We start from the raw sequence: 288,358 nt of genomic DNA, 5'->3' as shown, positions 1-288,358 counted from the left end.
CTGCTTTAACAATGCTTTTGTTTACTTTTAACAATAACGGGAAAAATAGAGACTATGGGGATACGGAAAACAATATGGTTTATCTGTTAAACTTTTGTAGATCAGAAGTTGGCGTTGCACCTATAAAGCACTTCAAAATCCTAGAAAGGTGCAAAGACGCGATTTGACAGACTGGTACCCCAGTACTCATTTGCTTGGGCTTGTTTGGAAGCTCTGTGGGATCCAATATTTAATTACTTCCAGGGCTTACCAGCCTAGCAAACACATTACAAATCTACAGTCACACATCCTGCACAGCTAGAGTAAATATCTATTGCCAGTCTTTTACAAGACATACGTTAAGCGACGAGCGACCACGTTTACCCAGTCAAATGCAGCACTGAATAATCCAAACATACCAATGCTCGAATTGATAGGCAGGTTCTCTCTGCTCGCTACCTCCACTAGGTGGAGCCTAACCTCCATCACAGCTTCCTTGTGGTTCAGACTGAGCATGGACTCCCACAGGGCCTTCTCGCCAAAGAATGTAAGAAAACTAGAAACAACCGGAACTAAACAAAACCATGCATTTGTATTCTACCATTTGCTTTAGAATCTGCCCGGCACATAACAGAGAGCATACAGCTGCATGCTGGAAGAAACAGAGACGCCACATGTATCTCACTTGGTTTCATTATAGATGAACATTGAAAGTATAATAGTGAAAGAAACAGAAAAAAATACAAGCTTCAGCAGCACACGAGTGGTGCGCGCACGAGGCAAGAAGTAAACGAGAGGGAGGGGTGGGAGAGTGCCCGCGCGCATGCTAAACATCTAAGGGACATTTTGAAAAAGCACGTAGGTGGTGGCCGAAACAGCATTGTAGGTGCAAATGATGTCTAAACATGAAGCACAGCGACCTAATGTGGGTCATCGCGATTGTTGTGAAAACGAAAGTAATTGCGATGACGTGCCAAAACACGTAAGGCAGTGCTTTAAATGGGCCGGTACTCACCGGTACTGAGTACCGGCACTTCTTAGATTTATCCCTCTGAGTACCGGCACTTTTTCTCCTGCTGAGGAGAGTACCGGTACTCATGAAAGGGTAGGCTCATTGGCTGTGCTGGTGAGCAGGAGTGAAACCTGTCTCTAGCAGCCAAGGCGCCGCCTCTGCAGCCCCGATCTGAGCCCCAGCTGAGCTCTTCAGCAGGGCTGGTTTGTGCTCGCCATCACGCTGTGCTTGACAAAGCAGGGTCCATTCATGACCTGTGAAAATTAAGCCCCTGGAGGGGGGGGGGTGTTAAGGGGGGAGAAAAGAGAAGAGGCAGCTTCGGAAATGAAGAGCAGGAGAGACGGAAAGAAAGGGGGAAGGAAAGCGTGGGACAAGGAAGGCGAGGACAGGCCTGCGACATGAAGCAATAGACAGCTGGAGAGAAAAGGAACGGCGGAGACAGGAAAAACAAGAACATACCTTGGTGGTTGAGTTGTAAGCAAAGGAAACGGCGTGCGGTAGAAATAGTTTGCATTTTAGAAGGGGCTGGAAGGGCTAGATGGAATGTGGTTGGAATAGTGCATAATTCAACAAATGATGGAAGTAAACTCCATAAATTTAAGTAAGAAGCGTCTGAATGTCGATCGAATGTAATTTAACGCAGTGACGGATAAACGGTTAAAAGAACATAAAGGGAGGTCATGAGGCTTTGTAATGAGAAAAAGAAAAGGAAACCAAGAAATGCTGTGGGTGGCGGATTTGAGAAGGACAGCAATTTGTGTTTCTACGTACCAGGGTGATGAAAAGCGCACAAGTGCGATTACTGTCCAGGAGCCACTGCACCTGCTGAGCCAACTGAAGCTACGCCCTGGAAAGGCGGCACAAAAAGCTGGGGACAGATATGCAGATGGACGAACTGAAGTAGTTATCTGGGTTCAATGGCTTTGTGTAGGACACTGTGCTACTGCCCCTCCTACACAATTGGGAGCTCAGTCCAGTACCTGCAGTTCCGCACCGAAGATGAAGTGCGAGTATTGTGTCAGTCAGCAAAAATGGTGATAGCCGGTGGGGGGGTGGCACGGCACATGCATGAAAGAGCAAACTTTGCAGATAACAACGGAGGCAAGTACAGCATCTATGGAAGTGTGCAGTGGAGTAAGCAGTGTGTGACGGCCCCTCGTGCAAGGAAGAAAGTAGACTCTTTGGCTTCTAGATCAAATGTAAAATGAAGCTTTAGTCTAGGTTTAATGGGAAACAGAGGCATTAGGGGCCTGGTGCCACTGCACCTGCTGCATGAATTGAAAGTACTTTCTTGGTAGTGTGGCTTCAAGACTATGGACAGGAGGCGTGTCGAGGGGCTGTAAAGAGCAGTGATAGAGGGAAGTTGATGTTACAGAAGAACACACACACAATTTGTACAAGCAAACCAGGTACAGATAAGAACAAGAGCGCGCCTCGCGCTCACAAGTGGGAGGCACTCAAAGTGTTTCCCTTGCGGGCACGAGCCAGGGGCACCATGTGTTTACAAGAGTGGATGATGGGTGGATAAGTGAAAGATTGGATGGATGCATGAAAGGCAGGAAGGATGCATGAAAGGGTAGATGATGGATGAATGAAAGGAGGGATTGAGTTAATGGGTGGATGGAATAAAGGAGTGAAAGGGTTGATGATGTATGACCGAAAGGATTGATGGATGAGGGAAAGGGTGGATATAGAGATAGATGAGTGAAAGGATAGGTTTGGAGATAGATGGATGGATAGGTTTGGATATGAAGGGTGGACAGACGGAATGGTGAAAAACTGAATGATTGATGAAAGACTGAATAGACAATAGAATGTAAAGGTTAAATGGTGGACATCAGGATGTAAATGGTAGGATGAAAGGATGAATGGATAGAACAATGGAAGAGACAAGAAATATCTTCTGGGGAGGGTCATGATGAGTTGCTTCATTTGCTTGGTGCCAATTAGAGCTTTGGTGCGAGGACATGGGGATATTTTCAGTTTCTTCCTACTCGCGTGCACAAAAATATATTGTATTGTGCCGAACAACAGCAATTAACAGTACGACATTAAGAAGGTGCAACTATTGCAAAAAAAGGAAATGTTAACATATCACATTTCTCTTTCATTTTGTGTAATGAGTTAACCTGCTTTGTTTATATAAACATATTTCTCATGTGTTTTCGTGTGTGCTGCAACTAATATACAAGTTGTTAAGTATCATCATGTCTTGCCCTTAGCCCCGCCCCTAGCCCCGCCCCCTCACTACACCTCTAGCGCATTTTAATGAGTACCTGCACTTATTTTTTCCCATTTAAAGCACTGACGTAAGGGATGCGCGCGCAGCAGGCCGCATGCTTGTGCGCATTCTAGCAAGCTGGTGGCTGCTTTGGGAGCACTTCCCAAAGCAGCCACCAGCTATATATGGACAGCGCATGCGCGCTGACTCATCAAGACCTAATCAGTGGTGTCAGGGGTTACAACCTTTTCGCGCCATGAAAAGCAACAGAATCAGTGTTTTTCTGGTGTGTATGGAACATTTTGCTTTTATTATTGCTTGCTTTCTACACTGATAATGCATGGTATATAGACAGTGTATGTACAGTGTATATGAGGTCCAAATACATTTTTGCAAATCAAACGTATTGTAGTACACCATACAATACTTCTTCAATGAGTCTTTGGTCATGTGCGCTCGCTTTTTCCTTCCCATGTCCCTTTTTTCTGTGAAAAGGCCCTCTCAACATTGGCACTTGAAATGGGCAATGACAAGACAGCCAGTACACTATTTGCTAACGCTGGCCACTGACATAGCTTTCTATACCTACACTATACCTTGAAGATTGCAATTCTCTGGACAGGTTCTGCAGCATTTGCTTTGAACTGGGCGATTCTGCCCTCCGAGTTATTGAAGTGGTCAAAAATAAAGCAGCACTTTTGAAACTACTGAGAAAATTCCCCTTTACTGAAGGGAACTAGAACTTGCACAGTGTACCACAGTGAGGATTCATTGACTTCAAATGCCATGGTTGATGAAGGGACATTTCTATGTCAAGCCGTTTCTCGTACATTGTAAAATAAAAGTTCCTGAATTGCTCTTCAACACTGATTTGTTTACCATATGGCAAGCACTCTAACATGGAACATGTTGCAGTGCCAAAGTCAATTTAAGGTGTCACCCAGACAACTCTCAAGACGATGTTTCACATTTACACCAAGTATGCAGAACACTTGGAAGACCAGGGTGTTTTCCGACTCTAGTTTTTTTTATGTCCACTACAGCAGTTATGTTTTCCTGTAAACATCTAAGACTTTAGTAGAGTGTACTTCTTTTCACATCACTAGTAATTTGCGAACAAATATCCTCACATTTCTTGCCTTTGGCATCATCATTCAGCAAACATGTTGTAAACGGTTTCCACATGGGTACTATAGCATTTCACAGCCCCTTGGTCCAAGAACCATCAGCTAAGTGACACAGTTCACAGTGGGATGACTTTTTCTTTGATGCCACACAAAGCACAAAATGAGAAATATTTGTGTTTTAGTCCCCTCGCACAACAGAACAGTGCACTAGGATGGACTAAAAAGTCAATAGCATTCTTCATTAACTCTGAAGATTGTAAAGATGCTTTTAGCATACCATCTAACAAGTGGAAAGGATCTCTTACAGGTATCAATTTTGAAAGGTCATTACACAGCTTTTTTATATATGTAGCTGAATCACTGCAAGTACAATCAAAATCACTCCAATCTTTGTTGAATTTAGAAAGAAACATTTTGCAGCGGCATACCGAGTGACACTGCGATCCATGTTTCATCCTGTCATGTTTTCACCACTATCCCAGATGCTTGGCGATAGCACTTTTTTCACATAAACTTGTCATTATACATTGCATTGAATGTTTAAAGCCTGTGGTGTTGTCAATTCACCTACTATCAATACTGACTCACTAGAAACTTGGGGCTGATCTATCAAGGGCTTTTACCCATTCTCTGTGGATAAATGTGATGGCACATTTTGGGACAGATTTGTATGAAACCAGCCATTTTACCTATCAGTAAAAGAATCAAACACAGCCAAAATATCAAATATGATTTTGATATTTCCTGATTCTCTACAGTTTATCAAATTATTAAACACGACCTAAAACATGCTTCTAAACTCTGCATCTTTAGACCAAAGACCACAAAACTTCAAAAAGCAAAAGGAAGAAAAAACATTATTTCAGTGACATCCCTCAACAGCAAAACTCAAGCAGAATAATGTTAGCCCAGTCTTTCTTGCTGCCACCTTGTATAACTAAGTTATATTGTATAGGCCCCCTCAGGAAAAAATGACTCTTTCACTCTCCTTTTCCTTTCTTTGAATGGCATTTAATTAGTGGTACGCAGGTGTTTTTTCAGTGTTTATAAGTTTAAACTGGTGAGGGTTTATCAGTTATTATAAGTTTAAAACTAAGACAGCCAAAGTATACCCTATCCATGGTTTTTCAATTATTGCGAAACGATTAACACAGTGTACCCTTACTATTGTGGGGTCCGAGTTTTGATGTCAAACACAAGTGCAGTCAGTGTCCCCAAATAAGAGTCATTGCCACTGGTTTGAGTAGGACTGTGGCCCTTCTGATCCTTTGATGGCTTTCATCAAGCTCTTGTGGTGTGAAAAATTGTTCAATGTTGTGAACAACGCACATCAGAAAAGGGTCCAATAATATCCTTTAGTTATTCTCATTCTAATTATTTGCCCTCCTCTTCCTCCACAGATCCAATGAGTGATTTTGTCTTGGGCACGTCTTCTGCCTCTTCTCTTTTCTTGGACCTTCTCAAGTCCTATGGACGCTTACACTTTGATCATATCTCTAGTCGCTGTAGAAACACCTGTCATCTGACTAGGGGACAGGAATGAGTTTTGGATCAGTGCCCTTCACCAGTGTTTGTGGGGCTGCAGGTGATGGTGTGAAAACATGGGCAATGGGAGGTGGCATGGTGCCTGAAGGCTGCAGCACACTTGGCTTTGTCAGTGTCCCTGTGAGAGTAGGCCACAGTTGCTTATGCTCTCCCCAATCCCTCCAGAACAGCAAACGTACCATGTCCTTTTTGATCACTGTGAAAGATGGCGGGACCTTATTGAAGCTTGTAAGGAGAGGAACATGCACCACTTTTGGAGCCTGATAAAATGGGGTGCAGGAAGCACATGTAATCACTGCAAAATCATGTGGAGCCTGCTCTGTAGGTTAAGTTTTTTCAGATCAATATGCATCTAATAATAAAATGGATTATGACCCTTCTTGGGTTTATTTTAAATCATCGGATACTGTCTTCAACTTAGCTGATGTGACAATGGCGCTGAGCACTGTTACCATTGGGAGAGCGCCAGGCATAGTCAAGGTCCCCGCAGATATTTTTCTCCAGGATAAAGACAATGGAATCAAAACATAATGTTTTTAGCAAATGCAATTGCTCATGGAGCTCTGATCCCGGATACCTGGAGAGGGGCGGAAATCATCCTGATTTATAAAAAAAGGAGATACATCCTTACCCGGGAACTACAGGCAAATAAGCCTGTTAAACTCAATCCAGAAAGTCGTAGCTCAACTTATCTTGGCAAAAATTAAAACCTGTATTGATGATAATGACATTTTGAGTCCTCTTCTGGGCTAATATGAGCACTATTTATAAAGTATTCCGATTAATTAAAATTTATCGGTGGACAGTAACACTTGGAAAAGGAAGCCTTTATGCAGCCTTTGTTGATATTAAGTCTGCTTTTGACTTGATATCACGGCCCAAACTGTGGAGGGTACTGCAGGAACTCGGCTTGCCCCCGACCTACTTTTCCTAATTGTGCGCCTCTACGAATACAACTATGACCACATTTGTTGGGGGGGCGCCAGGAAACAAGACTGACCAGTTCCCGGTAAAGATGGGAGTACGTCAGGGTTGCGTTTTAGCACCTACGTTATTCTCACTCCTTATTAATGGTATTATTAGCTTTTTAGCTTCCTTTTCCACAGATGCTCCAGTTTTAGCAGGCACAAAAATTCCCATAATAATGTTTGCGGACCATATGCTTATACTGTCTAAAACACTGAGTGGGCTACAGCATTCGCTGTTGCATTTTGAAGAATTTTGCTTATTGCCTGGCCTAACAGTCAATAGTTCAAATAAAAGTTCATGACCTTTAAACCACATAGGTCATTTAATGGGGGGTAATGGATGGGCAATCCGTGGATCAGGTTGATGCATTACTTATCTAGGCATCACCCTGCATAAACGACTTAGCTGGAGGCCGCATATTGACACCATGGCCTTAAAGCACATGCAGTTGGCCGGAGCCATGAAAAAAAGGAACATAAGACATCACTGACTAAGCCCCTTTACCCCGGCACTGCACATCTATATTATGGGGCTTAGAGAAAATGCATCCTCTAGCTTTCTCCGAGAATAAGTTCCTGAGTGGGATAACAAGCCTACATCAAAGTACCCCTATGATTTAGGCAGAAAAGCCATAGTAGACCTTGCAAGGCTATGCCCTATTCTCTTCTGGCGTAGAATCTGGCGTACCCCAGAATTGGCCATCTTTGCAGACGGTCTTAAAGATATAATGGAGGCAGATCACTTCCACAAGATTGGCTGGCTATGCAACATCAGATCATTACTAATTAGCATGGGTATGCCATCACTGTGGGATGATCCTAGTGCTACTGGGTTCCCACCAAAACATTTAATTAAGCAAAAGTACTGGGAACCGATGGTGCAAGAAGCAAATAGAATGAGCGATGCCACCACTCTAACAGGGAAGTTCTAACAAATTAAACCAAATCCATGTTTTACTGTGACTTAATTAGTACTAAGCCGCTAGATCGCAAACTGTGTTTTCAGTTTAGAGCAGGCTGCTTCCCTTTGAAGTCCTTTACAGCTGCATGGTCCACTGCGGCCGATGACAAATGTCTAAACTGCACTGACACTGAAGAATCATACGCGCATGTGCTGTTTGTCTGTCCGGCGTACGCTGCTCCCCGCAAAGCCTGGCTGACACCCATTTGTAGGAACATGGGTACTCACTTGTTAAGTGTAGCAATGAGAATATTGTGTTCTGATCCATCAGTCCAGTGCGCAGTATCAGTGGAAACGTTTTTGAGATGGATGTGGACAATTAGATCTAGGCTCCTTTTGTACCTCTGTAAATGAAGTCTCCTACCGATAATAATAATAATATGCTATATTTTAATGCTTGGACACTTTTCTAAACTATCTATCAATTAGTAGCATTAATTTTGTCTATCAACATATAGTATATGCTCTTTTAATGTGTTTGATTATCTCTTTTTATTGAAATTTTCAATTTATTGTATTTTTTTTATAACTTGAAAAATCGTTTTTATGTGAATTGCTTTTGTGACATCTGTCGAATAAAGCTCATGTTGACTGACAGTTAAGCAAGGCCCAACCTTAAAAAAACAAAACCTATGAAAAGCCATTTTTTGGAAAGGCAAGGGTCAGTTTTGGTCATGATTCAAAATGGTGGCCAAAGATAAAATGGTGCCGCAAATGCAAATTTTTACATGAATAAGTGCATAATCAAAACAGCAAAAACAATTTTATTCTAACAAGGTCTGATGCTGGGGACAATTCAGATGCCTGTCCTTGTGTTGCATCTCACTGTAAGAATGATGCTTGTACACCTAGATCCCATCTTAGTTAACCTGATGCACATGTTGACTGGCTTAAGCGCAAAGAAATAAAATGCTCAGACACTTTGGGAATGGGACTGGCTCAACAGCAGTGCTCACAGGCAGTACAGAGGCCAACCACACAATCCAGCCTATGAGATCCAACTGCCCCTTAGACTTTACCAAGGCTAACTGGGCTATTTCTGGGGTGATTGGGGAAGGCACATGGGCATTCAGCTACTGCACTGATAAGCTGGGCTTTTCACTGACAGTGCATTATCTAGTGGGTTATTTTCTGTTGCATATCCCACTTTACAGTTTAAATGCCTAACATGGCAAACCACCAAATCCAGCGCAAAGTAGCATGAACATACTTCAAATCAGTATTTCATATCAAAACTGCCTACCATAAACGTGGTTCCTGGTATTCTTTAGTCTTTATTGAGTGTATTAAGTCCCATAAGGTATCACATACTTCCTCATCAAGTCATAGGGGAAGGGCAAATCTGTGTGGTGAGCACGAGATACTACTGTGTGGTGCCAGAGGCGCAATTTCTCAGGGGTAGTGTCCCATGTATCAGAACCTTATATATTATAAGTGAGTCCACCGGTATTTTGACAGTATATGAATGCTATACCCTCCCACGCCTAATGGCTGGGTACTTTTATACTCAACAGAGCGGAGCATGAGAGCATAACCGCATTTGTACATTTCTATTTACATGTTTGAGGCTAGTAGTTTTGCTTTCACATTTGGATTTGTCAAGAGGTTCTCTTTGTGCTTGACAACCTTGATTAGAAAGTTGTGATGTTTTAACTCTCAAATCTCTTGTCCCTCCATAAGGAGAGAAAACACAATTAAAATTATGTGCAAATACATCGTATTTTACTTTGCTTTCTTTTCCACATTTCCACAGATCGCTAGTCACCTGGATGATGAATCTGATGTTGAGGAAGAGACCATCCTCATCCAAATCTCTCAGCTCCTCAATACAATTGCATTACACCATAGAAATACTGATGAGGTAAGCGAGGGGGATGTGAAACAAGGTGGGTTATTTAACTAGGTGTATAGAAAATATAACTTGCAGAATGTCCAAAGACTCCTAAATTCCCGGGTGATCTTCATTATCCTCCGGCTCAAATACAAGCACATTTTTGTAAAGCTCCCTCTGCTGCAGGGTTGTATGTTGGAACCATGCAGGCATTTATCACACCTGCCTTAACAACGTGTTCTGAACCACGATTGCATGTTTGAAACGCATTCCTTTACCAGAGAAGTCGTTACAATGAATTGCCTTAGGGAAAGCGCTGGACTTTGGAATAGTAAAATGTACTATTCCAACTCCATTATGTGCAACAGTAGGGAAAGTGTTGGCCTTAAAGTCCAAAATTAGTCCAACAACGCTTTCCTTTAGGCGAGGCATCGCAACTACCTGTGTGGTAAAGGAATACATTGTAAAGATGCATTAGTGAGTTGGATCACATTGTTAATGCACACAGTGGTTCGAGATACGATGTAAAAGTTGTGTCCTCTGATGGAGGAATGGAGGTCTGCTGTCCCATGCAGAACTTCCCAGGGTTTGGAGCATTTGTACAAGAGCACCAATTGAATCCTACCTCATTCATTAGAATGAGGCAGAAGGGTTTGCAGCTTCTTCTAAATAGACTGAAATGAGACTTAATGGTACACCGGTTATATTGCATAACTTTGCTTCTCAATTTGCATCTCCTATTTGCTACCTGTCCCATGATACATCAGGCACCAATATTTCATATCAACATGGTTGTTCATTCCCAGCCATTGCTTTTCATATTCTGGCACATTCCTAAAGATGATTCTATGAAGATTCCAACAGATAATGAGCTAATTTGCAAACTTCAGCTCACTTGTAGGGTTTTTGGAAAGTAACATGTTTCACACATTCTCTGCACATAATGGGTTCATTTTGATTGGATGCAGAATCCCAGATTGTAGCATTAAACACGGTTAGTGCTACATCAGTGTAATACTAGGCATCTGCCTTGGACCCCATCAGCGAGGAATTGTATCAGCAAGGGGATGAATCAAATATAGCCCCATCTCTTGGATATGGGAGCTTGCAAAATGCCCTATGAACTAAATAAAATGCCAAAACCCCTCCCACCAGCCATGATTGTTTATCTGTGGGAATAAAGCCTTATTAAATGCTAATGATACAAATAACACGTTCACCACTCTTTCTTGCAGGACTTTTGGAAAGAGATTTTGCTCTACATGCTGGAAGAGGGCTATACTTCATCTGTGCCAGCACTGTGCCAGATGGTACTTGTTGTAGATAAGAAAGCAAGCATCAACTTTAAGGAATGTGGTGAGTCTTAAACATCCTACTCATTGATGCCGTGGGATCTACCATTGAAGGTGGTTAATGCTTCCTCCTCCTCTCCGCAGATTCGCTCATATTTAGTAATGATCTGGCATGAGGTGAAGAACCAGTCCATTAGCTCAGGAGTTTGGTTAATTTACTATAGTATGTGGGTGTCATTCTTTCAATAACAGTGTTTGCTCTCACTTTAGTGATATATGTATCTGTGTTGATGTTGCTGCTTTCTATATAATAATAAATCTTCATTCGGAAGTAGTCACATCCATAAAAGATTCAAAAAAATATAAAATATAACTATAAGAAGAACTTCAATACATTAAAAGAGATACTGTGCAAATTTGCATGGTCCAAGCTGACGTCAGTCGCATCTTGAGCTTCTTGATCTAAAAGAATCCCTCAGGAAATTTGTGGCAACAAAAAGGGAATGGTTGTTAGGCAAAAGCTGCAAATGCATTACTACAACCCAGGCTTGTCTAAATTTCATGGCTTTTAAAAGGAGCCTAAGAATCAATCTCCTGGGGTGGGGAAAATATTTACATAAGAAGACAAAGTGTAAGGTGTCCTGTGGCGGCCAAAAGTGTGGCAGGGTATGCTCAGACGTGAGTCCCTTGCTCACTTTGCCACTGGATTCAATCAAGCCGGGCTGAAGACGGCTGGAATGCCAGAAACCCGTCCTCAGAAGCTTGTTTCCGGGCCAGGGAAGGCATGGCTTGGCAGATTGGGCTGGACTGTTCCCATGAGGCACAGGGTCAGACTAATTAGCATATAGCCATGTCTGAACTGGGGGGGCAGAGTGGGCTAAAGAATGGTGATGGATTAAACCCAGATCTTTTGACTGGGTGTGAGTGTTTGATTGGTTTAGATGCTCCGTCCATTACCACCCCCTTTTGTACTGCTTTTGGCCGCCATAAGTGTGGCAGGGTATGCTCAGACGTGAGTCCCTTGCTCACTTTGCCACTGGATTCAAGCAAGCCGGGCTGAAGACGGCTGGAATGCCAGAAACCGGTCCTCGGAAGCTTGTTTCCGGTCCAGGGAAGGCATGGCTTGGCAGTTTGGACTGGACTGTTCCCATGAGGCACAGGGTCAGACTGATTTGCATATAGCCATGTCTGAACTGGGGTGGCAGAGTGGGCTAAAGAACGGTGATGGATTAAACCCAGATCTTTTGACTGGGTGTGAGTGTTTGATTGGTTCAGATGCTCCGTCCATTACCACCCCCTTTTGTACTTCTATCTGTGACTAGCATAGATGCCTCCCCTGGTCGCTTAAAGATAATGTGCCCGGTGATATGGGAGGGTCCGCCGCCTTGTTCTCTATATACTTATTGTAGTTTGTCAGCCATAAAGTTACTTTCTGTTGGTTTCAGCTCTTCATCTGGTTATTACCCTCACGCCACTTAAATGCAATGTGCTGACTGTCTCAGGTTTCCACACACTCTGTGAGACTTCTCAGGCCTCTAATGGTCCTCTTCAAACCTTGGAGTATTCTTGCTCTCCATGGAGTTACCTATCTCTGGTATGGTGATCAGACCTTTCTGGGTATGGTACCTATTTATACGCTTTTACTTTAGTCAGCCGCAAAATGGATGTATTTTATTTCTCTATTGAGTTACTTTTGGTTATGATATTTGTCTCTTCAATGTTTCTGGTTCATTATTTTGGACTTCAGATCCAGACTAAATTGCTAGTTATTGGCTCTCACTTGACATATGGACCTGATAGACAGGGAGGCCTACTCAATGAGGGTAAGTGAAAATAATTATTTGGACTGACTCCAAGGTCAAGAAGTAGATTTGCATCATGTGGTGAGAACCTGTAATTGAAAACTACATTTCCAGAGCTCCAATTAGCAGTCCCCACTCAACTTTCCAGTGAATATGTTGATAAAGTACAAGTAACCTGGGCAGATGGTATCATAGTCTATTTCTTTGTCACTCATGTAAAGGGTCCTAAGCAGAACAGAACAGGCAATTATGTATTCATTATAGCCTGCTCCCCAGGTGATTAACATTATTAGAAAATGGTTATGCAAGAACATGTTTTGGTGTCCTCTTTCTGTTGGGATATCCGCTGTCGCAGAATGACTCCTCTTTAGCATGGTCCATTCAATATGTAGGGCATGTCCACGGCTCCTGTTGCATCCTCTCTTATCCCACTGTAGTCTTCTGTCACTCAATGACAGCTGAAGCAGGACCATTGCATGACAGCTTAGGTAGCATCTTCTGCGGCTGTCATCCTTGACAGCAATTGTTGGGGTAGGGAGGTGGAGCATTGTAGCACAGACCATTGAGGTACTGTATACCACTAGCAGCATCCTTTGTGGTGGGGTTGTCTTTGTCAGTATCTGCAGGGACATTAAAGCATCCTCATGACCTCTAGTGCCTTATTGAAATACCACCCATCACTCCATACTCTTCTTTGCAGATACTACTGAGTGTCGTAAGTGTGTTTGTCAGCCACATGTCTTCCTTTGGCAAGTGTTGCTCAGTATTTTATGGACTGAGTATGACATGTCTTCTTTCTTTTGTATCTAAACAGCTAAAGGAATTCCAATACACAGCCTCTTCATAAGATTGCTTGTGAGTATCCACCCCCACCATATTCCAACAGATCCCTCTCCTCAAGTTCTTTGCTGGCATTTCTATGCAACCTGCCCATGGAGAGCTTGCATTCAACTCGGCTTTTATCCTTTTGAACTTGATGGTTTTATTTCTAGTCAATTGGTTATCAGTAAGACATACTATTTATATCACACAGAAACAGCCACAATGAGGTATTAAGTACTGTATAGAAAACAAGGTAGCATTTCCAGATGCTTTAAAGACCAGTGAGTATTCTCTTGCTGAATTCTTTGTTGTGGGTTTTCAGGTCATTTCTTCACATCCTCGCTGGGATATCGAAAAGGGAACCGCTGTCTTGGCTCTTCTCGAACGCCTGATTCCTGCAAACTACCCGTTTTTAGCGAGGCTCATCAGAATGAAGATCCCCCCATTGATAACATATTTGGAAGGTGAGTTCCCAAAGCACAAGCCATTGAGCACCCAATTTAAACAAGCATTAATGGTATTTCAAACAAGCATTGACAAAGCTATTAAGCCTGGTGTTGGCTGCTAGTTTTTAGGCTTTGTCCACGCTTGTTTTTTTCACAGTTTTTGTAAGCCTTTACTGTGGGAGGAGATGCCAGGTACTCAAAAAGCCCACATTCCCTTAGTAGTCCCTGGAACTAAAGAAAAATACTTTGTGGATGTGCTCCTTGTGACCCTCACGGGTGAGTAGTGCGCTCTACAAGTGTATTGATTGATTGATTGAAAAAGCAGAATGCCATCACTTACAGTGAAGTTAGCTTAAGGCTGATTTGGCCCATGATGAATGCTGTGGAGGGCAGAAGAGAATGTGAATGATATGAAACAATAGGTCAACAGATGAGGAGGTCGAACTATGAAGTGTTATAATCATTTTGGTCTTGGTTATAATAAAGGAGTATTTTTCTATATGTATGTAATTTTAGAGCAGGTATGCACTTTTTATCTCTGAACCACGACGGCCATCCCCTATGTGATCAAGGCTGCATCTGACAGCCAAATGCTTTCAGGCTAAAGCTCTGTAAAAATAGATCTTCTGCAAACAAGTGATGTGGCAGCCTTTCGGTTATATAAGAAAGGAAACAAAAATATATAAACCTAAAATTACAACCAGATATAAGGATGTAAGAGTGACATCAAGGGCACATGAACAACTGATGACATTGAATTCAAATCCCAGGACAGGCTGAGCCAACAGCCAGATTTTGCACACTTTGAATTGTGTGACTCTACTTCTGCTAGTGCTTGGTATTTAAGCCCATGGCATTTGAAATGTTGCCTGCTGTTCACTTTTACTTACATATTTTTCTTTTTTCCCAACTGCTATTTCAGCTGCAACTGAAAGAAACTTTGACTTGGAACAGTGGAAATGCGCGCTTGTTTCAGTAAGGATTAATTGCTAATGAATGTCACACATGGCTCTTAACGCATTGTCTTTCATATTCACTCATTTAGAGTGAATTAATGCAGATATTAAATTCACCCCATCATAGTGCTGTTCTGCTATGTGGTTGCAATATGTTCACCATATGCCTATTGTTTCTCTGGATTGTGAATGGGCACGGTGAGGGAGAAGCCAATCTCGGTACACAACTTTTTCCTAGAATGCAATATTTACCAGAACCATTTAAAACCTCATTGGCCATATTCACATTCAGAACCTTGGAATTACGTGCTTACTGCAGATAGTCCTGCATGTATAGGATTTTATCTCCATGTTTTACCTACATAAATTACAGGCACTGCAGTGATTATTACATTAAATCAATCTGACTGTTTTTACAGAGGGTTAGAAATGTAGCCCCGTGTTGGAAATCAGGTCCTCTGACTCATTCTGTCCCCAGGATAGTCACACTAGCACAACATTCTTCTTTCCCTGGATTGTCACAATATCACTCTTCCGGGTCTGCCAACTGCTTTTCACATAATCAGAATTTTTATATTCTGCAATGAGCTTGGCATGTGATCAGTGCTCCCCATATTCATCTGAAATGTTACTCTGTCACTGTTCTAGTTTAACCTTGGAATGGTCAGGTTATAACTGTCTCTATTCAATCCTTGGTTATCGCATTCCTACTTGGTTCCTTTGTAACAGTGTATTCTTTGCCAGGTCATCACACTTCACTTTGCTTTTATTGTGCTCCTGTGAGGTAATTTTCTTTTCCTTGTGTTCAGTCTTCACCCTTATTAACACTACATTTTCATTCAGCCCTAACTCTGGTGATCTAAGAGTATATGGAGCAGATTTACAACCCTGTCCGCCCCTTTTGCGTCACTTTTCCCACTTTTCCCATGTTAAAAGTGGCTTAAGGGGCTTGTAAATCAGCCCCTAGAGGTTTGAATTCTGCTCCTAAGTATATGATATAGCTGCAAAATCCCCATGTGTTTTCTGTCTGGATGGCTGCACTGTAACTCTTTTCACAATAATTTGCAGGTAGCATGCTTTTGGTGCGTATGTTTCTGTGTAAATCACTGCCACTGTAAAGGCATCCTATTTCTTCTGACCACTGATTTCACACCACACTATTTACGTGCTGCTCTATGTGTTCTCTGGTTCTTCTGTCCACACATTATTTCATCATTACTGAGGTTGTTGTCAGCTGAAGTTTGTTTTCCCATATCTTCTCAAAGTCACTGCAAACATCAGCTGTGGATAATGCATTAATGTTTATATTACTGCATTAAAGTCTCTCACTGTTTTCTTTTTAGTTCCTGGGGACTATCCTAAAGCAAGCACCATACAGAAAATGGCATGCCTTTTTTATGGAAGAACTCACCGCACAAATTGACAGTTTTGCCAATCATGAGAATGAGGAGGTTAGTGCTCTCAAGGGTCATTTGGAAAGGCAGTTTAATACAAAGTCAGAGAAGGATATAACTTTGTATTCCAATCGCACTGTGATTGGTAAACTACACTTGTATACTATGGGTGCATAGCACTGGAATTAGTCAGTCGGGAAAATCAGGTATGGTTCTCCAACTCCCTGGAAAAGCCAACCTTCTTAGAGTCAGATGGAGATAAACACCATGAGGTAATTCCTCTCCACCTGGCTCGTTAGGAGACACCACATACCAGGGCTATACTCCTTGCCCTAATGGATCTTCTTTAGCCAATAGGTATTCTTCATTAGAGCCACTCCCCATTCAGTGGATGTAAGGTCATATTCATGCAAAAATCAGTGGAGCTATTGTTCCTATTGAAAAGCAAGGATGAAAGAAAGGCAGACAAGAAGGCGGAACCCTAAGGATTATTTCTTGGTGCCCTCACACATCAATGAGAATGTCATGCTTCATAGTGGGCGTGCTCCTTGTAAGGCCATCACTGTAATGCTCTATGGGCCCCACAAAGAGTCGCTTTAGCGGGGATCTTTTTATTTTTGCTGTCTGATGAAAAGTGTCTGTGTGAGGGCATTTTGAATGTGAGGGGTGGAGTGAAAGTCTAAAGTGAAGGGAAGGGAGACTAAAACTATCTAAGAGATACCAAACTGGACCTTAATGTGATGGGTCCCTTGCAAGGATTAAAAAACATAATTTAGTAGGGTGATGTACCCAAGTAGCCTAAAGTGTGGGCAGGTCGCTATGTTTCACGCCCAATGGCCTAAAAAGGATCCACAATGCTTCTTCAGTACCTAAAAAACGGGTGGATAACCCTTTCCCACACCTAAGGCGTGACATCCAGTATAGGTATTCCCTCAAAAGAAAATACCCGGTTCAACAAGTTAAAAATTGATCATCCAATCTAGAAAATAAATGAGAATATAAAAAAAAACACACAGTAAGCAAATGTTTTGTATATATGGTCCATTGATTCATTGGAATCGCTTTTCCAGCTCACTGTATCACATTGTCTCCAAAGGTACAAATGTTCATGCTAATATTGGTGCTGATCAGTCACCACAATGTGAAAAATGTGAAAAACACACTTGTACTTACAATATAACAGATAAAGCAAGTGGACATACGTGGAACAGACAACATAAAACCAATCTCTGGTGGTGTTACACATCGCTTCATGAGTGATTGGTTGTCTTCAGGTGTGAGTGCAGGGTCTTACACTTTGATACAATGTATTATGCCCCATAGTTCAAAAGCACAAGAGTCTATTCTCCTCTGCTTTAAGGTGCAGGTAATTGGAGTGATTTTTACAGGTGTGGTGTGTGCATTTGCGGGAAGAAGTGATGACCAAATGGCCAATGAGGAGAGGAGGGGTAACCTTGAGCCAGTAGGAGCAAGCCCCTCACGTGCTGGTGTAACAGAGGTATCATCCCTCATTGGCGGCCATCTCAGAGTGTGTATTGCTGAAATGCTGGCCGACCCAAAGTCAACCATGGTTTTTGAAAGGTGGCATCTAAGCAGTAAACTAAGACAGTTGAAGGTTTTCTTAATGGAAGGTGATGGTAAGAGAAATGTATGGGGCACCTAAGTGCTCACGCATATATAGTGACGGGAAGCAAGTCAGGTGCACATAAGTGCTTGCCATCCCTCATGGATTATTCTAGGCATATTGGTGTCTATGTTCATGTTGTAAATATGGGCGGTCACATTTAATAAGTAACAAGGGCGGCTAAGTGGTCTGCTGCCAATGGATTTGCATGCTTGGAGAGCACTGTTGGGCAAATGGCTAATGAGGATAAGAGAGAAGAGTAGGGGTGTGCTAGAAGTCATAGGAGTGAGACCCTCATGTGCTGGTGTAACAGAAGTATCATCCTTCAGTGGTGGCCATCCTGGAGTCTGTGGTGCGGTTAAATGTGGGCTGGCCCTAAGTCATCAATTATATTAGTAAAACGGCGTCTAAAACAGTAGACTAACACAGTTAAATGTTTTCTTATGAAGGGTACCACCTCATTGTTTCCACAGAAACATTTGTAGTAATGAAGAAGATACCCATGGCAAGTCGCAAAAGGCTTATCATAAGCACTGCTTTTTGTGGTATATGAGACTCTAAAGCAGGTATGTTACATGGTCTCAATGGTGAAATGGTAGATCAGATCCCCTGTATGACGGCATGTCAATAAATCCATTGTAAGGGAGTATCTGATTTAGCAGGAGACTGACATGGGAATTACACCTTGCACCAAGGGATTTCATCATTCAGACCTTTGCTGTTCATGGAGAGGCAGAAAATACACCATTGCTCCCTTCTGAAAAGTTTAACAGGACTACATGAGTTACTTGCCATACATGAAACAAATGTGTTTACAGTGTGTTACAATTTTTGAACAAGAAGTTTTTTTCTAGGACAATACCTACACTGCATATTACGTCTTAGGTGTGGGGTAGGGTTACCCCCCCCCCTTTTAGGTTCTGAAGAAGCACTTTGGATCCTTTTTGGACCATCATGCGCAAAACATGTTGACCTGACCACACTTACAGTTTTAGGCTACTTGGATACATCACGTCCCTGTAATAGCCCCTACCAAATTACGTTTTTCAATCTTGCAGAGGGAACCATCACATTAAAGTCCTGAGTGGTATCTCTTAGACTGTTTTAGTCTCCCTTCATTTCACTATACCCATTCACTCCACCCCACACATTCAAAATGCCATCACACTGGCACATGTCATCAGATAGCAAACCTAAAAAGGTCTTTGCTAAAGCGACCCTTCGTGGGGCACTGCAGCACCAGCCCTATGAGGAGCACATCCTATGATGATATAGTACATCTTCATGGATGTGTGATGGCACCAAGATATAATCAAAGGGATTCTCCCTTCTTTGTCAGCCTTTCTTTCTTCTTTGCTTCCTGAAAGGAACAGTACCTCAACTGCTTTTTGGATTAGCAGTTTCGGAGCATAGGTACTGGACCTTTACTGGCTCCCAGTCCTCCCTCTTCATTGTTTTGAGTCATATTCATGGCCATATCCAAATCTCTACAATGTCCAGAAGATATAACATGACATAACATAACAAACATTTCGCTCAACTCATTAAGAGTTGTTTCATAGTGTGAGTTGAAGACATGTGTAGAGTGAATCAAAGATGAATACTCCTCTATAAGAATTACTCTCATAGAGTGGGCAGGAGTTTCTTTTCATTCTTAACTCAGACTGTCTTTAATTTACTCCCATATTAGGGTTTTATTTTCCGGTGCCTCGGGAAGAGCCTCGCCGCATGCGATGATACTGAGCTGATCTTACGTTACCTTCGAAAGATGTTCAATTCTACTAAGTTTATTACAACTCCTCACCATGCAGTAAGTATCAAGTGTATTTCTATTCCCCTTAGGTAAAATTTGACCCTGTATGACCAGAACAAGCACATGGAGTCTTAAGGAACTGAAGAACATCTGGGTTATATTGTTCTGGATTGTAACTTCATTAAAGGAGCTTGATGGTAAATTAATGATAACAGGAAACACCTTCCTCACTTAGCACATCCTGTCACCCAAAAGTGTGATATCTACCCCATGGATAGCCAAATCATATCAGAGTGGAAACCCTCCGCAGAGTGGGTGAAGACTAAGCTAGCTGAAACTAGAAGTGTAGTGCCTTTGTTCGGGTTACTACTGCTGCATTTCATCAGGGATTATTTTTGCCTCTTTAGGTGATCCGTCTTGATGGACACAAGTGAATTATTTATATAAATCAAGCTTAATCAATGTAGCAGATAAATGGGATGACAATCTAAAGCTTTGTGAAGCTTTCAGAAAGGCCCAAATAGATAACAGAGCTGTCTGTTTCTACCTGTTGTCAGAGGGGGGCGATTTCTCAAAGAATGAAGGACAGAGCAGAATCTGGTATAATCCCTGCACAGTACCCTTGAGGAAGAGAGGATAAGCATTCCTTCTAAAGAAAGTGCACTCCTTCTTCCCAAATGCTTGTGTACTAAAAAGTCCTTGCAGTTTCTTTAGGTGAAAACCAGAAAGAACTAAGTTACAGAACACAAATAGTGACTGAACTCTCATCTTATTGTCCATAGATGTTTCTTCAGTAGCATGGTAAGGACACTCCAGCATAGTTGTATAGGGGGTATCCTTAAATCATGCTTTCTGGAAACTGAATATATTTGCTTTACTAGTGGAGAACCATTTGTAATTGCCAGTTGTAAACACTGAAGATCCAATCAAGAACCGTATCATTATAATTTCTTTCGAATATGGAATCTCTATTCCTAAAGGCCTGTGTTTGGTTAATGTTTCCCTAATGCTGTGAGTTGTCTTTCACTCTTTGCAGGATATAATAATTGGATTTCAAACATGTGCCAAGACTCATCCATTCGAAAGCCGTCGGGTGATTGAAGAGTACAAAGGCTATCTTTTTGCTATTGACCTGGTAAGAACCATGCATCTCTTTTTGTCTCATATTTCCAACTTTCCTCAACAGTGGCGATTCACATCTATAAAAGTGTAATTTGCAATTAGATAACAGTTTACAAGAAAGAAAAGCAAAAATATGTCTAAAGGCGTAGGTGGTCTACAATACCGAAAACAAAAGAAATTTAAATATTTATTTTGAATGGGCTTATGATACCAAATGCAACAATGTCTTAAATTCACTATAAACAACAAGAACATTCAACCTTTACTTCCTCCTTTGCATTACTCATGACTTCAGAAGTGATAGAGCACAGAGGGAAAGGCTGCCCTCCAAGGCGACTCGCATTTAGGAATCAATACAAGACAGGGTCTAAGACCGGTCCCTGCAGTCCGAGGTGGCGGAGTACTCAGGATCAAACACCAGGCCTGGCTAAAGGCTGGGCTCTGTATCCACAGGATACACAATACAGTTACATTGAGGAAAGGGGAAGGGCTCTGTTCATAACTCCAGTTGAAATAGTGACTGGCTTAAGCCAGGAGGCAACCTTCACTGGCCCTGGTGTGTTGTGCTACATTCAGGACATCCTGGGGCCGAATAGCAAAGGCAATCTGACACAAAAGTCTAACTTTACAACTTTTGGTATTCACAGAAGTTATTTATGACTTTTGGTATTCAAAGAGGTCATTTATGAGTCGTATCTATACGTTTGCAGTCGGGCCGGAATCTTCGCCTCTGTGCCAAACTCTACACACCCAGGCCTTACTCTCCGGCTGGGGCCGTACTCTCCAGCTGTGGCATTACTCTCCATTTTGAGTCGTTCTTTCAAGCTCAGGCCGGATGAAGTGTAATAAATGGGCTGGAATGCAAAATTTACAAAAAGGAACATTAGGAACATGTGATAAATTGTAGAGGAGGCCATTTAAAACAGTCTGGCAGGGAAAAGGGTATGGCCAGACACTGCATCATGACCCAGATAAGTTTGCTCCTCTGTATCATGGTACAATTTGTGCATACCTCAGTGTTGACTGTAGTGTAAACACTACAGTCAACACTTATGGCGCTCCCCTTAGAGTTGACTGTAGTGTTAATACCAGAGAGTGTGTGTGTGTGTGTGAATAAGAGCTACAGTAGGAGTAATGGGACACATTAAAGTTAGGTGCAGTGATAGACTCCAGGTTGTGTATATTGTGGCAATTATGGAACAGTTTTTGTTTAATGTTAGTCTTAGGGATACCTTTATGGCTAGAGATGAAGTATGGGTTTGATACAGGGTATTGGTAAATGATTTTCTTAAGGTTAAGGATACTTTGCAGGATTGAACTAGGTTTAGGTTTATGGAATGTAGGTGTAAATTATGCTGCTAGTGTTAGGGGTTTTGTGTTTGGGTTACATTGCATAAGAGTAATGGGCAATTGATGAGGATAGCGTTATCGTTAGGCATAGGATTTGCAGTTCGTGTACCTGGTTCGTGAATGAGAAAATGAGCTGGGTGTCGGAAGCGTGGAATACTATCCTGAGTCTGTGTTTTCTGACAATGGTGGCAAGAAGGACCATGCAGATGTTGAGGAGCGTGGGGCTGATAGAGGATCCTTGGGGTACTCCGCAGCTGATCTCTGTTGGTTCAGAGAGGAAGGGCGGGAGTCTGATTATTTGAGTTCGGCCGGTGAGAAAGGAATGGATCCATTCCCCTGAATGCCGGCGTCGCAGAGTCTGGCGGTTATTGCACGGTGGGAGACGGTGTCGAAGGCTGCTGATAGGTCTAGTGGGATGAGGGCAGCCATGTGTCCTTGGTCAAGGAGGGTGAGGATGTCGCCCGTGGCGGCTAGTTGGGTAGTCTCATGCGGAGGTTGCTACGGAATACAGATTAGGAAGTGTAAAGGATCGAGTTGGATTCAATAAAGTTCGTGAGCTGGTTGTTGACGATCTTCTGTTTGACTTTGGCTGCGAAGGGGAGGAGAGAGGTGAGAAAGGAACGGATCCATTCCCCTGAATTCCGGCGTCGCAGAGACTGGCGGTTAATGCACAGTGGGAGACGGTGTCGAAGGCTGCTGATAGATCTAATAGGATGAGGGCAGTCATGTGTCCCTGGTCGAGGAGGGTGCGGATGTTGCCCGTGGTGGCTATAAGGGCAGTCTCAGTGCTAAGGTTACTACGTAATACAAATTGGGAAGTGTAGAGGATTGAGTTGGATTCTATAAGTTTGTGAGCTGGTTGTTGACGATCTTCTCGGTGACTTTGGCTGCGAAGGGGAGGAGAACGATGGATCTATAGTTCTGGAGGTTGTCAGCTCTGCGGAGGGCTTCTTGAGGAGGATCTTGACATCTGCGTGTTTCCAATCACCGGGAAACATGCCTGTTTTGAGGGTGCTATAGGGGAGGTGGCTCTGTGGTAGATGTACGTCGGGCTGGGGTCAGTGGGGGCTCCTGAGTGTATGCTTCTCATGGTTTTAGCTGTGTCTTCTGTGGTGACAGGGGTCCATGCGGTGATGGTAGGCTGGTTGGCATTGCTGGTTGTAGGTGTAGTAGCGGTGCCTAGGTTCCGCTGAGTAAGTAAGTAATTTCTACTGCATGTCTGTGCAGGGAGCGTATGCTGAGGAGTATGCAGCTCAGGGGAATGGGTGCACTGGCATCCGGTGGGTAGGCACAAATAAATATCACGTAGTCCCAGGGCTTTAAGTGGGCTGGGTCTTGACGGTGCACCAGCAGTACTAAAAAACAGGTGCTGAGATGGGTACCTATTGGGCTTTTTCATTTGTATAACGTGCCCTTATTATTGCTCTCTCTTTCTAACTCCTGGGGCTAGGTACCCTCTCACACTCCAGTAGATTTAAAAATGCAAAAGCTTATGTGTCCCTTGCCACTGCCTACCTGGGCTCTCTGCAGGAGGGGCCTTTCACTGAAGTGTGGGCCGCACTGAAGCAACCTCTCAATCCGTGTGCCACCTCTTCAATAAAATAGGAACAACACCTACTTTTCTCAGAACGTAACTGTGGGTCGAAAGGTTGGTATGTGATCGAAAAGAGTGGCAGATTGTAAGGTACTACACTATGAACATTTTGAGAACCATCGGAGTCATTTTACACTCATCTAATTTGAAGAAACCTGTTACATATGTTTCTTTTATTATATTGGATTACACCATATTTGCATGTACATGTGATTTTCCTAGGATTACCTTTGTACACATGTGTGCTACTTTGTGTGCATACCCCCAAGGACAGGATGCCATATTGCACATTTATGTCTGCATCTACAAATTTGTCCACTTCCCCTATACCGTGGCCAAAACACACGCAGCCATTTTTGTTGTCAGGCATACTGCTCCCACTTACTCATAAACCACAGTGTCTGCTTGGTCAGTCTATCTTGCTCTATGCCTCACTCTGAGAATGCGAAGAAAACATATATGCATTGGTACAGGCAAAGCCTTGCACCGCTATTCAGGTATCTCTCTGATGGTAAATTACACAGTTAGATTAAGTCATGTTTTTAGGTCTTGGCTCTAGACAGCACACATGAGCTGTCTCAAACCAAGATATACTGCATCTACTACATAGGCTTCAGCCTGCCCATGGGCTTCCCATTTGCTGAAACCTTTGTCACTCTTAAATTCTATCTGCATAATTCCACAGCACACCATGCCACATATTTCCACTACACAACTTCACACTACGCCACACAATTCCACAACAAACAATTTCAATCCAACACTTTCACTACCACCAAACCTGTCATCTCTCTTCCACATACCCACAGCCCCTCTCATCTCTCCCTCACACTCACAGTACCCGCTCTCATCTTGCAATACCACTGCCCTCTCATCCCTCCCTCACATACACTGTCTCCTCTCTATACTGCCTGCTCACACACGCTACCTTCCTGTACCTCCTCACGCTCTGCACTGGTCCGCTTCTCCCCCATGGGTGCCCCTTCCACTCATGCCTTTTTCTCTCTCTCTCTCTCACTTGTATTCTCTCTCACCCCTCTCTCTCGCTCCCTCACACACTCTTACCGCCTCTCTCATATGGTTCTCTTCAGGTCTTGAAGCACAGTTTCTTTCTCGTGCCTTTTCAAAATTTCAATCCCTCAAACCCATCCTCTCCTCCTCTTCTTTGGGTGTCTTCTGCTTACACATGTGGCCCCACTGTATGCATCTGTGGCCTGCTGTCCCCTTCTTTTTGCTACCCTATCTCAATATCAATCATCACTTCCTGCACAAACTACCTATTCCTCTCGATCTTCTTTTCTATCTATTCTGTGCAGCTCTCATCCCTATCTATTCACTATGCCACAACATTCCCTTTCACAAATACACAACACAATTTCAAAACTAACAATGTCCAATACAACCCACATATTTCCACTCTACACCACATACATCCACTTCACTCCAAACCAAAATATATAGGTAAAAGGCATTGTCATGTACGTCAATTGCTCTAAATATCAAAAATCTGAGTCCTAATGTATTGCAAATGCTTGTTAAATTATGCAATCCAATAACTGTGAAGGTCTCTGTGCATTGGCTGAGGGTTATGAAAGGGATAATGTAGATGATCAGTGGCTAATAAAGCAAGACAATGAAAGGCTCAGACTAGATGAAGAGTTTAGAGAAATGCAACAGCACCTACAAAGGCTGAAGTGAGGTGCCTACTTTAACCAATAGTTGTCAATCTAGAAACATGTATTTTGATTCTCTTAGAATACATCAGTCACAACAACAGTTCCACCTCTTCCTAGGTAACCTAACACTCTACACTGATATTGCATGTATGTATGCATAGATATTTCTATAATCTGAACTTCATAAATATTGTAGTGTTGATGGATGGGCCAGACCATCAAATAGTGTACTCCGTTTGGACAGGACAGTGGTGGCATGTACTCTACTGACCTGGCAGACATACAGCCAACCATATTGAGGGATTTCTTCCCTCTGAAATTCCCATGCTAGTTTGTAGGACTTGGGTCAATAATACCAAAAGTTGTGAAGAAATTCAGATGGCACATCAGCAGGGTCAGCTTTGACTGTGATGTGAACAGATTGGTGGAGATTCATTGCTGCATTTCACCCTGATTTGAGAGTAGCTATTGCACAAGAGATAATTCTTGTTGTATTTCCTGTAGCTGGATAGTAATTTATTTCTTTAAAAAAATTATTTTACTTAGTTTTCAACAATTTTAAGATCACAATACTGTGACACTGCTTCGCCATCCACCTGATTCTCCCCTTTCTTAATATCCCATTTAGTTCCAAAATACCATGAAGTAGACCACAGTCAAGTCCACTGCAACCAGTCCGGTGCACTATAGATGGGTCTGTGCCCCAGTCAACTGTGTGCTTTTCCCCCAACAACTTCCTATGGGTGGGCTGCTCTGGGTATTTTGTGATGCGCTTTTTACTGTCCCCAGATGTTATCATACTTTTGTGGTCCCCCTCTGGACCTATTCACTGCTTCCTCAGCTGAAAAGAAGAAATCCATCCCTCTTAGCCACTTTGAGATTGGGAGGGCCCCCCGGATCCTCAATGGCCCGCTATGTGATGTTTAGCCAAAAAACAACTGATCCCAACCATCAGTTTTTGTCCCCTTACCTGTCCCAACCCAGGAATAAGTTCTGTGTAAATGGCATTCAGCTTTGAGATGGTCAGAGAACATCATATGGTGTGTCTGCCAGACGTCTCCCAATTTAGAGATCCCCAACTTATTTCAGTGTACTTTAGCCCTACTGTTCTCCATAGCCATGTACCCTTCCACAATGGCTTCTTCCTGGTGGGCACCCTCCACTTTCATATCCATTGCAATGCCTCTTTCCAGCTAATCACTGGAATGGCTGGAATGGCCGGGGGAGTGGGTAGGAGGGACTCCCCATACAGCCAAAACCCTGGTGCTTGCCTGGTAAAGTCCATGTGTGTCTCGTAGTGGGTCCCCGTGCACCAAAGATCCAATCAATAACCACAACCAGCTGGACAGCCCAACAAAGTAATACAGTCTGATGTCTACTACCATCATAAGGGGATTGTATGCAGTTCTTATGGGAGATTCACAGCAACGATCCTCGCTACTTGTAGCTATTGAAGTTGGCCTCTAGGGTTGTAAACAAAAGGCTAGGGATTTTGTGGGGGTAGTGTTGCAAAACATACAACAGCTGTGACCAGGCCACAATTTTGAAGAGGGCTATAGACCCTATCATGATCAGAGGGAGAGAGTTCCATCTTGCCATATGTCCCTTAATTTTGCATGTCAAAGGGGTTATATTCCTGCCCCAGCGTTCCTCTGGGTCTCTTGATAAGAGCATGCCCTAGTGTTTGAAATTGGCTTTCTGGTTGGCACAAGTACACACCCTGTCCAAGCAGAAGCCATAATCCTGGTCAGGATAAGCAAGATACACACTAAAAGATAACCTGTGCTCAGCTTGGCACAGAACCGTCAGGGGTATCCAAAGAGACAATGTGCAAAGTATGTGTGCAACACACACACATGCACAGTAACACAATGAATATACCACAACAAGACTCTAGACAGGTTTAGAAAATAATAGACAATTATATTATAACCAAAACAAGCCTAAAATGACAAAAATCCAATGTATAGAAGTTGAGATATGTAACATTTTTAAATGAATAAATGCATTAAAGCACCTAGAAGCAAGCAGCTCTAAAAAGGTTACTTCAGGTTGCTCTGTATCGGGTCAAAGTTCAGGCCAAACGTGTGGAAGCACAGGCCAGCTTCAGAACACCGGCAGGAAGAAGTGAAAAAAGTACCTTTCCTGGTCTCAAACAGTGAGATGTGTTGATCTGCTCCACGTAGTTAAGGCGATACGTCAGTTCTGAAAACGGGTGGTAGATGTGTTGAGTGATGTGCCACATTGGATTCTGCGGCACAGTTGAGGCGATGCATCGACTTTACCAAGCTGCCGCCGAGGCGATACGCAGTCTAATGTATCGATCTCTGAGGGCAAAGCGCTAGTTCTGATGCGCTGTGCCCATTTTACTCCTGCAACTGGTTGATGCGCCAGTTCTGTTAAACACAGACATAACATTCATCAAATTTCATGCTGCAAGTGTCTGGGCCACTTCCTGTGAGTTCAGGTACTGGAGCAGGGATAGAGACTTTGATGTCCCTCAGTCTCAAGCAATAGGAGGCCAGCCAACAAGCCCTATGAGATCACTTGGAGGAAAGGCAGAGCCCAGCTCTCCTTTAGGGCAGTCAGGGAAAAGCAGACAGCAGAGAAACACCAGAGAAAAGCAGGCCTTCCAAGCCTGCAAGCCAAAGATAAGTAATTTATGCAGAACAGCAGTCCTTCTGACATAGATTCAGTTCAAGATCCAGAAGTGCCTGATTTTGAGTGGGGCGTGTTGGCCAGAGACCCAGTACTTATAGCCAAAAGTGCCTTTGATGCTGGTTGGTGAATTCAAAGCAGCTCTCTGAAGTGCACAGCTTCTCCTTTCAGCCCAGTCCTGTCTTCCAGGCTATCTATAGGGGATAATCAGTCCTTTGTGTGGGGACAGGCCACTGCATATTCAAGTAAAGTGTTAGACCCTCTGTTGCACTCTGCCCAGGTAAGGCCATCAGAATACAAATGCATGTTGATGGCTACTCAGACACACCTATCTTTTCAGGGTTGTGGCTGTCAAGAGGGAATGCAAAAAGTGTAGCTGTCACTTACTCCAATTATTGGAGATGGGCTGTCAGGCACACAACGCAGTATGTGCAGATAAATGTCTACTTTCTTATAGTGAACAAAGCAAACACAAGGAAATGATGTACGGAGCGCTGACACTTTTCAGACACTCACCCCCTGTCACAGATTGGGGTGAATGCATCATCATTCTTTAGCTCACTTGGCCACTTCAGTTCAGACCCAGCTACATGCAAATCAGTCTTGAACCTGGCTTGGCAGTTCAGGCTGGACTGCTCCCATAAGGAACAGGGTCAAGACTGATTTGCATATGGCTGGGTCCAAACTGGGGTGGTGTGGTAAGCAAAAGAATGATAGATTAAACCCAGATCCTTGTGACCGGGGGTGAATGTTTGCATTGTCCAGCATTCTGTCCAGCAATTGTTTCTTTTGCGTACTTTCTTATAGTGGCATTTCTAAAATAGCAATGTTAAATTCAACTTCACCAGTAAGTAGGATTTATCACTACCATTCCAAACATACGAAACACGAAAAAGCCTCATTGTAGTGAAAAGTGAAATATGCTGTTTGTCACTATCAGGACACGCAAAACAGAAAAGTACATGTCCTACGTTTTACTTGCATACACTGTGCCCTTAGGGCTACATAGGGCCTACCTTAGGGGTGACTTATAAGTAATAAAGGGGGAGTTTAAGGCTTAGTAAGTAGTTCTAAATGCCAAATCAAAGTAGCATTAAACTGCAAACACAGGCACTGCAGTTGCAGGCCTGAGAGAGGTTTGAAAGGCTTCTTCTGTTGGTGGCACGATCAGAGCTGCAGCCCACTAGTAGCACTACATTTACAGGCCCTGGGCATATGATATACCACCTTACAAGGGACTTACAAGTTAAATAAACAGGTCAATTAAGTATACACCAATTATACACATGTTTAAGGAAGAAGCACATGCTCTTTAGCACTGATTCAGAGTGGTAAAGCGCTCAGAGTCTTAGGACCAACAATAGATTCTGCCAAATGTGGAGGCAAAAAGATTGGGGAAGACCACCCTCGGGCTGACAGGTCAAACACCAACTATTTAAATGCTCCAGATCACCTGGAAGTAACTCTGGAGGAATGGCCACCACAGGGATTATGACTGATTTCCCCCAGTTCACCCTCAGGCCTGTTTCTTCTTTGTAGATTTCTAGAATGCAAATCAGCTGTAGGATCAGTTGGTTTAGGTGCTGAATATAAAGGAGGACATCATACCACATACAAAGAGATGCAGTACCCTAATTCTACACCCCACCTCAAGCCCCACCCCTGCGCATCCCCCGATCTATTTGGCCAGTGTTTCAATCACAAGAGCGAAGAGGAGAGTAGACAGCAGGTGGCCCTGCCAGTGGCCTCTGCCTAGCTGGAACTGTTGTGAGTAAATGGTGTTCACTCTGACCCTATCACATGGCACTGTGTATAACATCTTAAAATTAATCTTTTCAAGGATGGCGTGGAGGAAAGGTCATTCAATTGAGTCGAAGGCCTTCTCTAAGTCCAGTTGCATCACTAGGAATCTCACCTGTTTCAGTACCCTGGTGCTACGGCCTTTGCAAATATTTTGGCTTAAATTTTACTTAGGGGAATCAGGCTGTAAAATGCACAGTCTGTAGGTGGCCTATATGGTTTGGAGAAAACTACAACTGAGGCCCCCTAGATATGATAGGGAAGTATCATAGCTGTACCTGCAGCTTCGACCATTGTAAAGAAGTGAGAGAGTAGTGTTGGTGTAACCTTTTTTAAGAATTGCATAGGTAATACACTTGAACCGGGCACCTTCCCAGAATGCATCTCCTGCAAGGCTGCAAATAATTCCTCCTTCGACAGAGGTGCATCCAAGTCCTGCAGCATGATCAGGTCCGCAGCTATGGGGTGTTGTTGCTCCACTTGCCGACGTGTTTGATTGGTAAAGTTTCTCATATTAATGTGTGCAGTCATTGCCGATTGCCTCAGCATCGTGTGTCACCTCACTGTCGGGCCCCGTGTCTATGGGACAAACCAGTCTACCAGAGTTGGTTGCATACCTGTGTAGCAATGTTCCCATATTCTCGCTGTTTTGGAGAATCGGACAATGCTGCCCATGCAGGGTCTGCTATTGTGTTCCCCTGAAGAACTGCTTTCCTTTCCTCCCACAATGTGATTGGGGAGACATCTGTTGTGGAGTTTGTTCTGAGGAAGAGTTATATCTTTTCCTTCATGTGTTCCAAAAATCTAACCTACTTCAGTCACCCAACCTGAAGGCTTCAGTGCGTATTAGACCTAGGCATCCCCAATTAGTTAAATCGGTCAGTGGTCCAATGGTACCCTTCTGAGAAATCGGATTCCAGCAGTGAAAATAATAAATACAGACTAGTTCTTTGCTTTCCATTGATTGCAAAGCATCAGGGACTCCACCCATGGCACCAGGGTTGAGCCTCTCTTTTCACATCAAGTGCATGACATTATTGAAGTGGCCCGCTACAATAAGGTCCCACTGCGAGACTGTGGTGATAACTGTCATCAGATCTTTCATCGTGGTCGCCTGCAGGTTCGGTGAAATATACACAGACACTACCATCCATAGGATGCCATTCAGGAATTGAGTAACCACCACATATCTATCCATGGTGTCTCAGATAGCATGCATGACCATCAGGGGAAAGGTAACTTTTGTTGAGCACCTAGTAAACCCTGCATGATATACGCAGTTAAAGCCATGCTGTACCAAAAAGGAACCCCTACTCCCAAGCAAATATGTCTCTTGCAACAATAGAACCACCAGGGTCAGCTTGTGGACCTATTGAGAATTGTTGTGCATTTTATTTTATCCAGCAACCCACTGACATTGCAAGACAACAGCTTTTAGTGGATGGTTTTGTTGTCAGAGGTCTTGGCGAGTCGTTGAGCCCGTTTGACTAGGGTCCGTGGCCGTGTAATGTGTCTTGCGTGAGGCATAGTGTTGCAACCGAAATCAGCCCTATAGTACGCAACTTCAGGCGCGGCTGGCACAGGTAACAGCGGTGGGGTGTTAAGGGGTGGGAGGGATGAAGTCGGCAGAAAGTAATCACCATAGTTTTGTGTAGCTTCGCTCCAAGCAAGCCCCTCTATATGGAGGCAATGTGTCTCTTCTCCATAAGTGAATGAGACAACATTTGTAGCTATACATGGAGGAAAGGAAGGAAGGGTACCAAAATTCTCCTGTCTGAGGAGGATGCTCTACGTCTGTCCTCTGGTTGTGACCAGAGTTGCCCTCCTATCAGTCTGCTACACTTCTCCTTAGGGTGGGATGGTTGACCCCCTACAGTCTCATAAGATGTCATTGGCTCCTTTGTTTATATGAGCAGTTATTTCCTCTCCACTGCTCAGTCCCAGGCCTCTTCCGGGCTCTCAAAGAAAATGGTTCTCCACTGTGACATTAATTTCAATTTGGCAGGTTATATCAGCATATATTGAATGTCCACAGCCCTGACTTTCTACTTAATCTCTAAGAAAGATTTACAAAGGAGCTGCACTTTAGTTGTGTAATCGGGAAGAGTATAACCCTGGAATTGGTGCAATGGATGTCTAGATGTTGGCGTACCTGCCACAGGATATATTATCAGTTCACAAAGTTCAGTACCCTGATGACAATGGCTCTAGTGGGTCCCCCCCGGCAGACGCCTTAGGGCAACCACCCTGTGTGCCCTTTCCAGAACAAAGTAGGGGGAAAACTCACAATCCAGGATCCAGGGTCTGAAGTATTCCATGAGGAATTTCTCTGGGTGCTGGTTTTACATGCCCTCTGGGAGGCCCACAAGCCATAAGGGCAGAGGAGAGTCACCCCCTACACCTGATACAGGGAACATCTGCCTACGCTGGTCCAGAACAGGGGCCACGCCCTCTATCCTCTTGAGACACCACAGTGAGGTGGAGTATTGCTGTACTTGTTTGACCGTCCAAGCCCAGTGTTTGCTGTAGTAGTTTCCCAGGATCTCTGGGCTCCTGGGGGTTCACCTCCTGAGGGGGAAGCTGTGTGCCCATCTCCTACCTTTGGGGTGAGACGTCATGTGTGGGTTTCCACCCAGGCTGCAATCGTAGTCCTGGATTCTCATGTTGCTCAGTCTGTCTCATCTACCCTTGTCCGCCAATTTGGCTGGGCTGTCACAAGCCCATGTGGCTGCCTAAAGGTGAAAGGGGTGTCGTAATTTGACAATGGCCGAGTTAGCGCTTAGCTGTGCTACACGTTTTCCCGCTTAAATTGGCTATACTTGAAAACGCCATTTTGTATGTTACGGCGGCCATCTTAGATCATAAGCGGCCTCGTGGCTAGCATGCCCTTTTGTCCATTGTCCGTGCCACTGACCGCTCGAGTTTGCCCAGCAACAGGCTATTTTTAGTACTGGTCAACTCGTACATGCGCAGTACCCACTGACCAGTCACCCCTCAGGAATGTGCCGCCAAACTGACCAGCGGGGTTGTAACCCTCCAATGAGCTGGCTGTGTTCCAAAAGATGACCTTATATGTACATAACGCTTTGTAACTTTGAGCCGCCTATCTTTTTATTACCTACAAACTGTATAAAAGAACGGGTCACACCGATGTTCGGTGTGATACTTCTTGCATTACCGAAGGGTGCTGTAGGAATGTACCACCACCCCATGGGGTCTTAATAAACTTGTTCTTTGAATTTTTCAGTTTCCGTGCCAACAGTTCTTGAATGTAAGTGGGTTATCTTCGGAGCATGTAGGCCTTGGGAACCCGCTACTACAAATTGGCGACCACGAAGGGACTCATCGGCGACTCGGATGCCCGAAGGAGAGGTCGTGACGAAGGTTTGGAAACTCGCCATGGACGCGTACGCTGCCACTGAGTGACCCGAGTCTTGGCACCCGCGGTGTTTCTTCCTTTCCTTCTGATCTGACCTTCCAGGTGGCGCCGGTCTCGGACTGAGATCTTGATCGTCTGCGTTGCTGGATAAAGTGCCGTTTGGCTGATTCGATTAAAAGACCTTGGCAGTTGGAATCTGGACCTTTGAGATTTTGGGTAAGATTTGTGATCGGTAAGGTAGTCTACGGACGCTTACTGAAGTTCTGTGATTTGTGATCGGTAAGGTAGTCCTCGGACGCTTGCCGAAGTTCTATGACCTATGACTTTGATTTGAGTTAGCTAACATTTGTGAATTTGTGAACTTTGAATTATATGTGTAGTGCACTTCACATAGGCAGGCATGTAGAGATGTTTCTCTAATTTTGTTTTTTTCCTTTGAGCGGCACGTTTGTGTGAAGTACTGTAAGTGCCATTTTATACGGTATCGCGCTTTCGTGATACTTTTTGAACATGCCTGTTTTAAGCACACTCCGAGGGATGTGCTGTCTTGGAAATGGTACCACAATTAGGTTAGCGGAAGCACAGCCGGCTCCCCCAGAAGGTACACCAAATCGGGAAATGTATGTCAAATTTGGCCTTCCCCCTATAATGTACAGCAAATTATGGAATAAGTATACTAAATCGGATCCTGAATTGCAATGGCCTCTACATGGGTCGTTCGATTTGCGTAAAGTACAGTTTGTAGAGCAATGTTTGTTTCAACGAAGGTCTAGACAAAATATGTTTGATTGTGTACGAATGTGGGAGAAAGCGGTGCGTGAGCGAATGAAACGTGAAGTTGCCTTGGCAGACAAAGAGCAGCGCAAGGCTGCTCGAGATAAGGCTTTACAGCTTGAGGAAAAGGAGGCTCAGGAGAAGAAAGAGAGGGAGGAACGGGAACGTAAATTGCAAACGACTGGTCAATTCCCTATTCGTCGACCGCTTTATCCTGTCCTTAATAATGAAATTGATGATTTTTCATTGCTAGATCGGTCGCCGCCTCCGTACGTTTCGCCTACGGCTCCAGCTGCAGATTCGGAGGATGAAGGACAGGATAAGCCGGGAAAGAAGGGTGTATCTGGTCTCAGGTTTTCTGCGGAGAGATCCGCACATTTACGTAGTTGGGCTCGTAAAGTGAATACGAATTTTGTTTCTCAATCTGAAGTTGTTGCGGAAAGGGGTAATTGGACAAATCAAGAATTATTGTATTTTCAGGCTAATTTGGCAGATGAAGTTGTTACCGCATATCGTCAATTTTCAGATACGTTAGAATCTAAAGCTGTGTCAGTTCACCGTGAGAATCTGGATAAAGGTTTATTTGATCTTGCAGATGTTGATGCCCTTTACAAGCAACTGATCCAGCTGCGAGATGAGACTACCAGATTGCGGGACGAGCGGAAAAAGAATAAGGAGTCCGGGCCGGAGTCTAATGGGCAGTCTAAGGAGTGTTCTCTCCGGGGTTCAGATAAGAGTTCTGCATTGCATGTTATGCCTATGCGTGAAGCCGCACCCTTGTATGTTCCACCTAAAGGGGAAGGTACAGATGATGATAAATTATCAAAGGATGCCAAGGGATATTTTGTATATAACTGGGTGTACACGCCTTGGAACAGAGCAGATGTTATGGCGTTGAAAAATTCTTTACCTGATCTTCGTAAAAATCCAGCGGCATTCTATGAAGGGGTGGAAGGGGCTATTTCGTCTTGTGTGATGACTCTTGTTGACATAGACCTGTTTTTTGGGTTAATTCTTCCGCCTGATATGTGGAGACAGATTCGTAAAAATAATGATGAAACGATACTTGGGGGAACTTGGAAAGAAATAACGGCAGCCGATTTAGACAGGGAACCGGCATGTAAGCCTTGCCAGTTGATTTTGGACCTCCCGGTGGCTATTTTGAATAAATTAAAAACGCTCGTGCCTTCTAAAAAGATCGATTGGACTATGTTAGCTTCGTGCAAACAAAAGCCAGATGAAACGGTTTCAGATTTCTTTACGCGCTTCGAAGAGGCGTTTCATGATTACAGTGGTCAATCTTTAACAGAGGATACGGGTAGGCATTTGTTTGTTGATAAGTATGTAGCTAATCTCCTACCGGAGATTGCGAAGCGATTGAAATCAAGTGAAAGTTCCTGGGCCACGGCTACCCCTGCGTCTTTGTTAACTATGGCTCAGTATTATGAGCGGCAGGAGTTGGAGGCTAAAGAAAGTATTGATAAAAAAGCGAAAGAATTGAAAACGAAGGTGATGTTGGCACAGGTTCGTGGAACACAGGGTAGAGGGTATGATAGAGGTAGACGAGGTGGAGGCACTACGTCGTATGGTCGTACGGATATAGCGGAGGATCAATGTGCGTACTGTAAAGAGTTTGGGCATTGGGCTGACGATTGTCCTGTACTTCGTGAACAACGTAGTCAGCGTGGTCGTGGAGGTGGTAGGTCGAGAGGAAGTTATACAGGAGCAAGAGGTGGCGGAGGTGATCGTGGAAAGGCTGAGGAGAGGGGCCGTGGCCAGGATGAACGAAATGCTTTTGATAGACGAAACCAATACCAGATATCGGAGGGAGAGAATGTGGAGCACCAGGATTATGTGCATGCATAGGACTGCGTAGGATGGGGTGCGGAATCAATTGAAGTGCTGGTAGATCAGAAGGGTCCATATGTAACAGCGGGCATTTTGGGGTCTACTGATCAATTTCTAGTCGACACAGGAGCTACTCGTAGCGCTTTGTCAAAAAACTTGGTTCCGAGGGCTCCCCTGTCTGGCGAAATGATAACATGTGTAGGGTTCGATGGCACACCCTCCCCTAGCCCATTGTCAAAACCCCTTGCACTTTGTATTGACAAATTTTTTAGTTTTGGTCAATTTTTGCTATCGCCCCATACACCAGATAATATCCTGGGCATTGATTTGCTTAAATATTTTCGAGCAACGATACGGTGCGCTCCTGAGGGAGTGCGGGTCATCCTGAATGACAATTATCCTGACGCAGACAGGTTTTGCACTATATTAGACATTCCAGCTTTGGCCTCTCTCCCGCATACGTTATGGGCGACCTCAGACACGGATGTCGGAGAGATGCGTATTCCACCTATTCACATTACTGTTAAGGAGGTGGCCTCTCTGCCACGGGTACCACAGTATAAGATTTCGAGGGAAGGTGAAATTGCCCTGACACATATTGTCCAAGATTTGATAACGGCAGGAGTGGTGGAGGAGGTTCCTTATAATGTTTGTAACAGCCCTATTCTTCCGATCCTTAAGAGAGATACTGACGACAAAGTCTATCGGTTTATTATTGACTTGAGAGAGATTAACAAAATTGTCATTCCCCAATACCCGGTGGTGTCCGACATTACGACCTTGCTTACATTGGTGCCACCAACGGCCACGACCTTTAGTGTAATTGACTTGAAAAACGCATTCTTTTCCATCCCTGTCCATCCTGATAGCAGATATTTGTTTGGCTTCACGTTAAATAATAAATCGTATAGATTTTGTCGTGTTCCTCAAGGTTACACTGAGAGCCCGAGTATCTACAGCCAGGCTCTGAAAAGACAGCTTGATTCCTTTGAGTTACAGTCCGGGGTTGTCCTTATCCAATATGTGGATGACCTTCTGCTTGCTGCAGACTCTTATGCACAATGTGAGGAGAGTACGATTGCTTTGCTTTCTTTTCTGGCACAGAACAATCACAAGGTTTCTAAGAAAAAGCTTCAATACTGTAGACCCAAGGTGACCTACCTCGGTCATCTTTTGTCTAAGGAGGGGCGTGCATTAACATCAGACTGAATTCAGGCGATTTTAGACACACCATTGAGACAGGTCCTTTGCGCTGCCCCTGTATTAGGCACACCAGATTACACGAAGATTTTCACATTGTACGTGCACGAGAAAGATGGGTGCGCGTTGTCAGTGTTAGTGCAAGCACACGGGGATAAGCAGAGGCCATGTGCGTATTTCTCTGCCCTTCTTGATCCTGTAGCACGAGGGTTGCCTGGGTGTTTTCGAGCGGTGGCAGCAACAGCAGTAGCTATAAGGCATAGTGAGGGAATAGTGTTATCGCACAAATTGTTGGTGCTAGTTCCCCATGCAGTAGACGCCCTGCTAAATCAAACAAAGACTCAGTACCTTACGAGTGCACGGTTAACAGGATATGAGCTTACACTTTTGGCGCCACATATCACGCTAAAAAGATGCGCTACCCTGAACCCTGCCACTTTATTGCCCTATCCGGTTGAGGAGGGTCAGGAAGACAAACAACACGACTGTGTTTTTCTGACCGAGGAACAGACAAAGGGTCGTGTCGACTTACAGGATATGCCACTTCCAGATGTGGATGGGGAACTGTGGGTTGATGGATCGTGTTTGAGGCTGCCAGATGGTACGACTTCCGCAGCCTATGCGATCACGACACTTAAGACATTGGTGGAAACAGCTAGAATACCACAAAAATCGGCTCAAGCAGCGGAGCTGATAGCCTTGACAAGAGCCTGCGAATTGAGTGCTGGCCTATGTGTGAACATATACACAGACAGCCGGTACGCCTCCGGAGTAGCACATGACTTCGGGCTACTCTGGAGAGAACGCGGGTTTTTGACTTCACATGGAGTACACATTATGCACAGAGAACTAGTGCGTGACCTCCTAAATGCGTTGCTTTGTCCAAAGAAAGTAGCGATAATAAAATGTAGTGCCCATAAAAAGATCACTGATAAAGTGGGTCAGGGAAATGCCTTTGCGGACAGCATAGCGAGACAAACGGCTATGTCCCGAACTGACTCCCCCATGTACGTGACGCAATCACAGGCTGAGCGATGGAGCGATGCTAGAGCAGAGATCTTAGATATTCAGAAATCGGTTACTGAATCAGAACTTGCGGCATGGGCAGCAGGTGGGGTGCTAGATGATGAAGGGTGTTGGAGAAGCAAGGACATGGAGAAATGGAAGCTGCCTGCGGCTTACTTGCAAGCAATGGTCCAGATGACACATGGGTTGGCGCATGTGGGAGCTCTTGCAATAACTCGACTGTTAACACGAGTTTGGGAACATCCCGAGATTGCTAATACCGCCAAGAGAGTAGTGCAGACCTGCCTGGTTTGTTTGCAGCACAATCCTGCAAAGGGGACCCATACTCCGAAAGGAGGGTTCGTTCCACCTTCTGCACCATTCGAGGTACTCCAAATGGATTATATCCAGCTTGAGCGTTGCAACAATCTGAAGTATGTCTTAGTGGTGGTATGTGCTTTTAGCAAATGGGTAGAGGCTTTCCCCACGAAAGACAATACAGCTCTGACAACAGTTAAGGTGTTGCTTAAGGAGATTTTCCCTCGATTCGGAGTTTGCAAATTTTTGTGGAGCGATAATGGGCCTCATTTTGTTGGGAAAATTGTGGAGTATGTGCTGAAGGGGCTAGGGATTCAGCAGAAGTTTCACGCTGTGTTCCACCCCCAGTCGGCGGGTCTTGTTGAGCGGTACAATGCCACGTTGAAACTTAAACTGGCTAAGATTGTGGCATCCACATCGTTGAATTGGCCGGATGCTTTGCCGTTAGCATTACTCTCTCTCAGATCAGTGCCCCACTCGCGAACGGGCCTCACACCGTATGAGGTGGTGTTTGGAAGGCCTATGAATATTTGGGGGGTGCCCAAGCCGCGATTAATACATGATGTGCCTTGTATAATGATGAACGATTATTTGGCACAATTAACAAATGATTTGCTTTCTATTCATCAACAGGTTCGAGAAGCGCTCCCTGACAACTCTACTGGAGAGGGCCATGATCTTCGCCCTGGTGATCATGTTATGATCAGATCGTTTGAGAGGGCGAGCAGCTTGGAACCGAGGTGGCGGGGCCCTGAGCAGGTCCTTCTGGCAACCCGGACAGCAGTACGAGTGACCAATAGGAAGCGGTGGGTGCACTCAACTCACTGCCGTCGTGTCTCTCCTGATCTGGTGAATCCTGCTGTGCTAACAGACTACAAGGAAATTTTGGAGAAAGAAAAGAGCCCAGCTGTGACATCGGCCGAAGTTGAGGGAGCCTTCCCGGACCACACTGTTTCTGGACGAGAGCGCTATAATCTGCGGCCACGATAAGGAAGAACATTTTTGGTTTTTTCGAGACTGGTTGGTTACCGCTCTGGGGTTTGTGAAACGGAAACCGGGAATCTCAAGGGGGGGGGATCAGTTCTGCCAAGTGTAGCGACACCCGTCTTGACCCCGGAGAAGAAAACAACGGCTACCTCGGAGCTCAGCACCGTATTTTTCTTTTTTAGGTATATACATATGTATATTTGAGACTTTGTGAACAATTTGAACTATTTGAGACATTGAGAACTTCTCGAACAATGGCGTCTTCTGCAGCAAGAGATAAAAGAATACTTGGTGCCATCCTTTTTGTTTTGACAATTGTGGTAATAGCTGTGATAGCCTGGGTAGTTGAACTTGTGATGCCTGTACGTGAACATTTACTGCCGACTACCCCGGCTCCATCTGAATATTTTCACTTTACATTGCCCTATCATGAAGAACGGCACTGACAGACTTATTTGAACAATAGCTTTATTCAGATACTGCATCATACGCATAACATGACAAATACGTCTAATTGCTGGGTGTGTGGGATGTTGCCTGGGCACCAGAAGAAAGGGGGCACTCCACTTATTCCTCTCCCGTTTTCACATAATGGATCCTGTAACGCCTGGTACACTCTCCTCTTCACTCTGAGATGGCCAACAAAAGGGGGGGTGCTTTTCCGTTTGAATAAAATTTGTTATCACGACAGGGATGGGTTTCCACGGGCTGAGGGTACTCGATTTGAATGGGAGGAGTACCGCCCCGATAATGTGTCTGCCCCGAGTGTGTACAGCAATCAACGGAATATCAATGTATCCAGCTCACATGTTATTAATGTCATTGCTACCAAAGCTGATTTGTGTATACGAAATAAAGGGTCAATTCCGGTGGGGAAAAGTGAATGCAACACCACACTTACCTTTGATAGTCCGAATGGCATCTCATTTGTAGCATCTCGCAATACTTATTTTATTTGTGGAACGAAAGGTTATCATCAGTTTCCGTTGGGATGGTTAGGCACTTGTTATGTATCTTTTGTGCTACCCCCAGTATTCATCGCCCCACCAATGTAACATAATGATTATATCTTGTACCATGACTTTGTTTTGAATCGTGTCAAACGGACTGTTGTTCTGGACGACATCGACCAGACCGATACTGCCTTACAGCAATATGTGGACTTTAATTTGGGACTGTTTTCCTTTGTGGGGGCCGCACTGAATAGTCGGAAAATACGACGATTGACCCGTGTTGTTGAAGCTGTAGCTAATGACACTGCCATTGAACTTGGGAACATTACGGAAGAACTCCAGATTTCTAGAATTGTTACACTCCAAAATAGAATGGTGTTAGATGTAGTTCTAGCTGACCGTGGGGGGGGGCATGTAGAATTATCGGAAGTAGCTGCTGTGTTTACGTACCTGACAATTCACCATCCGTTTATGATGCTATCTCTAAATTGCATAAGATAGCTGCTGAAATACACCCGGACAATGGAACGTGGACTCTTTCAGGGTGGTTTTGGTCAATGCTTACTGCTTGGGGTTGGAAACTGTTAACGATTCTATGTATTATTGTAGGGATACTGTTCTCTGAATGCTTATGTATTCAATGTGGCCCAGCTTTATGTTCTATGTGCTTATCAGCTTGTATACCATCAAGACGAGCTCTTGCTCATGACAAAATGATGCTTCATAAAGAAGTAGCCCAAATAATGCTAATTGATATAGAAGATGAGCACCCTGATTATGTCCACTATGAGGTAGCTTCAGCCAAACGCTAAAAGGGTCGTCTGTCGTAATTTGACAATGGCCGAGTTAGCGCTTAGCTGTGCTACACGTTTTCCCGCTTAAATTGGCTATACTTGAAAACGCCATTTTGTATGTTACCGCGGCCATCTTAGATCATAAGCGGCCTCGTGGCTAGCATGCCCTTTTGTTCGTTGTCCGTGCCACTGACCACTCGAGTTTGCCCAGCAACAGGCTATTTTTAGTACTGGTCAACTCGTACATGCGCAGTCCCCACTGACCAGTCACCCCTCAGGAATGTGCCGCCAAACTGACCAGCGGGGTTGTAACCCTCCAATGAGCTGGCTGTGTTCCAAAAGATGACCTTATATGTACATAACGCTTTGTAACTTTGAGCCGCCTATCTTTTTATTACCTCCAAACTGTATAAAAGAACGGGTCACACCGATGTTCGGTGTGATACTTCTTGCATTACCGAAGGGTGCTGTAGGAATGTACCACCACCCCATGGGGTCTTAATAAACTTGTTCTTTGAATTTTTCAGTTTCCGTGCCAACAGTTCTTGAATGTAAGTGGGTTATCTTCAGAGCATGTAGGCCTTGGGAACCCGATACTACAGGGGGTCCCTACCTCTCTTCTCCATGTGACTGTTTCCTCTGACTCGCTGTGCCCCAAGAGTGAATGCTGAGGTAAACGTGGGTCGCTGCTGTGGGATTGCAGCTCCAGGTTGTGTCCGTTAGCGTCATGCCAGTCTCACGGCAGGGCGTTGTTTGCCTAATGCGTTTCTCTTGTCCCCAGCTTGGGTAAGCTGAAGGGGAAAAGCGCGGAGGCCGCCTCATGGATTTTTGCATCAGAGAAAAGGTTGCCCCATAGTCAGCTCTTCCAGGATGCAGTTGCAGTCCTGGCTACTTATAGCGCCCAGCCCATCTCCTCCACTCTAAGGTACCCGTTCCGCTATTACGAGCGACCGCTTGGAAGTGAAAACAGCTTTGTCCCACACCCCGGCTAATCAGCTGTCTTCTCTCCCTCGCTCATCCCAGGAATCGATGCAAAGGGGGGTTTGCCACGGTGGGTTCACAGCTCCAGGTGGAGTTTTCCACCGGCAGGCCATCTCTCGGCAGGCCATACGCACACCCATGTTGTCGATCACCAAAATTATCTCTCTCATCCCGGGCTCTCTGGATGGGCCAAAGGGGGTGAATATGAGGGCCATTGTTCAGGTGCTTGCAACCGGAAAAAGGTCGCCTAAGGGTCGGATTCAGCACGATTCTCAGAGCAGACACCAGTTTGCTAAAAATGTGGCCACAATCCTAGGGTGCTTGGCCACGCCCCCCAGTAATTTCTTCCCTGATGCTCTTTACAATGTAGTGGAGGAGAGTGATATGTCAATGGTAGATGATCCCTTTGGAGCCAGGATGGTATTCATCAATAAGGTAGAAAATGTATTGTTTAGGAGTCATACAAGATTTCTTGAGTAAAGAGCAAAGTGAGCACTTCTAGTAGCAGTACACTTGTACACTGCCAGCTCACCATTATTCACTATTTCTGCATCTTTGATCTATTACTCACAAATAGAAATATTTCACTCACACATATCTTCTACTTTAAAAGGTGATGAACACAAGGTGCTATGGATGTGAAATGCCAAAATAGGAAGCAAGCATAGTATGCAGTTACTTGTACAATTTTTTTTCTCCATTTTTAGTTGTTTGAGGTGTGCAGCGTTTCATGACTTCCATCTCTGGAAACTCATAACAGTCCACATTTGTTGACAATGGTCTTGGTAATGCTGATCTTTTTTATTATATTTTCAGTATCCATATAAACTACTTGAAGAAGTAACACCACCGGAACACAGGGATGCCTTCAACATCCCCACCTTAGCAGCTGAGAAACATGTGAGTCTTCTTTAAAATACCATAACATCATGTTTATGTGCCTCCTCTCTCGGACTCTGTTTCTTCCATTCCATCTTCACAAATCAAAGTAAATCTGCAAGATATCACAGGAATAACTGCCTGTGGAAAATGCACTCCATTCCCATGATACTAGCAAGGAGTGAATGGTGTAGCAACTCAATCAGTCTCTCATCCACTGGTACCCTTAGAAAGCTAGAGCTGATTTCTTAATTTCAAAGACGGTTTTAGTGCATAGAATAAACAGACAGAGGTGGAATCTATCTCCTGCTGGTAACAGGGATTAATTAAAACAATTGTCCTGACTACTGAGGCGGCAGACCTGTAGTGGAGTGGTGTGGCTCACCACCCCCTTTTTGTAAATCACTGGTTAGAGGCGGCAGACCTGTAAGCAGAGAACGGCCCGGGACCAGGGTTCAATTCCCGACGCGGCAGGGTCGTGGACCAGGGGTCAACGGACTCGATAATTCTCGCCTCAGTGCCTACTCTAATCAGAGAACACACTCGGTAACTCTGGGCATTAAGCTTGCCTCATCTCTACAACGGCCCCCTATAGACGCCGGGGATGCCTGGTTTCACCCTGGAGATACCCACAAAGGGACCATCTCACAGGGAAAACCAGGACGGGTTCCCCAGCGGTCTACAGCGCCAGGACACTCGGGTAGAGTAACAGTGCGCTTTACAAGAATCCCACATTACATTACTAGACTAACCTCTTCTGTGAGAGATGAGAAAAAAATACACTGGGTTGATCCTACTTGTGGACAAGCAAGAACTTATGGGCTCAAAAATTCCATTTCACTCTAGGATCAAATTTTGCCTCACTTCTAAACTAGACAAAGGATACAGCTGGCATTGGCTTTGAGCAAAGAATAAAAAAATCTTCTCTTAAAAAATTGGTCACTCCCAGATTTCGCAGGTGCAAGTGGGGTGGCCGCTCCATTTCTGTGGCAGCCGTAAAACTCTGGAAATCTTTGCCCCTTCTGATATCCAAGGCAGACTCCCTTCCGGTCTTTAGGAAGCTCTTGAAGACTTGGGACCAGATGCATGACCCATTTTTGCATGCACAAACAGGTTAGCGACCCATTTGCACATGCAAAAACTAATAGGGCCATGTACAAACCCTATTTAGCAAGTAGCAATTTATTTGCAATTCGATAAATAGGATTTGCAAATCACAATTAGGATGGGGCATTCCGAGGGTGTCCCTTCCTAATTGCGATTTGCTACCCTATGTAAGGATGTTTCGCGATTGCAATTGCAGTCACAAAACACTCACAGTTTACCGCCCTCTTCAAGAGGGTGATAATGCACTCTCAAATGAGAAGGTGTCCCCAGGGGACCCCTTCCACTTTGCAAATGCAGGGGAAAACAAAAACGTTAATTTGTAAACACATCCAGTTTTCCTTTAAGGAAAAGGGGCTGGATTTAGAAAAAAAACTGCTTTATTGAAAAGCAGTCCCAGACATGGAGGTCTGCTAAGTCGAGCAAGTCGCCATACCTTGAAGGCCAGCCATTCTTACTGGGGTCGCAAACTGCGAGTGCCTCATGAATACTGATGAGGCATGTATTGTGCAACCCCATTGGGAATCGCAAACAGTGTCTCTGACACTGTTGTACATGGCATTTAGCGACTCGCAAATTGCGACTCGCAATTGAGCGTAATTTGCAAGTCGCTAAATGCCCCGGTCGTACATCTGGCCCCTGGTTATTTGCCTCCTAGCAGGTTGTTGCTGTCACTTCTCCCTGTTCACTTAGCGCCTTGACACCAGCTGGTATAAGTGCGCTTTATAAATACTATCCTATCGTATAGGATCAACCAGTTTTGCCATTTTAGAGAGAAATATATCAACAGTTTTACAAGTCTAAATAGCCTTCTTGTTTCCATTCTCTCTATGTATCAGCTTGAGAACATGATCAAAATGATGAACAGCACTCTCAGGTTGTGCGAGTTCATACTATCTACAGAGGGCGAGGTAAGATTTTGATGCTTTTTTCTGTCAATGTGAGAGAGAGTGTGAGTACTATCCAATTGAAAGAATCACACAACTAACCGTTACTAATCAATGTGGTCTCTGGAATGTAATGTAAATGTAAGGTGGATTTGTATAGCAGTGCTTGTCACCCATGAGAGTATCCAGGGGCTTCTTCCATCCAATTATGGGTTTGCTTTACTTGCAAAATAATCCATCCTATGATACACACTTTGCAGTTTTCCACAAATAAATGTTTGGCTGGTTTAGAAGGATCAAATATAACACATGGTGCTGCGCGGTGGCAAACGTTAACTACTCACCTGATTGTTTCACCCAAGTGTTATATTGGTACTAGAGAGGCAGAACGTCTTGTGAGAACAGCATTAATATCTGATGAAACAGCAAAATAATATTATCACAGAATGCACTACATTATGTTGCATCATTTTCACTGTGTTCCATAATTTGACCTTTCAAATGTGTCTCTGAACATGAATATTGTGAGGCACTAATATCATTGACAAAAAGTCGAGAGACAAAATGTCAAAAGGTATTTGTATAGATTTTCTGTACCTAATTCCACATCTGTGTACCAAAAAACACATACACATATATCTTCATTTATGTGGCGTTAATAATGGCAAATGTATACATCCCTCTGTGCATTTACCATTCGATATTTTGTCCCTCTATATTTTGTCCACTGTTTTACTGTGCCACAAAATTCTTGTCCTAGATATTCCAGAATACAATCGGCTCTTCATAGTCTTAGAATTCCAGAACCACTTCTGATGGAAGACATTTGATTAATGTTTTAAATTACATTACAGTTGGGTGTGTAGAAAAAGAAGTAAATGCATAGGTTTTCAAGAGTCTTGGGAAAAAGTTTAATCAACATACTACATGGAGAGACTGAGGCTCACATCCCAATGGTGCTGTAGAAGGAGCGTTTCTGGGGTAGGGTCATTCAAAGCAGTCCTCATCATCAAAGAAACAATTTTATGCTGATTAAGATTGGGTGCAAAACCTTTTAAAAGAGAAAGACTTTGTTTATATGAATTCATTACGTGTATCATGTGAGAATAAAGCCCCCAAGAGCTTGGCTGTCATCCCTATATGGATGCTTTGGGATTGCCACAGAAGAGCAAAATAATTCAGCAAATCTAGTTCAGATGCAAGGGGGGCCCGGATGGGTAAGTAACATTATCTGCCCCCTAGAGTCCAAGACTGGTGTTTATCAGGTCGCGGTCAGATTGCTATAAATAATCTGAATGAGTACAAAACACATACTGGCTGTTTAGAGACTTCAAAGAGTACTAGAATTCTGTGGAGTAGCTCCTGCGTGGGAGAGGTTGTGACACTGGAGAAGAGATGAGGCCGCTACTGGAGTACAATATTGTATGGAAGCACATTTTTATGAACTGTCTTACCTCTTGTAGTGTTTAAAGAGGCATAATCTCTTCCCAGCTAACTCCCCCTTTACCTTGCTTAAAGTTATTTAAATTCTTTGCAAGCCAACATTTAAAGCAAGGCAAAAGATATTTTATGAGCTCATGGTGCCTCCACGTTGCTTGCTAGACTGTGAGGATGGGCAATTGCCTACTTTACTAATCTGACCTTGTACCTTTCAACTTTCAGGTTCCAGCCGAAATGCCATCTTTCGATTCTGACCACTGTGACTGATATCACTGATCACATTTATGGAGGATCCCTCACCATTTCCTTTCTTTACATTTATTATATACCTATTTATGTATTCCATATTTATTTGTTTTATTCAACAGCAAATGTTATACCTCCATTGATATCTTTTTTTAGTATTGTATTTATTAACCACTTATTGATGCCTTATTATTAACTTGTATTATATTATAAAACTCAATACAAATTTTCAAGACAAAAAATATGTGTAATGTGAATGTTCTTACCCACACTTAACTGAAGGTAAACATTGTCCATTTTTTGTTTGTTATGCATTTTAAGGTGCCCTTGGAACATAATAAATTAAATAAAGAAAATCCATACTCTTGCCTTTAATGAGAGCTATCATATATTCTTGGCTACATGACTGGCATAATCCTTCAAGATAGAGTTTTAAAACTAAGTAGGTGTGGGGCATATTGCAACACAATGCAACACTCTTGAAAAGGCACACTCAGCAAGGTTTTTTAATGCAGAATTTAAGATTTGGGTGGAACATGTTTCTTAAATCACATTCCCAAATTTGAAACACAGGGACACACTGGTCTTTGTCTATGAATTTGCTTGGTTCAGACATGTGCAAGAGAAGCAACATGAAGAAAAGAATTCTGTTTATTAGCTGGGCAGTAAACTCTGCTGCACTTCCGGAGTTTGCAGAGTAGTTCCCACTCTGTGCCCCGCACAGAGCACGGAGATCTGAAAAACTCTGCAAAGTGGCATGGAGTGGAGTATTTCCTCTCTCCTGGCTCACCAAGGCTTGACTATCTCCTGGCGAGAATCCTCAACATGGGTGGTCACAGCAGATCGTTACTGCTCATGTTGAAAAACCGGCCACTTGCATTGAGGAAGCTGCCACTCAAGTTAAACATGTTTTCAATTGGCAGAAAGAAGCTTGCTCCTCTTGCTCTGCTTGTGGTGCTGTTCACGCTGTTTTACTTCTTGTGGTAAAAATCAGCAGCATGACTTATCTCACTCTGCTGCTTCTGGACCTCCATGGAGCGCTGTGGAATTTTTTGTCACTCAAGCCTACTAATTTGTCCCTTGTTTATGTAAACGCTTATGCCAGCCATTAAAAAGCCATGAAGAATCTAAGAAACCACATTTACACAAATTACCATAAAAAACGAAATCCATGCTGATCACATTTATGAATCTTCTTCAACTATTTTCAACCATCTTCGTTATTTGGGATGTTTCAATGGACAAAAATAATCTCACTGTTTCAATTATTATGTAGTGTCCTTGAGCAGGGTAATGGGCACATACATCTTTCTTGAGGAAATAAATAACAAAGTAAAAAAAAAGTGAAAGAGTATCTAAGCCCCTAACTCGCAGGAGATTTTTCGCTTTTTACCCCAAATGATTTTTTCGACTCCTGACTCATTCTAAGAAGGAAGAGATGTAACTGAGGATCATATGGCTTCTCTGGCATAAGTAAGAGACAAGGTAATCAGTAAACAAACCCCGTAGCTGTGTGTCTCAAAATGTCCTTTCTTATTGTTAGATTTGGGGGTCTGTAGTTGGCCCAGGTAGGTACTTGTGACAAATAGGGCCCCTTGCCTCTAGTCTGGGTAAGGGGGTATACTCCTAAAATAACCCCTGCTCACCCTATTGGTAGCTTGGCACGAGCAGACAGGTTTATCTCAGAGGCAGTGTGTAAAGCATTTGTGAACACATACAGTAATCAAGTGACAACACTACACATGGATACCACACAGGTTTTATATAAAAAATAAGTATTCTTTATATAGGCTTATCACAAGACCACTACCAACAAAAATTCACAATCCTAAAATTAAGATGGTCGTTTTAGCTTAGTTCTCTTTAGTTCTTAAAATGCAACACTTTGAGTCTATGTACCTTAAGATGCGACACGAAGGGCAACGAAAGTGTTGCAACGATGGAAATGCAGCTAAGATCCGGTGCAAAGAAATAAACATGGTGCTTTCTCCTTGATGCGACGCGCTTCCCGGTAATGCGGCGGCATCTGCTGCAATGTCGATCCTCTTCTCCGGCGATGAGCGGCGACAGGCCCTGCGACATGCTACTCGGAGATGCGGCGGCGACTGATACAACGTCGATCCTCTACTCCTACGACACGCTTCCCGGTGAGGCGGCGGCGTCTGCTGCAACATCGATACTCTCCTCTGGCGATCCGAGGCACCTCATGTTGTGAAGAGGCAGCTCTGCGACACACTTCTCGATCTTGAGTCGTGCTACCAGCTCCTTGCGACGCGCAAGTCCCTAAAAAGTCCAACACAACTGCAGGCACTTCAGGAGAACTCTTGAGGAGCCAGTGGGTGAAGTCTGCTGTGGTGTGGAGTGCAAAAAAACGATGGATTTGGGCCCAGATCTTTTGACTGGGGTGAATGTGTGACATTGATCCACATTCGGTCCATCACTTGTTGTTTTTGCAATTGCCGCCCTAAGTGCGCTGGGGATGCCCAGACGTGGGTCCCAGGCACTCCACACCACTTGGAGTCAAGCTAGCCGGGCTGATGAGAGGTGTTACCTCGAAACCGGTACAGTCCTCGGATGCTTGATTCCGTTCTGGGAAGGACATGGCTTTTGTAGTTCGGACTGGACTGTTCCCATGGGGCAACAGGGTCAGAGCTGATTTGCATATCACCATTGTCTAACCCAGGGTGGTGTGGAGTGCAAAAAAACGATGGATTTGGGCCCAGATCTTTTGACTGGGGTGAATGTGTGACATTGATCCACATTCGGACCATCACTTGTTGTTTTTGCAATTGCCGCCCTAAGTGCGCTGGGGATGCCCAGACGTGGGTCCCAGGCACTCCACACCACTTGGAGTCAAGCTAGCCGGGCTGATGAGAGGTGTTACCTCGAAACCGGTCCGGTCCTCGGATGCTTGATTCCGTTCTGGGAAGGACATGGCTTTTGTAGTTCGGACTGGACTGTTCCCATGGGGCAACAGGGTCAGAGCTGATTTGCATATCGCCATTGTCTAACCCAGGGTGGTGTGGAGTGCAAAAAAACGATGGATTTGGGCCCAGATCTTTTGACTGGGGTGAATGTGTGACATTGATCCACATTCGGTCCATCACTTGTTGTTTTTGCAATTGCCGCCCTAAGTGCGCTGGGGATGCCCAGACGTGGGTCCCAGGCACTCCACACCACTTGGAGTCAAGCTAGCCGGGCTGATGAGAGGTGTTACCTCGAAACCGGTCCGTTCCTCGGATGCTTGATTCCGTTCTGGGAAGGACATGGCTTTTGTAGTTCGGACTGGACTGTTCCCATGGGGCAACAGGGTCAGAGCTGATTTGCATATCGCCATTGTCTAACGCAGGGTGGTGTGGAGTGCAAAAAAACGATGGATTTGGGCCCAGATCTTTTGACTGGGGTGAATGTGTGACATTGATCCACATTCGGTCCATCACTTGTTGTTTTTGCAATTGCCGTCCCTGAGACTTCAGCAGGAGGCAAGCTCTGTTGCAAGCCCTTGGAGAGCCTTACACAAGTTGATGAAAGTACACACAAAGTTCCTCTCACCTTTCTTTGGCAGTCAGGCAACCACTGTAGGCCAGTCCCCCAAGCAGCACTTCAGCTTAGGGATAGTCTTTCCTCAGTTTCGTCAGGTTCCTCTCCTCAGCAAAGGTTTTTTCTTGTTGTCCAAAAGTGATCTAATTTCTTGGGATGAGGGTCCCAATATTTATACCCCAAAATTATTTGTCCTCTGAGGGCAGAGGGGGTTTTGCCTAGTCCAAACCAGTTCTGGAGCATTCTATTTACATGACTCCTTCTTTCCTTTCACAGTGCAGGGCAGAAACATCAGAAGCCCCACAGGAGGTGGAGCCAGCATTGCGGAGGAAAGGAACAGCCCTGGAGCACTCTGTTGACATGATTCCTTCTCTCCTTTCACAGTGCAGGGCAGAAACATCAGACGCCCCACAGGAGTTGGAGCCAGCATTGTGGAGGAAAGGCACAGCCCTGGAGCATCTGTTGGCATGACTCCTTCTCTCTTTTCACAGTGCAGGGTAGAGACATCAGACGCACCACAGGGGGTGGAGCCGGCATTGTGGAAGGCAGGCACAGCCCTATTCAGGTCCCAAGTGCAACTCCTCCCACCCATCTAGATGCAGATCTCTATATTCACCACTGGGCTGACTCATCCTGTCTCCTGGAATCCCCCAGCCCTGTCACTCAAACTCCAGACAAGGAATACACAAACTAGTAGAGGCAGGCTTGGGTAGTTAGACAAGAAAATACCTACTTTCTAAAAGTGGTATTTTCAAACACAGAATGTTAAAACCAACTTCGCTAAAATATGTATTTTATCATTCTGAGTTCAGGCGTACTAAACTTGAATTTCTACCATGTCCTCTGAGTCAGTTAGAATTATAAGAGGTTTAATCTAACTGCCCATTCTGGCACATGGAGAACAGGTATCCTTGCAATAGTGAAAAACGAAAATTGCTGTAATTCACTATTAGGACATGCCACACACAACAGGGCTTGTCCTAACTTATACTTACAATGCACCCTGCCCTGGGGCCTACCATAAGGGTGTCTGATATGAAGAAAGGGGAAGGTTTAGGGACTGGCAAGTGGGTGCACTTGCCCAGTCAACATGGCAGTAGCAGACTGCACACAGGCTCTGCAATGGCAGACCTGAGACACACTTTTACAGGCTGCTTCTGTGGGTGGCACAACCAGTGCTGCAAACCCATTAACAGCATTTGGTTTACAAGCCCTGGGCACACTCAGTGCACTGTACTAGGGTCTGATAAGTAAACCAAATCAGCCAATCATGGAATCACTAATCCATACATCAATTTACAATAGGGAGAGCATATGCACTTTAGCACTGATAAGCAGTGGTAAAGTGCCCAGAGTCAAAAAACAACCAACAACAGGTCAGAAAAAATAGAGGAGGAAGGCAAAAAGTTTAGGGATGACCCTGCAAAAAGGGCCAAGTCCAACACTTATAGAGAATTTTCTTGTTGTTTATAAATTTGGGAGGGATGGGATCTGATGAGCAGAATGAGGGTTTGGTGCTTTTTATGGCAGGCTTAATACAGCACGCTCGGGAGGGATTTCTATCCTCATGATGCACCTTGTTACTTCGTCTTTACTTGATATATGAAAACTCATGTTATAGAGTATAGTGCCTCACTAAAGGCCTATAACTGCCTCTTGGGGCACCCGTCTTTAAGGCCTAAGGAGATTTGATTGTGTGCAAATTGTAGAACAATATGATAGTGCTACGTTTTTTTTTTACAGAGAACTGTACAATATACAAAACCTATGGTCTGTTCACAAACAGTGTTAATCCGCAAAAGGATGTTGCCCTAGGTCCCCATATGAACTCGCTGTAATATGATGGTTGTAATACGACCTTGCCCAGCATTAGATTGCTAAAAGACTAGACCTTGTAATAGATAACTTATAATAGATAATAGATCCCCCTATATATGGGATTTATTCTTGTTGTACATGGAGAAAACCTTTAGGGGTCCATTAGGATGGCGGGCGGGCTTTGGCCGCCCGCCACCCTAACGGAGAAGTGGACCGCCCGCTCACAGTGCGGGGGTCCCAACAATGGCATTAGGATGCGCCCGCCACACAGGCGGGCGCATCCTGTATGTTTACCATTGCGGCGGGCGGAGCAGGAATCTCCGCCCACCGCAATGGTAAAAGTGCACGTTGTACTTTGCAAAGCGCAACATGACAGGCACCGCACGGTGCCTGCCATGTTGCACACATGGTTCCCCCCATGTGCACCCCCAAGCCACGGACTCCGAGGGGGCCCGCAAGGGGCCCCCGCAGGGAGTCTCCGCATGCCTTTCCGTGGTGGCATTGCCGCCACGGAAATGCATTGTGCAAAGCCCATTGTAATGGTGTTGTTGTCAGAGGTAAAGGCGAGTCGTTGAGCTTGTTTGACTAGGGCCCGTGGCCGTGTAATGTGTCTTGCGTGAGGCATAGTGTTGCAACTGAAATCAGCCCTAAAGTACCCAACTTCAGGGTTCGCTGGCACAGGTAACAGCGGTGGGGTGGGACGGGGTGGGAGGGGGGAAGTCGGCAGAAAGTAATCACCATAGTCTTGTATAGCTTCACCGCATGCAAGCCCCTCTCTCAGGAGGCAATGTGTCTCTTCTCCATCAGTGAATGAGAAGAAATCTGTAGCTATACATGGAGGAAAGGTAGGAAGGGGACCAAACTTCCCCTCTATAACGCTGAATAACTTCTCATCATCTACTAGTAGGGTCCCCTTCCCGGTGATCACCCGAGCTCTATGAAGAGGATGCCCTATGTCTGTCCTCTGGTTGTGACCAGAGTTGCCCTCCTATCAGTCTGCTGCATTTCCTTCTAGGGTGGGATGGTTGACCCCCTACGGTCTCCCGAGATGTCATTGGCTCCTATGTTTATATGGGCAGTTATTTCCTCTCCGCTGCTCAGTCCCATGCCTCTTCCGGGCTCTCAAAGAAAATGGTTCTCCACTGAGACATTCATTTCAGTTTGGCAGGTTGCATCAGTATATAGTGAATGTCCACAGCCCTGACTTTCTACTTAACCTCTAGGAATAATTTACAAAGCAGCTGCACTTTAGTTGTGTAATCGGAGAAGAGCATAACCCTGGAGTTGATACAATGGATGTCTAGATGTTGGTGTACCTGCCACAGGATAGATTATCAGTTCACAAATTCAGTACCCTGATGACAATGGCTCTAGGAGGTCCCCCCTGGTGGAGGCCTTAGGGCAAGCACCCTGTGTGCCCTTTGCACAACAAAGTAGGGGGAATACTCACAATCCAGGATCCAGGGTCTGTACTATTCCATGAGGAATTTCTCCAGGTGATGGTCTTACGTGTCCTCTGGCAGGCCCATCAGCCATAAGGGCACAGGAGGGTCCCCCCCCTAACACCAGATACAGGGAACATCTGGTTACGCTTGTCTCTGAGATGCCATGTCTTGAGGGTCCAGGACAGGGGACACCCCCTCTATCCTCCTGAGACACCATGGGGAGATGGAGTATTGCTGTACTTGTGTGACCGTCAAAGACCAGTGTTTTCTGTAGTAGTGTCCCAGGCCCTTTGGGCTCCTGGGATGGTCACCTCCTGAGGGGGAAGCTGTGTGCAGGTCTTCTGGCTTTGGGGCGAGATGTCTTGTGTGGGTTTCCACCCACCCAGGCTGCAATCGTAGTCCTGGAGTCTCATGCTGCTCAGTCTGTCTCATCTACCCTTGTCCATCAGTTCAGCTGGGCTGTCACAAACTCTTGTGGTTGCCTAAAGGTGAAAGGGGCTCCTTATCTCTCTTCTTCTTGAGACTGACTCCTCAGCCTCGCTGTGCCCCAACAGTCAATGCTGAGGTAAAGGTGGGTCTCTACTGTGCGATTGCAGCTCCAGGTTGTGTCCATTGCCGGCATGCCAGTCTCACGGCAGGGCGTTGTATGGACTAATGCGTTTCTCTTGTCCCCGGCTCCCAGCATGGACTTGGGTAAGCCAAAGGGGACAAGGGTTCGGGCCACCTTATGGATTTTTGTATCAGAGAAAAGGTTGCCCGATAGTCGGCTCGTCCAGGCAGCCCATCTCCTCCACTCTAATGTACCCGTTCCGGTATTACGGGCTACCACTTGGAAGTGAAAACAGCTTTGTCCCACACCCCGGCTAATCAGCTGTCTTCTCTCCCTCGCTCATCCAGGAGTTGATGCAAAGGGGTGTTCGCCACTGTGGGTTCACAGCTCCAGGTGGTATTTGCCACCGGCAGGCAGTCTTCCGGCAGGTCATATGCACACCCATGTTGTCGATCACCGAAATTATCTCTCTCATCACAGACTCCCTGGATGGGCTCAGGTGAGTCAAAGGGGGTGAAAATAAGGACCATTGTTTGTGTGCTTGCGACCGAAAAAGGTCGCCTAAGGGTCAGATTCAGCAGGATTCTCAGAGCTGACACCAGCTTGCTTAAAACGCGGCCACCATTTTAGGCTGCTTGGCCACGCCCACCAGTAATTTCTTTCCTGATGCTCTTTACAATGTAGGGGAGGAGAGTGATATATAATGGTAGGTGAGCCCTTTGCAGACATGATGGTATTTATCAGATAAGGTAGAAACTGTATTCTTTTTTTTTTTTGCAAGACCTTTATTGTCATTTGATAATCGTACACAGCCAGGAGCCTACAACCCTGGGGCCGGCTGCGAGGTAAGAAATAGGACAAGCCAATGAAGGAGTTACACAGCCCTTCAGCCGATAACGCTAGGTCCGGCGGCTTAATGCATTACATGAAGTCTTACAGTTTTATGGTTCTTTTGTAGATGTCCAACGACAAACAGAAAACAATTACTTAGAAACCTGAAAATGAGACCATTACAATCCAGCTGTCACAACAGTGTAATCTGTATGATTCATGACATGTACAATCCGACGGGACAGTACGGCACACAACCATCACAACATCGACCCTTACATTGTAACTCGTGTATATGGATCACTCACGCGCGTCCACATCCAGTGTACCCATATAATCCGTGAAGTAGTCCCAAAAGTTCTTGGGCCTAGATTTCACCGGTAGCTCTTCCTCGTATGTTAACAGCTTATCTCTACAGCTGGACATGTCGTGTAGCCATCTGGATGCTTTTGGCACTTTCCTACTGTGCCAGCATTGTGCAATCTGTCTTTTGGCCAACAGTAGGGAAATCACACAAAATTTGCGTTTGGCGGCTTTAAGATGTGGTGCGATTCCTAGCAGGCAGGACCGTATTGTGCATTCTACCTCTACCCCTATCATAGTAGAGAGTGTTGTGGTTACCTCCGCCCAGTAGTCTTGGACCTTTAGGCATGACCAAGCCAAGTGTGCGAAATCTGCGCCCTCCACCCCACATCTCTTACACCTGTCTTCTACTTGTAGGCCAAATTTACACATACGCGCAGGCGTGTAGTACGCCTGATGTACAAACTTTTAATGGATAATTCTGAGGTTGCCATTAGGAGTGAGGATTTGTGTTAATGCGCAAGTTTGCTGCCATTCTTGGTCTGTCACTGAATCCTCTAATACCGTGTCCCATCGTGCTTTAGCCTTCTCAGTGGTGTGTGGTATCTCAGCCTGTGCTGTGGAGTATAGTCTTGATACTAGGTGCGATAAGTCTTGGGTTTCAATGAGCAGCTGTAGTGTGTCTAAACTATCTGGTTCGTTGGGGAATGTAGGATAAAGTTCTTTCAGTGCGCATTTCAATCTGAGGTGCGTGAAGTGGAACATGGGCGACTTGTTTTGAATATATGTTAGGTCCTCAATGTCAAGAAATGTGCCCTCATGAAACAGGTCACCCATTCTTTCTATGCCCACTTGTTGTAATAGTGACATGCCCACTTTTTCACCTGTGACCGACAACGCCTGATGGTGATGTAATGGCATTGCAGGTGCATATAGCGGGGTCTTATGCGCCATTTGCCCCAGTTTCTGCCAGGCTTTGACTGTGGTGTCGATAGTGTTGATGTCTTGAGCATGAAGGGGTTGTCTGACATGAGACAGGATTGCTGTCAATGGGATTGGTTCCCCGTCCCCTTCCTCAATGGCAGTATGAGCGATGTACGGTAACTCGTGGTACCAATAAGCAGCATATTGGGCCTGGGCACATAAATAATACAATAGAAAGTCCGGCACCCCGAAACCTCCCCGGATATATGGAAGAGTTAGATCCACGCGAGCCTGTTTGCCTGCCCATATGAGCTTTAGTACGAGTGATTTTATGCGGCGGAAAACCTCTCCAGGGGGTGTGATAGGGATGTTATTAAAAAGGTATAATAGTTTAGGTAACACATTCATTTTCACGATCGCTATGTGATCCGCCAAAGATAGTGGCAATTGTATCCAACGCTGTACCTTGTCTTCCAATTTGGAGATCGCTGACCCATAGTTCGACCTGATAATCACCTCAGGGTCTCTATGATACATCACACCCAGATACCGTATGGGATCTTTCTGCCATTCTAGCGGATATTCAGTGTCAAAGGGAGTCATCGTATCCGTTAGAGGGATAATGGAGGATTTGGACCAGTTTATGGCCAATCCCGAGTGTACCCCGAATTTGATATACTCTCGCAGCAGCCGATTTAAATGTGTGTTGGGATCGGGAACGTATAACAACATATCGTCTGCGTACAGCGAGATATGAAGTGGTCTGGAAGAGAACTGCAGGGCCGACGATTTGGATTTCTGTCTGATCAGGCAGGCCAATGGCTCCAGTGCTAGCGTGAAGAGCAAGGGTAAAAGCGGGCACCCTTGCCTGGTACCTCGCTCTATATTAAAGATGTCAGAGACGTAACCATTCACTCGAACTCGGGCGCACAGATTGGTGTATATCAACGATACCCATTGTACGAAACGTTTGGGGAAGCCCATTCTCTGCAGAATAGCAATCAGATAGCTCCATTCAATAGAATCGAAAGCCTTGGCGGCATTGAGCATGACTGCCACTGCCTTCGTGGAAGGCTGAAGATAGTGCGAGAGGGCAAACAGTGTCCTAGTGTTATGGGATGTTGCCCGCGTAGGGATAAACCCTGCCTGGTCCGGGAGGACCAATTTCGTCATCAGTGGAGTCAGCCGAACCGCCAGTAATTTCGCGAGTATTTTGGAATCAGTATTGATAAGCGATAGCGGTCTGTAAGAGTTGCACAATTCCGGGTCTTTGGAGGGTTTTAAAAGGGCGATTATCACAGCTTCCGAAGTGTAGGGGGTAATTCTGCCCGGTCAAAAGCTGCACCGTACATTTCTACCATATAAGGCGCAAGCACATCTACGTATTGTTTATAAAATTCATTTGTGTACTCGTCTGGGCCAGGTGCCTTCCCGTTCGGAAGTGATTTGATCACGTCAGTTACTTCCTCTACCGTAATGGGTAACGCCAAATATTCCCTCTGGTGAGGTACCGGGTTTTTATGGACCCGGCGGTGCCGGGGGAAACACCCAAAGACCTCGAGTCCCTCCTGTTTTGGACCACAGAAACACAGAGTCTTCTAGGTGATGGCAAAGATCGTATTTATTGGCTGCAACCAGTAACAGGTATCCTAGAAGTACAATAACATGAAGCGCATGTATGTTCTCAGGAGACTGCTTGTTTTTACAGAACCAGCCTTCTCTTTTTATACAAAATATTGAGCTTCAGGCAAGAATTCCTTGTTTTACAGTTTGACCATATACATATTTTCACTACAAAGAAAAAGCAGAGTCACGATGACAAGCCCACATTTCAGTCTGTCCAGTTTGTGATAGATTACCCGGCAAGGCCCAGAACTTTCATCAGATATCGACAGACCCCTAATAAAATCGGGCACCTCCTCCTTGTAAAACAGGTCATAAAGAAGAAACAGGGACAGGTGTGTGTGAGATAAAACATAGCTTGTATGCGATGAACGGTTTATGACATGTTATGCCTTGATACTAATCTTGTTCGGCCATTGGGAAAGGAACTGCCCGAACAGGTTTGGCATGAGGCAGTGGAGTCAACTCGCCCAGGTCACAGAGGAGTCAGCAAAGGTGTACGTTGTACGTGTCCTTTTAGATCGAATTCGGCCTTTGGTCGTTTTGACTATGTAAGGGCAATCACAAAATGGATGCCGCTCACAAAATGGAACCCGAGGGTTCAAAGACAAAAACTACGATTTCAGGGTGATTGCGTCACTCGATCATGACGCAAATGTTGATGTATAGTATCCCAATCATTACCGGTCTGCCGATACCAAAATCGTCATGGTACGATGATATTTATGACACGGATGCAGAGCTTCGGTACCACACAATAGCGGGGTCCAGAATTTTCAGTACCACAGACCCTCCTTTTGCCCTTATATAGGCAATAACCTATACTCATGCTAATCTGAGTCTAGGTCTGTATACATAAAGTCATTGAGATGCTGCTGTAGCATCATCCTATTACTTAGTTTACCTCTTGATACAGGTTTCCTTACACATGATGTAGCACAGAGGGCACATATTGCAGGAGCACACTGCACGCACAGGCAGAACATAAACAGAACGGCTAAGACCATCCCAATGACTATCAGAATCTTCCATCCCCAGGCAGATATCAGTTCCCAGAACCACCCCATTAAGGACAAGTCTCTTTTGTCCACATGAATGGACTCAGAGATCTTATGCAATTTGGAGATGGCCTGGTATACTGTCGGAGAGTTATCTGGGATGAAGATGCAGCAACTGGATTGGATCACCTTACATACCCCACCACGATCTGCAAGTATGACATCTAGGGCAACCCTGTTCTGAAGAGTCATAAGGCGGTCCGACTGGAGCTCCGCAGTCAAGTTACTAAGGGCACCAGCCGTTTCAATCACGGCGGATTCAACTACCCTCGTCAATTGGCGAATGTTCTTGTTGTTCACAATAGGCCCCCAAAACGGCAGAAAACCTTTTGCGAAATCCCCAAACTCCTGTTCCGCAGTGTCGTCTTTACTCACAACACCCCTAACTGTCCTTGTCCTATGGTAATCTGCCGCGGCCGTGTAGGTGGGTGGCAGCAGGAACGAGATAAAACATGTGCCCGAAAAGTCAGGGGGCAGCCATGTATATGCTCTATCATGGCAGATGAAATATGTACCCTTAGCTGCTAAGAATGAAGGGGAGGTCTGAGACGAGAAAACATATGTTTCGGTACAGACGCTCTTTCCTAGCTGAGCTCTGGGGTTTTTGCCATTTCCCTGCAGACATAGGTGACCCTGATGGGGTACTATCCAGATTGGGGAGGACTTCTTTGCTCGCTGGCTCTCACTCAAGGAAATTTCATAGTTGGTTATATTCCATCTACTGTAAGCCTGCAATTCGTCTCTGGGAATCGTTCTATACGTGTCGATATCTCTACTCATATTTCTGATTCCCGCAACTAGTGCCTTGTTGCTCGAGTTGCTTCCTGTGGAACGTGAGGAATATGGTTCGAGGGCAAATAGGAACATTGTTTGAAATGCCCACAGAGAACCATAGTAGCTAAATGGCAAGACAAAATAAGGGATACCTTTATCTGTCGTGTGCGGCATAAGTCCACACACCCAACAATTTGTCGTGTTCACTACAAACTGGTGTTGGTGTAGGAGCTGAACGAATTAGTTATTTATAAATTCTAATCTCCTAGAGGACTCATGTTCGGGCAGGGGGTGAAAAGAATGCGAGGAAACAGTAGGAGGAGGTATGGGCTGTGTAGTGGGTGCAAATGAAACTAGAAAGGTGTATAAAGCATAGCCAATTAAAAACATCATTATACTACACAACATAAAAATGCATTCTATTAAAAATCGTGTTTTTGCCATTACAGTGCATATTCTGGTTTCAAAGTTCGTTGATCTGGCAGGTCTCTCTATGTTGGGAAACTCCATCCTCCCTAATTTGCTGCCCGCGGTGGGAGGTTGTTTCTGCTAAGGAGTGCTTCTGTCAGTCCAGGGTAACTCTCTTGAACCGACCAGAACAGTCGACCTAACCGTCTCCAGCTGCACTCCAAAGACTGTGGCAACCGCGACCCTAGCAGCAGAACCGGATGGCGGTTCAAAAAAAACTAAAATGAGCAAGTTTCCTAGATGAGAGAGCTGCACAATAAAAAGTAAAAAAGGTTTATTTGTCCATAGTCATAGGTCTCAGCCTCAAATTATAACGATTGGTACCAGGTGCCGTTTGGTCTTGAAACAGAAGTTCAGGCTCTGTAGTGTCCAATCGCATTGACGGTGGCACAGATCCTTGCAGAATGTCGTCACTTTCGCGTACAGAGTTTGTTCCTTTTATCTGTGCATCACTAAAGAGCAAGAAGCGAGGCAAAGTCTCGGTCTCAGAGTCAGCAATCCCTTCCTGGACCCGCTGGTCGTAAGTCAGAGGTAACGGGACCCTCTTGCAATGGGTCCCGTGGATCCAGTTTTTCTTTCCTTCCACTCGAACCGACGATCTTGTGGAGAGGAGAACTAGGTGGGGACAGGTCCAGCGGGGCTCATCATTCTTTGTCCGCTGGAGGTTTTTCACGAGGACATAGGTTCCAGGATCGATAGGGTGTCCTGGAGCTTCAGAGGCCTGAGGTAGGATGTCGTGGACCTGTTGGTGTAAAACACGCAATTTAGCCGTCAATTCATACAGATAGTCAAGCAGTACAGGATGCTCTATTTCACTGAACCTGGTGGGCCTTGGCACTCCCCATATGTTGGCCGGGCGGCCGAACACAATTTCATGTGGACTAAGTCCCACTCTAGAGTGAACAGTCATTCTTGTGGATAGGATTGCCAAGGGCAGGGCGTCAGGCCATTTAAGACCTGTGCTTGCTTGAATCTTGGCCAGTTTCAGTTTTAACGTGCCATTATAGCACTCTACTAGTCCAGCTGATTGGGGGTGATTTGCAGCGTGGAACTTCTGTTGTATGCCTAGCCCCTCACACACTTTCTTCATCACTCGTCCCACAAATTCACTTCCATTATCACTCCAAACCATTCTAGGCATTCCAAACCTAGGGAAGAATTCCTTGACAAGGGCTTTAGCTGTGGATAAGGCAGTGTTGTCCTTAAGGGGATATGCTTCCACCCACCTGGAGAAGGCACAAACAACAACGAGTACGTATTTCAGATTGTTGCACCTTTCCATGTGGATGAAATCTAGCTGCAAAACCTCGAACGGATACGTTGGAGGCGCAAAATGACCAGCTGGAGTTGGGGTTCCTCTACCAGGGTTGTATTTCAGACACACCATACAATTCTTGACCACATTCTCTGCACACTTAGGGATCCCAACATTTTGCCATACTGGAGCCAACAACTTACAGATCCCTTTCACGCTAATGTGAGCCATTCCATGAGCCATTGTCACCACGGCAAGCACATACGCATCGGGTAACAACCATCTCTGATGTTCTGACAATTCGACCCAACAACCATTCGCATCCAATTTACCCTTACTTTCTCTCCATTCATTCACCTCTTTCTCTGTGGCTTCGGCTTGGATAGACTTCACACTCTCAATCGTATCTTCACACATACCAACATCACCAATCCATCTCGCAGGGCCTGCAACATACATTCGGCTCATTACATTCCTTGCAGTTTCTTTCGCGACTTCATCCGCAAATGCATTTCCACGACCAACATCATCCGTCACCTTTTTGCGTGCACTGCATTTCACAATCGCAACTTGTAATGGCAAGGTCAGTGACTCGAGAAGCTTATTTACTGACTGACCATGCTGGATCTTAGCACCATGCGAAGTCAGGAACCCACGTTCTCGCCACAAACGTCCAAAACTGTGAGCCACGCCAAAGGCGTATTGGCTGTCCGTGTACACATTCACTCGTTTCCCTTTTGCCAAAACACATGCTCTTGTAAGTGCAATCAACTCTGCTGCTTGCGCGGAATTGTGGGGGATACGTGCAGCTTCAACAATAGTATGCAACATCGTTACAGCATATGCTGCAGTCGTATCGCCATTCGGCAACTTGAAACATGAACCATCAACCCATAAGGTATCATCACATTCAGGAAGAGGAGTGTCCTGTAAATCTATTCTCCCTCTTGTCTCTTCTTCTGTCCTAAAACAGCACTCATGTTCCTCGACTTCATCTGTCTCTACTGGAATGGGCAATAACGTGGCTGGGTTTAGTGTGTCGCACCTCTTTATATGTACATGACTTGCTAACAGTGTCAGCTCATAACTTGACAATCGAGCACTAGTTAAGTGCTGTGTCCTTGTTCTGTTTAGCAAAATGTCTACTGCATGTTTGACCATGACAATTAGCATGTTATTCATTACTAACCCAGCAGACTGTCGAATACAGACAGCTGCTGCCGCAGTGGCTCTCAAGCAACTTGGCAATGCCTTAGCTACCGGATCTAGAGTCGCTGAAAAGTACGCGCATGGACGCTGTTTGTCCCCGAAAGATTGTGTCAGAACTGATAAAGCACAACCTTCTTTCTCATGGACATACAATGTAAAAGGCTTACTGTAGTCGGGGGTACCCAACACAGGAGCCGAACACAATGCATCTCGCAATTTGGAAAAACTTTTCTGACACTCTTCAGACCACGGAATGGGTTTCGGTGTATCTTTACGAGTTAATGCTACCAAAGGTTTGGACAATAAGGAGAAATTCAATATCCATTGCCTGCAATATGATGTAATGCCCAAGAAAGCACGCACTTCTCTCTGTGTCCTTGGGACACTCAATCTTGCAATTGCCTGAATTCTTTCTGGGGTCAGTTTCCTTCCCTCCTTCGATAAGAGGTGACCTAGGTAGGTCACTTCTTGTCGACAATATTGCAACTTTGAAAGAGAGACTTTGTGGTGCAGATCACATAAATGACGCAACAACGACAATGTGGCTTCCCTACAAATATCCTCAGTATCTGCAGCTATTAGCAAATCATCGACGTACTGAATAAGGGTAGCGCCGTCGGGTAAAACGATCGTGTCAAGCTGCGATTTCAAGGCCTGACTGAATATTGATGGACTTTCACAGTAGCCCTGAGGAGCGCGTTTGAAGCGGAAACTTCGGCCTCCTAAATTGAAGCCAAAAATATCTCTGCTCCCCTCGGCAATCGGGATGCTGAAGAAAGCATTCTTTAAGTCAATCACCGAGAACCAAGTGGCTGAAGCTGGAATCATAGTCAATAGGGCAGTGATATCAGGGACGACTGGAAATTGTGGCACAACAATCTTATTGACCTCGCTAAGATCAATCACAAATCGGTACACAGGTGGCTGGGAAGGATCAGTACGCTTCAGAACCGGCAGAACAGGACTATTACTGATGTTGCCTGCTGTCTCCTCAATGACATCTTTCTCAATCAGATCATAAGTGATCGCTAACAACGCTTTTTCACCTTCACTAGAGATCTTGTATTGGGGAATGCGTGGCATTCTAACATTAGTTTTCAATGTTATAACATATGGCGCTATTTCCAAGAGACCCACATCATTAGAGCCAGTAGCCCAAAGTGTATCCGGAAGAGAAGACAATTCTGCTGGGAGCTTTTCCCTTGACATGTACATTGGAGAAACCACTTTCTTACCCAGTGTAAGCTGTACTCCCGAAGGAGAACAGTACAAGGTCGCATACAATCTTTTCAACAGATCCAATCCCAACAAGTTTTCGCCACAACCTGTTGTGAGAATAAGGGGTGCTTCTAATTCACATGGCCCAACAGAAAGGGACATAGGACTAGAGATCGGTTCCTAACCGGGGCGCCAGAAAAACCTACTGAAACATTCATTTCGCCAGACAAAGGTGCGCCAGGGAGTTTTGAGTGCATAATAGAACTCTTTGTAGCACCAGTATCTAAAAGAAAATGCTCTGACACACCTGATGTAATCACCTCAACATAAGGTCCGTTCTGATCTACTGGAACTGAAACAACTCCCTCCCTTTGCCCATGGCTGTCCTAGCAATCATACATAATCGTTTTCTGCATAGTAGTCATCAGCATAGTACTGAGCTGTCCTGGCGAACGCGTTATTCTGCTGGTCAAAACTATTCATAGAATTCTGAGGCGGGAAAGAAGGAGCATTCTGGGGGAAATTTCCACGGCCCCTACCTCTAGGAGCCTGTTGAACACCTCGACCTCTTGCACCAGAAGCACCATTCATACGTCGTAACAAAACCGGACAACTACTCTCGAAATGACCCTCTTCCTTGCAATACGCACACTGATTCGGTCCATACTGTAAACGTGGTTGAGAAGACTCGTTTCTTTGCGAGTTTCTCGAATACTGCTGGGGTTGCTGATAGTCACGCTGACTAGTAGTACTAGGTGGATAAGCTTGCTGTAGAAGGACTATAGTTTTCAATTCCTTAGTCTTTTTATCCGCTTTCTCTAGCTCATCTTTGCGCCGATTCTCATAGTACTGGGCCGTAGCTAAAATCTGTGCTGATGTGGAAACGGCCCAAGCACTCTCAGAATCCTTCAACTTATTACATAATTCAGGAAGCAAATTATGTACAAATTTGTCAACAAACAATCTCTGGCCACCCTCAGTAGCCATATCCTGACCACTATTATCGACGAAAGTCTCCTCGAACTGCGTGAAAAAGTCGGACACAGTCTCATCTTTCTTCTGCTTGCACGCAGACAACTTGTCCCAATTCACACGCAATTCGGGCATTAAAGTCTTCATATACGTAATAATCCTACCAGGAAGTTCTGCTACTAAAGGCTCAGGTTTAGCACCACCAACTTGTCTAGCATCAGCAGTTGCAATATTAACCCATGTGTAACCTAACTCTTGATCATGATCTGTATGACGAATCTTTCCCCATAAAGGCTGTGGAACAACATTTCCAAACAACATGTCTATATCGGCTAAATTCATGATGCAGGAGCTCGCAGTCTGTGATAACTCCTTATAATATCCTGCAGGATTTTTACGGGGATCAGGCAATGTCTGTTTAAGAGCCAAAACTTCAGATCTCTTCCAAGGAACATGTACCCACACACGCTGAAAATGCGGCGGAATGGCTGGATTAGCATTTGCGTCACCTTCCCTCCAAACTGGGGGAACCTCTCTCATGGGATACTGTCGCGCCTTTTTCCTACCTGGTGCGTCACATTCAGATAGTGATCTGGAAGTGCCCCCTCTACTCCTATAGGATAATAATGTCGCAACCGCTTGTTCAACATCGGTGCCCACAATCATGCCCTCCGCGAACCTGAACCGCACAAGGTAAAACTCAGACAGATCGTGTTCCGGATCATTTCCCTTCAGATCTTCGCGGAGAAGTACACACATTTGTTCAAAAACATATCTCTGTTTCGATGCTTCCCATTGACGGAAGACTTCTATAATAGACTCTTCATCATGTCTTGCAGTATCGACAACCCATTTGCGCGCTAACTCATCCAATAATTCTCTCTCCCGATAGTCAGGCAGTTGACTCCGCAACTGTCTTCGTTCTGAGTTAGGGGTCGTATTAGGCGACCCAAAGAAAGGTGAGAAAGGTGAGAAAAGGCCAGTAACAGTGTTTGTTACTCTCTGTCGAACAGAAGGAGAAACTGACGGAAAGGCATAAGCGCCGGAAAAGACAGGCTGATGTAAAGCAGAGGTGGAGGCAGTAATAGAGGAAGTATTAGGATAAGCAGTTGGAGCAGTAGGCGAAGTCGTAGGAAAAACAGATGGAGTAGGTAGCAAAGGCGGCAACCCTTGAGAGGGCTGCGCCGGAGCAGTAGGAACCAGCTGAAGAGGAGCTGTGCTTGTGGTAGAACCTGTGGACCAACAATGGGAGGTTGTTGGGGTGCTGTAGCACTCTGCGCATAAGGCGGTGGTGAACTCAGTAAATGAGACATTAAAGGATCTTTATCGAGTTCTTCTTTTGATCCTCGTCCTTTACGTGGCAAAACTGGGTAGACCTTGTCTACCGCTAACTTCCTACTTCTAAGTGTTTGTTCACTCTCTTGCTCTTCCTCATTATCCCTGAGTGCCACGGCAGCTTGTACCATCGACATAGCTTGTTTATTTTTCTTTGCTAATTTCATTTCTTTCTGTTTGGCTTCTTTGCGCCATAGGCGAAAGGAATCAAACATCGCCGGCCGGGCTTTCATCTTGAAAAGTTTTACCTGCAGATTATCTAAAATCTCTGTGTCAAAGCTACCATACTGGGGCCATTTTAAGACACCATCGTTTCTGGTGTATCGGATCCACACTTCATTATATGTGATAGGGCCTACGCCATGCTTCACATAGAGCTCATACGTTGGAGTTCCAATCGGAGGAACCGGACACGAGTCCTCCAATCGGGAGTCCCTACTACAACCAAGACAAAACAAATTTCCAAGTCTGCTAAGACCAGGCATCTTCGCTCTCTAGTCTGGCTACAAACTGCAAAGGATTATCGAATACGATAGTCTCGTGAATACACGAGTCCTTCGGCTTTGGCGCTTGCAAGTTCCAAATCAAAGCGTATCCGAAGGATACCAAACAAAGAACCAAACTAAGGACTGGGAGACGCTCCACTTATACTTAACTGAAGTATCGATGATCGATGACGTCACCAGAAGACTCGTCTATCGTTTCGCTCTACCAATCATCAAGGGTCCAAAACAGGGCGATAGTCAGGGCAGCAGTCCTTCGTAGCCGTCGGGACAAGGGGAACCTCGCAACAAAGACCTTCGGAACCACGTCGACATACAGGGGTCGCTGAAGTGGCTGGCCGTCCTCCGGAATTTTCACACGAAGCTCCTCACGAACCTCTGGCTTGGACCGGTACCGCTTGATACCGCCCCGAGTTGGGCGCCAACTGAGGTACCGGGTTTTTATGGACCCGGCGGTGCCAGGGGAAACACCCAAAGACCTCGAGTCCTTCCTGTTTTGGACCACAGAAACACAGTCTTCTAGGTGATGGCAAAGATCGTATTTATTGGCTGCAACCAGTAACAGGTATCCTAGAAGTACAATAGCATGAAGCGCATGTATGTTCTCAGGAGACTGCTCGTTTTTACAGAACCAGCCTTCTCTTTTTATACAAAATATTGAGCTTCAGGCAAGAACTCCTTGTTTTACAGTTTGACCATATACATATTTTCACTACAAAGAAAAAGCAGAGTCACAATGACAAGCCCACATTTCAGTCTGTCCAGTTCGTGATAGATTACCCGGCAAGGCCCAGAACTTTCATCAGATATCGACAGACCCCTAATAAAATCGGGCACCTCCTCCTTGTAAAACAGGTCATAAAGAAGAAACAGGGAAAGGTATGTGTGAGATAAAACATAGCTTGTATGCGATGAACGGTTTATGACATGTTATGCCTTGATACTAATCTTGTTCGGCCATTGGGAAAGGAACTGCCCGAACAGGTTTGGCTTGAGGCAGTGGAGTCAACTCGCCCAGGTCACAGAGGAGTCAGCAAAGGTGTACGTGTCCTTTTAGATCGAATTCGGCCTTTGGTCGTTTTGACTAGGTAAGGGTAATCACAAAATGGATGCCGCTCACAAAATGGAACCCGAGGGTTCAAAGACGAAAACTACGATTTCAGGGTGATTGCATCACTCGATCATGACGCAAACGTTGATGTATAGTATCCCAATCATTACCGGTCTGCCGATACCAAAATCGTCATGGTACGATGATATTTATGACACGGATGCAGAGCTTTGGTACCACACAATAGCGGGGTCCAGAATTTTCAGTACCACACTGGCCGTCCGACAGCCAACCTATTGCCACATCCTCCAAATAGCTAAAAATCTCCTCCGCCGATGCTATCGGTTGTGATTTGTATAGTGCCCCGTGAGTGTCAACAAAGCCATTCAGAATGTCCGTGGCTTGTGTCTGTAATGTACCATCCCTAGACTTGATGCGCAGTATAGCCGTGTGTCCCTTGCCCTCGCATATTTTGGTTGCCAGTACGCCGCCAGGTCTACCGCCCTCACCGAAAGATCTAGCCGTGTGTTTTCGATCTATATACTTTATTTCATCGTCAACAAATGTTTGATGTTCTGTGTGTATTAGACGCAGTTCCCCCAGTAGGGTGATATCGTGAGTGGTCTCAAAGGCCATTTCTCGCTCCTTCATGCGCGTCTCGCAGCGCTTTATCTGTTGCCTAATGTCCTTTAATATGCCTATTGTAGTGCTCATGCACACGCCCCGTATTGTGGCCTTAAATGCCTCCCATAACAGCCCTGGATCCTCCACCACTGGTGCATTTATCTGAAAATATTCCCTAATCGCTTTATTGATGGTTTTAGCGTAAACATTATCAGCTAGAGCACGTGAGTTGAACCTCCAGTGAAACGGGGGTGGTGCGTAATGCGGTATCGTGAGTTTTAACCATACAGGGTTATGGTCTGACAGTGTTCTAGGTAGGACGCGCAAGTCCTGTGCCCACAGTGCAATGCTATCCGTGCCCAGCCAGTAATCCAAACGTGACCAACTATTGTGGATCGCTGAAATGTGTGTGGCCCCCGGTGTGTCAGGGTGTCTGTGTCTCCAAAGATCTGTTAACGACAGGTCCGTCAGCATATGAACAAGTTTCGTCCTTGCCTGCTTGTGCTGTTCCGAGGAGTGTAAGGAACGGTCTACACCATCCACCATAGCCACATTCCAGTCACCCCCGCATATGATGTGTGTGTTTGTGAGTGTCTGTAAATGCCCCCACACTTCTTGAAAAAATTCGGGTGCATCCACATTCGGACCGTACACGTAAAGGAGCGTTAGTCGTTGCCCACGTAATGTGCCGGACACAATAACATATCTCCCATTGGTGTACTGTGAAGTTCACACCCCTCCGGATCAGTGTGCTCACCCCTCTCGAATAAGAGGAGTAAGTAGCAGTGTAGGACGACTGCGCCCAGCGTTTGCCTATGTGCTGATGTGTGTTAGGTGCGATGTGTGTCTCCTGCAGCGCAGCCACATCTATGTCCCATCTATTTAGGTAGGCAAACACCTGTCTTATTTTCTTTGGTTGTGTAAAGCCTCTGATATTCCACGTGAGGAAATTTAAATGTGTTCTACCTGTACCTCTACCTTCCGGAGTCATCGATAAGGCCATTGAGTCCAAGCTAGCAACAACTTACAATCATGATCAGAATCAATACGCACTGCAATGTGTGCGGTCACGTGTGACCTATTAGCCCCTTGCCATACAAAACACAGGAACTTGACATTGTCATGAAAAATACCCTTACCCCTCCCCCCACCCACTCCAGCAACCCAAATCTGCCCTTCTGAAACATACCCTTCAACATAGAGAACTTCAAAACAATTCCCATCTTAACAGAACTTACGTGGGGGGATACCCTTGCGGAGGTCCGCTTGGCGCACAACTCAACACCCAACTTAATGGATGCGGACGACTCACTTATCGATCGATTCACACATGTGTGGTATGGCTGGCTGCCCCTATCCCACCCACCACCAACAGGAACCTGGATACAGTCTGTGAGTAGTAACATCAGTGACCTCGTAGAGCATGACAGTCCAGCATGAAGATGCCAGCGATTTAGGGGGCTTTGTGTAAGGCTGATAACAAGGTATACAGTGTGCACATATATCTCACCCGGTCATATCGAACCTTCCGTATTATGACACTGCGTGAGGCCGTAATGGCCGCACCACAAATCACAGGTCATGTGCTCCTTTGCCATTGTTCACCCTTGTCCTTTCGTCAAACGGGCAGTGGTCTACAGGACGCATAGGAGCGTGAAACATTATCATGCAGAGTGACAGAGTCCCGAGTGGAGCGGGACAGTATAGAGGGCGTGTGCAGACCCATTGGCCAGCACTAACAATCAGCCAGCAAGGCACTTCCTCATTACATCAGAAGTAAGTTAGGGTCGTAATGCAGATATGCCAGTGATGTGCAACCCATAGCGATAAAGGGCACTCTGGAGGCTAGGATTAATGCATAACAACGCCTTGTTAATGAGCGTAGCAATGATACAGTTCTCATGGCTACACAGTGGGCCAGTCTCTAGTCCTGTCACGCCCAGCGGCCTCCAACGATTACACCCAAAGCAATAGTTTGCATATCTGACAGCCCTTTGAAACAGTTAGTGCAGGCCACGGAAATTGGCAGTCGATGCCACCTGGGATTTGCACGCCGTGAACATGACCGTACCACTTATTGGGAACATCAAACCACAAATGATCAGAGATCGTCTTACCACAATTTTCGCGGGAGTACTGCCCATCTGTCCATCCCCCTCAGTCGGAATCCGGTTTCTGTTCCACTCGTGCATTAAGTTTATTCTGTTTCATCACCTTTTTCACAAATTCTTGCGCGGCCTTAGGGGTCGACAGCAGTACAGCTTTACCTTCCCAAGACACACGTAATTTGCCGGGTATAACATGGAGTAACTGATGTTGAGATCTCGGAGCTTGGCCTTCACAGACGCAAATTCTTTCCTTGCTTGCTGTACCGCTACAGTGTGGTCCGGGTAGAATTCTAAAGTGTTACCTTGATGGGTGATCGTTCCCTTCTCAGGTGCGAGCCTCAAGATGGTGTCCCTGTCACGATAATTAAGAATTCTCGCCACTATGGGCCGTGGTGGAGCTCCCGCCGGTGGACGAGGCGCGAGGGATCTGTGAGCCCTCTCAACTATGAAGATCGGAGATAGCGCGTCTGCACCGAAGAGATCTTTGCACCACTGTTCTATGTATACCTCCATGCGACCGGTGTTTGTTGTTTCCGGAAGGAAGGCCAGTGATACACACATTATTGCGCCTGGACCGCGCTTCCAATTCCTCCTCCTTCGCCTTTATCACTTCCAACATGCGTTCCATGCCGGCGCATTTGTTGGTCGTGGCGCGCGACTCATCTTCTACTGTTGATATCCTGGTTTCGGCCGTTTCCAACCTCTCGCCATGTTTTTCCAGTTTGTCAGACATGCCGTCCATCGTGCATGTCAAGTTGTCCAATTTGCCGTTAATGTCCTGTAAGTTCGCCTGAATGGAAAGCAGTATCTTCTCCATATTGTTACTCGGCGCCAGGTCGGTCGACACCTCGCCGTCCGCCATCTGCTCCGTGGGTTTAGGTGCTTTTTTGCTTTCAAATGAAATCTTTTGCTGCTGTTTGTCTGGCTTAACCATCTTCACTGGCAGTGGTGGTCTTGGTTCCACAGCCTGAAGCGAGGACCTGGTGATCCTGGTTGATGCCGCCGTCGTTGCTGCCAAGCGATATTTAACTATGTGCACCGCGTGCAAATCAGGGTCCCTAGCGCCGCCGCTCCTGATGTCCAACCGAGGCGTGGTTTGAGCTGCCTGGTGGGGTGCAAAGTGTTATCTTGTAATGGGGCTGAGGGGGGCACCACTGCAATACCCAGCAGGATGGCTGATCCCCACGATGTTTGTTTAAGGGCGAGCAGCCTTCAGCCCTGACGAATCATTGGACGCTGAGTACAGTGTTGGCTTTATCAGGTGCATGAATGGAGCGACACGGCGCATCAAAAGCCACTGCAAGTCCGTATCCTCCCAATGGCACCACAGCGAATCGTCCTAGTCCGTAGGCTTCGCTTGCATACAGGGTTGACCAGTCCGTGCGTTTTCGCGCCCTTTCATTGCCATAGCGCCTGGCGAAGTATCGCCTCCTGGGCCGCGAAGCACCGCGCGTGCTCTGGACGCCACTGCCGCCTACACATCCAAGGGTTGGTTTACAGTGAGCAGTCTTCCCCCAGTCCCACATATCACGTTGGTCGTATAGTAAGTGCAATGCTCGCCTGCCGATCACAGGTTACACGGGCGCTGCCATTTTGCCTCAGTGCATTCCCGGGCGCTTAAAGGAGCCGTACCCCAGCCATTATGGTCCGGCACTGAATCCATACCTTCCGGTGCTCGTCTCAGCCCGCATGTCACAGCCCACACGTACAGCGCTAACGGTGTTGCTGGTCTCCGCGTTGCTTACTTCGGAGTTCTGGGCTTGTACGAGTCGGCAGCAGACGCGGCGACCGCCATCTTGAATCGCCGCACAGTCCCACTCTCTTTTGTCCGCAGTTTTCTCTACTCCACTCGTGATATTGGCGTTCAAACTCGCTTTTTCACCATCCTGATGTATTCACACGTCGGGCCATATTCCGTCGGCGACATTGCAGGCCTCGGGGCGAGCACAGACCGCGTTTCCTTCGGTTGTCCGGCGGAGCTGCGGTCTCACCAAGCCATTCCGCTGTGCGCCCCCTAGCGCCTCATTTCAGGTAGAAACTGTATTGTTTAGAAGGAGTCACACAAGATTTCTTGGGTAAAGAGCAGAGTGAGCACTTCTGGTAGCAGCACACTTGTACATAGCCAGCTCACCTTTATTCACTGTTTCTGCATCTTTGATCTATTACTCACAGATAGAAATATTTCACTCACACCTATCTTCTACTTTAGAAGGTGATAAACACAAAGTGCTATGGATGTGAAATGCCAAAATGGTAAGCAAGCATAGCATGTAGTTACTTGTACAAATGGTTTTTAAAATGTTTAGTACCTTGAGATGTGCAGCGTTACATGACTTCCGTCTTTGTGAAAGTCATGACAGTCTACATTTTTTGACAATGGTCTTGGTAATGCTGATCTTTTTTATTATATTTTCAGTATCCATATAAACTACTTGAAGAAGTAACACCACCGGAACACAGGGATGTCTTCAACATCCCCACCTTAGCAGCTGAGAAACATTTGAGTCTTCTTTAAAATACCATACCATCATGTTCATGTTCCTTCTCTCTCAAACTATGTTTCTTCCATTCTATCTTCACAAATCAAAGTAAATTTGCAAGATATCACAGGAATAACTGCCTGTGGAAAATGCGCTCCATTCTCAGAAACAAAGGAATTCTTTACGATACTAGCAATGAGTGAATGGTGTAGCAACTCAATCTGTCTCTCATCCACTGGAACCCTTAGAGAGCTACAGCTGATCTCTTAATTTCAAAGCTGGTTTTAGTGCACAGTGTAAACAGACAGAGGTGGAATCTATCTCCTGCTGGAAACAGGGATTAATTAAAACAATCATCCTTCTGACTACTAGACTAACCTCTTCTGTGCGAGACGAGGACAAAAAACACAGGGTTGATCCTACTTGTGGACGAGCAAAAAACTATGGGCTCAAAAATTCCATTTCACTCTAGGATCAAATTTAGCCCCACTTCTAAATTAAGCAAAAGATTCGGCTGGCATTGGCTTTGAGCAAAGAATAAAAAAATCTTTTTCTCTTAAAAAATTGGTCACTCCCAGATTTCGCAGGTGCAAGTGGGGTGGCTGCTCCTTCTCTTTGGCAGCCGTAAAACTCTGCAAATCTTTGCGCCTTCCGATTTCCAAGGCAGACTCACTTCCGGTCTTTAAGAAGCTCTTAAAGTAATGGGGCCAGATGTACGACCCATTTTTGCATGAGCAAACGGGTTATGGACTCATTTGCGCATGCAAAAACAAATAGGGCCATGTACAAACCCTATTTAGCAAGTTGCAATTTATTTGCAACTCGCTAAATAGGATTTACAACTCACTATCGGAAGGGGCATTCCAAGAGTGCCCCTTCCTAATTGCGACTTGCTACCTTATGTAAGAATGTTTTGCTACTGCAATTGCAGTTGCAAAACACTCACAATTTACCACCCTCTTCAAGAGGGTGATAAAACACTCTCAAATGGGAATGGGTCCCCAGGGGACCCCTTCCACTTTGCAATTGCAGGGGAAAATGAAAACGTTACATGTTCTATTAAAATACATCCAGTTTTCCTTTAAGGAAAACGGGCTGCATTAAAAAAATGCTTTATTGAAAAGCAGTTTCAGGCATGGAGGCCTGTTGAACTGAGCAGGCCGCCATACCTGAGAAGGCCAGCCATTCCTATTGGGGTTGCAAACTATGAGTGCCTCATGAATATTGATGAGGCATGCTATGTGCAACCCCATTGGGAATGACAAACAGTGTCTCTGACACTGTTGTACATGGCATTTAGCGACTCACAAATTGCGACTCGCAATTGAGAGCAATTTGCGAGTCACTAAATGCCCGGGTCGTACACCAGGCCCCTGTTTATTTGCCTCCTAGCAGGTTGTTGGTGCTTACTTCTCCCTGTTCACTTAGCGCCTTGACATCAGCTGGTATAAGTGTGCTTTATAAATACTATCCTATCCTATTACCTAGGATCAACCGGTTATTGGTAATGCCCACAGTTTGCTATTTTAGAGAAAAATAAATCAACTGTTTTACATGTCTAAATAGCCTTCTTGTTTCCATTCTCTCTATCTATCAGCTTGAGAACATGATCAAAATGATGAAAAGCACTCTCAGGTTGTATGAGTTCATACTTTCTACATAGAGCGAGGTAAGATTTTGATGCTTTTTTCTGTCAAAAAGAGAGAGCGTGAGTACTATCTAATTGAAAGAATCACACAAATAACCGTCACTATTCAATGAGGTCGCTGGAATGTAATGTAAATGTAAGGTGGATTTGTAGAGCAGTGCTTGTCACCCTAGAGGGTATCCAGGGGCTTCTTCCATACAATAATGGGTTTGCTTTACTTGCCAAATAATCCACCCTATGATACACACTTTGCAGTTTTCCACAAAGAATTGTTTTGCTACTTTAGAAGGATCAAAAATCACACATGGTGCTGCGCCGTGGCAAACGTTAACTACTCGCCTGATTGTTTCACCCGTGTTAAATTGGTACTAGAGAGGCAGAACATCTTGCGAGAATAGCATTAATGTGTGATGAAACAGCAAAATATTATTGTCACAGAATGCACTACATTTGCTGCATCATTTTCACTGTGTTCCATAATTTGGCCTTCCAAATGTGTCTCTGAATATCAATATTGTGAAGCACTAATATCATTGACAAAAAATCGAGAGACAAAATATCAAAAGGTATGTGTATAGATTTTCTGCACCTAATTCCACATCGGTGTACCAAAAAAACATACACATATATCTTCATTTATGTGGCGTTAAGAATGGCAAATGTATACGTTCCTCTATGCATTTACCATTCATTATTTTGTCCCTCGATATTTTGTCCACTCTTTTACTGTGCCACAATATTCTTGTCCTATATATTCAAAAATACAATCGCCCCTTCATAGTTTCAGAATTCCAGAGCCATTTCTGATAGAAGACCTTTGATTAATGTTTTAAATTACATTACAGTTGGGTGTGTAGAAAAAGAACGAAATACAAAGGTTTTTAAGAGTCATGGGGAAAAATGTAATCAACATACGACATGGAGAGATTGAGGCTCAAATCCCATTGGTGCTTGAGGAGGAGCGATTCTGGGGTAGGGTCATTCAAGTCCTCATCATCAAAGAAACACTTTTATGTTGATTAAGATTGGGTGCAAAACCTTTTAAAAGAGAAAGACTTTGTTTATATGAATTCATTATGTGCATCACGTGGGAATGGACCCCCAAGAGCTTGGCTGTCATCCCACTATGGATGCTTTGGGATTGCCACAGAAGAGCAAAATAATTCTGCAAATCTAAGTCAGATGCAAGGGGGACCCAATGGGTAAGTAACATTATCTGCCCCCTAGAGTCTAAGACTGGTGGTTATCAGGTCGCGGTCACATTGTTATAAATAATCTGTATGATTACAAAACACCTACTGGCTGTTTAAAGACTTCCAAGAGTGTTAGAATTCTGTGGAGTAGCTCCTGCATGGGAGAGGTTGTGACACTGGAGAAGAGACGACGCAGCTACTGGAGTACAATATTGTATGGCAGCACATTTTTATGAACTGTCTTACCTCTTGTTGTGTTTAAAGAGGCCCAATCTCTTCCCAGCTAACTCCCCCTTTACATTGGTTAAAGTTATTCAGGTTCTTTGCAAGCCAACGTTTAAAACAAGGCAAAAGATATTTTATGAGCCCATGGTACCTCCACGTTGCTTGCTAGACTGTAAGGATGGGAAATTGCCTACTTGACCAATCTGACCTTGTACCTTTCAACTTTCAGGTTCCAGACTAAATGCCATCTCTTCAGCTTTTGATTCTGACCACTGTGATTGATATCACTGACAACATTTATGGAGGATCCCTCGCCATTTCCTTTCTGAGAAGCATTCAGTGCTGAAATGCCATATCCCACCAGAGGACTTGCAGAGAACATTTAGAAATCATTGAATAGTAAAGCTTCACCAGCTGTAGAGAAACATGAAGGTTCGACTTTTGTGATTTGGCGAAGAATGACGACAGCATCTCAACGGCTTAGAATCACCTCCAATGACAATGAAGTACTGCTTCCTCGAGTCTGGGGCTCCTACATCAAATCATTCTCCAATATCAGCCATGAAACATTGGTTCATCACAACTTGAGCAATATTAAGCAGTTAATAAATAGTTATTGTACAGCTATGATGAATATGAAATTGCTTACTATTTGTAAAGTAAATCTGACTCTTTAAAATAAATGTAATGTGAATGTTCTTACCCAGACCACTGAATGTAAACATTGTACATTTTTTGTTTTTTTTAATGCATTTTAAGCACCCTTGGCACTAAATAAAAAAAATGAAGAAAACAAATATTCTTGCCTTTAATGAGAGCTATCGTATATTCTTGGCTACATGACTGGCATAATCCTTCAAGATAGAGTTTCAAAACTAAGTAGGTGTGGGGCATATTGCAACACAATGCATCACTCTTGAAAAATCACTCTAAGCAAGGTTTTTATGCAGAATTTAAGATTTGGATGGAACATGTTCCTTAAATCACATTCACAAATTTGAAACACAGGGACACACTGGTCTCGTCTATGAATTTGCTTGGCTCAGACATGGGCAAGAGAAGTAACGTGAAGAAAATAATTCTGTTTATTAGCTGGGCACTAAACTTTGCTGCACTTGAGGAGTTTTTTTACTGAGTTTTTCCCACTCTGAGCTCCGCACAGAGCACGGAGATCTGAAAAAGTCTGCATAGTGGCATGATATGTGAGTGATACTTCTTAAACACTAACAGAATACTAAGCAAATACTTATTTGCTAACCGTATAGTCTTCATTTACAATGCAGAACATTTAGTGAATACAAACAATTTGAATACTACTGGACTTTACCCAGACTACTATTAACATTCTAATCAAGCTGCATGCTAAATAGTAGCAGATTGTGAACCTTATTAGTTATTAAATATTAAAAAGATGTTCAAAGCATTTTGTGTCCAAGCTGTTAAAGCTAAACCGAACGGTATGGCTAGGTTAATAATATATCATAATATTTACAAATAAACAGGTACACTAGCAGATACTTTCTAATTACACATGCATAGATTGGAGGATCTCACAACTTCCTCAATTAATATATTAGTATGAATTAATGGTCAAAGTATTTCAGCACTGATGACCGTTTGTTCATATGACTATTTGGTTTATTTTCAAAAGTCCTAAGATTACAATAAAGTAAAAGTATATGAATTTTTATCAGTAATACATTGAACAATCTCCACATACAATGACTGAGACGCATAGAAGCCCACCTTCATTTGTCACCCTTAAGTGCTATAATATTTATTTGGCTTGACCATTTGAACTAGCTTGTGCCTTCTTTTTTTTTAAACAAATTTTATTTGTCAAGTTGCACATATATTGCAGGGCTCTGCACCCCAGAGACAACTGCACAATTCAACCATACAGTGATAATGACTTTGACATTTAATAACCAAACACATATTAACAACTACCTCCTCCTCCCTCCTCCCTCCACCCCCCAGATCGCGCCAATTCCACATAAACCTGTCCACCACTTGGAGACACAGCAGGAAATGCTAGCCCCTCTGAGCCCTCCCACAATTTGCCCCCTGGTCTAAAAGTATGCATATGTATAATTCTGACAAATGTGCCTCTACCACCGGCGGCGGTTCCAACATCAGACCCCGATAATCTCCCAACCGTTTCCAAATTTTGTAGTGTTTGCGCGGGCACCCCCTAGCAATCAAAATGGGTTGTTCTAGCCCCATACAGAAGTCCAGCCCATTCTTCCATGCAGCCACCGATGGGGCCCTAGGTGCCTTCCATGTCCTGGCAATATCCCTTTTTGCCAGTGTAAAGCCCAATTGCATGAGGTGTCGCTTATAGTTATTACCCCCTACCTCCTCCATAACATGCAGTAGGGCAAGCTGCAGCATGCGGGGGAGCCCCCATCCCAGAACCTCAGAGAGGCTGGAATATACCCAACTCCAAAAGCGACTAAGAGACGGACAGTTCCAGAACGTGTGAATAAATGTGCCCTCCTCCCGATTACAGCGAAGGCACATAGAGGAGGCGATCAGCCCTGCCTTCCACAAACGCACTTTGGTGAAGTAGACCCTTTGTAGGTACTTGAACTGCACCAGCCGAAGGCGCATCGCTATTGCCGCCCCCGCGGGGCTGCTAAGGCCTCAGTCCAATCCTCCTCCTCCAATGTGCCACATCCTCCTCCCAAGCTTTCCGAAGCCTCTGTAGCGTGGGGTAGCAGTGATTGACCAGGGATTGGTAAATTCGAGAGATCTTCAGGTCAGTGAGATCTCCCATGAAGACCTTCACCGCTAATGGACTGAACTCCGGCAGTTACTCCAGGCCCTCTAAACTAGGGGATAGGGCATGCCTAAATTGCAGTAGCAGTAAAACTGGGATTTCGGCATCGAAGATTCCTTCTGCAGGTCTTTAAAAGATTTGAGAGTCCGGCCCCTTATGACATCACCAAGGACTGAGATACCTATTGCGTTGCAACCCCGGAAACCCTGTAAGGCCGCTAGCTGAGGCAGAAGCCCATTGTCCCAGAGGGGGGGTCTCACGAGTCAAAATGTTCCACCACCCCATGTGGCGTAGAGCTTGCCTCAAAATCAGAAAAACTGCTCGCATGACCGATGGCAGCGACAAATATAATATCATATGTAGGGAATGGCGCTCCATGAGCTGCCGCTCAACTGCATATGCCGGGCCGCCCTGGTCACCGTACCACCACTCATTAAGAACCAGCAAGTGTGAAGCTTGATATTAAGAGAGGACATCCGAGGACGCCAGCCCTCCACAGTAGGTGGACAGGAAACATCTGCGCAAGGCCACCCGCACCTTTCCCCCCTCCCACAGGAACTGACCCAGTGGTGCGTTCACTTGCTTAAACCATCGGGGTGGGATCTGGTATGGATGGTTCTGCAATTGGTAGAGGAGCAGAGGAAACACCACCATCCCGTATAGGGACAGAGGCATATGGGACCAGGACTTAAGATCTTCCCGAGTGCGTTCCCACACTGGGACCAGATTGCGTTCCCAGGAAATTGCTGGTATATCTGATAGAAACATGCCCAGGTATTGCAGCTCCCCCGCCGCCAGCTGGACCGAGGACTCCCACGCTCCTACTCCAGTGTGATCCCCTAAAATTCATAGTGTTGACTTATGAGGGTTCATATAGAGTCTTGGAGTGTCCCCAAAGATTTGCAGAATGCGCAATAGCCGCAGCCCCGTCCTATCTATAGCCGTGAGAAAGAAAAGGACATTGTCCGCGTATAATGCAATCCTATCGAACAGGCCCAGCGCCCATTCAAATCTCCAGATCTGAGCGTCAATGCGCCCCCAGGCTGCCAGTGGCTCCATGGCAAGCGCAAATAAGTATGGGGACAGGGTGCAGCCCCGCCGTGTACCCCGCTTAATAGAGAAGGATGAAGAAAGTGCTCCCGCCACCCGCACCGACGCCGTCAGGTCTGCGTATAGTAGAGTTAGGTAGGAAAGAAAGCGCGGGCCGAAGTTGAGCCTTCGCAGCAAGGCAAAAAGGTACACCCAGCTCAGGAAGTCAAACACCTGTTCATATTGGCCAATTACAGTGCAGCTGGCTCCTCCAGTTGCCCCCTGGCCGCCAGATGTGCCCACCTACCTGGTCGCCCTCTGGGGCATAAACCCAGCCTGGTCGGGGTGCACCAGAGTGGAAATGTGGGGCAGAAGACAGTTGGCCAAAGCCTTGGCCAGAACCTTCGCCTCCACATTCAAGAGGGAGATGGGACGGTATGAAGCATGCTGCTCTGGTGGCCTACCTGGTTTGTGGAATACCACCACCTCCACATGTCTCCAGTCCGGGGGAGCGAGCCATCAATGGGGAATCCGTTGGGTCCCGGGCATTCCCGGGGTTGAGTTCTCCCAGCGCAGTACCCAACTCCTCATCTGTCAGTGGCAGCTCCAATTGTTTTCGCACCTCAACCAACACATCTTTAGACGGTAAATCATCGATAAATTTACCTATGACGGCAGCTAATTCATAAATTACAGCATTCTTTTGAAGCGTAAAGTTCCGCAGAATAAGGAGCCAATCTTTCGGCAATAGCCGCGGAGTCGATAATTGATTCTCCCGCCGGGCCGCATTGATACACTCTGCTACGCATCGCCAGCCAGGCTTGGTGGGCCTCATCCATTGAGAGGGCCGCATAATTTTGTTGTACCACTAACAGTTGCCACCTCACTGGGCCCCCCTCTACCTCCCGGCTCCTACGTTCAAGCACCTCTATTCCTGCCTCCACTTGCAGTAGTTCCTTCTTACGCTCCCTACGCGCTGCTGCACACCACGAAATATCCACCCCTCTCAGCATGGGTTTCAGTGCCTCCCACAGTGTCTCAGTACAGGAAACGGACCCCACATTAACAGTCAGGTAGTGATAGATAGCTTAACTCATGCTCTCCTTATAGTCATCTTTCTACAGGTACCACACAGACATACGCCACCTAAACGGCTGTCGCCCTCGAACCATCTGAAGTGTAAGGGCCCCCAGGGAGTTATCCGACAGGCCCCGGGGCAGAATGTCCGCTGACACCACTGCACTCACTGTCACCCTGGGGACAAAGAGATAGTCAATTCTGGAGAACGGGTTATGTACTGCGGATAAATAGGTGAATTCCCGACTATCCCCATGGAGGCGCCTCCAGACATCCAGCCCAGCTTGTGCTTTCTGAACACGCACAAGCTGCAAATTATCAGGCGCAGGTAAAACATTGCAAAAATTTGGGCACGTACCCCTACAATATTTAATTTGCTCTTAACTTGCAGCAGACCCATACGCACGAAGCAGGTTCATTGATAGCTACATTTAAGGAACATTTTTCTTCAGATATTCATAAATCACAGCAGATCAAGCACTTCAAAACATCAATGCTTTATTGAAAACTGTGTCACATAAATATAAGTGTTAGGAATACTGGATGAGCATCACCTGGATGAGCAGCAGCTGCCTGAAGCTCAACTCTGAGAAAACAGAAGTCATCATCCTCAAACCACCCCCTCCTCGTGGGACGACACCTGGAGGCCCGCCGCCCTCGGAAACACTCCCATGCCCGTGGACCATACCCGCAACCTCGCCATCATACTCAACTCCTCCCTGACCATGAACTGACAGATCTACACACATGATTCAACACCCTCTGCATACTCTGCAAGACCTTCAAATGGAGTCATCCTGAATCGAGGAAGACCGTCTTAAGCTATTGGGCGGCATACTTACCACACGTGAATAACATTATCGTATGGTTAGGTATTTACAATTCAGGGTAAATGCCTCTTATTTCTAGTTTTCAACAAGAAAACAACGCCCAACATAATTAGCCTCCAACACACCAAATTGCAAACGCTTTGCCTTTTTTCCCCCAGACATTTTTCCCTGATAAATTTCAGCAGGTTGACAAGTTACTGTTTTTTGGTGTCTTCTGAAGTACAACTCAAATACTGAACTCAAGGTAACCAATATGGATGGGAGAGCCAAGCACCACTCTCAGAAGCGTTCCTAAAGCTATTTCGGTTGATCCCACAAGATGTAATGCTGCACTGCCAAAGGAGACCCGAAAAAACTGAACTCTGGTGGTGCCACTCAGTATGCAATAGAAGGGTCAACCAATATGAGACTACTGCAACCCCACACAATTCTGCATAATCGCGGCGCTATATTAAAGCTGCTTGTTTCAAATAATCTGTTAATATTGGGATATAGGATTTCACTTAAAAGACATCTTTATCACTTCGGAGGGGATTCGAACTGGACAAACGAACAGTGCTGTGGCTTTGTGGTGATGAACGTGACCGATTCGATCTACAAGGTCATTTCGAGGCAAGAGCACCAATTGGAAGCTCTGTGACACAAATAATACCAATTACCCTAGGACGTGTCTCACAGTCACTGAAGTATACTCGCCAGGGTAAAAAAAGCCTCCAGCACAATTGATTTTGAATCTACAACCAAACCTTTAACCAGCAAAAACATGCCACAGAATATAGAACTCTACCACTTCAGCAACCAGGAGATCATCCCTTAAAAGAAAGGACCCATGAATCAATCTTATTCCTTCAATAGTCCGACTAAATCTGCAGGCCTGCTAAGTATCACGCATCAGGTGTTAGACTAATGCATTTCAGTGTGGTGCGCATCACCGCACTGAAATGGAAAGTCATGCATTTATATAGCGTCTCTTGGGCTCTCAAAACAAACAGGAGCGCTGTAAATTAACACTACAGGCAGAAAGCTGACAGCACTCGGAGCGTGCAGCTTGCAGGCTTGTTTGGGGGGCTGGCTCAACTCGCACAAGGCTCAAGCAGGTGGGGTTACAACTTAACTAATTCACCTGTGCCGCGAGCGCGAGGTTGCGCAGACCGTTTCTGCTGAGTGCTCACACTGCGCATATTGCGCCAGACTATTATGTACCATAACATGCCCACGCCGTCATCACCAACCCGTCTGCCACCAAAGTGACAGTGCATCAGCAGACACTGCAACCTGTAGCGTGTCCAGCAGCATTGAGGCCATTATCAATGCTGCGTTGGCACTGTCCTCGACTCGAGGCCTGGACCACGGCCGGAGCTGTTTCAGGGGACAGTCATCGCAGCAGGGTGGCCCAGCAGTCCGTGTAATTGCGGCTACCAGGAGCAGGCTCGTTGGCAGCAACTGCTGTGAAAGTAAGTGTCTCATTACAAAATCCTACTTGCTTATGCTGCTGTTCGACTGTTTTCGGCGCAGTTAGCCACAGAGTTGAGGCATGGCTGAAATTCCTCATTTTTGGGCGACTGAGCAATAGCTAATTTTTGCTCGAGTGAGGCTGAGCTGCAGCAAAAACAGCACAATGGCGTCCGCTGTGTGGATGTCCTTGGCAGCCATGGCAGACACTCCCAGAACTGTGTCCGGGGATGTTCATGGCAGACAGTCCCAGGATTGTGTCCTCTCTGCCGAAGTCTCCCTTGTCTGGACCTCCCCTCCCGCACATTCCTTCTCTCCTGCTTTGCATGCTTCTTGAGGTGGCCTTATATACGGCACCAGCAAGGCCACGAGCTGGCAGGCGTGTTTCCCACAATCCTAGAAAGCCTTGAAGACCGAGTTGGAAGCTGCAGCCAGAGAACGAGGCCTCCAAAACCAGGAAACAAACCCAGGGGCGAGATGCTCCAGAACTCCCAGGCGTGCCACATTGTACTTAAAAGATCAGCAGGTAAAGACAGTGATAGGGAGCCCAATATGATCTCGGGAAGGGAAGGAGTCGGGGAGCCCTCACAGAGCACCTGTGAAGGCCAGGTCTCCCAGGGAGCGAGGACAAATTATCCACATGGGAGGGGCGGTCTGAACTAGGGAAGCATGGATTGTCAACTCTTGAAAAGGAGAGGTAAAGAGAGAGAAAGTGCCTAATTAAACAAGCATTGGCATAGCCAATAGGTCTCGCCTTTGGGACCTTATAAGTGTTTACCCATGCAACAGCTGCTGTTGTTGCAACAAGGATATTGTGCTGAATACCTAAATACTTATAAGGTCCCAAAAGTGAGACCTATTGGCTATACCAATGCTTGTTATTTTTGACCTCACTAAATAATGAAGTAATACTATTACAAAATAAGCAGCACTAAGCTGCACAATTTGCCTTTTCTTGCCGCATAATTTACTCAGTCCTGCCCCATAATTTGGCCTTTCCTGCAGTATAATTCCAGGGGCCCTACCTATAAGGCAATTAGGCAACAGCTCGATGGTATGATGCCTTATGTTCCCTTGCCAGTAGGCGTTTGTGGGTGGGACCATTTACAAAACCTAGAAACATAGATGGTTGAGCACATTATAAACTTGCCCTTAAAATGGCCAAAACAGAGCTTAAGCATTAGAATTGGGATCGTGGTTTTAGGTTTTACAGAGGCGCAGTCCAAATATCTTCTAGCAGACGATCAATTCAATTAGGGTAAGTGATTGCATTTTAACTATAATAAGTACTCAAACCACAGACCCTCAGTGGGTTTCTCATTTTAAGGTAATTTATAGTTTTGATGCTGCTACTAACCCTTATGTTCAAGGTAAACCTCTTAGTGAAGCTGCGGGTTTTAACTGAAGCTTTAATTATGACAAAGTGTTCTTAGTGTGTAGTGGCCCCCGCAGCTGGTGCCTAGATTTCACTGATACAAAAACCCTACCACCTCTACTCTCTTGCACCCCTCCACAAACTCTTCCAACTGTTTTTAGAAATGTTTTGTACAGTGTGATGTCTGTACATGTAATGGTTGAGAAGCTGGCACCAAAGTGGTGGCAATTAGTTACTTGTGCAGTACTGTACACAGCTACTCACACCAGTTTTTATATTTCCAAAAAGTACTTTAAGCAAGTCGAGCCTCCTGACATACAGCCTACAGAGAAGGAATGAATGGTTTGTAAGCCTCAGCAATGGTAGTGTGTTTAGAGGGGGCTGTGCAAGTGCCTAGTGATCCATTTGTTGGTTTCACTAATTAAGGTGCACAAAATGGATTTGATGTATCCTTTTTAGGTGCTGATCTCCCTCACAGATACGAAATGTGCCTTTAAGTACGAGTTCGCAATTAAGCACGGGCAGGGATCCTAAAAAATAATAACGAAAGAAAATATATGCAGATAAAGTAATTTGTAGTGTTTTATCAGGTTTTTAAGAGAGGGAGGAGAGAGAGGAAGAGTGAAGGGGGAGGGTGGGGAGCCAGTGAAGGGGAGATAGACGGGAAAAAGAGATAAGAAACAATGCCAAAAAACAAACGGGAAAGAGACATAAGAAACAGTGCTAAGCAAGACTGCAGCAACATTACATTTGCTCCATACATGAAATATAGCTCTTATGCAAGAGTGTGCTTTGGGGCAGGGCTGATATCCAGGGACTGTTTAGAAGAGACGCTGAAGCATGTGACATTAGACAGAGAGGGAGAAGTTAAAACATTACGGGTTGTTTAAGTTTAAAGTATTTTATTCATCATGACACACCAAGACAAATACATATCTCCATAAAGTTCCCAGCAGCTCTTGAGGATTAGATAAGTACAAAAGCCAACAATCACAGGTCGTGGCGGTAGTCCAACCAGATAAGTGAAGGAGTGCATAAATCCGGTGTGACACAACATTTCCAAAAAAGAAAAAACACTCCCCCCCCCCACCCTCAACTGTCCCAACTCAACTCACCCCCACCCTCCCCACCCGACGTCCAGTGCATCACCCTCTCCCCACATGTATCACAAAATCAAAAGTCTCAAGGAAGGGGGGGACCCCACAGCAACTCATCGGTCTGCTATCAGGGGATTTGTGAGCCGCAGGAGGCGAAGATACCTGGGGCAGGTAAGTTCTCTAAACTCCGTAAGCAACAGAGCGTGGAACGGTTGCCAGAGCTCGTTGAATTGGGCTATGTCCCCAGCCACCATAAGGGACATCTTTTCCATACCCAGCACATGCCACAATCTATGAAGCCAACCTGTAACAGTGGGCTGTGTGGTCGTGCGCCAGTGAATCAAAATATTCTGGACCGCAGAGCCTAAGGCTATAGCGATCTGTCTACCCCTCCTGGACTTCAGGGGATACATCAAGTCGTTTGGGAGCCCCAAGAGGGTATACGCAGGGAAGCGCGGAAGCTCGGTATTGAAGTGAGAGTCTATTGCATCCAGCACTTCTTTCCAATAGGCAGCTAAAAGAGGGCAGTCCCATAAGATGTGTGTGAGAGTACCACGATGGCCACACCCCCGCCAGCATGTGTCTGCTTTAGTGCGATCAAATTCGTGAATACGCTCCGGCGTGTAATACCAGTAGGTAGTGATTTTAGTAAAGGTGTCAGTGAGGCCCACATGATATGCTGAGTGGCGCGCCCTGTAGGAAATCTGGTCCCACTCCTTAGGGCTCAGCGTCCTCCCAAGTTCCCTCTCCCACCTCTCCCTCCCCGGGTAGTAAAAGTGTGTGGGGGGTAGCTGCAGAAACCTGTATAAATCCGTGATTAGTTTTGAATCAGACGCGCGGGACATCAGCCACCTCTCACATGGCGAGAAAAGCCTATCTGCCGCTTCTCCAGTGGCGGTTCGTCCATTGGGGGCGTTGGGGCGTAGCCCCACTAGCCATGGACGACCGTCACTGCTGTCACTGGTCTGACACACTGCACACAGCACAAAAAGTAAAAAGTATAAAGTACAATTATGAGCGCGCACAGAATAAACGACAGTGCAGTCATAATTGAGGCCGGAGTCACAAATCGTGACATCATCGCGATCGTGGGGGGCGGGCCTGCGGCAGTGCAGCGTGTGACTCACTGTGAATATCAGCGTCTGTGGCAGGCAGCAGTGTGCGCATTTAGGACAAGTCATTATTATTACTTGCCCACGCATGCGCACACAGGCAATAGCCCCTTCCCTCCTCCTCCTCCCTTAGCTGTCACACAGACAGAGACCCGGGGGAGCCGGGTCTCATTATGGGCAGTTTTAGCCCTGCACTTTAGCCAATCCTGGCGCAGTGGCGATGTTATGCTGCGCCAGGATTGGCTGAGTTAACGAGGATGATGGTGCTACCGTGCGTGGGTTGGAGGCTGACTGCCAGATCTCTGGTGAACAGAAGGCAACGCGAGGATAGGAGAGATCTTTTGAGGCTCCAATGTTCGTGACCAATCACTGCAGGGCTTTAATATGATGCCTTGCAGTGATGGACCCCTACTCCTGTTGCCGCGCTGGAGTTTAAATCTACTTCCAGCTCCTGCGTATATTTGCCTCCAGGACGACGAAGATCGAAGTGTGGATGGTGCAGGTGCAGTTGAGACGAGTGGTGGTATTTATTCCTCATTCCCAATCTGACCACCACCATGTCACTCGTCATCTCTCTGACTACATGCCACGCTCAGGCCCGGGCCTGGCCTCACAGCAAGCCCGCAGCAAGGCAGCACTGTCAGTGTTGGCCTAATGGCCTCAGAGACGCTGAAGCAGGCAGCCGCCCGTGTGTAAAAATAGAAGGTAAAAAAACCACATAAAAAGTGTACTGTTTACCGTTTCAAATCCCTGTTGGGTGGGATTGGGCTGTAATGCTGTTTACTTTTCAGTATAAAAATTGCTGTAATAAGGGTATATAAATATGTGTACTGTACGTGGTTAAACTTCTGCCGCCCTTGGAGCTGGCCTGACGTTCAAACTGGCTGTGCCGATTCCTTCGTTCATGACAGCTGATGTTCCTTCCCCATACCTGTGCAGCTGTCTCCGGTCACACTCCCTTCTTACTACCAAACACCTCTGGGAGGCCAGACCATGAAGAGACTAGAGTGCGCGTAGGCAACAATAGCTTTGAATTCCTCTCGTGCCACACTTGCAGCGGAGTTCCTATGATTTTTGCCCCGGCAATTTGTCCGTTAGTGCAATTTTCATGATCGTGTTTCCTTACTGAGAATATGGCAGAAAACAGGTATTTCTATTTTTTAAGTATATTCTCAGTTAGGAACCGTTTGAAATGTTAACTAACTGATAAAAAGGTAATCTGCACACCAGCGCTGATCATAAAAAAGGGTTTGTGATTATAGCATAAATCACATAAATGCACCCGCAGAAAACTGTTTTTGCACAGGCTCGCATTGTTCAGGATACAACCCTTGTTTGCTCTCTTGCCCCCTCTAATATTGCTTTCTCACCCGCACAGTCTTACAGCGCAGTTAATTAGAACTACTGCAGCGGTAAACTCATTGCTCGCTCGTGTCTTTTATTTGCTCTGAACATGGTTCCCGTGCTGCAGGTGCTGTTCGCCACTCTGGCCCAGGAGATCAAGGTGCTGCAGGACACCTTGATATGCTTGGTGCACTGGGAGTTGGGGTCATACTGTGCCACAGGTGTGTGGAAGTTAAATGTACAAATCAGAGAGCTTATTAGTTCCGTTTCTTTTGCGAGTGGAATGTAAACAAAACTGCACAGTTACACAAACCTGCACGCAAGGACTTGTTCTAAAATACCACAGAGAGAATTATTTAAAAATTAACATGGTGTTGTCACATGGTTTGTTTTCCCTCAATGATTCTAGTTTATGCAGATTATTGAACTTTAAGAGGTGGGGTGTGCGTGTGCAGCCTTGGTAAGGACCCAGCTGTGTGATGTCACTGGTAGTGACATGTTCTGCGAGGTGCTCGGATGCTATGGACTGGAGTCGTACCCTTTAAATTAGCATTTTAGTGTTTCTTTCATGGTTGGTAAATTCATTAATTTCGTTCATGAATGTGTTTATTACTGTTTTTTGTTTATTCAGGCACTGCTCTCTTCATCTGCTACTAATTTTGCATGTGTACTACATTATTGCTGCATCCATGCTGGGTGGTGTTCTTGGGTCACATAGGATGCCTTGGGGCTTGTTCCCTGCATATGTTGCCTGTTTTCAGGCTGTCAATCGCCCCCATTCCTTTTGATGTTACCCACAGTGGCCAAATACCTCACATGTGCATGCATTGTGTGTCTATCCATTACCGTGTGCGCTTCGGTAGTCAGGGTACCATCTCTGTGCAGTGTTCACCATTGTCACCTGGAGTTTTTTCAGATATTACACATCGGCTTAATCAGCATCTGAATACTGATAGGCTGGGTTAGTTTAGCTCTGGGGATAGTCAGTTTGATTACAAAAATGGCGAGAAGGACCCCACAAACCCACCTTATGGCAGTCAGACTCACTCACTAGGCTCACTCGCCACTGAGCACTCACCTCAAACTTTTACGCCCCACTACTTTCAAATGTCACCAGCCGCCACTGCGCTTCTCTAACCTGTGGCTGAAGGGCACAGTGTCGGGCTTGCATATACCGGTGCCTCTCAGTCTCGGGAAGAGAAAACTCCTGACGGAACTGCGTGAAGGGAATAACCCCCTCAGGACCATACAAGTGGCACAAAGCCCTACAACCAGCTAGCCGCCAGTGTGCGAAGGCACCCTTCTCCATTCCGGGAGTAAAAGCCGGATTATCGACCAATGGGGAAAGAGGCGACGGAAACGAGGTAAGATCATATTTAAGGCAAGTAGCGTCCCAAACCCGCAAAGGCACCCTAGTGATGAAGGAAGCATATAAGTTCTTAGGTCGATGGGAGCGGTGCAAAAACGGAATCTCCTGCAGAGGCCTACCCGCCACCGCCTGGTCCTGGAAAAGCCAGTGCTTATCCGATTCCCATCTGCACCACTCCACCAGGTACCGCAGCTGCGCCGCCTGGAAGTACTTACGAAAATCCGGGATGCCCAACCCCCCTGCCTCAGGAGACAAAAGAGACAAGGCCCTGCGCATCCTGGGCTTCTTCCCCTGCCAAATGAAGCGGGCCACATCAGACTGCAGCTGCGAAATCCACCCAACCGGCGGCTGAAGCGGCAATGCCCTGAACAGATAGAGAACCTGGGGCAAGATGGTCATTTTAACTGCAGCAATCCGTCCTAACCATGAGAGGATCCCGCGGTTCCAGCGGGATAGCTCTTCCCTTATCTTCGCTCCCAAGGCCGAGTAATTCGCCAAAACCATAGCCTGCAACGTGGGCGCTATCTTAATCCCCAGATACGGCACCGCCTCCGAAGACCAAAGCAGGGGGAACCTGCCCTGTAGATATTCCCTGGTGGCAGGGTCTAGAGAGATGTCCAAAGCCACCGATTTCCCTACATTCATCTTAAAGCCGGAGACTGCGCCAAAAGCGGCGAGTTCCTGCACACAAGCCGGTAGGATGGTCCGGGGTGTATCTATTGTGAAAATGACATCATCAGCATAAAGGCTGATCGCATGAGTGAATCCCCCCATTCGTATCCCAACCACTGCCGGGTTATCCCGGACTCGCTGGGCCAACGGCTCCATATATAAAGCAAAGAGCAGGGGCGAAAGTGGGCAGCCCTGCCTAGTGCCTCTCTCAATAGTGAAGGCCGTGGAGGTATAACCATTCACACGGACTACAGCCGTCCGTTCCTTGTAGCAGTTGAGGACCATAGTAATCCTCCTCTCCTTCCTAAGCGCCTTGAGACCCTCTGGGTATGTAGTGCGCTATATAAATTCTTTGACTTGACTTGACTTGATAGTGCGAAACTTCTCCCCGATGCCAGCCTTCACTAATACCTGTTCCAGGAAGGGCCAATGTACTCGGTTGAACGCTTTCTCCGCGTCCACCGCCAGCATCATCCTCTCCCCAGGGATCCTAGAAGCCTTCTCCAGCAGATGGACCACCCTTTTTGTGTTATCAACAGTCTGCCTCCCCGGGACAAAGCCAGCCTGATCCGTATCGATTACGGGTTGTTTATAGGCAATGGCATGTGAGAATTAACATCACACAAAGTTATCAGAGGGGGCGTTTATAAGAGGTGCCGAGTGAGAAACATTAGATGCAGCTATCAAAGTGGAACATTGTGAGCTGTCACTTATTAGAGCTATTCTGTAAACAATGTCCTTTATCGGTGCTGCAAGTATGTGCTGTCGTAGGTGCCTGTTTACCAGAACTCTGTTAAGTCTGGAACATCCTGTGCAATTTAAGTATATGTGGCGGAGCCACGGAAAGCTACAGACAGAGACTGAGCTTTCAAGTGGCTTCTGCCAGCAAACCCACGCTCTAACCTCAAGCACCAACAATTGAAGAAGACCTCAATTTACCGGTCTGTCGAAACGCCCTCCAACATTGATTGTTAAAACAATTCAGCACACACAAAACAATACTGGCCCTACCAAAAAATTAATGTTACCGTGTGTTATGAAACTGATGCTTGTGTAAAGCGCTCCAATACCTACGGGCCGAGATCGCTTTGTATAAAACTGCAAAAGGGGAGGGAGGAAATCACTACACAGTGGAGCGGAAAGAGGTCACTGAACGCAGTGACCTCGGAGGGCAAGTGGGAGTGGTGAGATGGTGTTGGGCAAGGCACGGGAGATCGGGAAGATGAGTCATGGGCAAGCAGAATAATAAAGCGGCTGGGAAGGCTTATAGGAAGTAAACCAAACTAAGCATTTAACAGGAGCAGAGACAGGATAACCAAACGAGCATTGGCTGCGCAGCAGTAAAAGTAACGCTGCGCGGCCGTGAAAGCGAAAGTCATCGCGCTCGCGATCACTCTGATAGCGCAGGTGATCACGATCACGTGCTAAAGCACGCTAGGGATTCGCGCGCTTGTGCGCGTGACAGTAAGCTGGTGGCCGCTTTGGTAGCACTTTTAAAAGCAGCTACTAAATGTCTCGGCCAGACCAGCGCATGATCAGTTCGAGACTGTGATGCGGCGCCCTCCCATACCGTCCTTGGCCCGCGTCGCTTCAGCCCTTCGAGTAACGCAGAAACCGCTTCCAGGGCGTCCCTAGCAACGACCCGGCCCACCAAACGTCCAACCCTCTGTCCTCTGTTCCAGGAACCAATCGGGAGCGGCGGATACCCGGAAGCACGCCATCCCGACCCCGGAAGTACCTCCCCCATGCGGGAACCGGACACTGGAAAAGCCGGAACCAGGAAGCAGTCAGGCGTCGGATCAAGCTTGTGGCAGGCGACCCAGACCGGAGCGGAGAAGGAGACGGCAACCGAGGAGGAAGAAGAGTGGAGCGAGGACTGGTGGTGTCCACCAGAGGTTGCTGGGGAGCGGCCGCAACTCAACCCGGAGAGTTGCGGCGGAGCGGGTGAGTGAACAAGAATCACCCCTGTAGCACATTAGGTGCAGTGTAAATAATTCCCTTGTGTATAGACTTACCCCTAGAAGCACGCTGACACCAATAGCACTGTATATAAACTGTATAGCACCATACCACTTTGTAGATAGAACTCCTTCGTCCCCCTCACGTCCCACCACTCAGTGCACCTACTATATCTCGATACCCGTCTTGTATCCCGTTCCTACCCCGACCCTACCTTCCCCGCCTCACTGTCGTTTCCTCCCCTTCACGGATACCCGGGTGCTGGTGAAAGGTTCTGACCTACGAAGTCCGGCAGGACTAACGGCTCCTTTTTCTTTGTTTTCCCTCCCGGAACCTCCGAGGACAACCCAGACAGGAACCCCGGAAGATCCAGCTCTACACGTGTCCCGGACCAGAGCCCATCCTTCTACCCGAGGAGCTGTTTTGTGTTCAATTTTGAAAGACACTTGCCTACTCTGTTTCTCACGTGGGAATAAAATAAACAAACATTGCCCACTACATACGGCCTCCGCGCTTGATATTCCGGTCCGCCAACCCCCCACGTCCACAGAGACCTAAAAAATAACAAGCACAGGGCCCCAAAGATTTTCTTAGGGGCCCGCTGCAGGAGCAGTAAAATGCTAGAGTGCCTTGTAGATAACTAATGCCTGTTTTTCCACCCCAAACCCCAACCCAGCGTGTCTCTTTATCTCTCTTTTATAGGTTCATTTTTAGGTCTCGCCTACCCAACGCACATGTGCTGCATAGGAGAGAGACCCAATGCCATCGGCACCGCTTTGGGGGCAAATACGTGCACATGTTGCATTGCTTGCAATGGCAAAGCGTGCACGTCTGGCAATTTCCTTAAGGGAGCGCGCAGCGCCATATGGTTGCACGCTCCCGCAAGGGAATCGCGCAGGCCCCCTCCCCTGCTGCCGTGCGAGGGGCACGCTTGCTTTCATTCTGAAGGTACGCCGGAAAGTATTTCCTTTTATCTCTACTGAAATGCAGACTATAGTGATGGTAGTGTTATTATTGTCGCGCAGAACGTAGTAAAGCCGGACCTATACATGGTGCAAATGTACTTAACATTTTCATTGTTTAGGCGTATATTTTCTTCCGTATAGCGCCATCGGAATTTCCAATGGAGCTGCTGTGAGGCCATTCTTTACACCACACCACCGGTTTTAAATCAGCAGTAAACTTGTAATTGGACCAGGTAAATACCTGGGCTCAAATAGTTATTTATTCTTGCGGGACATGTAACAATTTCTGAACTGTTCTGCAGTAGATTTACCCACCCTTTTGGCACGCGACCCAGTCTGCTTGGCTTCCAGGGTGTACCTGCCCTGGCATCGCTTATTTCCCAAACACGAAAAAGAAACTTGTTCTTCGACAGTGCTGCAAGATCTGTCTCATTTTAGTTTTCTGGATAAATATTTTGAATTGAGGCAACCCAAAACAGAACAAGCAAAAAACACATTCGCCCCTTGTTCTAGACATGCAGGTGCCAAAAGCTGACAGCTCACGTTCGCTCTCTCGCACACTCACACACACATTCTAGGAATCACTGATTGACAGGTTCCTCCACCGGTGGATGTATAGCGGGAGGCGGAGCCAGGGCGGGGCATACTGAGGGTAGGTAAATAAGAGTCTGGACCAGGTTGGGTCCTGTCCTGTGAAATGGAAAGTGGGTGGTGCTGTGTAGTCGCAGGTGGAGATTTTACCTCGTGTTTGAAGGGGGGTTGTAAATGGTTTGGCCGAGGCCCCCTGTGCACACCTCAGCAAAAGGCAGCGGCTTGCGTGTTTCCTCTGCAAAAAGCATCTTTCTGACTGCACCAAAAATCGACAGGGAGGGTGGGGAAGAAAATGTTTTTTTGTGGTTTTGGTGGAAGCAAGACCGGGGGGTTGATCTGATCGCTTTGTTGGGGTAGTCCTCTGGTGTTTCTGGAGGACCCGCACCAGTTACCTTGGCATGGGCTGACACAAGAGCACGTGTACTGTCCCAGAAACAGGAACTTTCTCTTCAGTGAGACATCCTCAAAAGCAGTCCCGTTCAGCTGACTTGAAGCATCCTGCACGTGAAGAATGGGAGGCATGGGGGACACCAGGCAGACAGCATGCACCCCATGCCTGCTCTACCACGGCAAAGTGTTTCCCCTTGTCATCATGGTACCCACCGCCTCCGCCACACCAGACAGTAAGTTTCAAGCAATGTGTGTGTCTTTTTGGCAAGGGCAACAAGCATTGGCATAGCCAATAGGTCGCCCCTGTGGGACCTTATACGTTTTAGCCATGCAACAGTTGATGTTGTTGCACCAAGGATATTGTGCTGGATACCTAAACACTTATAAGGTCCCAAAGGCGAGACCTATTGGCTATGCCAATGCTTGTTGTTTATGCTTTCTCCTTTTTTACCTTTATCCCGTACCCTGTCTGAATAAGGAAAAATGTGTCCCATTCCTCTAAAAAAAGAGCAGCACACCATGTTTACAATCCAAGCCTTTCGTTTTAGGTATCTTTGTTTTCAAGTGTGTTTATACAAAGCGCTCCACTGAGGCATGTGAAGACTACAGCTCCCAGAATGCACTGAGTGGTTAAATCACCATAGCTGCCATGGTCTCAGATTGCTATGTGTGACAGTTTAATAATTTCATTGCAATTATGCGTCAGCGACCGCATAGTTTGCACCAGTTTTAAGTGCACTTCGCGAGCTATGCGTAGCACTATGCGAACTGCATAGTAGCCGGTTCGCACTGTGCAAGATGCCGTTTTTAATGATTGCATAGTGCGGACAAGCATCCGGCACTGTGCAATCATAGAAAACGTCATCTTGCACAGTGCGAGCTGTAGTTTTCTGCCGCTCAAGTAGATTTTTACTTGAGCGGCAGTTTTCTCAACAAGGACTGGTAGTTTCTCATCGCGAGCGGTCGCGAGGTTACGTGACCACTTGCAATGAGAAACCTGACCTCCCCGCGTTGAGAATCTTGCCGGGAGGTTTATTTTCCAAACTCGCATTCAGCAACTTGATGTTGCTGATTGCGAACAAGGAAAAAGTCTCGCCGGCATGTCAAAATGACCGCTATGCATGTTTGCACTGTGCTACGTGAAGTATGCGTAGGGCGAAGTAGCAAAAACTTCGCAAACAACGCAAGCGTAGCGTAGTGCTTCGCCCAGGCCTAGTTTTAAGATCTTCTTAGAGTTTCTCTATGCCTAAATGAGTCTAATTTCCGATATTTATAGTTACTTTGTCGTCATTGCTTGATTTTTGCTTGTAAGAAAGTGTCACTTGTACTCGTTGAAATGTCACTCATAATTACACTGTAATTATGAGAATGTCACACACAGCAATCTGAAACCTTGGCAGCTATGCGTAAAGAAACCTCTTCGGATATTGTCCATGTTTGGAAAATAACATTTCTATTATACAAAAAGATTTTAGTCTGCTGCCCAATCCCTAAAGTGCCATATCTCCCAAATGTAATTCACTTACTCACCAGAGTGGGCTGTCACGCTCTGGCAGTTACCTCCAATCCTCTTGAGCGTGCGCAGAATGGCTGTGCATCATGATTGGGCAATGGACTTGCAGCGTTTACGTGCACTGCAAGCACACCTGCTGCTTACATGGATGCAGTGTACTGGGTCACCGGGCCATCAATCGAGCAACGCTACCAATGACAGCCCTGGCAATTAAATTGGCCAGCCCCTGCAGCTCTATCTTCAAAAGCTGCGATGACGCGGGCGATCTCTTCAGTCGACACCGCAGAGATCGTGACTCTTTTGTTATAGGCCCAGGGAGTCACAGATAAAGTAAGTTTGCACATGTGCCCAGTCATCCTGAACGGGGGGGGCTTAAAGCGGGTGGTACGTATGGGTTAATTTATGCCATACATTTTTAAAGCCACGATTTCGAAGTCGGATGGGATAACTGTCTCCTTCTATCCCACGCTGTAGTGTTAGAATACCCCTGCGATAAATGACGCACTCAGTTTTGGGAGCGCGATCATGCGCCTACAAATTACACGCATCAGGGGAATTTACTTATTGTTGGCGGCTCGCAACCACTCGTAAACGTTGTAAAAAGGCGGACAACTAAGAGAGTAAAGGCAGGTGCCTTCGAAATGGGACGGTCCTCATACAACGAAGCAGGCTTCTAGGCGCTGTTCACTGATGCCAAGGTCCAGAATAACCTCCCCTATGTGGAACTGTGATGTTTATTGTGCTATTTGCATGCTGTGTTGCGCCCTGATATTCAGAGGAAAGTCTGCTTGGTGTAAAAATAAATCCAGATTTTTTTTTCGTGCTAGCCTGTATTCCGTAAGATGCGGTCAGGCAGAACATTTGTCTTGGTGTAGCGTGTGACCATAAATTAGCGTTTTTCTTTGCCCCCCCCCCCCCATCGCAGACATAAAATGGCTGAATGAGAATTGGCCTGGTTTCGGTTACAGCCTCATGTTTCTGCTCACTCCCCTACTACGTGCACACATTATGGCCATTGCGGCCCCCGGGGGAAGTGAAGGGCGCAGACCAGTCTTCCCCCGGGGTATTCGCGCAATGGCGGAAGGACAAGGTGGGGGGGCGGGACTAGAAGGGTTAAAGGAAGGGGGGGATTGGGAGGGCATATAAGGTATCAGGAGAGGAAGATCCTGCCTCATCCTGACACCTGAGCACCACCGGGAGGATTTAGAAGGTTTGTGGTTAAGAAAGTTTATAGGTAGGAGGATGGCTGGGGGACAGGAGGCCGATTTGTCGATTGGCTGGTGGTCGGGGTTTAGCAATTTGTCGCGGCTGAACTAGGTAGAGTGTCTCCGTTTTAAGTGCCCCCAGGGAGACTTACGGCGCGGTGGCTGGCTTTGCCACGATGTGTGTGCGAGTCCGAGCAGGCCGCGTGGAGAGGTCGCGGTGGGCGAGTCCAGCAGGCGCAGACCTAGGCCTGAATGGGGTTTCGCGAGAAAAGTTGTGCACGTGCGAGGGACGGCCGGGTGCTGCTGCGGTGGTGGTTTGCGAGAAGGAGCCGCCACCGTACACGTCAGACGTGGCAGGTAGGGACGGGGCACCCTATTATGGGAGCGGGCGGTGGAGCCTCGCTGCGCGCCTGTGGTTTCGTTATCTGCTGTGGCGTTATCTGTGGTTGCGTTGCATGCTGCCTTCGCCCGCGGGGTGGGGATGGGGGAAGGGGGTTGGATAAATCTTTGCTGTGATCCGTCTGGCACTCGAATGTACTTTTCTTCTGATTTTTCACAATTTTGTTTTTGTGCTACTCACTCCTTTTAAGTGTTTTGTCCAGGAACACTCTTATTCAATAAGATTTAATTGAGAAAGCGGGAATTCCACTTGCAGGTGGAGGTGTGCACATCATTAACATGACCTAATGTGGTCTCATTACAATCCTTTCACCATTTTCATAATAAAAAATCTTCATGACTTTATTTTGGTTTCAAACATCATTTCTTTTTATTCTTTTAGTCTTTCAAAGTCAATTGAATTAATCCATTCATTTGTGACGATTCATTACTTTAACATTCAACATCTACCCAATGCATTTCGGGTCGAAGTTGACCCTTCCTCGGGGGTCTGTGTGGGAAAACAAGGGATATAATGAGCTATTCAGCTGCTATTTCAACTTAATCAACAATACAGTCAATTGCTGTTAGATATTCATAAGGAAAGAATACATCAATTGCAAAAAACCATTTCATTACGTTCTGAATCTTACAAAACTGCGTTTTGACAAAAATGAACCCATGTTCGTAATTTACCAAACTCGGTATTACCGAATATCTGAACCCTTGTTCATAGGTTATTGACTCTTTACATTTCAAGGTGTGACCATTATACATCGAATGCCTTAAATACTATGCGCTGTTCAAAAGAAGTTCACACTAAACTAAAATATTAACGTGCCGAAGCCAAACAAACATTCTGTCTTCACTTACTGCCAAATGTCAAGTATCGCGCGCCGTGTCTTCTCTACCAATCAGTATACCGGTGGCATACTCTGATGCATTCACACCACTTTTAAACCATGCGATAGGCTCGAACCGCGATCACGTGGTCGCTACTCAGTTAAACTAACAGTTATTCTGTTTGTATTGTTCGAACTTAAATAAATCTAAATCATGTCTATAAACGAATGGTTAAAAGAACCCGGATAATATAAACAAAATGTTTATATGCAAAAAAAAAATAATAATTTTACGCGCAGCTAATGTTGACATGCAGAATTTAAACAACACTTTCAAAAAACTATACAAAATACAATTCCTGTCTTTTTCATAAGAAAAAATAGTGATAAAACCCAATGTTTGAAAACGTAAAGAGTCAGGTAGTTCAATTAGATGTCAGCCATCTTAGAATGGGACCATAGTTCAATGTTCATGACAAAGGTAGCAGGAACCTAGTAAAAGCTTTCCTAAACTGTTCATAAAAAACAGGATAATTCTATCCTGTCATTTAATCCATGCGGGTATAGACTTCCCAATCTGTGAATCCAAAAATATTCAGATCTTAATCTCTGTTTATGAGTATCCAAATCCAATCTTGGTTTGATCACCTCTAGTATGGTGAAACGCATCTGTGCTATGTTGTGTCCTGATTCAGCCCAATGTGTTGCCAGTGTCGACTTTGCATTTTTCAAACGAATATTGCTTTTATGTTCCGTGATTCTTATCTTGATCTTACGCTCAGTTTGGCCAATATATAGTTTCCCACATGGGCATTTGATACCGTAAATAACTCCTTTGGTGTCACAAGTGCTTGAATGTAATAATGGAATCTTCTTGCCTGTCATAGGATGTGTAAAAATTCTCCCAACTATCACATTATTACAGTGCATGCAATTTTCGCATCTCTGCATTCCTTTAGGAACTGTTTCCAATTCCTTAGTTGGTTGCTTTTTAAGTAATTCTTTCATGTTCTTGGATCGATGATACGCAAATGTGATTTGTTTGGAAAAGAGTGATTGTAGTTCTGGCTCTTCCGTAATCAATGACCAATGTTGTCTCATGATATTCACGATTTTGGTGGTATGTACAGAATGTTTTAACACGCACACTGTAAGTTTGGTTTCAGACTTTTCTTTAGATTGTAGTAAGGTCTCTCTGTTCATAGCTAGTACTTTGTTTTTGGACTCTTCCAACAGAGTGTTAGGATACCCTCGTTTGAGATATTTTTGGATCTGCTTTTCGAAAGTGGTGGCTAAGTTGATGGGATCTGATGTAATCCTTTTTTGTCGGATAAATTGGGATAAAGGTAAATGTTTTTTGAGCGAATGAGGATGAAAACTTCTGTAATGGAAACAACTGTTTCTGTCTGTTTCTTTTGTGAATACGCTAGTGTTGATTCTCCCTTGTTTGATGTTTATTAAAACATCCAAAAAAGATAGCGCATTCTGATCCATTTGATATGTAAATTTCAGCCTCTCATGTTGTGAACTCAAGACCTGGATATTTTCAATTAGTTTTTCTTTTGTACCTTGCCAAATTATGAAGATATCGTCAATATATCTTTTGAATGTAATGAGGCTCTGTGTCCAATTTGTGTTGTTCAATATGTGGTCACTTTCAAACTTCGCCATAAAGGTATTCGCGTAGGATGGCGCCCCCGCAAACCCCATAGACGTGCCACTACATTGTCCATAAAATTCCCCTTCCCATTGGAGGTAACTGTGCAGTAATGCAAACTGTAGTAGTTCAATCATGAACACTTTATCCGATCCACTGATCTCATTTTCTAGCAAGCACCATTCCATCGCTTCGATTCCCTCATTGCTTCTGCCCTGAGTGGTCGCTCCCCTGCCTCTCCACCTGAAGCGGTATCGTTTAGCTGCATTGCGTGATTGTACCCGGCTTAGAACGGCTAAACTACTTACATTGAACTCGCCTGCTTTGCTTTGAACTCGACTGCTTGCCGGTATCGTGTAGTGCGCTGCATTGTCTGATATCTCGAAGTGCGCTGCATTGTGTGTTTGTGACATTTTTCGACCTGTGCATTTTCATTTCATTGTAGAACAGCTAATTAAGTATTTTAACTGCACCTCGCACCATTGTTGCTCTGACATAGACCTCACTGCGCGATACCCCCGGCGCCCTGCTCGACTCCCCCCTCCATTTTAGATCTGTTGTTGTTGTGCTCCGTGCTGACCTGAGCCCGCCCCGCCTCCCAGCTAAGACGCCCTCCCACTAACTATTTACAGCGCTCCCTATCCCAGAAGCGCTGTGACCCCTCGTTGCTTCTGCCCTGAGTGGTCGCTCCCCTGCCTCTCCACCTGAAGCGGTATCGTTTAGCTGCATTGCGTGATTGTACCCGGCTTAGAACGGCTAAACTACTTACATTGAACTCGCCTGCTTTGCTTTGAACTCGACTGCTTGCCGGTATCGTGTAGTGCGCTGCATTGTCTGATATCTCGAAGTGCGCTGCATTGTGTGTTTGTGACATTTTTCGACCTGTGCATTTTCATTTCATTGTAGAACAGCTAATTAAGTATTTTAACTGCACCTCGCACCATTGTTGCTCTGACATAGACCTCACTGCGCGATACCCCCGGCGCCCTGCTCGACTCCCCCCTCCATTTTAGATCTGTTGTTGTTGTGCTCCGTGCTGACCTGAGCCCGCCCCGCCTCCCAGCTAAGACGCCCTCCCACTAACTATTTACAGCGCTCCCTATCCCAGAAGCGCTGTGACCCCTCGTTGCTTCTGCCCTGAGTGGTCGCTCCCCTGCCTCTCCACCTGAAGCGGTATCGTTTAGCTGCATTGCGTGATTGTACCCGGCTTAGAACGGCTAAACTACTTACATTGAACTCGCCTGCTTTGCTTTGAACTCGACTGCTTGCCGGTATCGTGTAGTGCGCTGCATTGTCTGATATCTCGAAGTGCGCTGCATTGTGTGTTTGTGACATTTTTCGACCTGTGCATTTTCATTTCATTGTAGAACAGCTAATTAAGTATTTTAACTGCACCTCGCACCATTGTTGCTCTGACATAGACCTCACTGCGCGATACCCCCGGCGCCCTGCTCGACTCCCCCCTCCATTTTAGATCTGTTGTTGTTGTGCTCCGTGCTGACCTGAGCCCGCCCCGCCTCCCAGCTAAGACGCCCTCGCCCCTCCCCCTCCACTATCCACATATGACAGTAGTTCCCGCGCGCAGCGTTCACGCGCAGCGTCCGCGCCCAACCCACGCCGAAGGTGCGCCAAAGGTAAGCCCGTCTACGCCCGTCCGCGCCTGGACCGCGCCCAGCGCCAGACCCCCTGCCCCTCGCGCTACCCAGCCCTCCCGCATTACCTACGATGCCGCCACCCTCCTAGCCCTTAACCCCGGTCGCGCTCCCAACTGCGTCCAAGCCGCTCCTGGTCGCACCCATGGACCTTTCTCCTGCTACTCCTGCAAATTTAGCGGCACCGACAACATCTCCGCTACGACCACACCACTGACTCCCGACCCCAACCACCTACAATGCATCCTTCTCAACACCCGCTCGGTCCACAGGCACGCCATTGACCTTTGGAACCTACTAGACACCATCTCTCCTGACGTCGCCTTCCTAACGGAAACATGGATGAACGCTTCCTCCGCCCCTGACATCGCCATCGCTATCCCTGACGACTATAAGATCACACGCAAGGACCGCACCGACCATACAGGAGGAGGAATCGCTATCATCCATAAGAAATCCATCCGCATCACTACCAGCTCCGACGCCAACCTCGCCAACTCCGAACACCTTCACTTCCAGATCCACATCGACCCCAAGACAACTCTTAGAGGCACCCTCCTCTACAGACCTCCAGGACCCCGCGCAAAATTCAGTGAAGACATCACGGACTTCATCACCCCACACGCGCTCCCCTCCAAAAACTACATCCTTCTGGGAGACCTCAACTTCCACTTTGAAAAGATCAACGACCACAACACCGCCACCCTCTTAGACAACCTCGCCAACCTCGGACTTAAACAACTGGTCACTTCCCCCACCCACATCGCAGGTCACACACTCGACCCCATCTTCACCTCCAGCAACCATGTCTCCTTCAGCCACACTACGGATCTCCTCTGGACTGACCACAGCTGCGTTCACTTCACCTACAACAAGCCGAAACACATCACCCACCTCCAACCAACTCTACAAAGAAACTGGAACAAAATCACCACGGATCAGATCTCCACATCGCTCCTTCGAACCTCCCCAGCCCTCTCTTCTAACGCCAACGAAGCCGCCTCCAACCTCACCCTTTGGTTATCCAACACCGCCGACACCTTAGCACCACTGAAAAAACGTCAACACAAACTTGGCAACAAGAAGGCCTCATGGTTTAACGATGATCTCAAGAAGTCCAAGAAACTGTGCCGCTCCCTTGAAAAGGCCTGGAAAAAAGACCCATCCACCAGCAACAAGGACGCCTTCAAAAGCGCCACCCGTACTCACCACCAACTGATCCGAAAAGCCAAGAAAACAGCATTCAAGGATCGACTTGACAACAACGCCCACAACAGCAAGGAACTTTTCAACATCGTCAAGGAATTTTCCAACCCCTCGGCCAACTCCAACGACATCACCCCCTCTCAAACCCTCTGCGACTCCCTAGCCTCTTTTTTCCACAACAAGATTGCTGACATCCACAACAGCTTTGACAACCAACCCGGAAGCCAACCCACCCTACCATCTGCTGACCATCTACCCCCCGTAAATACCCTTAACGCCTGGAACCCAATCTCCACTGAGGACACCATCCGCCTGATGAATTCCATCCACTCTGGATCCCCCACAGACCCATGCCCTCACCACATCTTCAACAAAGCAGACTCCGTCATAGCTCCGCACCTCCGAGACGTCATCAACTGCTCCTTCAACTCCGCTACCTTCCCAGAAGACTGGAAACACGCTGAACTCACCGCCCTTCTGAAAAAACCCACAGCGGACCCCACCGAACTCAAAAACTACCGCCCCATCTCGCTTCTTCCATTCCCGGCCAAAGTCATCGAGAAAGCCGTCAACAACCAGCTCGCCGCCTTCCTCGAAGCCAACAAATCACTCGACCCCTCACAATCTGGCTTCCGAGCCAAACACAGCACTGAGACCGCCCTCATCGCAGCAACAGACGACATTCGAACTCTACTGGACAATGGAGACACAGTCGCCCTCATCCTCCTCGACCTCTCTGCAGCCTTCGACACAGTCTGCCACAGCACCCTTTTACAACGCCTCAGAAACATCGGAATCCAAGGAAAAGCACTGGAATGGATCACCTCGTTCCTCACGGGGAGAACCCAGAGAGTCCGCCTCCCAGTATTCAAGTCCGAGGCCTCTGAAATCATCTGCGGCGTACCTCAAGGATCCTCACTCAGTCCCACCCTCTTCAACGTATACATGAGCCCCCTCGCGGCCATCGCCCGCCAACACAACCTCAACATCATCTCTTACGCGGATGACACTCAACTGATCCTTTCTCTCACCAAGGACCCCAGCACCGCCAAAACTAACCTACACGAAGGAATGAAAGAAGTCGCCGAATGGATGAAACAAAGCCGTCTGAAACTGAACTCAGACAAAACAGAAGTCCTCATCTTAGGTACCTCCCCCTCCGCCTGGGATGACTCTTGGTGGCCGGAAGCCCTTGGAAAAGCACCCATCCCGACAGACCACGCACGGAACCTTGGCGTCATCCTGGATTCTTCACTCTCAATGAACAGACAAGTCAGCGCCGTATCCTCTTCCTGCTTTAACATTCTTCGCATGCTCAGAAAAACATTTCGCTGGATCCCCTCCGAAACAAGGAAAACAGTCACCCACGCTCTAGTCACGAGCCGACTGGACTACGGAAACACCCTCTACGCAGGTACCACCGCTAAACTCCAGAAGAAACTACAACGAATCCAAAACGCCTCAGCCAGGCTCATATTAGACATCCCACGCAATGAACACATCTCTGGTCACCTTAAAGACCTCCACTGGCTACCCGTCAATAAGAGGATCATTTTCCGACTGCTTACCCACGCACACAAATCACTCTACGACATCGGACCAGATTGCCTCAACTCTCGAATGTCCTTCTACACCCCCTCCCGCCAACTTCGCTCTTCCAGCCAAGCCTTCGCCACTGTACCTCGCATCAACAAGACCAGCATGGGAGGCAGATCCTTTTCTTACTTGGCTGCCAAAACATGGAACTCACTCCCCGCCTACCTTCGCCTCACCCAGAATCACCTAGCGTTCAGAAAGCAGCTTAAAACGTGGATATTTGACAAATAATCCTCCTCCCCTTCCTAAGCGCCTTGAAACCCTCTGGGTATGTAGTGCGCTATACAAATTTTATGACTTGACTTGACTTGACTTGAGGAATGGACGTGTACAATGCTGTCACATCAATCATGCATAGCCATACTTCTTCATTAGATGGAATCTCAAGTGTCGTCAGTAAGTTCAAAAAGGAAGTGGTGTCTTTGATGTGAGTACTCCATTTTTGTATTAATGGTTGTAAAAACCAATCCAGGTATTGACCTAGTGGTTCCGATAGTGAGCCACATGCAGACACAATAGGTCTAAAGGGTGGTTTGTTTGCATTCTTGTGGATTTTTGGGAGCATATAGAACTGAGGCCTCCTTGGGTATTTGCTGTTCAAAAATTGGTGTGTCTTGGTTGAGATCCACTTCATTTCTAGTGCTCTATCTAGAATAATTTTAAGAGTAGCTGAAAATGCATTAGTTGGATCCTCCTCAAGTTTCTGATATGTGTTGGTATCTTGAAGATGAGCGCGTACACTATCTTTATAGAACTCAGTGTTCATTACTAAAATCGCTCCCCCTTTATCCGCTTTTTGTATTGTTATTTCTGTCATTTCCGTTAGAGATTTTAAAGTCTGCCATTCTCTCCTCGAGAAGTTGCTTTTGGTACCACTGGAATAGTTAATCTTTTTCATTTCATTAGTTATCACTCTTTCATAGGCATCAATAGTTTTGTGTGATGTTGGGGCACAAAATGTGCTCTTGGTTTTGAATTCTTTGAGCTCACTTTTTGATCCTTCAATGAATGGAGCATTGTTGAAGAAATTCTTTAGACGTAGGATGTGGAGAAATTTAAAAAACGATATTTAAGTTTCTTGAGCGTTGGATTTATATACTGGAACAAAAGTTAAACCCTTGTTTAACACATTTATTTGTGCCTTAGTTAGTTGTTTATCAGATATATTTATGACTAGGTTGTCTTCTTTTTCTTCGATCTCAATTCTCGCTCTGCTTCCGATTCTTTTTCTTTTTCCCCTCCTTGTTTTGATGGTTCTCCTGTTGTCGTGCTCGTAGAAGGAGCGTTGTTTGCCGCTGGACTTGTTTCTAAAAAAGCCGTTTTATCTAGTTGATCTTTTCGTCCCCTTTGTGCGTTTCTGCCCATTGGTTTTCTATTCTGAGCTGTGTCAGAGTCAGATACCACACTTTCTTGTGATGAGCTTGAATTAGTTGGTGGTTGTTGCCATTTTCTTTGATTATATACTTCTGCCCAACAATATACTTCTTCCAGCTTATAGTCAATAGTGTCTCTTCTATACTTTTTAATCTTTCTTTCCTCAATTTCCTTAGCATATTTCTCCAATCTTTTATTGGTATCCTCTAGTAATTCCGTCAAACTGAGTAGCGATCACGTGATCGCGGTTCGAGCCTATCGCATGGTTTAAAAGTGGTGAGAATGCATCAGAGTATGTCACCGGTATCCTGATTGGTAGAGAAGACACGGCGCGCGATACTTGACATTTGGCAATAAGTGAAGACAGAATGTTTGTTTGGCTTCGGCACGTTAATATTTTAGTTTAGTGTGAACTTCTTTTGAACAGCGCATAGTATTTAAGGCATTCGATGTATAATGGTCACAGGGGACACTTTCTTTGTCAGCGCTCTGTGGACTCGCGCTTACCTGCCGCCTGTTGCCCTGAAGGAAGGAGCTCGCCGCACCCGCTCCGCGGGTGCCGCTTCGTTGCTGCACGCACTCTGCCAGTTGTTGTGGGGGCACTTTGCACCGGACGGAGGGACCAGCAAGACTACAGGGCTGCGAGCGTGCAGGGACTACCTAGCCCAGGTGTCCCTGCGAGACCGAGTCCACCTTCCGGTCCGCTCTCCCTGTAGCCACGCCCTCCGCCCTTCCTTAATTTCTTCATTGCTATAAACAGTGTTTGTCTCCCGCAGCGCGGGACGCAGCGCCGGGGCGAAGACCGGGCAAAGAGCGGGCCGTTTGAGGCCGTTCGAGTACGAGAGAGTCCGGTCCGGCCCACCTCCCTAACTGCTCCATCACGGCCATCTTCATATAGGCACTTATTACGCTCTGATCCCCTCAAATCCACCCATTGGAAAATGAATACGCGATCTAACAAACAGAAAAAAGCCAAAAAAAATGGGATAGGAGATAAATTGCTTGGTCCAATGGACGATTTCCTCGCCAAAGCAAACACATTTATCGATCAAAGCATAAGCTTAATTGAGGGGAGAGTTTCAACTGAACTCGCTATTGCACGCCGATCCTCAATGGGACTACTAGCTACCGCAAGAACCCCAGATGCCCAGGCAACGCCAACTCCAACGACTGTGTCTGCGAACAGACTCAGTCTTCCAAACAACGTAGACCTTTCTGCCACCCAACTCTCAGTAGCTTTCTCGGACAGTGACCTAGAAAAAACCCCAGACATCTTCCCCGACCTAACCCCTGAAGAAGTAAGGCAAACGAGAGGGAGGAGGGAGGGAGCTATCAAAAAAAGAAACGTTAGCAAAAAACCAGACCACATCGAAAACACCGAAACGGCTGACCTTATAGTCTTGGTAGGCGACACAAATCCTGCAGTATTTCCCCTTCACTCTGCTCCCCCGCCCAGTAATATAGCAATGATACATCAACTACCACACGATCTTCAAGATTTCCCAATCCCGGAACCAAAAAGCCCACGACAACCAGGAAAAGAAAGAGAATCAGCCAGATTAATTAAGGAGATAGCTTCTCTGCTGAATTCTTATATTCGCCCTTTAGAATCTAGACTTAGTAACATCGAGAGTCTAATTTCAAAAATCTCCAGTCCTCCCAAAACCACACCCCCACAAGTCCCTCTAAAGCCTCCTTCAGATTCCTCGACCATAACTCACCCAAACAAGAAATCGGTAACGTTGCCTCCTCCACAGACTAAAAAACAACCTACAGTAAAGGTTTCAACAGTACCAAATCCTCCCACTGTCCAAAAAACCACTCCCAAGTCCTTGACCATCCCTCCACCACCCAACCCACTTCCCACACCAATAGTAAATACCCCAAGCATAAATACCCCTTCCACTAAAACCCCCATTACGACAAACCCCCCTGCCTCCATAACCCCTGCCATAACAAACACAAAACAAACAAAAACAAAAGGAACCCCGAGAGAGAATACTGACCAAAGACCCTCTGTAAACCTGCCCCCCGCGGCATGTCCATACGTAGTGGTCATGACAGGGGTCCCTGAACTTACTGGGGAGGGGGCTGAACCCAACTGGTCACTGAAGAATAAAGTACAGTATTGGCTGAACACCAATCGCCCTGTTCCCCAACACTGGAAAAGCACAATAGCCTCAGTCTCCCGGACCTCGTGGGTGGGACACAGAAAAAAACCCATCCGGGGTGACTGTGTAGTAATCACGTTCGAGGATCCAACCATAGCAGAATACATCTGCTCCTGGGAGTTTAATACCTCTGGGGGAATTGCCACAAGACCCTTGTCATACTTCTATCCAAAACGATATCACAACAATAACTATTCCCGTGATACCGATAGCATTTGGAGGAAACCAATACTGCAGCCATGGGAGCTAGACATCGCGGGTCCAAAATTAATGCCGCGACATAATGAGCCTGACCACCCTTGGTGGCCATCAAACCAAAACCACCAGCAAAGAGAAGCACCATGGCAGATCATGGGCCCACATAACAGATCTAGAAATTGGGAGCAGTGGGAGAGACCACCGCAGAATCCATATGGCACCAGCTACAGAGAGCCCACTAATGGGCAAAACTGGCAAGGGATACCGTTAATGAATCGTTTTAGCGGCCTGGAAATGGTCGATTGACAAAGAAGCAATTCCCCGGAGTCAGCACTAACAACTGAGGACCCGATTAACCCTACAATAGAACTTCCTCAAATGGAAAAACCACCTCTAGACAACGCACTCTCACCGTTACCCATTATCTTCTGGAATGTGGCAGGCCTCCGAAACAAAATAGAGGACGGCTCGGCCGCTGGTTTCTTGAAGGACTCACAAATCATTTGTCTACAAGAGACCTGGACAATGACACCTTTACATCTTGCGGGTTATAGGACATTTTCATCCCCCGCCCTTCCCAGCATCGCAGGTAGACCGAAAGGGGGTCTGGTAACATACCTGGCTAACACAATTTCTGACTTACTAAGGTAGACCTAACCCCACACTTCCAGATTCTCACACTTACAATTGGGAAAAAACTTTGCTTCACAATAATAAACCTCTACAACAACCTAGAGGATGACATCTTTTTGAATGTCCTTTCACTAATCCAATCAAAAATAACCGATCACTGGCACGCTAAACAGAAAAAGGAAACACCGCAGATAATCTGGGGAGGAGACTTTAATATACACCCTTGCCCCTTGAATGACACATGTGGGATAAAGGACGAAAACGATAACCCACTGGTACACTTTTCCCACTCAGGAGTGGGGACTGCCATGAACAGAACATTAGCTGATCTGGATCTACAAATTCTGAACCCTATACAACAGCGTCATAGCAAACTAGAACCTACCTATAGAGGAAGGGGCCATGCGACCACCGTAGACTTTGTACTTGTGACAGAAGGCTTAAAAGACCATACCAAAAATTTCAAAATTCTGGAAAATAATCTTAGTGATCATTCTGCCTTAAACCTGAGCTTCCATATCCATCAACCAAGGTCACTGATGGCATCGATAGCAAACACGCTGGCGCAGAACAGACTGGAACTGGGGAAAAACAATGGTTATACCATAAAATGGGAAAAGGTGGACCCAAACACACTAACAAAACGGCTACTAGAATCCTCCTACAACAGCTTTTTGATCTGCCTTGACCCTTATGCAGAGCCAAAACAAATTTTGGAAAACTTCAGCATAATAATAGAGCAAGTTAAAAAACAGCTGAATAAAACACCTAGACAAACTAAAATAAATTCCACAGGTTGGTTTAACCGAGACTGTACAAAAGCACAAACTAAATTAAGGAAAGCTCTCGGAAAACCAAATAGAGATGCAACAGAGATCCAAGCCCTCCGACGAGTGTACATCACTTCCAGAAAAGAGAGGAAAAAAGAACTGAAACTATCCCTGTGGAACGCCCTACATAAGAGCGCATTCCTGAAAGATAGTAAGACCTTCTGGAAGATTGTTAAATCACCCGCGCTAGCTGACTCTACCGGTCCAAAAAATAGATGTGGCCATTGACGAGGACGCGTGGGTGAACCACTTCTCAGAAATCTTCAAACTGACATCAAACAGCGAAGAAAATCACTCCAACATCCCTTTAGTGGCCTATCCAATAACCATGGACCTTGACATGCAGGACCTAGCATTGGCACTATCTTCAAGTAAAAGTGGGAAAGCTCCTGGCCCTGACGGGGTTCCAGTCGACTTGTTCAAACACCTGCCGGACTTATGGGTTCCAATACTGACAAGAGTATGTTTAGCCACAATGGAACTCGGCCTGTTAGAGTCATGGTCCTCTTCAATTATGGTCCCAATCTTCAAGAAGGGGGACCGTCAGGACACAAAGTGCTACCGACCGATTTCGCTCCTAGACTCTCTGGGAAAAGTAGTCGGAAGAGTCCTCCTTGAAAAATTACAGCAATGGGTAGAAGATAAAACCATCCTCTCGGACTTACAGTTCGGGTTTAGGGAGGGCTTTGGGACAGTTGAACAGGCCCTAAACCTAAGTCTGTTAACTTCAAAATATACCCACGCTAAACCTGGCTCCATCTACATGGTCTACGTGGACTTGTCCTCCGCATTCGACTGCGTTTCGCATGCAAAGCTTTGGTCACTGCTGAGCGTAATGGGGGTCGATCCTCCCCTTCTGAACTTTCTGAGGGAACTATACAGTGAAGCCACGGCGAGAGTAAGATACGGAACAAACGGAGAACTGACAGCACCATTCAGGGTAGAGCGGGGAGTAAGGCAAGGGTGTGTCCTTGCTCCCTTTCTCTTTTCATTGTACACAAACGGCCTAGAAGAGTCTATGCTGCGAGGGGCGAGGGACCTCCCCAGTGTAAAAGGTCGCTTGATCCCCGCGCTCCTATATGCGAACGACGCAGTCATCCTAGCTCGCACCCCCAACGAACTGCAGAAATCTCTAACCAAATATGCAGACTTCATGGGGGCTTTGGATCTGCGTATCAACATCAAAAAAACGTTTGTTATGGTAGCTGGCGGATCAAGAAAAGCAACCAAGTCGATCTTTCTGAATGGTGAAAAAATCGAAAAGACCTCACAATACCCGTACCTAGGCATCATGATCGATGATGCCCTAAATTGGAAAGCGGCGGTTGAGACCAGGAGGCATCTCTTCAAAAGAGCAATCATGGCGCTGATAAAATTCTCTAACAAACTGGGAAAAAGAGCACCTGTAGAACTGCTTCAGATCTACGCTGCAAAATGCCAATCTATTGCATTATATGGAGCAGGGACTTGGGGCCACGTTTCCTCCAGCTCAATACAAAAAGAAGAGAACATCTTCATCAGTTTCCTTCTCTCAATTCCTAGAGGCACTTCCACCTACGCCACACATTTAGAGCTGGGAATACCTCACATTGAAGACTTAATAAAAATTCAACCTCTCCTGCTCTGGAGGCGAGCCTGGCTGTCGGAAAAAAACACTCTGACTAAAAGTATCCTACAGGACGCCATGGATCTGGACCACGCTCATAAAATCGCATGGCTCTCGTACGTTAGACACTTTTTTACTGATCTGGCCCTACAAAAGTACTTTCACACCCCAGAAACCTTGAGAGAAACTTCCAAAAAAGAACTGAAACGACTTGCGTTGGGCCATTTGGAATCACTGAGACTGACTACGCAGATCACAAAAAAAATCTGTTACCCACGCAATTATGACCCAGCAGTCCTTGAGAATTCAGTTATATCTGACCATGGAGCTAACTGTTTACGAGAAAATGCTCTTAACAAGATTTAGAATGAACCTTTTTTTCAGGCTAGTGACTTTCCCTGATAAAAACAACTGGAATGTACAGATAGACCCATGTCCATGCGACGACCTTTCTCAACAGTCCACCATACACACAGTACTGTTCTGTAAGTTTTATCATCCCCATCGGAAAATTTGGTTAATTCCCCTACTTAAAAAATGGGGCCACAGAAAATGACGCCCAGCCATGCTGGCACTCCAAACTTTGGAATCTGAGTGTACTGTCTACCATGTTTTAAACTTCTTAAAGTGTATTATGAGGCATCGAAACAACTTGTAAAACAGTGGACTAATTTGTATTAATATTTGAAAATGCAACATTTTTTAAACGTCTATTCTAAATTGTATTTTTTAAACAATTCCAATTATTAATTATGTATTATGTGATATCTTTTATGGTTTTGCAAATGCTAAAAAACCGAATAAAGATTATTATTATTATTATTATTATTATAATGGTCACACCTTGAAATGTAAAGAGTCAATAACCTATGAACAAGGGTTCAGATATTCGGTAATATCGAGTTTGGTAAATTACGAACATGGGTTCATTTTTGTCAAAACGCAGTTTAGTAAGATTCAGAATGTTTTTTTGCAATTGATGTATTCTTTCCTTATGAATATCTAACAGCAATTGACTGTATTATTGATTAAGTTGAAATAGCAGCTGAATAGCTCATTATATCCCTTGTTTTCCACACAGACCCCCGAGGAAGGGTCAACTTCGACCCGAAATGCATTGGGTAGACGTTGAATGTTAAAGTAATGAATCGTCACAAATGAATGGATTAATTCAATTGACTTTGAAAGACTAAAAGAATAAAAAGAAATGATGTTTGAAACCAAAATAAAGTCATGAAGATTTTTTATTATGAAAATGGTGAAAGGATTGTCATGAGACCACATTAGGTCATGTTAATGATGTGCACACCTCCACCTGCAAGTGGAAGGGGGTTGGAGCCAGAGTGCGCGGCTGCTGGGGGCCCCGTAGCGAGGGGGGGGGGTTTCGTCGCATCCTCAGGCTTGGGGGGGCTTGAGTCGGGGTGCCAGGGGGTTGCGTGATCGGGCCCAGATTAAGCACCGGGATGAGTTTTTGTGGTAGCTGTTCGCCGTCTTTCGGTGGCATTCCATTCCTTAATTCAGATAGTGGCACCTTAATTTTGCAGAGGGAATTTTTTTAATGTGGTTAGGTAGTGGACTGTGAGCATTTTTTAATGACAATCCTCGGAGCCGGCAGTGGTTCCATCAGGCATCTATCTTTTTCTAGCAGCGAGGTGGAGGTAGGAGCCCAACCATTCTTGGAACCTGCACCATTTAGTTGGTCATGGTGCACTGGAGACAGCTGGGGGTTTACGGCATGGGAGGGATGGAGGGGGGTCGGGCGACGGGTCCCTGTCGGAGTTTGTAGATGGCGCTGTGAAGGGTATACGGGACAAGGTTGAGGGACTGCCAGCACGGCACGAGGCCCGGTGGTGCTTGGGCCCACCTGGTTGTGGCGACCCGGAGGGGGGGTGAACCAAGGCCGGAGGTCGAGCCCGGCAGTCGATGCCAAAAATGAGCCACAGGCATTTCGAGCAGAGCAGCGGGGGCTAATCCTTTGGGGGGCTGCGGACTCGGGCGACAGGAGTACAGTATGGTGTCTGTGGCGACGTAGGTACTGGGGGCATGGGTTTTTTGCAGAGGTGTTTAGGATGACTGCCGTAAGGGGGCTGGGGACCACGATGTATTTCTTGCAGAACTAATTTTTCTTTTTCTACCATAGGATCTGGAAGTAGAGCGGGAGCCAGGGCAGTAGCCTAGATGGGCGTGGTCTTTTTCCCGGCATTTGGACAGCACGGGAGGCGCGCTAGCGGGTGTGCAGACATCACTGGGGCAGGGACCACAATCATCAGGCTGTGAGATGATGGGGGAACCAGTCAAATTAAATTTGTGGGGGGATGTTTGTTGCCAGTACGGTTGACATTGGGACGCAGAAAATATGAGGTTGCCCCGATCTGAGAATACATGCGGGGGAGAAGTTTACTGGGATATGTCAGGTCTGGCGTTATCCTGGGATGCTTAGCCCGGGATGTGTTTCAAGTGAACGGAGCATGGGGCATCCTGGTCACGCGCATGGATTGTGCTTGCTAGAGGACGGGTTAGGGGGTTATGGATTTGGAGGTCCAGGCCATGGCGCACTGGTGATGAGACTGTTTGAGGTGAAATTGAGGGGGGGGTCTTTTTTCAAGGGGGGGCACCTGTCACGGTCCAAGAATGGTCGGGGACTGTTACTCACTTACATTTGGACACAGGTGCAGGTGGTGGATGGTCGTCCACGGGGGGCGCCTCTCATGGACGAAGTTTGGCCCGAGAACGTTCTGTGTACGGGATGCAGGCCCGGGTGGTGAATAGTCGTTCACTGCGTGTAGCGGGATCCAAATGTAAATATCCAAAGCGCAAAGATATAAGAGACAAATTAAAGATTAACATGCAGAAGTTTGATTCTTAACAAAGACCAAAGTTTGTTCACTTTGCAATCCTATGATCATCTGAAGATCACGATACGTTCTAGAATACTTCTGTGTCATCAGGAACTTCTAAGGTTAAACATTTCTTAAAGATGCGATGCAATTGGGGGCGCTAGAGGGCGCACTGTGGGATAGTTGGCTTGTGAGCCAGCTCCGCCGGACGGGTGTAACATACAGCGGCCTAAAGTATGTAAATGGACCGAGAGAAAAGCGAGAATGTCGGAAAACGCAATCGGAACATGCAGTCCGCCGACTGCGAGCATTAAGGACCTGAAATAGTGCCAGACGAGCAAGATATCGGATGTAAGAACTGCAGTCACCCGAGGCACCCAAAATGGCGGCTCCCGGTCACTGAGACCGAGTGACAGAGAGACGACTACTGATGTCAGGCAAGGGCTCCAATTCGAGGAAAACTTCGGCATAGGCAGCGAAACCAGCACAAAACCCAAAGTGTAAGCCCCGTGCGCTCTGCACTTAGCACGAACGGCACCGCGTTTGCGTTCCACTGTGCCCAAAATGGCGGCGTAACTGGAACGCATAGACCCGGAGATGGCGGCGGTGAGCAACGGGGAGCACAGAGCTATCGCAATGCTGGTAGGACTGTAATGAAAGTGTGCCGGGCGAGAATGAGGCAGTGGTGGTACTAATAACGCTGGAGAGTGCAAGGAGGATAAACCGCATGTGCAGGAGACGGCTGTAACTGCTATTTGCAGTGCGCTGTAAGAACTAATGACCGGGAGCGCTACAAGATAAATGGCCCACCACTGCAGGAGCAAAAGTCATCAATTAAACGCCATGAATTACACGGTGCAGGGCGCAATCATTAAGCACAGAGAAGTACGACCTCTGAGTCAACTACTGGCTACATATGGCAGCAGCAGAAAGCACAGTAGAACAGGGAAGCACAAACGTGTGGCGCTGTTGAGGTTTTGCCGCAAATAAAGACATAACATAATGCTTGGACTTGCCTGCCACTCCTCATAGCCGCACACATACACACAACGACGCTCCTGCATGCCCAGTACAGGCGTGGCAGTCGGGAACCTCGGAGGGTAGGTGCTGTGAACACGATAAATAGCACATAACGATCTACAGATACCATGGCCCTGATGTTCTGACTAAGGCACATGCACCCAGCTAACATAGAGAGCACAATCTATATATTGAAGGACTGTGACAACACCTGCGCAACTATAAGCCACACACGACCACTATGGGGAAACCTGAGAAACAACAATCAAAGCTGCACTTCGAAACGAAGAAACAGCCAAAAAATGCCACTGCGCTATCTGAGAATGAAGGGGACAATGAGACTGAAGAGGGGAGCGGCATGGAAAGCGTACTCAGGGCAATACAACACAGTCTACAAGAAATGAATAGCAAATTGGATAGCGTAGTGCAACGTGTAGACAACATGGCTGCGAAACTCGATAAACACGGAGAAAGACTAGTGGAGGCAGAACAACGTCTTTCCAAGGTGGGAGATGAATCAGCGTCCACGACAAAACAGTGGGGAGGAATGGAGAAAATGCTGAAGGTGTTGCGAGCTAAGGTGGAGGATCAGGAAGCCAGGTCTCGACGCAACAACGTACCAATAGCAGGCCTGCCAGAAACCACAAACACGGGCAAGATGGAGGACTACGTGGAGTCGTTGCTCAAGGAGCTGTTTGGAGAAGAAGGACTATCAACGGTCTTCCTGGTAGAACGCGCTCATCGCTCACTTGCACCTAGGCCGAAACCAGGGGCTCCTCCGCGAATAATAATCACCCGCATGCTTAACTACAGGGATAGAGACACGGTTCTCCGACTTGCCAGAGAAAAGGGAGACATCAACCACCAGGGAAATAAACTTGAGTTCTATCCTGATCACACCATGGCGGTTCAAATGGCGCGCAAGGAGTTCAATCCTGTAAAAAAGAAACTGAGAGACCTGGGCATCGAATACGCCATGCTGTATCCAGCGAAACTCAAAGTTATGAACGCTGGCAAATCCACAATCCTCCTCACAGTTCAGGCAGCACAAGAATACATCAAGAAGCTAGGACGGCGGCGCAAAACGCAAGGTCGGAGGAACTGGGCAGCGATGAAGACTGACGTACTTGAAATGACTGTACTGCTCCACTATGTGAAAGTCCTGTGTACTGGTGAACACTAAACGAGGTGGTGCGCTTGGTTGCTACCTCCCGCAGGCCGGCTGTAGCGGTCCTTGCCGTGGGTTTGAAACTGGGCCACAGGAACTAGATAAAAGGACCAGACTAGATAAGATGGTGGCACGGATGAATGTTGGAGATGTCCTGGAGTTTGCTATAAATTGTGCCCTGTGAACTGAACTTTCAAGCACGCAGTGAGTAATGTTAATACCAAAGAAATGTTAAGGGATAGTGGAAATTAGACTATCTGTAATGATCACTGTTAAGCGACTGTTTGCCCCAGCTGTTGGCACTACATGATTAGTAGAGCAGACATATGTTATAAGCAGATCGTCTGCATGTGCGGGTATAGAAGTCTGAAATACAGAGTTAGCTATTAGAATGTACGATGCATATTAGCAGTGCGGGGCAGGAACATGTTTCGCTGCAGGATGAAGGATGACAAGTCAAACGACCTCCCTTATAGTGCACCCTGCGAGTAGGGTGAGGAGGGCAAGGAGACATAACAGTAAGGTTCATGTTATTCGCATACCACCGGTCCACATCCACTATGTGGATGGAGTTGTGTGCATCTGGTGGAACCCCGAACGGGTGTGCCCCACCTACAGTTAAGTTTCAATGTACTGTTCACTTCATTTCGGGATATGGCCTTGGCAAAGTTTGGGCGCTAAAGTGGGTGGGGGGTGGGGGGGATACTATGGGTTTGTTCGAGTTAGATCACTATGGCTGAGAAGCATTGCGACCTCTTCGACATTGCAAATAGAACGACCTATCGTCTGCAGAGGTGGTAGTCGAGTAGCGCTAAAGATGTTGCAGCTGAAATGCCTTGCAGAGCACTTATGCTATAAAACTATGACACTCTGAGGTAACACGACCCGCCGCACTAACTTTTATTACTTGGAACGTGAGGGGCCTGAATAACCCTAGAAAGATTCGACAGATTTTTGCTTATCTTGACAGACTGCACGTAGATATAGCGTTTCTTCAGGAGACACATATTGCAAGTAGCACCACATCTACACTGGGGGCCAGATGGGCAGAATCAGTACATAGCTCGCATTACTCCTCATATTCCCGCGGGGTAAGCATATTGATAAGGAAGGGAGTGAATTTTGAGGTAACCACAGTCCAGAAAGACGAGGAAGGCAGGAGCATCATTGTAGTAGGCTCTGTGAGAAATCAACAATTGGCGCTAATAAATACATACGGCCCGAACACAGATGAGCCAGGTTTTTTCACAAAAATATGGCACACCATTTCTGAATTACAGGTTGCAAACGTTATATGGGGGGTGGACTTCAATGTAACCCTGAAGGAGGGTATGGATCACGCACCTAACACTACGGAACCACACAAGAAAGCAAGGGCAACACTGCTAGACGCTATCATGGACCTACAACTAAGTGATGTGTGGAGAGACAACCACCCAGTGACACTAGAAGCAACACACATTACTGCAGCACATAACAGCTGGTCTAGACTAGATTATTGGCTAGGAACAAGGGAGGTGGCGGCATGGACTATATCCGTTAAGCACCTACCGCGTACACTGTCTGACCACGCTCCAGTACTATTAGCAGTTGCCATGCCACATTACATTCCCCCTCCTTTCACTTGGAGGTTCAACGCCAGAGCATTACTGGACCCTCTCTACACAGACACAATACATAAAGCTATAGTTGATTATTTTGAACTAAATTGCCCTACGACTGATGATCCGGGACTCTTGTGGGAGACCTTTAAGGCGACGCTAAGGGGGACATGTATAAGCACGACAGTGGGTATTCTCAAGGATATAAGACACCAGTTGCAGACGCGGGAAAGCACTCTAAACGCACTGGAACGCAGATGCACACAAACACGTGATCCCACAATTCTGGCTGACATTCAACTGCTCCTATCCGAGCATCAGAAATTTGCGGCCGACGAGCTCAAATACGTAACAAAACACAAGGTGGCCAGAACGTATGGGGAGGGGGGCAGGCCCGGGAGAGCGCTAGCTCAGAAAATATGTGCAGGTCACGCACCCCAGCATATAGCTACAATCAATACACGCACAGGCGATAAAACACAAGACATTAAGGGTATAATGAACGAATTCATGATCACTCACGGACAGCTCTATGCTGAGAGGCAGACTATGTTGCAGGCAGACATGCTGTCATACATGGCGGATGTTGAAATAGCGTGGCTGTCTAATGCCCATAGAGAATACCTATCACGGCCAGTAACAGTTGAGGAAGTCACAGATGTTATTAAAAGTCTGCCAAATGGAAAAGCACCGGGACCCGACGGGTTTACAAATGAATTTTATAAGGCATTCGCGGACCTGTTGGCCCCACACTTAGTGGGGGTATATGGAGCTGCACATGAACCGCAAACTCTTCCGGCGTCAATGAGGGAGGCCATGCTAATTGCCCTACTAAAACCAGGGAAAGATAAGGAACAATGCGACTCCTATCGCCCCTTGTCCCTAATCAACGTGGACGCGAAAATCATTGCGAGCCTGCTGGCAGCGCGACTTAAACCCCTCATGCCCCTACTGGTGAGACCGGATCAATCTGGTTTTATACCTGATAGATCAACCACACATAAGACGCGCACCCTATTTGCATTGTCGCACTATCTGTCTCCCAAGATTAAAGCCGAGGCAGTGCTTCTTGATGCCGCTAAGGCATTTGACACAATAGATTGGCCCTTCTTACAAGCTGTACTGATTCGTATGGGGTTTCCGCTAATTTACATACAATGGATCTCGATGTTATACACGAATTTATCAGCACGCATTAAAATTAACAAGTACGTCTCAGATCCGATCACGATACAACGAGGTACTAGACAGGGATGTCCGCTCTCACCAATGCTGTTCGCTCTGGTACTAGAACCTTTGGTGTGCACTATTCAGCCCTACAATTCCCAACACCCCCCATACACATCTCCCTATCTGCGGATGACATGGTACTTTATGTGAAAGAGCCGGCACACCACCTGAACCCCTTATTGTGTGACTACATAAAGTTTGGCCAATATTTGGGACTGCAGATCAACTGGTCTAAATCATTGATCTTGGCATTGACGGATGGCACTGTTCCTTTTCCCCTAGACTATCCGCTGGAGTGGCAGGCGGAACCGACTAAGTACTTGGGCATATGGTTCCACAGAGATCCAAAGTTGGTCATCCGAACAAATTACGGTAGGGTAATATCATCACTAGAGGACAAAATCAAAAGATGGAACAGATTACCTTTGTCACTGGCGGACAGAACTGCGATAGTTAAGATGGTGCTATTGCCTAAGTTCTTATACTTATTTAACAATATCCCTATCAAGCCTCCTGCTGAGGTGTTCCGAAATATCTTACAAATTGGTCCTCAGTCTAATTTGGGCGGGAAAGCATGCTAGACTAGAATTGCAGACGTTGACACTACCATATGCACAAGGGGGCTTTAGAGTTCCGGACCTTCTTCTTTATTACTTATGTGCTCAGGCGCAGTTTGCACATTACTGGTACCATGAAATACCGTTCCTAACACATGTCGCGGTAGAAACGGGGGATGCATCACCTATACCGCTGGCAAGCATACTACCACATAAGAGACCGAAGCTACACGAGCGTGACATTAACCCAATTGATGCCACGAACGAAGCATGGCGACTGATGGGGGAAAAAGCAGGGAAATTGCCACTGTATGCACCAGCCTCATCACTGGCAGATCATCCGGCACTTTCAGTCACGCAAGAACAGGTGGGCATGAATTTGCTGAGACAAGCAGGGATAGACAAGATGGGCGATCTATATCAAGATGGGGTTTTCCAAACGCTGGACAAGCTGACTTACATAAGCCATCCAACACTGTTATTTAATTTGACATATTATAGATTACAGAAGGCTATCAAAGAACACTACACAACATATCCAGAAGAGCCCCAACAATTATCTTCACTACAACTTTTATTGACAACGCCCACAGCATCACACCTAGTATTGAAATTATACACTAGCTTGCAGGCGGATATAGGGAGGAACACTGACAAAATGAGAGAAAAATGGTGCTCCATAATGGATGATGAGCTAACTGTAGAAGAATGGGCAGCAGCCTGCACACTCACCACTTTGTTGACACCAAATGGTAACCTGAGAATTATTCACTATAAATATTTGCACCAAATGTATTATACGCCACAGAGGCTCTTCAGATATGGTTTACGTGATGACTCAAGATGTGTGCGATGTAAGCAAGAAAATGCAGATTTTCTACATCTGGCGTGGCAATGTCAAGCAGTTGCGGGGTTTTGGTTGCAGAGCACGCAGGCGCTTAGCGCTATGTAAGGCATGTCAATAGACTGTACAGTTAAAGTGTGCTTGTTGGGCCTGGTTCCGCAACTCAGAGCGAAGAAGCGCAAATTTTGTGCAGTCGCACTTTTAATGGCCAAAAGAAGGGTCTCAATACATTGGAATAGCAGGATAAGGCCGAAAATGAAGAGATGGCTAGAGGACCTAGTCTACTGTCGTGACACATTAATGACTTATGAAGAAGAACTACCAGCTAGGTCGCGTCCAAAAGACTACTGGCTTTACTTGCGAGAGTACCTTCAAGCGCAATCAGTGGACAACAGTGAATAATAATGTGCGTATAATTGGTATATTAATACTGTAGACGAGAATAGGTCAGCGTATAAGATGAGGGGGGAGAATGCTGTACCGTAGTGGTCAAAGTTTGTTTTGTTCTTTCACAATTTTACACTGTTAGTAAATGGGTTAGCTGTTGCTCCTACGAGGGCACGCCACAGTAAGTGGTTTTTCCTTTTGGTATAAAATGTGTAAGACTATAAACATGAGATGACTAACGGGATGTATTGCACAATGATCGGGTGTTCTAACCTGTAACGCCGCCGGTCCCACGGATGTCGGCTGATGGGCTGTGTAAACCAAGTAACATTGCATATTTACTGTACATACTGTAGCCGGCCTGGATGGTTGTAGGCGAGAAGATGTATTACATTTATTTTGAACTGTGCAATAAACATCTTACACAAAAAAAAAAGATGCGATGCAATTAAATATAGAAGGGAAACAAACTTACATGCTACACAGCGTTGCGGGGCACTTTTTTATGGACAAGGAGAGGTCTAAAATCTTATTGTTTATCAAGGGACGCAAAGGACAGATGTACAAGGGGTGGATGGTAATTCACCTCGAAGGTTCGGGGGGGGGGGGCACCTTGGGTGATCAATAGATTGGTCCAGAAAGGTTGCTTGTTTTGCTGGGCACAGGTACGTGTGGTGGACGGTCGTTCTCCACGAGGGGGGCAATTGTCTCTGGGTCAAGGATTGGGCCCAACAAAGGTTGCATGTACATGGGACACAGGTCCAGGTGGTGACTGGTTGTTCACGGCGAGGGAGGTGTCTGTTTGCGGACAGGGATTGGCCCTGCAAGGTTACCAGTTCCACGGGATGCAGGCCAGGTGTTGGATGGCCGTTCACCGCAAGAGGGGGCACCTTTTTTCGGTCAAATGATTGGGCCCGGACATGTTGCTGGTTTATATGGGCATTGGTCCAGGGGGTGGATGGCAGGGAGTGGCCCCATGAGATGTTATTTGCTTACCCGGCACGCAGGTACAGGTGGGGTGATGGACTATCACCGTGTTGAGAGCATCTTTTCTTCTTGGGGTTTGTCCCGGGAACGTTCCTGACTTGCAGGGGACGCATGTTTAAGTGGATGGTCGTTCAGCAGGTGCTGCAGAGTGGGGCAGCCTTTAAGCGCACAGGACTGAAGGGCACGTGCGCCTGCTTTGGATGAGCACCTTTCGCGATTCACGTTTGTACCAAGAACGTTACTTTGCTGCAGGACACAGGGTGAGGTGGTGGATGGTCGTCCACTAGGAGGCCGCAGGGTCGGCTGGCAGGAGGCGAAAGGTGCACAGGACAGTGTGGGGGGTGGGGCAGGTAACCGCCCCACGGGTGTTCCCTGGTTGGCTGTACTTTGGAGGGGTGGGGAGTCACATACGGGCAGATCCAACCCTTGGGTGGGGGGAGAACGGTACACAGGTGACTGATAGCGGGGCACGGGAGGCAATGAGCAATGAAGGCAAAGTCAACAGAGGATGCTTGGAGGGCAAGTGAAGGTGAGAATGGGGAAAGGAAGGAGGTTATCGAGTGAATGGGGAAGAGTCAAACAGGTGAGATGGTTTTGAGAAGGCAGAATGGAGAATGCATGGGAATGGGATGGGAATGTATTTCTTGCATTGATGTACTGTTAATAAGTCTAAATGATTGCAACCTTGTCCTAATAAAATGGCCTTTTACACTTCAAGTAACAGCGTGGAGTGTAGTTATTGCGCGATGTGGCCCCCGGGGGAAGTGAAGGTTGCAGACCAGTCTTACCCCGGGGTATTCGCGCAATAGCGGATGGACAAGGTGGGGGGCGGGACTAGAGGGGTTAAAGTAAGGGGTGGGATTGGGAGAGCATATAAGGTGTCAGGAGAGGAAGATCCGGCCTCTTCCTAACATCTGAGCACCACCGGGAGGATTTAGTAACTTGGTCCACCTACCCACCCTACAGGTTTTCAGTGAAGGACTAGGGGTGTTTTTTTAGGTCTGGGGGTGCCAGTTTAGGGCAGGTTGCGAAGCAGAGGCGTTATGGTACTTTGGAGGGGTGGAGAGTCACATACAGGCGGATCCACCCCTCGGCCGGGGGGAGAACGGTACACAGGTGACTGTTCGCGGGGCTCGGGAGGCAATGAGCAATGAAGGCAAAGTCAACGGAGGATGCTTAAAGGGCAAGTGAAGGTGAGAATGGGGAAAGGAAGGAGGTTATCGAGTGAATGGGGAAGAGTCAAACAGGTGAGATGGTTTTGAGAAGGCAGAATGGACAATGCGTGGGAACATATATTTCTTACATTGATGTACTGTTAATAAGTCTAAATGATTGCAACCTTGTCCTAATAAAATGGCCTTTTACGCTTCAAGTAACAGCGTGGAGTGGAGTTATTGCGTGACGCACACTCTTTGGGCCTGCACATGAAGGGGAAGAATGGATGCGTACTGCTCCCCTCCTACTTCGTGAAATAAAAAATGTTTAACCGCCTTAAAAATGCAACATACGTATATAAGAGCAAACCACATCTTATAGCGAAATTATAAAATGCACAAAGAACCCCAGTTGTTTCCAGTAATGAAGTGGACGTATCCACATCACTCTAAGAGCCCTGCAGTTTATTGCTCACACAGTTGTAAAAGTGAATGCTGCAGACATTTCATGTCACTTTGATATTGGTCATATTCTCAAAATTAAACCACCAGGAAATGGTTTGCGCTATTTCATTTAATAAACGTTTCTTTAAGGCACATAGCGCTTCTTGTCACCTCCTGGCAGCGTTATGACACTAGTCATGAGAAACTAAAGCGGATAAATGATTAATCAGAGTGTGCATAGTTCAGGTGGATTACATGGTTGCTCTACAGTTGGTTTTGCTAATGTTTGTTGATTTGCATGTCTTGCCTCCCTCCCTGGTGCTTTCCTAGTACAGTGACAGTGTGTGCTCTTGCACTGTTGGCAGCAACTTATCTTGCTGGTAAATGAGCTGCTTTGGGACTGGCAATCGCTGGAGCGGAGGCCTTTGGATATGTTGCTTTTCATTTTATTTTTCATATACATTTTGTTAAAATCATTTTCTACAGAACATATGGATGCAAATGACCACATTATATGAGCTGCTGACAAATAGCACATCAGTGCTTTAAAGTCTACCCTTACTTAAAAGAAAATACTGTATAGCCTCACCTTTAAAAAATTAATTAATAAATAAACAAGCATTTGCATAGCCAATAGGTCTCGCCTTTGGAACCTTATAAGTATTTAGTTATGCAGTACAATATCCTTGGTGCAACAACATCAACTGTTGCATGGCTAAACACTTATAAGGTCCCAAAGGTGAGACCTATTGGCTATGCCAATGCTTCATCGCCAGTCCTTCTTCCAAGTAAATCCTATTAATGAGTAAAATTGTAGCTTACCTGTTGGAGAATTACCTTGCCGTACTTTGGCCAGACAGAAGCAACAGCTGGTCACACGGCATTGCCTTCTTACCTTCTAGGATAGCCTTGTAGATTCTTAGCAGTTCTCAGTCTAATTACTTGTGTTAAGTTTATTTTCAAGCACTTTGACAGACACCTTGTCCGTCACCTGATACGATTAAACCTCTATGCTGCGTACGTTTTCGCTGCATATGTAGAACCCACATCATACCAGTCAGCATCAGATGACAGATCAGCCCCATTGTTAAATTCGTTTTTTTTCTTGCATTGAACACGGCTAGAAGCATGAAGAGCAGTCTAAATTACAAACAAGTAAAAAAGTTTTCAAAGCATTTGATACGGTTCCTATTTTTTTAAACATTTACAATTGCTGCTGCACCGCTCCAACTCATGTAAACAAATCAACAAATGCTCATCCCTAAACTTCGAGTACTTTCTGTACTCCCTCTCCAACAATACGAACATCTTCATTTTGAAGCATGTTCCTTAATACACACCTGAACCCTACGGGCTACATTTTCTTAAGTACTCTCCCTTAACCAACTTTTAGTTTCAGTCAGTCTACACTTACATTTATTTCTGCACAGAGGGAGAAAACTGTAAGTCGTGGAGGGCATTGGAGTTTGTGTGCTGAAAACTGCTCAAAGAAACATGATCATACAAGGGTTGCCACAGAAAACAAAAAGGTAGATATTGGAAGTTTAAAATTCTACTTCGAAAAGCTTTTGGCCACACCTACTTGCTGACAGAAATTTTCATTTTCTCGCATACGTACTTCTTAAAATGTTATTAAATACTAGTCACAACCTTATATTGACTTCACTGATCATCACATTGCTGTGTCCTATGCCTCAAACAGCAAGATGTATTTTAACAATGCTGAAATTTGTTTAGTTGGCTAGAGAGTAAAACACACTTTTAAAAGGGAAAGGGTAAGGGGGATAGAGTGTTTCTTTTGACATGCCTAGTTCACACAATGAAATAAGGACTGTGTCAGAATACACGCACGACCTGATCCCCTGCATAGCACCGATTTAACAAGGAGAAAAGTACTCAAAAATAGCTATCTTGATTGTGTAGATAAACGGGAAAAAAGTGACAGCGTACTACTTTTTTCTCTTGAAAAAATAGCAGAGACCAATTTGCCCTCCCTACATATTGATCTACAAAATCATAGTGCAGTCAACAAAATCTTGAAAATCTAAAGCGTTTCAAGTAATAAAAAGATAATTAAAGAGTCGCAAAGGGTCGAGAATGCTTCATGGGCCAGTTTCAAAACCGTGGTGAAAGCAAGGCTGCATAACCAGAGCAAACAGCTCAGAGCTCACACGTATGACGAAGTGGAAGTTTGGAAACGTAAGTACATTGTAAGTGCTATTCCACTTTGTGACCTGAAGGCATTTCAATATTTTCTCCTAGTAGATGACATTTGAAGAACAAAATTCCTACCGTGAGAGTTGTTAACTTGCACAGTAAGAATCAAGAGAATACCAGTCTGGCTGTTATGTCCTCATTACAAAGTACCTGTATTGACACACCCCATGGAAAAACTACCCAACGCTGAGGCAGATGCATGGCCCCAGAACTAAGCTGCTTGGTCAAGGATCTTGTCCAGCAATCCCTCAATCCAGCTGCATGCTCTCCTGCTATAAACCATTCCATCTGAGGGGTGAATGATTTCGGCATCAGCATAACTTGCACAATTCAATTTAAAGGCAGCTCCTTGGTACCTTGTAATCTTGTTCACGCTCAACCATTTACTCAACTCCGGAGCAGAATTTTCACAAGAAAGCACCACAAGTGAAGGTCGAGAACACTGCCACCGCCACTTGCGCAGAAAGAAGCGCTCCATTCAAGTTTTAACAACTCACGTCAATTGTTAGCACTTGTATTCAATTATACACAACTACAAAGTCTGCCCGTCACTTACATGCAGTGTCCCAAAAGAAATGTCTGACCCAGAGGTGTGTATCCAATACCCAAAGCAACCAGCCAAGCCAAACGAAGTTAACAATATAAATGTATGTGTTCCATAGTAATCAATGTATTGTGACAGAACCAAAAAGTATACAAAGATTACATGCAGCCCATTTCAGATGACACTGGAAGAGGAAATTGCACAAGTATACCACAAACGTAACGTAATAGTTTTTCCAATGTATACAGAGTACAATCTAAATCAGGATAAAGCACAAATCAAATCATCATAAAAATGTATATTGCTTGCTAGGAGTGTCAAAATGGTATCTAACTAAGCAGGGGGCTGATAAATAATGGCTTATAATATGTATATATATATCTTTATCATACACAAACATTAAATGTTCAGCAGGCAGTTAACTGCTATTGTGCAGCAAATTCAGCTGTATGGGTTTGGTTAACACGTAAACAAATGTTTTGGCTAGACCTGGGCAAAATGTCTATTATGCAGACGTAATCTTGCAAATTAATTGTTACGCAAAATTCCACCATTACACCACGAGGTGTAATTGCACCCCTTTTGCGGCAACGTTTTAGCGCAGGACTAAATGTATGACCAACCCTCGAGTGGCAGTTGTTCATGGCACTTCATCTTTTCATGTTTTTTTAAGCACAAAATGTACACTTGCCTCCAAAATGTAAGCATTCTGCGCTAAAATATAACACGTAGGCCTAGATGTAGGTAATAGCAAATTACCGAATGGTAAATACCGAATTTTACCGATTCGGTATTCACTATTCGGTAATTGCTATGTAGGTAAAGTATTCGGTAAAAATACCGAATCTGTAAGATTCGGTAATTACCTATTCTGTCATTACAGAATCGGTAAAATTACCGAATTTGCAAGGGTGACAGGGTGTCACTTTGACACCCTGTTGCACCCCTGTTTCTGGCTTGTGTGCCATGTGACACACAGATATGCCCTTAGGGCATGTCTGTGTGCCACATGGCACAGGTGTGCATGCACGATGCACATGCACGATTCGGTATTGTACCGATTCTGTAAATTTACCGAATCGGTAAATATACCGATTCTGGAAATAAAGGCCTAGATGTAGGTAATAGCAATTTACCGAATGGTTTGTACTAGTAGGCAGCACACTGATGTTATGACTGTTCACTATTTTACTGGCCATCACCAGAGGGCGCGAGAGAGCCGAGAGAGAAGCGAATCGCCATTCTGACCAGACGTCGAACAACGGACAACGGACAACGCCGGTCAACGGTAGGCAGCGGGCTGATAGCAGGCTTCCCGGCTGGTTACTGGCTCTCCACCGCTCGGGAGGTCCGGAGGCTCGTTTGTCTCTGCTGCCGTGACCGCGGCCCTCGCTGCCCACGTTGTGGTCCGTGTTGCCGTGTTGCGCTAGCTGCTGCCACCGCCTTACCTCCCGTGCTGTGCGACTCGACGGACTGGCCAGAGTTGGCAAGTGACTGCGGAGTGGGGAAAACTTGGGCAGCAAAGTCAGAGCCTCCCGCTTGGAGCTGGGGGCAAGAAGCAGGTGGCTGACTAGTGGCTGACTAGAGCCTGTGAGACCACACAACCGCACAAGTGTAAAACAAAGGCTGAGGTGCTGCAGTGGAGTGTCTCGTTGTGCTCTTATCCTCTGTGCTCTTTTCCCCTGGAGTGCCATACCTTGTGCTGGATCTGGTGGCTCCCTGCGCCACTGTGTGTGGCCCCCTGCTTTCTCACATAACGACTCTGTAATTAGCCGTGCCTGCATCCCTTGCACTCCCCCTGCATCCCCTGCACCCCCCCAGCAGCCCCAAGCACCCCTCTTTGAAGCATCTCAGCATCCCTGCACCCCTGCACCCCGATAGCAGACTGGGGGCAGACTGGGGGGCGGCAAGCTGTGGCTGAGGGGGACCAAGGTGTCACTAAAGGAGACAAACCAGGACAGATATCCAGAACAATAACCGGCAATTTAAAAACTGACGGCGAGAAAGGTGGAGTGTCAGTCAAAACGGACGATATTTATCGGACGGGCATTGGATTGGAATGGTAAGCCCCAACAATTGTTGTGCTACTTTCATTTCAAAATGAAACTACAAGCTGCATACTCCTGAACTGTTACTGAACTTTCCTGTTATTACGGAATTAATGCCGCTTATTCACTGACCTTTGTGCTTCGCCTTTGCCGTTTGCCGTCTGAAGGAGCGCTGCAAGATCCATCAAGTGTTACCGCAGTATTCTGTTTTTTCTGCGAGGCACCGCCGCTGGTGTGAGAGCGTCCGCAGTCGGCGGATTAACAAACGCTCCCAGCAAGAGAGTGCCTAGCAGGAACTACTCGGAGGGTTTACCTGGCCGAGGACTTACCGGGGGACTGCGAGGACCAGCATCCTTCACGTTGCTGAGCTGGTGCCTCTTCCCCCGGCGGCCACACCCCCCAGCCTCTACGTATTTAATAGGCGCAGACCTACCGCGACGCGGGACGCGCACGGGACTAAGACCGGACACAGAGCGGGCCCTCTGAGGCCCTCTGAGACCATCTGAGGCCGGTCGGCCTACCTCATTGACGTTTCCCTTCCGACTCGGATTGTGTACTAATTTCATTTTTATCCCCTAGCGGTGACTATATACACACTAGTCCCCGTTGCTAGACAGGGGTTGACGCTTGGCCGTGTTAGGTCACTGCGGATTGGTCCAGCCCTTGGATATAGTGGTACGTGACCTTTTTTTCACGGAATTTTATGGGGATTGTGTTGTAAATCGTTTGTGTGCTCATTTTCTGTTCCCCGCTACTTTGTGCTATCCATAGCGGGTTGGTCAAATATCTTAGTCATTGCTACACTTTTCCCATAATGGTAATGTCTGAGAGGCGATTACGCTCACAGACTAAAGCTAAAGCGGCAGACTCTTTAGTACCCCTCAGTAATTCTGGTCTGAGCAGTTTGTGTCCTATCAAACCTCAAAAAACCATTAAAGGTCATAGACCAGGCACACATCTGTCTTTACTAAAATCCTATCCATCAGTAAAATCAATTTTTGCAAAAAAAGGAAGGAGTTATAAGTGTGGTATGGGGCAAAATAATGGGGATGGAGAGCTGGACGGGAATTTAATGGTGGGGTCAATGGACACAGATGATATAAAAGAGTTAAGCCTGGATGGTAGTACAACAGGGCGGGAGACTCTCTACCCTGTTGTTACCATTTTAAAGGGGAATGGGTGTAATAGTAAAACGTCGCCACCTTGGGTAGCTAATATGAAAGATATACAGCATGTAGTAAATGAGGAAAATAAATCTGTGACGGAAATGGAAATGGACCATCAAGAATCAAAGGTAATAGAATATGCTGAGGGGAAAGAAACTGAAATCAGGGATGTTGTATCCTACTCTCCTTTAGCAAACTTAATTACTTACATGGATAATAGTAAAGATAATGTAAATGTTACACATAGGAGCCCGAGGGATTGTTCACTATTAAGGCTAGATGATGCTTCTGAAAAACTAGAAGATTTGAAAGAATACAGTTCGCAAAATGGGCAGGCTAAAGTCGAGGACTACACCGTCCCGGATTTAGCAATCCCACTAGAAAGGAACGCGGAACGTGTAAGATATTTAGAGAAATTGCGCATGCAGGGCGGGGGTTCAGAAGTGCTCCCAAATAAACATCTATTGTCCACCAATATAGGAACGCAAACTAACATGCCCATCCTGTACAGTGGTACTCCTACAGACTTGTCTATGATTTCGGACTTACAGGATCTATCAGGTGTAGACCCTTTAATGACTTCTATTAATGAAGTAAAGGTTCCCGTACATTCTTCGTCATTAAATGAGAATGTAGGGGTAGATGGGTTATTAAGTACATTCTCCAATTTAGAAAAAATACTATTTGCAATTTTGTCTCTTCTGGAGAAAAGTACTTTAAATTCAGATCATATCTTGAAAGTCCTTACGCCAATCCTAGGAGGGATTTTGGATCTTAAAAACCATAGACCGGTACACGAGAACTGTGTCACCTCTACTGCTTGTAAATCAGCCCAAACGCTTAATGTACCTTTTAATTCCGACAAAGATTTAGGGCTAGATAAACCAGAAGATCTGCAGGCAGATTTAACAAAAATATCATGCGAAGGAAAAACAACTTCAGGTGTATCTAAAGTAAGTCATAATGGGTCTGCAAATGTCCTCCTGTTGAGGGATGAGACATCTGTAGACGCCTGCCTTAAGGAAAATGCTCTACGTGTCTTTCCGATCTTTGTTAAGAATAAGTCAAATAAGCCTATAGTACAAAAAACGGATGAATCAAAACTTAACTTAGTGAGCCTAGTTGAAAAGGTAGATCTGGGTGACACAATTTTTAATTCGAGCAAGCAGAGGGATACGTCACCTTTAAAACCTGTCGAAGTATCTGATACTGTAGAGAGCTCTGTTGATGCAGGGGAGTCTCTAGCAAGGAAAGGATCCAGTAGAAACGGTCATAGGAGGAGGAGAAAATCGATGAAATATCGTCGGTTTCCAAAGCGTAAACAAAGGAAGTTGCGCTTTGAACCGATAAGTATTAATGAAACATCAATCCCTAGCCTAGACGACAAAACAACTGTGGATAATCAGAATTTAAATAAGAATCTTGGTAACGCACAACTTCTTGGGCACCAGTTGGATTGCTTATCGGGTGGGCTGATTACAGCTCCGGTTATTGTTGGGGGGGTTAAAGAAAATATTGGAGGTGGCTCTAATTTGCACGATAGTATTAAAATAAACAACTCTGAAAATAGCCCAAGAATAGAAATACATGGTGCCGCACATGATCTGGTTGCTCAAACTCCATTGACAATGACTCTAAACATAAGTAAAGATGGGGGTGGAAATCGGAGAATGTGCTTAATTAGCAACAAGGATAAAGGGGGTAATTTAGATGATGATGCACATAGAAGTGTGTATAATGCTAATCAGGCAAAGTCTTTAGTGACTTGTGCTGGGCAAGCGAATAGGGTTATTATTTTCATTCCCCTTTTCGATGCCGAGTCATTAATTCTAAATAGAAGCGTCCTCTTAAAAATCATCTCCGAAATAGAAGATCTAAAGTTAATCTCTAGTAAAGATATTGAATTAGTCCACATAGACCGGAGGTATCAGTCATATGTAACAAAAGTTACTTTTTCATCAGGGGTAGTATCCTCATTCATCCTAGCGAATGCGGATGGATTTAGGAAGAGAGGAATTGACGTTTTTACTAGTTCTCTTTTACCGGATGATTCAATTAAAAATAACATGGTTTTTAGCAATCGGCTAGGGACTGAAAACCGGGGAAATAAGGGAGAAAGCCCGTGCTTTCAATATGATGATATTAAAATAACGGTGGGTAGGGCAGTAGGAGAAAGATCAATTAAGCTCCCGGAGTTGGTGGTCCAAGAGGTCATTGGTGCAGACAGAGCAGATGATGTATCCAAATGGAGTTGGATTGCAAGCGCCCTTAATGGGGTAAATCCAGCTTCAACAAAATTAAAGACGCAGGGGTAGCCTGCCGTGTACCATTGCCTCTTGGAACATTGCTGGGCTAGGTAAAGATAATCTGAAGCTTAAATCATTGATCCCCCAAGATCCAAAGATAATCTGCCTCCAGGAAACATGGGCAAGGGATGAATTCCAGCTGGAGAACCATTATGTGCATTGTGTTGCTGCAAAGAAATCACAGAGAGGTCGCGCAAGTGGTGGACTAGCAATTTTGTTGAGTTGTGATTTTGTATGGGATGCAGTGATAGATATACACCCTTCAAAATGTTGTATGTGTGCTAAGTTGAGGTTGGATAGTAATTCTAAGGATCATGGTGGGTCCCTGTTTTTGGTAAACGTGTATATTCCTCCGGGAAAGGCCTCTACCCCTTTGATTGATTCCATTGGCGCTTATGTATATGATTTATGTAGGAGCGAAGACAGAGTGCGGATATTAATGGTTGGTGATTTCAACCCTAAAATAAGTGGTAGTTCTATCAAGACGTTCTCCAATGAAGATCTGGAGGAGGTCTGGTGTATTCCAGATCTCGTTCTCCCGCCAAATTTAAAAGAGGATAAAAGAGGGTTACTACTGCTACAAAGTCTTAGGGAGTTAGACCTTGTTCTGTTAAATGGTAGATTTGCAGAAGATCAACCAGCAGCATTAACTTTTCATGGGGCATTTGGCTACTCTTCAATTGATTATATGGCCGTGTCTTTCCAAAAGTTTGGGGCGTGTTCACAATTTAATGTGATGCCAACAAAGCTGAGTGATCATGATATTTTGATGGTAAACCTAGCAATAAGCTTAGGGAAACCAGAACTCTGGAATCAGAGGAAGGATAATATATCTTACTCTCGAAAGAATGGTCGCACTTTTTGGTCATTTAAGAATCTCCCGAATTTCCAGTGGGTCTTTGAACATATTTTACCTGGCCTCGTTGAGGAGAATTTGATCGTGGGGTATGAGAAATTTATGAGTGCCATAAAAGCATTGGGTAAAAAGCAGCATAGTGATGGAGGTGGCCCCCCAAAAATCCTGTCAAGTGATAGTAAAAAATTAAATAAGAAAATAAATGAGTTAATAAGAGCTCAATTTAAAACTCCAGTGGCATTGAGACAACGGGAGATATACAGGTTAAAACAGGTACGGAAAATGAAATTAAGAGCAGTCCGAAGGGCGGCAGAAGATGAAAAATGGGTAAAACTCCGGGAAGTGGCACTCTCAGGGGATACTAGGAAATATTGGGCGCTAATTGCCAAATATTGTGACAGTTTAGAAAAATCTCAACCCATGTTAATTCCGGAGGAAGAATGGTCTACCTACATCTCCTCATTGTATGCTGCAAATAAAGGGTCTGAAGAAGATGTTGGACTGTGTAATATCCCACAAACGGTAGCTGATGTTGTAGCTCCATCAATAAGGGAAATTGAGGGATTTATTAAGGGGGCAAGGTATTCAGGGGCAATGGGTCCAGATGATGTTCCCGTGGCCATCATAAAGAATGACAGTGCCGATTGGGCAAAATTACTGTATCCATTGTTCGCTCATTGTTATAGCCTCGGGACCATCCCCTACTCGTGGAAGGGAAGTGTAATAGTCCCACTCTACAAAAAGGGCCCAAAAAATTCTCCATCCAGCTTTAGGCAAATCTCTTTGCTAGACTCAACAGGAAAATTATTTGCAAAAAGTATCTTAATCCATCTGCAAGAGTGGGCTTTTGAAAATAATGTAATCCCTCTTGAGCAATCGGGGTTTAGAAAGAATAGTGGAACGCTGGATAATATATCTGTTTTACAAACTCTCATTGATAAATATCCGGTGAGTCGTAGGTCCCCTTTGTATACTGCTTTCATCGATTTCTCCACAGCGTTCGATAGGGTGAACCGTGGGACGCTGTTTAGGAAACTGCTCGCTCTGGGTATACCGGGTAACCTGTTGCGTGTAATAATAGCATTGCACTCAGCCACTTGGACTCAAGTCTTGCTAGGAGGGTCTCAGGGACTATCAAAGAAAATTCCCACTAATAATGGCTTAAAGCAAGGGTGCCTATTAGCCCCGTTGCTTTTTTCAATTTATATAAATGATTTACCGAGCCGGTTAGGGGAATGTAAGGGGGACCCTCCCCAATTAAGTGATCTAAAGTTAAGCAGTCTGCTATATGCGGACGATGCTTTAATAATGGATCTAACTCCAATTGGACTACAGAGGCGATTGACGGAACTGATTAGGTACACTAAAGAACAATTTTTAAAAATAAACATTTCAAAGAGCAAAGTGATGATTTTTAGTTATAGTGGATGTAAGGTGAGACCAAATTTGAAATGGTTTATAGGAGACGAGAGAATGGAAATTGTAAAATTTTATCAGTACTTAGGAAAAATCTTTACAAATAGGTGCTCTGCTAAAAGACATTTGGCCCACTGTAAAAGTAAAGCCATTTCGCAAGCAGCTGGTATTAATCGACTTTATCTGCAATGTGGAAAAAGACATTTCTCTCATACCATTGCGGTATATAAAATAAAGATTCCGCCCACATTAAATTATGCGATAGAAACTATTGAGGAAAGGGAGTAGGGTATATTTGAGAAGGTCGAAGGTAAAATTTGGCGCCAAATATGTAACTTAAATTCTTCTGCGCCCATTGCAGCACTTAGACTTGAATTCGGTCTTCTTTCAACATATGTGCTCTCGATGGCAGCTTGCTTGCGGTGGTGTAATGCTTTGGTGAATGGGCAGGAGAACTTACTAAGGGCTGCATTGCACAAGGAAATTTTTGAAAATTTGCTAAAGAAAAGTGTAATTTTTAGGAACTTTTTAAAATCGTTAAATATTTTTGAACTTGACTTGGAAAACGTACTCCGTTTAGATAAGACATCCTTAAAAGTTGTTATTAAAAAATCTATATACATGATCTCATGCAAAAGAGATCAGCAATCATGTAATATGAATGGAAGACTTGATTGCATCTCAGGGAGCTATATTGTTAAAAAACCTCAGCCATACGTTTTTTGGAATGTGCATCATGGAGCACGTCGAGTGCTTCTTTTATTGAGACTGAACATTCTTCCACTAAGGATTGTGACAGGTGCCTGGGAAGATATCCCCAAAACTGAAAGATTTTGTAATCTATGCAATTGTGGCGTACAAGATCTTAATCATGTTCTAATTATATGTCCGGCACTCCATTTTGTCCGTCGCAAATACTTAAGGCTTGGTTTTCTTCAGTATAATATCTCTACGGCAGTACAGGCTCGCAATTTCCTTATGTTTCCTCCATCTGAATTAATGTGTTATAAAATATTTTGTTTTTTTAAAGAATTTTTAAATGTCTATTGAAAATGGTATGGGTTGTAAGAAGTTCGGGATCTCTAAGGAATGTAATTTTTAAGGTGACTTATTCCGAAGCACTATAGACACTTTAAAAGACCCGTAAGAGTAATATCCCAATCATGCCTACACTACTTCTACTGTACCTGTAATAATGATGTTTGATTCTGTTTGATGTTTTTTATGATGTATTTTAAACACTCTTTTCTTTTGATGCGCTTGTACTTTAGTAAGTACTGTTGGAAATTATTCATGGTTCTCTCTTTTTAATGGTCTCCTCTAAAGCAAATCAAATATTGACATTCTGGGACTCTTGAAATTGTTTTTTATGGTGATAAGTGTACCTGTTCTGTTAAAATCAAGGTTAATGCTACATCATGCCCCTTATCGTGACACTATAGATTAGTAATAATTGCGATATAAGTAAGGAAAATTGTGGGTAAAAAATTCTTCGTTCTTTTTGTAATGGTGTTTTTGATATTAACTTTTTTGAACTAATAAGTGTAACTCTGAGAATGATTCTTAACTAACATGTTGTGTATAAGCTGTTTTTTATTCTGTATTTTATGTGGAATTCCTTGGAATTCCAAATCATAAATAAATAAAACTTGATTAGAATGGTAAATACCGAATTTTACAGATTCGGTATTCACTATTCGGTAATTGCTATGTAGGTAAAATAATCTGTAAAAATACTGAATCTGTATGATTCGGTAATTACCGATTCTGTAATTACAGAATCGGTATTTGCCATTGATCCCTATGGGCCTTGAAGCCCATAGGAATCAATGGCAAATACCGATTCTGTAATTACAGAATCCGTAAAATTACCGATTTTGCAAGGGTGACAGGGTGTCACTTTGACACCCTGTTGCACCCCTGTTTCTGGCTTGTGTGCCATGTGACACACAGATATGCCCTTAGGGCATGTCTGTGTGCCACATGGCACAGGTGTACATGCACAGATGAGCATGTACACTGGAATTCGTTCTTTACCATGGAATAGTATTCCATGGTAAATAACGATTCAGTAAGGGCCTGTGGCACTGATTACAGTGCCACCTACATCTTGATTTACAGGATCGGTAAAATTACCGATTCGGTATTGTACCGATTCTGTAAATTTACCGAATCGGTAAATATACCGATCCTGGAAATAAAGGCCTAGATGTAGGTAATAGCAATTTACCGAATGGTAAATACCGAATTTTACAGATTCGGTATTCACTATTCGGTAATTGCTATGTAGGTAAAATAATCTGTAAAAATACCGAATCTGTATGATTCGGTAATTACCGATTCTGTAATTACAGAATCGGTATTTGCCATTGATCCCTATGGGCCTTGAAGCCCCTAGGAATCAATGGCAAATTCCGATTCTGTAATTACAGAATCCGTAAAATTACCGATTTTGCAAGGGTGACAGGGTGTCACTTTGACACCCTGTTGCACCCCTGTTTCTGGCTTGTGTGCCATTTGACACACAGACATGCCCTTAGGGCATGTCTGTGTGCCACATGGCACAGGTGTACATGCACAGATGTGCATGTACACTGGAATTCGTTATTTACCATGGAATAGTATTCCATGGTAAATAACGATTCGGTAAGGGCCTGTGGCACTGCTTACAGTGCCACCTACATCTTGATTTACAGAATCGGTAAATTTACCGATTCGGTATTTTACCGATTCTGTATATTTACCGAATCGGTAAATATACCGATTCTGTAAATAAAATGCCCCCTACATCTCAAAAGCCAAATACCGGTCGGAAACGGCCGAAATCGGCCGTTTCCGACTGGTATTAAGGCTCCTACATCTGGCCCAAAATGCCCCCTACATGCCAAATCCCAAATACCGGTCGGTAATGGCCGAAATCGTCCGTTACCGGCCGGTAATTGGCGACCTACATCTGGCCCTAAATGCTGTTTTGCTTTGCCACTATTGTGGAATTTTGTGTAATCACCTTGTTTGGGCAAGCTTAATTCAGTGAAAGTCGCCTTTCTCAAGAAGCCCCTCCAAAAAATTACTTCATAGAATGCAAACCAGATATCAACTGGAAATCACAGACTAACCCAATTTCTAAATGTTGGAGGTCCACAAGTCAATTAGCTATTTCAATACCTTAGAGTATATCTAATACATGCAGCAAATGTATAAACTTCTTAGATGAGAATATCAGTGTAATAAGCTTTACTGACTGACTGAATGTAAAACCATTACCACAATAAAAATACTAAAGAGCACTCTTAGGCTTGCTTGCCTGCAACGTGGAAATGTCAAATTTTCAAAAATTTCAACGGATAAAAAAAACCTCTGCCATTACACTTAACACTAAACCAAATGTAACTATGTGTTTGAGGAAGAGTAGTCTTCGATCTGGAACAATATTATATCTCAATTTCCAAATTCCAACAGAATAATCACTAGTCAGTGTAAACCAGTGCAGCACTGAATATGTGCAGCCTAGGTGTTGTTATAGACTGACTTTCCAGAATGCCTCTCACTCACATGTGAACCCAGTCTCATCTCGAGAGGGAAAACCACGAACTACAGCACCGCTGGAATGTCAAACCTACACAACTGCTGACGTTTTGCTGAAAGAAAACCCTCAAATTACTATTTAATTTGTCAATAAACATGGTTCAAAAACGAATACTTTATCGATCTAGATCTCCATCTCTGTGTGTGTGTACTATATACATGCAAACATGCGCAAACATACATAAATACCTACATGCATATACTCGAGTATAGATAGTGATAAGAATCAGATAGAAAACATAAAAAAAAAATGATTGTACTATGGGCCTTCATTTATGTTTAAAATATCAACCTGACAGAAAATATGCGATTTTAGCATTTCCTGGTTAAAAACCACTGTGGAGCATATTTACTGTTCTATTTAATACAGAGGCGTAGCTAACAGTGGCAGGCAGTTGGTGGCAAAAGTAATAAATAATGGTCCCGAAAGCAGGGTCCATCCAGACTATTAGCATTGGCAAAGTACTACTGGAGAAAATGCTTGTCCAAAACAAAGACAACGGCGGCCTATGTTTGTTCCTGATACTCTGCTGCAGCTCTGTTCAGAACTCAAGAAAATTAGTGTGCAAACAAAGCCTGAAACCCGTACAAGAGCTGGCATAATCAAACTTGAAGACAAGTACGCGAAACACACTTCATTGTCCACTGACGAGCTAGTCAAGCATTGAACCTAACAGCAGGACAATTCTATTACAGGACCGGAGGCTTCGTATTATGCTTCTCTTTCTTTAATATGCTACACACAGCAGCCAATGAAATTTAAGTTGTACCAAAACAAACTACATTTCCCATGATGCTAAACACACATCACTTCCTGCAATAGTCCATAAGACCTGGTCACTGCCGGATATCCTCCTCTTTCTTTGCTGCTCACGCAGCCAGTTAAGTGCCATTTACTTGCCTTGCTAATTTTATGTGATAATCACTGTTTATTGACTCTGTATTTAGGCACGATTGTTCTCTGGTCTATTGCCTGTGCTTACATGCCTCGCTTTAGCGTCTGCCGGGTGCGATCGCGCCTTCCCTCCCTGCGCGGGGGGGGGGGGGAGAAGGGGGTCGCGAGTTCACCGGGACACCGCGTGTACATTTAGGAGCAGCGCTCGAGCTCGCGCTGGCTCACAAAAGGCTTTGGATTGATCTATATCAGGCTGTTGAGCGCGACGGTCGCGGCTATTGCTGCTTGTGTTTAAAGTATTTTTCCTTCACTGGGGGCACGGTACCGACTCGCCGACGGCAAGGTTATTAACCTATTGTGAGCGCGTGGCCCCCCTCATTGGCCTTAGACGCTTGGAGCCTTTAGTTAGTTTCGGTTTTAATAGTTTCGACGTGCGTAGCCCAATTGGGCTTGTTTTTGGTAGGATTGGGCTACGCACGTCGCTAATGCCCGTATTTTTATTAGTTTTGGGGATTTTGGTGCTGCCTTCCACCGTAGGAGGATCATTGACGCTTAGCTGGCTGAAATAACTGCTGGGCCTAGAGGGTGCACACCTCTTTAGACTTTTACACTTTATTTATAGAGACTTTGGCTCCATTCTACGCCTGGGGCTGCAATAAATTCATACAGCCTTTGGCTGAGGAGCTAGGTACCGGTTGCCCATAGATATATATATATATCTTCTTGTGCTGTGGGTTGGCTCCCCTCTTACTCCTCTGATATTACTTTGCCTTATCCATGAGCAAGTCTTTGTATAAATTTGGTGCCACCATGGAGGACTGGGTGACCTATGATGAGGAGAATGTCTATGCAGAGGAAGTGGTTAATCCTTCTGTTGAAGAAAAGATTGTTGAGGCTCTGGACGCCTCCGTCCAAGATTCCGTCAACAAGGCCCTGGAGAAGGCAGTTCCAGGAACTGTTCAGCAGGCTCTGGCTAGTGCTCTGAAGCCAATTACTAAACAACTGGAGAAGTTTGCGAAGATGCATGGTTTTACCTCAACTGATACCACAAAGAAGGGCGCAGCTGACTCTCAGGCGCCTTCGGAGGCTTGGCCTCATTCCTATTCTATGCCCTCTCTGCCTGCTCCAGACTCGGGTAAGAAATCCCAGGTACAAGATACCGATACCGACATGGACACTGCCACTACTACTGATACTTCTGATGAATACCCCCCTAAATAATGAGCAAAGAAGTCCAAGAATGTGGAATCTACACAGTCTCTGTCCACACCCTTTACTTTCGATCTGGCAGATATTGTCCACCCACGATCTTCTGACTGGCTTCCGGCACCAGAGGTCTCAGTCTATATTCATGACAACCTCCGCAAGAGTTTCGATGAAGAGGTTAGAAATAGACTCCGATCGGAATTTCCGCACCCGGACATTTCCGACAAGGTGGCGGAGACTCCAGATATTGATCCTAGTATGCTAACTTTCCTCAAAAAATTCACAAAGGACCCTAAGAAAGGTATAGATCGCGCATGGAGGGGCTACCAGGATAAACTGGACGTGGTCGGTCCCCTGGCCAAGATCCTAGAGATGGCTTTGGAGGCCCAGGAGTCCGGTTCCACCATCGATCCGCATGTTTTGGCGGGCTGGACCCAAAAGGGCTATATGCCTCTTGGGCAACGCAAACTGTGCAATTTCCACTGAATGGCGTAAGTCTCTCCTCATGAGGATGGGCGCCAATCTTACAAAGCTTGCCACCGCAGAACCAGGTCCCCTGGCGGATGGCAACTTATTTGGCGACCGTTTTGCCAAGGATGTAGCAAAGTATGTGGGTACTTTCACCACTTTGGATAAGGCTCAATCAGGTATCAAGCGTGCCCTGCAAGCTGGTGTTTTTCACAGGGCCGGACGAGGCCGGGGACGCTCGTTTGGCCGTCAGCAATTCCAAGGCCCCCATAGAGGCAATTTTGGACATGGTAGAGGAGAGTGGGATTCCACCAGAGGGGGAACATTCTACCCTACCAGGCAGTGATTCAATAAACGGCGGTTGAACAAAGGATCCTACCGTGGTAGTTTCCAAGCCTCAGAATCAGGCGGTGAGTGCTACGGATCTACCTTTGGGGGGCCGTACTCGTCACTTCTTTCACAATTGGGTTCAATTGTCTCAGGACGCTTGGGTCCTGGAGACTGTTCAGGGGTTTCATCTGCATTTCTTTCAGGTCCCCGTGGAAGACAGGTTTCCCAGGCAGTTGTTTTTTTTCCCAAACAGAGTGCGTTTTTATCGATTCAGAAATAGGAGAATTGCTGCGGAAACACGCGATAGCCCGATGCGACGCGGGCCCTCGCGGTTTCTGCAGCAATATTTTTCTAGTACAGAAGAGAGGTGGAGATTACAGGTTGGTACTCAATTTAAATACCTTCAATCAATACATGGTTTACAAGCATTTCAAGATGGAAGGGATCCATCTTTTGACGGATTTGTTGAAACAGGGAGACTGGATGGCCCGTTTGGACCTGAAGGACGGCTATCTGTCTATCCCGATTTTTCCACCACATCGGAGATTTCTACAGTTTTAGTGGAGAGACCAATGGTACGAATATTTGGTCCTTCCTTTCGGTCTCTCATCAGCTCCATGGTGCTTCACCAAGCTGTTGAACCCGGTGATTGCGTACCTCAGGGAGCAGGGACTCCGCATGATAGTGTACCTAGACGACATCCTGATCATGGCACAAGCGCAGGATGTGGCATCCCAACATCTGCGCTTGACCATTGCTACGCTACAGGATCTAGGTTTCGTTATCAACGAGACGAAATCAGTTCTCTGTCCAACCCAGAGGATAGACTTTCTGGGGTTGGTCATAGACTCTCAGAAGGCTCAGTTGAGCCTCCCGCGGTCAAAATTGCGCGACATCCAGAAGGAATTGCGTGTCCTGTTGTCCAGACAGAGTGTGACATTAAGAGCTATTGCCAGGGTGGTGGGTCTCCTGGCATCTTCTGTGCAGGCAATATTTCCGGGACCTCTTCATTATCGAGCCTTTCAGAGATTGAAGTTCCGACATCTGCAGGAGGGTCTCTAGTACACAGATCTGGTTCCTCTGTCTTCGGCGGTTCGACAGGAGCTCCAGTGGTGGTTAGGTCACGTGGAAGCTTGGAACGTACGGGCCGTCTTCGGCTCTATTCCGGAGGTCATAATAGAGTCGGACGCCAGCCGGTGAGGCTGGGGAGCGCGTTATGGAAGTGTTTCTACCAGAGGCAGGTGGTCTCTGCAGGAGCTAGAGCTGCACATAAATTGTCTCGAGCTGCTCGCCGGTTCCTTCGCAGTCAGAACTCTGGCACCCAAGAAGGTGTCCTGTTGCATCCTCCTCAGGATGGACAACGTCTCGGCGGTCCGCTATATCAACAAACTGGGGGGGCACAAGATCCTCCATGTTAGTAGAGATAGCAAAGGATTTTTGGCATTACTGCCTGACCCATCAGATATCGGTCACAGCCGAGTATATCCCGGGTCAGTCGAATGTGGTGGCGGATTGGCATTCTCGCCACCTGAAGGACTACAGCGATAGGCAACTCGACCCTCTGGTGGTTCAATGGTTGCAGAAGATTTGGGGGGTATGCCAAATCGATCTGTTCGCATCCCGACTGAATCGCCAGATGCCTCTGTTCTTCAGTTGGAGGCCGGATCCGTTGGCTCTAGCGACGGATGCCTTTTCTCAGGACTGGTCACAGTCTCTGAATTATGCGTTTCCCCCCTTCATCCTGATTTCCCGAGTGTATTCTCGGGTACTGCGTCAGAAGGCGGAGTTGATTTTAGTGACTCCCCTTTGGAAGTCGCAGCCGTGGTTCCCGAGCCTCTTGGAACTGTGCTGCGACCTTCCCAGGAGGATCCCGGACTCTCCGACGATGCTCCAGGGCCCTCAGGGAGAGATGCATCCAATGGTATTGTCAGGGCATCTAACGCTGATGGCCTGGAGACTTTCAGGCAACGTTGGCAAATGCCAGAGATTTCGGAGCAAGCTTCAGCCTTCATTGATCAGGCCTGGGCTCCCTCCACCAGGAAACGTTATTCTTCCGCCTGGAAGGGCTGGGTTCATTGGTGCATGGAACAGCACGTGGATCCCGTGGGGGCAGGACTACCCTGCATTAAAAATTTCCTTTCTTCGAAAGCGTCGGAGGGGTTGGCTTATCGTTCTGTCAACAACTTCCGCTCCGCGATTTCGGCGGGTCATTCCCAAATCGATGGTAAACCGGTAGGTATGCATCCCATGGTATGTAAACTCTTAAAGGGGATTCGGGTTGCGAATCCACCTAAGCCAAAATATAAGTCCTTGTGGGATGTTTCTAAGGTAATCGATTTTCTCGCGAAGTGGCCAAGCAATGATCTGTTGTCCAGGAAACAACTATCAGCCAAGCTCGCCATGTTGTTGTGTCTGTCGGCTTGCCGACGCTCCTCGGACGTGAAGGCTCTGGATATTACGGGTAGAGTATTCACCCCTGCTGAAGGGGTTTCCTTTAATATAACGTCCAGAACCAAAACTATGTCTAGATCTGTTGATTAATATGCTTTTCCCAGCAATGTCAATCTTTGTGTGGTTCAATGTCTTAAAGCATATGAAGCGTGTACAAAGGAGGTCAGACCTCAGGGTGTTAAGCAATTATTGATTGCCTTACAGAAGCCATTCAGACCTGTTACTGCAGCTACTATAGCCAGATGGTTGAGATACATTATGCAGGAAGCGGGTATTGATAACCAGGTGTTTGGTGCACATTGTGTTAGGGGCGCCATGGCGTCTAAAAGTTTTATGTTGGGGTGTACTATTCAAGATATAATGCATTCAGCTGATTGGTCTTCTGAATCCAGTTTCAAACAGTTTTACTGCAAGCCGGTGGGTGATATTTCCTCTGTGGTGTTTCAAGAGCGTTAAACTAGCATTATACGAAGCCTCCGGTCCTGTAATAGAATAAAAAATTAGCTAGCTATCGCGCCAAGAATTTTCAATTCTATTAAGGACACGGAGGCGAGGATTATCCCACCCGGTTGTATTACATGCATTGTAATATTTGCCCACCCATGTTTATAATCTGTTCATGCAGAGTTTACGGGCATTATTTTTCTCATTCTTCCAGGTTCTGAGAAGAAGATGGAATGAATATGTCTCTGGTTGAGGAATTCTTTCCTGTTGGCTGTTCTTCCATGTTGGAGGCTGTTATGTTGGACTTCAGTTATTTATGGACTTATGTTCGAAGCAAAGAAAGAGGAGGATATCCGGCAGTGACCAGGTATTGCAGGAAATGATGTGTGTTTAGCATCATGGGAAATGTAGTTTGTTTTGGTACAACTTAAATTTCTTTGGCTGCTGTGTGTAGCATATTAAAGAAAGAGAAGCATAATCCTCGCCTCAGTGTCCTTAATAGAATTGAAAATTCTTGGCGCGATAGCTAGCTAATTTTTTATTCCTGACCTATGGTCCCCTAGCTTTTAACAAGCCCGGGCCGGGAGTTGTGTGAGCGCACGCGCTGAAGAAAAAGAAAAAAAAGCACGCAAGACCCTGGCACAGAACTCTTGAATAAGAAGACAAAAGTAGACCAGCTGGAGGGAATAATGCAATAAGACCCAGTCATTTCCAAATTATGTACAGCACACTCGGATTGGCTGTGGGGTCCCCATTGGTCCAATCCTAGGTCACCTCACACAGTATCCTTCCCACCGCCCCTAAACGACTCTCGCAGTATGTTCAGCAGTGGGATTGGTTATTATGCGACCCGGAGGTGCCAAAAAGTAGAGACAAATGACATCCGTTCAAAGATCAACAACGGACGACTGACAGACAGAATTCACGGACGGCCCATGTAAGTAGCAGACAGGTGGTCACAGTTCTTCCTTGTCGTGGGATCACTTAAAAGAGGGCTTTTGCCGGGTGGGTGTGGGGAGGCAACACAGAGCACATGACTCGTGTGCTATGAGGGCACAGATGAGAAGGCTCCTGTCTCTGGGAGGCACTGGAGAAAATGTTTCTGCAGAGTATGTGATCACAGTAGGAAATGTGCTTGGCTCAGAGAGAAGATACAAGTGCAATGTGGTTGAAATAGGATGCCTCCGAGCATGGAGGCAACAAAGGTACTTGGGGCATACAACCCACACAGGATATGGAGGACACAGGGTGGTATCCTGCATGGCACTGGAATACAGACTAAGCCACTTCCACATTATAGGATCCTGTAAATAATTGTGCAGTGCAGATAAGCAGGCCCATGGGTCCATCGCAGTTAATTGCATTGGGGAGCGAACACCTGCAGCATAGGGCACTAGAAATTAATGGAATGAACAGCAGGTGCTGTGTTGGCATGCGGACTTCAGAGCAAACAGGGCACATGTATAGCTTAAACTGTACACCAGATGTGGCACATACAGGACGTGGGAGCACAGGGAAATGCATACACTGGGCATGGAAGCACAAGAGAGGGTAAAGTATTGGGGTACAGGAAAAACAACTATGTTTGGCATGTGACACTGAACACATGGCACCTTCAGGGTATTGGGGAGAAGTGAAAGGACAGCTGAGGTGCTGGAGGGTGGATGCACGCAAGTTTCCAGGGGTGAGTTTGTTGTCGAAGGGTTGTAGATGAGAGATAACCAGCCCAAAGGCTATGTTGATACAGGGGGCAGTTAATCTAAAGGCAGAGGCATGGGGCACAGGATATCTACAACAAGCATTGACCGCGCGACCCGCCCGGGAGTTGTGTCCGCGCACAAAAATTAACGTGAGTGGTGCACATGCGCGACGTTAAAAAGTGCTGTGTACGTCACGCGTGCTTATGCGCGTAATAGTAAGCTGGCGGCCGGCCTGGGTAGCACTTTTTAAAGCAGCTACTAAATTTATCGCAAGAACAGCGAATGCGCTGACTCTAGCGAGACCTACAATGGAACAAGAGAATCGCCAGGTAGAACTGTTCACACGCAGGGTCGGATAAAGGAAATTCAGTATTTTAATTAGCATCATTTTGGGATGAAGAAGTCCTTTCTCTTGAAACAGCCATTGAAAGTAAGTCTTAAATACTCATGCAAGTATTGGGTCAGAGTTACACTTCTTAGCCCTCGAAAGCAATTTCGAGGGTATTCACCAATTTTCAAAATATGGTTTGAGTCGCCACTTAATTAGTTCAACACCGACCTAACATGACCATCCTATTTTCCTACTTTGAGTATATTTTAAACCCTTTCTGGATGAAATCCAATTTCAAACCTCAGTTGCTCCGTCCATTTAATTAACATATTTTCGTCTCTGCTAACATTTTTATCGGATTTTGTGATGCATTCCTGTCTAACTGAGGATGATAGGATATATGTATGGGGTAGTGATCCATTGGATCATGTTGGGAGCATGCCGCTGGATATTGGTTTTTTATTCACTATCACTATGTTTTACTTTCTGATACCACCCTTCCTCTCCATTTTAGCGATGTTTAAATTTTAGCAAAACATAGTTAAGAAGTGAATTCCCGGAGGAGCTACGCCAGCAAACAAGATGGCTCCGCCGACCTCCAACTCCTGCCAGAAGATCCTGTTATTTATCATGTTTTTGCGCCCTACCTCCGTGTGTTTGGACCGGACTGGAGCTTAACGGTGCAATCCCGAGATTTCTACCAATTTGGTAGACAAAGATACGTTGTGTGGCAGTTTGTGGCCTAGACCAGCCTGGAAGCCGGGGTCTCGAGTACTGGCCCAGCTGGGTTTCAGTTAAACAACATCGGCTGTAGTTGTGTGACAGGGTCCGGTCTACCGAAGTGAAAAGATTTTCTTGAACCGAAGTTGACGATGGTTGGCTGAATTGGTGAATATCGAAGGAGGGGTGACGACGCACAATTGGAGCGGTGAATGGGGGTCCCTGGCCCGGTTAGGGCCCCGCCGGTGTTCGCTGGGTTGGGATCTCCGACTGCGGTGGCTGAGTTCGGATTGTTATTGTCCCCAACGATAAGTCCCCCTCTAAAATCGTCCGTTCCGCATCCACCTATTCCCCCCAGGGAGACCGGGCTCTCTGGGGACGCGAATATGACCGAAACTGAGCGAGATGTTGTGGAGCGGACTGAGAGTGACCCATCACTACGAACTGTGTTGGCAGCCATAGGGTCACTTCATGTTTGCGTCGAAGCCCACATCCATAAAATGATAGTGTTTTTGTCTGGAACTGGGCGGATGGGACCAGACCCTGGTCCACTACAAGAAACGAAACGACTCGAGATACCCAAGATGGCTACTTCGATGGAGGAAGCAGACCCCGTACTATGGGAAGCGTTGGAGCCTCTGACCAGTGTTTTGGGTGCTGAGAGCAAGATTGATACCGCAATTGGATTGTCAGGCCTACAATCGTTGCCGACTATGGAAGGACTACTTGATGCTCCCTTTCCAGAGACTTTTGATGGGAACTGTTGTTGGTTTGAAACTGCGCCACTCCCCTATGCATCGGCACCGCTAAGATTGCGGGCGAAACAACCTTGGGAATCAATGATGGTGTGGGGAGTCTTTGGACTTAGCGGAGTTCTCAACACTTTCAGCTCTCTGCTTCGTCTCGGTTTGAAATTTGCTACAGCTTTTTCGTGCATTGACTATCCTGCGGAAGTGACAGTTTGTCCGGAAGGGGCGCACATGTTTGATCTGAAGGGTCAAGGATGAGACTGTGTGATTGAGTTTGCCATCGGGTATTACTGGACACGGGGTTTGCAACCATGATGCGTTCGGGAGGTTGGGTGGTGTTTGAACTTTCCCTTGTTGCACTACGTAACTGCAGCTTAATAGATTTCGAGACCTTAGTCTGGGGATTCTTGGCTTTGGCGGGGGGAGCGGAGACCGGGGCATGTATGAAGATGCCCTCCTCCATCTTCTTCTTTTAGTATTTAGTTAGTTGGGGCGACAGGCACACTGCTAGTTGGGGTTAGGCGATAGCCATATGCAGGGGTGCAGGGTGGGGGGATGGGGTTATTGTTTTGTCTTCACTTTTGTTTTTATGGTTTCCTTTTCTTCACACTCTCTTTCACTTTCCTTTTATAAGTATAGTTGGTGGAACATCCTGACTTTGTTGGTATTCCAGTATCTGGTGCCCATGCTTCTTCTATTATCCTGATTCTATGGGTCGGCTGACCCTGAGAGCTTGCGCTTAATGTGAATTGTATATTGTACTGTGGCACATCCTGTTTCTCATACATTGGCATAGGCGTCTCAGCCATTTCTTCACTGCTTAGTATCTATCCTGTATCTACATCTGTTCGCCTTATTATTAAGTCTCAATGTATGACATCTGATATGTCTATTATTTCCTTGTTTTGAAACTAATAAAATGATTAAAAAAAAAAAAGAAGTGAATTCCCTTTCTAAGATTGACTAGGCCTGGGCGGTAAATCCCGTTCCGTTCGCAGAATTTGGGTAATTTTGCGTTTCTGCAGAGAACGCAAAATTGCCCAAAATTCTGCGTTCTGCAACTTCGCAAAATTGTTTGCTTGTTCGTGTTCTCAAATTAGTGTTTGCGAGAAATTTCCCCCCGAGCACGCAAACAGCGATTGCGAACAGTAAAAAAGCATTGCGAACAAGCAATTTTGCTAGTTCGTGGAATTTCTGCATGTTCGCGGAGATTTTTTACCGTTTCGTAGAGATTTGCGTAACACGATTCCGCAAATTCTGCCCACCCCTAATATTTACCAACCATAAAAATTCTTGTAGTGATCGACTTTAAAACCGAACAACTTTCTTATTAATTGTATATATTTTCCCTTGTTTTGGGTCTATGCAGTAGTAAGCGCTCCAACACCAATCAGGGGTAACAGGTGCTATATGAATGCAAACCTTTCTTCCCCTTTTATCCCTCCGCTACCCTTCTCACTCGAAATAACTGACTAATATCCACCACTCAAGTTACTTTCATATTTCACCATACTAATTCACCACTAATCCAAAAGGTCTCACGTTTACATGAGTTTAAGCTATTGGCATTGTAAATGACAATGCCTTTTATTTGTTTTAAAAACGAAAACAAAAAGGCATTGTTATTTGCAATGTCAATAGCTCAGACTTGCGTAAATGCGAGACATATTGCATTGCAAATGCTTGTTTTTAATGCACTTCGTCGCTGCTTAAAGCACACGACCTTCATTCACACAACACCAGGGGTGTTGCTTGGTCAGTAAGATTGGAGGGGCAGGGGGCTTCAGGTTTTCCAGCAATCACACAGGCATATAATGTTAAAATACATTAGAGGACAAGCTGGACTCGTGGGTAAGTTGCTGCCTGTTTTTAGATTTTCAGAGTGAAGGTGTGTATATTGCAGTCAAATATGGAGCATGATTTTCTGAGATTACACAGGGGATTTTTTAGCAGATTTATATGCAAACTGTGTAGTCATAGTTTTTTTTTGTTTTTTTTAAGTATTGGCATGATCACATCTACATTGAAGACCAGAATACCATGGAGCAGCATAAGACTAAAAACACTATAGCGGATATTTTTAAACCACTCAGCCAATGGTGTATGATGTCACCTGAAACTCAGTGTAAATTGTTCCTATATTGCCATTCTATCTCCTCTGACATATGTGTAAGTTCATATTCACACATACAAAAAAAGTTGCTATCAGTTTCACAAGATTAATATGTGCATGGTGGTGTTGCATATCTCTATCTTTACCTCTCTAAGGGCCAGATGTACTACCATGGCATTTAGCGACTCGCAAATTGCGCTCAAATGCAAGTCGCAATTTGCGAGTCACTAAATACCATGTACAACAGTGTCAGAGACACTGTTTGTGATTCCCAATGGGGTTGCAAATTGCATGCCTCATCAATATTCATGAGGCACTCGCAATTTGCGACACCATTGAGAATGGCTGGCCCTCCCAGGCATGGTGGCCTGCTGAGCTCAGCTTTTAAATAAAGCAGTTTAAAAAAAATCCAGCTAGTTTTCCTTAAAGGAAAACGAGATTCATTTAAAAAAAGAAAAATGAAACGTTTTCGTTTAATTATTTTAAGGGCAGGTAGTGTCGAGATTCCTGTCTCCTGAGGCGAAAAGCCGGGAGTAGAAGTTTAGGATTATTGTGATTTGTGTGATTTTAAAACCTTATTTTATCCTCTAAGCACTTTGCACTTTAAGGGCGCCGTGTAGCGGACCTAGCGCTCACGTGACCCCCTTGTACCGGCTTCCATCGCCGCTGGCCACGCCCACCTATAGGCCACGCCCCCTTCCCGCCCTTCTTAAACGCTGAAACGCTAGCGCTCAGTTGGTTCCTGTCTCCTGAGGCGAAAAGCTGGGAGTAGAAGTTTAGGATTATTGTGATTTGTGTGATTTTAAAACCTTATTTTATCCTCTAAGCACTTTGCACCTTAAGGGCGCCGTGTAGCGGACCTAGCGCTCACGTGACCCCCTTGTACCGGCTTCCATCGCCGCTGGCCACGCCCACCTATAGGCCACGCCCCCTTCCCGCCCTTCTTAAGCGCTGAAACACTACCGCTCAGTTGGTTCCTGTCTCCTGAGGCGAAAAGCCGGGAGTAGAAGTTTAGGATTATTGTGATTTGTGTGATTTTAAAACCTTATTTCATCCTCTAAGCACTTTGCACTTTAAGGGCCGTGTAGCGGACCTAGCGCTCACGTGACCCCCTTGTACCGGCTTCCATCGCCGCTGGCCACGCCCACCTATAGGCCACGCCCCCTTCCCGCCCTTCTTAAACGCTGAAACGCTAGCGCTCAGTTGGTTCCTGTCTCCTGAGGCGAAAAGCCGGGAGTAGAAGTTTAGGATTATTGTGATTTGTGTGATTTTAAAACCTTATTTTATCCTCTAAGCACTTTGCACCTTAAGGGCGCCGTGTAGCGGACCTAGCGCTCACGTGACCCCCTTGTACCGGCTTCCATCGCCGTTGGCCACGCCCACCTATAGGCCACGCCCCCTTCCCGCCCTTCTTAAGCGCTGAAACACTAGCGCTCAGTTGGTTCCTGTCTCCTGAGGCGAAAAGCCGGGAGTAGAAGTTTAGGATTATTGTGATTTGTGTGATTTTAAAACCTTATTTTATCCTCTAAGCACTTTGCACCTTAAGGGCGCCGTGTAGCGGACCTAGCGCTCACGTGACCCCCTTGTACCGGCTTCCATCGCCGCTGGCCACGCCCACCTATAGGCCACGCCCCCTTCCCGCCCTTCTTGAACGCTGAAACGCTAGCGCTCAGTTGGTTCCTGTCTCCTGAGGCGAAAAGCCGGGAGTAGAATCTTAGGATTATTGTGATTTGTGTGATTTTAAAACCTTATTTTATCCTCTAAGCACTTTGCACCTTAAGGGCGCCGTGTAGCGGACCTAGCGCTCACGTGACCCCCTTGTACCGGCTTCCATCGCCGCTGGCCACGCCCACCTATAGGCCACGCCCCCTTCCCGCCCTTCTTAAACGCTGAAACGCTAGCGCTCAGTTGGTTCCTGTCTCCTGAGGCGAAAAGCCGGGAGTAGAAGCTTAGGATTATTGTGATTTGTGTGATTTTAAAACCTTATTTTATCCTCTAAGCACTTTGCACCTTAAGGGCGCCGTGTAGCGGACCTAGCGCTCACGTGACCCCCTTGTACCGGCTTCCATCGCCGCTGGCCACGCCCACCTATAGGCCACGCCCCCTTCCCGCCCTTCTTAAACGCTGAAACGCTAGCGCTCAGTTGGTTCCTGTCTCCTGAGGCGAAAAGCCGGGAGTAGAAGCTTAGGATTATTGTGATTTGTGTGATTTTAAAACCTTATTTTATCCTCTAAGCACTTTGCACCTTAAGGGCGCCGTGTAGCGGACCTAGCGCTCACGTGACCCCCTTGTACCGGCTTCCATCGCCGCTGGCCACGCCCACCTATAGGCCACGCCCCCTTCCCGCCCTTCTTAAGCGCTGAAACACTAGCGCTCAGTTGGTTCCTGTCTCCTGAGGCGAAAAGCCGGGAGTAGAAGTTTAGGATTATTGTGATTTGTGTGATTTTAAAACCTTATTTTATCCTCTAAGCACTTTGCACTTTAAGGGCGCCGTGTAGCGGACCTAGCGCTCACGTGACCCCCTTGTACCGGCTTCCATCGCCGCTGGCCATGTCCAACTATAGGCCACGCCCCCTTCCCGCCCTTGAGGCCGCCTATTTCAATGTGCAACTTCAGAACGCGCAGCGGACGTGCGCAGCGGGCGCGCCTAAGGCAAGCCCGTCTGCGCCCGTCCGCGGCCGGACGGGGCTAGGGGCACGACTCCATGCCAAATTCACATCATACTCTTCTGAGGAGATCACCACCCTCCAAGGCCAATGGCCACTCTCAGAATCCGTCCGCAGGCACATTGCCTCATTAGGGCTCGCCCCTTCTTCTACCCCAACATCGCCGCCGCCTCTGCCGGCCTCACCGCCGCATTGCTCTTCCCCGCCTGATCCCCATACTCCCACCCCCCCTACTCCTTCATTATCCGTTCTTTTACTCAACACCAGGTCAGCGGTCAAACACCATCATGAGCTGTTTGTCCTGCTCGACTCCAAGAAGCCTGACCTACTGCTCTTGACCGAAACCTGGTTCTGTGATTCTTCCCTCCCCGTTCTCTTGGCTACCCTCCCCCCTTCCTACGTTGCCTTACGCGCTGATCGCCCGCCGGGCAGGGTAGGCGGTGGTGTGGCATTAATCGCCCGGTCTGAATTGAACTTTCAAACCCTTTCCTTCCCCCCCATTCCCCCCACTGAATTCCTTGTAGTCCGTTCCCTCTCCTTCTCGCCCCCCATCACATGCCTCCTGATGTATCGCCCACCCCAGTCTTCGTCTCTGTTCTTACCGGCATTTCAAGACCTACTGGCCACCCTGGTGGTCAACTACGCTTCGGTCTTGGTGCTAGGCGATTTTAACTACTGGCCCTCCGACCCTTCTGAGTGTACTGCTTCAAAAGAATTCACAGAATCTCTTCTCTCTCTGAACTTCGCTCCGCACATTTCTGTCCCCACCCATTCTCACGGTCACATACTTGACCAGGTGTGGTCCCTCAACCTTCCAGTTTCCCCGGTGACTGTATCCCCCTGTCCCTGGTCCGACCATGCCCTTATCTCTTTCTCCATTTCTCTCAAACCGGTATCTAAAGTCCCACATGCCAAAAACACCTGGGCGCAGAATTGGAACAGAGTTGATCTTCCCTCCTTGACCTTTCTGCTTCGGAACTCCATTCCGACCCTCTCTGGCCTTTCATCCGACTCTCAAGCCAAGGCTATCAATGCCTGGCTGGCTGGAGGTTGTGACTCAAAGGCTCCTCTGCGTCGCATTTCCATCCGACGACCCAAGGACTCCAACAGGTGGTTTAACGACAACCTAAAAAAGCTAAAACTGACCGTTCGACAGGCAGAGAGGCATTGGAGAAAAAATTATTGCCCCTCACTAAAAACCCTTTATCTCACATCACTTGCTGAATATAAAACAGCAATCCTCGCCGCCAAAACCACCTATTTTTCAACTAAAATAACGTCAGCCGAAAATAAACCTAGGGAGATCTTCGGTATAGTGAATGGCCTAGCCTTTTCCGACAGAGCCTCACCCCAAATCCCCCCATCCCAGCCTCTGTGCGATCAACTAAACACCTATTTTCTGGATAAGATCGTAACCATCAAGGCCAACATCCCTTTCCCCTCGTCTGCCTTTATCGATCCTTCCCCTCCCACTGTTCAATGCCATCTTACCTCCATTCCCCCCCTCACTGAGGAAGTATTCCTGGAGATACTCCCCAAAGTAAAATCGGGCTCTCCGTCAGACATCTGTCCGGCACGAATTCTGCAACAAATCTACTCCTTCTGTCCCGAACCCCCCATTACTTTCCTCAATAGTTCCCTAACGCAGGGAGTAGTGACCCCTGCGCTCAAATCAGCCACCATAGTGCCCATTTTAAAGAAGCCTGGCGCTGACCCGTCCATCTCAGCCAACTACCGCCCCATTTCCCTGCTGCCCTATTTAGGCAAGGTGCTGGAGCGCCATGTCACCGCGGTACTCAGTGCCCATGTAGAGGCAAATGGGGGTCTGGCTTCCCGCCAGGCCGGCTTCTGCCCCCGGCACTCGACCGAATCAGTTGTGGTATCGGTCCTAGACAACCTCAGGAAGGGAATGGATCACAACAAACACCAGGCGCTGGTGCTCCTCGATCTCTCCGCCGCCTTTGACACGGTGGACCACACCATCTTACTGTCCCGTGTCAAGGCGGCTGGAATTGAGGGATCAGCCCTGGTCTGGCTTTCCTCCTTCCTGAGGGACCGCACCCAGGCGGTCCGGCTAGGAGACTTCACGACCACCTCACTCCCCGTCACCTGTGGTGTTCCCCAGGGTTCCTCTCTTTCCCCCCTACTGTTCAACCTTTATATCTTTCCTCTCATTTTGGCTCTTCAGCAGCTGGAGGTCACCGTGTTCAATTATGCGGATGACCTCCAGCTCATCTTTGACCTATCCTCTTCTCCCCTCTCTGTCTCTAACTTCCAGTCCACTATGATTTTCATCAGGGACTGGATGAACCACAACCATCTTAAATTGAACCCGGATAAAACCGAGTTGGTTCTCACCGGTGGTTCTTCCAGTCCCTGGAACTCTCTCTTCTGGCCCTCCTCTCTTGGTCCCGCCCCCACTCCTTCAACCACGGTCAAAACACTGGGTGTCAAAATGAACAACCATCTCACCCTCCATTCACAAATTAGCTCTGTAGTCTCCTCCTGCTTCCTCACCCTCCGAACCATTCGCACCGTCTCCCGCTTCTTTTCCCCCCAGGCACTCAAATTGATCATGGCCGCACTGGTAATATCGCGGCTGGATTATGCCAATGCCCTATACAACGGCATCCCGGCATACAGCCTGCGGAGGCTCCAAATGGTCCAGAACCAGGCGGCCCGGCTGGTCTATGGTCTCCCACGTTACCACCACTCCACACCCCTCCTCAGGGAGCTCCATTGGCTTCCTGTTAAGGAACGCTCCCTTTTTAAAACCGGCTGCATGGTTTTCCAGGCCCGTCAAGGCACTGCCCCCGCCTTCATTTCCTCGCTGATAAAGGAATACGTCCCCACCAGAGAGCTTCGTTCCTCTTCTAAGTCTCTCCTTCAAATTCCACGTTTCAAGCGCAAAAAGTGGGGTGGAGCCAATTTCTCTACCTTGGCTCCTATATTCTGGAACTCCCTCCCCGACCACCTTCGCTCTGCCACTCATTATGTTTCTTTCCGCAAAGACCTAAAATCGTTCCTTTTCAAACAGGCCTTCTCCGTGTAACTGGCCCATTCTTGCCCTACGACAGGTTTATTTTGCCTCAGTTGCCGGACCCTTCACTAGCGCCAAGAAACCGTACGGTGAACGTTGCGCTTTATAAATGTTTTAACTTGGAAATTGGAAATTGGAGATTCCTATGGGTGTGGCCCCAGCACTCGGATGGGGCTCAAACTGTTATCAGCACATATTGCGCTCGCAAAACATTCTCACATAGGCCTCCGACTAGCTATTAGGAAGGGACGCCCCTTTCTAATAGCAACTCGCAATTCCTATTTAGAGAATCACAAAAAAAATCTCCCTCACTTAATAGGGATTGTTACACGGCCTATTAGATTTTGCATGCGTAAACTGGTCACAAACCAGTTTGCGTACGCAAAACAGGGTCATACATCTGGCCCTCATTCTCTATCCCTCTATCTGGCTAACTCTAGCACTAAATTTCTCTAACTGTCTCTTTCTCTCTCTCTCTCTCTCTGTTTATCTCATAATAGTTTTTTTAAATGTTACTTGGGGCATTAAATAAGAGCTGTTGCACGCTACTGAGAAGACTCTTGTTATTAATGTTAATTTCATATCCAGGGCAATTTCATGTTTGTATCTCTAATATCCATCTCCATTCTTTCAATGCAGGAAGAGATGGGCAGTGCATTTTGAGAATGTAGACAAGGGCACTTATATAACTTATTAAGGACCCGAAAAATACTCTTCGTAGATACTGGCCAACTATATAGTTTAATTGCAAGAGCACATACTTCAAGTGATCCTAGAGCATACTAAATCGAGTCATATCAATGGTGTTCAATGATCTGGAATTGGCAAACAGTAAAGGAACTGGTCAAAGAAAGCATTCAAAGGATAAAGGCTTGAATGAAGAGTTTCTGCTTGCAGAGGTATGTTTGGATATATTTTATATATTGAACTAGTTAACCTTGGTATATTTCTTCATTTTTATCCATTGAAAGTGCTATAAGGTTTTGCAGCGTGAATCTTTCTGGATTGCAGTGCATTATTCCACTATCTAGTGGTTGGGTCTGGAATCATATTCTTTTTTTCCCCTTTTTTTTTTCGTGGTCCAGGTGGGGGTCGACGTCCCGCCATTTGGTGTCCTCCTGTGATGTCAGCTCGCCTCCTCCGGAAGCTCCCACCTCTGGGCGCCATCTTCAGATTCTTCTTTCCGCCGTTGGGTCAGGATCATCAACGAGGAGTTCCAGAGTTTTTGGAAAAGAGAATGTATGAGAGTAGGCTCTGCTTATTATGGTTATCCCCACTTTTTGCTGTGTTTCACTGATTTATCGACTTTAGTCTTGCTGGGGCTCTGCAAACCAGGACCCCAGCCTAGCTGCTTCCTCTGTAAACTGATTGCATGTACATTAGGTACACTCCTGATTGGTTACTGGGTTACCCTTGTGAGACCATAGTATATGGTACCTTAGGTACCAGAGGCCTACCAGGGGCTGAAGCATGTATTATGCCAGCCCTAGGAAGCCTTCCAAAATGGCTCCACAGGTCTGCTCTTGCAGCCTGGGTAAGGTGGTGTAAGCACCCCTTACTAAGATATAGTATACCTATATCTACCTATATATACAGACACATATAAACCTATAAGTCAATCCTATGGCAGGCCTTGACAATCCTGAAGGCAGAGTGCTTGGTTTTGTGTGAGAGGGTGTCCAAGCATGAGCTGAGCCCCTCTGCAGCTTTCAGAATCCCTTCCTTATAGCTGTTATGTGACACAGCCATACCATATACTCTTCAGTGCATTATAACCTTGAGGTAAATGCTAACTTTGGAATGGCTGCATCAAAACACGTTGTGTTTGGTGTCAAACACTTTGGAATTCTACCCCCCTCCGCACCAGTTCTGGCGGCGGAGTCGAATTCCACCCTTCCAGAGGGAGAAGACATGTACACACTTACCTGACCGGTAATAGTTTAAAAGAGCCCCAGCAAAACAAAATGGATGCTGCTGCCACAGACACAAGTCTGACCTCATTCTTCTGGACGAAACTTTGGCAGGGGAGGCCTGGACAATAGGTTTCATGTCCAGGGAGGTGTAACCATCTCCTCAGCCAGGCTTTAGTGTATTGGGGCAGGGTGGTTGCATTCAGTGACTGCTTTTCAGACAGTGCCTGGGGCACACAATGTATTCCTGTGCATACCCCAGTTCAAACCGGTTGCTGGCGCACTCAGCCCCAGCTCTGGCGCGAAACTGGACAAAGAGGAAGGGGTTTAACCACCCCCTCCCCAGGTCCTCCCATAGGTCGGACCTTAGAGTTAGTCCAGCCCCTAAACTTAGTATAGGTATAGGACTTCAGTCCCTAGGACTTTTGATTACCCTGGACAAAACTCTGCAACATATATCCTGAAACTTTGACATTCTATTTCGACTAGAAGCTAGAAGAAATCTCCCTTGGGGTCAAGGAGTGACTCCCCTGTTGAAACCGGCACCAAAGAAGCATCTTGCCATCTGCATTTCCAAGGCTCCCGCCATATCCCGAAGGATTTGCGACACAGGAAATGGACTTCCGGACATCTCCGAGGCCGACAAGAGATCACAGAAAAGCTGAGACCTGCAGCCGTCACAAGAGACGTGGGACCAGAACTCCTGGACACCGTGCATATTTGCAAGTGCACCTACTTCCCGAGCTTTCCTGAAGTTGTGCATTGGGCTACTCGTAGTCCAAGCCCTGAGCACCATCTGCACTGAAGATTGTGGGCCTACACTCCACGAGTGTTCCGTGTGCCGGCTTCTAGTATTACTGCTTGAGGGCCCCTTCGGGATCCCCGGTCAGTCGACTGGTGGGTCCTCACGAAGGTAACTCTTTTGTTTCTTGGGCCACCCTGGTTGCTCCATAGATGTGCCCTGACTCGCCTCCAAAGGGCGAGTCCCTCAGACCTTGCTGGTCTGCTCCGAAGCCAATCTTTTCATTCTGCGTGGTTTGCTGTTGCCAAGGATTGTTGGGTCCAATCCGGATACCGATGCTGCAGCACTCGTCATCTGACGTGGGACAGCTCAAATCCAGCTCCTGGTTGTCGTCGACACTTCCTGGTCCTTGTCGCTGAAGAGTCAAGCTTCACCTGAAATCACCCAACATCGGCTGGTACCTTCCTGTTTCCTCCCTGGTCACAAGTGACGCAGACTCTGTCCCCTCTGCTTTCAGGTTCTTCAGATCTCCGATCCACCCTTGGATCCATCCGGACACTTTTCATCTGGTCGCCTGCAACACTTCTTTGACGAAACCCGAAACGAAAAGAAACCTATGGACCTGGTTTCCCTGGGTGAGGTAACACGAGTACTTCAGTGCTCCCAGTACTGCAGGGGTTTGTTCCTAGTCCACTCCTAAGTGTCCTTAATCTTTAAAAATCTAACTGCAACTTTCTCCATAGAAGTCAATGGTTATTCATGGCTGTGTTCAGACACTGCATACCCTTGTGGGTCTCCTGCGTCCCTACCTTGGGTGGTTCCTGTTTTCCGCAGCGGTTCTACAGGCCCGAGGCCTTGTCTCTATGATTGTAGTGGTACTTATACCACTTTTTTAGTATATGGTTTGTGAAGCCCCTAGGGCAAAGGTATACTGTGCTAATTTACTGTGTGCTTATTAAGTTCTCTGTAAGTACTTTTGCCTCTAGCCTCAAAAAAAGACTAGAGGGGTGTGGTTAGAATACATACATATATATTTTATATATATATACCTGGTGTGGTTCTCCTTTCATTTGATCATTCATGTGATTATAGACTGGTAAAACAAGCTGCTTAACATTCCTTCAAGACTTAGCGTGAAGGCTGCTCTCCATAGCCCCCACTAGGATAGCTTTCTATATAGGTTGTTGTTAAACCTACCATCAATAAGGGTCGTTTGGATTGGTGCAAGGTGCCCACTAGAATAGTCAACATCATATGCCAGGCCAACTTCTCACAGAGAAGAAGAAAATCGAGCAAAAAACACCAAAGGTTGGAGTTTTCAGCACACCGAAAAAAAGCACAGAGCTGGGACGACAAAGATGGTGAGGAAGATTAAGAACTTCGATGTCCAACGGAGAATGCGCATACAGGGGGCCCCCTGAACACAGGAATGGACTAAACCCTTTTCAAATTTTTCCGGAACTGCCACCACAAGTACACGCAGAAGGACCAGCACTCGGTCTGCATCCTTTGCTTGCCTCTCTACCATCAAAGCAAGGATTGCAACGCCTGCTCGGCATTCGCACCCAAGACACTCAGAGTGAGGGAGAGACAGAGGATATCAAGCCACAACATTCAGAGGCAAGTGCAACCTCCATTGCTCCGGGACTTGGGCCTCTCCAGCGGAGAAGAGGATAACATCGGCGAGGGACCAGAGGACTACACGGTCGCAGAGACAGATGAGAAGTCAACAAAGGAGGTAAGAGACGTCCACCCCAAAAGCCCCGACGGACTCTCGAAAAACTGAGTCAAAGTCCTCGAAAGGAGCACTGGTGTCAAAACCTTTGACGATCAGAGCTGCATCCACGGACAAACAGTCCAGAGGATCCTTCGAAAAGGACTCCCAGATGGCAAAAGAACTAGAAAAACCAAGGTCGTTGAAGCCCAGCCCCGAAAAGGCACTCTCAACGCCGAAGAAAAAAGAGCTAAAGGCGACTTTGACATCAAAGAGAAAAGAAGCGCTGAAACTCTCGATGCCGAACAAGCGGCTGAAATGGAGAGAAAGAGAAGGCTCAAGGCCAAAATGAACAGCATCCTCCAGAGGAAAAAAGATTTTGACGAACGGATGAGCAGATACACCATCCCTTCGAAGCCCGCCACTGAAGCCGAAACAGAAGTCGAAGAGGAGTTCGACGCTGGAGAGATGCCAAAAACTCCTGAACCGGCAGAGCAACAGGACGAAGAAGGCCTGTACTATGACAAAGGGGAAGGCGAGGATGATCAGCGGACATACTTGGGCTCGATATCCTCGGAGGCGCAAGACCTGGTATGGCAGGACTTCGACGCCGAAATCCCGGAGGAGGGCGTAGAGTCATATCAGTCGAGGTCTTTGCCGCTGGACGACATTGGCATCTACAATATGATCATTAAAAATGCGGCAGTAACATATGGGGTAAAGTTAGAGGAAGAGAAACCAAAAGCCTGCTTTCTCTTGGAGACTCTGCTTACCGCTCAAACTAGGAGACAGTTCCTACCCTTGTCTCAAGTGTGCTGGAGCAGGGCAGGGAAGCCTTCAAGAAACCAGCAGCCTGCAGATCTGTCGCCCGTAGAACACTGGAAAAAATAAGCATTCCTTGAAGGACCCAGCATATATCCAGGGATCAGTACCAGCTGACTCAATTATAACGTCAACACCCAGGAAGAGGGCCAACAACCTCACAAACTCAGGGCCACCTCCAGACAAGGAAAGTAAGAGGATAGACCTCATGAGAAGAAAAGTAGAGAGGAATGCGGTGATTCACTGGCGCATTGCAAACTCCAGTGCCCTAATAAACAGGCATGCCTATCAGCAATGGGAGGAGATCGGGCAGCTGCTCAAGCATCTCCCTGAACAATATCAACAAAGGGCTACACACCTGGTGGAGGAAGGAAAAAACATGGCCAACACCTGCCTAAAGTCGGCCCTGGATGCAGCAGACACATCCAGCAGGCTTATGATGATTAGAGTGACGGAGAGACGGCACGCCTGGCTCAGGATCTCTGGTTTCAAACCAGAGGTACAAAACAATATTCTCAACATGCCCTTCAACGGGAAACAATTGTTTGGGACCCCAGTTGACGAGAAACTGTCACAACTCAAAAAGTATAATGAAACTGCAAGATCCATGGGAGCACTGCAGTACAGAGGGGTGAGGAGGGGCACACCCTCAAAGAGATCGGGTCACAGAGGAGGAAGCCAACCCTGGAACATCGCACCAAGCCTTCTAGCAGACATATCAAGGAAGCAACCAGGCTCAACAGCAGGGTCTGCAGCGGCAAACTTGGCAGTAGCAACCATGAGGCTAGTCCTTTCAGGGGCATCCCAACAGACAGGGACAGACAAGCAGGGGGGCCCAGCAACCCTCCTCAAAGTGACTCCACTGTACCAAATATAGCCCCCCCCAAACAGCATCTGTAGAGGGACGGCACAGCAAAAGACTCAAAAAACAATTAAACAAAGAAAGGATCCTCAACCATGTAACACCGGTAGAAGGCAGACTAAAGAATTTCTTCCAGGAATGGAAGAAGATAACAACGGACAAATGGATACTCAACATCATACAGTTTGGGTACTGTATAGAGCTGGAAAAAACACCACCAAACAGGAGGCCAACCAACAAAACACGCACACAGAGAGCTCGCGCTATAGAAAGTGCCATACAAAGAAAGAAACAAGGGAGTGTACTCAGACTACTTCCTAGTACCAAAAGTGGACGAAACGTTAAGACCCATCTTAGATCTAAGGGTCTCAAACCAATACATAAAAATTAAAAATGACGTCCCTACAGCAGGTTATCCCACAAATAGACCTCAAAGATGCCTACCTACACATTCCCATGAACCGAAAGCACAAACATCTACTGAGATTTGCCATCAACAAAGTGCACTACCAGTTCACAGCCCTAGCCTTTGGACTAAAATCCGCACCAAGGGTCTTCACAAAAAGCCTAGCAGCAGTAGCAGCGCACGTACGAAGGCAAGGAATACATGTATATCCCTACCTAGACGACTGGCTGGTACTGGCGAATTTCTACACCCAAACTACATGCTCAGCGGGTCATGCACACGCTATCAGAGCTAGGGTTTTCAGTACATTGGGGAAAGTCCTCCATAGAACCAGAACAGGTGAAGATCTTTCTGGGCGCACAGATCAATACCATCCAAGGCAAAGTGTTCCCCATCGAGAAGAGAACCTCCGCCATACTGAAGGAGACACGTCCATACTGGAATGGTAAGCTCTGACAGTGAGGACAGTGAGTAAGTTCATGGGTATGATGGCATCCTGCATACACCAGATCGACCAATATTCGACTCCACATAAGAACATTCCAGGAATGGCTCCAACAGCAATGGTCACAGGCAACTGGGAGTTGGGAGGATCTAGTGGTTGTTATACAAGCAGTGCAAGAGGCGAAGACATGGTGGACAAAGGAGAACATAACAAAGGGGAAGCCATTTACACCACCAACTTCAACAGTGACCATCACAACAGACGCATCCCAGATGGGCTGGGGAGCGCATATGAACTAGCTCAAGGTGATGGGTTTGTGTACGCAAACAGATGCGGTCCAACACATCAACTACCTGGAACTGAAGACCGTGTTCCTAGCCTTAAAAGCTTTCCAGAAGCAGCTGTACGGGCACAGGGTGTTGATACAAACAGACAACACCACAACGATGTTCTACATCAACAAGCAGGGAGGAACACAATCAGTGGCGCTATCAGAACTAGCGCAGGAGATATGGAGATGGGCCATCCCACTACAAGTAGACCTCCTGGCGATACATCTCCCAGGAAAGGACAACGTGAAAGCGGACAGACTCCGCATACAGACATCAGCATCCCATGAGTGGGAAGTCAATCCACAGGAAATGCAAAAGCTGTTCAAGAAGTGGGGGACCCCACAAATAGACCTGTTTGCAGCACACCAGAATGCAAAATTCCAATACGTCGCATCCAGACAACCAAGTCAACAATCCCAAGGGAATGGCCTATGGATCAGCTGGTCGAAGACATTTGCCTACGCTTTTCCCCCAATACCACTGATGCACAGGATGCTCAGCAAGTGCAAAAGCAGCAACATGACACTAATACTGGTAGCACTTCAGTGGGCCAGGCAGTCCTGGTTCTCACAAATAGCGGAGATTGCACAGGAGCCACCACACAAGTTCCCAAAAAGAAGAGAACTACACTCTACGCAAAATGGAAGGGTGCTTTATCCAGAACGAGAGAGCCTCAGCCTAGCAGCCTGGCTCCTGAAGACTTGGAGGTCGCGCACCTGAAACTCCCAGAAAGCACACTGGGGGTACTGCAGGAAGAAAGAAAGGTCCACCACATGAAAGTTTTATGTGGCAAAATGGAAAAGGTTCACACAATGGTGCATCAGGGAAAAGCTCCAAAATAACACCACCAGGGAATCAACAGTGCTAAAATACTTAACACACTTGCTAAAGAGTAACCTCAGCTACACTTCGCTAAGAGTACATCTGGCAACAATAGTAGCCTATACTAGAGGAGAAACAGGGAAAACTTTCATTACATCCCAGGTGGTGAATAGATTTCTGGAAGGGACCAAACGTATCACCCCTCCAAAAAAGGATGCCACCGCCGGCATGGAACCTCAATGTAATTTTAACACAACTCATGAAGGCACCGTTCGAACCCATTCACAAGGCTTCTCTACATATGCTCACCATAAAGACGTCTTTTCTGGTGGCAATCACCTCGCTATGCAGAGTGAGCGAGTTGCAAGCGCTAACAGTACAAGAAGCCTACATTCAAATTCACAATGACAGGGTGGTCCTGAGAACAGACCCACATTTCATGCCAAAGATGGTGTCAAAGTTCCACATCAGCCAAACAATACAGATACCAAGTTTCTTCAATAGACCATCCACAAGCTCAGAAAGAGCACTGCAAACGACGCTGGAAAAGTAATGATGCATTACATTGAAGGGACCAAAGATTACAGGAAAACAAAACAATTTTTTGTGTCTTTCGTCAGCATTTTCATGGGAAGACCAGTAACTAAGAACACCATTGTGCGATGGAACGCACAAACAATCCAAATCTGCCACAAGCAGGCAGGTCAAGAATTAAAAGGAGCAGCACAAGCTCACTCTACAAGACAGAAGGGAGCAACGATAGCGTTCCTAACAAACACGCCCATCCGAGACATCTGCATGGCAGCAACATGGGCTTCAGTGCACACGTTCACTAAACCCTACTGCACAGATATACAGATAAACAGGAAGGCACAAGTAGGACAAAAAGTGCTTCAACATATATTCAACAACCAACACTCATATTCCACCCAGCGGCCGCAAAAATAGCAAACCGCTACAAAGTCTATGCACAGCATAGTAAATCCAGAAAGATTCACGCTGCAAAAATAAATAGTTTCTTACCTGTCAGTGTAGTTTTGCAGCTTGAAGACTTTCTGGATTCACTAGCGAAAAGATTCACCTCTGCCAGAAAGATGAGGCAGGATGGAAGGATAAATGGAAAAAGGATAAATAATAATACAATCCAAACAAACAGAAAGATAAAAAAAGATGGCGCCCAGAGGTGGGAGCTTCCTGAAGAAGCGAGCCGACGTCACAGGAGGACACCAAATGGTGGAACGTCGACCCCCACCTGGGCCACGAAAAAAGAGAAAAAAGACTACGATTCTGGACCCAACCACTGGACCGTGGAGTATTGCACAGCATAGTGAATCCAGAAAGTCTTCAAGCTGCAAAACTACACCGACAGCTAAGAAACTATTCAATACTTTCCAATAGCAAAGTCCTGTGTGTACTCCACAAGAACCACCACCGCTGAGGGGGATTGAGGGGAAATCAAAGTTGTTGCTGTAGTATCTTGAGTCAGTGGGGTGCAGGCGGTAAATGGAACTGTGATGACACTGACTAAAGGATATGCTCATTACAGAAATCAGTTGACCTGACTGTGCTCACCTGTTAATATATTTTTAATATAACCACTTTTATATTTATTCTACAGAATTTGTTTGGGCTCTTTGCAAGGAGCACCACTGTAAAGTTCCAAATAGTGACCAATGGATCTTTAACAAGTGCACTAATACAAGACCGAAATTTTCACCACATCAAACTTTAGAAGCTTTGTTGATTTTGATAGCAATTGCAGGTTCAGATGCATGAGATGGACTGGTAATATTTGTCACGTTTTTCTAAATCAGTTCTAATAATTTGATAGACAATTACTCCACTCAAATGTGTGATGCAGGCACTTTTACTACTAATGTGATTATAAACTTTGATTTAGATAGCAATATATCTAAAAGTGCAGATGCCAAGAGATGGACTGGTTATATTTGTCATGTTTTTTAAAATCTGTTCTGATAATTTGATAGACTATAACAGCATTCAAACATCTGATGTAGACATGTTTACTAATAATGTGGTCTACAATTGTTACATAAGTTCAACCATTCGGCAAGTTTCTTCTATCAATAAAATGTCATCTCACAGTCCACCTGCATCTCGTTAAGAACATTTCACAAGTTAATTCCACAAAAGTTTTGTACAATGTGTTTAGCAAATTGTTTTTCTAAATTCTAACATTCATAGTCTGGTGGAAAAGCAACACAGGAGGACAGCTTTTATCTGGCGACTAATTCAATTTTGCACAATTGTTCCTTCTGGGTTATTTGAAAACAAACACATGTCCAGGTAAACATCATAAACTTTTTGCTGAATGCATCACTAATGAGTTTGTAACAGGCAGATTATAATAATTGACTCAGAAGCATGTAAAAAATAAAATTTAGTCTGAAAGGCCCATAAGGCAACATTAAGAGAAGCCCTGTGCAAGCAATCAAATCAATCACTATAAATTAATCTGAGTGAATGTGAGTAGTGTTCAATTAACATTCACTTTAAATTCTGCTAGTCTTACTTGAGTCTTCACAATCATTGCCGTTAGTATTCAGATATTGCTCACTAAGAAGTTGTCACAATAAATGAGAAATTTTTCTTGAAATGGCACGGAGCTGCAAATAAACCCTAACAGAATACCACTAAGCTTCAAATACTATTCTTCTAGAATACGACTAGTCTTCTTTTAGCAATCAATTGAAGTGTTCATTATGTATTTGAAGGGTAGTTGAATAGAACTAGTATTCCCTCATTTGCATATTTTGGCTTGTGGGCATACTACAGTCTTCATGCATACTAAATAAATACTATATTTTAATAGTAAATGAATACCACTATAAACACTGGAATCACATTAAGTGAAGATCTTCTAAACTTGCCAAATATTCCACCCTATGATACACACTTTGCATTTTTCCACAAATAAATGTTTTGCTAGTTCAGAAGGAACAAAAATCACACATGGTGCTGCGCCGTGGCAAATGTTAACTACTCACCTGATTGTTTCACCCAAGTGTTACATTGGTGCTAGAGAGGAAGAGCGTCTTGTGAGAACAGCATTAATGTGTGATGAAACAGCAAAATAGTATTGTCACAGAATGCACTACATTTGCTGCATCACTTTCACTGTGTTCCCTAATTTGGCCTTCCAAATGTCTCTCAATCAATCAATCAATAAATCAGGTCCTGGATATGTCTTTGCGTCGAGGTGGGAGAAGGATCTCCTACCGGTGGTTGTTCTTCGGATGCGCGGGATGGTGGCGAGTGAGAGGTCGGTGGAGCATAGCTGGCGGTTGGGGATGTAATGTAGAAGAAGAGCCGTCTGTTGAGGTAGGCTGGGCCAGTCTTGTGGAGTGCTTTGTGGGCGTGGGTGAGGAACTTGAAGGATATCCTCTTGTTGACTGGGAGACAGTGCAGGTTTCTCAGGTGGGGGGGTGATGTGGTTGTGGCGTGGTACTTCGAGGATCAGTCGTGCCGAGGAGTTTTGGATGCGTTGTAGTTGTTTGATGAGCTTGGTCAGGGCTCCCACGTAGAGGGCGTTTCTTTAGTCGAGTCTGCTGCTGACGAGGGCCTGGGTGACTGTCTTTCATGTATCTGTCGGGATCCATCTGTATATCTTGCGGAGCATGCAGAGGGTGTTGAAGCAGGATGATGAGATGGCGTTGACTTGCTTGGTCATTGAGAGCGTTGAGTCGAGGTTGATTCCCAGGTTGCGTGCGTGGTCGGTGGGTGTTGGGGCTGCCCCCAGTGCTGCCGGCCACCAGGAGTCGTCCCAGGCTGAAGGGTTGGAGCCGAGGATCAGGACCTCCGTCTTGTCCGAGTTCAGCTTTAGACGGCTGGTCTTCATACAGTCGGTGATGGCCTTCATTCTTTCGTGGAGGTTGGCTTTGGCGGTGATGGGGTCCTTGGTGAGGGAGAGGATCAGCTGAGTGTCGTTGGAGGAGAAGATTATGTTGAGGTCATGCTGTCGGGCTACGTGTGTGAGTGGAGCCATGTAAATGTTGAACAGCGTCGGGCTGAGGGAGGATCCCTGGGGTACGCCGCAGATGATCTCGTAGGCTATGGAATGGACTGGGGGGAGGACGCTCTGGGTTCTGCCAGAGAGGAAGGAGGTGGTCCAATCCAGAGCCTTGTCTCGGATCCCTGCGGCGTGGAGGCGTGCACGTAGTGTACGGTGGTAGACAGTGTCGAAGGCGGCAGAGAGGTCTAGGAGGATGAGTGCTGCGGTCTCGCCATTGTCCAGCAGGGTCCTGATGTCTGCGATGGCGGCGATGAGGGCAGGCTCAGTGCTGTGGTTGCTGAATATCAATATTGTGACGCACTAATATCATTGACAAAAAATCGAGAGACAAAATAGCAAAAGGTATGTGTATAGATTTTCTGTACCGAATTCCACATCTGTGTACCAAAAAAACATACACATATATCTTCATTTATGTGGAGTTAAGAATGGCACCTATATACGTCACTCTGTACATTTACCATTCAATATTTTGTCTACTGTTTTACTGTGCTACAATATTCTCCTTACCCTCTAGAACCCTCCTGAGAGAACATTTTGCCCCTCAGATTTTCTACCACAGGTTCTGCTATGTGATTTCTTTTGAGCTCTGCTCAAATTCTACTGTCTCTACTCAATCTGGATTGGATTTGAGAGTTTTCTTCTTCTCAATTAATAATTTGGATCACTACCTACTAATTCTACATCTTCTGAGAATGGCTGACAAGGAAAAAAGGGGTTTATTTAGAGCCTGTGCCACCAGTTGGAAGAAAAGACTATATACAGATGATCCTCATAAGGATTGCATCTACTGCCTTTATCCAGACCATCAGGGAAAGGATTGTAAGGTAGGTCATACCTTTTCAAATAAAACTTTGAGGGATAGTGAAAGAAGTCTTTTACTATGGCTTTAAAAGCTAAAAGCGTGGAAAGTCATGTCTACTGACAGTGATGAGAAATCTTCTACTTCTAGGAAATCTCAGAAAAGAAGCAGATCTCCTCAGGCTCAAACCTCAAGGGAAAGACCTGAGAAGGCCCTTAAAAAGACAACCAAAGGTTCTTCTGGGCGCAGTCCCTCAAAATCTCCAAGCAAGGAAAAGGAGAGCAAGGGTCATGCATCAGGGGTTAAAAATGCCAAGAGGACAAGCCCTGAGCCCTCAGAATCACCCCCTAAAGTCAAGCATTCAGCCAAGAAGCCGGCTTCTACAACTCCTGAGGGAAGATTGGAAAAAACTAAATCGTAGACGAAGAAATTGTCGTCATCGGTGAAAAGTGAGGTAAAACTTGCTTATTCCTGTCAAAGGTGGCACTGTCGGCGACAGTGTCGACGCCGAGATCAGGGACGACGACGATGACTGTGGCGATCTCGTCGACGAGAGAAAACCCCCAGAAAAAAGAGTATTTACCAGGAAAATGACAATTACCCCGGAACTTACCTCTCCAAGTAAGGTGACACCTCTGGTACCATCTCACCTTTTGGAGGAAGAGGAGTCAGGCGAGGAGGAGGATGGCGGTCGTCCTTTCGCAGTTGCATGTGAAGTGCCAGGGAGATTACTCGCAGGATGAATATGAGGACTATCAAGAACGTCCCAGCAACATTATCGCCAGGAGTTTAAGAAGAGATGGTGAGCGTTCCATCTTCATTGCGAAAAGATTTGCAATTTATGCTGGAAGATTATAAGAAAAGACATCCTGTACCTCATACCTCTCAAGAGTTACAGGTGGATATGCCTCAACTACGACCTAGGCCAAGTACACCGGTGAGAAGGCGAGAGATTTTACCAGAGCCCTTGCCTAGATCTCCACTACCAAAGTCTCAACAAGAACCAGTGACCACAGATGATGATCAGGAAGAGGGACAGATAACGGATCCTAGCAGAGAGTGGTATGATTATCTCATTCCATCTCCTTCTTCTCCTTCACTGAAGCCTGTCGACTCACCATGTAAATGTAAATGTATCGCGATTTATATAGCGCACGTATCACCCGAAGGCATCAAGGCGCTTGCCTTGGGAACCCGTCCTGGTATTCCCCTGTGAGATTACCCCAGCAGGGTATCCACAAGGTGAAAGCCAGGCATCCCGCCGCGAGGGGCAATAGTGGAGATTAAGCAAGCTATTGCCCAGAGTCGCAGAGTGTGAACCCGTGAGTCGAGTAGGCACCGGAACGAGAATTATCGAGTCCGTGGAATTTTTGAGCCCAAGACCCGCCGAGGCAGGGAATTGAACCCTGGTCCAGGACCGATCTCAGCTTCCGGGTCTGCTGCCTCTAACCCCTGAGCCACACTTCTCCACACCAGAAGACATCAGTGGGTTTTATAATTTAATGGAGAGAACTACAGATTTGCGCTCACCATGTCATCTAACAAGGTAGAATCTTCTTGTACGACTTCAGTAAGCCATATCGTAAAGCAGTTTGGTTTCTCCCGATTGTCAATCATCTATGGGAGGAAAGCCTGAAGGTCATGGAGACACCGGCAACTGTGACTCCAGGACACGAAAGACTAGACAAAAAATATAAACCGCCTTCGGATGCTCCAGCTTGTCTTCTAAGACACCCCAAGCCGAATTCAGTTATAACCCAGGCGGCTCTGCAGAAGTCACAAAATCCGTCAGCTCCTATTATGACACCTCCTGATAGAGAGGGTAGGCTTTTGGACAATGCGGGGAAGAGGTTTTACTCCATGTCTGCCCTTCTGGTTAGAGCGGCGAATGCCCTGGCCATTCTGGGCAGGTATGATAGGCAGATGTGGTGTGACCTCTTGCCTTACAAAGACTGCATTCCAGAAGCTGATAGACAGGAGGCCAAGAAGATTCTCCAAGAAGGGGAAAGGACTTCGGCTAGTCATTGATTGAATGATGGCCATCGTGAAAATGGCCTTCAGATCGTTGGGTGGAGCAGCAGTCCTACGTCGACAAGGATAGCTAAGAGCAACAGTGTTTAGGCCTAAAGTCCAAAATAAAATCTATGACCTTCCTTTCAATGGAGAGGATTTATTCGGAAAACATGAAGACGAGGCACTGCAAAGTATCAAAAAGGATACTGAAACCGTAAAATCATTAGGGACACTGCAATATCGGAAAGTTCTTTTTTGAGGCTCTAAAGGTAGAGGCCAATCATCTTATAGAGGAGGGTACCAGCAAAGAAGATACTCTTCTTACTCCACCTCGTCTCAGCCCTACCGTCAGCAGTATATGCAACGTCAGTCAGGAGGGTACACAAAATGTACTCCTTAAGGTAGAAGAGGTCGTCAGGGGAAGGACAACACCTGACGACAATGACAACCTACAAGATCCGGCTACACTTATCCCTCTTACGTCACATGGTCCCCTGGGTAGAAAAATTGCTCAATATCTCGAAAATTGGCAGCAAATAACAACAAACCAATAGGTCCTCAACATTATACAATTCGGACACACTCTAGAACTTTTACAAACGCCCCCCTGTACACCGCCAAAGCATCAAGAGGTCAAGCACTTACATCAGACGCGTTCGGAAATTCGGACATGCTCCAAAAGGGAGCAATAGAACCGGTACGAATTCCCAGAAGGGAAGAGGATTTTATTACTGTTTTTTTCTAGTCAAGAAAAACATTCTCCAATGGTGTCCTATTCTAGACCTCAGATCCCTAAACACCTATCTCAAAAAACAATCTTTCATGATGGTTTCCCTTCAAAACATCCTTCTGCTTTTAAACCCAGGAAATCATGTGACCACATTAGACCAACAGGATGCGTACTTTCACATCCCCATCCATCCTTCCCACAGGCAGTACCTTCGGTTCGTGGTAGCCGGAGAACATTACCAATTCATGGTACTGCCATTCGGCCTCAAATCAGCCCCAAGAATATTTACAAAATGCCTAGCTCCAATTCTATTTACACAAGACTAAACCCTTTTGCAAGTCTTCTCAACTTTTTGTCACCTTCAGCGCACCAAGGAAGTCTTTCCCTTTGCCAAAACGTAGATTTGTAGATAGATTTCCAGTGCGATAGAATACTGTCAACAAGCAGCTGCAAAACCTTTGAATGCACGAGTTTGTGCCCATTCGACCAGAGCAGTGTCCACCTCCGCTGCTTTGTTTGTGGGAGTGCCGATGCAGGATATCTGCAGGGCAGCGACCTGGAGAAATACGCATACCTTCACCAGGCATTACTGCTTGGATACAGCCACAGAGAGAGAGAGATGTGGCGGTGGGAGAAGCGGTGCTGAGAAACATTATTCAAAAATGGTGAGCCATCTTTTATATCCCTCCGTCCTTTTTTTATTGGTTACAAATGCACATTTTTTATTATTATGTTTGGTAAGAGTGGTTGCAATACTAATATGCAGAATTCTAAGTTCAATATGTATAAAAGATGATGTCTTAAGTAACTATACTGGATCTGCATTAAAAAAAAATGTAAATGTGCTTTATACTACTGATCGCTATTCTGTTTCAGGCATGTGAATCTATGAAAGCTCCAATACTGGAGTAAGAAAACAAGTTACTTACCTGTAACAGTAGTTCTCCAGTATTGGAAGCTTTCATAGCTTCACATGCGAACCACCCTCCTCCCCTGAGTGGCTCACCTCTGATTTAGTACAGAAGGTATTTATTTATTTATTTATGACATTTGTAAAGCGAAACAAATGCCCTAGGGAGTCTCGGCACTGTGAACGTGGCAGAAAAGGGGGGAAGGTTATTGATTGAACAGCAAGGTTTTGATTTTTCTCCTGAAAGCTAGCAGAGTGGGGCTGGACCTGATGTCCAGGTCGAGGGAGTTCCAGAGTTTGGCTGTGGAAACCGTAAAGCGACAATCGCCCCAGGAGGCCGTTTTAGTGCGTGGCACTGACATCAGGAGGGCATTAGTTGATCGTAGAGATCGGTTGGGAACATAAAAAGCTAAGGAGTTAAGGAGGAATCGGGGTCCTTGCTTGCGTGAGGCTCTGTAGACAATACAAAGCGCCTTGAATTTGATACGGTTTTTAACGGCTAGCAAATGGTAGCCTTTGATGACGTGGGCTATAGGTTTAAACTTGGGAGTACCTGATAGCATTGTTGCAGCCGCGTTCTGCACCGACTGTACTTTACGGATGACTTGTTGCTGGGCATTCATGAAGAGTCCGTTGCAGTAGTCCAAGGAGGACATTACAAATGCGGTGACCAGAGTTTTTCCTGAGTTGGAGGGGATGTAAGGGAGGATTTTTTTAATGGATCTTAATTTGTAAAAGGAGGATGAAACAATGGTGTTTGCCTGAGCGGCAAAGGTGAGTTTGTCGTCAAGTAGTATACCTAGGTTTCTAACCTTGGTGACTGGGTTAGGCGGGAGACCTAGCTCAATGGGCCACCAGGAAGTGGACCAGGTCGGGCTGAGCTTGCCAAAGATCATAACTTCCGTCTTCTCGGAATTCAGTTTTAAACAGTTTATAGCCATCCAGTTGCTGATGGCGTTCATGCCTAGCTGGAAATTGGCCGCTACTTTCTGTCCATTGTTTTTTATGGCCAGGACCAACTGAGTATCGTCCGCATAGGATGTGAGGCTTTATGGCACAAGTACGTGAAAATCTGAGGGGCAAAAGGTTCTCTCAGGAGGGTTCTAGAGGGTGAGGAGCTCTGATTGGTTCAGGGAAAAGTTTGGTCTCTTTTACATAACAAAGGTTATGGGTTGCAAAAGGGGAATAAGCCTAAGCCTCTTTTTTATTTGCTATACTACTAAGCATTGCTTTTTTATGTACCGGAGACTCCCGTCTTGATGACAGGGAATAATTAAGTAACTTGTCTTCACTTTGTTTATATGAATTCATTATCTGCATCATGTGGGAACAGAGCCCCCAAGAGCTTGGCTGTCATCCCACAATGGATGCTTTGGGATTGCCACAGAAAAGCAAAATAGTTCTGCAAATCTAATTCATTTGCAAGGGGGGGCCCAATGGGTAAGTGACATTATGTGCCCCCTAGAGTGTTAGACTGGTGTTTATCAGTTTGCGGTCATATAAATCTGTATGATTACAAAATACCTACTGACTGAGACTTCCAAGAGTGCTAGAATTCTGTGGAGTAGCTCCTGTGTGGAAGAGGTTGTGACACTGGAGAAGATACGTGGCAGCTACTGGAGTACAATATTGTATGGCAGCACATTTTTATGAACTGTCTTACCTCTTGTTGTATTTAAAGAGGCACAGTCTCTTCCCAGATAAATCCCCCTTTACCTTGGTTAAAGTTATTCACATTCTTTGCAAGCCAACATTTAAAACAAGGCAAAAGATACTTTATGAGCTCATGGTGCCTCCACGTTGCTTGCTAGACTGAGGATGGGCAATTGCCTACTTGACCAATCTGACCTTGTACCTTTCAACTTTCAGGTTCCAGCCTAAATGCAATCTCTCTGGCTTTTGATTCTGACCACTGACTGATATCACTAGCAAGATTTATGAAGGATCCCTCACCATTTCCTTTCTGAGAAACATTCAGTGCTGAAAAGCCATATCCCACCAGATGACATGCAGAGAACCATTAGACATCATTTCATAGTAAAGCTTCACCGGCCATAGAGAAACATGAAGGTTCGACTTTTGTGATTTGGCGAAGAATGACGACAGCAACTCAGGAGTACGGCTTAGGATAACCTCCTTTGACCTCCAAGGAAGTACTGCTTTCTCTAGTCTGGGGCTCCTACATCAAATCATTCCCCAATATCAGCCATGACATGTTGGTTCATCACAACTTGAGCAATATTAGGCAGTTGTTAAATAGTTATTGTGCAGCTATGATGAATTTGAAATTGCTTACTATTTGTAAAGTAAATCTGACTCTTTAAAATATGTGTAATGTGAATGTTCTTTCCCAGACTTTACTGAATGTAAACATTGTAAATGTGCTGTTTGTTATGCATTTTAAGGGGCCTTGGCACTAAATAAAGAAAAAAGAAGAAAATAAATACTCTTGCCTTTAATGAGAGCTCTCATATATTCTTGGCTACATGACTGGCATAATCCTTCAAGATAGAGTTTCAAAACTAAGTTGGTGTGGGGCAAATTGCAACACAATGCATCACTCTTGAAAAATCACTCTCAGCAAGGTATTTATATGCAGAATTTAAGATTTGGATGGAACATGTTTCTTAAATCACATTCACAAGTTTGAAACACAGGGACACACTGGTCTTTGTCTATGAATTTGCTTGGTTCAGACATGTGCAAGAGAAGCAACATGATTAAAAGAATTCTATTTATTAGCTGGGCAGTAACCTCTGCTGCACTTACCGAGTTTTTCTCACTCTGCGCTTTACATACAGAGCACAGAGATCCGAAAAACTCCGCATAGTGGCATGGAAAGGAGTATTTCCTCTCTCCCGGCTCACCAAGGCTAGACTATCTCCCTGCGAGAATCCTCAACATGGGCTGTCACAGCAGATCGTTACCGCTCACATTGAGAAACTGGCCACTTGCATTGAGGAAGCTGCTAATCAAGTTAAACATCTGCTCAATCGGCAGAAAGAAGCTTGCTCTTGCGTTGCTTGTGGTGCTGTTCACCCTTTTTACTTCTGGTGCTAAAAATCAGCAGTGTGACTTATCTCACTCTGCTGCTTGTGGACCTCCGCGGAGTGCTGTGGAGTTTTTTGTCACTCAAGCCTACTAATTTGTCCCTTGTTTACGGAACCGCTTATGCCAGCCATTAAAAAGCCATGAAGAATCTAGGAAACTACATTTACACAAATCACCATAAAAAACAAATCCATGCTGATCAAATTTATGAATCTTCTTCAACTATTCTTAACCGTCTTCGTTATTTGGGATGTTTCAATGGATAAAAAGAATCTCACTGTTTCAATTATATTGTAGTGTCCTTGAGCAGGGTAACAGTCACATACATTTTTCTTGAGGAAGCAAATAACAAAGTTAAAAAAAGTGAGAAAATCTAAGCCCCTAACTCGCAGGAGAACATTCGATTTTTACCCCAAATTATTTTTTTGACTCCTGACTCATTCTAAGAAGGAAGAGATGCAACTGAGGATCACATGGCTTCTCTGGCACAAGTCAGAGACAATGGCTGTGTGTCTCAAAATGTCCTTTGTTATAGAGAATGTTCTTGTTTTTTTATAAAAGTGGGAGGGATGAGAACAGATGAGCAAGATGAGGGTTTGGTACTTTTTATGGCAGGCTTATTAATTCATCACTCTCGGGAAGGATTTCTATCCTAATGATGCACCTTGTTACTTTGTCTTTACTTGATATATGAAAACTCATGTTATAGCGTATAGTGCCTCACTAAAGGGCAATACTAACTGCCTCTTGGGGAACCAATTTTTAAGGCCTAAGGAGATTTGATTGTGTGCAATTTGTAGAACAATATGATAGTGCTACGTTTTTTTACAGAGGACTGTATACACACCTATGGTCTGTTCACAAACAGTCCTAATGATCCGCTAAAGGCTGTTGCCCTGGGTCTCCATATGAACTCGCTGTAATATGATGTTTGTAATGCCACCTTGCCAGCATGAGATTGCTAAAAGACTGGACCTCGTAATAGATACTAGGGTGTGGCTTGAGGGCTAGGGTGGCCGACTTTTAAACTGGGAAACCATGTTCGAGTCTATTGGGAGGCTCAAACGTCCTGTGAATCTGGGCAAATCCCTTAATCCCCCTGTGCCCAAAAGCATATAATGGGGTATATAATTTCGAGCCCCTTTTGCCACAGGGATGTAATCTTTTACGATGTTCCTGTGGCCATAGGGGCTTCCACTTATTTACAAGGCAGCGTCAAGCCACTTAGCGTGGCTTAACGCTGCCTTGTAAATAAGGCCCCATTTCATGCTACGCTTAGCGTGAAGTGGGGGGGGCAATGGGTGTTGCTGTGGGCATTCCACTGCAACACCCATTGATTCTGAGGCTGGCCCCTATTTACAAGGGAGACGTAAATAGGAGGCATTGCCAGAATGAAGGCCAGGGAAAACCTGGTCTTACCCTGCAGCAATGAGTTTAGTTTCTCCTCGATTTTGCTGTTTTCATGTGTGCTGCGTTGTACAGCACACATGAAAACAGCAAAAGGCCAATGATAGTTTATGGTCAGGAAGATCCTCCCTCCTGCACAAAAACAATCATTTTTTTAAAATACAGTTTTGCAACTTCTATGTGTGCTGCATTAGGCAGTCTCTGCTGCAATACCAGAGAAGGAGCGTCCTCCACTTCTGCTTTGGTAGATGTGGGGAGTATCTGCAAGTAAAAGGGAGGCAAAAAATAGCCTTCTTGCCGGTTGGTCAAAGTTAAGGTGGTGTGTTGTGTCCTAAGTAGAAAGACACCAGGAGCCAGAATGTATATTTAGGTCTTCTTTATTCAGTCCTCAATTGTAGGTTACATCTGTCTTGACTCCAGCCAGCCTAGTGTGGCACCAGCCCCACTAGGAGCAGCCTGCCTAGCTGCTCAGCCCATCTCTAACTGCAACATTCATCCCACTCAGACACCCAAAAAACCTCAAGATGGCGGCACGTTTTTTTCGTAGCGCCGGGTGGCTCCCAGCACGCCTTTGCAGTTAAACGTCCTATCACAAGCGGAAGCGTCCATCATCTGAAACTTCGTCACAGCTTCTCAAAAGGACGAGCTTGGAATGCCACATGAGTCTCTACAATGCAGGTAAGATTCCATGAGCTGAATGTAGCGCGCGCCTCAGATTTTGAATGTACCAAACAGCGGTTATAAAAAAAAAGGTTGAACGGTGCAGGAAAGCTCACCTCAAAAGCGCTGTAATCGTACAATAGAGCAATTTCCTCAGTAATGTGCTGCATAACCAATAGAAAATAAAAATGAAATAAACTAATGACAGATTCAGTACTCAAACACCACTTCGGCTATAAAATGCCAAAAGTAGTGCTATATTTACAACAAGGGGTGGTGAGGGACAGAGTCTCTGAATTAAGCAGAAAGCTCTCACCCAGTCAAGAGATCAGGGCTAGATCCAACACCGTTTTTTAGCTCACTGCACCATCCCAGTTTCAGAACCTGGCTGTATGCAAATTAGTCTGTTCCTGTCCCAGTGCATGATGGGAACAGGGCAAACCAAACTACAAAAGCCAATTCTTACACTGGGAAGGAAACAAGCTCCCGGGGACCGGTTTCTGGCATTACAGCTGTCTTCGGCCCGGTTTGCTTTAATCCTGATGGTGCAATGAGCAAGGGTCTCACATCTGAGAATACCCTTCCACGCTTAGGGTGGACAAAATATTTACAACAAAGGGTGGTGAGGGACAGAGTCTCTGAATTAAGCAGAACGCTCTCACCCAGTCAAGGGATCAGGGCTAGATCCAACACCGTTTTTTAGCTCACTGCACCATCCCAGTTTCAGAACCTGGCTGTATGCAAATTAGTCTGTTCCTGTCCCAGTGCATGATGGGAACAGGGCAAACCAAACTACAAAAGCCAATTCTTACACTGGGAAAGAAACAAGCTCCCGGGGACCGGTTTCTGGCATTACAGCCGTCTTCGGCCCGGTTTGCTTGAATCCTGATGGTGCAATGAGCAAGGGTCTCACATCTGAGAATACCCTTCCACGCTTAGGGTGGACAAAAATATTTACAACAAGGGGTGGTGAGGGACAGAGTCTCTGAATTAAGCAGAAAGCAGCGTCGTGTGTAGACTCCAGGATCACCAAAAGAGTGCACCAACTGCGAAACGCTGGCAATCCTACACATGCAGAAATTATGCAAGAAACGATCCGTGTGGTTCTCTGCTTCAATGCAGATGGGAACCAACATGCAGACACACCAAAGTGCCAAGAGACACCAATCAGGCACTTCGCCTCTAGAATAGAAATCCATAGGTTGAAAAACCAGGGCAGGTCTCATGTTTCTTAAAACACAGGCTGCTGTACGCTAGCACATACAATTAAATTGATGTACTGACTTAGGTAGAAATACTTGACACTCGCCTGGTTAGAATTCCTTTCAGGAATCAAACATTGTCCTTCAATGCAACTACTGCACGGATATTGTTGTGACAATACTTATTCAATAAAAGTCACTATGGTCTTGGAAGTACTTTGAATCTCAGCTACTGTGAAAAATCACTTTAAAATTCCCCATCTATGCAGCCACTGTACACTTTATGTACTAACACCTTTATGACTGCAAATCCCAAATTGTGCCTTTATATTTTATTTTGTCACTTTTTTTTTAAAGACACTCTAGTCTTAAACCATTGAAAGAATTGTGAAACAAGGCCATGAAGGACACCTAGACATTGTTATAACAAAACAGGTGGTGAAGAATTTCACTTTGTGTCTTAGTTCAGACGTTGTTTTGAAAAAGTAGTGAGGGGGCAGTGGTGCTGGAACAATTTTCAGAGTAGGGTTGCTGCCATCAATGTTACATCATTGAATTCATAGGAATTGTGAAAAATGTAAGTGTCACACACAAGAATAAGTATAGCAATGCATCATGCACATTCAGCAGGAGAGTGGTAAGGGTGTGGTATGTAGCCGGTGCTGAAGTTTACTGTCGCAAATCTATCACTTTAACCGAAAAACATTTTCCATTGAAATGGCCAAAATATTCGTAATAACATGCAGTTTCACTGATAAAACACAGTGTACAAACGAGAAATGTCTCAAAATTGGGTTTCAGAAAATATTTATCATTCGTACATCACTAAGGGCCTGATTACGATGTTAGTCGAAAAGCCTGTAGGTTTAAAGTAAGACCGCTGTATTATGATGACGGCAGTCAGAGTTTAAACTGGCTGGGGAATCTGACTCAAGGAGCCTGTTGGAAAGCCCTCATAATCTCTTAAGGATGGCGTTTCCGCCCTCGGGATTATGATGTTGGTTTCGGACAGCCAAGCGTTAATGAAAAGAGCCCCCTTCTACTAATAGGGAGTTCCTCTAGGCAGGGAAATAATACACAGTGTAAATTCCTAGGGCAACTCAGGATAAAAACAACACTTAATTATAACATTTCTATTATATGGAGAGACACAGGCAAAAAAATATTTGTAAAATACAAAAATAGTTCTTTATTGAAAATGTTATATTTAATATATATTCAAAAAATGCAATCTTAAAACAGACCACATGCACACCACATCCATGTCATCATTCATACGAAGCAGTCATAATGCATACATCACTGGCACTATAAACACCTGAAATGGTTGTGATTCAAAACATTATGTACATAGCCAGAAGTTGAACATTGCCATTATGATATTGATTTCAACACTTTTACTCGGTGAGCCTGAGATGCAGGCTTTTAGTTCCTAAATTCATATCTGTTTCACTGAGTGGCTGTAGCTCCAGATAATTTCCTACAAGCGTTTCGGCATGAAAATGCCTTCGTCAGGAAAAGTCACAGCAGATTCAGGCAATATCTGTAAATACAAAGAACATAAGTATGCTGTCCTTCCTGAAATCACATTGTACATGAAATATCTACACATATAGTTATTGCTTTGTATTTGGTAGACCATCACCTCAGAGAAAAGCAAAAGGAAGAGCATATCACTTAAATAAATAGCCCCATGGTGCAGTGGTAAAGGAGCATGCAGAATTGAATGTGAAAATCACAGAGGTGTGATTGCATGCGACAAATACGAAAAGTGCCAAGAGAAGACCCACACAAATGGTTAAAATATCCCTATATATGTGCCCTTGCGTCATGCGATGTTCATTAAAAACATCATTACCATATACTGTGGAAACTGTCCGCCAGTACACTTAAAAAATATGCAATGTCCTACTTAAAAGGGAAATATGCCCTGGTCTTCTATGTGAAACAAAAGAAAGAATGACATTAAGATGCCTGATATTGTAATGTTTCCATGCTGTAGGCATATTTGATGTATAGTAGTATGTTTATGATTAAAGTGGAGAGGGTCCACTTAAAGGCTGTCTTTGTAGTATTTTTTAAAGCAAATTCGGTAGCCAGTTTCTTGAAACCTTCCTACATGGAACAAGAAAACATACATCTGAGTCCTGGTACATATGTAGCCTAATGACATAAACAGGCTTCTACAAAGAGATTCCACAAAAGAACAGCACAAAGACTTTTTTTTTAACTTTTCCTTATTTTAATATTTTTTGCAACATGTACCTCCCACCCATGAGCCACCCCCCCCCCCCCCGATCCGGTCATCTGTTTACTTGTCACAGATTTACAGAAAGTAAGAACAGAAAAAAAGTGAAAGAAAATGAAGAAGGAGAAAAAAGAAAAGAATGATGATGAATAACTCAAATCAAGAGAACAGAGAAACATCAAATTCAGACATATTCGGGAGTCATTGACATAAAAAAAAACATTAGATTATAATGGCATTAACTTTATATAATAAGTATAATATTCTGTTTTATAGTTCTTGATGTCGTATCCACTGTGTTAGGTGATCCCATATTTCTAGACCCTTTTTTTTCCTTTGAACTCCCTTCCTCCGATATATCGCAATCTCTAGAGTGTATGTGGCTAAGAGTCTTGCCCGCCACTGTGAAAAAGTCGGGGGATTTAGATCTAACCAACTGGATGCTAAGCATATTCTATAGACAGCCAGGGAGACATATATGAACCCCTGCATTATTTTTGGCCTGATATCCCCGTCCCTTCCTAGCATAATTTTGGCTACTGTGATTTCTATGTTTGTGTTCAAGATTTCGGATAAGAATGCTGATATTTCGCATGTAAGGGGTCTGTCTTTATCACATGTGGCAAATAAGTGGACTATATCGGGCGCTGGTGTCGAGCATCTAGGGCATTGGGTACCTTTACTTGTGCTCCATTTGGCTATCTTGTAGGGTGTGTGATATAATTGGAAGAAGGTTTTATAGTATTGGACTTGTAGTTTGGGTGACATTAAGAGTGATTGATAGAGTTGGAATGCCTTCTGAACTGACTCCTCATTCATATCTAGCTTATTTTGCCATTTATTTATATGTTTATACATGTCATCTGGTAACAAGGAGACTAGGTTGAGATATATTTCTCCTATTTTTGCGGTGATGTTTCTATTGAGGATTTCTGTTATTTGAATCCTGTGGAACTCCGCGCTTCCACCACCTTTCTTTATTAAAAAATCTCTTATTAGAAGGAATTTAAAGAAATCTCAGTTTTAAGCCGAACTCATTCTTTAATTCTTCGAATGATTTGAAGTCTGTTGATGTATAGAAACATCCACATCGTGTGATCCTCATATTCACCCATCTTTTCATATAGTTATCAAAGAAGATATCAGGTAGATTATAGTTCTGATGAAGGCTCGTACAATAAAAGTTTCAACCGACCCCGAGAAGCTTGCGTATATCTCTCCATGCGTTATATATACACCGGTTAATGTTTTGAAATGGACCTTTTTGTAGTGACAGTCAAAGGTAAGTCGCCATAGATGTTCACCCGTTTCTATACCAAGGATGAGTTCTTGTGGGGTCGGAACTTCTCCTTCTTGCGTAGGATTCAGATTTGGGGTCAATAAGATCTTGATATATTTCAGGAGTGTGGCCCACCAGTAGACCTTGGGGTTAGGGACAGCGAGTCCATCTCTTTCTTGCGGGAGCGATATATATCGGTAACCTCTGTGTGATTTTGTATGGCCCCATATAAATCGAGAAAATGTGTTGTGGAGGAGGAGCTACGCTGGCAAACAAGATGGCTGCTAAGGCTCCCGGCTCCGCCGACCTCCGTATCCCGCCACAAGATCCTGTACATTATCCTGATTTTACGCCAAGCCTCTGTGTGAATGAACTGTTCCGCACTCCGATGGTGAAATCCGGAAAATTTTATCAGCTGCTTTGACGAAGTTGCTTCGAGTTGAAGATTGTGGCCTACTCCAGCGGCGAAGCCGGGGCCTCGAGTACTTTCACAACCGGGCTGCAGTGCAAAAACATCGGCCGGGAGACCCAGGCAGGGTCCGGTCAATCGGAGTGGAGGGTTCTTTTATGCCCGAATTTCATCGGCAATCGTTTCTATTGCTCAGCATTGATGGAGTAGTGACTTCGCTTGCTATTGACTGTGGGTGGGGGTCCCTGTCCCGCAGACCCGGTATTGGTCCCCGCCGGAGTTCGGTGGGTCGGGGTCCCTGGCCTGTGGCGTTAACCGGGTTGACCGCGGGCGCAGACAAGGACTGGTCACCCTCCGCATATGCCCGTTCGTGATCCTGTTTGTCCCCCTCGGGGATGCCAGATTCACCGGGGGAGGTGATTGTGACTGGTGTCGGGCGTGAGACTATGGATCGAACGGTGCTTGAGCCATCACTGAGGTCAATATTGGCAGAGATTTGGGCGTTTCATTCACATGTGGTTGTCTTATTGAACAAATTGGATACACGCCTATCTGAGATGCTCCTTGTGGAATCGGACCCTGCCTCACTGTTGGACCAAAATGATTCAGAAAAGGGGGTGGTGATGAACAGAGTGTCTGAATTAAGCAGACCACTCTTACCCAGTCCAAAGATCAGGGCTTGATCCATCACCGTTTTTTAGCTCACTGCACCATCCCAGCTCAGAACTTGGCTATATGCAAATTAGTCTGACCCTGGCCCAGTGCATCATGGGAACAGGGCAGACCAAACTACCAAGCCAATTCTTATACTGGGAAGGAAACAAGCTACCGGGGACCGGTTTCTGGCATTTCAGCCGTCTTCGGCCCGGCTTGCTTGAATCCTGATGGTGCAATGAGCTAGGGACTCACATCTGAGTATTCCCTTCCACGCTTATGGTGGACAAAAATGATTCAGAAAAGGGGGTGGTGATGAACAGAGTGTCTGAATTAAGCAGACAACTCTTACCCAGTCCAAAGATCAGGGCTTGATCCATCACCGTTTTTTAGCTCTCTGCACCATCCCAGCTCAGAACTTGGCTATATGCAAATTAGTCTGACCCTGGCCCAGTGCATCATGGGAACAGGGTAGACCAAACTACCAAGCCAATTCTTATACTGGGAAGGAAACAAGCTACCGGGGACCGGTTTCTGGCATTTCAGCCGTCTTCGGCCCGGCTTGCTTGAATCCTGATGGTGCAATGAGCTAGGGACTCACATCTGAGTATACCCTTCCAAGCTTATGGTGGACAAAAATGATTCAGAAAAGGGGGTGGTGATGAACAGAGTCTCTGAATTAAGCAGACCACTCTTACCCAGTCCAAAGATCAGGGCTTGATCCATCACCGTTTTTTAGCTCACTGCACCATCCCAGCTCAGAACTTGGCTATATGCAAATTAGTCTGACCCTGGCCCAGTGCATCATGGGAACAGGGCAGACCAAACTACCAAGCCAATTCTTATACTGGGAAGGAAACAAGCTACCGGGGACCGGTTTCTGGCATTTCAGCCGTCTTCGGCCCGGCTTGCTCGAATCCTGATGGTGCAATGAGCTAGGGACTCACATCTGAGAATACCCTTCCACGCTTATGGTGTACAAAAATGATTCAGAAAAGGGGGTGGTGATGAACAGAGTGTCTGAATTAAGCAGACCACTCTTACCCAGTCCAAAGATCAGGGCTTGATCCATCACCCTTTTTTTTAGCTCACTGCACCATCCCAGCTCAGAACTTGGCTATATGCAAATTAGTCTGACCCTGGCCCAGTGCATCATGGGAACAGGGCAGACCAAACTACCAAGCCAATTCTTATACTGGGAAGGAAACAAGCTACCGGGGACCGGTTTCTGGCATTTCAGCCGTCTTCGGCCCGGCTTGCTTGAATCCTGATGGTGCAATGAGCTAGGGACTCACATCTGAGTATACCCTTCCACGCTTATGGTGGACAAAAATGATTCAGAAAAGGGGGTGGTGATGAACAGAGTGTCTGAATTAAGCAGGCCACTCTTACCCAGTCCAAAGATCAGGGCTTGATCCATCACCGTTTTTAAGCTCACTGCACCATCCCAGCTCAGAACTTGGCTATATGCAAATTAGTCTGACCCTGGCCCAGTGCATCATGGGAACAGGGCAGACCAAACTACCAAGCCAATTCTTATACTGGGAAGGAAACAAGCTACCGGGGACCGGTTTCTGGCATTTCAGCCGTCTTCGGCCCGGCTTGCTTGAATCCTGATGGTGCAATGAGATAGGGACTCACATCTGAGTATACCCTTCCACGCTTATGGTGGACAAAAATGATTCAGAAAAGGGGGTGGTGATGAACAGAGTGTCTGAATTAAGCAGACCACTCTTACCCAGTCCAAAGATCAGGGCTTGATCCATCACCGTTTTTTAGCTCACTGCACCATCCCAGCTCAGAACTTGGCTATATGCAAATTAGTCTGACCCTGGCCCAGTGCATCATGGGAACAGGGCAGACCAAACTACCAAGCCAATTCTTATACTGGGAAGGAAACAAGCTACCGGGGACCGGTTTCTAGCATTTCAGCCATCTTCGGCCCGGCTTGCTCGAATCCTGAGGGTGCAATGAGCTAGGGACTCACATCTGAGAATACCCTTCCACGCTTATGGTGTACAAAAATGATTCAGAAAAGGGGGTGGTGATGAACAGAGTGTCTGAATTAAGCAGGCCACTCTTACCCAGTCCAAAGATCAGGGCTTGATCCATCACCGTTTTTAAGCTCACTGCACCATCCCAGCTCAGAACTTGGCTATATGCAAATTAGTCTGACCCTGGCCCAGTGCATCATGGGAACAGGGCAGACCAAACTACCAAGCCAATTCTTATACTGGGAAGGAAACAAGCTACCGGGGACCGGTTTCTGGCATTTCAGCCGTCTTCGGCCTGGCTTGCTTGAATCCTGATGGTGCAATGAGCTAGGGACTCACATCTGAGTATACCCTTCCACGCTTATGGTGGACAAAAATGATTCAGAAAAGGGGGTGGTGATGAACAGAGTGTCTGAATTAAGCAGACCACTCGTACCCAGTCCAAAGATCAGGGCTTGATCCATCACCGTTTTTTAGCTCACTGCACCATCCCAGCTCATAACTTGGCTATATGCAAATTAGTCTGACCCTGGCCCAGTGCATCATGGGAACAGGGCAGACCAAACTACCAAGACAATTCTTATACTGGGAAGGAAACAAGCTACCGGGGACCGGTTTCTGGCATTTCAGCCGTCTTCGGCCCGGCTTGCTTGAATCCTGATGGTGCAATGAGATAGGGACTCACATCTGAGTATACCCTTCCACGCTTATGGTGGACAAAAATGATTCAGAAAAGGGGGTGGTGATGAACAGAGTGTCTGAATTAAGCAGACCACTCTTACCCAGTCCAAAGATCAGGGCTTGATCCATCACCGTTTTTTAGCTCACTGCACCATCCCAGCTCAGAACTTGGCTATATGCAAATTAGTCTGACCCTGGCCCAGTGCATCATGGGAACAGCGCAGACCAAACTACCAAGCCAATTCTTATACTGGGAAGGAAACAAGCTACCGGGGACCGGTTTCTGGCATTTCAGCCGTCTTCGGCCCGGCTTGCTTGAATCCTGATGGTGCAATGAGCTAGGGACTCACATCTGAGAATACCCTTCCACGCTTATGGTGTACAAAAATGATTCAGAAAAGGGGGTGGTGATGAACAGAGTGTCTGAATTAAGCAGGCCACTCTTACCCAGTCCAAAGATCAGGGCTTGATCCATCACCGTTTTTAAGCTCACTGCACCATCCCAGCTCAGAACTTGGCTATATGCAAATTAGTCTGACCCTGGCCCAGTGCATCATGGGAACAGGGCAGACCAAACTACCAAGCCAATTCTTATACTGGGAAGGAAACAAGCTACTGGGGACCGGTTTCTGGCATTTCAGCCGTCTTCGGCCTGGCTTGCTTGAATCCTGATGGTGCAATGAGCTAGGGACTCACATCTGAGTATACCCTTCCACGCTTATGGTGGACAAAAATGATTCAGAAAAGGGGGTGGTGATGAACAGAGTGTCTGAATTAAGCAGACCACTCGTACCCAGTCCAAAGATCAGGGCTTGATCCATCACCGTTTTTTAGCTCACTGCACCATCCCAGCTCATAACTTGGCTATATGCAAATTAGTCTGACCCTGGCCCAGTGCATCATGGGAACAGGGCAGACCAAACTACCAAGACAATTCTTATACTGGGAAGGAAACAAGCTACCGGGGACCGGTTTCTGGCATTTCAGCCGTCTTCGGCCCGGCTTGCTTGAATCCTGATGGTGCAATGAGATAGGGACTCACATCTGAGTATACCCTTCCACGCTTATGGTGGACAAAAATGATTCAGAAAAGGGGGTGGTGATGAACAGAGTGTCTGAATTAAGCAGACCACTCTTACCCAGTCCAAAGATCAGGGCTTGATCCATCACCGTTTTTTAGCTCACTGCACCATCCCAGCTCAGAACTTGGCTATATGCAAATTAGTCTGACCCTGGCCCAGTGCATCATGGGAACAGCGCAGACCAAACTACCAAGCCAATTCTTATACTGGGAAGGAAACAAGCTACCGGGGACCGGTTTCTGGCATTTCAGCCGTCTTCGGCCCGGCTTGCTTGAATCCTGATGGTGCAATGAGCTAGGGACTCACATCTGAGTATACCCTTTCCCGCTACTGTTGGACCAGCAATCTGCAGCCATTCAAGCCGCGGCCATTTTGACTCCGTGCGAGGACCCCGTGAGGAAGCAAGTATTGAAACCATTGGATGGTGCCCTGGAGGACGGTGTTCCCGAGGTCGTGATTGTACCGCCGAACCTTCCATCACTATCGACTTTGGGGGTATCGAAAGGCGTTCCCCTCCCGGAGACTTTTGTTGTGGACTTTTCTTTAATCTTATGTTCGTCTTCTCCTTTCTAGGTGACTTTACGACTCCGGGGCAAGATACATTGGGACTGTCCACCTAGGAGAGAGAGTTTTTCTGCGTCTGAAGTTCTTGTGGACTCACTGTCTACGAGTTGCCACGGATTGATTCTTGATGACTTCCTTCTCCTCTATGACTCCTTTGTGTGCCTCTCGGTCTTGCTAGGGGGGGTTTGTGTGCTCGTTCGGAAGGGTCAAGGTTAATATCAATTAGATTGAGACGGTTTGGAGTGGCTTTTACGGGTGTTCGACCTGCAACTGTTTGATTTACGAGGCTGGGCGGTGTATCACGGTGCCCCCAAATTTCTCCTATAAGGGTTGTCATACATTGGTCTTTTTGCGATGGGGGGTGGCTGTTTCTGGCGGGGGGACTAAGGGGGCTGGGAGCCCATACGGATAAGCCCTCCTCCATTCTTTTTCCTACTTTTAGGGTTTTAGTTATTTGGGGCGACAGGCCCGCTGCTAGTGGGGTTAGGCTGCAGCCATCCACAGGGGTGCAGGGTAGGGGTTGGTGGGGGGGTTTATTTTGCCTTTTTTTTTATTTCTATGGGCTTTTTCTTCCTTCCCTTTTTCTTCCTTACAGGATCAGTATAGATTGCGAATCATTCTGATTTTTATCGTGTACTTGTATTTAGTGCTCATGCTTCTTACGTTATCCTGATTCCCGGGTGGGCAGGCCCTGAGAACTGGCTCTTAACATAGAATGTATATTGTATTGTTGTTTACACCGATCCATATGCTTTGGCGCCAAAGTTCCATTATAGCTGTTTCTACGTGCATATCATGTCTCTTGACCTGTCCCCCGTATTCTTCGGTTTGATTGTATGGCACCTGATCCGTTTCTTTAGATAATATAAAATAAAACCTCTGTCTCATCCTGTGACTTAGTTGTTCGTTCTAATACAAGTTCTATCCTGGATTGCTGCCGGACCTCAGGGTTGTCAGCTGATGAGCTGTGTCGTACCGTGATATAGTGGGTCTTAATTTTGTTTAGCGGCCGGCCCCTGCGGTTGTAGGCCCATGCTTGTATTTTTATTGAATGCTACAATAAAGGTTTTCCAAAAAAAAAGAAAGAAAAAAATGTGTTGTCTATTGCCTTGAATATGTGTTGATCAAAGTTTAGGCAGATAGTGCGGAAAAAATACAAAAATTTCGGGAGATAAATCATTTTGATCACATTGCATCTGCCTATTAGGGTTAGATGGAGGTTGTCTAATTTGCTAAGATTTCGTGTTGTTTCTTTCAAGAGTGGGTCTATATTGATCTTGACTAATTCGTCTAGATTCAATGTGATTTTAACGCCTAGATATACAGCGTTCCTGAAGATCCTTTCATTTCTGTAATTAATTTTTTTATTGATAATTATCTGCGTTTTACCCTGATTTAGTTTATATCCTGAGATCGCGCCAAAGAGGGAAGCCTCTTTTTCCATCATTTTGATGGCCACATGAGGATCACTGGTAACGATCGCGATATCATCCGCATATGCTAGAGTCTTTGTTAATCCATTTGATGTCTTAATAGGCAATATATCCTGATTAGTCTCCAGTTTGCGGATGAACGGATCGATAAATATCGCGAACAATAACGGGGAGCACGGGCACCCCTGCCTTGTCCCTCTAGTCACATCTATCTTATTTGACAGTCCGCCATTTATCATAACGACTGCTTCTGGGTTATGGTACAATCTACGTGCAGCGTTAATGAATCGATCTCCGATCCCACTCTTTGACATGGCCGTCCATAGATATTGCCAGGAGACCCTATCGAACGCCTTCTCTGCGTCCAAGAGTATAAGCGCAGTAGGGTCTCCTGCGACTTCCTCTATGTCAAAGAGTGTGATGACCCTTTGTACGTGATCCGTCGTGGATCTTCCGGGGATGAATCCATGTTGTCGGGCTGATATGATCTTGTGAATAATCGGAGCAAGTCGACAGGCTAACAATTTAGCGTAAATTTTTGAGTCACAATTGATTAGGGTGATTGGGCGATAGGATCCCAGTTTAGTTGGATCTTTGTTTTTTTTTTGAAACACTACAATTTTAGCCCGTGCCCATGATTTTGGTGGTTCCCCCCTTGGAATACTTCGGTCATTAAGTCAGTTAGCACATTCTTTAGTGACTTATAAAATCTGATATAGAATTCGGCGGGTATTCCATCCAGTCCAGCTGCCTTCCCTGTTGATGGACAGCAGAATTTCCAACCACTGCGGTGTGGTCGCTAAATTAGCTTGGTTGGTGTATGACAATTGAGGTGCCGTTACCTGCTCTCAATCAATCAATCAAAGCATGTGTATAGCGCGCTACTCACCCGTAGGGTCTCAAGGCGCTGGGGGAAGGGGGTCCGCTACCGCTCGAACAGCCAGGTCTTGAGTTGCTTCCTGAAGGAGAGGTGGGCTTGGGTCAGGCGGAGGTGGATGGGGAGGGAGTTCCACGTCTTGGCAGCCAGGTAGGAGAAGGATCTTCCTCCCGTTGTGACTCTTCAGATGCGGGGGACGGCGGCGAGGGCGTGGATGGTCGATCGTAGCTGGCGGGTGGGTGTGTAGAAGGTCAGGCGGTTGTTGAGGTATCTTGGGCCTTAGTTGTGGAGTGCTTTGTGTGCGTGGGTGAGGAGTCGGAACGTGATTCTCTTGTTGACGGGGAGCCAGTGCAGGTTTCTCAGGTGTTCTGAGATGTGGCTGTGTCGGGGGATGTCCAGGATGAGGCGTGCAAAGGCATTCTGGATGCGTTGGAGTCTCTTCTGAAGTTTGGCTGTGGTTCCGGCATAGAGGGCGTTGCCATAGTCCAGGCGGCTGGTGACGAGCGCCTGGGTGACCGTCTTCTTGGTTTCTGTGGGGATCCACCGGAAGATCTTACGTAGCATGCGGAGGATGTTGAAGCATGACGAGGAGACGGCGTTGACTTGTCTGGTCATGGAGAGGGAGGAGTCCAGGATGAAGCCCAGGTTGCGTGCGTGGTCTGTCGGTTTGGGTGCGTTGCCTAGGGCAGGGGGCCACCAGGAGGCGTCCCGGGCGGAGGGCGAAGATCCCAGGATGAGGACTTCCGTCTTGTCTGAGTTCAGTTTCAGGCGGCTGTTCATCATCCACTCAGCTACGTCTTTCATCACTTGTTGTAGGTTGGTTCTGGCAGTGGTGGGGTCGTTGGTGAGGGAGAGGATCAGCTGGGTGTCGTCGGCGTAGGAGATGATGTTGAGGTTGTGTTGGCGTGCGATGGCCGCAAGGGGGCTCATGTAGATGTTGAACAGCGTGGGGCTGAGTGAGGATCCTTGTGGTACGCCGCAGATGACTTCCGTGGCCTCGGATCTGAACGGGGGGAGGCGGACGCTCTGGGTTCTTCCGGCGAGGAAGGAGATGATCCACTCGAGTGCCTTCTCTTGGATCCCGATGTTGCTGAGGCGTTGTACTAGGGTGCAGTGGCAGACCCCGTTGTGCCTCTAAATATATGTCAATAAGTTCTTGGTCTTTATTGGTTTCTTTATATAGAGCTTGGTAATATTTTTGAAATTCTGATCTGATCTCCTACGGGTCTTCCTTGAGAACGTTGTTACAGTCTTTAATCTCTTTAATTATGTTAGCCATGTTTCCTTGTCTCATGCGAGTGGCGAGGTGGTGCCCTATTTGCTCGCTTAGTTCGTATACTTTTTCTTTTTGGATCGTGGCTTTACAAATTGCTTTTTCTGCAAATATCTCCGTTAATCTATTTTTTTGCGATGGCAATCTTTTGTGATGCCGTTTCTATGTTTATACCCCCTTCAGCAGCTCTTACAAGATCCCCCTCGGCCTCTGTCAGTTTCCCCTGTAATTCGGCTATCTTTTGTTTGGCAGCTTTGTTATTCCTTATTGAGAAGCGCAGCGTTTCACCCCTGATACCAGCTTTTAATGTGTCCCACACTACGTCTAGGGGTGCGCTCCCCAGGTTATTTGCCAAAAATTCAGGTATCCATTTCTCAATAAGATGTCAATATTTCTCGTTTAACAGTAGAGCCCAAAGACTTTTAAAGGCTAACAGCCAAAGGCAGTTCAAACTGTGATAGGCACCATCATTTAGATAGAAAAAACGGACTCTTTAAGGTAAAGGAGATTAGAGCTAATGTGAGGTGACAACTGAACAATTAATGCAAAAATACCATTAAGTCGAAGAGGAACACGGGTTAAAGCTACTGAATTACAACAGCTAGAAATGACAAACAAAATCACGATGCATAAAATGGAATCCAGCGTGGCAATGAGATGGAATACTATGCGGTGCGATAAAGGCTATGTATGAGTATAAACCAGGACTTACCATTGTGTCTATCCTGATAATTAAGGTCTCTGACTTGGGCTCCTACAATGAGGTAATCGATACGCCTCGAGTCAACCACGTCGAATGTTGGTAGATGCAACATGCATGGTATAGGAAGACGGATAATTTGATGCCACCGCAACGCTTGGAAATGGTTTAGAAATAGTCAGATGGCAGTCATGTGACAAATCACATGTTTGATTCCAAAGCTGGTTGGTTTACGTGGCGGCCATGATGTAAGTGTAGGTTTACCAAGGTAAAACCAGCAGTGGGTGACATAAAACCAAATAAAGACCAATAAAGACCAAATGTACAGATGTATGTTTGCAGATAATTGTGGTATAGACCTAGAGCAGAGTTATTGATGTTCTACTTCCTATTCAGGACCAGCAAAGCAACAATTGCGCAGTCTTGTCTAAATAGTCTGAACCCGTCATGTTACTTCTAGAGATATAATAAAACTACATGGCTACTGTAACGGTGTATGAAGACTCTAAATGAATCACAGGTATAAAGCCAAAAAAAAAAGGAACTGCGCAAGAAGTTTTGGGCCTTATGATGAAATACAGAAAATGAATGGTCGAAATGAATAATAGGTATAAAGCCAAAAGAGAACAGCGCAGGAACTTTTATGCCAATCCATGCCAGCCTTTCCAACATGGATCGGCTGTCGGAAACTGACTTTGGGGGCTAGCAGGGCCCCTTCCCCCTGTCAGAAACTGACTTTGAGGGTTAGCAGGGCCCCCTTCCCCCTGGTCCTCTGCATTTGGCCACATGGTGCCGAGATGTTTTAAAACTTCCATTTTTGATGGGGGCTTGTGCTGAGTGCGGTTTCATCCAGCTGCACAAGTAGCCATCGAAAAATGGAAGTTTGCGACTACACATGCCTAATTGTGCTGTCGGATCTGTCGACCTATGTTCGGGTGGTTCCTTCCACAAAACAGTGTCAGTCGGAAGCAACTCCGACCAAAATCGTAATGAGGGCCTAAGTGTCTTGATGGTTTTAGTCCAATTCCCATCTTTTTTTCATTACACTTCAGAGTTTAAAAAAACTACAGAATAATGTCTGGCTTCCTACCCGCTGATATATTTTGAAGTATTTGTACAGTTCATTTACAAGTATTTATATATATATATATATATAAGCCTTTTGCGCCCTATTCCGGGAAGGAAGCCGTTCTTCGCGTGGTGCGGTACGAAGAAGGAGGATGCGGGGAATCTAAAACTTTATCAAGAGTCATCCCTGATGGAACAATTATTTTTCTGCCCATCCTCCTCTGAACACTAATCTATATTATAACCAAAGAGGACTATTCATAGAAATCTTGCGAAATTCTTGAAGACGATTCACATTCTGACTACTTGTTTGCATGCACATACGATTTTGTGGCTTCCTAATACTACCAATTAAGAGATCATTCGGAAACGCTCATCCACAAAGAAATTTCCCACTGATTACAATGACTATATATACTCAAAAGAATTTGCCCTGAAGAAGTCCCTTGAGGACGAAACGCGTCGGCTGCGAATACCCGTGTTTTGATTGTACACCCTTTTTTTGGAATAAAGAAAATCACAACTAAGAAAACCTACGTCTGTGATCATTGACACTATATTTCTGGAATTGTGTGGTGCACCTTTGCGTTTATTTATTAAATTACTGAGTTCTTGGATGAACTATCACTGTGACAGTGGATGTTAACCAGTGTGCACACACTTCGCCCATACAAACTACCCAGGGCGATTTAGAATTCTGGGGGTGATTTGGGTTAGGTGCTATAATTAAGAAGTTTCCACTGTCTCCTTTGTCTTTTGAAAGTATTTAAATGTTGTGTGTTAAAAATAAATTACATTCTACAGCCTTTCCTTTCACTCTGAAACCCAGCAATATTTTCAAAGATGGTTTACCTTACAAAATGCCCTAACTTTACAGCTAGAAAAAGAAAAAATAAACACCAGTCTCCATAGTAAAAGAATAAGTAGCAATTTTTCAGACGACAAAGCCAGACTTTTGACCTCTGTCTTTGAATTGCACTACAAATGCATAAAGATAAAAACAAAATTAAAGCCATCTTTATTGTTCAGTCACCTTCCGAACTCCAGAATTGTTATTTTGGGGGTGCTAAAGCACCTCCAACACCCCTACTTCCAGCACCTATGTGAGAGAGTGTACATAGTGTTTGATGGCTGATAAACTTGGAAAGCCTTGAAACTGCTCATGTATGAAAATATTTATCTCAATAATCCTTGAGTATGCATTGCAGAAGACAAGGGACCTGTTGCCGTTACTCAAAGGTAGGTTTTTCCTTTGACTAATACTTCTCAAATTACCCAGTTATTCAGATTGTAGCTAGAGCAACATTGATTAAGTGTTGAGTTTTTGGGAGAGTGTGTACATGGAATAAGGTATGCCTGCTGTGTGATAATGGTATTTTATTTTCTTTGCACAAACTATGTAATATTTGGAAAGTACATGAATTAAGCATAGGACCAAATCTTTACATAATCCTTGTGGCAATGGGATGCTTGAAAGATTTAATCATCTCAAATTGAAAGGTGCTGTCCAGGTGGTCATTAAGTGTACTTTTAATTGGAAGGCAAAGGTTGCAAAGACCATGTGGATACATAGAATAACTGTTAACTAGGGCACAGGGTTAACACCATTTGAGATTATAAAATGACGTAATCCTAGGACAAAATGTAATCCAAAGTGAAAATATAAATCATAAATCAATTACTAGCCTACTGAAGACAATAGGAATAGAATTAAGAAAGCTTGTGAGGGTTACACAAGATATGATGAAAGGAACAATACCAAGGCATGTAGAATTAAAATTGGTCAGAGAAAAAAAAAAACGGGGAAAGTGTTTAAGGAAGAGACTCATTTTTCTTTTAAACCATAAGAGGTTGTTAAAGTCATGCATAATTATGCGTTGTTAAGTGATGGTAATGTGTGGCATCTTAATTGCATAGCTGTTGGCTTTAGAGAGGGCTGGAAAGGTATGACGTCTAATAGTAATATGAAATAGAATATCTGAGTAACGTAGTCCTCGAAAGAGGAAGTTATTCCTATTTATTGTGATCTTATTGGTATAGACACCAATTGTGATTTCAATGGTGAGCCGCAGAAATTAAATCTGAAGTAAAAGGCCAGGAGGTCCTAGTAACCGGCTGGTCACGATCTAGTGTTTCTACAATATGCATTTCCACCAGCCACTCCTTGAGGGCTAGCTTCCACACTCACCGCACATCTATCTATCACAGGTGTCACTGGTCAGGTGACCCTGCTAATAAAAGGGGCCGGGAGCACGTGCCATGGGCCAGTTCCAGACCATATGACTATGTGTCTGCGTCATTATTGTAGCTGCATGAGGGCCTAGGGCTCTAACCATTACAATTGCGATGAGCCCCTTGTGAGCTGTCACCAGTTTGGTACTAAATCATGAGGGGAAGTGCAGCCGATGCCCACGGCACCCCTGCACCGGTTGCCAGCACAACGGCCACACTATGAGTGAAGAGGACAGCATCCAGCCTCCATGTAATGCAGTTGCCTGCCTGCCATGACCCCTAAAAGGCAACATAGGACCACTGGGAAGAAGGTGAGCTGACTGAGCTCAGAAGTTGGCAGTGGGCAGCAATGAGTGGAGGGGATGTGTAAAAGGAGCGCATAAAGCGAAACCCCACAGCGCCGGCAGAACCCCGTAACCAAGGGAGAAGCTTCAATCCACAGAGCTGCCTCAAAAGTGAAAAGAGCACGACACAGCCCACAATATCGTGGAGGACACTGCGCTGCATGTCAGCAGTAGGTCAGGGACTGTGGTACCCGCCTGTGAGGGTGTAGGCCTCGTTCCGTGCCAAGGTGAAATGTCTCCATACTGCAGCTTCTCCAGGCACTAGCAGGCCTGATTCAGTGCCTGTAAAACATTGGTGGAATGAAAGTGAGGCATGAGGGAATCGCTCATCCGCCTGGTGACGTTAGCAAGCAGGGAAGAAGGGTTCGCAAGATAACACGTGCATGCGAAGGCTGGTGCTGATCCGTTGTGTCCAGTAAGTGTTGTGACCAGAGAACATGGGCTCTAGGACCCACAGGGACACAGACTTGGGGGGACAGACACCGGACACCACATCCGGTCAGGGGGACAAAGGACAAACCACAGGAAGCAAGAGGCAGGGAAGGAAGCACCAATACAAGCTCATGTGAGATACGAAATAAAGATACCTGAAATCGCCTGCACCGTGTCCTGTCATCTGTGGGGGGACCCTGCACGATACCACAACTGGCCACGAAGGAAGAAATAAAGAAACCACGCGTGCCGGATCGACCACGTCGTGAACAAGCCAGGAGCCCACCCTGGACTGGTGCCGAGAAGAAGAACATAGTGGCCAAAGAACGAAATTAAGGACAGCAGCGACGCGGGAGCCCACTAGGCATGAGCGGATTTTGCGGATTGGCAATCCGCGAATTTGCGGATTTGCAAACTCGCAATCCGCAAAATCCGCGAATTCCCGCGAATTTGCGGATTTTTTTTTTTTTTTGTGTTCGCCCGTGTTTCTGCCAGTTCGCGAGGGTTTTTACAATTTCGCAATTTGCGAACTTACCTGTCGGGTCGCAAGTTTTGCGAACTTGTTGTTTCTACGTGTCCAACCTGTTTGGGACACTCTTCTTCATCACTGCCACTCTCTGTCACCACTGCCACTCTCTGACTACTCATGCCACCCTCTGGCCCACCCATGCCACCCTCTGTTTCATCACCACACCCTCTGGTTGTCCAGTGTACATTATTTTCGGCAAAGCAAAGCACACCTTCCCTGCCTCAAGTGACCTGAATTAATTTGGGGCTGATTAATGTGTCACAGAATATTTTTTTAGCTGGCACCTGCTTCCTTAGTGCGCCCTGATTAGTGATCTTTTGCACTTGCTAAGTGCTTTCATTGTTGCAAAATTAGTTACAACACCTGCCCTGCCCCAACTGACAATAATGAATTAGGGGCTGATTAATGGATTTTAACTTCCAGCCTGGCTCCTGCTTGTCTCCCTTAGCTGTAATTCAGGACCTTTGTGGCATATGTGTAACTATTCTGAGGTTCAGAGCAGGGTCACATAATAGTTGCAACTGGCAACTGAACTCTGGAGGGGCCCCTCAGGAAGCACTACAGGAAATGGCTACTAATGATGTGCCTGAACTTTTGAACCTGGTAAGTAGTTACTTTCAGTTTTGCTTAGATCGTATTTCTGCAATTTCGCACTTATTCGCGGGGCGCGAACTCACGCGAACAGTGCGAGCAGTGCGAGCAAAATCCGCTGCTCGCGGATTTGCGGATTTTGCAGGAAATTCGCAAATCTCGCGGATTGCGGATTTCCCGAAAATCCGCAAAATCCGCGAGCGGAACGGATTTTCCGCCCATGCCTAGAGCCCACCCCGGCTGCTGCGACGACGAAATCGCCTGCATTGGGTAAGCGCCAGAGAAAGAAGCGCGAAGGAATACAAATCGGCGCGAGCTCTCGCGAGAGTCTCGGCGGCCATTTGCAAGTCAGGCGAGAGAGCCAATAGGAGCACAGGAATTGCTGGCGGCCATTTTGAAATCAGGCGAAGCACTGATTGGCTGCGAAGTCTCACGAGACCATCGGCGGCCATCTTGAAGTCAGGCGAGGGAGCCAATAGGAGCACAGGAAACGTCAGCAGCCATTTTAAGGTCAGGCGAAGGGAAAAAAGGTCGAAAAGAGCCAGAAAGAACCACAAAAAGATCAGGAAAGGTGGCAAAAGAAGCTGAATAACAAAATAAAGAGCAAAGAGAGGCTCAAATAAGAAAATAAAGAAAAGAAAAGACCAGAAAGAGCCACAATAAAGAAATAAGCGCCACAAAGAGCATTTACAAAGTAATAACAAAAGAATTGTAAGAAAAAGATGGCAGAACCACGGCCAAGCGCCCAATATCGCAGACCACTACCGTTCAATCTATCAGAACCACAAGTAGGAATAAGATGGGAGCGATGGATCGCTAGGTTCGAGGGATACATGGAGGCCACTGACGTACTAGAAGAAAAGAAGCTAGGACTGTTCCTAAACCTCGTGGGTGACGACGTGGATGAACTGCTAGTGACACTACCGGCAGGAGAGACATCAACATACAAAAAGCTCATCAAGTGCCTAACAAGCAAATTCGACCCTCAAAGGAACATAGACTTTGAAAGATACACGTTCACCACAGCTTTCCAACATGACGATGAATCATTGGATGACTTTGCGACACGACTGAGAAAATTGGTAACGCACTGCGAATTTGACAAGTATGACAACGAGCAAGCAATTCGCCTGCTGATAATTGAAGGATGTCGCGACACTGAATTCCGCACCAGAATATTGAAAGAACCAACATCGCTGGAAAACATCCTGTCGCTAGCAAGGGCAAAAGCAAGAGCAAAGATACAATCAAAGCAGATGGAACGGAGGATCGAACAAGCACACCGCATGACAGATAACAGTCGCACCAGCACCTGGAAAAAGGGACAACGCGACAACACAACGAAGAAACAACAAGGGCCACAATGCTAACCGATGTGGTTTAGAATTTCCTCACAAGGGCGCCTGCCCAGTATTTGGACAGATGTGTAAAAAAATGTAACAGAAGCAATCATTTTGCCAGTGTGTGTCAAGGGACATAATTCAGAAATGACAGAGGAAGACCAAACAGGCAGTGGATGACGACAAGCAGGCACGTCAGACACATCGAAACAGCAAACAGGGGCTCGTCAATAGAATCAGGAGGAGAGGAAGAAGAAGAAAAAGTGGAGCGACTGTACCTCATGTCCACTCAAGAAGACACAGGAGAAGAAAGCATTCGTCTGGTAGACAAGAAAGCAATCAAAAAAATGGAATCAGTGACAATAGAAGTCGGACCACATAAAGCACAGTTCGTGCTTGACAGCGGCGCCACATGCAACATCATGTGTGCGTCAGAATATGAGAGAATGGAAATAAAACCGGTGCTGAGACCATCAAGGGTTGAAGTGTTCACTTGGGGCTCAAGGAAACCAGTAACAATTTTGGGGAAATTCACTGAAGATATAACATATAAAAACCAAACACTCAGAGAAGAGATTCATGTACTGAAAGGAGATATTCCCAACAAGGGGTGGTGAGGGACAGAGTCTCTGAATTAAACAGAATACTCTCACCCAGTCAAGAGATCAGGGCTAGATCCAACACCGTTTTTTAGCTCACTGCACCATCCCAGTTTCAGAACCTGGCTGTATGCAAATTAGTCTGTTCCTGTCCCAGTGCATGATGGGAACAGGGCAAACCAAACTACAAAAGCCAATTCTTTCACTGGGAAGGAAACAAGCTACCGGGGACCGGTTTCTGGCATTTCAGCCTCTTCGGCCCGGCTTGCTTGAATCCTGATGGTGCAATGAGCAAGGGACTCACATCTGAGTATACCCTTCCACGCTTAGGGTGGACAAAAATATTTACAACAAGGGGTGGTGAGGGACAGAGTCTCTGAATTAAACAGAATACTCTCACCCAGTCAAGAGATCAGGGCTAGATCCAACACCGTTTTTTAGCTCACTGCACCATCCCAGTTTCAGAACCTGGCTGTATGCAAATTAGTCTGTTCCTGTCCCAGTGCATGATGGGAACAGGGCAAACCAAACTACAAAAGCCAATTCTTTCACTGGGAAGGAAACAAGCTACCGGGGACCGGTTTCTGGCATTTCAGCCTCTTCGGCCCGGCTTGCTTGAATCCTGATGGTGCAATGAGCAAGGGACTCACATCTGAGTATACCCTTCCCCGGTAGCTTGTCTCCTTTCTGGTGAAGAATTGGCTTGGTAGTTTAGTCTGCCCTGTTCCCATGATGCACTGGGCCAGGGACAGACTGATTTGCATATAGCCAGGTTCTGAGCTGGGATGGGGCAGTGAGATAAATAACGGTGATGGATCAAGCCCTGATCTTTGGACTGGGTAAGAGTGGTCTGTTTAACTCAGACACTCTGTTCATCACCACCCCCTTTTCTAAATCGTTTTTGGCCACTATAGGTGTGGCAGGGTATACTCAGACATGAGTCCCTTTCTCACTGCTCCATCAGGATTCAAGCAAGCCGGGCCGAAGAAGGCTGAAATGCCAGAAACCGGTCCCCGGTAGCTTGTCTCCTTTCTGGTGAAGAATTGGCTTGGTAGTTTAGTCTGCCCTGTTCCCATGATGCACTGGGCCAGGGACAGACTGATTTGCATATAGCCAGGTTCTGAGCTGGGATGGGGCAGTGAGATAAATAACGGTGATGGATCAAGCCCTGATCTTTGGACTGGGTAAGAGTGGTCTGTTTAACTCAGACACTCTGTTCATCACCACCCCCTTTTCTAAATCGTTTTTGGCCACTATAGGTGTGGCAGGGTATACTCAGACATGAGTCCCTTTCTCACTGCTCCATCAGGATTCAAGCAAGCCGGGCCGAAGAAGGCTGAAATGCCAGAAACCGGTCCCCGGTAGCTTGTCTCCTTTCTGGTGAAGAATTGGCTTGGTAGTTTAGTCTGCCCTGTTCCCATGATGCACTGGGCCAGGGACAGACTGATTTGCATATAGCCAGGTTCTGAGCTGGGATGGGGCAGTGAGATAAATAACGGTGATGGATCAAGCCCTGATCTTTGGACTGGGTAAGAGTGGTCTGTTTAACTCAGACACTCTGTTCATCACCACCCCCTTTTCTAAATCGTTTTTGGCCACTATAGGTGTGGCAGGGTATACTCAGACATGAGTCCCTTTCTCACTGCTCCATCAGGATTCAAGCAAGCCGGGCCGAAGAAGGCTGAAATGCCAGAAACCGGTCCCCGGTAGCTTGTCTCCTTTCTGGTGAAGAATTGGCTTGGTAGTTTAGTCTGCCCTGTTCCCATGATGCACTGGGCCAGGGACAGACTGATTTGCATATAGCCAGGTTCTGAGCTGGGATGGGGCAGTGAGATAAATAACGGTGATGGATCAAGCCCTGATCTTTGGACTGGGTAAGAGTGGTCTGTTTAACTCAGACACTCTGTTCATCACCACCCCCTTTTCTAAATCGTTTTTGGCCACTATAGGTGTGGCAGGGTATACTCAGACATGAGTCCCTTTCTCACTGCTCCATCAGGATTCAAGCAAGCCGGGCCGAAGAAGGCTGAAATGCCAGAAACCGGTCCCCGGTAGCTTGTCTCCTTTCTGGTGAAGAATTGGCTTGGTAGTTTAGTCTGCCCTGTTCCCATGATGCACTGGGCCAGGGACAGACTGATTTGCATATAGCCAGGTTCTGAGCTGGGATGGGGCAGTGAGATAAATAACGGTGATGGATCAAGCCCTGATCTTTGGACTGGGTAAGAGTGGTCTGTTTAACTCAGACACTCTGTTCATCACCACCCCCTTTTCTAAATCGAAAGGAGATATTCCAGCACCCTGCCTACTGAGCAATGTAACAGCACAAATAATGGGCCTGATAGCAATGACATATAACATGTCAGAAAAAGGAAACATCTTGAAAGAATATCCAAAGCTACTGAAAGGCATGTGGAAGCTAAAAGGGCGACAAATAACGTTGCACATCGACGAAACAAAGAAACCAGTAGCTCAGCATCACCGGCGAGTACCAATACACCTGCAACCTCAAGTAGAGGAAGAAATAAATGCGCTGTTGAAACAAGACATCATCGAGCCGGCAGAAGGACCAACGCCGTGGGTATCGCCGATAGTAGCCGTGCCAAAGAAAAACACATCGAAAATAAGAATCTGTGTCGACATGAGGATACCAAACATGGCGATCGAAAGAGAAAGACACCCTGGACCACACCTCGACGACATGATCAGTTGCCTGACAGGAGCAAGACGATTCTCAAAGTTGGACTTGTGTAAGGGATATCACCAGCTGGAGCTGGATCCACAGTCGAGATATATCACAACCTTCTCGACACATCTAGGTCTATTCTGATACAAGCGCCTAAGCTTTGGGATATCGTCAGCAGCAGAAATATTTCAGGAAACGATCAGACAGGTGATAAGGCCAGTGAAAATTAGTCTCAATTACAGCGATGACATCCTAGTGTTTGGCAAGACAGACGAAGAACACGACAAGGCGTTGCGAGAGGTGTGTGCCCAACTAGAACAGGCTGGCCTCACATTAAATGAAGACAAATGTGAGCTAGGGCGACACTCTGAAAGAAGCGAAACCACCAAGTGATGTAGCAGAAGTACGGTCATTTCTTGGACTTGCCAGTTACTGTGCAAGATATATCAAAGACTTTGCAACAGTGAGCGCACCACTGCGGGAGCTGACGAAACAGGGACAAACTTTTGCATGGACAAAAGAGTGCAGCACGGCATTCGAAGAAATAAGAGAGGCAGTAACAGCGGTAGATCATCTAGCATACTTTGACCCACTACTGTGTACAGAACTAACGGTGGACGCCAGCCCAGTAGGACTGAGGACAATACTGGAGCAACACAAACCAGGAAAAGACTCGCCGAGATGCATAGTTGCTTACGGAAGTAAGAGCTTGTCCGACGTTGAGAGAGCTTACTCTCAACCGGAGAAGGAAAGTCTGGCCGTTGTGTGCGCGTGTGAACACTACCACGTGTTCATCTACGGGAAGCCTTTCACAATTGTAACAGATCACCAAGCTCTAGTAACAATTTACGGAAACCCAAACGCAAAGATACCACCAAGAATAGAGAGGTGGGGAATACGGCTGATGGATTACAACTTCAAAATAATACACAAGCCTGGAAAGGAACATAACCCAGCTGACTATATGTCCAGACATCCATTGCCACGCAACACAGAAACAACAGCAATGGCGAAAGAATACTTGAATTTCATCCTGAAGCACAACACACCAGCATCCATAACAAACGCAGAATTGGAACAAGAAACAAGGAGAGATCAAACAATGGAAGAAATCAAAAAGGTGACCAGGCAGGAGGCCCAAACTGAAATCATAGCGCCTCCCCTTCTTGCTGGAGTGCCCGTCAGCTGCACCGCCTGCCACTGTCTGTCTCAGTGAGGAGGGGAGGGAGTGGAGCGCCTTACTGATGTGGCACGACAATGCTGAACTGCACCCGGAGGTAAAATCACCCAACCCGCTACCTTCTGCGGTAGAGGCCGTTTACCTGCCTTCCTTGGCAGTGATGTGACTGCAGGTTGGACGAGAGGCCACAGCGAGGGAAGACGGTCCCAGAGTGGCTATTTGTTGCCTACTAAGGGACGACCAGGCATCAAGGGGAGAAAGACTGTCCACACAATGAGAAAACAGCTCGCAGAGGGAGAGAAAACTACGATCACCAGCACGGCCGGTTGGTAGCAGTTGGTTGGAGATGGCAAGGCTGCTTCCTACCCTAAATGGACACCATAGAGGCGCTGCCTGCAATGAGGAGTGGTTGTGGCGCCACCTAGTGGTAGCTGTTGTGTTATCAAATAATGACACACGAGAAGAATATATGTAATTGGTAATTATTTACCAGAAGAAAGAGCTTGTGAGAGGAAAGATGACCATGCAGCGTCGCCAGGTCTTTCTCATCGAGCTGGGTAGTGACGTCACTTAAATACACCTTAACATTCCAGGGGTAGCACGTGCACATAAACCAATAGGAAGAGGGACAGATAAAACTCATAAAAGCATACAGCATAAAAAAAGATGTATTAGTTACTAAAACTATTTACAAATCACAAAATTCATCATATATATTAATACAATTAAAAACCATTAAGAGAAAACATACTGACTACAGTTTAAAAAACAAGTTAAAATAGACAATCGTTATGTTAGATGCCCCCGAGAACACAGTTTAAACATTTTATGCTTTTACTATAGAGACAGACAAATTAAGGAAAACAGATCAATCACTTCGAGGGGGTCAAGCCCACCACAAGTTTTCTTCTAATGGCCCATGCCCACCCAAAGTATTTGGCGACCGCAACTGTAATAACCGGCAAGGTGTTAGTGGAAATTATTCTTAAGGCCACCTTACTGTCCCTTGTGCCTAGCAATTTGCACATCGCCTTTAGCCAAACACGTCGGGGGGTTAAGTAGGCCCTAAAAACAAAAAGAAGGTGGGCAATGGTCTCGCTTTCACTTTTACACGCCGGGCATAATTCAGAATTACCTATACCCCATCTACCGGTTAGTGATCTTATAGGGAGTGACCCTGCTCTAAGCTGGAAGTAGAGCTTCCTATCCTCCGGCTTTGTGATGTTGTCCCAATAGGGCTCTAAGCTAGGAGAAACTTTTGTTTCCAAAAAGCGACAATCCATAGTAGAGGGATCAACATCATTCCAGTTCCCGTAGGCGACCATTTCCCAGTACCTTTCTTTTATGGCGCCTTTGGTTGGGAACTGGGCTGTCTCAGGGTTCTCCCACAACTCCTGCATACCCATTATTCCCAATACTTTATGAAGTTCTTTGAGCCAAGTTATCTTGTGGAATATATCAGTTTTAATCACATACAGAAATCCCAGAGCATAATGCATAAGTAGAGTGGTGTGGCTCACTGGTTAGAGGCGGCAGACCTGGAAGCAGAGGTCGACCCGGGACCAGGGTTCGATTCCCGACGCGGCAGGGTCTTGGGCCATGGTCAGCGGACTCGATAATTCTCGCCTCGGTGCCTACTCCAACCATGGGTCTCACTCAGCAACTCTGGGCAATAGCTTGCTTAATCTCTACTAACGGCCCCATCAGCGCCGGGGATGCTTGTCTTCACCTTGGAGATGCCCAGGAGGGACAATCTCACAGGGAAAGCCAGGATGGGTTCCCCAGCAGTATACAGCGCCGGGACGCCCCTTTGCTGGGGCAGCTGTGCGCTTTACAAGTATACGACATTTAACATTTATAAGTTCCGGAGTAACCCTCCAATATAGAATAGGTCGTAATCTAGCCATATCTGAGAGGGCTTTCCTGCCTAGATCATAGCGCTGCAGTTGGATTGGGGTACTTTTGGGGAGGCCAACAAGATTACGGCAAAAAAAAATTCCACAAGCGTTAGTGACGTTAACTTATCATAAGCCCATATTTCAGCACCATAAAGGGCCGAACTTAGGGCTTGCGCCTCATATACTTGCAGTGCTGGTTGTACCGGCTTGGTCAAGGACTTCCTGTGCTCCGGGCTTATAGCTCCCGTGTTTTGGCGGAGTTTTAATGCCGCCATTTCTATATGCTTCCCCCATTTTACTCCGTTTGACACTTGGATACCTAAGTAACCAAAGTCCGATACCATTTCCACTTTTTGTCCATCCATAAGAGAATTTCCCTCTAAAGCTGTGGTGGGGGTTAAATACCATAAGCTTTGTCTTTGTAACATTAACTTCCAACCCCCGGTTGACACAAAAAACCTCAAAGATCTTCAGGGCTCGCTGTAACCCGCTAAGGGTTTTAGATAAAATTAGCGTGTCATCAGCGAATAGTAGAATTGGAGTTTTCACTCCAGCCAGGCTAGGAGCATCTACTTTTCCCAGCAACATACGCTCAACTACCCCATCAATGCTCAATGAGAAGAGCGTGGGGGCCAAAGCGCAGCCTTGGCGCACCCCACGCTCTACCGGGAATTCAGAGGTTACTTGGCCGTGACACCCCCCCCCCCCCACTGTATTTTTGCATAATTTGACTCATGCAACCTCATCACAAGTGTTAGGATCTCTAGCGGCATACCCATCTTGCTTAGCACTTTCCACATCTGGGATCTAGGGACTAAATCAAAGGCAGCACGTAAATCTATAAACGCTGCATAGATGCTGCCTTTTCCTAGTACTACCGTCTTCCAGTATAGTAGTGTAAATCTGAATATCTGGTCTGTGGTACTAGTTAATTTACGAAATCCAGCCTGGAAGGGGGTCAGAATATTTTTCTCTTCTACCCAGGCCGATATTTTCTCTAGGGTCATTTTTCCAATCACCTTTTGTACCGTGTCTAACAGGCTAATAGGCCTGTAGTTCCCAAGCTGTGTTTTGTCGCCTTTCTTATACACCGGGATTGTAACGGCCCCTAGCCAAGACTTTGGTACTGGTGCCCCTAGTGCCACAGCATTGGCCAGCTTTGTTATATAAAGACCCCAGTGCTTTTTATTGTAGTGTAGTTCCTATATCCCTTATAGGTTCTGCGCATTGGAATAACATACACGATAGGCTTGGCATAGGACTGAGGTCTGTATGTCCCTAATATGTATATTAAGCTTAATTACTATGTACCAGCTAGCTCAGAGGCCACTAGAAACTTCTTGAAGACAAGAAGGGAATAGCTTCTGGCAACCACATAACATAAAACCCATATCCCTCAGGATCATGGAAACAAAATACTACTTTTCATTCAGTCACTCATCTCAGAGAAGTACATAGAAGAAACAGTCGGTGTGTTTACAATAACATTTATTGCACAGTTGTTATTCTAGTACTGGTTATATGTGCTCCGACAACTGTTGGACAGTAGCAGAGAATTATGGCCAGCAGTGCAGTTAAATGAAAAGGCTTTGTATAGTTCTACCATTTTGCAACAGTAATGAACACATACATGAAATACAGAATGCATTAAGATAAAGCCTATACCCCTATGATGCCTAACTAGATGTACCTAAGTGTACCTAGCATGTGTGTAGATCTTAGAGAGCCAAGAATCCCCCTAGGAGTTAGTCTAACCCCTTTACCTTATTGGGACTTCATCCTGATCTTGAGCTGGACACCCACAGATGGGTGATGGACCTCTGCCAGCTGGAGCTGTGGCATGACGCAGGTTGCAGCGCCTCAGGCAGAGTGTCCGCCTGGAAGTCTCTGTCTCCTCTGGTTTGCTTGGGCAAAGGGAGGTATACTTATACTGGATAGGTGTCTTGGATTGACGTAATGTTGGTCAGAGGAAGATGTGTTCTTGGTCTGTTTCCAAGAATTGGTTGTGACGTAGGTTAGTCACTGTTGGACATGGAGATTACGTATTTAGGATGGACCGTCTTCTGTGCACAGAGCACACAGTGATCAGATAAGGGGACAGCCTCTCTGTTGCTCGTTATTGTGAAATGAGGGCTAATCTAGGTCAAAGGGCCTGCCTGTCTCTGTGAAAGGGCCTGCTTGTCTCTGTGACACAAAGAATTTGTGCCTCTGAGACAGTACCTATGTTAAGGCCTCAATTTCCTTCATAACACCCACTCCAATCTATGGACAAGAGTTAATAACCCATTAAAAGCAAACTACGTGACTAAAATAGGCATTTGCATATAATTGGCAGGTAGTTGCATGAGAGTTTTATGAGCTGAAAAAAATAGCAGCTGTTAAAATATATAAAATTACTGTAGACTCTGTGGAGACAGGAAAAATCTATAGTGTCATTAAAAAATATATATATACTCTTTAGAGTAAGTAGTTACTTATAAAAGTTTCTGTTTATAAAATTGAAAACTCTTTCATGCTTTTTTCAGAAGACCATGCTTTCTTTAAAATAGTCAATTTAGAGGGAAAGCTCCAAGCACTCGGTGAAAGTTGAAACAATAACAGAAAAAATGTGTTTCAGGACATGTTTTGAAGAACTAGAGATAAAAGGTGCTGGTAGTCACAACATTTTTCGTAGCCATTTGCTGCAGTAAACAGACCTTTTTAATACCTCGCACAGTCGTTGTGGAAGCACAGAAAGACAGTGCTGCTAGTTGCTTGTTCTGAGGCAGCCGGTGCTAAAGATTGTACCTGTGTGCCTGGATTTACTCGTACCTCACCTTCAGCCATATTCGCCGATGAGGTCTCAATCCATACCTTGGTGTTGCTAAATGAAGTACAAGGCACCCATTGGATTTGCAAGGAATGCTTTGGTTTGATGTGAATACGCTTGGGACACAGCCAAGCATAGGACTTCAGCAGACCCTGCATGGTGGTGATTGCCACTGGCATTTTCCTTTGGAAGAGGTACGTTGCAGTCTTTTCAGACTGTTCTTTTAAATATTAGAAACCATGAGAAGCATAGTTCCTGTTCGAGCTATTCCCAAGGTGTCCCACACTGCTTGTATGTGAAAGACCAAATTTATCAAAAAGGAAAAAAGGGGCAGCCTGTATTTAAGAGTACTATTATGCAAAAAAGAAAAAAATATTTCTTTAGCTGATGTAAAATGAAAAAATAAAAGCTGCTGCACAAGCATGGTTTTCAGATTGCTTTAAGCATTATTGAATTTTATGAAGGAAACTTTTGTTTTTACTACTGTCAGTGTTGGGGCTTTTTTTTTTAAATGGCACAGCTTCCCTACACTGTAGGATTTCACTACCTCTGGATGTTATCTGTACATAACTTAGGTCTGGCCTATGTATACTGAGTAGGCATGTGCGAATTTTGCGAATTCGCAATTCGCGAATTTGCAATTTTTGCGAATTCGCAATCCGCAAAATCAGCGAATTTGCAGATTAGCGGATTTTGCGGATTGTGTGGGGAATGGCCGGGTGGGAAAACGGTGCACATCGCTAGTGTGAGGGGCAGGGCCAAATGGGCGAGGCTTATATGCGAGTTCACATACCTCTTGTGTGCATAAAAGGACAGGCACGGATCAGAGAAGCTCGTGGTCACAGGAACTGCACAGGGATTGAGCTCGTGAAAGTCAATAATGCAAAGGCCTCCATCAAGCATCATAGCTATTTTTCGACGATAGATATGGGGAGAACGCACACCTGCCCAGCCTCGAGAAAACTCACATTTTTGGGGGGGCTGATTAACTTTGCCATCACTCCAAAGAGCGCCGGGGTCCCTCGAGTGAGCTGTCCATCAAGTGGGTAAAGGGCGCGAAGACGGTGCACACACCACTAGTGTGTAGGGAGGGGCCAAATGGACGGGGCTTATATGCGAGTTCACATGCCTCTTGTGTGTATAAAAGGACAGGCACGGATCAGAGAAGCTTGTGGTCACAGGAACTGCACAGGGATTGAGCTCGTGAAAGTCAATTATGCAAAGGCCTCCATCAAGCATCATAGCTAATTTTCGACGATAGATATGGGGAGAGCGCACACCTACCCAGCCTCGACAAAACACACATTTTTGGGGGGGCTGATTAACTTTGCCATCACACCAAAGAGCGCCGAGGTCCCTCGAGTGAGCTGTCCATCAAGTGGGTAAAGGGCGCGAAGACGGTGCACACACCACTAGTGTGTGGGGAGGGGCCAAACGGACGGGGCTTATATGCGAGTTCACATGCCTCTTGTGTGTATAAAAGGACAGGCACGGATCAGAGAAGCTCGTGGTCACAGGAACTGCACAGGGATTGAGCTTGTGAAAGGTAATTATGCAAAGGCCTCCATCAAGCATCATAGCTAATTTTCGACGATAGATATGGGGAGAGCGCACACCTACCCAGCCTTGACAAAACACACATTTTTGGGGGGGCTGATTAACTTTGCCATCACACCAAAGGGCGCCGGGGTCCCTCGAGTGAGCTGTCCATCAAGTGGGTAAAGGGAGCGAAGACGGTGCACACACCACTAGTGTGTGGGGAGGGGCCAAACAGACGGGGCTTATATGCGAGTTCACATGCCTCTTGTGTGTATAAAATGACAGGCACGGATCAGAGAAGCTCGTGGTCACAGGAACTGCACAGGGATTGAGCTAGTGAAAGTCAATTATGCAAAGGCCTCCATCAAGCATCATAGCTAATTTTCGACTATAGATATGGGGAGAACGCACACCTACCCAGCCTCGACAAAACACACATCATCCTAACTAACTATTTTAGGATGGCGCCGGCAAGCTGCCAGCGCCATCCTAAAATAGTTACTAAATTAGCTTAATCAGGAAGCACTAATAGATCAAATAAAGCAGGTGCTCGAGCACCTGCTTTATTTTATCTATTAGTGCTTCCTTTTTTCGAACTAACTTAGTAACTATTTTAGGATGGCGCTGGCAGCTTGCCGGCGCCATCCTAAAATAGTTAAAAGTTCAACAGGCTTGAACTTTTGCCCCCGAAATCTGCCGCACGCGGATCTCGCGGATTTTCAGTAAATTAGCGGGAGTTCGCGGATCGCGGATTTACCGAAAATCCGCAAAATCCGCGAGCGGAATGGATTTCCGCTCATGATTAATACTGAGTCCCTTGGTGACGTTCAGGAATCATTTCTGTGACAGGTATTTGTGTCAAAAGGCCAAACCACCCATACTTTCCTAACTGGGTCTGTCCTGTTGTGTTGTAAATAGCATCTAATTTTGCCTCTGCTGATGTATGTATGGTGGTGTTTGGCAACATTCCTACTGGTGTTTAAACAACCATATTTCTAGATGTATTTCAATTCTGTAGGAGTTGATAACCTTAATAAAGGTAACAGGTATGTAGCGTTGCAATATGATTAAATCTCTAACATTTGATGATCTGAAAATGTAGCAATTATTCCTAAAACAGACAGCATATTATACACTGTATCAGTAGCCCAATTTTCAGAAAAATTTACTGAAGGTAATGACATCACTGAATGCATGATAAAAATAAATGAAAATAAATGAAAGTTCAAAATACATTAATCAGAATTAAAAAACTGGATGATTAAGTACATCATTTAGAATATAAAGGTTTGTTCAGGTCGAATACATTTATAAGTCTTGTTAGACCTGTCTGGATTTTTGCGTAGCCCCTCCTATTAATTAATTATTTCATCCCCTTTTTCACCCCTCATACCCTTTTTATCTTTTTGTGTCCACTGGACTTTTATGGTGTTGTCCTGGGGGAGAGGTGCTCTTTCGCCCTCATAGTTTTTTTTCCTGAGACCTAGGTACCCTTTTCTGACTAGAAAGGTTGGGCCATGTAAAATGGTGGCTAGTAACTGCCACAACTGCCAACTCAGGGACTGGGCCCATAGAATAAAATAGGAAGCATCCAGAACCTTCAGGCTAGTTCTGGACCTTGGGAGCTAAGGGTATAAATAGAACACCTGTAGGGCGACCATTTTGTCTTGTCAGTGAGGAGCAGCTGGAGTATAGGCTAAGGGTCTGGAAGGGGTAGGGCCTTCATAGGGTGGACTACTTTTCAAGGGTTGCCCCCTTACAGGGATCACCACCCCCATTCCTGTAGACCTGACCCAGTTAGTCCCGACCTGCTGACCCTGGACAGGGAGACACCTTAAATTGGGTGTAGGGATTGACCCCCAGCTAGCGGTGAAGCTTAGAGAATCCCAACTGAGGAGGGCGAGAAGTGAGAAGCACCCCCCCCTCTTCCCTTTGTCCAGTATGAAGAGCTAGATTTATCCTTGCAGGAGATAGAGGACTGGGGCCCAAAAGCGTGAGACTTTACCTCTGACCCACCCCTCCTCTGTGACGGTGGTGCCATTGGCTGCCTATGTAAAATCGGGACCTCTCACCTGCATCAGGAAGTGCAGCAGGAGTTTACCCCCCAACCTGTGGAGCCCGAAGTAAGGAGAGTCGGGGCTTCGGTGGGTGGTCCAATAGTCCTGAATCCATTGAGGACGGGCCAGGCGGGGAATCACTGGTGCTGCCGTGAAGGTGAAGTGGAGCGGAGCATAGAGCTGATCGAGCCTGGGGCAGCGCGCTTCTGCGCATACTCTCGGCGGTGACCACTTTCCTGTCAGGAGGGGCCAAGGACCGAGCAGGCCCAGAGGTGAGCCACTCCCAGTGCCGTCGAGTGGAGCCGCCTCCGTTTCAGGGCCGCTACTCTCCCGCGCCTGCGCCGTAGCGCCGCGGTGAGAGGATCGTCAGAGGCGGCCGGAGGCGGGATCGGGGCCAAGCGCTGGGGACAGACCTAGCCCGACCTCTCTTCAGGGCTGACGCGTGTGCAGACTTTCACCAGGCCCCGAGGTAAGCGCTGTTGGGGACCGGAGGAGGCCCCCGAAGAGAGCTGAACCCTGGGGCTGGAGCTGTGAACTGAGAAAGGCTCTAACAGCCGTCCCAAGTAAGGAGGGAAGTGGGAACTGTTGGGTGCCTAGGTTTTCCTTCAATTCGCCTAGCTACTGACTAGAAACACTGATAAAAGGTGCAGGAGATCGTTTCTGGCACCTAGAGGAGTTCTGTTGCAGGACTTTAATGAGGCAGAGATAGGGTGTGGCTCTTCAGTCTAACTGGGATACTGACACCTGGATGTGGGTTACCTGTGACAGAAATTCCAATCGGGGTTGCGTGTCAGAGAAACTCTCTGTAAGAAGTTGAAGTGCTAGGAGGCTACAGAACTGAAGGGATCAACTGAGGAAAATGTCTGTTAACACTGTGCAACTGCCTGTTTAGAATGCCTAGGATTTCTTAGGGAATGGAATAGCTTAACTTGCTTAATCTACTGCTCACTCAGTATTTGCTATGTATTACTGCTAATATTCCGGTGGGTAAAGAAGTGTGGAGTTCATATGTAAGTTGATGGAGGAAGTAAAAACATGTCTTTGTAATGTGATTCCAACTGTGTAAAATATGAGGAGGATAAGGAGAACTGATAGTGTGAGAAAGACAAAAGTGAATCTAATATATTTTTATAAACCAGTCCATATTTTTCCAAAACATTGGTGTAGTGTCGTTTTTGTGTGGAAGTGCATTAAGTTATTACAGGGCGGTGCGCAACCTTTACACTTGTGCTTCTAGGAACTGACTGTCTTACCCTAGGCCAGGCTACCCTATGTGATCTGGTAACAAAAGGTCCAACATATTGGTGTCTAGCGGTGGGATCAGAACTGTGGTTGCGACTACTCTGCAGTAACTAAGTGTAATCCACTGACCTACACCAGGAGTTTTCTCCTGGCGGACTTCCTAATTTCTACTTTTGCTTTTTCCAAATTCATTCCTGGTGGTGGGTGGAGGTAGCTTCAGATTGCCCCTTGTGAATCTATTCTTTTTGTGTGCTTGTCCCTACATAGCTCTTTAGCAAAATGGAATTTGCTCTGGAAGAACTGGACACTTATTCTGTAGCCCAGCTTAAGGACTTTTGTCAACAGATGGGAGTGTTCTTTAAGCGTGGGGCCAAGAAGGGGGAACTCCAGACCAGTTTGAGGGCTTGGGTGGAAGCACATGGAGAAGGGAAGGAGGAGGAAGAGGGGACGGACCGGGACACAGTCATAGGAGTAGAGGGAATGTTGGATGGGAAACCTACTTCCAGGACCAATGACCTACTCAAAGAGGGGCAGTAGTGTCCCCGGAGGAAGCTTGACCGAAGCGGAACTCACAGACAAGATGGAGAAAAGGCAACTGAAGTGGGAGTTAGCCAGGTTAGAACAGGAGAGGGAAGAACGGAGGATGGCTCATGAGTTTAAATTAAAAGAGCTAGAACTCCAGGCCCTGCAATTAGGACCCTCCCCTACTCCAAATGGTGGCAACGAAACCAGAGAACCAACTAGGGAGTCCAGACCCTACCTGCCTAAAGGCATAGTTGCCAGCTATAGTCAGGGGGACGATATAGCCAAATGGTTGGCTGCCTATGAGGTCTCCTTAAGAGCCCATGGGATCCAGGAGAAACACAGGGGGGTTGGGTTGTACAAATATATGCCTCCTACTGGTCGGGACACCTTGTTAGCCTTAGAACAGGAGGAGCAGACCAACTACCCCACCATGAAGTTAGCATTAATCAAAAAGTTTGGGCTAACCCCGGAAAAGTATCGCCAAAAGTTCAGGGGGAGCCACAAGTTAAGCACCCAGAACTGGGTGGATTTCCTGGACTATGCGAGGAAGGCATTGGAGGGCTGTGTTCAGGGCAGCGAGGTGAAGGACTATGAGGGGTTATATGACCTTTTTCTTAAAGAGTATCTACTTGACAAATGTTTTCCCGAGCTGCGCCAACACCTGGTGGACAGCAAGCTGACCAACCCCCGGAAGCTTGCAGAGGAGGCGGACATCTGGGCAAGTACCCGGGTGTCCTCAAAGGGGACTGGAGGGGATTCCCAAAGGGCTGGACAGGGCGCCCGTCAGAAGAAGGAGGGGGGAGATAAAAAGCGGGAGTTCTCTAAAGGTCCCCAAAACAGTTTCCAGGGAAAAGGAACAGGTTTCACCCCTAAGGCTAACCCGCCCAGAAACCCTCATCCTGGCCAAAGCCAGCAGCCAAGGGTTGTCCACTGCTTTGAGTGTGGTGGTGTTGGACATTATAAGGGAGATGTCAAATGCCCAAAGAGACCACCCCTTCCCACCGGAGGAAAAGCCCCGGGAGTATCTAGTGTAGCGCTCGGGGAGGAGTTGCCCTTAGATAAGGGGGGTGAGTCGGCGGGTGTCACCTTAGTGTCCCTGGGAGATCGGGAGATGGTTCCTAAGATCCAGGTGCCCCCAAATACTACCAAGTATGGGCAGTGGATCACCATCAATGGCCAGAGAGGGGAGGCTCTGAGAGATACAGGAGCCAGTATGACTATGGTGAGGAGTCAACTGGTGTCTCCAGAGCAGGTGATTCCCAATGTACTCCACCCCGCCGCGATGGCTGACGGCAGAATGGGCCACTACCCTGTGGCCGAGGTTCCCTTTGAGTGGGAAGGGGTTGCAGGTTCACTTCGAGTTGCCGTAAGCCCTGCCGTGCCAGTCGATTGCCTGCTGAGGAATGACATGGAGCACAATGCTTGGAGAGAGGAGGAATACCGGACGCATTCAGAGATGCTGGGTACACAAGGTCTACGACTGCCCGGAGAGGGAGTTTGCCTGGGTTGGAGCCTGGAACAATGGCCCAACCCGCTGCCAAAAAGGGACAGACCCGAAGACAGGAGAAGCCTGCTTCGGCTTCGACACCCCATGTGACAGATCGGCCACCTGCGGTGGTGGACCAGGAGTCCGTGGAGGGGGAAGTAGTCTCCCTGGAGAACCTACCCATCCCTGCTGAGTGGCATGTGGAGGGAGGGCCTACCAGGGAGGAGTTCTGTAAGGGCCAGAAGGAGTGCCCTACCCTTGAGGGACTGAGGCGACAGGCCGAAGCCCAGGCAGCAGGGAACGTTGCGGGACACTACCACATTTACTGGATGGACAGACTCCTCTACAGTGAACCCAAGGTACCCTTACCTGGTTCATCAAGGGCCTTGGTAGTCCCGCAACGGTACAGAGCCTTTCTGTTGGAATTGGCTCATGAAATACCCTTGGCAGGACACTTAGGTCAGGACAAGACCTTTGCTCGGCTTGTCCCCCACTTTTACTGGCCTCAGATGAAAGTGGCTTCTGATACCTACTGTCGGACGTGTGTATCCTGCCAAGCCGGTGGGAAAACAGGGGTGAAGCTGAAAGCTCCCCTGGAACCACTTCCTGTCGTTAGCACCCCCTTTGAAAGGGTGGGCATCGACATTGTAGGGCCATTGGATCCACCAACAACGGCTGTTCACAGGTTTATCCTGGTACTGGGGGATCACACCACACGGTACCCAGAGGCCATTCCTCTGAGGACTGTTACTGCACCTGTAGTGGCTAGGACCCTGATGGGGATCTTCACCCGGGTGGGTTTCCCCAAAGAAGTTGTGTCCGACAGAGGGACCAACTTCATGTCAGCATAAATGCGGGCAATGTGGAAGGAGTGTGGAGTGACCTACCGGTTCACCACTCCTTATCACCCCCAGTCAAATGCACTGGTAGAAAGGTTCAACAAGACCTTGAAGGGCATGATCAGAAGTCTGCCTGAAAGCCTGCGGAGGAAATGGGACATCCTCCTACCCTCTTTGCTATTCTCCTACAGGGAAGTGCCACAGAAGGGAGTGGGCTTCAGCCCCTTTGAGCTTCTGTATGGGCACCCTGTACGCGGTCCTCTCAGCCTGGTGAAGGATGGATGGGAAAAGTCTCCCAGGAAACCTCCCCAGGATGTGGTGAGCTACATGCTGGTCTTCAGGAGCCAAATGGCGAAGTTGTGGAAGCAAGCTTCTGACAACTTGGAGGCCAGCCAGGCAGTAATGAAGGAGTGGTATGACCACAACGCTCACCCGGTGGAGTTGGAGCCTGGCCAGAAAGTGTGGGTGATGGAGCCTGAAGAGCTAAGTGCCCTCCAGGATCCCTGGACAGGCCCCTTTGAGGTGTTAGAGAAGAAGGGTAAGGCTACATACCTGGTGGACCTTAAGACCCCTCGACAGCCCCTACAGATGCTACATGCTAACCGCCTCAAACCCCACCATGAGAGGCCCGAGGTCATCTTGATGATGGTGACTGATGGAGGAGAGGAAGCGGAAAGCGAACCTCTCCCAGACTTGTTTTCGTCTCAGGAAAAGGATGGGTCGGTGGAGGGAGTGATTCTCTCCCCATCCCTAACTCCTGAACAGCGAGAGGACTGCCGCCAGATCCTGGAGCAGTACTCTGCGTTGTTCTCCCTTGTCCCGGGTAGGACCCAGCTGTGTACCCATGATGTGGACACAGGGGACAGCCCACCAGTGAAGTCAAAGACCTGCCGGCTGTCAGACAAGGTGAAGGCTAGCATCCATGGTGAGGTTACCATGATGCTGGAGCTAGGAGTTATAGAACCTTCCAGTAGCCCCTGGTCCAGTCCGGTGGTTCTAGTGCCAAAAGCAGCTCCACCAGGCACCACTCCAGAACTGAGGTTCTGTGTGGATTACCGGGGACTGAACTCAGTTACCAAAACTGATGCTCATCCAATCCCTGGGGCGGATGAATTAATTGACCGGCTGGGAGCTGCCCAATACTTGAGTACCTTTGACCTCACTTCAGGGTACTGGCAGATCTCCCTGACAGATGGAGCAAAGGAAAGGTCAACCTTCTCCACGCCTGAAGGACACTTCCAATTCTGTGTGATGCCCTTTGGGCTCAAGAATGCCCCTGCCACTTTTCAGCGGCTGGTGAATCAGGTCCTCTCCGGAATGGAGGGTTTCTCCGCTGCTTACCTAGATGACATTGCTGTCTTCAGCAGCAGTTGGGAGGACCATTTGCAACATTTGCAAGCAGTTCTCCAGGCCCTGAAACAAGCTGGCTTGACAATCAAGGCCAGCAAATGTCAGATTGGACAGGGGTCGGTTGTGTGCATAGGCCACTTGGTGGGTAGGGGAACAGTGCAGCCCCTCCAGGCAAAGATTGAGGCAATCATGGCCTGGGAACCCCCCAAGACCCAGACTGAGGTCCGAGCCTTCCTGGGCCTCACAGGTTACTACAGTCGCTTTGTGAAGAGGTATGGCACTATTGTAGCGCCCCTCACAGAGCTCACATCCAAGAAACAACCTCAACGGGTAGTTTGGACAGAGGCTTGTCAGCAAGCCTTTGAAAAATTGAAGCAGGCAAGGTGTGCGGCACCGGTCCTGAGGGCCCCAGACTTCTCTAAGGAGTTTATTGTCCAGACAGACGCATCAGAACATGGCATTGGGGCAGTGTTATCGCAACTCAATAAAGAGGGTCTGGATCAGCCTGTAGTCTTCCTGTCCAGGAGACTGCTTCCCCGGGAACAGAAGTGGAGTGCAATTGAGAGGGAAACTTTTGCGGTGGTGTGGGCTCTGAAGAAGTTGCGGCCATAACTGTTTGGCTCGCACTTCCTGGTTCAGACTGACCACCAACCCCTTCGTTGGCTAATGTAAATGAAGGGGGAAAATCCCAAGTTGTTGAGATGGTCCATCTCCCTACAGGGAATGGACTTCCGGGTGGAACATCGCCCTGGAGTGGACCACGCCAATGAAGACGGTCTCTCTAGGTATTTCCGCCTTAGTGATGAGGACTCCCAAGGGGTTGGGTAGCTCTCCCCACTTTCAGCTGGGGGGGACGCGTGTTAGACCTGTCTGGCCTTTTGCGTAGCCCCTCCTATTAATTATTATTTTGTCCCCTTTTTCGCCCCTCATACCCTTTTTATCTTTTTGTGTCCACTGGACTTTTATGGTGTTGTCCTGGGGGATAGGTGCTCTTTCGCCCTCATAGTTCTTTTTTCCTGAGGCCTAGGTACCCTTTTCTGACTAGAAAGGTTGGGCCATGTAAAATGGTGGCTAGTAACTGCCACAACTGCCAACTCAGGGACTGGGCCCATAGGATAGAATAGGAAGCATCCAGAACCTTCTGGCTAGTTCTGGACCTTGGGAGCTAAGGGTATAAATAGAACACCTGTAGGGCGACCATTTTGTCTTGTCAGTGAGGAGCAGCTGGAGTATAGGCTAAGGGTCTGGAAGGGGTAGGGCCTTTATAGGGTGGACTACTTTTCAAGGGTTGCCCCCTTACAGGGATCACCACCCCCACTCCTGTAGACCTGACCCAGTTAGTCCCGACCTGCTGACCCTGGACAGGGAGACACCTCAAATTGGGTGTAGGGATTGACCCCCAGCTAGCGGTGAAGCTTAGGGGATCCCAGCTGAGGAGGGCAAGAAGTGAGAAGCACCCCCCCCTCTTCCCTTTGTCCAGTATGAAGAGCTAGATTGATCCTTGCAGGAGATAGAGGACTGGGGCCAAAAGCGTGAGACTTTACCTCTGACCCACCCCTCCTCTGTGACGGTGGTGCCATTGACTGCCTATGTAAAATCGGGACCTCTCACCTGCATCAGGAAGTGCAGCAGGAGTTTACCCCCCCACCTGTGGAGCCCGAAGTAAGGAGAGTCGGGGCTTCGGTGGGTGGTCCAATAGTCCTGAATCCATTGAGGACGGGCCAGGTGGAGAATCACTGGCACTGCCGTGAAGGTGAAGTGGAGAGGAGCATAGGGCTGATCGAGCCTGGGGCAGCGCGCACTTCTGCGCATACTCTCGGCGGTGACCACTTTCCTGTCAGGAGGGGCCTAGGACCGAGCAGGCCCAGAGGTGAGCCACTACCAGTGCCGTCGAGTGGAGCCGCCTCCGTTTCAGGGCCGCTACTCTCCCGCGCCTGCGCCGTAGCGCCGCGGTGAGAGGATCGTCAGAGGCGGCCGGAGGCGGGATCGGAGCCAAGCGCTGGGGACAGACCTAGCGCGACCTCTCTGCAGGGCTGACGCGTGTGCAGACTTTCACCAGGCCCCGAGGTAAGCGCTGTTGGGGACCGGAGGAGGCCCCCGAAGAGAGCTGAACCCTGGGGCTGGAGCTGTGAACTGAGAAAGGCTCTAACAGCCGTCCCAAGTAAGGAGGGAAGTGGGAACTGTTGGGTGCCTAGGTTTTCCTTCAATTCGCCTAGCTACTGACTAGAAACACCGATAAAAGGTGCAGGAGATCGTTTCTGGCACCTAGAGGAGTTCTGTTGCAGGACTTTAATGAGGCAGAGATAGGGTTTGGCTCTTCAGTCTAACTGGGATACTGACACCTGGATGTGGGTTACCTGTGACAGAAATTCCAATCGGGGTTGCGTGTCAGAGAAACTCTCTGTAAGAAGTTGAAGTGCTAGGAGGCTACAGAACTGAAGGGATCAACTGAGGAAAATTTCTGTTAACACTGTGCAACTGCCTGTTTAGAATGCCTAGGATTTCTTAGGGAATGGAATAGCTTAACTTGCTTAATCTACTGCTCACTCAGTATTTGCTATGTATTACTGCTAATATTCCGGTGGGTAAAGAAGTGTGGGGTTCATATGTAAGTTGATGGAGGAAGTAAAAACATGTCTTTGTAATGTGATTCCAACTGTGTAAAATATGAGGAGGATAAGGAGAACTGATAGTGTGAGAAAGACAAAAGTGAATCTAATATATTTTTATAAACCAGTCCATATTTTTCCAAAACATTGGTGTAGTGTCGTTTTTGTGTGGAAGTGCATTAAGTTATTACAGGGTGGTGCGCAACCTTTACACTTGTGCTTCTAGGAACTGACTGTCTTACCCTAGGCCAGGCTACCCTATGTGATCTGGTAACAAAAGGTCCAACATATTGGTGTCTAGCGGTGGGATCAGAACTGTGGTTGCGACTACTCTGCAGTAACTAAGTGTAATCCACTGACCTACACCAGGAGTTTTCTCCTGGCGGACTTCCTAATTTCTACTTTTGCTTTTTCCAAATTCATTCCTGGTGGTGGGTGGAGGTAGCTTCAGATTGCCCCTTGTGAATCTATTCTTTTTGTGTGCTTGTCCCTACATAGCTCTTTAGCAAAATGGAATTTGCTCTGGAGGAACTGGACACTTATTCTGTAGCCCAGCTTAAGGACTTTTGTCAACAGATGGAAGTGTTCTTTAAGCGTGGGGCCAAGAAGGGGGAACTCCAGACCAGTTTGAGGGCTTGGGTGGAAGCACATGGAGAAGGGAAGGAGGAGGAAGAGGGGACGGACCGGGACACAGTCATAGGAGTAGAGGTAATGTTCCATCCCGGGATGGGAAACCTACTTCCAGGACCAATGACCTACTCAAAGAGGGGCAGTAGTGTCCCCGGAGGAAGCTTGACCAAAGCGGAACTCACAGACAGATGGAGAAAAGGCAACTGAAGTGGGAGTTAGCCAGGTTAGAACAGGAGAGGGAAGAACGGAGGATGGCTCATGAGTTTAAATTAAAAGAGCTAGAACTCCAGGCCCTGCAATTAGGACCCTCCCCTACTCCAAATGGTGGCAACGAAACCAGAGAACCAACTAGGGAGTCCAGACCCTACCTGCCTAAAGACATAGTTGCCAGCTATAGTCAGGGGGATGATATAGCCAAATGGTTGGCTGCCTATGAGGTCTCCTTAAGAGCCCATGGGATCCAGGAGAAACACTGGGGGGGTGGGTTGTACAAATATATGCCTCCTACTGGTCGGGACACCTTGTTAGCCTTAGAACAGGAGGAGCAGACCAACTACCCCACCATGAAGTTAGCATTAATCAAAAAGTTTGGGCTAACCCCGGAAAAGTATCGCCAAAAGTTCAGGGGGAGCCACAAGTTAAGCACCCAGAACTGGGTGGATTTCCTGGAATATGCGAGGAAGGCATTGGAGGGCTGTGTTTCAGGGCAGCGAGGTGAAGGACTATGAGGGGTTATATGACCTTTTTCTTAAAGAGTATCTACTCGACAAATGTTTTCCCGAGCTGTGCCAACACCTGGTGGACAGCAAGCTGACCAACCCCCGGAAGCTTGCAGAGGAGGCGGACATCTGGGCAAGTACCCGGGTGTCCTCAAAGGGGACTGGAGGGGATTCCCAAAGGGCTGGACAGGGCGCCCGTCAGAAGAAGGAGGGGGGTGATAAAAAGCGGGAGTTCTCTAAAGGTCCCCAAAACAGTTTCCAGGGAAAAGGAACAGGTTTCACCCCTAAGGCTAACCCGCCCAGAAACCCTCATCCTGGCCAAAGCCAGCAGCCAAGGGTTGTCCACTGCTTTGAGTGTGGTGGTGTTGGACATTATAAGGGAGATGTCAAATGCCCAAAGAGACCACCCCCTCCCACCGGAGGAAAGCCCCGGGAGTAGCTAGTGTAGCGCTCGGGGAGGAGTTGCCCTTAGATAAGGGGGGTGAGTGGGCGGGTGTCACCTTAGTGTCCCTGGGAGATCGGGAGATGGTTCCTAAGATCCAGGTGCCCCCAAATACTACCAAGTATGGGCAGTGGATCACCATCAATGGCCAGAGAGGGGAGGCTCTGAGAGATACAGGAGCCAGTATGACTATGGTGAGGAGTCAACTGGTGTCTCCAGAGCAGGTGATTCCCAATGTACTCCACCCCGCCGCGATGGCTGACGGCAGAATGGGCCACTACCCTGTGGCCGAGGTTCCCTTTGAGTGGGAAGGGGTTGCAGGTTCACTTCGAGTTGCCGTAAGCCCTGCCGTGCCAGTCGATTGCCTGCTGGGGAATGACATGGAGCACAATGCTTGGAGAGAGGAGGAATACCGGACGCATTCAGAGATGCTGGGTACACAAGGTCTACGACTGCCCGGAGAGGGAGTTTGCCTGGGTTGGAGCCTGGAACAATGGCCCAACCCGCTGCCAAAAAGGGACAGACCCGAAGACAGGAGAAGCCTGCTTCGGCTTCCACACCCCATGTGACAGATCGGCCACCTGCGGTGGTGGACCAGGAGTCCGTGGAGGGGGAAGTAGTCTCCCTGGAGAACCTACCCATCCCTGCTGAGTGGCATGTGGAGGGAGGGCCTACCAGGGAGGAGTTCTGTAAGGGCCAGAAGGAGTGCCCTACCCTTGAGGGACTGAGGCGACAGGCCGAAGCCCAGGCAGCAGGGAACGTTGCGGGACACTACCACATTTACTGGGAGGACGGACTCCTCTACAGTGAACCCAAGGTACCCTTACCTGGTTCATCAAGGGCCTTGGTAGTCCCGCAACGGTACAGAGCCTTTCTGTTGGAATTGGCTCATGAAATACCCTTGGCAGGACACTTAGGTCAGGACAAGACCTTTGCTCGGCTTGTCCCCCACTTTTACTGGCCTCAGATGAAAGTGGCTTCTGATACCTACTGTCGGACGTGTGTATCCTGCCAAGGCGGTGGGAAAACAGGGGTGAAGCTGAAAGCTCCCCTGGAACCACTTCCTGTCGTTAGCACCCCCTTTGAAAGGGTGGGCATCGACATTGTAGGGCCATTGGATCCACCAACAACGGCTGTTCACAGGTTTATCCTGGTACTGGTGGATCACACCACACGGTACCCAGAGGCCATTCCTCTGAGGACTGTTACTGCACCTGTAGTGGCTAGGGCCCTGATGGGGATCTTCACCCGGGTGGGTTTCCCCAAAGAAGTTGTGTCCGACAGGGGGACCAACTTCATGTCAGCATAAATGCGGGCAATGTGGAAGGAGTGTGGAGTGACCTACCGGTTCACCACTCCTTATCACCCCCAGTCAAATGCACTGGTAGAAAGGTTCAACAAGACCTTGAAGGGCATGATCAGAAGTCTGCCTGAAAGCCTGCGGAGGAAATGGGACGTCCTCCTACCCTGTTTGCTATTCTCCTACAGGGAAGTGCCACAGAAGGGAGTGGGCTTCAGCCCCTTTGAGCTTCTGTATGGGCACCCTGTACGCGGTCCTCTCAGCCTGGTGAAGGATGGATGGGAAAAGTCTCCCAGGAAACCTCCCCAGGATGTGGTGAGCTACATGCTGGCCTTCAGGAGCCAAATGGCGAAGTTGTGGAAGCAAGCTTCTGACAACTTGGAGGCCAGCCAGGCAGTAATGAAGGAGTGGTATGACCACAACGCTCACCCGGTGGAGTTGGAGCCTGGCCAGAAAGTGTGGGTGATGGAGCCTGAAGAGCTAAGTGCCCTCCAGGATCCCTGGACAGGCCCCTTTGAGGTGTTAGAGAAGAAGGGTAAGGCTACATACCTGGTGGACCTTAAGACCCCTTGACAGCCCCTACGGGTGCTACATGCTAACCGCCTCAAACCCCACCATGAGAGGCCCGAGGTCATCTTGATGATGGTGACTGATGGAGGAGAGGAAGCGGAAAGCGAACCTCTCCCAGACTTGTTTTCGTCTCAGGAAAAGGATGGGTCGGTGGAGGGAGTGATTCTCTCCCCATCCCTAACTCCTGAACAGCGAGAGGACTGCCGCCAGATCCTGGAGCAGTACTCTGCGTTGTTCTCCCTTGTCCCGGGTAGGACCCAGCTGTGTACCCATGATGTGGACACAGGAGACAGCCCACCAGTGAAGTCAAAGACCTACCGGCTGTCAGACAAGGTGAAGGCTAGCATCCATGGTGAGGTTACCAAGATGCTGGAGCTAGGAGTTATAGAACCTTCCAGTAGCCCCTGGTCCAGTCCGGTGGTTCTAGTGCCAAAAGCAGCTCCACCAGGCACCACTCCAGAACTGAGGTTCTGTGTGGATTACCGGGGACTGAACTCAGTTACCAAAACTGATGCTCATCCAATCCCTGGGGCGGATGAATTAATTGACCGGCTGGGAGCTGCCCAATACTTGAGTACCTTTGACCTCACTTCAGGGTACTGGCAGATCTCCCTGACAGATGGAGCAAAGGAAAGGTCAACCTTCTCCATGCCTGAAGGACACTTCCAATTCTGTGTGATGCCCTTTGGGCTCAAGAATGCCCCTGCCACTTTTCAGCGGCTGGTGAATCAGGTCCTCTCCGGAATGGAGGGTTTCTCCGCTGCTTACCTAGATGACATTGCTGTCTTCAGCAGCAGTTGGGAGGACCATTTGCAACATTTGCAAGCAGTTCTCCAGGCCCTGAAACAAGCTGGCTTGACAATCAAGGCCAGCAAATGTCAGATTGGGCAGGGGTCGGTTGTGTGCATAGGCCACTTGGTGGGTAGGGGAACAGTGCAGCCCCTCCAGGCAAAGATTGAGGCAATCATGGCCTGGGAACCCCCCAAGACCCAGACTGAGGTCCGAGCCTTCCTGGGCCTCACAGGTTACTACAGTCGCTTTGTGAAGAGGTATGGCACTATTGTAGCGCCCCTCACAGAGCTCACATCCAAGAAACAACCTCAACGGGTAGTTTGGACAGAGGCTTGTCAGCAAGCCTTTGAAAAATTGAAGCAGGCAAGGTGTGCGGCACCGGTCCTGAGGGCCCCAGACTTCTCTAAGGAGTTTATTGTCCAGACAGACGCATCAGAACATGGCATTGGGGCAGTGTTATCGCAACTCAATAAAGAGGGTCTGGATCAGCCTGTAGTCTTCCTGTCCAGGAGACTGCTTCCCCGGGAACAGAAGTGGAGTGCAATTGAGAGGGAAACTTTTGCGGTGGTGTGGGCTCTGAAGAAGTTGCGGCCATAACTGTTTGGCTCGCACTTCCTGGTTCAGACTGACCACCAACCCCTTCGTTGGCTAATGCAAATGAAGGGGGAAAATCCCAAGTTGTTGAGATGGTCCATCTCCCTACAGGGAATGGACTTCCGGGTGGAACATCGGCCTGGAGTGGTATTTCCGCCTTAGTGATGAGGACTCCCAAGGGGTTGGGTAGCTCTCCCCACTTTCAGCTGGGGGGGACGCGTGTTAGACCTGTCTGGCCTTTTGCGTAGCCCCTCCTATTAATTATTATTTTGTCCCCTTTTTCGCCCCTCATACCCTTTTTATCTTTTTGTGTCCACTGGACTTTTATGGTGTTGTCCTGGGGGATAGGTGCTCTTTCGCCCTCATAGTTTTTTTTCCTGAGGCCTAGGTACCCTTTTATGACTAGAAAGGTTGGGCCATGTAAAATGGTGGCTAGTAACTGCCACAACTGCCAACTCAGGGACTGGGCCCATAGGATAGAATAGGAAGCATCCAGAACCTTCTGGCTAGTTCTGGACCTTGGGAGCTAAGGGTATAAATAGAACACCTGTAGGGCGACCATTTTGTCTTGTCAGTGAGGAGCAGCTGGAGTATAGGCTAAGGGTCTGGAAGGGGTAGGGCCTTCATAGGGTGGACTATTTTTCAAGGGTTGCCCCCTTACAGGGATCACCACCCCCACTCCTGTAGACCTGACCCAGTTAGTCCCGACCTGCTGACCCTGGACAGGGAGACACCTCAAATTGGGTGTAGGGATTGACCCCCAGCTAGCGGTGAAGCTTAGGGGATCCCAGCTGAGGAGGGCAAGAAGTGAGAAGCACCCCCCCCTTCCCTTTGTCCAGTATGAAGAGCTAGATTGATCCTTGCAGGAGATAGAGGACTGGGGCCAAAAGCGTGAGACTTTACCTCTGACCCACCCCTCCTCTGTGACGGTGGTGCCATTGACTGCCTATGTAAAATCGGGACCTCTCACCTGCATCAGGAAGTGCAGCAGGAGTTTACCCCCCCACCTGTGGAGCCCGAAGTAAGGAGAGTCGGGGCTTCGGTGGGTGGTCCAATAGTCCTGAATCCATTGAGGACGGGCCAGGTGGAGAATCACTGGCACTGCCGTGAAGGTGAAGTGGAGAGGAGCATAGGGCTGATCGAGCCTGGGGCAGCGCGCACTTCTGCGCATACTCTCGGCGGTGACCACTTTCCTGTCAGGAGGGGCCTAAGACCGAGCAGGCCCAGAGGTGAGCCACTACCAGTGCCGTCGAGTGGAGCCGCCTCCGTTTCAGGGCCGCTACTCTCCCGCGCCTGCGCCGTAGCGCCGCGGTGAGAGGATCGTCAGAGGCGGCCGGAGGCGGGATCGGAGCCAAGCGCTGGGGACAGACCTAGCGCGACCTCTCTGCAGGGCTGACGCGTGTGCAGACTTTCACCAGGCCCCGAGGTAAGCGCTGTTGGGGACCGGAGGAGGCCCCCGAAGAGAGCTGAACCCTGGGGCTGGAGCTGTGAACTGAGAAAGGCTCTAACAGCCGTCCCAAATAAGGAGGGAAGTGGGAACTGTTGGGTGCCTAGGTTTTCCTTCAATTCGCCTAGCTACTGACTAGAAACACCGATAAAAGGTGCAGGAGATCGTTTCTGGCACCTAGAGGAGTTCTGTTGCAGGACTTTAATGAGGCAGAGATAGGGTGTGGCTCTTCAGTCTAACTGGGATACTGACACCTGGATGTGGGTTACCTGTGACAGAAATTCCAATCGGGGTTGCGTGTCAGAGAAACTCTCTGTAAGAAGTTGAAGTGCTAGGAGGCTACAGAACTGAAGGGATCAACTGAGGAAAATTTCTGTTAACACTGTGCAACTGCCTGTTTAGAATGCCTAGGATTTCTTAGGGAATGGAATAGCTTAACTTGCTTAATCTACTGCTCACTCAGTATTTGCTATGTATTACTGCTAATATTCCGGTGGGTAAAGAAGTGTGGAGTTCATATGTAAGTTGATGGAGGAAGTAAAAACATGTCTTTGTAATGTGATTCCAACTGTATAAAATATGAGGAGGATAAGGAGAAATGATAGTGTGAGAAAGACAAAAGTGAATCTAATATATTTTTATAAACCAGTCCATATTTTTCCAAAACATTGGTGTAGTGTCGTTTTTGTGTGGAAGTGCATTAAGTTAGTACAGGGTGGTGCGCAACCTTTACACTTGTGCTTCTAGGAACTGACTGTCTTACCCTAGGCCAGGCTACCCTATGTGATCTGGTAACAAAAGGTCCAACATATTGGTGTCTAGCGGTGGGATCAGAACTGTGGTTGCGACTACTCTGCAGTAACTAAGTGTAATCCACTGACCTACACCAGGAGTTTTCTCCTGGCGGACTTCCTAATTTCTACTTTTGCTTTTTCCAAATTCATTCCTGGTGGTGGGTGGAGGTAGCTTCAGATTGCCCCTTGTGAATCTATTCTTTTTGTGTGCTTGTCCCTACATAGCTCTATAGCAAAATGGAATTTGCTCTGGAAGAACTGGACACTTATTCTGTAGCCCAGCTTAAGGACTTTTGTCAACAGATGGGAGTGTTCTTTAAGCGTGGGGCCAAGAAGGGGGAACTCCAGACCAGTTTGAGGGCTTGGGTGGAAGCACATGGAGAAGGGAAGGAGGAGGAAGAGGGGACGGACTGGGACACAGTCATAGGAGTAGAGGGAATGTTCCATCCCGGGATGGGAAACCTACTTCCAGGACCAATGACCTACTCAAAGAGGGGCAGTAGTGTCCCCGGAGGAAGCTTGACCGAAGCGGAACTCACAGACAAGAGGGAGAAAAGGCAACTGAAGTGGGAGTTAGCCAGGTTAGAACAGGAGAGGAAAGAACGGAGGATGGCTCATGAGTTTAAATTAAAAGAGCTAGAACTCCAGGCCCTGCAATTAGGACCCTCCCCTACTCCAAATGGTGGCAACGAAACCAGAAAACCAACTAGGGAGTCCAGACCCTACCTGCCTAAAGACATAGTTGCCAGCTGTAGTCAGGGGGACGATATAGCCAAATGGTTGGCTGCCTATGAGGTCTCTTAAGAGCCCATGGAATCCAGGAGAAACACTGGGGGGGTGGGTTGTACAAATATATGCCTCCTACTGGTCGGGACACCTTGTTAGACTTGGAACAGGAGGAGCAGACCAACTACCCCACCATGAAGTTAGCATTAATCAAAAAGGTGAGGTTCCGTGACGATTTGAACCCGTGTTTTCAATATCGTCGGAAATACATAATATTGGTATCAGCGAACCGCAAATGATCCATTTAGCATATCCTGGTGTTTTCGCTACGCTACGAGCAAGAGCACTCCTTTTATAAACACATTTCTGATCTACCCACGGCATCCATCTTAGATCATGGCCGCCATTTTGTGTTTCTTGCCCTCACATACGCAATAACCTCTGATCACTTCATTTCGATTAAGGACACGTAGCCTTAGCCGGAGATTCACCTCTTACATGACACGTGCACCTTAAACCAGATCACGCTGTAGCTGCATGACTCGACAAAGGCTGCCTCCTCTGCCTGAGGCCAGTCCTGCCAAACTGGTCTTCATGTCCATTGTCCTGATCACGATTAGGCGGCCGAAGCCGGTAGCCTTGCCCATTTACAACCTACAAACATCCCTTATCCTGCTTTTCTATCTTCTGCACCTGGCTCTGCTCCTTTCCTTCTGGGCCTTTATTAGGGGGAGGTAACGAAATTTACGATGAGGCGGTCCGGGTCCTGAATGAAAAGTTGACATGAGATTATGATGGAAAAGTGGGAACCCCTCGTTCGTAATGTTTTGACATCAGATATTGTCGACGATTCCTGTGCAACGCCAAATATTTATTGTTTAGGACACAAAGGTTTGGGAATGTACTAACATGTGAAGAATTCGCCTGAAGGCTAAAATTTAGTATATAAGGAGCAACCCTCTTTGTACAATTTGAACAGGCTCCTAGTTACTGCCCATGCGTAGTTTCTGTGACTTCTGTGTCCCTGCAGTAATAAACCTTTGGTCTTTGACGCCACCTTCGAGAAGCCCGTGTTTCTGTTCATTTGTGCACCAAGGCAGGTGGAACTCCGGGGTCTTTGGGTGTTGTTCCCTGACACCTCTGGACGGAACCAAAAAGTCCAGAACTCCAAAGGTTGGGCTAACCCCGGAAAAGTATCGCCAAAAGTTCAGGGGGAGCCACAAGTTAAGCACCCAGAACTGGGTGGATTTCCTGGACTATGCGAGGAAGGCATTGGAGGGCTGTGTTTCAGGGCAACGAGGTGAAGGACTATGAGGGGTTATATGACCTTTTTCTTAAAGAGTATCTACTCGACAAATGTTTTCCCGAGCTGTGCCAACACCTGGTGGACAGCAAGCTGACCAACCCCCGGAAGCTTGCAGAGGAGGCGGACATCTGGGCAAGTACCCGGGTGTCCTCAAAGGGGACTGGAGGGGATTCCCAAAGGGCTGGACAGGGCGCCCGTCAGAAGAAGGAGGGGGGTGATAAAAAGCGGGAGTTCTCTAAAGGTCCCCAAAACAGTTTCCAGGGAAAAGGAACAGGTTACACCCCTAAGGCTAACCCGCCCAGAAACCCTCATCCTGGCCAAAGCCAGCAGCCAAGGGTTGTCCACTGCTTTGAGTGTGGTGGTGTTGGACATTATAAGGGAGATGTCAAATGCCCAAAGAGACCACCCCCTCCCACCGGAGGAAAGCCCCGGGAGTAGCTAGTGTAGCGCTCGGGGAGGAGTTGCCCTTAGATAAGGGGGGTGAGTGGGCGGGTGTCACCTTAGTGTCCCTGGGAGATCGGGAGATGGTTCCTAAGATTCAGGTGCCCCCAAATACTACCAAGTATGGGCAGTGGATCACCATCAATGGCCAGAGAGGGGAGGCTCTGAGAGATACAGGAGCCAGTATGACTATGGTGAGGAGTCAACTGGTGTCTCCAGAGCAGGTGATTCCCAATGTACTCCACCCCGCCGCGATGGCTGACGGCAGAATGGGCCACTACCCTGTGGCCGAGGTTCCCTTTGAGTGGGAAGGGGTTGCAGGTTCACTTCGAGTTGCCGTAAGCCCTGCCGTGCCAGTCGATTGCCTGCTGGGGAATGACATGGAGCACAATGCTTGGAGAGAGGAGGAATACCGGACGCATTCAGAGATGCTGGGTACACAAGGTCTACGACTGCCTGGAGAGGGAGTTTGCCTGGGTTGGAGCCTGGAACAATGGCCCAACCCGCTGCCAAAAAGGGACAGACCCGAAGACAGGAGAAGCCTGCTTCGGCTTCCACACCCCATGTGACAGATCGGCCACCTGCGGTGGTGGACCAGGAGTCCGTGGAGGGGGAAGTAGTCTCCCTGGAGAACCTACCCATCCCTGCTGAGTGGCATGTGGAGGGAGGGCCTACCAGGCAGGAGTTCTGTAAGGGCCAGAAGGAGTGCCCTACCCTTGAGGGACTGAGGCGACAGGCCGAAGCCCAGGCAGCAGGGAACGTTGCGGGACACTACCACATTTACTGGGAGGACGGACTCCTCTACAGTGAACCCAAGGTACCCTTACCTGGTTCATCAAGGGCCTTGGTAGTCCCGCAACGGTACAGAGCCTTTCTGTTGGAATTGGCTCATGAAATACCCTTGGCAGGACACTTAGGTCAGGACAAGACCTTTGCTCGGCTTGTCCCCCACTTTTACTGGCCTCAGATGAAAGTGGCTTCTGATACCTACTGTCGGACGTGTGTATCCTGCCAAGGCGGTGGGAAAACAGGGGTGAAGCTGAAAGCTCCCCTGGAACCACTTCCTGTCGTTAGCACCCCCTTTGAAAGGGTGGGCATCGACATTGTAGGGCCATTGGATCCACCAACAACGGCTGTTCACAGGTTTATCCTGGTACTGGTGGATCACACCACACGGTAATGGTACCCAGAGGCCATTCCTCTGAGGACTGTTACTGCACCTGTAGTGGCTAGGGCCCTGATGGGGATCTTCACCCGGGTGGGTTTCCCCAAAGAAGTTGTGTCCGACAGGGGGACCAACTTCATGTCAGCATAAATGCGGGCAATGTGGAAGGAGTGTGGAGTGACCTACCGGTTCACCACTCCTTATCACCCCCAGTCAAATGCACTGGTAGAAAGGTTCAACAAGACCTTGAAGGGCATGATCAGAAGTCTGCCTGAAAGCCTGCGGAGGAAATGGGACGTCCTCCTACCCTGTTTGCTATTCTCCTACAGGGAAGTGCCACAGAAGGGAGTGGGCTTCAGCCCCTTTGAGCTTCTGTATGGGCACCCTGTACGCGGTCCTCTCAGCCTGGTGAAGGATGGATGGGAAAAGTCTCCCAGGAAACCTCCCCAGGATGTGGTGAGCTACATGCTGGCCTTCAGGAGCCAAATGGCGAAGTTGTGGAAGCAAGCTTCTGACAACTTGGAGGCCAGCCAGGCAGTAATGAAGGAGTGGTATGACCACAACGCTCACCCGGTGGAGTTGGAGCCTGGCCAGAAAGTGTGGGTGATGGAGCCTGAAGAGCTAAGTGCCCTCCAGGATCCCTGGACAGGCCCCTTTGAGGTGTTAGAGAAGAAGGGTAAGGCTACATACCTGGTGGACCTTAAGACCCCTCGACAGCCCCTACGGGTGCTACATGCTAACCGCCTCAAACCCCACCATGAGAGGCCCGAGGTCATCTTGATGATGGTGACTGATGGAGGAGAGGAAGCGGAAAGCGAACCTCTCCCAGACTTGTTTTCGTCTCAGGAAAAGGATGGGTCGGTGGAGGGAGTGATTCTCTCCCCATCCCTAACTCCTGAACAGCGAGAGGACTGCCGCCAGATCCTGGAGCAGTACTCTGCGTTGTTCTCCCTTGTCCCGGGTAGGACCCAGCTGTGTACCCATGATGTGGACACAGGAGACAGCCCACCAGTGAAGTCAAAGACCTACCGGCTGTCAGACAAGGTGAAGGCTAGCATCCATGGTGAGGTTACCAAGATGCTGGAGCTAGGAGTTATAGAACCTTCCAGTAGCCCCTGGTCCAGTCCGGTGGTTCTAGTGCCAAAAGCAGCTCCACCAGGCACCACTCCAGAACTGAGGTTCTGTGTGGATTACCGGGGACTGAACTCAGTTACCAAAACTGATGCTCATCCAATCCCTGGGGCGGATGAATTAATTGACCGGCTGGGAGCTGCCCAATACTTGAGTACCTTTGACCTCACTTCAGGGTACTGGCAGATCTCCCTGACAGATGGAGCAAAGGAAAGGTCAACCTTCTCCACGCCTGAAGGACACTTCCAATTCTGTGTGATGCCCTTTGGGCTCAAGAATGCCCCTGCCACTTTTCAGCGGCTGGTGAATCAGGTCCTCTCCGGAATGGAGGGTTTCCCCGCTGCTTACCTAGATGACATTGCTGTCTTCAGCAGCAGTTGGGAGGACCATTTGCAACATTTGCAAGCAGTTCTCCAGGCCCTGAAACAAGCTGGCTTGACAATCAAGGCCAGCAAATGTCAGATTGGGCAGGGGTCGGTTGTGTGCATAGGCCACTTGGTGGGTAGGGGAACAGTGCAGCCCCTCCAGGCAAAGATTGAGGCAATCATGGCCTGGGAACCCCCCAAGACCCAGACTGAGGTCCGAGCCTTCCTGGGCCTCACAGGTTACTACAGTCGCTTTGTGAAGAGGTATGGCACTATTGTAGCGCCCCTCACAGAGCTCACATCCAAGAAACAACCTCAACGGGTAGTTTGGACAGAGGCTTGTCAGCAAGCCTTTGAAAAATTGAAGCAGGCAAGGTGTGCGGCACCGGTCCTGAGGGCCCCAGACTTCTCTAAGGACTTTATTGTCCAGACAGACGCATCAGAACATGGCATTGGGGCAGTGTTATCGCAACTCAATAAAGAGGGTCTGGATCAGCCTGTAGTCTTCCTGTCCAGGAGACTGCTTCCCCGGGAACAGAAGTGGAGTGCAATTGAGAGGGAAACTTTTGCGGTGGTGTGGGCTCTGAAGAAGTTGCGGCCATAACTGTTTGTCTCGCACTTCCTGGTTCAGACTGACCACCAACCCCTTCGTTGGCTAATGCAAATGAAGGGGGAAAATCCCAAGTTGTTTAGATGGTCCATCTCCCTACAGGGAATGGACTTCCGGGTGGAACATCGGCCTGGAGTGGTATTTCCGCCTTAGTGCTGAGGACTCCCAAGGGGTTGGGTAGCTCTCCCCAATTTCAGCTGGGGGGGACGCGTGTTAGACCTGTCTGGCCTTTTGCGTAGCCCCTCCTATTAATTAATATTTTGTCCCCTTTTTCGCCCCTCATACCCTTTTTATCTTTTTGTATCCACTGGACTTTTATGGTGTTGTCCTGGGGGATAGGTGCTCTTTCGCCCTCATAGTTTTTTTTCCTGAGGCCTAGGTACCCTTTTCTGACTAGAAAGGTTGGGCCATGTAAAATGGTGGCTAGTAACTGCCACAACTGCCAACTCAGGGACTGGGCCCATAGGATAGAATAGGAAGCATCCAGAACCTTCTGGCTAGTTCTGGACCTTGGGAGCTAAGGGTATAAATAGAACACCTGTAGGGCGACCATTTTGTCTTGTCAGTGAGGAGCAGCTGGAGTATAGGCTAAGGGTCTGGAAGGGGTAGGGCCTTCATAGGGTGGACTACTTTTCAAGGGTTGCCCCCTTACAGGGATCACCACCCCCACTCCTGTAGACCTGACCCAGTTAGTCCCGACCTGCTGACCCTGGACAGGGAGACACCTCAAATTGGGTGTAGGGATTGACCCCCAGCTAGCGGTGAAGCTTAGGGGATCCCAGCTGAGGAGGGCAAGAAGTGAGAAGCACCCCCCCCCCTTCCCTTTGTCCAGTATGAAGAGCTAGATTGATCCTTGCAGGAGATAGAGGACTGGGGCCAAAAGCGTGAGACTTTACCTCTGACCCACCCCTCCTCTGTGACGGTGGTGCCATTGGCTGCCTATGTAAAATCGGGACCTCTCACCTGCATCAGGAAGTGCAGCAGGAGTTTACCCCCCCACCTGTGGAGCCCGAAGTAAGGAGAGTCGGGGCTTCGGTGGGTGGTCCAATAGTCCTGAATCCATTGAGAACGGGCCAGGTGGAGAATCACTGGCACTGCCGTGAAGGTGAAGTGGAGAGGAGCATAGGGCTGATCGAGCCTGGGGCAGCGCGATTCTGCGCATACTCTCGGCGGTGACCACTTTCCTGTCAGGAGGGGCCTAGGACCGAGCAGGCCCAGAGGTGAGCCACTACCAGTACCGTCGAGTGGAGCCGCCTCCGTTTCAGGGCCGCTACTCTCCCGCGCCTGCGCCGTAGCGCCGCGGTGAGAGGATCGTCAGAGGCGGCCGGAGGCGGGATCGGAGCCAAGCGCTGGGGACAGACCTAGCGCGACCTCTCCTCAGGGCTGACGCGTGTGCAGACTTTCACCAGGCCCCGAGGTAAGCGCTGTTGGGGACCGCAGGAGGCCCCCGAAGAGAGCTGAACCCTGGGGCTGGAGCTGTGAACTGAGAAAGGCTCTAACAGCCGTCCCAAGTAAGGAGGGAAGTGGGAACTGTTGGGTGCCTAGGTTTTCCTTCAATTCGCCTAGCTACTGACTAGAAACACCGATAAAAGGTGCAGGAGATCGTTTCTGGCACCTAGAGGAGTTCTTTTGCAGGACTTTAATGAGGCAGAGATAGGGTGTGGCTCTTCAGTCTAACTGGGATACTGACACCTGGATGTGGGTTACCTGTGACAGAAATTCCAATCGGGGTTGCGTGTCAGAGAAACTCTCTGTAAGAAGTTGAAGTGCTAGGAGGCTACAGAACTGAAGGGATCAACTGAGGAAAATTTCTGTTAACACTGTGCAACTGCCTGTTTAGAATGCCTAGGATTTCTTAGGGAATGGAATAGCTTAACTTGCTTAATCTACTGCTCACTCAGTATTTGCTATGTATTACTGCTAATATTCCGGTGGGTAAAGAAGTGTGGAGTTCATATGTAAGTTGATGGAGGAAGTAAAAACATGTCTTTGTAATGTGATTCCAACTGTGTAAAATATGAGGAGGATAAGGAGAAATGATAGTGTGAGAAAGACAAAAGTGAATCTAATATATTTTTATAAACCAGTCCATATTTTTCCAAAACATTGGTGTAGTGTCGTTTTTGTGTGGAAGTGCATTAAGTTATTACAGGGTGGTGCGCAACCTTTACACTTGTGCTTCTAGGAACTGACTGTCTTACCCTAGGCCAGGCTACCCTATGTGATCTGGTAACAAAAGGTCCAACATATTGGTGTCTAGCGGTGGGATCAGAACTGTGGTTGCGACTACTCTGCAGTAACTAAGTGTAATCCACTGACCTACACCAGGAGTTTTCTCCTGGCGGACTTCCTAATTTCTACTTTTGCTTTTTCCAAATTCATTCCTGGTGGTGGGTGGAGGTAGCTTCAGATTGCCCCTTGTGAATCTATTCTTTTTGTGTGCTTGTCCCTACATAGCTCTTTAGCAAAATGGAATTTGCTCTGGAAGAACTGGACACTTATTCTGTAGCCCAGCTTAAGGACTTTTGTCAACAGATGGGAGTGTTCTTTAAGCGTGGGGCCAAGAAGGGGGAACTCCAGACCAGTTTGAGGGCTTGGGTGGAAGCACATGGAGAAGGGAAGGAGGAGGAAGAGGGGACGGACCGGGACACAGTCATAGGAGTAGAGGGAATGTTCCATCCCGGGATGGGAAACCTACTTCCAGGACCAATGACCTACTCAAAGAGGGGCAGTAGTGTCCCCGGAGGAAGCTTGACCGAAGCGGAACTCACAGACAAGAGGGAGAAAAGGCAACTGAAGTGGGAGTTAGCCAGGTTAGAACAGGAGAGGGAAGAACGGAGGATGGCTCATGAGTTTAAATTAAAAGAGCTAGAACTCCAGGCCCTGCAATTAGGATCCTCCCCTACTCCAAATGGTGGCAACGAAACCAGAAAACCAACTAGGGAGTCCAGACCCTACCTGCCTAAAGACATAGTTGCCAGCTATAGTCAGGGGGACGATATAGCCAAATGGTTGGCTGCCTATGAGGTCTTCTTAAGAGCCCATGGGATCCAGGAGAAACACTGGGGGGGTGGGTTGTACAAATATATGCCTCCTACTGGTCGGGACACCTTGTTAGCCTTGGAACAGGAGGAGCAGACCAACTACCCCACCATGAAGTTAGCATTAATCAAAAAGTTTGGGCTAACCCCGGAAAAGTATCGCCAAAAGTTCAGGGGGAGCCACAAGTTAAGCACCCAGAACTGGGTGGATTTTCTGGACTATGCGAGGAAGGCATTGGAGGGCTGGATTCAGGGCAGCGAGGTGAAGGACTATGAGGGGTTATATGACCTTTTTCTTAAAGAGTATCTACTCGAGAAATGTTTTCCCGAGCTGCGCCAACACCTGGTGGACAGCAAGCTGACCAACCCCCCCGAAGCTTGCAGAGGAGGCGGACATCTGGGCAAGTACCCGGGTGTCCTCAAAGGGGACTGGAGGGGTTTCCCAAAGGGCCGGACAGGGCGCCCGTCAGAAGAAGGAGGGGGGAGATAAAAAGCGGGAGTTCTCTAAAGGTCCCCAAAACAGTTTCCAGGGAAAAGGAACAGGTTTCACCCCTAAGGCTAACCCGCACAGAAACCCTCATCCTGGCCAAAGCCAGCAGCCAAGGGTTGTCCACTGCTTTGAGTGTGGTGGTGTTGGACATTATAAGGGAGATGTCAAATGCCCAAAGAGACCACCCCCTCCCACCGGAGGAAAAGCCCCGGGAGTAGCTAGTGTAGCGCTCGGGTAGGAGTTGCTCTTAGATAAGGGGGGTGAGTGGGCGGGTGTCAACTTAGTGTCCCTTGGAGATCGGGAGATGGTTCCTAAGATCCAGGTGCCCCCAAAACCTACCAAGTATGGGCAGTGGATCACCATCAATGGCCAGAGAGGGGAGGCTCTGAGAGATACAGGAGCCAGTATGACTAATGTGAGGAGTCAACTGGTGTCTCCAGAGCAGGTGATTCTCAATGTACTCCACCCCGCCGCGATGGCTGATGGCAGAATGGGCCACTACCCTGTGGCCGAGGTTCCCTTTGAGTGGGAAGGGGTTGCAGGTTCACTTTGAGTTGCCGTAAGCCCTGCCGTGCCAGTCGATTGCCTGCTGGGGAATGACATGGAGCACAATGCTTGGAGAGAGGAGGAATACCGGACGCATTCAGAGATGCTGGGTACACAAGGTCTGCGACTGCCCGGAGAGGGAGTTTGCCTGGGTTGGAGCCTGGAACAATGGCCCAACCCGCTGCCAAAAAGGGACAGACCCGAAGACAGGAGAAGCCTGCTTCAGCTTCCACACCCCATGTGACAGATCGGCCACCTGCGGTGGTGGACCAGGAGTCCGTGGAGGGGGAAGTAGTCTCCCTGGAGGACCTACCCATCCCTGCTGAGTGGCATGTGGAGGGAGGGCCTACCAGGGAGGAGTTCTGTAAGGGCCAGAAGGAGTGCCCTACCCTTGAGGGACTGAGGCGACAGGCCGAAGCCCAGGCAGCAGGGAACGTTGCGGGACACTACCACATTTACTGGGAGGACGGGCTCCTCTACAGTGAACCCAAGGTACCCTTACCTGGTTCATCAAGGGCCTTGGTAGTCCCGCAATGGTACAGAGCCTTTCTGTTGGAATTGGCTCATGAAATACCCTTGGCAGGACACTTAGGTCAGGACAAGACCTTTGCTCGGCTTGTCCCCCACTTTTACTGGCCTCAGATGAAAGTGGCGTCTGATACCTACTGTCGGACGTGTGTATCCTGCCAAGCCAGTGGGAAAACAGGGGTGAAGCTGAAAGCTCCCCTGGAACCACTTCCTGTCATTAGCACCCCCTTTTAAAGGGTGGGCATCGACATTGTGGGGCCATTGGATCCACCAACAACGGCTGTTCACAGGTTTATCCTGGTACTGGTGGATCACGCCACACGGTACCCAGAGGCCATTCCTCTGAGGACTGTTACTGCACCTGTAGTGGCTAGGGCCCTGATGGGGATCTTCACCCGGGTGGGTTTCCCCAAAGAAGTTGTGTACGACAGGGGGACCAACTTCATGTCAGCATACATGCGGGCAATGTGGAAGGAGTGTGGAGTGACCTACCGGTTCACCACTCCTTATCACCTCCAGTCAAATGGACTGGTAGAAAGGTTCAACAAGACCTTGTATGGCATGATCAGAAGTCTGCCTGAAAGCCTGCGGAGGAAATGGGACATCCTCCTACCCTGTTTGCTATTCTCCTACAGGGAAGTGCCACAGAAGGGAGTGGGCTTCAGCCCCTTTGAGCTTCTGTATGGACACCCTGTACGCGGTCCTCTCAGCCTGGTGAAGGATGGATGGGAAAAGTCTCCCAGGAAGCCTCCCCAGGAGCCAAATGGCGAAGTTGTGGAATCAAGCTTCTGACAACTTGGAGGCCAGCCAGGCAGTAATGAAGGAGTGGTATGACCACAACGCTCACCCGGTGGAGTTGGAGCCTGGCCAGAAAGTGTGGGTGATGGAGCCTGGAGAGCTAAGTGCCCTCCAGGATCGCTGGACAGGCCCCTTTGAGGTGTTAGAGAAGAAGGGTAAGGCTACATACCTGGTGGACCTTAAGACCCCTCGACAGCCCCTACGGGTGCTACATGCTAACCGCCTCAAACCCCACCATGAGAGGCCCGAGGTCATCTTGATGATGGTGACTGATGGAGGAGAGGAAGCGGAAAGCGAACCTCTCCCAGACTTGTTTTCGTCTCAGGAAAAGGATGGGTCGGTGGAGGGAGTGATTCTCTCCCCATCCCTAACTCCTGAACAGCGAGAGGACTGCCGCCAGATCCTGGAGCAGTACTCTGCGTTGTTCTCCCTTGTCCCGGGAAGGACCCACCTGTGCACCCATGATGTGGATACAGGAGACAGCCCACCAGTGAAGTCAAAGACCTACCGGCTGTCAGACAAGGTGAAGGCTAGCTTCCATGGTGAGGTTACCAAGATGCTGGAGCTAGGAGTTACAGAACCTTCCAGTAGCCCCTGGTCCAGTCCGGTGGTTCTAGTGCCAAAAGCAGCTCCACCAGGCACCACTCTAGAACTGAGGTTCTGTGTGGATTACCGGGGACTGAACTCAGTTACCAAAACTGATGCTCATCCGATCCCTAGGGCGGATGAATTAATTGACCGGCAGGGAGCTGCCCAATACTTGAGTACCTTTGACCTCACTTCAGGGTGCTGGCAGATCTCCCTGACAGATGGAGCAAAGGAAAGGTCAGCCTTCTCCATGCCTGAAGGACACTTCCAATTCTGTGTGATGCCCTTTGGGCTCAAGAATGCCCCTGCCACTTTTCAGCGGCTGGTGAATCAGGTCCTCTCCGGAATGGAGGGTTTCTCCGCTGCTTACCTAGATGACATTGCTGTCTTCAGCAGCAGTTGGGAGGACCATTTGCAACATTTGCAAGCAGTTCTCCAGGCCCTGAAACAAGCTGGCTTGACAATCAAGGCCAGCAAATGTCAGATTGGGCAGGGGTCGGTTGTGTACATAGGCCACTTGGTGGGTAGGGGAACAGTGCAGCTCCTCCAGGCAAAGATTGAGGCAATCATGGCCTGGGAACCCCCAAGACCCAGACTGAGGTCCAAGCCTTCCTGGGCCTCACAGGTTACTACAGTCGCTTTGTGAAGGGGTATGGCACTATTGTAGCGCCCCTCACAGAGCTCACATCCAAGAAACAACCTCAACGGGTAGTTTGGACAGAGGCTTGTCAGCAAGCCTTTGAAAAATTGAAGCAGGCAATGTGTGCGGCACCGGTCCTGAGGGCCCCAGACTTCTCTAAGGAGTTCATTGTCCAGACAGACGCATCAGAACATGGCATTGGGGCAGTGTTATCGCAACTCAATGAAGAGGGTCTGGATCAGCCTTTAGTCTTCCTGTCCAGGAGACTGCTTCCCCGGGAACAGAAGTGGAGTGCAATTGAGAGGGAAGCTTTTGCGGTGGTGTGGGCTCTGAAGAAGTTGCGGCCATACCTGTTTGGCTCGCACTTCCTGGTTCAAACTGACCACCGACCCCTTCGTTGGCTAATGCAAATGAAGGGGGAAAATCCCAAGTTGTTGAGATGGTCCATCTCCCTACAGGGAATGGACTTCCGGGTGGAACATCGGCCTGGAGTGGACCACGCCAATAAAGACGGTCTCTCTAGGTATTTCCGCCTTAGTGATGAGGACTCCCAAGGGGTTGGGTAGCTCTCCCCACTTTCAGCTGGGGGGGACGCGTGTTAGACCTGTCTGGCCTTTTGCGTAGCCCCTCCTATTAATTATTATTTTGTCCCCTTTTTCGCCCCTCATACCCTTTTTATCTTTTTGTGTCCACTGGACTTTTATGGTGTTGTCCTGGGGGATAGGTGCTCTTTCGCCCTCATAGTTTTTTTTCCTGAGGCCTAGGTACCCTTTTCTGACTAGAAAGGTTGGGCCATGTAAAATGGTGGCTAGTAACTGCCACAACTGCCAACTCAGGGACTGGGCCCATAGGATAGAATAGGAAGCATCCAGAACCTTCTGGCTAGTTCTGGACCTTGGGAGCTAAGGGTATAAATAGAACACCTGTGGGGCGACCATTTTGTCTTGTCAGTGAGGAGCAGCTCGAGTATAGGCTAAGGGTCTGGAAGGGGTAGGGCCTTCATAGGGTGGACTACTTATCAAGGGTTGCCCCCTTACAGGGATCACCACCCCCATTCCTGTAGACCTGACCCAGTTAGTCCCGACCTGCTGACCCTGGACAGGGAGACACCTCAAATTGGGTGTAGGGATTGACCCCCAGCTAGCGGTGAAACTTAGGGGATCCTAGCTGAGGAGGGCGAGAAGTGAGAAGCACCCCCCCCCCTCTTCCCTTTGTCCAGTATGAAGAGCTAGATTGATCCTTGCAGGAGATATAGGACTGGGGCCCAAAAGCGTGAGACTTTACCTCTGACCCACCCCTCCGCTGTGACGGTGGTGCCATTGGCTGCCTATGTAAAATCGGGACCTCTCGCCTGCATCAGGAAGTGCAGCAGGAGTTTACCCCCCACCTGTGGAGCCCGAAGTAAGGAGAGTCGGGGCTTTGGTGGGTGGTCCAATAGTCCTGAATCCATTGAGGATGGGCCAGGCGGGGAATCACTGGCGCTGCCGTGAAGGTAAAGTGGAGAGGAGCATAGGGCTGATCGAGCCTGGGGCAGCGCGATTCTGCGCATACTCTCGGTGGTGACCACTTTCCTGTCAGGAGGGGCCTAGGACCGAGCAGGCCCAGAGGTGAGCCACTCCCAGTGCCGTCGAGTGGAGCCGCCTCCGTTTCAGGGCCGCTACTCTCCCGCACCTGCGCCGTAGAGCCGCGGTGAGAGGATCGTCAGAGGCCGCCGGAGACGGGATCGGAGCCAAGCGCTGGGGACAGACCTAGCGCGACCTCTCCTCAGGGCTGACGCGTGTGCAGACTTTCACCAGGCCCCGAGGTAAGCGCTGTTGGGGACCGGAGGAGGCCCCCGAAGAGAGCTGAACCCTGGGGCTGGAGCTGTGAACTGAGAAAGGCTCTAACAGCCGTCCCAAGTAAGGAGGGAAGTGGGAACTGTTGGGTGCCTAGGTTTTCTTTCAATTCGCCTAGCCACTAACTAGAAACACTGATAAAAGGTGCAGGAGATCGTTTCTGGCACCTAGAGGAGTTCTGTTGCAGGACTATAATGAGGCAGAGATAGGGTGTGGCTCTTCAGTCTAACTGGGATACTGACACCTGGATGTGGGTTACCTGTGACAGAAATTCCAATCGGGTTTGCGTGTCAGAGAAACTCTCTGTAAGAAGTTGAAGTGCTAGGAGGCTACAGAACTGAAGGCATCAACTGAGGAAAATTTCTGTTAACACTGTGCAACTGCCTGTTTAGAATGCCTAGGATTTCTTAGGGAATGGAATAGCTTAACTTGCTTAATCTACTGCTCACTCAGTATTTGCTATGTATTACTGCTAATATTCCGGTGGGTAAAGAAGTGTGGAGTTCATATGTAAGTTGATGGAGGAAGTAAAAACATGTCTTTGTAATGTGATTCCAACTGTGTAAAATAAGAGGAGGATAAGGAGAAATGATAGTGTGAGAAAGACAAAAGTGAATCTAATATATTTTTATAAACCAGTCCATATTTTTCCAAAACATTGGTGTAGTGTCGTTTTTGTGTGGAAGTGCATTAAGTTATTAAAGGGTGGTGCGCAACCTTTACACTTGTGCTTCTAGGAACTGACTGTCTTACCCTAGGCCAGGCTACCCTATGTGATCTGGTAACAAAAGGTCTTTTGCATTTGAATTGAAAATGGACGTGGCTTCAGTTTTATGTTGATCCTGTGTTGTAGAAAGTGTCTACTAATAGTCATACTAAAAGCTAGCTCTAAGCAAAGCCAGAACAGAAAAATATGAACCCAGAGATACCCCATAGTTCTACTCATGGTGAAGCCAGGTCTGTATCTTTTGGAAAGGAAAAGGTTCAAAAGTTTGTACTTGCATGTTTGTTGTTTGTTTTTGGGCTGGCTGTCGCTTCCTGTTCACGTGGAGCCATGGAAAACGTATCACAGTTATTGAAATAGCCAGTAGCTGTAAGTTCAGTTGTTGAAATTGCATCGTATTTAGTTGAAGTTATTTCTGCTGTTTTTGTTGAAAACCTTGAAATGTTGAAGTTAATAGTTGGTGTCTTTGCTGAAAAAACGTTCAGATGTTGAAGTTATTATTTGATGTTTTTGTTGAAAAACTTGGAAGCTTTTATTATTTGATGCTTTTGTTGAAAAACTTTGAAGCTTTTATTATTTGATGCTGTTGTTGAAAAACGTTGAAACATTTATTATTTGATGTTTTTGTTGAAAAACATTGAAGCATTTATGTATTTTTGTAGAAAAACGTTGAAGCTTTTATTAATTGATGCTTCTGTTGAAAAATATTGAAGCCTTTTTTATTTGATGTTTTTGTTGAGAAAACGTAGAAGCTTTTATTAATAGATGCTTTTGTTGAAAAAACGTTGGTGTACACATTTGTTTTTGGCCAAATTGCACCTTGAGTGTAGTCTTGATTTTTATTTTTAATTTGAAAGGTTGGTTCAAGGAGAACTGGTTCCATTGCATTGTTGCATAGTTCCCCACTCCATGGATTTGATTGCTCAAACCTGATGAGCCTTTCAGTTTGAATTTCTGGAATAGTATTGAGAGGGACGTCTACTATTGTGGAATTCACGAGGCCTACTGCTCAGTATTGGCAACATCGATTTTGGTTGATTCTTTGAAATGAATCTGTTTTTTTATCACAGCAGTATGCGGCAAAAGTCCAGTTCTTGTTCCTTTCACTTTAAGGAGTGGCACACGTATTTCTGTATGAGGGCTCAAATTCCTTTGTGTCCGCGATCTTTTTCTCTCTCTGCCCAGATCCATGACTTTTGGATTCAGCCAGGACTTGCCGTGATTACCTCGACTTCCCAGTGGCGGCCTGTTTCACTTTGACAGAATCTTTGTTTGTTTCTTTGTTTCCTTTAGTTCCTGTAAAACAGCCAAATGATCACAGATACAGAATGGTTTTCATCCGCCACTGTGCCTTCACATGTACGATCAGATTCCCATAATTGTAAATGGGGTGACACCTCCTAGAGAGCTTCTTGGCTGAGTGTGTATTTCCCCCTGAATCCATATAAGTGTTTGACCCCACTAATACCCCGCCTAATACCCTCGCTGGTAATGATTGCTCTATGCCCCAGTCCTTCCTCTCCTCTACCTTAATTCCCCCAGGATGGCGTTGGAGAGGAGTACCGCAATACTTCGTCCATCCCTTCCATGGCCTCTCAGTAGGCTCGAGAGCCAAATGTGGGGCCACAGTCAGGGTGTAACGTTGATTGCGTATCTCCTGTTGTGGACTCGCAAATCTTTCTATAACAGTTTTGAGCGTCAGCCAAGTATTAAGGCCATACTTATGGGAAACTTGAGCAAGGACCCACTGCCACTAAGATATATTTTAAAGCCACCTCCAAATGTGAGGTGCCGCAGTGGTCCTTTACACGACACGATCAAGTGGACAGTCTGAGGCTGTCTAGCAATGGGACCTGAGCGGGTCTTGTGATGGTGTAGCCTGGAATTCGTTTGCTGATGTTGCAGTTCAAGACAAAGCCAATGGTCTGACTTCTGATCCCAGGCCACCAATAGCACTGTTGGAATGAAGAAATAGTAGCTATTACCCCTCTATGCGAGGAGCCCATGCCATTGTGTGCTTTAAATGATTAATTCCTGCCTACTATCCATATTTGGAAAATACTCTGTCCCCCAGTCAAGGAATCTGAGCATATGGAATGTTGTTTGCATCTAACTTGTAGGAGTATTTGAGTGGAAATTTCTTAGGCACTGCTGTGCTGCTTTTGCGTGAAGCAATTACAGCCACCATATTCTAACCGTCGATTCTCGTTGTTGGACGAGTGTGCGCAGCTATGAAAGCTGTGTGAACAGCCCCCCTTTGTGGCTTCAAAAGCCACTGAATTCCCTTCAACATGCACGCCATCACGTTAATGACTCAGCGTGTTAATCGCGTGAGTTTTTGGTAGGTCGTTTCTCAACTCCACTACCTGTTCCCATAATTTTGTACTTTAATTGTGCCACCTTGTTTCATCTTTAAACCCATTTTGTTCCCAATGGTGTAAATATTTATTATATCATTGCACACAGTAAAAAGAATCACACACAATGAGTGTGGGGAATTCTCGATCCGTGTTTAAAGGTGCAAGTATCAGGGCTTTAAAAGCTGCCAACCAAGCCGTGCTATTACCTAGAGGTAGTTTTTTTGGTGCAATGAGGACGGAACTTGCCATCCAGCATCTGATCTTTAACAAAGGCGGCCGTTGAGGCAGACCCATCATTGTAGATTTTTTAAAATTCATACTGATGTTGGAAGAAAAAGATGCAAATTTGAAATGGATACCTTGTGTGGACAAAATGTTAAAGAGGTCTAAGAGCAACCTACCCCAAATAGCCCAAAATAAAGGCTTAGCATGGGGGGGAGGGGGTGAAGCCTAGCAGTGAAAAGGTTAAAGTGTACAGAAAATTGATGGATGTAATGCGTGAATTAATCTCATCCTGATCCATCGTTATTTTCCATACCATGCCACCTCAGTTTGGGCCCAGTCAAAATCAAATCAGTCTTAACCCAAGACTGGTTTCACACTAGTAGGGCTCATCAGACAGGTATAGCTCGTGACACACTGTATGTCCAGACGTGAGTTCTGTGACACTGTGCCACAGAAATAAAGCTAAAGTAGATTGGAAAGCTTGTGGGCATTCCCTTCTTAAAGAACTGTGGCATTTTCTGCATTTTCTTTAATGGAAATCCTGCTTCAGTTGTTTGTTGGAATTTCCCTCACACCAGGATTCTCAACTCATCTTCCACCCTCTGCAGATTCTGTTTCTGTGACATCATCAGCATTGCCAGGTAGCAAAAATGGAAACATAACAAGCAGATGGTTGCTGATAGTGTCATAATGGCTCCATTAGTGCTGCCTAGGACACCGAGGCTGAGAGTTCTAGATCTCAGGCGCAGTGGTCACTTTCCTTGGAGACTTGGAAGGAGGAGGTTGAAGTTGTGTTAGCTCAGGAGAAGTGTAATTTCTTTAAACATTGACATTTATTAGTGAGCTTGACTACTGGTAAGTTAATTTATGTATTAGATTGCTTGTCTGAGGGTCTTTTTTCAGTATGATGGATGGGATACTCAATCAAAATGTGACATATACTACTTCTGCCATATTACAAGTGCCTTAGACTATAAATACACTTGGAATAAGATGGATGTGATATCTCTTATGTTTTGGATCAAAACCATTATGTTAATATTTAACTTAAATAGAATTTAGGCATTGTTATACCTCTGAAGGCCTATGTATTTTCCAAATCCATGCACACTTATGTGGTAAGGAGACAGACTAGTGCTATCTCTTCCCAAAACAAAATTGTTTAAAAAACGATTTTCCCTTTCTGTGATTACTGTCTTTGCATGTGGTTGTTACAGTTTAAAATTGCAGTTTTGACCTGCCTGTGATGGCATATTTTATCACCTGTTTTGTGTTTTAAACTTGTGGTTTTCCCTACCCATGATTGCTTGCATTTAACATGTTGAATTGTTGGATTTGCAGTCCAACCTCTGTAGTTTGTCCCTCTCATTCCTTGGTGACAAATCTGTTTTCCCTCCAAATTTCTACTTTGTCCTGTGCTAAGACCTGTGTGTTAAAACAGCCTCCATTTTGTGTTCCAAGCCAGCGAGGCCAGACCCCTTGCCCCCCCCCCCCCAGCAACAGGGATATTCTACATCAGAGGGTGCTTCTGTGAGCTGTTTAAACTGTATTTACTGGGGCCTTGGCACTTAGTTCTTTGGCCAGAAGGGGGATTAAAGTTTTATGTCCTCATTGGTTGGGTATTTGAGGGTTCTGATTGGTTTCTGGGTCTGTGATTCAATCATTGTAGGGTTGGGACTAGTGCTAGGGTTAGGAAGTAGGAACTAGGGCTACCTGTACCATTGGCTGCTTGGACTTGGGTTGGGACTACTGGTAGGGCTAAGGCCTTTATTGGACGTAGAGATCAGGGTTTTTGAACTGATTGGGTGCTTGGACTAGGGCTAAGATTGGCAGTAAGGTCCTGGTCTCCCATTGGTTCTAGATTTTAGGGCTAGTGTTGTGATTGGATAGTGTTAGGGCTGGAGGTTCCCATTGGCAGAAGGGGTCACCTGATTACAAGGGCTATACAAGGCCAGGGTTAGTGCGTCTTAGCCCGGGCATCGAGGCTAAGGGCGGAGAAGACAAGCGTAGTTGCCTGTTTGAGCCTGCTCGAGACTGGTCGGGACTAGGGCCAGAAATGCTGCCCTTTTTCTCATTTCTCTTCCTACTGCAAACACGTAAAAACAAATTAAAAGTCTTTCACTCTTTAATCCCTCCACTATCCTTTTCAATCAAAATTAACAGACTAACAAGTTCACTTCTCAAATTCCATATTCAACTATACTAATATACTGCCCAAATAACAGAATAACATATCTACTACTCAAATTACTTCATATTTATACTATACTAATTTTAAACACAAATACTTTATGGGTTCAGGAGTGGCTGACGTGCCAGAAAAGCGCTTCAACCCCCATCAGGGGTAACAAGTGCTATATGAATGCTAATCTTTATTCCCCTTTTATCCCCCGCTATCCTTCTCACTCATAGTAACAGACTAATATCCACCACTGAAATTACCTCATATTTCACCATATTAATTCACCACTAATCCTTTATAGGCTTCCGGAATAGCGTGCGTCAACAAGCGATAAATTAATAGAAACTTTTGTCCTCCTCTATCCTTCTGCTACCATTCCATATCCAAATACCTGATTAACCTATCCACCACTTAAAATGTACTTGCATGTTTCACCATACTAATTCAACACTAATCCTCCATGGGTCCCGGAGAAGCGTGCTACCCACCGAAAAAGCTCTTTGACGCCTCGTCAGGGGTAGTAAGCGTTATATAAATGCAATTACAATACAATTCAATGCATACCGAGGACAAATGATGAGGCTTTACTGCTATGCTATGCTAATGAGTGTCTTGGGAATTTTGAGCACAGCTGTATGAAAAATATGCAGCTTTACTTTTCACTGTAACATTGCACTCAATCTATTTCAATGGAACACACATGACTTTCCTGGAAATTTAGTTGAAAGTGTAGCAACATAACTGGATCTATTTCTCAGTAAACAGTGTGAGTTATCAAGGTAAGAAAATAAATAATCACACACACACACACATTTGAGTATGTTATTTTATTGATATCTATAATGTTTTCTATGGCAAACATGTTCTTGGCTTTCAATTAAGTACCCAAAGATATTTGTACACCATGTACCTGCTTAGATGATTTCTTGCTTAGTAAAAAGGTTATGTTTTATGTTTACATTTTAAATTTTCTTTGGTGATTGATTTATGTTTAAAACATCTAGAAATGTGGTAATTGAGTGTGAAGTGGTGTAGATGTTAGGAGCTCTAGTCTGTAAATGTTACGCCTTACCTAATTTGTGATTATCTAAAATATATTTGGCGGTATTGTATTGTCCTCAAAATTCTATAGGCATCTCTGTTTTTGTTTGCTATTGTGCACATTTAGGTTTTCTAGTAACTTTTGTTTTTTGCTGCTCATTTGGGCTAGAGATTTTGCTATTAAACACTGCTGTTCCTTCCATCTTTTAATGTGGGTCTTGTGTTTGAGGGCTGTCAGGTTGCACATCCGTGTTATGAACTTGGATAGTGGTACAGTACAAGAGGAAAACATACAGGCTGTGGTAAAAAGGAAGAAGGATTACTTGTCTTCTGGTCAAACACTATTCACCACCTAGAGATAGCTACAATTTGTTTACATTCGGGCTAGGCTTGTCGACCTATCAAATAGTATTAAAGAATAAATGCTTATGAAATATATTTGCATCTAATCAATGTCAGCGGTGATAGTTTTAAATCTGTAGATCAGCCTTACAACCTAACAAAATATTACTAGTTAGTGAGCTGGTAATATGAGTCCTAGATGTTTTAAACAGGAACGGAATGAGGTGGTGTTCAACCTGGCCCTTTATGCAAGGTCATCCACCATTTTTTTCTTCATTCGCTGAACTCGTTTTTGATGGCTTTTAGGGCTGCTAAATAGTGGTAAACAAATTATGGTCTCCCTTGTAAACAGGGTAAAGATGGCGTTTTTCTGATTGGTTACATTTACTTTACTTGTAAGACCCTATTATATGGTACTAAATATACCCAGGGCCTGGAAATTAAATGCTACTAGTGCTTTTCATATCAGCATTTCCTTACCTGCTTCTTTGATTTATTGCTGACTTAATGCATTTTTGATAAAGCTCTTTTCTGATACACCTTTGTGTTCTGTTGTTTATATGTTTATATATGTGTATGTGTTTCATAAATTGATTATGTGTATTTAACTACATGATTTATGCATTAGGTTATTTAATTTTAGCCTTGAAGTAAATTGAACAACTGATATTTGTTTTGAATCAAATCCCTTGAAGGCCTCTCTACCCTTTCACTTAACTACCCAAGCCCTCAAGGGTGTAACTGGGTTTCTCACTCTCTGTGAATCACTAGTGCTTTGCAGCACTTATTGTGCCCTCCTCCCCCACTAAAGTAGCACTGCAAAACATGTCTCAGGCCTACCACTAAAATCTTTAGTTATGTGTTAAACTGCCATTTCAACCAGTCATTACAAACCTTTTGCTAGTCCTAAACCGTCCTGTTTAATACTTATAATTCACCCATAATATATAGGGCAGAGTGCATTGTATTTAAAATTCAGGACAAGTTTATTTCAGTTTTACATGTCCTGACAGTGAAAAACTCCTAGAAGAAGTTTTTAGGGTTGTAAAACGAACTCCCATGGATAAACAATGGGCTACCTTGTTACGCTTAAGAAGTCAGGACTTCAATTTGGGACCATATCAAGAGACACTGTTTCCATTAAAATAAATTGTAATTTGAAATCCTCTTTAATGATAAACCCGGATTTTAAGTTGTTATTCTGGAAAATCCAATTTTAGAAAGTGTGCATTTTTCTGCATAAAGAAAGTTTGCATTTCTGCCAAGGTCCAGGATCACATGACTGTGAATGTGTGTGCTGTTGTGTTTTGTATATTACTTCCAGATATGGGGACGAACAGGTCTTGGGGTGGGGTGGGGTGTTCACCTCCTAACAAGGATGTACTTGAAGGTTGTACTTAGCCTTCCTGAACATCATGGCAAAGCCTCAGGGCTTGCCCCCCCCCCCCAACTTCTAAGGGTTGCCTGTTGTGTCACTGACAAATGCAGCTCACAAATAGGCCTGTCTACCCTTTGTTACCCTACACATTTTGGAGTCAAATAAAAATAAGAGGCAAGTGTATACAGAGGGGACATCCCTCACCTGCAGGCTGGCACTGAGGATAAAAGTAGCACCTTCAAAACCTCTCATCAGAACACTGCTGGTCCTGTGGAAGATTCAAGAAAAGGACTGTCCTACTATCTGAAGAAAGAAGATTGGACCTGCTTGACTTGAGCTCAGACTCCACATAAGCTATTCAAAGTGTCAGTTGATTCTCCTGTTAGAGCTACAGGGAAAAATAAGCTTCCAGATGTCTTCCTGCAACTGTCAAGCCAACCAGAACTAACTGGTCCTGCATGGACCGGCCTGAGCCCTGGTGCTGGCGTATGCTGGATGGAGTGCTGATCCCTAAAAGGTGCATATCCAGGTTGTGACCCTCAACTGCCATCAGAGTGTTCTCTTCTTGCCTGAAAACCACAAGTCCTGAGTTCCTGGTGAAGATAAGGTTTTTGTCAGTGTGCAACTACGAATGTACTCCTCATGTCGCCTGGCAACCATCTGCGATGCCCGCTGACGTGAATCTCCTCTGACAACCTGCTCTTTGCCTCCCCTTCAAGAACCAGCATCAGCAGCAGTAGCCTGTGGTGACTGCCAACATGAAACTCCAGTGACATAGAAAGATTTGGGATCTTTCTTGTGTAGTGTTTTTACTTTATCACTTTATTTGTTTGAGTGCAGCATAAGTGGTATCCACATTACCACTAAATTAAGCATGAGTCCTTTTGTGCTAGGGTACTAGAGGATAAGCAAAGGCTTACTTAGTGACTTTTGTGGTTCACCCAGACAAGGAATGTATTTATTATTAGAGTGGTGCTTCCACTTCTCTCAACTAAGAACCCAGAGTCAGATGCATCAACAATCCATTTTTGCGATTTCTTAATTGCGAATTCTTACGATTCGCAATAAGAAAATCGGAAAATAGAATGCATGAAATTGTGTTTAACACCTTCTGCGATTCATAGGGGATCGCAAATGACCTACCTCATGAATATTAATGGGGTAGATCGCAATTTACGACCCCCTCGGAAGTGCAAAAATCACTTGAATGGTGGTCATGGGGCCCCTCTTTTTTTTTGTAAATACAGAGAGGGGGCACCCCGGCCCCTGCCTGCTCCCCGCATCCTGCAGAAGCCTGCATTGATTTTGGACAGAGGTAGCTGCTAAACACGCAGCTCCCTCTGTCCCAAAGCAATTCTGCTCTGCTTTCAGAAAGTGAGAGTATTTTTAATGTTCTTGCTTGATGAAAGCGGAGCAGCATTTGCTAGAAGCCATGGCAAACATCAATGTCCCAGGAGGGGGCCTCCCTGTGACATTGCAAGAGCACCCAGGCCATCTACGGATCCACAATAGTGCCATTTGGCCCCCCTCTTTCATGTATTTAGCCCAGGGGAGATGGTGGTCCCCGGGGCCAGGGGTCCACAATGGACACCCTCCCATTATTCTGTTTGTGCCCCAGGGAGGTAGCTGTACCCGGGGAGCAACGTAGCTCCACCACAAATATACTATTTCTGCCCTGGGGAAGTGGTTGTCACCGGGGCAGCAGGGGAGGCAGTAGGGCCACTCAAACATTCCTTCTTAAATAATGTAAGTGCTCCAGGGAGGTGGCGGACCCTGGGGCTGCCAGGGGGCTGGACGGGCTCCCCATGTTTACATTGTTCAGTGCCCCTGGGAGAGGGTGGTCCCTGGGGCTGTGGGGGCTGCGCAAGCCCCCTGCATTTGTGTGCTTAAGTGCCCCGGGTAGGTTGCAGTCCTCATGGCTTTTCGAAAGCCTAGGAGGGAGCCCCATGAACCTTTTCCTTGATTGTAATATGCCCCTGGGATTTGGCCGACCTGGGGTCTTCATAAAAAAAAAACAGTGGGCGCCCATGCATCTTTTTTATAAAAGATTTCTTGCATCCCTAGATATCTAGATTTTTTAACTTTAATATCTCTGAAGCTGCTCAACAGTAGTGAATTCCCAAGCTCTATCCAAAACTAATGAATAGCAGGGTTATTGCGAGCACATTGATAATTGGTTAGAATGTGTAGCTCTTCGGGCAGCTTTATCTTTAACCTGTTAAATGCTCTGCCCCCAACGCATGTCAGGTTCCCCACCCCAGTACAGATGGACACTCTAGAGTCCTTTTGGTTTCACTCAACTATGCCACCTTATCGCGGGGCTCTATACTGTGTTCTGATCGGTAAACAGCGTTTACAACAAATCTTTTACCCCGCAGGGAATCACAGCACGGTCGTTAGAACGACTGTGTTGTGATTCCGCATACCATTACTCCGCAAGTCGGAACAACGACTTGCGGAGGGGGGAGGTGTTGGATTTAAAATCCAACACCTTCCCTAGTGTCCGCACAGACTAGAGTTGGAATAGTAAATTATACTATTCCAACTTCCAGCGCCCCCCTCCGCAAGTCGTTGTTCCGACTTGCGGAGTATTGGTATGCGGAATCACAACACGGTCGTTGTAACAACCGTGTTGTGATTCCCTGCCTGGTAAAAGAATGTGGGATTTATAGGTATATACGTTCTGATCAGGCATATTTGGTGTTTATGCTCAGCCAACTCCTACTAGTTAGGAGGCTAGTGGCACTTTGTCACCCCTCATGGGAATACCCCATTTACAAATTCTATTGGCTTTCTCTGAGTTGGGTTGGGACAGAGATGGTTGGGATGGATTTAGTGAGTTGAGAATGCTGAAGTGGGTGGGGAGCCTGGGGTGGGGGGAGTGGGATGGGGGTTTGGCAAGCGGGAGATGTGGGTGAAGGGTTGGTCCGGCACCTTTAGTTTTTGGTGTACTACCCTTTTTTTTGCAGGAGCATGCACAACTCTTTTTATTGTTCTCATTGACAGTTCGCACAAGATCCCTACGATATAATTAGTGGTAAAGTGAGACTGTTAACTTGAAATATCCGTGGTCTCAACACCGCTAGCAAGACCCGCTCTATATTTGCTACTTTAGACAGGATGGATGTGCAGATAGCCTTTTTGCAGGAGATCCACCTCACAAAACTGTCTGAAAGAAATATTGGGAATCGGTGGGCGGGGGTGCGAGTGATGTCCTCGTATTTCTAGTTGTGCAAGAGGGGTGATGATATTGATAAAACAAGGCATCCCATTTACCATTCTCCGCACAGACACGGATGAAACTGGCCGGCTTGCGATATTACATGGGCAACTGGGTGGGGTGAGTGTATTGTTGTTAAATGTGTATGGCCCAAGTATAAATGTAAATGTAAATGTAGTTGAGCTTATATAGCGCACAGCTACCCGCAGTGGGTGTCCCGGCGCTTGCTTAGGGAACCCGTCCTGATATACCCCTGTGTGATAGCCCCAGCAGGTATCCACAAGGTGAAAGTCAGGCATCCCGCCGCGAGGGGCCGTTGTGGAGATTAAGCAAGCTATTGCCCAGAGTCGCAGAGTGTGAACCCGTGAGTCGAGAAGGCACCGGAGCGAGAATTATCGAGTCCGTGGAATTTTTAGCCCAAGACCCGCCGAGGCAGGGAATTGAACCCTGGTCCAGGACCAATCTCAGCTTCCAGGTCTGCCGCCTCTAACCCCTGAGCCACACTTCTCCATATATATATAGATGATCCAACCTTCTTTTCTGATGTGTGGCGCCGCATTACCAGCTTCCCGGAGGTTGAGATACTTTGGGGTGGCGACTTTAATGCGTGCCTGTATATGACTGTAGATTGCATGGGTAGTGAGACTTCACGAGCCAAGCAGGCATCTGAGGTGTTGCGGCGACTGATGGATGCTGGCAAGCTGTGGGATGTGTGGCGCTTGCGACATCCTGGGGCGCATGAGAGTACATTTGTTTTCTCGGTTCATGGGACTTGGTCTCTCCTGGATTTCTTGCTGGTCACTGAGGCTGTGTGTACCTGGGCAGTGGATGCCCGTCATATGGTCCGGATATTCTCAGCCCATTCTCCTCTGCTGTTGGAGCTGCAGGTTCCTGCTTGTCAGAGACCAACTTTCCCTTGGCATCTGCTGCCTTCCTTGCTATCAGACCCTGTCTTTAAACATGAAATTGGGGAGGCTATACATAATTTTTTCAAGGAGAACGAGGGTTCTGTTGATAGCGGGGGCGTACTCTGGGAGACATTTAAGATGACTATTAGGGGTATGTGCATGGGGGCGCAGGTGGGCGTTTCGCGAAATTTGACGCACAGGATTCAAAAATTGGCTGCAGATATCTCCGCTCTGAAAAGATCTTATGACTCGGACCCTTCCCCTTCGATACTCTCGGCAATCCGGGAATTGGTTACCGAACACAACGAGACAGTAGATCAGGAGATGGCCCATAGGTCCAGACTTAGTAAAGCTTGTTATTATGGGGAGGGGGGCAGACCTAGCCTCTCCCTGGCTCAGAAGCTATCTGATCCTCGTAGCCAGGACCATATTAAGGAGATTCTCGATGAGGTGGGGGAGGCGCATTATACCACAGCGGACATTAGTGAGATCATCCTGGACTTTTATGCGAAGTGATATGCAAGCAGAGCAGACACACTGCAGGAAGAGATCCATGAATACCTCAACGAAATTGCTCTGGCTGTCTTTGGGTCACTGAGAATATCTTATGCAGCCTTTCGATGAGGAGGATGTCAAATTAGCTATCATGTCACTTCCTACCTGCAAGGCTGCGAGCTTAGATGGGCTCCCTAGTGAATTTTATAAATCCTATATGGATGCACTAGGTCCTAGACAGCTAGCCGTCTTTGTGGAGGCATATGACATGGGTCGTCTCCCAGCCTCCTTATGGGAAGCCCTTTTGGTGATGCTACTGAAACCTGACAAGGCTTCCAATTGCTGTGACCCTTATAAGTCTCTCTCCATTATTAATATTGACGCCAAGATTCTGGCCAAAATGATTGCTATGCGTTTACAGCCTTGATCCCTCCGTTGGTTCTTCCCGACCAATCTGGGTTCATGCTAACATGGTTAACCATGCACAATTTACGTACTTTATTTGCCACCTTACACTGCTTTGACTCCGACTTTCAAGTTGTTGCTGTGCAGCTCGATGCAGCAAAAGCGTTTGATCCGCTCTAATGCAGCTTCATGTTCACGGTCCTCTTGAGACTGAGATTTCCTCCTTTTTTCTTCAGTGAAATAGAGTACTGTATACCGAACCGGCAGCCAGGGTTCATATTAGTGGCTGGGTGTCATCCGATTTTTTCATCAGAAGGGGCACACTGCAGGGTTGCCCCTTGTTGCCGCTGCTATTTGCTCTGGCTTTTGAGCCTCTCGCCTGCAAGCTCCGCCAGTTGCATGCATCAGCAGCATTGAGCTTCGGCAGCGCCCACTTATAGTGGCGCTATATGCCGATGACATGCTCTTGTATGTCCCTGAACCTGCAGTCTATCTTTCAGAACTGCTCAGAGAATATGTGAAATTCGAGCGCTTCTCCGTTGTAGGGATTAATTGGGCTAAATCGACTGTTTTCCCTCAGATGGCAGGCACCCAGGAAGTCACACTCGACCCAGGACCCGGTTAAATATCTGAGTATCTGGCTTCATAGGGACCTTGAGCAGGTGATATCTATGAATTATGGCTGCACCATCTCCCACATTGCAGATAAAGCTGCGCGCTAGGCTCGACTACCTCTTTCACTCGCAGACCGCATAGCTGTGATCAAAATTACCATTTTACCTAAATTATTGTACTTATTTGTAAACATTCCTATCCGCTTGAATCTTACCCTTTTTAAAACTTTGCAGACTGCCCTGTTGTCGTTCGTCTGCGGGGGAATCCTAGATGTAGTTGGAATACTCTTGTGTTACCATTTGACCGCGGCGGCTTCGAGGTCCCAGATATGCATCTCTACTATTTATGCACCCAAGCTCAATTTGCGCACTATTGATTCTATCGGCAGTGGTCCCTGTCCCACACAGCGATAGAGGTGGATGCTATCCTCCCACTTCTGCTTGCCGCGGCTACCCTTTCAAGCGGTGACGGGGGTCCTCAGGCAGAGATTATTCTAGTGCTATGTATTGCCAGGGCCTAGCGGTCCCTTGCCCGCAGAGCACAGCTGGATTACCTTTATGCCCCAAAGCTGCCTGTTGTGGCTCATCAGGATATCTCTGCGGCGCAGGAGCGTTCTGCCCTACGTGTGCTACATGCGGTTGGGGTTGGGAAGATGGCCGACCTATACAAACATGGCTAGTTCCGCTCACTACAAGATAATCAGGCGGGTCAAGCATCCAACCGACGCTGTGCTTCACATGTGTCAGTGTGTGACAGGCATTAGGGCAATCTACCCTGATTATCCAATAGAACCACAGCCGTAGTGCATGATGCAGACAGTGCTCTCTGGGGACAAAAGTAAGCATTTTATCACTAACCTATACACTGCATCTCAACGTGAGAAGGACCAGGAAAAACACCCTTCATTTCTTAAATGGAACACAACCTTGGGGCACACTTTCCCACTTGAACATTGGCAGTTCTGCTATATATTGACGGGGCGTCTTACCGCCAATTGTAATTTACGAATTATCCATTTCAAGTTCTTCCATCAGTGGTATTATACACCTCTGCAATTAAAGAAATATGACTTGCGTGACTCTGCCTGCTGTGTGAGGAGCGGGCAGGCTGATGCCGATTTTCTGCATTTAGCATGCAGTGTGCAGGGGTGGCTGCCTTCTGGGTTAAAGTAGCGAATGTGTTGACCAAGGTGGTGATGGAGCGAGTGTGGTGTGTGCCAGAGGTGTGTCTGCTGGGAGATGTAACAGGCGTTTGGTTGCAGTAGCAACCTTAATGGCCAAGCGGGCTGTGGCACAATGCTGGGATGGAAATATTCTCCCTACAGTTTAAAAATGGGTTTGGGATCAAACTTATTGCAGGGAACAACTGGAGACCTATGCAGAGGATCTGTCTGAATCCTCTTGTCCCAAAGATTTCTGGGCCCCACTGACAATGTATCTTTTGAATCATCCAGATTTGTGAAGCTTCCGGCTCCTAGAGTTTTCTTTTCTTTTACTATGTTTAGGTCTGTGTCTCAATGGGGGCTATTGTTGTTCAACTCACGTGCTGTGTCCCTAGATTTCCTTGACAATGCCATTCAAGTGCCTTGCTTCTTTGATACTGTTTTTCTTTAAGTGCTGAGGGGGCAGGGTTGGGGGGTGGGGATTGTTGACTCTCTGAGCTGCTTTATAGTTGCATCCTTCTCCACTATGAAGACACTTTATCTTAAAAATGCTTGTGCTATATCATGCTATGAAGTCGCTGATGGCTCCCTATTGGAGCATTTGGATTGTAACTGCATGCTTTCAATAACAAAAATTAAAAGGAACACTGGAAGGAGGTTAAAAGCACAACAAATTGCAAAAATAGGCTATGTCCCAATAAAATACCACAACTGTGCAGAAAATGTTCTTTGTCTAATAAAAGTCTGCCTGTCCCTGTATGCTGGGAAGATGGTGATGTCAGCACAACAAACCCTTTGTTGATACCACTTTCAGGGGAATACAAGCACTTTTTTCTGCAGAAATTTTTCTCATTTGTTCCTCACAAAACCCAAAGTTTAGCTGTATTTTGGCTAATATCTGCGTCGCCTTCATAGGAACACACAACCCATGGGTACCTTTCAAATCCACCTGATGTTGGAAGAAAAGGATGCAAATTTGGAGTGGATACCTTGTGTGGACAAAATGTTAAAGAGGTCTAAGCGCAACCTACCCCAAATAGCCCAAAATAAAGGCTTAGCATGGGGGGAGGGGGTGAAGCCTAGCAGTGAAAAGGTTAAAGTGTACAGAAAAGTGATGGATGTAATGCTTGAATTAATCTCATCCTGATCCATCATTATTTTCCATACCATGCCACCCAGTTTGGGCCCAGTCAAAATCAAATCAGTCTTGACCCAAGGATGGTTTCACACTAGTAGGGCTCATCAGACAGGTATAGCTCGTGACACACTGTATGTCCAGACTTGAGTTCTGTGACACTGTGCCACAGAAATAAAGCTAAAGTGGATTGGAAAGCTTGTGGGCATTCCCTTCTTAAAGAACTGTGACATTTTCTGCATTTTCTTTAAGGGAAATCCTGCTTCAGTTGTTTGTTGGAATTTCCCTCACACCAGGATTCTCAACTCATCTTCCACCCTCTGCAGATTCTGTTTCTGTGACATCATCAGCATTGCCAGGTAGCAAAAATGGAAACATAACAAGCAGATGGTTGCTGATAGTGTCATAATGGCTCCATTAGTGCTGCCTAGGACACAGAGGCTGAGAGTTCTAGATCTCAGGCGCAGTGGTCACTTTCCTTGGAGACTTGGAAGGAGGAGGTTGAAGTTGTGTTAGCTCAGGAGAAGTGCAGCTTCTTTAAACATTGACATTTATTAGTGAGCTTGACTACTGGTAAGTTAATTTATGTATTAGATTGCTTGTCTGAGGGTCTTTTTTCAGTATAATGGATGGGATACTCAATCAAAATGTGACAGATACTTCTTCTGCCATATTACAAGTGCCTTAGACTATAAATACACTTGGAATAAGATGGATGGGATATCTCTTATGTTTTGGATCAAAACCATTATGTTAATATTTAACTGAAATAGAATTTAGGCACTGTTCTACCTCATAAGGCCTATGTATTTTCCAAATCCATGCACACTTATGTGGTAAGGAGACAGACTAGTGCTATCTCTTCCCAAAACAAAGTTGTTTAAAAAACGATTTTCCCTTTCTGTGATTACTGTCTTTGCATGTGGTTGTTACAGTTTAAAATTGCAGTTTTGACCTGCCTGTGAGTGCATATTTTATCACCTGTTTTGTGTTTTAAACTTGTGGTTTTCCCTACCCATGATTGCTTGCATTTAACATGTTGAATTGTGGGATTTGCAGTCCAACCTCTGTAGTTTGTCCCTCTCATTCCTTGGTGACAAATCTGTTTTCCCTCCAAATTTCTACTTTGTTCTGTGCTAAGACCTGTGTGTTAAAACAGTGCACCCCAGACTCCATTTTGTGTTCACAAGCCAGTGAGGCCAGGCCCCCCCCCTCCCTCCCCCCCCCCAGCAACAGGGATATTCTACATCAGAGGGTGCTTCTGTGAGCTGTTTAAACTGTATTTACTGGGGCCTGTGCACGTAGTTTTTTGGCCAGGAGGGGGAGTAAAGTTTTATTCAAACAGTATTGTTAGATTTCGAGTTAGTGAATCCTTTTCCTGAAGAAGTATAAAGTGTGGATTAAGCCTGTCTGTCTCCTAGGAGATTCTGAACAGGAAAAGCAACTTCCAACTCCCTGGCCAGCAAACATTGTCTGAGGTCGCTGGGACCTTATATGGTCTGCTAGTGGTTGGCACATGTTTACACTGATTGGTGGTTGTATCTGGTGTTTCTATTGGCTTAGGGTTAATGTCCTCATTGGTTAGGTATTTGAGGGTTCTGATTGGTTTCTGGGTCTTTGATTCAATCATTGTAGGGTTGGGACTAGTGCTAGGGTTAGGATTTCTATTGGAAGTAGGAACTAGGGCTACCTGTACCATTGGCTGCTTGGACTTGGGTTGGGACTACTGGTAGGGCTAAGACCTTTATTGGACGTAGAGATCAGGGTTTTTGAACTGATTGGGTGCTTTGACTAGGGCTAAGATTGGCAGTAAGGTCCTGGTCTCCCATTGGTTCTAGATTTTAGGGCTAGTGTTGTGATTGGATAGTGTTAGAGCTGGAGGTTCCCATTGGCAGAAGGGGTCACCTGAGTACTAGGGCTACACAAGGCAAGGGTTAGTGTGTCTCAGCCCGGGCATCGAGGCTAAGGGCAGAGAGGACAAGGGTAGTTGCCTGTTTGGGCCTGTTCGAGACTGGTCGGGACTAGGGCCAGAAATGCTGCCCTTTTTCTCATTTCTCTTCCTACTGCTAACACCTAAAAAAAAGAAATCTTTCACTCTATTATCCCTCCACTATCCTTTTCAATCAAAATTAACAGACTAACATGTTCACTTCTCAAATTCCATATTCAACTATACTAATATACTGCCCAACTAACTGAATAACATATCTACTACTCAACTTAATTCATATTTGTACTATACGAATTTTAAACACAAATCCTTTATGGGTTCAGGAGTGGCATGCTACTCACCAGAAAAGCGCTTCAACCCCCATCAGGGGTAACAAGTGCTATATGAATGCTAATCTTTATTCCCCTTTTATCCCCCGCTATCCTTCTCACTCATAGTAACAGACTAATATCCACCACTGAAATTACCTCATATTTCACCATATTAATTCACCACTAATCCTTTATAGGCTTCCGGAATAGCATGAGTCAACAAGCGATAAATAAATAGAAACTTTTGTCCTCCTCTATCCTTCTGCTATCATTCCATATCCAAATAACTGACTAACCTATCCACCACTTAAAATGTACTTGCATGTTTCACCATACTAATTCAACACTAATCCTCTATGGGTCCCGGAGTAGCGTGCACCCGCCGAAAAAGCTCTTTGACGCCTCGTCTGGGGTAGTAAGCTTTATATAAAGTCAATTACAATACAATTCAATGCATACTGAGGAGAAATGATGAGGCTTTACTGCTATGCTATGCTAATGAGTGTCTTGGGAACTTTGAGCACATCTGTATGAGAAATATGCAGCTTCACTTTTCACTGTAACATTGCACTCAATTTATTTCAATGGAACACACATGACTTTCCTGGAAATTCAGTTGGAAGTGTACAAAATAACTGGATCTATTTCTCAATAAACAGTGTGAATTATCAAGGTAAGAAAATAAATAATCACACACACACACACACATTTGAGTATGTTATTTTATTGATATCTATAATGTTTTCTATGGCAAACATGTTCTTGGCTTTCAATTAAGTACCCAAAGTTATTTGTGCACCATGTACCTGCTTAGATGATTTCTTGCTTAGTAAAAAGGTTATGTTTTATGTTTACATTTTTAATTTTCTTTGGTGATTGATTTATGTTTAAAACATCTAGAAATGTGGTAATTGAGTGTGAAGCGTTGTAAGTGTTAGGAGCTCTAGTCTGTAAATGTTACGCCTTACCTAATTTGTGATTTTCTAAAATAATTTTTTTGCAGTATTTTATTGCCCTCAAAATTCTATAGGCATATCTATTTTCTTTCCTATTGTGCACATTTAGGTTTTCTAGTTACTTTTGTGTTTTGCTCCTCATTTGGGCTACAGATGTTGCTATTAAACACTCCTGTTCCTTCCATCTTTTAATGTGGGTCTTGTGTTTGAGGGCTGTCAGGTTGCACATCCATGTTATGAACCTGGGTAGTGGTACAGTACATGAGGAAAACATACAGGCTGTGGTGAAAAGGAAGAAGGATTACTTGTCTTCTGTTCAAACACTATTCACCACCTAGAGGTATCTACCATATGTTTACATTCGGGCTAGGCTTGTCGACCTATCAAATAGTATTAAAGAATAAATGCTTATGAAATATATTTGCATCTAATCAATGTCAGTGGTGATAGTTTTAAATCTGTTGATCAACCTTACAACCTAACAAAATATTACTAGTCAGTGAGCTGGTAATATGAGTCCTAGATGTTTTAAACAGGAACGGGATGAGGTGGTGTTCAACCTGGCCCTTTATGCAAGGTCATCCACCATTTTTTTCATCATTCGCTGAACTCGTTTTTGATGGCTTTTAGGGCTGCTAAATAGTGGTAAACTAATTATGGTCTCCCTTGCAAACAGGGTAAAGATGGCGTTTGTCTGATTGGTTACATTTACTTTACTTGTAAGACCCTATTATATGGTACTAAATATACCCAGGGCCTGGAAATTAAATGCTACTAGTGCTTTGCAGCACTTATTGTGCCCTCCTCCCCCACTAAAGTAGCACTGCAAAACATGTCTCAGGCCTACCACTAAAATCTGTAGTTATGTGTTAAACTGCCATTTCAACCAGTCATTACAAACCTTTTGCTAGTCCTAAACCGTCCTGTTTAATACTTATAATTCACCCATAATATATAGGGCAGAGTGCATTGTATTTAAAATTCAGGACAAGTTTATTTCAGTTTTACATGTCCTGACAGTGAAAAACTCCTAGAAGAAGTCTTTAGGGTTGTAAAACGAACTCCCATGGATAAACAATGGGCTACCTTGTTACGCTTAAGAAGTCAGGACTTCAATTTGGGACCATATCAAGAGACACTGTTTCCATTAAAATAAATTGTAATTTGAAATCCTCTTTAATGATAAACCCACATTTTAAGTTGTTATTCTGGAAAAGCCCATTTTAGAAAGTGTGCATTTTTCTGCATAAAGAAAGTTTGCATTTCTGCCAAGGTCCAGGATCACATGACTGTGAATGTGTGCGCTGTTGTGTTTTGTATATTACTTCCAGATATGGGGACGAACAGGCCTTGGGGTGGGGTGGGGTGTTCACCTCCTAACAAGGATGTCCTTGAAGGTTGTACTTAACCTTCCTGAGCATCAAAGCATAGCCTCAGGGCTTGCCCCCCCCCCCCCAACTTCTAAGGGTTTCCTGTTGTGTCACTGACAAATGCAGCTCACAAATAGGCCTGTCTACCCTTTCTTACCCTACACATTGTGTAGCCAAATAAAAATAAGAGGCAAGTGTATACAGAGGGGACATCCCTCACCTGCAGGCTGGCACTGAGGATAAAAGTAGCACCTTCAAAACCTCTCATCAGAACACTGCTGGTCCTGTGGAAGATTCAGGAAAGGACTGTCCTACTATCTGAAGAAAGAAGATTGGACCTGCTTGACTTGAGCTCAGGCTCCACATAAGTTATTCAAAGTGTCAGTTGATTCTCCTGTTCGAGCTACAGGCAAAAAAAGAACTTCCAGATGTCTTCCTGCAACTGTCAAGCCGAACAGAACTAACTGGTCCTGCTGGACCGGCCTGAGCCCTGGTGCAGGCCTCTGCTGGATTGAGTGCTGATCCCTAAGAGGTGCATATCCAGGTTGCGACCCTCAACTGCCATCAGAGTGTTCTCTTCTTGCCTGAAAACCACAAGTCCTGAGTTCCTGGTGAAGATAAGGTTTTTGTCAGTGTGCACTACGAATGTACTCCTCATGTCGCCTGGCAACCATCTGCGATGCCCGCTGACGTGAATCTCCTGTGACAACCTGCTCTTTGCGTCCCCTTCAAGACCCAGCATCAGCAGCAGTAGCCTGTGATGACTGCCAACATGAAACTCCAGTGACGTAGAAAGATTTGGGATCTTTCTTGTGTAGTGTTTTCACTTCATCAATTATTTGTTTGAGTGCAGCATAAGTGGTATCCACATTACCACTAAATTAAGCATGAGTCCTTTTGTGCTAGGGTACTAGAGGATAAGCACAGGCTTACTTAGTGACTTTTGTGGTTCACCCAGACAAGGAATGTATTTATTATTAAAATGGTGCTACCACTTCTCTCAACTAAGAAACCAGAGTCAGATGCATCAACAATCCATTTTTGCGATTTCTTAATTGCGAATTCTTACGATTCGCAATAAGAAAATTAGAAAATAGAATGCATGAAATTGTGTTTAACACCTTCTGCTATTCCTAGGGGATCGCAAATGACCTACCTCATGAATATTAATGAGGTAGATAGCAATTTATGACCCCCTCGGAAGTGCAAAAATCACTTGAATGGTGGTCATGGGGCCCCTCTTTTTTTTTGTAAATACAGGGAGGGGGCACCCCGGCCACTGCCTGCTCCCCGCATCCTGCAGAAGCTTGCATTGATTTTGGACAGAGGTAGCTGCTAAACACGCAGCTCCCTCTGTCCCAAAGCAGTTCTGCTCTGCTTTCGGAAAGTGAGAATATTTTTAATGTTCTCGCTTGATGAAAGCAGAGCAGCATTTGCTAGAAGCCATGGCAAACATCAATGTCCCAGGAGGGGGCCTCCCTGTGACATTGCAAAAGCACCCAGGTCATCTATGGATCCACAATAGGGCCACTTGGCCCCCCCTCTTCCAAGTATTTAGCCCAGGGGAGATGGTGGTCCCCGGGGCCAGGGGTCCACAATGGACACCCTCCCATTATTCTGTTTGTGCCCCAGGGAGGTAGCTGTACCCGGGGAGCCACGTGGCTTCACCACAAATATACTATTTCTGCCCTGGGGAAGTGGTTGTCACCGGGGCAGCAGGGGAGGCAGTAGGGCCACTCCAACATTCCTTCTTAAATAATGTATGTGCTCCAGGGAGGTGGCGGACCCTGGGGCTGCCAGGGGGCTGGACGGGCTCCCCATGTTTACATTGTTCAGCGCCCCTGGGAGAGGGTGGTCCCTGGGGCTATGGGGGCTACGCAAGCCCCCTGCATTTGTGTGCTTAAGTGCCCCGGGTAGGTTGCAGTCCTCATGGCTTTTCGAAAGCCTAGGAGGGAGCCCCATGAACCTTTTCCTTGATTGTAATATGCCCCTGGGATTTGGCCGACCTGGGGTCTTCATAAAAAAAACAGTGGGAGCCCATGTATCTTATTTATAAAAAATTTCTTGTGGCCCTGGATATCTAGATTTTTTAACTTTAACATCCTCGAAGCTACTCAACAGTAGTGAATTCCCAAACTCTATCCAAAACTGATGAAAAGCAGGGTTATTGTGAGCACATTGATAATTGGTTAGGATGTGTAGCTCTTCGGGCAGCTTTATCTTTAACCTGTTATATGCTCTGCCCCCTACGCATGCCAGGTTCCCCACCCCGGTACAGATGGACACTCTAGAGTCCTGTTGGTTTCACTCAACTATGCCACCTTATCGCGGGGCTCTATACCGTGTTCTGATCGGTAAACAGCGTTTACAACAAATCTTTTACCCCGCAGGGAATCACAGCGCGGTCGTTAGAACGACCGTGTTGTGATTCCGCATACCATTACTCCGCAAGTCGGAACAACGACTTGCGGAGGGGGAGGTGTTGAATTTAAAATCCAACACCTTCCCTAGTGTCCGCACAGACTGGAGTTGGAATAGTAAATTATACTATTCCAACTTCCAGCGCCCCCCTCCCCAAGTCGTTGTTCCGGCTTGCGGAGTATTGGTATGCGGAATCACAACACGGTCGTTGTAACAACCGTGTTGTGATTCCCTGCGTGGTAAAAGAATGCAGGATTTAAAGGGATATTCGTTCTGATCAGGCATATTTGGTGTTTATGCTCAGCCAACTCCTACTAGTTAGGAGGCTAGTGGCACTTTGTCACCCCTCATGGGAATACCCCATTCACAAATTCTATTGGCTTTCTCTGAGTTGGGTTGGGACAGAGATGGTTGGGATGGCTTTAGTGAGTTGAGAACGCTGAAGTGGGTGGAGGGCCTGGGGTGGGGGGAGTGGGATGGGGGTTTGGCAAGCGGGATATGTGGGTGAATGGTTGGTCCGGCACCTTTAGTTTTTGGTGTCCTACCCTTTTATTTTTGCAGGAGCATGCACAACTCTTTTTATTGTTCTCATTGACAGGTCACACAAGATCCCTACAATATAATTAGTGGTAAAGTGCGACTGTTAACTTGGAATATCCGTGGTCTCAACACCCCTAAAAAGATCCGCTCTATATTTGCTACTTTACACAGGATGGATGTGCAGATAGCCTTTTTGCAGGAGACCCACTTCACAAAACTGTCTGAAAGAAATATTGGGAATCGGTGGGCGGGGATGCGGGTGATGTCCTTGTATTTCTAGTTGTGCAAGAGGGGTGATGATATTGATAAAACAAGGCATCCCATTTACCGTTCTCCGCACAGACAAGGATGAATCTGGCCGGCTTGCGATATTACATGGGCAACTGGGTAGGGTGAGTGTATTGTTGTTAAATGTGTATGGCCCGAGTATAGATGATCCAACCTACTTTTCTGATGTGTGGTGCCGCATTACCAGCTTCCCGGAGGTTGAGATATTTTGGGGTGGCGACATTAATGCGTGCCTGTATATCGCTGTAGACCGCATGGGTACTGAGACTTCACGACCCAAGCAGGCATCTGAGGTGTTGCGGCGACTGAAGGATGCTGGCCAGCTGTGGGATGTGTGGCGCTTGCGACATCCTGGGGCGCATGAGAGTACATTTGTTTTCTTGGTTCATGGGACTTGGTCCCTCCTGGATTTCTTGCTGGTCACTGAGGCTGTGTGTACCTGGGCAGTGGATGCCCGTCATATGGTCCGGATATTCTCAGCCCATTCTCCTGTGCTGTTGGAGCTGCAGGTTCCTGCTTGTCAGCGACAAACTTTCACTTGGCATCTGCAGCCTTCCTTGCTATCAGACCCTGTCTTTAAACATGAAATTAGGGAGGCTATACATAACTTTTTCAAGGAGAACGAGGGTTCGGTTGATAGCGCGGGCGTACTCTGGGAGACATTTAAGATGACTATTAGGGGTATGTGCATGGGTGCGCAGGCGGGCGTTTCACGAAATTTGCCGCACAGGATTAAAAAATTGGCTGCAGATATCTCCGCTCTGAAAAGATCTTATGACTAGGACCCTTCCCCTTCCACACTCTCGGCAATCCGGGAATTGGTTACCGAACACAACAAGACAGTAGATCTGGAGATGGCCCATAGGTCTAGACTTAGTAAAGCTTGTTATTATGGGGAGGGGGGCAGACCTAGCCGCTCCCTGGCTCAGAAGCTATCTGATCCTCGTAGCCAGGACCATATTACGGAGATTCTCGATGAGGTGGGGGAGGCGCATTATACCACAGCGGACATCTGTGAGATCATCCTGGACTTTTATGCCAAGTTATAAGCAAGCAGAGCAGACACACTGCAGGAAGAGATCCATGAATACCCCAACGAAATTGCTCTGGCTGTGGCTGTCTTTGGGTCACTGAGAATATCTTATGCAGCCTTTCGATGAGGAGGATGTCAAATTAGCTATCATGTCACTTCCTACCTGCAAGTCTGCGAGCTTAGATGGGCTCCCTAGTGAATTTTATAAATCCTATGTGGATGCACTAGGCCCTAGACTGCTAGCGGTCTTTGTGGATGCATATGACATGGGTCATCTCCCAGCCTCCTTATGGGAATCCCTTTTGGTGATGCTACTGAAACCTGACAAGGCTTCCAATTGCTGCGACCCTTATAGGTCGCTCTCCATTATTAATATTGACGCTAAGATTCTGGCCAAGATGATTGCTATGCGTTTACAGCCTTGATCCCTCTGTTGGTTCTTCCCGACCAATCTGGCTTCATGCCAACATGGTCAACCATGCACAATTTACGTACTTTATTTGCCACCTTACACTACTTTGATTCCGACTTTCAAGCTGTTGCTGTGCAGCTCGATGCAGCAAAAGCGTTTGATTCGCTCTAATGCAGCTTCATGTTCACGGTCCTCTTGAGACTGAGATTTCCTCCTTTTTTCTTCAGTGGAATAGAGTACTGTATACCGAACCGGCAGCCAGGGTTCATATTAGTGGCTGAGTGTCATCCGATTTTTCCATCAGAAGGGGCACGCTGCAGGGTTGCCCCTTGTCGCCGCTGCTACTTGCTCTGGCTTTCGAGCCTCTCGCCTGCAAGCTCTGCCAGTTGCATGCATCAGCAGCATTGACTTCAGCAGCGCCCACTTATAGTGGCGCTATATGCCGATGACATGCTCTTGTATGTCCGTGAACCTGCAGTCTATCTTTCAGAACTGCTCAGGGAATATGTGAAATTCGAGCGCTTCTCCGGTGTAGGGATTAATTGGGCTAAATCGACTGTTTTCCCTCAGATGGCTGGCATCCAGGAAGTCACACTGGACCCAGGACCCGGTGAAATATCTGAGTATCTGGCTTCATAGGGACCTTGAGCAGGTGATATCTATGAACTATGGCTGCACCATCTCCCACGTTGCAGATAAAGCTGCGTGCTAGGCTCGGCTACCTCTTTCACTCGCAGACCACAAAGCTGTGATAAAAATTACCATTTTACCTACATTATTGTACTTATTTGTAAACATTCCTATCCGCTTGATTCTTACCCTTTTTAAAACGTTGCAGACGGCCCTGTTGTCGTTCGTCTGGGGGAGAAGCCTAGATGTAGTTGGAATACTCTTGTGTTACCATTTGACCGCGGCGGCTTCGAGGCCCCAGATATGCATCTCTACTATTTATGCACCCAAGCTCAATTCGGGCACTATTGGTTCTATCCGCAGTGGTCCCTGTCCCACACAGCGATAGAGGTGGATGCTATCCTCCCACTTCTGCTTGCAGCGGCTACCCTTTCAGGCGGTGACGGAGGTCCTCAGGCAGAGATTATTCCAGTGCTATGTACTGCCAGGGCCTGGCTGGCCCTTGCCCGCAGAGCACAGCTAGATCACCTTTATGCCCCAAAGCTGCCTTTTGTGGCTCATCCGGATATCTCTGCGGCGCAGGAGCGTTCTGCCTTGCGTGTGCTACATGCGGTTGGGGTTGGGAAGATGGGCGACCTATACAAACATGGCCAGTTCCGCTCACTACAAGATATGCAGGCGTGTCAGGCTTCCACCCGACGCTGTGCTTCCCATGTGTCAGTGTGCGACAGGCATTAGGGCAATCTACCCTGATTATCCAATAGAACCACAGCCGTAGTACATGATGCAAACAGTGCTCTCTGGGGACAAAAGTAAGCATTTTATCACTAACCTATACACTGCATCTCAACGTGAGAAGGACCCGGAAAAATACCCTTCATTTCTTAAATGGAACACAGCCTTGGGGCACACTTTCCCACTTGAACATTGGCAGTTCTGCTATACATTGACGGGGCGTCTTACCGCCAATTGTAATTTACGAATTATCCATTTCAAGTTCTTCCATCAGTGGTAATATACACCTCTGCAATTAAAGAAATATGACTTGCGTGACTCTGCCTGCTGTGTGAGGTGCGGGCAGGCTGATGCCGATTTTCTGCATTTAGCATGCAGTGTGCAGGGGTGGCTGCCTTCTGGGTTAAAGTAGCGACTGTGTTGACCAAGGTGGTGATGGAGCGAGTGTGGTGTGTGCCAGAGGTGTGTCTGCTGGGATATGTAACAGGCGTTTGGTTGCAGTAGCAACCTTAATGGCCAAGCGGGCTGTGGCACAATGCTGGGATGGAAATATTCTCCCTACAGTTTAAAAATGGGTTTGGGATCTAACGTATTGCAGGGAACAACTGGAGACCTATGCAGAGGATCTGGCTGAATCCTCTTGTCCAGGAGATTTCTGGGCCCCACTGACAATGTATCTTTTGAGTCATCCAGATTTGTGAAGCTTCCTGCTCCTAGCGTTTTCTTTTCTTTTACTATGTTTAGGGTCTGTTTCTCAATGGGGGCTATTGTTGTTCAATTCACGTGCTGTGTCCCTAGATTTCCTTGACAATGCCATTGAAGTGCCTTGCTTCTTTGATACTGTTTTTCTTTAAGTGCTGAGGGGACAGGATTGGGAGGTGGGGATTGTTGACTCTCTGAGCTTCTGTTATGGTTGCATCCTTCTCCACTATGAAGACACTTTATCTTAAAAATGCATGTGCTATATCAGGGGTCTCCAAACCGGTCCTGGAGGGCCGGATCCATGCCAGATTTTATAGATATCCCCATTGAGATACATGTAGTTATTTTAAAAATATGGCATGGATCCGGCTCTCCAGGACCGGTTTGGAGACCCCTGTGCTATATCATGCTATGAAGTCGCTGATGGCTCCCTATTGGAGCATTTGGATTTTAACTGCAAGCTTTCAATAACAAAAATTAAAAAGAACACTGGAAGGAGGTTAAGAGCACAACAAATTGCAAAAATAGGCTATGTTCCAATAAAATGCCACAACTGTGCAGAAAATGTTGTTTCTCTAATAAAAGTCTGCCTGTCCCTGTATGCTGGGAAGATGGTGATGTCAGCACAACAAACCCTTTGTTGATACCACTTTCAGGGGAATACAAGCACTTTTTTCTGCAGAAATTTTTCTCATTTGTTCCTCACAAAACCCAACGTTTAGCTGTATTTTGGCTAATATCTGTGTCGCCTTCATAGGAGCACACAACCCATGGGTACCTTTCAAATCCACCTGATGTTAGAAGAAAAGCATGCAAATGTGGAATAGATACCTTGTGTGGACAAAATGTTAAAGAGGTCTAAGCGCAACCTACCCCAAATAGCCCAAAATAAAGGCTTAGCATGGGGGGAGGGGGTGAAGCCTAGCAGTGAAACGGTTAAAGTGTACAGAAAAGTGATGGATGTAATGCTTGAATTAATCTCATCCTGTTCCATCATTATTTTCTATACCATGCCACCTCAGTTTGGGCCCAGTCAAAATCAAATCAGTCTTGACCCAAGACTGGTTTCACACTAGTAGGGCTCATCAGACAGGTATAGCTCGTGACACACTGTATGTCCAGACGTGAGTTCTGTGACACTGTGCCACAGAAATAAAGCTAAAGTAGATTGGAAAGCTTGTGGGCATTCCCTTCCTAAAGAACTGTGGCATTTTCTGCATTTTCTGTAAGGGAAATCCTGCTTCAGTTGTTTGTTGGAATTTCCCTCACACCAGGATTCTCAACTCATCTTCCACCCTCTGCAGATTCTGTTTCTGTGACATCATCAGCATTGCCAGGTAGCAAAAATGGGAACATAACAAGCAGATGGCTGCTGATAGTGTCATAATGGCTCCATTAGTGCTGCCTAGGACACCGAGGCTGAGAGTTCTAGATCTCAGGCGCAGTGGTCACTTTCCTTGGAGACTTGGAAGGAGGAGGTTGAAGTTTTGTTAGCTCAGGAGAAGTGCAATAACTTTAAACATTGACATTTATTAGTGAGCTTGACTACTGGTAAGTTAATTTATGTATTAGATTGCTTGTCTGAGGGTCTTTTTTCAGTATGGTGGATGGGAAACTCAATCAAAATGTGGCATATACTTCTTCCGCCACATTACAAGTGCCTTAGACTATAAATACACTTAGAATAAGATGGATGGGATATCTCTTATGTTTTGGATCTAAACCATTATGTTAATATTTAACTTAAATAGAATTTAGGCAATGTTCTACCTCTAAAGGCCTATGTATTTTCCAAATCCATGCACACTTATGTGGTAAGGAGACAGACTAGTGCTATCTCTTCCCAAAACAAAGTTGTTTAAAAACGATTTTCCCTTTCTGTGATTACTGTCTTTGCATGTGGTTGTTACAGTTTAAAATTGCAGTTTTGACCTGCCTGTGATTGCATATTTTATCACCTGTTTTGTGTTTTAAACTTGTGGTTTTCCCTACCCATGATTGCTTGCATTTAACGTGTTGAATTGTGGGATTTGCAGTCCAACCTCTCTAGTATGTCCCTCTCATACCTTGGTGACAAATCTGTTTTCCCTCCAAATTTCTACTTTGTTCTGTGCTAAGACCTGTGTGTTAAAACGGTGCACCCCCAGCCACCACTTTGTATTCACAAGCCAGTGAGGCCAGCCCCCCTGCCTCCAAACCCCCCCTCCCCCCCCCTCCCCCCCCCCTCCTGCAACAGGGATATTCTACATCAGAGGGTGCTTCTGTGAGTTGTTTAACCTGTATTTACTGGGGCCTGTGCACTTAGTTTTTTGGCCAGAAGGGGGAGTAAGGTTTTATTCAAACAGTACTGTTAGATTTCGAGTCAGTGAAGCCTTTTCCTGAAGAAGTCTAAGGTGTGGATTAAGCCTGTCTGTCTCCTAGGAGATTCTGAACAGGAAAAGCAACTTCCAAATCCCTGGCCAACAAACCTTGTCTGAGGTAGCTGGGACCTTATATGGTCTGCTAGTGGTTGGCACATGTTTACACTGATTGGTGGTTGTATCTGGTGTTTCTATTGGGTTAGGGTTAATGTCCTCATTGGTTGGGTATTTGAGGGTTCTGATTGGTTTTTTGGGTCTGTGATTCAATCATTGTAGGGTTGGGACTAGTGCTAGGGTTAGGATTTCTATTGGAAGTAGGAACTAGGGCTACCTGTACCATTGGCTGCTTAGACTTGGGTTGGGACTACTGGTAGGGCAAAGGCCTTTATTGGACGTAGAGATCAGGGTTTTTGAACTGATTGGGTGCTTGGACTAGGGCTAAGATTGGCAGTAAGGTCCTGGTCTCCCATTGGTTCTAGATTTTAGGGCTAGTGTTGTGATTGGATAGTGTTAGGGCTGGAGTTTCCCATTGGCAGAAGGGGTCGCCTGATTACTAAGGCTACACAAGGCCAGGGTTAGTGCGTCTCAGCCAGGGCATCGAGGATAAGGGCGGAGAGGACAAGGGTAGTTGCCTGTTTGAGCCTGTTCGAGACTGGTCGGGACCAGGGCCAGAAATGCTGCCCTTTTTCTTATTTCTCTTCCTACTGCTAACTCTTTTATCCCTCCACTATCAATTTCAATCAAAATTAACAGACTAACATGTTCACTTCTCAAATTCCATATTCAACTACAGTAATATACTGCCCAAATAACTGAATAACATATCTACTACTATTCAATACTTCATATTTTACTATACTAATTTTAAACACAAATCCTTTATGGGTTCAGGAGTAGCGTGCTACTTGTCAGAAAAGCGCTTCAACCCCCATCAGGGGTAACAAGTGCTATATGAATGCTAATCTTTATTCCCCTTTTATCCCCCCGCTATCCTTCTCACTCATAGTAACATACTAATTTCCACCACTGAAATTACCTCATATTTCACCATATTAATTCGCCACTAATCCTTTATAAGCTTCCGGAATAGCGTGCATCAACAAGCGATACATAAATAGAAACTTTTGTCCTCCTCTATCCTTCTGCTATCATTCCATATCCAAATAACTGACTAACCTATCCACCACTTAAAATGTACTTGCATGTTTCACCATACTAATTCAACACTAATCCTCTATGGGTCCCGGAGTAGCGTGCTACCCGCCGAAAAAGCTCTTCGACACCTCGTCAGGGGTAGTAAGCGTTATATAAATGCAATTACAATACAATACAATACATACCGAGGACAAATGATGAGGCTTTACTGCTATGCTATGCTAATGAGTGTCTTGGGAATTTTGAGCACATCTGTACGAAAAATATGCAGCTTCACTTTTCACTGTAACATTGCACTCAATTTATTTCAATGGAACACACATGACGTTCCTGGAAATTCAGTTGGAAGTGTAGCAAAAGAACTGGATCTATTTCCAGTAAACAGTGTGAATTATCAAGGTAAGAAAATAAATAATCACACACACACACACATTTGAGTATATTATTTTATTGACATCTATAATGTTTTCTATAGCAAACATGTTCTTGGCTATCAATTAACACCTTGGCTGCTAGGTGTTTTCCCCTCCTGTGCTGGAAATTGCCATTTTGCTGGTGTCACGACGAGCTCAGCTCGTCATCAGCACAGCTCAACTGTGCATCATGACGAGCTGAGCTCGTCATGAGCATCGAAAGGGTTAAGTACCCAAAGTTATATGTGCACCAAGTACCTGCTTAGATGATTTCTTGCCTATTAAAAAGGTTTTGTTTTATGTTTACATTTTTAATTTTCTTTGGTAATTTATTTATGTTTAAAACATCTAGAAATGTGGTAATTGAGTGTGAAGTGTTGTAAGTGTTAGGAGCTCTCGTCTGTAAAATGTTACGCCTTTACCTAATTTGTGATTTTCTAAAATATATTTTTTTGCGGTATTTTATTGTCCTAAAAATTCTATAGGCATCTCTATTTTTGTTTGCTATTGTGCACATTTAGGTTTTCTAGTCACTTTTGTTTTTTGCTGCTCATTTGGGCTAGAGATGTTGCTATTAAACACTACTGTTCCTTCCATCTTTTAATGTGGGTCTTGTGTTTGAGGGCTGTCAGGTTGCACATCCGTGTTATGAACCTGGGTAGTGGTACAGTACATGAGGAAAACATACAGGCTGTGGTGAAAAGGAAGAAGGATTACTTGTCTTCTGTTCAAACACTATTCACCACCTAGAGGTATCTACCATATGTTTACATTCGGGCTAGGCTTGTCGACCTATCAAATAGTATTAAAGAATAAATGCTTATGAAGTACATTTGCATCTAATCAATGTCAGTCGTGATAGTTTTAAATCTGTTGATCAGCCTTACAACCTAACAAAATATTACTAGTCAGTGAGCTGGTAATATGAGTTCTAGATGTTTTAAACAGGAACGGGATGAGGTGGTGTTCAACCTGGCCCTTTATGCAAGGTCATCCACCATTTTTTTCATCATTCGCTGAACTCGTTTTTGATGGCTTTTAGGGGTGCTAAATAGTGGTAAACTAATTATGGTCTCCCTTGCAAACAGGGTAAAGATGGCGTTTGTCTGATTGGTTACATTTACTTTACTTGTAAGACCCTATTATATGGTACTAAATATACCCAGGGCCTGAAAATTAAATGCTACTAGTGCTTTGCAGCACTTATTGTGCCCTCCTCCCCCACTAAAGTAGCACTGCAAAACATGTCTCAGGCCTACCACTAAAATCTGTAGTTATGTGTTAAACTGCCATTTCAACCAGTCATTACAAACCTTTTGCTAGTCCTAAACCGTCCTGTTTAATACTTATAATTCACCCATAATATATAGGGCAGAGTGCATTGTATTTAAAATTCAGGACAAGTTTATTTCAGTTTTACATGTCCTGACAGTGAAAAACTCCTAGAAGAAGTTTTTAGGGTTGTAAAATGAACTCCCATAGATAAAAAATGGGCTACCTTGTTATGCTTAAGAAGTCATGACTTCAATTTGGGACCATATCAAGAGACACTGTTTCCATTAAAATAAATTGTAATTTCAAATCCTCTTTAATGATAAACACACATTTTAAGTTGTTATTCTGGAAAAGCCAATTTTAGAAAGTGTGCATTTTTCTGCATAAAGAAAGTTTGCATTTCTGCCAAGGTCCAGGATCACATGACTGTGAATGTGTGTGCTGTTGTGTTTTGTATATTACTTCCAGATATGGGGACAAACAGGCCTTGGGGTGGGGTGGGGTGTTCACCTCCTAACAAGGATGTCCTTGAAGGTTGTACTTAGCCTTCCTGAACATCAAAGCATAGCCTCAGGGCTTGCCCCCCCCCTCCAACTTCTAAGGGTTGCCTGTTGTGTCACTGACAAATGCAGCTCACAAATAGGCCTGTCTACCCTTTGTTACCCTACACATTTTGGAGCAAAATAAAAATAAGAGGCAAGTGTATACAGAGGGGGCATCCCTCACCTGCAGGCTGGCACTGAGGATAAAAGTAGCACCTTCAAAACCTCTCATCCGAACACTGCTGGTCCTGTGGAGGATTCAGGAAAAGGACTGTCCTGCTATCTGAAGAAAGAAGATTGGACCTGCTTGACTTGAGCTCAGGCTTCACATAAGTTATTCAAAGTGTCAGTTGATTCTCCTGTTGGAGCTACAGGGAAAAAATAAGCTTCCAGATGTCTTCCTGCAACTGTCAAGCTGACCAGAACTAACTGGTCCTGCATGGACCGGCATGAGCCCTGGTGCTGGCCTCTGCTGGATTGAGTGCTGATCCCTAAGAGGTGCATATCCAGGTTGTGACCCTCAACTACCATCAGAGTGTTCTCTTCTTGCCTGAAAACTAACCCTGGGCGGAGTTGGCGGAGTGGGGCTTCGCGGAGCTACGCGAAGTGGGCGAGAAACTACGCCCACCTCCGCACTCCGCGTAGCCCCACTCCGCAAACACCACTGGCCGCCAGCCCCGCCACCCGCCTCCCTCCCGCCCTCCCTAAATACTTTAAATTAAAGGAGTCAAATAATTTAAAACGCACTTACCTTGCCTGCCGCTGCCCGCTGCGTCCCCGGGGCTCGCTATCTTCCGTCTTCCGTCTTCTTTACTAATGCGCATGCGCGGGCGGCCGCGCATGCGTATTTCTCATGAGAAAATGCGCATGCGCGGCCGCCCGCGCATGCGCATTAGTAAAGAAGACGGAAGACGGAAGATAGCGAGCCCCGGGCACGCGGCGGGCAGCGGCGGGCAAGGTAAGTGCGTTTTAAATTATTTGATTCCTTTAATTGAAAGTATTTAGGGAGGGCGGGAGGGAGGCGGGTGGCGGCCAGCTACGCTCCGTCTGCGGAGCGTGCGTAGTGCCGCCTGGCTACGCCCGCTCCACAAAATGCGGAGTAGGCGGCACTATGCACACTCCGTGCACGGAGCGTAGCTGGCCGCCCACCCCTACTGAAAACCACAAGTCCTGAGTTCCTGGTGAAGATAAGGTTTTTGTCCGTGTGCAACTACGAATGTACTCCTCATGTCGCCTGGCAACCATCTGTGATGCCCGCTGACGTGAATCTCCTGTGACAACCTGCTCTTTGCGTCCCCTTCAAGAACCAGCATCAGCAACAGTAGCCTGTGATGACTGCCAACATGAAACTCCAGTGACGTAGAAAGATTTGGGATCTTTCTTGTGTAGTGTTTTCACTTCATCAATTATTAGTTTGAGTGCAGCATAAGTGGTATCCACATTACCACTAAATTAAGCATAAGTCCTTTTGTGCTAGGGCACTAGAGGATAAGCACAGGCTTACTTAGTGACTTTTGTGGTTTACCCAGACAAGGAATGTGTTTATTATTAGAGTGGTACTTCCTTTTCTTTCAACTAAGAACCCAGAGTCAGATGCATCAACAATCCATTTTTGCGATTTCTTAATTGTGAATTCTTACGATTCGCAATAGGAAATCGGAAAATAGAATCCATGAAATTGTGTTTAACACCTTCTGCGATTCCTACGGGATCGCAAATGATCTACCTCATGAATATTAATGGGGTAGATCGCAATTTACGACCCCCTCGGAAGTGAAAAAATCCCTTGAATGGTGGTCTGCTGGGCCCCTCTTTTTTTTTGTAAATACAGGAAGGGGGCACCCCGGTACCCGCCTACTCCCCGCATCCTGCAGAAGCCTACATTGATTTTGGACAGAGGTAGCTGCTAAACATGCAGCTCCCTCTGTCCCAAAGCAATTCTGCTCTGCTTTCAGAAAGTGAGAGTATTTTTAATGTTCTTGCTTGATGAAAGCGGAGCAGCATTTGCTAGAAGCCATGGCAAACATCAATGTCCCAGGAGGGGGCCTCCCTGTGACATTGCAAGAGCGCCCAGGCCATCTACGGATCCACAAGTAGGGCCACTTGGCCCCCCTCTTTCAAGTATTTAGCCCAGGGGAGATGGTGGTCCCCGCGGCCAGGGGTCCACAATGGACACCCTCCCATTATTCTGTTTGTGCCCCAGGGAGGTAGCTGTACCCGGGGAGCAACGTAGCTCCACCACAAATATACTATTTCTGCCCTGGGGAAGTGGTTGTCACCGGGGCAGCAGGGGAGGCAGTAGGGCCACTCCAACATTCCTTCTTAAATAATGTATGTGCTCCAGGGAGGTGGCGGACCCTGGGGCTGCCAGGGGGCTGGACGGGCTCCCCATGTTTACATTGTTCAGTGCCCCTGGGAGAGGGTGGTCCCTGGGGCTGTGGGGCTGCGCAAGCCCCCTGAATTTGTGTGCTTAAGTCCCCCGGGTAGGTTGCTGTCCTCATGGCTTTTCAAAAGCCTAGGAGGGAGCCCCCTGAACCTTTTCCTTGATTGTAATATGCCCCTGGGATTTGGCCGACCTGGGGTCTTCATAAAAAAAACAGTGGGAGCCCATGTATCTTATTTATAAAAAAATTCTTGTGGCCCTAGATATCTAGATTTTTTTACTTTAAGATCCTCGAAGCTACTCAACAGTAGTGAATTCCCAAACTCTATCCAAAACTGATGAATAGCAGGGTTATTGTGAGCACATTGATAATTGGTTAGGATGTGTAGCTCTTCGGGCAGCTTTATCTTTAACCTGTTATATGCTCTGCCCCCTTCTCCTTGATTGTAATATGCCCCTAGGATTTGGCCGACCTGGGGTCTTCATTAAAAAAAAACCAGTGGGAGCCATGCATCTTTTTTATAAAAGATTACTTGCGTCCCTAGATATCTAGATTTTTTTAACTTTAATATCTCTGAAGCTACTCAACAGATTTACACCAAGTCACAAAAAGCTTGGTTTCTGAACCTACATCAAACTTTGTATCAAATTTGCTGTAATTCCATTCAGCGGTTCAAGCGGAATCCCTTGCAAATCTCAAACTTTGTAAAAAAAATAACACATTTTCCTCACATTTCTGTGATGGAAAGTTCTGGAATCTGTTTGGATCCACAATCTTCCACCCACCCAGCATTACCCAAAGACTCCCAATAGAAATGCTACCTCACTTGTGCCTGGTGCCCGTGACAGGAAATGGCACAAAACGCAACGTGCACATCAGAGCTTTCCAGTGAAAAATGACCCGTCTTTTGCTATGTGTCTAGCTGTGGAATTTGGACTCTAGCTCAGCCAGCACGTATGGAAACCTAGAAAACCTATACATTTTTAAATACTAGACACCCAGTGAAATGCAGGATGGGGTGACTTGTGTGGCTATCAGCAGGTTCTGTTACCCAGAATCCCTTGTAAACTTCAAACATTGTCAATTTTGGCTAATATTGGTGTCCCCTTCAGGGGAATCCACAAACCCTGGGTACCTCTAAAATCCACATGATGTTGGAAGAAAAAGACGCAAATTTGGCATGGATACCTTGTGTGTACATACGGTTACAGGGGCCTAAGTGCGAACTACCCCAAATAGCCAAAAATGGCTTAGCAGCGGGGAAGAAAGTTCTAGCTGCGAAAGGGTTAAAGTGTACAGAAAACTGATGGATGTCATGCTTGAATTAATCACATCCTTTAGTATTTTCTCGAAGGCTCATCCAGACCCATCATTATTTTCCATACTTTATCACCTCAGTGTGGGCCCAGTCAAATTCAAAATAGGTCTTAACTCTGCTCTAATGGGAAAAGGCCAGGTTCTCTGTGAACCAGAACACCAGAAACCTAGGCCTGGTTTCACCCTAGTAGGGTTCATCAGACAGGTATAGCTTGGTTCCTGTGGCACACTGTATGTACAGACATGGGTTCTGTGACACTGTGACACTGGAACAAAGCTAAAGTGGATTGGAAAGCTTGTGGGCATTCCCTTATTGAAGAACTGTGACAGTTTCTGCATTTTCTTTAAGGGAAATACTGCTTCAGTTGTTTGTTGTAATTTCCCATACACCAGGATTTTCAACTCATCTTCCACCCTCTGCAGATTCCGTGTCTGTGACATCATCAGCATTGCCAGGTAGCAAAAATAGAAACATAACAAGCAGATGGTTGCTGATAGTGTCATAATGGCTCCATTAGTTCTGCCTAGGACACCGAGGCTGAGAGTTCTAGATCTCAGGCGCAGTGGTCACTTTCCTTGGAGACCTGGAAGGAGGAGGTTGAAGCTGTGTTAGCTCAGGAGAAGTGCAATTTCTGACATTTATTAGTGAGCTTGACTACTTCTACCACTGGTAGGTTAATTTATGTGTTAGATTGCTTGATTGGGGGTCTTTTTTCAGTATGGTTGATGGGATACTCAGTCAAAATGTGGCATATACATCTTCCTCCATATTACAAGTGCCTTAGACGATAATACACTTGGAATACAATGGATGGGATATCTGTTATGTTTTGAATCTAAATCATTATGTTAATATTTAACTTAAATGTAATTCAGACATTGTTCTACCTCTAAAGGCCCATGCATTTTCAGAATCCATGCACACTTGCACAAACACGCACACATGCAGGGGATAAAAGACGATACCTTACATTAAAGTTAAGGGACTAGGGATTATGCATTAGGGGAATAGATGTGAGGCTATGGGGATTATATATTTGTGGTTTTAGATTAAGGGTATAATAGTTAAGGTGTTGGGTACAGGTTTAAGTGTTATGGTTTTGGGGTATAGTGTTAAGGAGTTAAAGGGTTAGGGGTTAGGGTTATTATCAGTTTTAATATTGTTTCATATACGGTATAGGTATGACACTTTTGGGTGTATGGTTAATGATTCAGATTCAGATTCAGATTAGTTTTTTTCGATTTTTACGATTTAAAATCATAAAAGCAACAATACATATATGTACAGCATTACATTTCATCTAACAATAAATAACATTTATCTTAAGATAGGATTAAACCATTATTATGAATCAGCTAATCATTGAATTACGATTTTTTAAAACATTTTTTAAAAATCCAGTCATCACCATAGTGCAAGTAACATTTCCCAGTTGCTGCAAGCTAAGAAACGCAGGTCTGCATTGCCGCCAAACACCTTGCCTCAAATACTATTTAATCCATCTTTTTCGCTCCCTCTCGTACAGTTTAAAAAACGGTACTACATGAAAGGTGGATTGCAGCGACATGTTGTCACAGGGGCAAGGAACTAAGGTTCTAGACCAATCATTTTTACTTGGAAATGTGACCAGCCGGTGAAATAAATTAAACCTAAATCTGGTCAGGATGAATCGGTCAAAGCCCACAGTACTCATGGTTAAATATGGTTGTATTGTATAGGTGGTTAGCGACAATTGGTGACCAATTACTGTTTTCTTCATTAACTCCCCTGCACATCTTAATAAGTCGAAATGGGCCATGCATAACCTCATCAGTTCTTTTTTCGAAACATTCCTAACTAAGTCCGGGTTACTAAATAGCTCAGGCCGTTGGAGGTCAGTTAATGTTTTCTTAATATACTCAAGCCAGGCAATGCGCTTCGCATTATCTAGGCCCATGACATCCCTTATAATGTCCTGGTTTAGGCCGAGAGCTTCTGAGCCCATACTCTGCGCCAAAGCAGAATAGGTTGCATTTTAATCAGGTCTGTAATATGGTCCATCCCTAATTCCGTATGACAATTAAAAACTGAGGTGCCCTTTGGGAGAGCTAGCAGGTATCTATAAAATTTGTTATCTCCGCACTCCTTAATGCAATCGCTGTGGGAGGCCCTGTGCCAGATTCCTGGAGAGGTGCTGAGGTAGTCCCCATCTACAAAAAGGGCAGCCGGGATCTACCTGGGAATTATAGGCCCATAAGCCTAATAGACTCGAGCCAGAAACTGGCGGGGAAAGCCATTTTGGGGAGGATCTCACAATGGGTGGACGAAAACCACATCCTGTCCGATATGCAAGCCGGGTTCCGTTCAGGCACCGGAACTATCGAACAGGTCTTTAGGCTCCTGCTATTGCACTGGAAGGTGGTGGAGCTAGGCAAAGGCAGTCTCTACTTGGCCTTTATTGACCTAAAGACTGCCTTTGACCTGGTTCCTAGGGAGGAACTTTGGAGGGTGCTACACGGTCTAGGGATGCCCCCGTATTTACTAAACCTCCTTATTAAACTGCATAATAACACCTATGCCCAGGTTAGATGGGGGTTGAACGGGGAAAAGACCGACAAGATCAGGGTTGAGAGGGGAGTAAGGCAGGGCTGTGTCCTGGCCCCTACCCTATTCTCCCTCTATATCAATGGGGTGGTAGACCATCTACTCGGCGAACCAGCAGACGCTCCCACTCTGGGAGGCGTACAAATTCCAACTTTGCTGTTCGCCGACGACACCCTCCTCATCTCTAAAACCCCCCAAGGTCTCCAGACACTACTGAATCGCTTCCAGGACTTTTGCACCACCAGGGGACTTGTCATCAACGTGGAAAAAACCAAGTGCCTAGTTATGCACCCACCCCGCAAACTTGGCCGCCCTCCCATTCTGAACTCTACACCCCTTGAAAGAGTGGCAGAATTCGACTACTTGGGAATTCGACTTAACGACGCGATGAGCTGGACCGCCCACATCAATAAAATGACAATGGCCCACAAAAGGGTGGGGGGGGGCCCTCCTTAAGGAGTTTAACAACTCAACAAAACATTGCGTTGCCCCTCTACTAGATATATATAAAGCACGTGCGGTCTCTGCGTCACTTTACGGAGCCGAACTGTGGGGCCTGGGCAAAGTGGATTTTACTGAGCAAGGCTGAAAACAAATTCATCAAAGACCTCCTTGCCATCCCATCGAGTAGTCCGACTATCCCAGTGCTCATGGATGCTGGCTGTAAAGCAATAGGGGATCAGGCTCGTCTTCGACCCCTCTTGCTCTGGGCTCGCCTGTGGAGGGTACCAGAGCTAAAACCTTATGCTGATGGCCTAGCTGAGGTGATGCACTCCGACGGTTGGCATAGCATTAAATGGCTAAAGGACATTAAACATCTCTTAGGGGACCTAGGCCTGGACTCCTGCTGGCATAGCCACTCCGCTCCCCCGAAGGAGACCTTAAAAAAACTTTTTTGGGAGTGGGTTCGTGTGAAGCGCATCAGTAATCAGCAGCACTGCAAAACCACCGCAGCCTTTCTGCTGATAAAAGATGTCGTCGCCTACGAGCCGTACATGGACATAATAACAATCGCCATGGACAGGTCCTTGTACATCAAATTCCGGTTGGGAACCCTACCCTTGGCCGACCGATGCTCCAGGTGGACTAAATCCCAGTCCTCATCACGCTATTGTGCCCTTTGTCCGGATAAACCTGAGACGGTGCCACACTTTCTTTTCGAATGCCCGGACTATAGTCGCCCCAGATCACGTTGGCTTGGACCTATCTGCAGAGAATTGGGTACCCGCCAGTACTCTGTTGCCCTTCGGATTCTTTTAACCAACACAGCCCCTCCTATTGTCTGTGCTATTGCCAAGTTTTTAAAATGGGCTTGGTTGATTAGACTTAGAAGACTGTCCATATCAATGTAATTCTCTTTTTAATTAATTTATGCTGATCAAATGTATTTTACTCTTTTATCTAATGTACAGTCACACTTTTTTCGACATGCTGTTTTTATCTTTTGTACCGCTTTTATGATATATGCATATCGAAATAAAGCAATCAACCAACCAACCAAAATTTGTTACAATGATGTTTCCTAGTATCCCCAGATCCCTGCCCCATACAATGCGATACTTCTGCATTTGGCCACATACATTTTTAACATGATTTCAGTTTTTTTTTTTACCCAACTTAAAGGAGAAGTTCTTCAGTGCTGCTATTGATCGTTTAAAGGAAAGGGTCCTATTCTTAACCTCAGGTCCCCAAGTGCCAGAACCATCAATTAATACCCCCGAGTATGGGAAGGTTTTAATTTACTCAATTTCAAGTCCTGAAACTTTCAGGTATTTGGAGGTAGCGCGACCTTTGCCACAACGCATCACATATGATTTCTTTGCATTGATGTTAAGGCCCCTTACTTCCATGAATTCTAAATGCTTTGTAAGGGCCTTCTTCGCACCCATCTTCGTTCTTGCCATCAATACCGCGTCATCCGCATACAAGAGTGTTACTATCTGCTTATTACCAAACCTTGGGGAGTCGATTTTGCTGGCCCCCAGTTCAACCTCAAGATTATTCGTGTAGAGGGAAAAGAGATAAGGGGCCAGCACACAGCCTTGTCTTACGCCTTTTTCTATGGTAAAGGACCCCGTGCACTCCCCCCTCAGCCCATGTCTTACTTTAGCTGTTGCCCCTGAATAGAGCTGCCGTAAAAATAATACAATGGCTGGTGCGACTTCCATCTCCTCAAGTATTTGCTTCAATTTAGTATGTATCACGCAATCAAAGGCGGCAGAGAGGTCGACAAAAATTGCATAAAGACATCCTCTTTAGCCCGTGTATATTTCGCTTGAAGCAAACCAAAATGTAGGACCTGCTCTACGGTGCCCATCCCTTCCCAGAAGCCATACTTCACGGGGCTTAAAATGCCATGTTCCTCGGCCCATGATTGCATTTTATTTAGGACCACTCTCCCCACCATTTTCATAAGGGAGTCTAATAGGGATATTGGACTATAATTAGTTGGACTCTCCCTATCCCCCTTTTTGTATATTGGTATTATGACCGATTCCAACCAAGTACCAATAAAGCCTTTAGCACAACAAGCCTCAAGGACCCGTGTGCAAAGTGGGGCCCATAAATCTGTATTAAGTTAAAAAATATCAATAGGGATCCCATCTGGTCCCGGGGCTTTATTATTTTTGCTGGCAAGTAGTGCTAACTGTACTTCCTCAAGGGAAATCTCCATATTTATTGGATGATGGCCACCCCCTTTCAGCAGATACCCTCTTTTCTTGTCCTCATTCGTGGGTTGCCCCTGTGTGTTACTGTAGACCTTTGAGAAGAAATCGATCCAAGTTTTTTCATCTATGGCAATGTCTAGCCTTGCCGCCTCCTTTTTAGTAAAAAAGGGTGCATTGACTGCCTGCCAAAAGCATCTAGAGTCTCTACACTGTGAAGCACTCAACAGATTCTGCCATGCTAGATTTTTGAATTCCTTTTTTCGTTGGCGCCTTGCCTGGGTGTACACTTTCCTACAGTTTCTTATTACGTCATGTTCCCTTGGTTTGGTACTTAGGGCCACCTTAAGGGCAGTATACGCCTTAGTGCACCGAGAATCAAACCAGCCCATCCCTTTATTAGAGTTATTACTCTGTACCTTAGTTAACTTGTCCTGGATGATACTAGTGATGTTACTAAAAGCCTCCAGGGTTTGTCCATAAGAAGAATTCTCATCCAGACAGACCATAATGTATTTAAGGGCCGTAGTTATAATTTCATTAGATTTTTTAATCGGATCTACAATGCTCCATTTTAATGCCAGTCCGTTTTGGCGTGCTATAGCGATATTTTGTGTCCAGGTCAGGGACTCAATAGTAGAAACGCTAGTAAGCTCTGAGGTGCTTATAGTCACACTAAGGGGTAGATAATCACTTAACTCAATTATGGGAATATCAAAGTCTTCCACGCAATTAGAAAATCTATTCGGTACAATCACAAAGTATATGATAGAATGAAGCCTCCTAGCTAAAAATGTGGCACTAAAATCAACCTTAGGAGAACACAGCATATTAGCAAATCCATGATCGAAATTGGCCATAATACTATTTATTATCTCTCCTCTCTCAGTATGCATAAAGTGACTCCTACCCACATTTTCTCCCCTTCCATAATCCTGAAACCCACATGCTTCACAGTCACATATATTCATATTGAAATCCCCTACCCATATCAATGTGGTATTTTCCCCCTTAGACAGATTATGGCCACTTAATTCCACCTGTAATTTGTGCAAGACTTCAGCAAAGTCCTCATTCTTTATGTTGTTATAAAAATTAACTATTAGTAGCTCTACACAGTGGTTTAGAATAACTGAAACCAGTTGAAAATAATGTGAACAGTTTCTACTAGCGATCTTGACAACTTTTAACAAATTGGACACATAAATACATATCCCTCCTTTATGCCTACCATACAGAGAACGTACTGCAGGAATATGGAAAGTTTTAAAACCATCAAGGTGTTTCTCGTTTATAGGCCAACTTTCCTGTATACATAGGATGTCAATGTCCTGCACGAACTCCCCCCAGATTGTATTGTGTACTTTGCTCTCTAGCCCACACACGTTCCAGGAAACAATCCTCACTTGGCCACCCCGCTGCCTGGGGGAAAACTGTTTTGACCGTGGTTTATCGTTATCGGGGTTCACCCGCTGAGGATCTGACATTAATCCCATCCTTATAACTTCTTGCTCATACTTGCGTTTTTTACTAATCGGAGTAGTTAGTGATGTGCCCTCGCTATCCCCTACAGTGGGCGTAGTCCTGAGTGAGTTATCCATTAGTACATTTTCTTTAGTGGCATCTGTTTCCAGCGTGGGGGAACTTAGCAGAGTAGGCACTTCTCCTATTACTCCATTACCCTGAATTGCGTGATCAGACGAGGCATACGGTGATGGGGACTTCCCCAACAGTGCGGCATGTGTGGATATCTGTGTAGCTTTATTATCCTCACCACCCAGTCATCCACAGTCATTAAGACCGGAAAGGTCTGCCAACCTGTTTAGTCCTTCAAAAACGGGGACATACCCCACATATCCCCGCTGTATGTGATGTGGGTGACATGAATGACTCTTTCTAGGACATCCCCATCCTTGACTTACTTGTGGGTGCGGTATCCTATTGTATCCCCACCCATTACCTCTATTGGGGTTTGTTCTATTCAAATCTCTGTAAAAATACTCAAGAGGAAAAATCTCAATTCCTTGACTCCGTGTCCCTGCATAAAACATGACCTCACTAAGGATTCTCCCCACTGGTTCGGGGCTGTTAAAGTTCACTATAACACAGTTCCCCTGTTTTGCCCACCCAGGCCACCCTTCGTGCCATTATGATATTATGCCATATCTTGCTCCCCTCAGTGGTGTTATTTGCAATCCAGTGAGCCACCTTATTTTTAAGCTGATCATGGTTCTCCCTTGTTCCCTTATTCAATACCGGTACATTTCCAAGGAGAAGTACCAGAGGTGAGGAGTCAGGCGGTAAATTAATTACAGGCAAAGGAACCTGATCTTCCAGTTTAGCTTGCCCATCGTCTACCCCCTTATTCTCAATTGGTTTCACTATTGGTGTGTTTTGTGACCTATTTTCAGTGGATTTATTTCCTGCAGATTTCTGCAGGTGGCCAATATTGTTTCGATCTTTAGCTACAACCTTGGTAACTGCGCAAATAGCTGTCTTAGCTTCAGATGCTACAGTATTGCTATGCCCAGGCATACTGTCCTTATTGTGTTCTGGTGGTACTAAGATGTCCAGCTTTCGTGAGTTTTCTAGAATTGTTTCGCTTAGGGCGTCAAGTTTCCCGTTGATGACCCTTAGTCTTTCTATCAGGGGAAGAGTAAAAGATCTTAATAAAGGTGTCATATTAGAGAATGACATTTCTAACTCTTTCTCTTTCCCCGTTCTTTGTGCAATGTTTTGTAATTGTGGACCCAGGGTATCCGTAGCTATAAGACCTTTTACTGTTTTATTAGGTTTAAATGAGACATTTTTAGGGGTAGGTATTCGTGGTTTATATGACAATTTAATGATTTTAGGTTTCCTCCCCAAATGGCGGCCTCCTCCTCTCTTTCTTTTGCCAACTTGCTTGGGACAAGTAGGTACTATAGTTTGTAAGTCGATGGCCTGTATACTTTTCCTGGCCACTATCGGGTGGAAGCCCTCTGAAGATAAGCTACTGCATGAGGAGATGTTCAGAGGTGATAACTCAGCGTCCAAGTCAGTAAATTTATCATCAAGTGATACCCCTTCTTGTTCATTAGGGCTTGTCGTAACTAAGCATCTTGGTCCATCATGGACTGGTGTAACAGCATTTTTCAAGTCCCCTGGCGAGGAGCGCTTAGCACCCAAAAGTTCATGTGATAGGCATTTTCCCGTGAGTGCAATCTCTCTGTCATCAACCCCAGCAGCTCTTATGAAAAAGTCATCCAATGTTCCATTTAAGCTCCCCCCAGGTCCAGTGGTGCTCCGTTTCCCCCACCCCCCCCCCCTTCCAGGGATACGAGCCATAATCAGTTATTAGTTAGAGGCTATGATGATTGTTAACAGAGTTAATAGGTGGGAAATCTTACCATGGAGGAAGAAACCTTAGAGGGGGGCCCAGCCCGGCCTTATCCGGCCCTGGACAGCCATAGACGGCCCGCCCTTTGCCCGGGCTTTGCCCGGCGCCCGCCCGCGCGCGTCCCGCGTGCGCGTGTTTGGGCGTTACTAAATAGGAGGAGGAGGGGGCGGGAAGAGGCACCAGGTGCGCGTGGTCATGTAGCGCAAGTACCTCTGGTCCTCGCAGTCTGGCTCCCCCTGGGCAGCCCAAGTTCAAGCCAGCAGCGGGTCCAGGTCAGGAATAAAACAAAGGGCACCAGACGGCAGCAGTTCCAAATAAGATGCAAGAGTGGGCTTTAAGTTCACGCTGTCACCAAACGCATAACTCGATTACGAGCGGCTCCCGCGGAGCCGGGGCCGCGAGTCGTGTTTTAAGGGTTAGCAGGTAGGAGGGGGCAGGAAGAGGCACCAGGTGCTCGTGGTCATGAAGCGCAAGTACCTCTGGTCCTTGCAGTCCCGCTCCGCCTGGGCACCCCAAGTTCAAGCCAGCAGCGGGTCCAGGTCAGGAATAAAACAAATGGCACCAGCCGGCAGCAGTTCCAAATAAGATACAAGAGTGGGCTTTAAGTTCACGCTGTCACCAAACGCGTAACTCGACTACGAGCAGCCCCCGCGGAGCGGGGCCGCGAGTCGTGTTTTAAGGGTTAGCAGGGAGGAAGGGGCGGGAAGAGGCACCAGGTGCACGTGGTCATGAAGCGCAAGTACCTCTGGTCCTCGCAGTCCCGCTCCCCCTGGGCAGCCCAAGTTCAAGCCAGCAGCGGGTCCAGGTCAGGAATAAAACAAAGGGCACCAGATGGCAGCAGTTCCAAATAAGATGCAAGAGTGGGCTTTAAGTTCACGCTGTCACCAAACGCGTAACTCGACTACGAGCGGCTCCCGCGGAGCGGGGGCCGCGAGTCGTGTTTTAAGGGTTAGCAGGGAGGAGGGGGCGGGAAGAGGCACCAGGTGCGCGTGGTCATGAAGCGCAAGTACCTCTGGTCCTCGCAGTCCCGCTCCCCCTGGGCAGCCCAAGTTCAAGCCAGCAGCGGGTCCAGGTCAGGAATAAAACAAAGGGCACCAGACGGCAGCAGTTCCAAATAAGATGCAGGAGTGGGCTTTAAGTTCACACTGTCACCAAACGCGTAACTCGACTACGAGCGGTATGGTTAATGGGTTAAGGCTGTGGTTCCCAAAGTGTGCGCCGCGGCACCCCGGTGCGCCGTGATGAAAAGCCTGGGGCGCTGCGCTGCCTCGCAGGATGGGTCCTGGAAATTGCAGCCGCAATTCCTCCCCCTCCTTTGTTCACACCCTAAAGGGAAACGACCTGCTGCTCAGACACCGAGTAATGCGTGTGACATCACAGACAGACGACGCTGGATTGCAAGTGTTGTCACGCACGGATACGTGCTCATGCAGAGACCCCGAAGTTTCATTTATGATTTTCCTATGTATCTTGTCTTCTTTAAAGCACGCAGCGGGGATTTGTTGAATGTTGCCCAAATCCCAATTTACAGATGATTTACCAATTTGCCCCAACAGAACGGTCCGTAATGTATTGAGTACCTTTAGATCTCAGGAGACGAAGAGCCGGGCTATGTAGTTCATGTAATGGGCTGGGGTCACTAATTGGGCATTTTTGACTTTGCAGTCGATGCTTCTCTTTCCCTCTTTCTTTTTGTCTCGGCCCTTCTTAGAATCTTATCGTCTTAACTTCCTACATTTATTTTGCTCGTGCCTGTGTGCTTCAAACCCTGTCCTTTCTCCATGACAAGTAGTTGTCATTCCCTTTCTTTTTTACATGGCAGTATATGCTGCTATGATCTCAGGACGTGGTTAAGGGTCAGTGCTGGACTGGGACAGAAAATAGACATGGCCACCAATAAAAAAAACGCCCCTCATTTGGCATATGTTTGCAAATTGGGGCAGTTTTGAACTTGTAAAGGCATGCTATATAGCTGTGGCCCCAAAGTGCGGAATTAATGTAATTTGTTTTTGCATATTTATGCCAAATGACAAAATTGTGCATACTTATGTGAAATGCAAATTCATCATTTCCCGCTAAACTTTAGCACAGAATGAAATTTAGCGCAGAATGTGACATTGAGTCAATTTTTGACAAGAGCTACATTTTGCGCTAAAAATAGTGTAAAGAAAGAAAAGCAACATGAACAAGAGCACTCTGCATTATGGTCCCACATGTTGGATGAAAACTTATTGTCACATATCGCGCTTTTGCAGTAAATATTTACTGTGAATTGTGTGTCATTATGTGAAGTGGCATAATTTTGGGAATTTCACTTAACATGCATAACATGAAATCCCTAAAATTATGCAAATTATACCAGTGTAAACTACACTTTTCCCAGGTCTATGAATACCACCTAAACATGCACAGTTACTACATTTCTTGTCATGTTCTTCTAATAGTCATGGTGCAGATGGGCATCAAAAGTAGGGAGTCCTGATGACTCCATGTCACCAGGCCATAACTTTCCACTTCTGGGTTTTGATTTAGCATATTGCATTTTGAGAGTTGTAGTCTTGGTTCAGGTTAATTGAGCCAATTGCACCAACGAACCTGATAACAATGATGCAAAAGCAAAGTCCAGGAATGGAAAGTGGTGTTCCTGAGACATAGATCCATCTGGTCACAGGTGCTGTTCATCTTTGATAATACTGTGCTTGCATCCTGCATGGATCTCCACTAAGCCCACTTGTTTAAACACCAATGTGCGCTTTCCCGTGGACACTACCTCTTCTTCTCAATGCAGAACAAAAATGCATGTTATTGTCAGAGTATTATGGGTATGTACGTCTTACAATAGTCCATCCGTAATGCAGGCCAGTGTCTTCAATTATCTTTTTGAGAGACTATACAGTTTTGGACCTGTCCCACTTGTCCTCTGTACCCAGTTCACTTAAAACACTGGGTAGATGGGATCTGGTGAGCCGTCTATGGGTTCATCAGAGCATACCCCATGTAAACTTCTTGTAACGTAACAGAGCTCCTTGAGCCTTTCTCTAGCCTGGTTACTTTTAGTGGGAGTGCTTTATGCTACTCTATGATGGTTTTGTATGCATTTAGATGCACTTATAAGATCTTTGTGAATGCAAATAAGGTTTTATGGTAATGGTTACTCTCTGAATCCTTCATCACGTCTAGGCTCCATTCTTCATGTAGACCAGTGGTTCCCAAAGTGTGCGCCGCTGCACCCCGGTGCACCGGTAAAAAAATGGTGGGGAGCCACAGCCAACTGCCAATTAGGTCAAGGGAGCCACAGGTCAAAAAAGATTGGGAACCACTGGGTTAAGGGAATAGAGCTTATTTTTTGACAATCTGTTTTATTGAGTTTTGAATGTAACAATAAACAGCACCATTCAGAGCTACATTATACACTGTCAGAATAGGGAAAAACACATCACAGTGACATCAAGGCTACACAAGTAAAACCAATAATGACATATCCATGTGTACCTGAAGAGCAGACCACTCCTTATCAGTTTTATATTACTCCAACCCATTTGCCCCACATGCAGAGAAATTTCTGAG

Source organism: Lissotriton vulgaris, unplaced genomic scaffold (genome assembly GCF_964263255.1).
Source record: "Lissotriton vulgaris unplaced genomic scaffold, aLisVul1.2 SCAFFOLD_395, whole genome shotgun sequence".
In the NCBI taxonomy this organism is placed as follows: Eukaryota; Metazoa; Chordata; class Amphibia; order Caudata; family Salamandridae; genus Lissotriton; species Lissotriton vulgaris.
The sequence above is the reverse complement of the archived record's forward strand: the minus strand, read 5'-3'. Positions refer to the sequence as shown.